The 252,110-nt window shown below is 47.8% G+C and overlaps 3 protein-coding genes, 3 long non-coding RNA genes and 1 pseudogene across 15 annotated transcripts in view; 3 read left to right on the top strand and 4 right to left on the bottom strand.

Annotated features, from left to right (window-relative positions):
• Window positions 1–12,841: 12,841 nt before the first annotated feature.
• On the bottom strand, window positions 12,842–69,669 carry APCDD1L (APC down-regulated 1 like). The gene is made up of 4 exons (XM_008012952.3): window positions 68,924–69,669; window positions 25,062–25,200; window positions 21,210–21,762; window positions 12,842–15,692 (listed from the first exon to the last, which is right to left on the bottom strand). Exons 1-4 carry the CDS (start codon window positions 68,970–68,972, stop codon window positions 14,928–14,930), a joined length of 1,506 nt encoding a protein of 501 aa, XP_008011143.1. The 5' UTR covers window positions 68,973–69,669; the 3' UTR covers window positions 12,842–14,927.
• LOC140710235 (large ribosomal subunit protein eL43-like) lies at window positions 48,935–50,113 on the bottom strand (annotated as a pseudogene).
• A 121-nt stretch (window positions 69,670–69,790) lies between the features above and the next one.
• On the top strand, window positions 69,791–130,340 carry LOC140708787 (uncharacterized). 4 transcript variants are annotated; one of them, XR_012088992.1, is made up of 6 exons: window positions 69,791–70,014; window positions 120,579–120,712; window positions 122,221–122,573; window positions 122,788–122,967; window positions 124,354–124,564; window positions 124,766–130,340. It is a non-coding gene; the product is annotated as an uncharacterized lncRNA (long non-coding RNA). The 4 variants fall into 4 exon arrangements; XR_012088997.1 differs by having other exon boundaries at window positions 124,354–124,967; window positions 125,065–130,340; XR_012088991.1 differs by having other exon boundaries at window positions 124,354–130,340.
• Window positions 130,341–175,527: 45,187 nt separating this feature from the next.
• On the bottom strand, window positions 175,528–185,292 carry LOC103243567 (uncharacterized). Its single transcript, XR_005234879.2, has 3 exons — window positions 185,105–185,292; window positions 181,880–181,949; window positions 175,528–176,136 (listed from the first exon to the last, which is right to left on the bottom strand). It is a non-coding gene; the product is annotated as an uncharacterized lncRNA (long non-coding RNA).
• A 10,200-nt stretch (window positions 185,293–195,492) lies between these two features.
• On the top strand, window positions 195,493–223,926 carry STX16 (syntaxin 16). Of its 6 annotated transcripts, none has more exons than XM_008012869.3 (9): window positions 195,493–196,404; window positions 203,916–203,927; window positions 211,884–211,991; window positions 212,385–212,525; window positions 213,681–213,843; window positions 214,901–214,992; window positions 215,547–215,690; window positions 217,620–217,700; window positions 220,521–223,926. In XM_008012869.3, the coding sequence occupies exons 1-9, from the start codon at window positions 196,273–196,275 to the stop codon at window positions 220,623–220,625; spliced, it is 978 nt and encodes a 325-aa protein (XP_008011060.1). In that variant the 5' UTR covers window positions 195,493–196,272; the 3' UTR covers window positions 220,626–223,926. The 6 variants fall into 6 exon arrangements, with proteins under 6 accessions (XP_008011060.1, XP_008011067.1, XP_008011074.1 ...); XM_008012883.3 differs by having other exon boundaries at window positions 195,495–196,353; XM_008012876.3 differs by lacking the exon at window positions 203,916–203,927 and having other exon boundaries at window positions 195,494–196,404.
• On the bottom strand, window positions 196,378–203,263 carry LOC140708785 (uncharacterized). Its single transcript, XR_012088989.1, has 3 exons — window positions 203,159–203,263; window positions 201,257–201,370; window positions 196,378–196,484 (listed from the first exon to the last, which is right to left on the bottom strand). It is a non-coding gene; the product is annotated as an uncharacterized lncRNA (long non-coding RNA).
• Window positions 223,927–235,399: 11,473 nt separating the features above from the next.
• The window catches only part of NPEPL1 (aminopeptidase like 1), a 21,474-nt gene continuing 4,763 nt past the window's right edge, over window positions 235,400–252,110 (top strand). Inside the window, exons 1-7 of one of the 2 annotated variants that reach the window (XM_073005572.1) lie at window positions 235,400–235,423; window positions 237,046–237,231; window positions 237,733–237,903; window positions 242,626–242,715; window positions 243,130–243,211; window positions 244,967–245,109; window positions 250,884–250,961. In XM_073005572.1, the coding sequence (XP_072861673.1) occupies window positions 237,733–237,903; window positions 242,626–242,715; window positions 243,130–243,211; window positions 244,967–245,109; window positions 250,884–250,961 (564 nt within the window). In that variant the 5' untranslated portion in view covers window positions 235,400–235,423; window positions 237,046–237,231. Of the gene's footprint in view, window positions 235,424–236,113; window positions 236,366–237,045; window positions 237,232–237,732; window positions 237,904–242,625; window positions 242,716–243,129; window positions 243,212–244,966; window positions 245,110–250,883; window positions 250,962–252,110 lie in introns of those variants that run through there. The other variant, XM_008012858.3, reaches the window with a different exon arrangement.

Below are 252,110 nucleotides of genomic sequence, written 5' to 3'. Positions count from 1 at the left end.
TTTCTCAGTCATCCTGGCAGCCAAAAATGTGCCAGGAAAAGAAGGCGTGGCTCCTGGAGAACTTGGAGATGCATGCACATTTAGGGTGTCTTTCCTAGAATTACATAATGAAAACAAGAGTAAGGCAAAGAGGAGGTGAATATGGGGCCTGTCACAACGGCCTGCCCTGCCCCAAGAGGTTAAGAGTCGGATAATCGGGATGAAACTGGCATGGAAAGAGCGAGGCTGAGGAGGGTGCCGCCGGGCAGTGTGCATGGGGGAGCTGCTACCAGACTGCCCTCCAATCTGCTCCTGTGTTACTGGCTCCACAGCACCTCAGAGAGGGCAGCCTTGGCTTCAGAAATGCCAGTCATAGTGCTCACAAATGCAGAAGAGATGGAAGCGGTGACAGAATCCTGAAAGTTTTTATTGATTGACGTTTTAAATTGGTAATTTAAGCTTCCTTGGCACGATACAAAATACCTCTTAAAGACAGCAGGCTGTTTTATTTGTAGGTGTGAGGAACTGGCTTCAACTTTTTTCTCCTCCTAGTTTGCATGTTTTCCCCTCTCTAGTCTTCTAAACTGCTGGCACCAGCAGTAATACATACTGATAAAATCAAAATTGATTTTTACCAGTGGCCAGTTTATGGCTAGAGAGACGGCTTATACCTCCTTAACACAGAAGGGGGAAAAATGAAGAACCTTCAATGATCCGTGAAAACCTAAATGCTTTCAAACAAATCCTAGGGACAGAATTGCTATCGAAAGATATCAGTGCCCGGCTTGCAGGCTGTGTTGAGTCAGATAGAACTGAATGTAGTGAGAACTCAGAGCTAAAGAGCCTTTCAGATTAATTTGAAACCAGGCTGTGTGTGTGCATGCATGTGTGCATGTGTAGTATATGTGCCATGTGTCTTTGGCTTGACAGTTTTCAAATCGTGCCTTTATTTTTTGCCTACACAAAGTTTTGTATTTGCAAACTCAGAATCCATGCCAAAATACCATGTCATTTGTCATTTTCAGCTCCTTCTCTAAAGGAATGGCCCATTTCTCATTGTAGTTTGAGAAATATGTGTATCAAGAGAGAGGGGTCTTGGGCTTCCCAGTGTCACTGTGAACACCTGAATAACATTTAACCCCTGAGACCTTCTCGCTGTAGAGGCCAGTGCTTCCCCCTGCTGGACATGACATTTCATTGAAGGACCTCTCGTGGCTTCCCCTGCCCTGGGCTGTCTGGCCTGAAGGAGAAAAGAACCAAACTAAACTATGAAAAGTTACCACTCTGAGACCTCTCTTAATTAAGCTTGGGGCCATGTTTGCTTTTGAGAAGGAGTGTTCTCAAAGATAGGCTGGAATGGAATTGTATTTAGAAAGGTCCCTGCAAAGTATAGATGGATGACTCTAGTTCATGACACACAAATCCCATAAGGCCAACGACCACTCTTCTGGAACACCAAGAGCAGCTCTGAGATCATGCATGCCCTACGCGAATTGAGTTTCTGTGACCTAATTGGATTTGGAGAACGCCTTCCCTGCCCCCCCTTTTCCTCAGACAGATCTGCTCTGATAGGAACCTTTTCAAGCAAGTTACTGTTGTTTCAATGCCATTCCTTACCTGTATAGAACATTTCCAGTACATTCGCTCATTGAACTTAATCCTTGCAACTGTACTGGGGGGTGGGTGGCTCTGTTTGCATATGAAGAAATAAAGGCTCCAGGAGGTTAAATTGGGCAACTTTTTAGAACTAAATCAGTCTCTGTAAGGCCTGCATTGCTAAGATACCATTTCAGCTCTGAAAATCTGCTTCAGGGAACTGAGTGGATGAAGCCTTCCTCCTTCAGCTACTCTGCCCGTCTGTACATCTTTTATGTGTCTGCCTCCATACCTGTTATTTTCACACTAAAGTAAGTAGAATTAAGACTGTAGTTCACATGCTTTTTCTTTTTCTGTTGGAAACTGAACACACTCTAGACAGTGAAAGAAAGTGCATATTCCATTTTCTCATTGCCTGAAGATCTCTGCCCGATGCTCCTGGGGAATGACTTTGGGGGCTTTAGAAAGAATATTACCAGTCTGTCTCGGCAAGGAGATGATGGGAACGCTTTGTATGGAGGCTTTACATGACTTGTAAATTAAATGTGAATGAGGGCAGTTCATTAAAATTGGTATTACAGAAGTGCCCTGCCGAGGTTTGAAAACAGCTGAGCTGCCGATGTCTCAGGCCTCTCCCTGAATTAGCACTGCGTTTCTCCAGGAAATCAGCTAAGGGAGCAAGTAATAGAAGCCCCTGATAAGGAGCATCAGCCGAGAGGCAAGCTTGGGAGGCTGTGGGAATGGGTCTGCTACCAGCTTCACAGACCTCTTCCTCCAGCCTCTGAATCCCGTTAGGCACAACGTTAGCACATGAGGCTCAGCCACCAAGAACATTAGCTGGGGTGCACGAGCTCGCCCACTCCTGTGCCGAGGGACCCTGACCTCCCTCCATGCCATGTTTTTAGCTGTGTCTATGGCACTTAACAATAGGGGGCTTCATTTTATTTAAGTTACAGAGAAGTATTTTGAAAAATTTAAAAGACATGAACTCACATAAACAGTTATGGATAATAGTTAAAAGGGAAACCGGTGGAGGTGGATGAGAGGTTGTCTTCATGAATATAATTGAGATTTCTTTTTCTTAATGGAATTAATTTGTTAGAAAATGTCTGCGTTAAATCTGTAGAAAAAGAAGAAAAGTGTAGGCCGGGCGCGGTGGCTCACGCCTGTAATCCCAGCACTTTGGGAGGCTGAGGCAGGCGGATCATGAGGTCAGGAGATCGTGACCATCCTGGCTAACATGGTGAAACCCCGTCTCTACTAAAAAAAAAAAATTCAAAAAAATTAGCCGGGCGTGGTGGCGGGTGCCTGTAGTCCCAGCTACTTGGGAGGCTGAGGCAGGAGAATGGCGTGAACACAGGTGGTGGAGCTTGCAGTGAACCGAGATCGCGCCACTGCACTCCAGCCTGGGCGACAGAGCAAGACTCCGTCTCAAAAAAAAAAAAGGAAGAAAAGTATAGCAACAAAAATGTAGCTATTATCTAACTTGCCATAAATATTTGCAATTATGATACCTTGGAATGTTGCCACGATATGGATTGCTTTGATTAAAAGATGTCAGTTGAATAAAACAGTACTATGGGAGAATCGCTTTCTGCTGCTAGATAAATGCTGATGTTTATTTTTAAACCAGGAAACATTGATCCTGTAACAATGCCCGATTACAACTGCTTTATTACACCCCAGGGCTGATGGAGAGGTAATCACTTGGCTAATGGATGTGGGTGCAGGACGGATGCTCACTTGCTGGCCTGCTTTCCTGCTGGCATTCTGATGAGCCGCAGGAGCCCACCTGGGCTTCTGCAGGTGGAGCTTCTGTCAGAGCTTCGTTTCAGTGATACCCAAAGCCATGTCTGACTGAAATAAAACAGGTTCCCTTTTTTTCCCCTTTGGAAAATGCCGACTAAGGGAGACTAATCAGATATCTTAACACAATTTCATCCAGGCTTAGTGCTAACAAGATTGCGGGGCTTTTTAGGGTTTAAGATGATGAGAAATTAGTGTGCGCGTTTCACACGTTGACTTGCTGGTGTTTCCATGTCATACAAAAAAGTCTGGCTGTGTCTCCGAACTGGCTGCCTGCATTCCCATCTTTCTTTTGTTTTTACGAAATGACTGAATTCAGCTGTTAATCCTCTCGTGCAGCATCCATGTTAAAGTGTTTTTCCATTGCATCTTTTGTGTGAATTCAAAGGTCAGAATTTATTGTCTGTGATACTGAGACCATGTGTACAAGAACTACTTTTTGCTTTTCATCATTCACTCCTTAGCAAACGTTTCATAAGTACCGTCTGTCTGGCTGCTACTATATGAGGTGCTGAGAAATTAGTCAGGGGGAGTGACTTTTTATATTTTTCATTCGTATGTAGCCTAAGTAAGGTGATTCAAGCTTATACACTGACAGAAAAATGCAAAATATATTTGGTTCTCATTTCTGTTGCTGTCGTTTCCTTTTTAAAGACTATTTATAAACTGCTGCCATTTGGAACTTCTATAAGAAACTAAAAGTGATCTATTTCAGTGTTCCCTTCACCTTTCCTCTCCTTTTTGAATAAATGGTTTCAGTAACCCATGCTGTTCTCTCCCTATTCTACGTCTTTTTCCCTATGTTGAAAAAAGATTCCTGCAGTTTCTAATGTGTTTATTGTCTTCGATGTATGTTAACATTTTAGAAACTGAGTATCTTAAGAGATGTCTTAGAATGCTTTAGTTTTCATAATTTTTCCTTTCTGTAGTTTTCATTGTATTTGCTGTTTTGACATGGAAGTCATTTAAAAAGTTGGTGCAGGAAAGGACTCTTTACCATTGCACATTTTGGTTATCTGATATGTAATAAACCCATGGCTTGGCAGCTGACATGATGTTTCCCAGAGAGAAGGAGATGTATTTCTGCAGGGTCCAGACCGAAAGAGCCATTAACAGCATGTTCTCCCATGTTCCATATCAACCTGATGAAACCTGCCCTGCCAAGGCATAAACTTTTGTATTAGCTGTCTCCATATTATGTTCAATAAATTCTGTGCTCTGAATATATTTAAAGGATGCTTCAGTGTAAAATTATTTTGAATGGATGGCTTCATTCCATTGAGATAGGCTTTGGAGTGTGGACTAGAGCCCGTTGCTTGACTCTCACTGCTTCGTAGGAACATGAAATTGGTTTAAATTAAAATCAGAGATACCTTGCACCAGAAAACAGATCTAAGAGATCGCTTAGGTCAACGTCCTCTTTTTACTGATGAGGAAACTTTTGCCCAGAGAGCTTAAGCACAGGGACCAGCTTGCACGCCAGTGTTTTCCTGTTGTGGGAACTGTGTGTCATCATTGATTTACAAAAGTACCCATCTGTGTAAATTGCTTCCAGCTTTGAAAGGTGGGTGGATTCTGTCTTTTAAGTAGTGGTTGACGGTTCTCCATCTTACAGTGTTACCTTGTTAAAACATTAATGAAAACCATTTCAACTTCTTTTGGAAAAGGAAGGTAGGCAAATGGTAAGACTTCATATAAGACCAAAGGGTACACAGTATACAAAGTCAGGTTTCCTCCATTCCCAAACCTTTCTCCAGAGATATCCTGAACTTTCCATGTATTGACTCTTTCCAGAGATCTGTGCACATATATGTCTGTGTGTATCCAGCCTTGTGTTTCCTTTTTGTTTTGAGACAGGGTCTCACTCTGTCACTCAGGCTGGAGTGCAGTGGTGTGACCCCCACAGCTCACTGTAGCCTCCACCTCCCAGCCTCAAGCAGTCCTCCCACCCTGGCCTCCTGAGTATCTGGGATCATAGGCACGCACAAGCATGCCTGGCTGTCTTTTTTATGTTTTTGTAGATATGAGGTCTCTCTGTGTTGCCCAAGCTTGTCTCAAACTCCTGGGCTCAAGCCATCCTCCTGTCAGCCTTCTAGAGTGCTGGGATTACAGGCGTGAGCCACTGCACCTGACCAACTGTGTGTTTTCTAATACACAGGCAACAGCACACACTAACTGCTCTGTTGTGCATGTTCCTTTTTTGACTTTGAAGTTTATCTTGGAGATCATTTCATGCTAGCCCACACCATTCTTTATGGCTCTATAATTTTCCTCTGTATGGATGTGCCCTTAATTTACTTAATCAGCCCTCTATTGAGCTGCATTTAAGCAGTTTCTCGTCTCGGTGCTAAAGACAACGTTACAACAAATACTCCTACAAATGAGCAAGAATATCACAGAATCAATTCCTAGAGGAGCAATGGTTGGGTCAAAGGAAGCCTGCATTTTAAATCGTGTTAGATGCCTTCAACATTGCATCCAAAGAGGACATACCAGTTCATAGTCCTCGCAGGGTCTGCTGCTTTACTCTTTGCCAGCACCTTGTGCCATCTTAACTTTTTGATCTTTGCTCACCTGTAACATGCACGTGGTATCTTACCTTGAGTTTGTGGTTCTTGGGTTGAGCAGTTGTTTATGTACGTAAAGGCCATTTGAAAACACACATGAGGACCCAGAGTGAAGTAAGGTCAAAGGGAATAAAGGCTTATCACACAAAGGGCTGACGGCAGATCAGCAGAAATGAAGAGGCTAAGGGCACACAGTCATGAATGTGGAAATTGGAATCTACCTTGTTTTACTAACAGGAAAAGAACTTGCAGCAAAGTGTATCGAAGTGGATTGGGCAGGGGGAAATAACCCTTCATGGCAACTGCTAGAGCTCTGATTCTTGACCTGTACTAGCCACCTCACTTGCTCTCATCTGGCTGCATTCATGTCATTCTTGCATCCCTGGGGTCCTTTTAACCATGGCCTTCACAGAGGGTGTAGGGGAGGCAAATATTAGCATCCCAGATCAAAGAGAGCTTCTGTAAGAGAGACTGATAAATGGTGGTGGTCGTTAAAGAGTTAAAACCCGAAGTGTTGGCCGGACGCGGTGGCTCAAGCCCGTAATCCCAGCACTTTGGGAGGCCGAGACGGGCGGATCACGCGCTCAGGAGGTCGAGACCATCCTGGCTAACACGGGCGAGGTGGCAGGTGTCTGTAGTCCCAGCTACTCGGGAGGCTGAGGCTGGAGAATGGCATAAACCCGGGAGGCGGAGCTTGCAGTGAGCTGAGATCCAACCACTGCACTCCAGCCTGGACGACAGAGCGAAACTCCGCCTCAAAAAAACAAAAACAAAAACAAAAACCGAAGCATTAAAACCCGAACTGTGAAGGAGTTTTCTAAACAGCAACACGAGGAGCTATTTTGAAGAAGTGACCACACTGATTTGCCATTGTCTCTGGTTAGTGCATTAGAAGACAAAACCTGCTACCTGATAATTTTCCAAGGAGTAATGGGAGTGACATGCCCCGTTAGAAACTGAAAATACTCTCAGAAATTGCACTTAAGAGTCTAGGGTTTTCTTTTTTTCCAGGTAGAACTTTGGCCTCTGTTTTCTTAGCAATGTTTGACTGCTAAAATCACTTCAAAGAAGAAAATAGTACGAATTTGGAGAAACACAAAATTAGTGTTACGGACTTTCTGAAAAAATGTTACCTTTATGCCACTTCAAAAAATGTTAAAGAAATGTGTAGGGAAGACAAGAAGCTTTTGAAGTCAAGCCAAGACCTGCTGTTATATTTTAACCCCACCATGCAGTCACATTGTTGGCCCTAAAAGTGCCTCCACACTAAAGAAAATATTCTCCATTAGTAATGAGAAAACCACCCTAGAATATTCCAGCTGATATGTGAGGAAGGGCTGGCGGGCCACGGCTAGGACCCTGTCATGGTCCCACTTTTCCTCCTGTTTCCCAGAAGCTCAGACTCCCGAATGCTCTGTTCTCCCGTGAGTGGGCCTGGCTGCCCCGCTCAGCCCTCTGTGCTCCACCACTCTCGCCTCCCAGAGCACTCGAAACCTCTCTCAACAGAGTCTGCCCTTTACTGGATTGAAAGCAATTTGAGGGGAAGTTCAAGGTTTTTGTTGTTGTTGGGTTTGGTTTTGTGGTGGTCTCTTTTTTTTTTTTTTAATACCAAAGTATTTTGTGTGCAGAATATAAAAAGCCAAACAGCTGTAACAGGCCTGTAGTGAAAAGCAGCAGGCCCGTGTTGCCCTGGGCTGCCTCTTCCCAGAGGTTGCCAGTTGAGCACATTGAACTGTTTCTTCTGATATTAACATCTACATTTCCTAATAATGTGGTTATATTACTTTTTCTTGATTTTTCACTTCTATATATTATCTGTTGATTTCCTCCTAAGGAAGAGAGGGATTTAGCTCTAATAATCTTTCTCCCAACCACATCCCAAGCATAGATTTCCTTCTCTCTCCCTCTCAGTCACGTTATAAGTTTTGGCTACATCAGTATACTTTTGCATGATTAAGACTACTGAAGGCCGGGCGCGGTGGCTCAAGCCTGTAATCCCAGCACTTTGGGAGGCCGAGACGGGTGGATCATGAGGTCAGGAGATCGAGACCATCCTGGCTAACACGGTGAAACCCCGTCTCTACTAAAAAATACAAAAAACCAGCTGGGCGAGGTGGAGGGCGCCTGTAGTCCCAGCTACTCGGGAGGCTGAGGCAGGAGAATGGCGTGAACCTGGGAGGCGGAGCTTGCAGTGAGCTGAGATCCGGCCACTGCACTCCAGCCTGGGCGACAGAGCGAGACTCCGTCTCAAAAAAAAAAAAAAAAAAAAAAGACTACTGAGATATTGTTTACAGCTGTACCTTGGATGTGCTATGCTTCTATTTCCCTTTTATGTGTAATCCTTTGTTTTGCCGGAGTTACTAAATCTTAGTGTTTTGTTTGCTTAGCTTCCAATGTATCTGTCACCTATTCAGCCAGACCCTGATAGAAGTGTAAATCTCCTCAGCACAATCACACCTCAGGCAATCTGATTTTTCTGGTTTTCTTAGATCACTCCTGGAGCTGTCTGTTCTCCTGCTCCCCTCTGGACTGACTGCTATCTAAGCCTACTGCACAGCTCTCATTCCAGGGCCTTCACTCACTCTCATCTTCAGAACTCCTTTTGCACTCTTCTGGATTGGATCCCTTCTTTTCTGGATTTCTAGCTTCCTCTCTTTTGTTCTAGTACCTCATTTTGGGGAGCACATCATTTAGCAGGTCTCTGAGCAAGGAGTATGTGGGACATAATTTTGTTGAGAACTTTACATGTCTGAAAATGTCCCATTCTGCTCTCCCACTTGACTGATAGTTGTACGGGGTATAAAACACAAGGTTTAAATCATTTTGAGGATTTTGGAAGCATTGTTCCACCGATTTCCAGCTTCTAGTGTTGCCTTTAAGAAATCAAGTGCCATTCTAATTCCTGATTCTTTTTTTATTTCTGGGAATATTCTTCAACTTTAATTTCCAACCTTTTTATTTTTTTCTGCTAACATATTTATAATTTTCAAGACATCTTTCTTTTCCAGTTATTCTTTGTTACAGCAACCTGCTGCAAGATGTATATATATATTTTTTTCACTGAGGATATTATAGCCGTTTATTGCTTTGTTCTTTTTTGTTGTTGTTCTGTATTTTTTGTATGTTGTTCCACTGGAGACCAGAAGTGTTTTGTAATTCAGATTTTTTTGGATTTTCAGATATTTACATTATACTTCCCAGTTAAACATTCCTAATTTGAAAATCCAAAATTCAAAATGCTTCAATGAGCATTTCCTTTGAGCATTGTGTCACCACTCAAAAAAGGTTGTGGATTTTGGAGCATTTTGGATCTTGAATTTTCATACTGGGGATACTTAACCTGTATCTAAATTTTTAGCATGGTACTCTACCCTGGGCTGTTGCTAAGTCCAAAGATTTTTGGGTTAAACTTTTGGTTTCTTACAGTGGTTAGGGATGGGATCTAGGAGTAGAATTCCTTTTACAGACTTTGTAAAACATTTCAAAGATTCCTCCTGTTTTTAGCCCTACTGTTCTGTTGGTTTCTGCCATGCCTACGGCCACCATTTCCTAAGCCTTCGGGGGGATTCATGGCACAAGTGGACTTGCTTCTGAGCTGCGCCCCTCGACCAACCTGCTTTCCACCTTCTGTAATCTCCCGCCAGTGATAAATTACCCATCAGCTTTCCAGATTCCAGAATTTTGCTGACATCTCCTGTTGGCTATGTTCTTTCTTACTTTTCTATTTATTCATGTGATCTGTGCCCTTTAATTCTTTCCCATAATTTGTTGGGACTTCAGAAGGAAGTGGAGCTAAAGATAGGTGTCTGCCTGCCCCACCTTCGCTGGAAGTCTGGAAGGCCTTCCTTCTAAGACACCCAGCATAGCACCTGGCACATGATGGGTGCTCAGCAAATGTCTGTGGGTCTTTTTACTAAACAGGCAGTTGATTTCACCAGAAGTAGTGACTACCTAAGTTTTGGTAATTTTTTTTCTCCTGAGGGATTAAAAGCAGTGTCAAATGCAGGAGTGAGAGCAGTAGGTTATTAATAATCCCTAGGAAATACATACTATATCACAGGACAAAGACCCATCCTCACTAAGAGTTTGTTTTGTTTTGTTTTGAGACAGAGTCTTGCTGTCACCCAGGCTGGAGTGCAGTGGTGTAATCTCGGCTCACTGCAAGCTCCGCCTCCCGGGTTCAAGTGTTTTTCCTGCCTCAGCCTCCCGAATAACTGGGACTACAGGTGCGTGCCACCACGCCTGGCTAATTTTTTGTATTTTTAGTAGAGACGGGGTTTCACCGTGTTAGCCAGGATAGTCTCGATCTCCTGACCTTGTGATCTGCCCGCCTCAGCCTCCCAAAGTTATGAGATTACAGGCATGAGCCACAGACTTTTTCTTTCTTTCTTTTTTCTTTTTTTTTGCCATTTCTCTTAAAATACGTTATTGATTCCATTTGAATCACTTACTATTTTGGGTCTTCCTGTAACTGGTGTTGGGGCTGGTTGGCTTCAGGAACCATCAGGTTTCAGCTCATTTTATTGATAAAGAAACTGAAGCTGGCAGGGTGGGGGGTGGGGGAGATAGAGGCTCCAAAACTAAGAAAGGGAAGTCTTGGGTACCTGTGTGAGGCTGAGGCTCTCCCAGTCTCCCTGGCCTTTGGGAGATGAGAAGCTTGAGATGGAGTCTCAAGGCACCTCTCACCAGGCCCTGTGGCCTCCAATTCGGGGATAGCAGTGGTCTTTAATGCTATTCTAGAAATATCCTGGCTAGTAGAAAACAGATGTCCTCAAGTTCACAGGCCTTGGTTCTGCTCTGCCCACCTGATTAGAAAAAAAGTCAGCAACATCAAAATTCCAAGCCAGTATAGTGTGTGGGTGTCATCCTGCTGCTTGAATTCGGAGTCTCCAACCAGGTCTTGGAACATGTATTCTTTTAACTGGTATTTATTTACCTCCTACTATGTGCCCGGCACCATTCTAACACTGGGGATCCACGGAGAACAAGACAGACAAGGGTCCTGCTGGCACAGAGCTCATTCTAGAGGAGAGGGGCTAACAATAGGTGGAAACCAACCACCAGGAATTTTTTCAGATTTTGGCTACTGACAAATGCTGTGATGAAGTGTCTGTGCTGTGGTGGACGCTATCTTTGGGGCAGTCAGGGGTGAGGTGGGCAGAGCCTTCCAGGCAAGGGAGAGCTGGAGCCAAGACCTTGAGAGGGACCAGGTTCCATGGGACTGCAGGAGAGCAAGGAGGCCACTGTGGCCGAAATGGAAGGTGGAGGTGCCAAGTGGGCAGGAGGAGGGTCTGCCTGGAAGCTTGGAAGGGTGGTTTTGGGGAATGTCGACAGGTCATTTGCACTCATGCTGACATCCATTTAAGGGGGGTTGTGTGTGTGAGAAGGAGCAGGCTTTCAGTCTCTCAGAACCATCAGGAGCAGACTGGAGGCTGCACGCTACTGTTCAAGTCCCCTCTTGAAGTGGGAACAGCTCTTCCCTGCTTGGCTCCAGTCTGCAATGCTAATGGGTATGAATCAGCCCCGACCAGGCCCTGATGCAGTGCTCCATTCTGCGTCAGAAAGCTCTAGCCCCTCATGCCTGAGTCACCTGTGCCCCAGGAGAGGATGCACAGACCAGGGCCACGTGCTGGCGGGCCTGCGTCACCAAGCCACACGCTACTGCTCAGCCCGGTAGCACCGCTGGGAGATTAAAAACATGCGCTTAGTGAAAGGCAAAGAGCTTCTTATGATAACCAGCATCTGTTAGTTAATGGACCTCTGAGAGCTGTATACAATTTCAACTTTTTATTAAGGGAAAAAAGCTCATTTGCTCTCCTGGGAGTTGCACAATGAAATTATCAACTGCATGGGCTTCCCACCCACCCCTCACCTTTCAGCGTGACTGAACATGCAATGGAGATCATTAATTTTATTTGGAAATAGGACTCTGGGCTTTCCTCCCCCTCTGTGGATGAGAGCGCTCTCACGTTTTATGTGAAGGGCAGAGACTTAAGGGGCAGGAGCAAAGGGCTGGAAGGAAGGCTTGGTGCCCATGGGCCTCTGGCCCTGTCACCAGGGAGTCTCAGCCCCTCAGCCTCTGAAACGACCCCTTCCTTTATCAGCCCAGAGTCTTGGAAGCCCTGACCTTCTGCCTGGGAGAAAAGGGATGGTTGCCCTTTCTTCAGCCTTCGTAGCTCCAAGCAGCATCACCTGCCCCCAAACTAACAAGCCCCAGCGAGCAGAGAGCAACTAAGTCCAACTGAGGGGATCCAGGAAGCTGCTGTCCTGCTCAACACACTCCTTTTCATTAGGGATGGCTCACGCTACGTCCCACGAAGCAACACTAAATTGCCTTCCCCACATAAAATCAAGGAATCCCATTCCCTCCAAGAGTCAGGAGGACACCCCAAGCCCGTGGGCTGTGAGACAGAGTCCTGGATCTCAGGCTCTGGAGCCCAGCCACTTCTCCTCTCTGTGCCTCAGTGTCCTCGTGTGCAAGACGCAGAGACTCACAGCCCTCTCACTGACTCAGCTGGGCCTTCCGAGGGTCACTGAATCTGGTAGATGGAGGTGGCCCATTCACAGGTCTCAGTGTGAGGCTTCACAGCGATGACCAACATTTGCTGAGTCTGCCATATTCATTGAAGGTCTTTCTACCATGCACCAGGCACGCTGGACCCTTCTGGAAAGATTGCAGGCAGTGAGTCAGAGCCGAGTTGTTTTCGTTGGAGCTCACATTCTAGGCAAATAAGGTCATTTCTGACAGTGATCAGTTTTCATGACAAAGAACATGCACGTGTGATGCAATGGATTGACAGAAGGACCGGGGAAGAAGTGGGGCTGCTCTTTAGGATGCGCATGGTGACATCTTCAGGAGGTGACATCTGGTCCGAGACTTGATTGAAAACAAAGTGCTAAGCTTCTGAAGGTCTGGGGAAGAGATGTTAGGCAGAAGTCAGGGCTTGTGCAAAGGCCCCAAGGCAGCAACAGCTCCTGTGATCCAAGAAACAGAAAGAAGGCCAGTGTGGCCAGGGCATGGGGAGGCGTGGCTGAGCCTTGGCAGGCAATAGTGAGCCGGAAGTCAGGCTTTTATTCTGAGTGCAGTGGAAGCCCCTGGGGGGTTTTCAGCAGGGCAGGCAGTGACAGGAGAGCAGAACTGAGAGAGCTAGGGTTTACCTCCACTGGTTTTATTCTCTTTCACACATTCTCTGGAGGACATTCCGCTTCCTTTCTTTAGAACCATAATTCCCTTGGTTGACTTTAATAACCAGCAAGAGCATTTTTCAGGCTGTTTAATTTTATTAAAAGGTTTAAATTTGATGATAAATGGTGGCATGATTGCTTCAAGTCTCAGATACAAGACCTGCTCAGCCGTGGACACATCATCGACACCCACCGCCGTCCCCAACAGGAGCTCCCCCCACCCCGATGTAGTCTGAAACTGTAAATAATGTAATTATTTCTTGTACTTTGGTAAATATGCCAGGAACACTGGTAGCTGTCTGAGACCTACAGAGAATGCTAACTTGATGGACTTTTTTTTTTTTTTTTTTTTTTTTTTAAAGAAGAAGAATGGGTAATAAGTGGGAGCAATTTCAGCAGGCTGATTGGACCCCACACAATCTCAAGGAGGATGAGGGCTTCCCTCTGAAAGCATCATTAACCTCACAGACAATTGTTCAAAATCTGTGATAAGAGCTAGAGCTAGAGATCAGGAGGAGGAAGGAGGGGGTGAGTCATCAGCCCCCAGTCCTGAAAACCCTCGGGCCCACCAGGAGGCCAGTTAATTTCAGTGTACAGATGAGGCCCTGGGAATTCGGGTAGAGTCCCTGGAGAGGCACAGTCTGTTCCCACCATGATGACAGTCCCCTCTGAGCAGAGGACACCAATATATTAGGATCATGGCAAGGAGGCTGGGCAAGGTGGAGCTATCCAGATGTCGCCATGTAGCCTGGCGACCCCGACTTCTCCCTAGGGTGGGCCCAAAGATACACATTCGGAGATTTCGTTTGTCAGGCAAGCACAGGAAATCTTGGCAACTGAGCATGGCTGGGCAGGGCGAATTGCAGAGCATGTTAGTGTTATGGCGGTCATTACTATTAACTACTTTCAGAAGGCTGGAAACGCTGCTCCCCTCCAAAGACCTGCCCCCAGCAGCCAGCCTGGTGCACACTGGCATTCGCTTGGGCCAGGGAGGCTTGGAGGCTGCAGCCTGCTCTGGGGAGGCCACACTTCTCAGCTCAGATGGAGTCCTCTTCATTTGTATGCTGGCCCGGGAAAACTGGATTTATCCACACGCAGTATTGGCAGCTTGAGGTCTGACTCACAGAAGCACAGGCAGATGCAGACGAATGCCAGCAGTCAGGACTCAGGAAAGCTGAGCTGCCTCTGAAGACACAAGCCCTTCGCCAGAAAGCTGAGAAGCACTGAGAGCCCGAAGTGGCATCTTTAATTCATGGCACCACTTAGAGATCGTATTGCTAAATTGGAATTAATAATCTTTAAACAACAACCTACAGACATGGCAGAGCAGTAGGCCTTGTCCCTAGGCAGAACTTCAGGGTCTCCTCTTGCTCCCATCTTGGAATCCCAAGGGTCAGGATGGGAAGAACGGGGAGCAGCGTGGAGAGGGGGGTGGTTCCGTGTGGCCACCTGACTGCACCTGTTGGCGGGCTGCCAAGGATAAGGAAACTAGAAAAATTGGGAGTGATCTTTAGAAACTCACGTAGCAATGAACATCACTGCCGCGTCCAAGTGCGTGACTGGGATGTGGGATGTGGGATGTGGGATGTGGGATGTGGGATGTGGTATAGGCTTTGCAGGTGTTAAGCTCATGCCCTAAGCCACATGGAATGCAGGCAGAGTTTGGAAGCAGTGGGGCTGTGCATCCATCCATGACAGAGCAGAGGAGAATGGTTCCTTCCCTACAGTTTCCAGGAGGGAGTCTGAAGAGTTGAATGGGTGTCCAGAGCCACCATCCTGATGTCAAGTCCAATGTCATAGCCAGTAGAGGAAAGCCAGCCCTAGAACTAGGGGCAGAAGTGGGAGGGGGGCTACGCGAAGACCCCCTGTGCTGGGGTGCTTCTGCAGCAATGGCCGGTGCTGCGGAGGCCTGGAGAAGTCGGGGGCTTCTCCCCGACAGAGCACCAAGGGTGCTTGGTAGGAGGTGGGGCGTTTCTCTGGGGTATCAGGACTTGACCCATCGGTGGGCCTTTGTCCGATGAAGAGCAGGCTTTGCCCGAGGGGGTCTTGCTCCATCTTGAAAAGCTCATACTCCACGTGTGGGAGCCGGATGCCCAGCGGCAGGCAGCCATTGGTGGCTGTGACATCCCGCTCAGTGCCCACGGACCAGGCCCCTGCACCCCCACAGCTGCGTGGCTCAGAGAAGTTAAGCATGGCCGTGGTGACCTGGTCCATGGGAGTTACATGGGCCCGTGTAACCTCGAACACCAGCTCGGTGCCGCCGCGGACCCTGGTGGACGGCGTGCCCCTGGTGTAGCGGCCGGCGGCATACACGGTGAAGGTGGGCTGCTGGCAGGCTGGGTCTGAGAAGTGATGGTAATACCCCTCCCAGGAGCGGCTGTGCCCGTGGAAAGTGAAGAGCCGGGTGAGGAACAGGACCGCTGGGCGCACCTCGCATCCCGAGCTGACCCACCAGCCGCCCAGGCGCAGGGGCAGGGCCAGAGGGGGCGGCAGCACGGGTGGGTGGTGCACATCAGAGCGGGCAATGAGGCCACAGGCTGGGCACGGCCGCACGTGGTGCTGGCGAAAGACAAACAGAAAAACGGTGGTTGTCCCACAGGGAGAAGTTGGGGTGCAGCCTGGAAAGGAACCCCAGCTCTGTAGGGGTGAAAAGGCAGAGTGAGGTGCGGCCTGTCCCTCCCTCCTCTCTCTCTCCTCACTCCCTGCCTTCAGTCAGGACGGCCTTTTTGCTTCAGCCAGGAGGGCCTCCTTGATGGAGGTCAGCCCCTGTATCCCTCGGGCCTTGGGTCTCCTGCCGTCTGAACTCCCCGCCAGCTCCTTCTTACTAGGTCTCTGCTGGGCACCAGAGAGAGCTTTCCCGAATGCCCCATATAAGGTGGGGCTCAGGGTTGGCACATCACCCTCTTTTATCTTCCTCATTCCACCCCCTGAGACTCTCTTCTCTCTACCCCTCGCCCCTCATCAAACTGGAACGCATTATGCCTTACAGTCCTAAAAAGCCCTAGAAAGCCGGGACTGCCTCTGCGGCTACCCCATCCCCACAGCACAGGGCTTGGCTCGCAGCAAGCACACATTTGTTGCATGAATAAATGAGAAATGAATGGAAGCACAGGTGGCCTTCGTCTTGGGACCTGACAGAAGTTGTCCTTGCTCATGCCCAGTCTGCTTGGTCCTGGAATTTGACCGTGAAAGTTGATCTTTTTTTTCTAGCTCACTCTTCTAGGTGTTTCCGAAGTGCCAGGAACTATGCTAAGCACTTCCCGGGCAACTGGTACATGTTATAGCTGAGGGAGCTGACACCCAGAGGACCGGCTGGACTGCCCAGGTTGTCCAGCCTGGAAGTGGCAGAGACCAGCTGAAATGCAGCCTGGCTTGCACCCGGCTGTCTGAGCTCCCACTCTCCTGTGCTCATAGCAGGTTACATCTTCCCTACAGGTAGAGAATAGAGGATTTTTGTCTTTAGAAATCTCACAGTGGAAGGTGCACATCATTTGCTCTACCTACCCCATGGAAAGTGAATATGGCAACAAGGATCAAAAGCCATCAAAATATGTCTGAGCCGAGCGTGGTGGCTCACATCTATAATCCCAGCACTTTGGGAGGCTGAGGTGGGCAGATCATTTGAGGTCAGGAGTTCAAGACCAGCCTGGCCAACACGGTGAAAACCCATCTCTACCAGAAATACAAAAATTAGCCAGGTGTGGCGGCACATGCCTGTAATCCCAGCTACTCGGGAGGCTGAGGCAGGAGAATAGCTTGAACCCGGGAGGTGGAAGTTGCAGTGAGCCAAGATCACACCACTGTACTCCAGCCTGGGGGACAGAGCAAGACAACATCTAAAAAAAAAAAAAATAGGCCGGGTGCAGTGTCTCACGCCTGTTATCCCAGCACTTTGGGAAGCCAAGGCAGATAGATCAATGGATCACGAGATCAGGAGATCAAGACCATCCTGGCCAACATGGTGAAATGCCGTCTCTACAAAAAATACAAAAATTAGCCAGGTGTGGTGGTGCACGTCTGTGATCCCAGCTACTTGGGAGACTGATGTAGAATTGCTTGAATCTGGGAGGCAGAGGCTGTAGTGAGCTGAGATTGTGCCACTGCACTCCAGCCTGAGTGACAGAGCAAGACTCCGTCTCACAAAAAAATAAAAAAATAAAAAATATGTCTTTGGAAACCCATTGCTTAAGTCTGTGCAAAGGAGATAATTGAAATCTCATAAAGAGCTGTGGCTCAAAGATGTTCATTCTCATGTTATTTGTTATAGGGAAAACCGACCACACTTAGGTCTACAGGTGCCGCCACACCCTCACTTGTCCCAGGCTATGAGTTGATTTTCCTCCATCTTTGCCTTTATTTACAGTTGTCCCTGCCTTACAAACTCTCGTGAGCTGCGTTTACCATAAAACACGTTAACAGGAAACAGATGCTAAACTAAATTGCGTGGGAGTAGTCTGCGTTTTGGAGTGAAAAGGCTCCGCAGACACTAAAAGGAATGCGATACAGACTTCTTCCTTCTTTCTCCCTCTCCTTCCCCTTCTCCTATTTTGTTTCTAAAAAAGCAGCTGCTGCCCAGACTTGAGGCCAGAGCACCGTTCTGGAAGGTAAATGGCCTTGGAACTTGTCAAAGCTGATGTGGGAACAAGCAAACATCTCCTGCTGTTGCCATTCCAGAAGGAAACTTAGAGTTGCAGTCCAGCCAGGACAGGCACAGGAAGGGGGCGTTTTGAGGGCCCAGCTGGGAAATTAGCTCCAATATATTTTTTCTTGCAAAACTCCCAAGATTTCCGTATAGCACTGCTGAGTTCCATACAGTACTGAGTGAGTTTCATGCCAGACAAGTAACATTTAGAAGTTCTGGTTTAGAAGGAAAATATTGGATGATTGGATGATTGATAACAGTGTTTTTTTTTTTTTTTGGGGGGGTGTCATTTTATAAGCTGTTATTTTTTATTTCTATAATGAACCTTAAGTTTCCTTGATTTATATAACATTGGAGACCATCTTGGCTTTGGTGATGGGGATTTTGGCCCAGAGAGCTTGATGGTTCTCTGAAATGCTAGCAAATGGCTGCAAAAATGTTTGTGACATGAGCAAGCAAGCTTGATAGTTAGCTGGAGTGTTGGTGATGGGGATGTCAGCTGATGGGAGTTGACTCTATGTCACACTAATGTATATTGAGAGGACGTAATGCATTACAGCAAAATAATCCCAGAGCTCTCCTTACCCACCACAAAGGACAAACAAACAAAAGAGGTTCTCTGCAGCTAGGGCGTTTGGGGATGCTGGTTAGTAATTTGGGGCAAGCAGTTTTCTGCAGAGCAGAAGCAAATGGAGAACCAGCAAACTTTTAAGGTGAAAGAGGGGTGAGAAAAGGCATTTCCTTCTCTGGTGCTTTTGAAGGTGGTGAGACAAGGTTCCCGGCTCCATGGGAAGTCTTCCGGGCATCTTTCTGCAGAGGTCTGAAGTCTCCTGCGTTAGTAAACAAGGCCCCCGGCAGGCAGAATTCACACTTGTACAGAAACCAAACTCTTACTCATTTAAGCCTGTTACATAAAGTTATTTCTCAAACACTACATAACAGTTTCTAATTAACCCCCAGAGGTGACACCAGGCTCAGATAATTTTGGTCCAGAGTTGGCTGATTGATTAGGATTCTATATCCAGGCAATGAATTTGGGGATCCAATTGGTTTTAAATTAACTTCTAAAAATGTTCATGTTTACCATCTGGTTTGGGTCGTGGGCAGGGCGTGGGCCCCAGAGAGCGTAAGGCAACAACCGATTCATTTCTTGGGGATTTCTCTGCAGCAGTTCCTTCTTTGAAATGATCTGTCTTTTCTCTTTCTTTTTTCTTTTTTTTTCCCCAAGGAGAGGAGCCGCTGGTGAGCAGACCTTTAATTTAAGGTCTGTACATCTGGCACTGTTCATCTCTGCATTCATTTCTATGTGTTTTGCTTCTCAATCCCATTTCGGGCTGGATTGGCCACCCGGGTTAGCCAGGCAGCAGGGAGAGCAGGGACAGCCATGGCCCCAGAGTCCTGCCTGGGGACGCATGAAATTGTCAGCCTCCGCAGCCCCGGGGGATCTGTCCTCTCTGCATTCAGAGCAGTTTCCCCTCCTAATGAGGTGGTGGCGGCCGGTAATCAACTCACCACTAGCGCCTTCTCTGAACTAAGTAGGATTAACGCCACACCAGCCTAGAACATTGGTTGCCAAAAAGGGAATAATTTCGAGGTCATAAAAAGAACTCTGAGGCTGATTTTCTGATTATGAGAACTTCGTGTCATGTTCCTCCTCTGCTACTGAGATCCTCGGTTTGGAGAAGGGGAGGGGGAGGGGGAGGAAGGCAGGCTTCCGGTCTGTCTCATCCACAGTGCTCCCACATTGGGGCAGTGACAAGTGGCTGCTGCCAGGGGTGAGAAGTTGCCTCATCTGGTTTAGTTCCTTGAATGTCTAGTACACAGTAGGCAACAGATACATGCTGAATGATGTGAAGGTGGCCTAAGAGCTCCAAGAGGATTTCATGGGGATGCTGAACCCATCCATCCATCCACACCCATTCATCAATCCTCCCTCCATCTGCTCATTTGTGCACTCAAGAAATACGCATTGGGTGCCTTGTACAGAGGTTTTTCGCCTGGAATGCTAACCTCAACTTCATTTTCACTAACCTTTCACTAATAAAAGTTAACATTTCTTCTCATTGTAAATGGAGGCAACACGCCCCAGTAGCGTCAGCAGAACCTCTGACTTTGTATGACGCTAACAGCGTTGTAGGTACTGGAAACATGGTTTGCAGTCATCCTGCTTTGAAATGAGGGCAAATAAAGATTTCACATTTATCGTTTTTCTATATCACAAATTAATATTTTAAAACTTGGGTAACTATTTTAATAGAACTGGTTTTCATTTAAATCCCACGTATTTTCTCTTATGCTTTTAAAAACAGATTTTCTGAAGAGGGGTCCTTAGGCCTCACCAGCCACCAGAGGGTTCTCTGACACTGGGAAGGTCCTAGGTCCACACCCTTGTAGGAGCCAGGCTCTGAGCTATGTGCCAGGAGCCATTATACAGTAAAGTTATGTTTCTTTCTGCCTGTTTGCTCACCTGGCAAAAAAAAAAAAAAAAGTGTGTGTGTGGGGTGCTACTAGATCTTCCCCAAATTAGGATGGTATGCGGGCCATGGCTTCATCTAAAATCTAGGTTAATCAGCTTAAATGAAATTCGTGCTGGAGTCAAGGGGGAGCATGTCAAAGACAGGGCGGTTTCCTTTAGACTGCAGCCTCCCCACACCCCGGACGGCTTGCTGGAAATGCAGAACCCCGGGCTCCCCCCACACCTGACGGATCCCTTTCGGCCTTCTCACAAGAAGCCCAGGCCACGTGTCTTCGCCGTCTGGTTTGGGAGTGGGTGGGAGTGGCGCCCCAGTGGCTGTGCGGCTAGGTCGGTGTGAGGCTCGCACTGAGATTTCAAGGGACCGGCATCAGGGCTGGTGTGCGCGGCCCCAGCGGCACCCTGGAGGAAAGCTGCCCTCTCCCTAATTCATCCATCCACATTTATTGGTCCTGATCGTGTGCCTGACCCGTCGTGCTAGGTGCCCGCTGTGACCCCACCCTTGTGAAGGACCTAGCGCCAGAGGGAGAGGCAATAAACAAGTCACCAACAGAGCTTCAGAACGGGCTGAGAGCTGGCAAGGTCACTCTCGGGAAACGGGGAACAGTAGAATGGGAACTGGAGTGGATATTTCAGCCGAGAACCAAGGGAGGGGGACACCCGCCCAAGCCTCTGTGCCCAGCAGGGGCAGAAACGAGATCCTGCAGTGCCCACGAGGACAGGGGCTGGGGAGGACCAGCGTGGGAAGGCCGACCAGAGGCCCGCCAGCCTTGTAAAGGCTGAAAAAATATGTCTCCAGCAGCGTGAACAGGGTGCGCAAATGTCCTGAGGCACGTGGACCAGAGTGGGGAAGGGCAGTGATGAGAGCCGGGCAGCCAGAGCCCTGGGCTGGCCCAGATCTTGCAAAGCTGCGGGGCTGAGCTCCGAGCTTGTCCCCCGAGACCCCCCCCGCCCCACTCACCAGTGCGCTCTGCAGCGGGCGCTGGTAGCCGGTGGGCCGGTAGTGCCGCCTCTCGGCCGGGTCGGTGTGGATGTCCCCCAGGTACAGCTCCTCCACCAACCGGGGCGCCGCCCGGGGCTGCGGCTGCAGGCGGCGCTGCACGCGGACCAGGCTGAGCTCGTGCATGCTGAGGCCCAGCGCCTCCAGGCAGTCCCCCTGGGCCCGGGCGCTCCGCAGCTCGTACAGCGCCCCGGGCATCCAGGCCCGGGCCGGGGGCAGCCGCCGCGCGCAGTCCCGGCCGGCGCGGGTCTGGTTGAGGCGCCCGGAGACGTCGAGCAGGGCCCGGCGGCTGTGGAAGACGATGCCCACCTTGTGCAGGTAGTAGTCGGCCTCGGTGGCTCCCCGGGTGACCCAGGAGGCCCGGCGCAGGCGGACTTTGCCCTTGACGAGCAGCGAGTGGGCAGGCTTTCCGCAGAAGGGGTCCTCGTAGTAGAACTGGTGGGCTCGAAAGAGCCGGCTGGGGTAGAAGGTGTAGGCACGGGTCAGGAACTCCGGTCCTGGGCGCACCTCGCAGCTGCAGGGGTGGAAGGAGACGGGCTGGGTATGTTGGGAACACCATGCCGCGAGCCCCTCTCTCCTCTGGGCTGGGCTCCGTTCTCCCCCTAATCCCCCTCTTAGGCCTCAGCTCAGGCCTGGGCCCCTCCAACTTCAGTTCCCCTCACTGCTCTCAGTCAGCCACCCTTGGGACTGCGGCTTTGCACTGGATGCCTCGTGGCCTCAACACAAGCCTTCTAGTTCATTCTCCTTTCCTTCAATCCGAATTGCCCTACTGGAGGCCCTTTTGCAACCATCTGGGGACCCACAGGCCTGGGAGCTCCGGGATGCCCTGCCTGCTTCCTCCCCCACTGGACTTTGGGCACCTGGCCCAGAGCCGGCCCCGCGCCCTCCGCGGTCCTTGCTGAGTGAATGGAGGGAGGGGAGAGTAGTGATCAGGAATGACGGTGGCCCGTCCTGTCTCCCCTTCTCTAGGCTCACTGCCCTGACCAGGTCTCATCCTTGCCTGTGACAGGGCTTGTAGATATAAACCAGGAGTCGGCAAACTTTTTCTGTAAAGGCCTGGGTAATAAATATTTTTGTTTTTGTGGGCTGGGTGGTTTCTTCCGCAACTACTCAAAGTTGCCATTGTAGAGCTAACACAGCTATAGATGACATGTACATGGATGGGCATGGTTGTATGCCAATAAAACTTTATTTACAAAATTGGAAAGTGGGCTGAACTTGGCCCCAGACTCCATTTGCTGGTGATGCAAACAGATCCAGGGGAAGGGGTTGGAGGGAGAAGAAAGAGGAGTGACTCCTAGACCCGCGGTTAGCTCCGGGATGGGGCAGAGGAGGCCTCTGGGACTTCCCACTGAGGGTGCAGGTGGGGTGGACAGTGGATGAAGTCAGGGGGGAAAAAAGAGCAGGCACCTTCCTCACGATTTTACTCTAACCAGGTACCCTCTTGTACTGCTACTTTCTTTTTTTTTTTTGAGACAGAATCTCACTTTGTCACCCAGGCACTGGTACAATCTCGGCTCACTGCAACTTCTGCCTCCTGGGTTCAAGCAATTCTCCTGCCTCAGTCTCCTGAGTAGCTGCAATTACAGGCGTGTGCCACCATGGCTGGCTAATTTTTATATTTTTAGTAGAGACGAGGTTTCATCATGTTGGCCAGGCTGGTTTTGAACTCCTGACCTCAATCAATCTGCCCATCTCGGCCTCCCAAAGTGCTGGGATTACAGGCGTGATCCCAGCCTATTTTCTTGATGTTTTTTGTAGCAGGGCTGTTGGAGCAGAGGAAACATGTTATCACCCAGCAACGAAATAATTCCCTTTTCTTTTCTTCCATCTTTTTGATAATGTTGAGGGGAAATTCTCTGTTCAGAGCTAATGTGTCTTTAGTGCCAACCTCCCTGTTCTCCCAGAGAGAGCAACTCAGAGCCTCGGGTCGGCAACGGATGTAGAGAGGATTTATGTTGTTTTGTTTTCGTTGAATTTAATTTTACAGTTACCTTTAATTTATGACAAGTGGCTCTGGTCCCCATATCCAGGATAATATTACATTTTCTTTAAAAATAATCACATTACACTGTCAATGTATGCCAGTTACACCTCAATAAAGCTGTAAAATAAATGAATATATTTTAGTAAATAAAAGCAAGTTGGTTTACAGAAAATGATAAGTAAATACTAGTATAGGTACTTAAAAATAGGAGGGGTGACCATACCCCTGACGGTCTCAGACAAGGCCTGGAGAGGGGAGATTTGTCTGAGAGGACACAGTAGGTCACACTGGACCTCTCGATGGTTCCCAGGCTCAGGACCCTTTCCCACTCTTCTCCCAGGAAGCAGCAAGGTCAGTCTGGAGAGCATGGCAGGGAACTTTCAAGGAAGAAAGTTCTAGAAGAAATTTCTTAGAAAAACTGCTCCAAAATGTTACTGTCTTGGGGCAGGAGCGGGCTGCAACCAGTGTCCTCTCTTCCTGCACCCCAGTTCTGTCTGGGTGACCCTGGCGAGTGGATGCCTGGATCCCCCCTGGACTGTGCCGTGGGCGTGGGGACTGCTTGCAGCCTGGCTGAGCCTGCAAATGTGTTCGAAGCGGCCTTGAAGAACTCACATCCCTTCCTCCACCCAAAGCGCTAGCAGATGTTTGGCAGTTGGGAGTTTCTGCCTGACCTCAGGAGGTACAGGAAGGACACCAAGAGGCCAGTCCTTGACCCCAGAATGGGACTGGCCTGGAGGGGATGTTGGGGGAAGGAGGAATGTGCCAGGTGTGGAGGGGGCCACGCTTTTCCCCAATCCCTGCCCCAGGAGTGGGGACTCAGCTGGCTGCTGTAGGGTTTGTGCACCACAGATGAGGAGAGAATGCAAAGTCCATTGGCCGCAAAGCAGCAACTGAGCCTCTGAAATGTCGAGTGAGCCTGTCAGGTTAGACAGAATTAGATGGGTGCACCCAGGCTCTCCCTGGCCTGCCACTTCCTACCCCAAGGCGTTTCTTTTTTTTTTTTTTTTTTTTTGAGACGGAGTCTCGCTCTGTCGCCCAGGCTGGAGTGCAGTGGCCGGATCTCAGCTCACTGCAAGCTCCGCCTCCCGGGTTTACGCCCATTCTCCTGCCTCAGCCTCCCGAGTAGCTGGGACTACAGGCGTCGGCCACCTCGCCCAGCTAGTTTTTTTTTTTTTTGTATTTTTTAAGTAGAGACGGGGTTTCACCGTGTTAGCCAGGATGCTCTCGATCTTCTGACCTCGTGATCCACCCGTCTCGGCCTCCCAAAGTGCTGGGATTACAGGCTTGAGCCACCACGCCCGGCCACCCCAGGGCCTTTCACCAGCTGCCCCCTCTGCCTGGCTCTTCCCTGGCCCTCTAGATGGCTGATTCCTCTCCTTTTAGCTCTCAGCTGATGTCACCACCTCCAAGAAGCCTCCCCTGATCGGTCTCTAAAGAACCCTCCAGGTCACTTGCTATCACATCCTTGGTTTTATTTCCTTCATTGAAGAGCTTAGTGCAATCTCAAGTTTATACTATTCATTCATGTGTTCAAATGTTAAGGGCACGTCCCACTGCTGACCCTGGGCACTCAGTTCGTAATAGGTTTGTATAATAGGTGCTCAAGGTGTTGAATGGATTTTGTCCATGGACGTGATGCCCAACACAGTCCCTGCCTCCCATTGCAGTCTGGGAGGGGAGGCAAGCATCGCCAGCAGCTTGGCAGATAGCAGGCCTCTTGGATAACTATGTGAATTATGCCTATTTCAAAGATTGGACACCGAGTCTCAGAGAGGTAGAAGTCTCCGAGCCCATGGGCCCATGGTCAGGATGACCTGAGGTCTTACCCCGTGGAGATCCAAGGTCCATTGAGGCGTGGGGGCAGGATTGCAGTGCTGGGCACTCTATCTGGCAAAGGCGGCTGGCAGCGGGGTTCCCAGCGCAGGCGGCTGCCCCCAGCCTCCCCAGCCACCAGTGCGGTGTGGGCTGCAAAGCAGACAGACCTGAGTAAGACCCCAGCATGCCCCAAGAACACCCACCCCATCTGCCCTCCCAACCCCACTGTGGCCACAGACAGCCAGGCAGGGCTGTCCCGCACCCTCCATCGCAGCCCTGTCCCCAGGGTGCCCCAGTTCTGGAGATAGTGATGCGCTCCCCATATTGAGGATCCTAGAATCAGCCTCTCCGACGCATCTCCTCCTGGGTTCCCAGATGTGATCACCCTGGAATCCAAGCCTCCTAGATGGAGACCGTCCCAGATTCTGGGGCTGGGAGGCCTCTGAGAATTCTACTGCGTGGAGCAGACTCCTAGAAGCCCAGAACTTCCACGGGCTTGCCAGCCGTGACCAGGTGCTGCCGCAGGTGCCGGAAGGACCCACGATCCTGGACAAAGGACACTCGGGACTCAGGACCCAAGGTGCTGGGGACAGTGGGGCCCTAGCCCATCCCCAGAGCAGACCACTCCCCTCCGCCAAGGAGCCCTGGGGGCTGCTTGGCCTCTCCCAGCACAGAGCAGGTCCCTTGAGGCCACTGGCTTCAGGTCTCACCTGGTGCTGGGTGCCTGCTGTCTACTTGGTGCTCAGTGAACGCGTGGCAAGTGAAAGAATGCATGGCCACTACAGAGGCCTGGGCCAAGGTCTGAGGACAAACAGTGCAGGCCCTGCCCTTCTTCAGGGCTCCCTAAGCCTGGACACCAGGGGAGGAATTGGGCTCAGGGCAGAAGGTGACTGGAAGATGGACACGGGAAGCAGGCACTGCAGCACAAGCTCCAGATCCTCTGGAGTGACCCCTGGATGAGCTTGGCTGGGCCTGGAGACAAGTCAAGCCCGGGTGTGGGGCTGTTCACGATCCCTTCTTGGGCTGCTCAGAGGTGAGAGTGCCAAGACCTTCAGCTGCTAAAGAGCAGCAGCTCTCCCAGAAACTGTCATCTCCACTCGGGGCTGACGGGCTTGAGATGGCCCAGATGACGGGATGCTGTGGGAAGCTCGGCAGTGAGCTGCGTCCAAATACTCCAGCCACGGGCTGTGCTCAGGGGCGCTGGCCTGGCCCTGGAGGCCCAGTTCCTGCAGTGAAGCTTCCAAGCATGGCTCTTCCCACCCAGCCTGGGGCTGGAGTGGGTTAGGAGGGGCTGAGTCTTAGGGCTCCAGTCCAGGGGATGTGGGGGCCTGGCAGGAACTTCAGGAGGCCTTGGGAGGGGTTGGGGGCTGAGTTGAGAAGTGAGCAGATGGCATGTTCTGTCCCTTTCCTGGCCTCGCAGGCAGACCTTCCCAGCAGGGGTTCAGAAGAGCTGAGGGCTCCCTACTGCCCCCTCAGAGCTGCTTGACCCCAAACTCTCTGTGCCCTAGGGGTATTTTAGGAAAATGAGGCAGAGTGGATTCCTCAGTTCCCTTGAGGTTGGGGGTTGCATCTGGAGACTTTTGGGGTCCCCAGTGATCAGCTGAGAAGGCAGGAGTGACGCTGATGATGACGAGGGGGATGACAGCACCTGTTAACTGGGTGCGGACCCCTTGCACTTCTATACATTATTCCCATCTGATTTTTGCAATAACCCTGGAGTCAGTGTTAGTGTTATCTTCCTCTCATGGGCAGAGAAACAGACTCAGCTCAGAGATGGGCTTAGCTTCCACCGGACACGTGCCACCCGGATGTGGCAAAGCCAGGATGTGAGCCCAGGTTGTTGGACTTCAGGTTGTGGCGGCCTCACCGGTGCTTGTCTTACATCCCCAGAGAACACAGAAGAGGCTGACTTGGAAGCGGGGTAAAACTCAGGGCAGTCAACAAACATTGGCCAACTGAATAAACGAAGGCACGAGTACAAATGCTGGTGTAGCCCAAGGTGCCTGTTGTAATCTTGGTTCATCCTGCAACTGATGATTGGCTTTAATTAGCCAAATAGGAGAAATGAAAACAAATAGCCACCCAGCCAGGGCCAAGGTGTCACCACACCGACTCATCAGCACTCAGGGCCGCTCTACCAAGTGAATGAAATGCCAGCAGGATCTTGAAAGAGAGAGGCTGTGGTTGTTTTGTCTTAACGTAGCACGTCTAATTTGCAGAAATGTGTTGCAGTACGTTGTAGTGCGTGGGTAGGCACCAAAGTTGGGCCAGGTCCCTATACAACTCGCCAGGAGTCCTGAGCTGATGGGTGCACGTCAGCGTCAACACCTCGTGCATTTGGGGGCTTCTGCAATCTGCTTCTTCAGAAGACATTGGGTTCCCTGGATTCAATTCTGCAGGTTAATTTGAACATCTCCAGTGTCAATGAAACCTGTCCAAAAGTGTTGATTTGGGGGAATGGATGAAAACAGAGCGAGGAAAAGGATCAAAAGGGGTCAGCAATATTTGCCTGGTAGGAAAATCCAGCTTACGTTTCAGAGTGAAATAGTGAAGGGGTCCTGCAAATTATCTTGTCATTGTTTCCACACAACTTGGGCTCTTGAGGAAGTGTTTTTCTGTTCAAAAGAAAACAAGACTTTTTTCCCCCCCCTGCACCCTCCCTGGAGTCACTGAGACTAGATGGCCCTTGAAGTGGTGTTTTGTCATGAATCCTCAGATCCTGTGTTTCTGCCGAGTGCATTTTATTTATCTTGTTTTTCTGTGAGGAATTGGGATTTAATTATGTTGGGAGACTCTGAGATACAGCGAAATGTGGCTGCATTCGGAACATGTACACACAAATGCGAAGCAATGCCGGGCACCTCTTGAGGAGCATCATGTCGCCTCTTGGTCATGCATGAAGTCTCAACTTCAAGGTTGCAAAAGCAAAATTGACCAATTATAAATGATTGCATGACATTTTCTCCAACACAGCTCTTGGGGTAGAATGTTGTATTTTCTTTGCTTTCCCTCCACTTCCTCTTTCTCTTCCTCCAAAAAAGTCTTAACTAAAGAAGTAACAGCTGAAAGTAGATGGTGCGGTGGGTTGAGTTACACAACTTTTTGCAGGGAAGTGATAGACGGAGTTAAATGCATGGACCAAATTGATTTTTATCAACCATGGATTTTTAATTAACAGTGGTGTCCACTTACTGTCATTCATTATTTACTGTTTACCCACTAATTAAAAATTATGCTGCTTTTGCATTCATAAGAGCAGGACATTTGAAATTAGATAGCATCGTTCAAATTACCTGAAGAATTAAATCTAGAGTTCCCAATTGCTCAGACCAGGCTACCGGAGCTTAAAATATGACCTGCTTGAGGCCGATGTGTCATCCTGAATCAGAGCACCAGAAACAGGCCTCATGAACAAATACCATATGGACCTGCCTGGGGCCTTCCGGGGAAAGGACACTCACTGAGTACACACGTAAGTGTGGGCACTCGGCTAAGATTGTCTTGAGATCATCAAGTGGTGCCCAGCGTCTCCTGAGTGGGAGGCCCAAGGTCAGGTGCTTCATCTGCATTATGACCTTGAGCCCTCCCAGCGGCAGTGCGTCAGTACCCTGGCAGAGCCCAAAGGATTGACAGGTGTTATTGGCACAACCACCTGTGACATGGGTTCGGTCAATGAACCCATTTTGCTGATGAGGAAACTGCAGTTCGGAGGAGTGGAGGGACCTGGCCATTGTCACTCCTCTGCAGACAGATGCTTCTTAACCAAATAAAACACAACAATACACCCAGTAAAATACACCTAACATCAAAGGTACCATGTCGGCCAGGCACAGTGGCTCACACCTGTAATCCCAGCACTTTGGGAGGCCGAGGTGGGCGGATCACCTGAGGTCAGGAGTTTGTGACCAGCCTGGCCAACATGGTAAAACCCTGTTTCCACTAAAAGTAGAAAAGTTAGCTGGGCATGGTGGTGCACGCCTGTAATCCCAGCTATTTGGGAGGCTGAGGCAGAAGAATCACTTGAACCCAGGAGGCGGAGGTTGCAGTGGGCCGAGATCATGTCATTGCACTCCAGCCTGGGTGACAAGAGTGAGACTCAGTCTCAAAAAAAAAAAAAGAAAAAAGGCACCATTTTAAAGTGAACCATTTGGTAGCATTAGTACACTCACAATACCGTGCAACCGCCACCATAATCTCATTCCGGAACGTTGTCATCACCTCAGAAGGGGACCCTGTGCCCATCAGCAGTCACTCCCGCTCCCCTCTCCTCTTAGATCTCGGCAACAATGACTCCGTTTTCCGCTTCTGTGGATTTGCCTATTCTGGATATTTCATAAAGATGGAATCCTACACTCTGTGCCCTTCTCTTAACTCCCTTCCCCAGCAATTCTCCTAGGTGGGTGTGGTTATTCCATTTTGCAGATGAACAGTGGAGGCTTAGACAGGTTTCACTCCTGGGGCCACCATTTATGTTTTCTTCAAAGATCACGAAAAATGCAGGTATGGATCAAAGAGAGAAGAGGGCGGAGAAAAGATGTGAGCTTTGTAGCCAGAGCAGATGGAGAAATATCAGCTTTTCAGGTACCTTTCTTTTAGGGGTAAAAAGCAAAAGAAAAGTAGCTTTTTTCTCTTTTAATCTGCTTGTTCTGAGGTTCTCGAAGCAAGGCACTAATGAATGCAGGGTGGGGTGCGAGGTGATTTTAGGCGCGATGCGAACACTTCGTATTCCAACAGTGACGCATCGATTTTAGGAGGTGTTAAAAGTGTTGGTAGTTACCGTAACAACCTTGTGCTTGCACGGCCTGTTTTGCTGAGGACTGAGTTTTAAAAGGGGATTGATCTGAACTTGATATTAAAATATTAGGTATTTTATTTTAACTATTTTCTTTTTATATTTTAATGAAATCGTATTTAATAAGTAGATGTACAAGGGACTCGTGGTGTGGTAAATGGCCTGAGGATGGTGCACGGAAGATGGAGGGAGGAGCAGTTCAAGGTGAACTGGTCACCTCACCTGAGGCACGCAAAAGGAGAGCATCTGGGCATCTCAGGGCTGCCATGACAAAGACCACATACTGAGTGGCTGAAGCAACAGGAGTCGATCCTTTCCCAGTCTGGAGTCTGCAAGTCTGAAGTTTGAAATCAAGGTGTGGGTAGGGCCTCTCCCAGGACCTGGTGGCTCCAGGTGTCCCTTGGCTTGTGGCTGCATCATGCCAGTCTCTGCCCCCATCTTCCCATGGCCTTCTTCCCTATTTGTGTGTTTCCTCTGTCTGCACCTGTGTCCAAATCTCCCTTTCCTTTCTTTTATAAAGGCACCAATCCCTGGATCAGGGCCCACCCTAATCCTAATCCAGCATGACCTCATCCTAACCTGATGACGTCTGCAAAGACCCTGTATTCAAATAAGGTCCTATTCCCAGGTACTGGGGGTTAGGACTCAAACATATCTTTTTTGGGGGGTTACATTCAACCCACAGCAGATAACAATGACCATCCAAAATTGAGGTCCCCCAGGTGACCCAACTATCGTTCATTCATTTCTTCTCCCCCACACAAACTCTTATTTTTATTTATTTATTTATTTTGAGACAGAGTCTTGCTCTGTCGCCCAGGCTGGAGTGCAGTGGTGCAATCTCGGCTCACTACAACCTCCGCCTCCCAGGTTCAAACAATTCTCCTGCCTCAGCCTCCTGAGTAGCTGGGACGACAGGCTCATACCACCATGCCTGGCTAATTTTTGTATTTTTAGTAGAGACAGGGTTTCACCATGTTAGCCAGGATGATCTTGATCTCCTGACCTTGTGATCCGCCCACCTCGGCCTCCCAAAGTTCTGGAATTACAGGCGTGAGCCACTGCACTCGGCCCCAAATACTTATTGAATGCCTGTTGTATGCCTGGAACTGAAATGGACTCTGGTTCTATATGGCTGCACATGATGGTCAGAATTCCTGTTCTCCTGAAGAGATTGGCATTAATCAAATAGGCTCACATCAAAGTATAACTTCAAACCATCCCTAATGTCTTGATGGAAATTTAAACAATGGCCAACAACTTCAATGATTTCCCAGTGCACTCGGTTCAACGTTCAAGCTTTCTTGTGTAGCCTCTGAAGCCATTTGAAACTGGTTGCCTTTTTACCACCAGATCATCCACCCCATCCCACAGTGCTTTTCCACTGTGAGTCCCTAGTGCTGAAAGGGCAAACCTTTGGCTGCCTTGAGGCTATTGCCTGTGCTGTTCCATTCTCTGCTCTGTGCTGGGCTCTCCGTCTTCACGGAGGTCTCAGCATAAATGGCATTTCCTGGCAGCACATCCTTTCCAGGCATCCCTCTTCTGTTCACTCCATTCTCTTCTCTCCTGTGCAGCACTCATCACATCTAGCATTTATTATCTGCTTTCTTGCTTCGGTTTACTTTTTTGACTTTTCATTTTGAAATAATTTCAGACTTACAAAAATGTTGCAAAAATGGTAGAAAGAGTTCTAGTGTATTCTTTGTCCAGTTTCTCTACAGGTTAACATCTTACACAGACATTGTGCAATGATCAGAACCAGGACATTAACATTGATACAGTGTTCTTAACGAGTCTACAGACCTAATTCAAGTTTCATCCATTGTCCCATTAATGTCCCCTTTCTGGTCCAGCATCCAATCCAGGATCCCACAATGTATTGAGCTGTCATGTCTCCTTCAATCTGAGACATTTCTTTTCTTTTTGTCTTCTATGACTTTGACACTTTTGAAGAGTAGTGGCTCTTATTTTGTAGTACCCTTAGTTTGGGATGGTCTGATGTTTCCTCATGAGTAAATTCTGCTCATGAGTTTCTGGTAAGAATGCCGTGGAAGTGATGGTGTATCCTTCCCAGTGCATCATCTCAGGAGGCACACCAAGGCAATCATCCCATTCCTGGTGATCTTGACTGTGATCACTGGCTTAAGGAGGCATCTACCAAGTTTCTCTACTATTAAATTACTACTTTTCTCTCTGTGATTAATAATTACCTTATGGGGCTATACTCAGAGATAATGGAAATACCTTGTACTTCATTATACATTCCCCCACTAATTTTAGCATCTATTGATAAGTGTCAATGATTCTTGTCTACAATTATTATTGGTGTTGTTTTCCAAATGGTCATTCTCTAGTTCCATTACTCTTTTTGAGTTTATTTTTGTTTTTAGAGACGGGGTCTCACCATGTTGCCCAGACTGGTCTTGAACTCCTGAGCTCAAGAGATCTGCCTGTCTCAGCCTCCCAAAGTGCTGGGATTTCAGCCATGAGCCACTATGCCCAGTTCTTTCTGAGTTTATTAACTGTAATTGTGCTGTAAAAATGTACTGTCCCTTCTCTCCCATTTATCTTTTTATTCAATTATTTATATTACTATGAACTCCTGAATATTTATTTTTACTTTATTGATTATAACACATTACTATCATTATTTATTTTGTGGCTCAAATTGTCCCTGATTTGGTCATTGGGAGCTCCTCCAGTTAATCTCCTGTGTCCTTTCTGTATGTCTTTGTCATTTTGGGGGGAGTATTTCCTCATTTCCTGGTGCCAGAAGATCTTCCAGGCTCATTTTGTATTGTTTTCAGTCCCATCCCTGAAACTGGCCATTTCTCCAAGGAGCTCTGATTCCTTTTATTGGAAAATGGTGTTTAGAAACCAAGATCTGGGTGTTAGGTGTGCTCACTGCTAGTGGGCTGTCACTTTAGGCTTCTTAACTTTTTCCTTTCTCCTTCCTTCCTTCCTTCCTTCCTCCCTCCCTCCCTCCCTCCCTCCCTCCCTCCTTCCCTCCCTCTTCCCCTTCCCTTCCCTTCCCTCATTTCTCCCTTCCTCTCACTGTGACTCCACTACTCTGCCAGCCTCCTGAGGGCTGAGTCCTCATCTATCTTGCTCACTGCTGATTCTCTAGCACCTGGCACAGTGCCTGATGGATGCCCAATACGTATTTGTTGTGTTAAGTCATGGAAAGTGCTTGGGACAATGCCTTCATATACTAAGTGTTCAATACATGCTATTTACAATGACTACTTTTCATTGAATGAATGAATGGCTTGTGGTCCATAGCAGCACGTGTGTGAGTTCCTTGATGACCCTTCTCCCACCTCTCTGGATATGGCTGTTAGAGTCAGGCTTGAAGCAGGAGGGGGGAAAGAGACGGTTTACAGTTGTTGGGATTGCCAAGAATCTGGTTGAGGGTGAAAGGGTGATCAGTCAGGGAGTTCCCAGCAGGCTGGAGGCCCAGGCTGATCCAAGCAGGTAGAGAGGAAAGAGAAGTAGGTGAAGGGAGATTAGTGTGTGAGCATCAGATCATGTCACAGGCTTAGATAGGCTGGATCTGGCCTAAGAAGGGAATGCCAGGTGCTTTGCTTCAAAGCCTCTTTTCACCCTTGGAACCTGCCCTAGTGAAACCAGTATCCTGACATGGTCCTGCACCCCCCAGGAAGGCTCCACTAGCTCCATAGGCACATAATGCAAGCCATAAATGTCAGCCCTGCACGTGATTTTATTGGTGCATGTTTTCTAGTAGCCATGTTAAAAAAGCTAAAAAGAGACAGGTAAAATCAATTTTAATGATATATTTTATCTGGCTCCAAGTACTACATTTCAACATGTAACAAATACAACAATTAATGAAATATTTTATGTGCTTTTTTTTCCCCCATGTCAAGTCTTCAGAACTTGGTGTATATTTTATACTTATAGCATAACTCAATTTAGACAGGCCACATTTCTGGTGCCCTGTGACTACATGTGGCTGGCAGCTGCCAGATTAGACAGCAGAGCTCTAGCTCAAGGATGGAGCATGCATGTTACATTTTGCTGTATCAGATGTTTTCAAGTTGGCTTCTGAAGACTCCTGGGGCTATTTTTGAAACAGATAGGGTAACCCAGTAGGTAAGATGTAGTCTTTGACCCAGCTTTAGCCCAAACGGTCCCTACTTGTTGCTCTGTTTTATATACTGAGGTTTGGATTAAGATTTGCTATTTTTTTTTTTCTTAAAATGTCTGAAACCCTTTAGTTTATTTCAAAACTGTCAGCTTGAGGTAATTCACCTAGAATGTGTGGACCTGGAGGATACTTACACATATTTTAAGTAAAAATTTCAGCAATGGCTCCCCACCCAAAAAATAACCTCTCTTGATTAGAGGAGGCTGCCTTTTACAAATGGAGATATGCTGGCTGCGACGGTGGCCCCTGCTGTGTGGCCAGTAAGCTTCAGACTGGCTATGGAAACAGAGCCATCACAGCACTGCTACAGCCAGAGATGTACTTTCCAATGAAGTCACTGCACAAAAGGCATGTGGGATTTCCACCAGAACTCCCCCGAGAAGGCTGCAGATTGGACGCTACTATTGGATGCTGCATCAGCAAACAGAAATATGGAGACACCCTTTGCATTCTAAGGAGCCCACCCCCAACCTCTGGTGTGAATGGCTGGTCCTCAGATACCTCACATGTCTCTCATTTGGCTATAACTGAATCTCCTCATCCACCTAATCTGAGAATCTTTGTGTTCAGGGCTGGGAGGCAGGTTGGGAAGTGGGTTGGACTTTGCTATCTTGGGAAACACAGAAATGATATGCTCTAAAAAAAAAAGCACCCTCCATTCCCCGCAACCTTCAGCATCCCAGCCCTTTGGAATGTGCCCTCCTCTGCTCAGTGTGCTCAGAGAGTTGAAGGCTGCCCTGAGAAAGTCAAGAGGAACTGGGTACCTAGGAGAGCAGGTCTGAGGATGTGAGGAGCAGAAGGTCCTTTGGATTAAGAAGCCGCGGGTTGAAAGGCAATCAAAGGGACAGGGTTTGGTTCACTACTGGCCCCCCAGTTCTCCATGAAAAGTCTTACGTCAGGCTGGAGCACGGGATGGAGGACAAAGGTGGGCCTTGCCTGGTTCCACCTGGAGAAGGTGACTGCGTCATGTTTGTGTGACATGTGCTTAAATCACAATGGAAAATGCTGTGTATGAGGAAGCGGGTGGTCACTGAGGATACCTCCCTGAGGCCTCTGCTTAGCCTCTCCTGCTGAGAGAAAGGAAGTGCACAGTCCACAGAATGGGGGCCTGGGGAGATGAGTTCTGGCCCACCAAGCCTGGCTCATATGCTAGGTTTTTCTGTTTGTTTGTTTAGGAATGTTCCAGAATGAAAACTGTGCACATGAAAACTCTCCCTCGGCCCCATGATAACACTAATTACTCTCGCTCTGGCTGAGGTTCCCACCCAGTTGGAAACTGGAACATCCCAGCCACAGGCCAGCTGTTTCTAAAGAGCCAAGGCAGCAGGGTGATGGATGGGAGCGTTTCCCTTTTCACCCAGATGTTCCGGTGTCTTGGAGACAAGGCCTCGTTAGCCCAACTTTAGCTGCTGTGTTCCCAGCTTGCACGTTGGTCTGTAGACATTATTTATACCAAACTTGGCCAATGCTGTCCACTGATGCCAACATCCCACCTGGTGCTTGGAGGAGCCGGTGAGGGGATGATGATAGCTTGTAGCATCACTGTGTAAAAGGGGTTCCGAACGTGCCTGGATCTCACTGAATTTCCTGGTGACTGCCCTAAGGGGTGTAGTTAGGAGTCAATGTTTGCCAAACAGAATGTGTATCTGGGAGTCTCCCGTTGGACTGAACTCTTATTAGCTCTCTTGGCAGAAGGCTGAAGCTTTCATTGTTCTGTAGAACAGGACTTTGGCAAGATAATCACAAGGTTTTGACACATTCAACAAGAAAGAAGATATTCGTATACATCACGGTGAAGACCCCTCAGAACCCAGAAAGGGTGCCTGAGAAGGACTCCTGGGATTCCAGTTTGAGGGACTGAACTCTTCATGGAGCCTTGGCAACTGGTTCTCCACCAGCTCTTCCCCAGAGGGGCCAAGAATCTTGTCGTGTCGCACAAATATTTAGGTTTTGAGGAGATAGGGATGGAGGATGGTGGTTTCCATTGAGTATCCTTGGATCTGAGACCTGCCCCAAGATGTCGGGGGTGACTGAGAGGAACCCCAGTGTGGGGGGAAACACACCACTCACCGAGCTGTTCTTGGGAGCTTCCACAAGGGGGCCCTCTTGAGCTTTGGTAGGGGCGATTGGGATACTGTGGCGAACCCTCACACCGCCGGCTCCAGCTTCGGCCTCCAGCCCAGGGTCACCCAACCTCCCTCGTTCCACCCAGTCCTTGGGGAAGAAGGAGCCCACCAAGGCCAGCTCTGGTGCCCAAACTTTCTTCCACATGGGAGATCTTCCTTTCCACTCGCACAGAAAACGTATTTAGAGACTGAAGCCAAGGGCGAAGGGTCACCTAGCGTTGCCTCTTTCAGAGAAGTTTGCAACAACAGAACAAAAGCTCCAGTTGGAACCACATAAAAGGGCATGTGGGAAGCTTCATAAACAATGAAACAAGACATCTCGGCTCCTTGGGCCTCTCCCCAAAGACACATATACGGGGGCCTTTGGGTCAGCTGCAACAGGAAGCACTGAGATTTTAAATGCAAGAAAATTATTGTAATTTAACAAATCAATCTTTCTTACATTGTGTTGAGATTAAGTTCGTGGTCTCTTTCATACATTCAAACTAAGAAATTTCCCTAGAGTGCAATTTTGTGGGAAAACCTACATCATGTTTCGAAAAACCCATTTTGCTAGGAGTTACCAGATTTTAAGATAAATGGTAATATTTAATTATTGCATTATTTTACCATCTAGAAAATTAATGTGCTTTTAGAGTTTCAGGAGAAAGACCCGCTGTAAGTCCGCACCCTATTTTTAAATTACCATACAAATAGAATCCCAAAGACGCAAATATTGGCTTAAGTGTTGCAGACAAGGTACAGGAAAATGTGTTGGCTTCCTAAATGTTAAATAAACAGGCTTGTAATTCTCACCTTCCCTCATGACCCCGGCCCAGCTGTGCTCTTACCCTGGGAAGAGCACATGTAGCTCAGGAAGGGGACAAAGCAGTGCTAACTGGATGACCACAGCGGGTGAGTCATCAGAGTATCATGGTTACCACCACAATAACAAGATGCACGTTTTTGGTCAAGCTCTGGAGTCTTCGAAGCCCACATTCATGGATCTGTTCGACCCTTATCAAAAACATTCCAGATGGGGTGATGACTGCCCCCATCTTACAGACCCCAAAACGGAGGCTCAGAAGGGAAAGCCTGACAGTATCTTGCCTCTGTCACATAACCCTCAGGTGGAGAGGCCTAAATTCAAAACTGGGTCCAGTAACTGTAAGCCCCTAGCCTCTTTCCACCTGCACTTACAGCCCTGGCCTTGGCTCAGCATTTATTGGGCACGTACTATGTGCTTGGCCATGGGGTTGCAGAGCGCAGAGGCAGCTACAAGGGCTCAGGGTCTGACATTCCAAGCCAATTATTCTGCCTAATACTGGTCCAGTTTACCAAAAGGAGCTCAAAGAGAAGAGGGGCCTCCAGAGGGGCCCCACTGCCTATATGTGCTTTGAGGTCTTGCAAGACAAGAAACTGCTTGACACATGGAGAGAGCTATAATGGGCACTCCAGGCAGGAGCTGCAAAGGTAGCAGGGAGGTGTGAACCAGCAGAGAGAGATGGAGGAGGATGTAATTAGTCCATGCGTGATGGTGGCACCGTACAGAGGGTTGTCATGGGGAGAGCTAGAGAAGCACAGAGCGGCAGGTGTGGAGGGAGGCCTTACCTGCTGCTTCTCGGGGCTGGAATGTTCTCCAGGAGGTGGGCAGGGGGCTTGCAGGGGGTGAGATCAGGTGTGTGCTTTGAAAAGCAGTGTTTTCCACACTGGCTGTGCCTCCTGGGTGGCACTGCCCACCGTTCCAGGGGTCCATGGTGGACATTTTGCATTGGATTAATTTCATGTCTATTTTGACTCAATTCAATAACTGACACGTCAATCCTGGGTTGCTGTTAGGATGAGGCTAAGGCACACAGAGAGAGATTATTTTTAAAAATAAGTTAAGTGAGAGTGAGCTAGTTGATGTGGAGAGAAATGCTGACTCAATTACAGAACAGTAACAATCAGATGTGGCCAAATGGCCGGAATGGCACCTGGTGACAGGTGGTGGGAGGCCCAGGCTCTAAGGCCCCTGCTGACTTGCATTAAAGATGATGTTGTGCACATCTGAGGGCTGGGGAAGGAGGGACTTCAGAGGGCCTGTGGGTACCAAGTCCATTCCTGAGCAAGGAGGCTCTGAGGCTGGGGCCAAAGATGGGGAGGCTACCTTGTAAGGTGAAGTGGGGTGCAGCTTCTCAGCCTGGGACATGGGAAGGATGGGGTGCAGGTGTCTGAGATAGAGAACTGGGGAGGAGTACCATATTTAGGGGGTACATTTTGAGCATCTAGAGAGGGCACCCAGCTGGGTCCAGTGACCTCTCCACACAGCACCCGGGGACGATAATGGGCTGGAGAAGCCGGCCTCTGGAGAGGCAGAGTCCCCAGGGAAGTGGCTCTAGGGAGAAGGCTCAGGCAGAGGCCAGGCAAGGGGGCACAGTCAGAGTGGGGAGCAAGTTGTTTGATAAATAGGGTTGCAGATAAAATGCAGGATGCCCAGTTAAATCTAATTTCCATACACACAACAAAAAATATGTTAGCATCTGTGTGTCCCAAATATTGCATGGATGAGTGTAGCAACTTGGCTATGGACAGAGAAGAAAGTCGAAACCAGGGAGATGTGTGAGATAGATTGTGCTTAATGGTTTAATTATTATTTTTATGTAAGTTCTTTTATGCCATACACAGGGCAAAAAAATAAAAAATAAATCAGAAAATGCAGGAAAGCACAAAGATGATTTAAAAGCACATCCACAGTCACCTATCCCAGAGTGAACTGCCATTAACCTGCTGGTATACATTACCTTCCAGCTTCTAGAGTCTGGGGGTGCCAAAAGGCACAGCACAGGGACTTTGGTCCCCTCTGACCTTCCATCTCTACAACAATGCCTGGCCCATGGTAGGCGGGCAATAGATTTTTGTTGAATGAATAATAAATCTTTCTAGGCTTTTTTTTTCTTATACATACATACCTGTATTTATCCAATTATCATTTTTATAAAAATGGGGTCACCCTATACCTATTATTTGAAATCTATTGTTTTAACTGAACAATAGGTTTAGCGATCTTTGTGGACGGTTGATTTTTTTTTTTTAAGACTGTGAGGACTAACACACATTCACACATTCACAGTCTGCAGCGGAGAAATCAGAGATGATGCAGGGGCAGAAGCAGGAGATGTAATAACTCAGGGAGGCCGGTGCCCTAATCAAGAAGAGTCCAATAAAAACAGGCTAAACTCTTCAAACAAAAGCAATATGTGGCTTGCAGTGGAATTTTCAAAATGTATAAAAAAAGGTGTAAAATGAAAACTGCAAGTCTCTTCCTACCCTGAAGCCTTGGTTGCTTCCTTCAAACAGAATCACTTTAACAGTTCCTTGTGTATCCTCCCAGAAAAATGGTTTCATGCCGATCTCTGCTATTAAAGTTTTTTTTTAATGAATGCAATCTTTCTACACACATCGTTTTGCATTTTGCTTTTTACACTTAAATTATCAGAGATAGTTTTCTGTTGCAGACTTATCTCTTATGGAAAAGACAAAATAGTATTCCATTATTTAGATGAATCTTGATGTAGCTAAGCAATCCTCTGTTAATGGTCATTTAGGTCGTGGTACCCAGACACACACACACATGCAATTATCAAAACAATACATTGGACACCCTTTTAAATATGTCTTGGTATAAATATTCTGGGTCTCCATTGGAGAAATTCTTAACAGAAAAATTGAATGTGCATTAACATGTCAATAGATTTGGCCAAATTGTCCTCCAAAAATACTGTTTCAATTGATCTTCCCTCAGTGATGTACAAGAGTGCCTGTGTCCTTAGATCTTGGGCCACACTGGATATTAGCAAATATAGAAAGCAAAGTTTTCATTTTTACAAGTCTAACATATGAATATTGGAAGGGAAATGACAAGTTAATGAAGCTTTGTGGTTAATCACACATTTCCGTGCCTACAAATAAACAAGGGGCGCAAGTTAATCAGCATATACTCCATTAACTTGGATTCATACCCTTCTGTTTATTTTCACTGCCATCACTCTGGCTCAAGTCACCATCATTTTTCAGATGAAAGGCTGACAGGGGCCTCTCGCTGTTTCCCTGGCACTCACTCTGGCCCCTGTAATTCATTCTCCACGGAGCAGCAAGCATGATCTTTAAAAAATGCAAATCAGCATTCTGCTTCTGCAGTACAGCTTATCTGAATATTCTGAGGGCCTTCCCCACTGTGCCTAACTAGATTTGGTATAAATTATGCTTTTTCATAAAGTAGGGAAGCTTCTGAGTTCTCTGGCTCCCAAAGTGAGCTTAAGGGGGGCCTGGAGAGCCCCTCCAGAGGACAGATGTCATTGTCTTCTTTGCCTGTGGCATGAGGTTTGGCAAACCAGGGGCTAGAGTGCTCCCAAGCTGCTGATGCCCCTGGCTCCTGGGAGAAGCAAATATAAATAATCTCTAGAAGAAAGCATTATTATTTTCAATTATAATATTTTTCACAGATTAAGATCAAATAAATCTGAATTCTCAAAGATCCCCCAATACACAAGTAAACAATCCACTATGGAGTAACAGCTGGCAGAAGCAAAAAATGAATATCAGATATTGGAATTATCTATCACAGAATATAGAATAATATACATGAAATGTTTAATAAAATAAAACATGGAAGTTAAAAAATGAGCGAACAGCATGAGCCGTAAAAATGACCAAGCAGATCTGGAAAATGAACAAATACAACTTTGAGAAACAAAAATAACATTTTTGAAATAAGAACTTAGTGACTGGTTCAGGGAACAGATTAGACACTGTTGAAAAGGAGATTAGTGAATTGGAAAATAGATGTAAAGAAATTACCCAAAATTTAGGAAAAAAAGAGAGGGAATGCAAACTAAGACGAAGAGGTTAAGAGATATAGGAGCTATCATGAGACAGTCTAACTAATGTCTTCCATAAAGACAAAAAAAAAAAAAAAAAAAAAAAAAAGAAAGGGTAGAGGAGATGCAATCAGTGAAGAAGAATGTCTAACAATTTTCTAGAAGTGATAAAAGGCACTAAACTACTGGAAGCACAGTGAGTACCAAGTGGGATTAAGAAAAATCCAAAGAAATAAACACTTGACTCTGCAAAGCACCAAACAGAAAGTAGTCACCAACCTAGATTTGTGTACCCATCAAAATACTCTTTCAACAACAAGGGCAAAACAAAGACATTTTCAAATAAACAATACTGAAAGTGTTCATCATCCTACACTCTATTAAATGAACTTCTAAACAAAGGAATTTATTAGGAAGGAAAATTTACTGGAGGGAAGGTTTTTTTTTTTTTTTGTTTTATTTTGTTTTTTGTTTTTCTTTTTAGATGAAGTCTTGCTCTGTCACCAGGCTGGAGTGCAGTGGCACGAACTTGGCTCACTGCAACCTCTGCCTCCCAGGTTCAAGCAATTCTTCTGCCTCAGCCTCCGAGTAGCTGGGATTACAGGCACACACCACCATGGCTGGCTAATTTTTGTATTTTCAGTAGAGATGAGGTTTCACCATGTTGGCCAGGCTGGGAAGGTCTTAGTTTTAAGAAGAAATAACAAGCAAAGAATTGGAAAATGTAATTCTTTAAATAAAGAAATAAAATAATACCCTCTAATTTTGTGGGGTTAAGAAAAGAGGAAAAGGACAGAACAAAAATCCTGGAAAACAGAAGTATGTAATTTGGAAGATAAATGATTAGGTTAGTGTTCTAAATTTCTTGCATTAATCAGGAAAAGAGTTAAGATGTTATAATTTCAAGAGTTAGCTGCTAAAATAATAGAAGCATTGTGTAACTTCTAAACCAGAAGAAAGAAAGATAAAGTAATAGGAGTAAGTATAAATAAACTAATTCCTTAAATATTAAAAAAAAGCAAGAAAGGAGAAAAGGAGCATAAAAAGTGTAGTTTGTGGGAAATAAAAGATGGTCAAAAACAAATATGAAAAAATGTAAATGGTTTAATTACCAATTAACAGAGATTATCTAATTGGATTTTGAAACCCCTAGCTATGTGTTATTTACAACAGACATACTTGAATTATAGGGACACAGAAAGTATGAAAGTGAAATAATTCACAAAACTTGCCAAATACTAAGTAAAAGGAAAATGGGTGGCTACATCAAAATCAGGTAGAGTACGATATGCAATAAAAAGCGCTATTAGGGATAAAGGTGGTCACTCCACAAAAGGTCCAACCTGCCAAGAAAAGATGGCCATATCAGAACATACAAAGCAAACATTGCTAGAGCTAGAGCGAAATATTGACAAATCCATCATTATAATGGCATAGTTTTGCACAACTCTTCTGATTATTTATAGACCAAGTAGACAAAAGATCAGTAATGACACAAAAGCTTAAAAAACACAATGAACAAGTTTAATTCCTTTCATATATATGTGTGTGCCTGTGTGTGCATCTCTGTGTGTATGTGTGTGTATGCATGTGTGTTATGTAAGCATAGTGTACACAGTGGTCCCCTCATGTGCGGTTTTGCTTTCCGTGGTTTCAGTTACCTGCAGTCAACCATGATCTGGAAATATTAAATGGAAAATTCCAGAAATAAACAACTCATACATTTTAAATTGAGTGCTGTTCTGAGTAGCATGATGAAATCTTGCACCATCCTGCTCTATCCCACCCAGGATGTGAACCACCCTTTTGTCTAGTGTATCCACATATACACTACCTGCCCTATACAATGCGATAAGAGGAAAAAACATAGTATACATAGGATCTGGTATTATCCACAGTCTGAGGCACCCACTGGGGGTCTTGGAATGCCTCCCCTGAGGTTAAGGGAGGGACTAATGTACACACACATACACACACACACATATGTATTACTATGTCCAACAATTAGAGTGTGAACATTCTTTTCAAACACATATGCAACATTTACAAAAACTGACCCCATACTAGGCCATACAATGTCTCAAAGAATTCAAAGAATTGGTATTATACAGGCTACAGTTCTGATTGCAATGCAAATAAATTAAAAGCCAGTAATAAAGATATTTCAAACATTTCTATGTGTTTGGAAATTAAGAAACACTTCCCAAACACTCAGGCATCAATGGAGAAATCAAAATCAAAATCAAAAGAACACAGATCTTAGAACTAAGCAAAAAGTAAAAATAGTACACATCAAAACTCATGGAATTCAGACAAAAATCAATACTTTGAGGTAAACCTATAGGCTTATGAGCATATTGTTAAAAGAAGAAAGCCTAAGAATTAAAGATAACCATCCAATTTAAGAAGTTAGAAATAGAAAAATTGAATAAGCCGAAATAAAGGAGAAGAAAAAAGCAGACGCTAATAAAATATAAAACAAAACTAGAAGAGAGAATGAACGAGGTCTAAGTTGCTTCTGTGAAACCCCTGAGAGATTAGATCAACCTCTGCTAAGATTGATCAAATAAAGGAAAGAAAGGAAAGGAGAGTGAGTGAGTAGGGGGAAAAGAGGAGAGGAGAGATTAATAATACTGAGAATGAAAAAGAGACAAAACTACAGATCCAGCACGTTTTTATAAAAAAAGAAGTTTATGATCCAACGTATGTGTTTATAACCTAGTTCTGTAAGTGTTGAAGAAATTGAGGAATAATTTAAAAATCTGCTCCCCGCCCCAAATGTAACCCAAACCAACACCAAACACTAATAAAACAAACAAACCAAACCAACCAAACAAACAAAACCAGGCAGGCCAGGTGCAGTGGCTCACACCTGAAATCCCAGCACTCTGGTAGGCTGAGGCGGGCAGATTGCTTGAGTCCAGGAGTTTGAGACTCCAGCCTGGGCAACATGGAGAAAACCCATCTCTACAAAAAAAAAAAAAAAAAAAAAAAAAAAAAAAAAAAAAAAAAATTAGGATCGGGCACGGTGGCTCACACCTGTAGTCCCAGCACTTTGGGAAGCCGAGGCGGGCGAATCATGAGGTCAGGAGTTTGAGATCAGCCTGGCCAGCATGGTGAAACCCTGTCTCTACTAAAAATACAAAAAAATTAGCTGGGTATGGTGGCGGGCACCTGTAATCCCAGCTACTTTGGAGGCTGAGGCAAAAGAATCGCTTGAACCTGGGAGGCAGAGGTTGCAGTGAGCCGAGATTACGCCACTGCACTCCAGCCTGGGCAACAAGAGTGAAACTTTGTCTGGATAAAAAAAGAGAAGAAAAGAACAATATCACTCCAATTTTACATAAACTCGTCCAGAAAGTAGAAAAAGGGTGCAATCTCCAACTCACTCTGTGAGCTTTTAGTATGAATGGCAGATCTACGTTTTGTAGAGCCTGAAGTTTATTCAATTTTGGGGGCCCTCTTAAGAAAAAGAATGGGAATTCATACAAAAATTCAAAATTGGCATAAAAGTAAGTATTTAGAATTGGAAAATAACAATAAATTACAAATTTTATAAAGCTGACACGTACCACAAACACATCAAAATTTAGAGAACTCGTATATTATTTTTATTATTCAATCGAGTCTTCTACAATAGTGTTTTCCTACACTTTTTAGATTGGGTTGGCTTTACCTCTTCACATGACAAAGATTTCATATTTTCATTTTCTATGGCAAGAGTAGAAAGGCCGCTTATTCTTTCTTCTTCCTTTGTTGTAAAAATATTTTTTGTTACTGATCATTCAGGAGATTTCTTTTCAGCTTAACAACTCATTATTATAATGTCATAAGTTTTTAGATTGTCAAATTTGGGAAACTTCTATGAATTTTCTTTCATGTATAAGCTATGAGATTTGCAACAACTTTCCCTAGACTAGCTTCTGGTTCTGCACATTTCACACCTGTCTCTCCACTGCCCCATAGTTCTAGTGATTGGTGCTGAGGACACATTCATGGTGCATCTTCACACCATGACAGTGGGCAGGTAGGACAGTGAGAAGCAGGGGTATTTGGGGAAGCCAGTCCTACCCTGAGCTTGCTAGCGAGAACTTAATGACACATGGAAGTGGCTGCATAACACACAAACTTAACGGCACTAACTAAAATAATTCTCAACACAACCTCTCCGTAAGCTGATCCCCCAAGTGCCCGCGGTCACTTCAACATTCACAGCAAAAGGCAGAGTGTGAAGAACCGGTGAAAGAACCAGCAAAAGACAGAGTGGGAAGAGACTGTCTCTTCACTGATTAATATTGAAATCTGCGATGTTTTCAAAAACTTAAGTCTATGTGAACACATTGCTAGGGTTCTCACACTCGATACCCTTCCAGGTTCTGGAAAGTACTCTTGCCAGACAGAGACCCTGAATCCTTTCGAGGGCAGTGTGAAAAGGAAACATTAAGGACAGTATGAGAGAGGAAAGGTATAGGCCAATCGCATTTATGGACATGGTTGCAAAAGTCGTCAATAAAATATGAGTAAATAGAATGTAAAGATAACACATTATGTCCATGTTGGGTCTATCCTAATAATGCAACTCATTAACATTAGAAAAATCTGTAAATATCCTTGCCACATTCACAGATTAAAAGATCTTTTCAAAGATGCAGAAAATGCATTTGATAAAATTCCAAACCCATTCATAATTTAAAAATGAGAAATAGTTTGATATGTATCTATGCTGATTAAGGGCATTATGTACCAAAAAAGCCTATTCTAAATGATATTTCTTAGTAATGAAATACTGAACTTCTGAGATCAGGAATAAATAAGACAAGGATGCCTCCATCACAATGAATGACAATGACTTTCAATGTTTTACTGACAGTCCTTGTAGCAAAACAAGAAAAAGAAATAAAAGGTATACGTATTTTAAAAGAAATAAAATGATCACTATTTGTAGATGATATGATTGTCTATGTAAAAACTCAAAATCTACAGACAAATTATTAGAAATAATAAGTGTTTAGAACGATGTCTGGTAAAAGAAATCAATATATAAGAATCAATTATATTTTATAACAGCACATAGTTGTGGGGAGGGAATATATCATTTACAACAGTAGTTAAAAAACATAAGATACCTAGGAATAAATTTTATAAAAATATGCAAGATGTGTTTGGAGAAAATTATTAAAATTTCATGAAAGACATTAAAGATATAAATAAATGAAGTGAGATATATTCAAGGATAGACAATATTAAGAGATGTCTACCTTCTACAAACTGGTTCATAGGTATAATAGATTCCAGTCAAAATCCCAACAGGTTATCTTATTTTTTTAGGATCTTGAGAAGGTGGTTATAAAATGTATATGAAAGAGCAAAGGTGTCAGGAATTGAAAAACAGTAAGATATAGGGGCATCAGAGCTCTTATAAGATTTATTGAAAACTCGAGTAACTGTAGCATTGTATATTCTGTGAAAAGATAAACAAATCGACCAAAACAATAGAACAGAGAGCTCAGATGGTAACTCCTGAAATTTACAGAGGCTTGCTAGATAACAGGACAGGGTTACTGATAAGTGGAGAAGAGAGGGCTGGTCAAGAAATAGAGCCAGTACAATTGGTTATCCCCGTGGAAAGGAAAAAGAAGTCAGTTCATATCCCCAAATCAACTTCCAATGGGGGAAAAAACTTAAATGTACAAAAAGGTAAAATGCTAAAGCTTTCAGAAGAAAATGTAGAAGAATATCTTATGATCTTGAGCTAGCAAAGGATTTCTTAAAATGTGCAAGTGCAAAAAGCACAGAAAGACAACCTGGTAAATACGATCCTATTAAAATGAGGAAATTCTGTTATTCAAAAGATACCATAAAGAGAATGAAAAGACATCTGCAACACACATGACCAGCAGAGGATTAAGATATAGGATGTGTAAAGAAGTCCTCCAAATCTAAAGGAGAAGATAAATCACACCAGAGAAAAATAGACGTTAAGACATAAGCTGGTATTTCACAGAAGAGGAAACGAGAATGGTAAATAAAGACACATAGAGACTGTCAAACGCATTAATAATCAGGGCTGTGCAAATTAAGACCCAATAAGGTTATATTCTGCACACATTGGATTATCAAAATTTATGAATTCCAAAAATAGCAAGTGTAGGTGAGGACCAGTGGGAACCCTGCCCATGGGAGCATAAATTGGGATGAGTACTTAATAAAATAACACTTTTTTTTTTGAGGCAGAATCTTGCTCTGTTGCCCAGTCTGGAGTGCCATGGCCCAATCTCAGCTCACTGCAAGCTCCGCCTCCTGGGTTTACACCATTCTTCTGCCTCAGCCTCCCAAGTAGCTGGGACTACAGGTGCCCACCACCTCGCCCAGCTAGTTTTTTGTATTTTTTAGTAGAGACGGGCTTTCACTGTGTTAGCCAGAATGGTCTGGATCTCCTGACCTCATGATCTACCCGTCTCAGCCTCCCAAAGTGCTGGGATTACAGGCTTGAGCCACCGCGCCCGGCTGTAAAATAACTTTTCTAAGTTAACTTTATAGGCATTTACAGCATGAGATCAGTGGTTTACAAACATTTTCTGTGAATCACAATCAGAAATACATCTTACATCACCATCTGATATATACGCCTCTGCACACACATGCACTGACACATACATATACAATGCAAACATGCACAATGTGTGAGACATGCACTCACACATAATGCAAGCATGCACACATGCACACACATGAACTCACACACAATGCAAGCATGCACACATGCACAGTGCACACACAATGCAAGCATACACACATACACATGCCTCACACACAATGCAAGCATGCATACATGCAGTGCACACACACAATGCAAGCATGCACACATGCACAGTGCATACACACAATGCAAGCATGCACATACACGTACACATGGACTCACACACAATGCAAGCATACACACACACGTACACATGGACTCACACACAATGCAAGCATGCACACACACATGCACTCACACACAGTGCAAGCATGCACACACACATGCACTGACACACAATGCAAGCATGCACACACATATATATGCACTCACAGTGCGTGCACACAGGCACATAAACATGCACATAATGGAAACAGAAGTTTCAGGAAACAATATTGGCTCTTACTATGAGACATGCACTCCCAAGTATTCTCTTTTCTTTCATTAAGAAAGCACACTGGTTGGGCCCCACTAATGTGAGTCACGAGGCCTTAAGAGATCATGACTATGATTTTGTCATAGGTACACCCAGCAACAAGTCCAAGAAGGTTCCTAAGAGCCTTATTTGTAAAAGCCAAAAGCTAGAGACAAACAAGATGATCGTAGATAGAAGAGAAAAATAACTTGCAGCTTCCTCACACGTTGGAATATTATCCAGAAGTGAAAATGGAGGAGCTACAGCCACACCTAATAGTGTGCTCACACCTTAGAAACATAATATCGAGTGGCAGAAGCAAACGCAAAAGAAGACGTACAGTGAGCTCTGACTTTCATCAACCTCAGGAACAAGCACAGCTAAAAAAATACCCTGTTCGGGGGCACCTGTACCCTGAAAAAAAACAAGGAAAGGATAAACACAAAATTCAGAAATAGAGAACAGGTGAGTGGCCAAAGACATGGGCAACGTTGTGGTTTCTGGGATGAGGGCTGGGCTCACGGGTGTCCACATTATGTTCACAGTTGACCTTTAACAACACAACACCAGAGTTAGGGGCACCAATGCCCCACACAGCTGAAAATCCACCAGTAACTTTCAACTCCCCCAAAACCTAACTATTAATAGTCTACAGTTAACTGGAAGCCTTACTGATAATATAGTCAATTCACACATATTTCATATATAATATGTATTATATACTGTATTCTTACAATAAAGTGAACTAGAGAAAAGAAAATGTTATTGACAAAATCATAAGGAAAACATACTTAGTATTCATTAGGTGGTCTTCATCCTCATCATCTTCATGTTGAGTAGGCTGAGGAGGAGGAAGAGGAGGGGCTGGTCTAGCTGTCTCAGGGGCAGCAGAGGTAGAAGAAAATCTGGGGATAAGTGACCCGGGCAGGTGAAACTCACGTGATTTAAGGGTCAACTGTGTTTCTTTATTCTTTTTTCTCTTTCTTTCTTTTTTTCTTTTCTTTTCTTTTTTTTTTTTACATAAATTAACCCATTTATGATAGGCCAGTGATGTCTCAAAGAGTAGAGGCGCGTCTATTGGTCTTTCAACTCCTTCAGTCTTCTGATGGGGACTTTACCGTGACAGCCGAAGTGGTATTGTATGTCCAGGCACTGCCAGCCACTGTCTTCATGCAGGAACCACAGTGCCAGATCCCCACAGCTCGTCTCTTCTTCTTGGTTTTGCCACAGAAAGAGCAAGTGTACTTGGCGTGCTGGCTGATTTCAATTTTCTTCACCATTTTCCAGAGGGAGGCCCCATAGCGGGTCCCTTATTTACCGACGATCCCAACTTTCTTGGTAAGTTTGGCCATGTGGCCGCGAACTAGGTCCAAGCCCAGAGAGAGCTATTCTTTTATTTTCTTTTTGTTTCTTTTCTTTTCTTTTCTCTTTTCTTTTCTTTCTTTTCTCTTTTCTCTTCTCTTCTTTCTTTTCTTTTCTTTCCTTTTTTTTTTTTGAGTCAGGGTTTCATTCTGTCACATAGGCTGGAGTGCAATGGGATTGGCTCACTGCAGCCTCAAACTCCTGGGCTCAAGTGATCCTCTGGCCTCAGCCTCCTGAGTACCTGGGACTACAGGTGTGCACCACTACCACACTCAGCTAATTAAAACAATTTTTTTTTGGTAGAGATGGGGTCTGGCTATGTTGCCCAATCTGGTCTCAAACTCCTGAGCTCAGTGATCCTCCTGCCTCGGCCTCCCAAAGTGTTGGGATTATAGGTGTGAGCCACTGTGCCCGGCTGTCAACTGTGTTTCAAAGTATACATATACTTTGTAGTCCTTAAATATCGAATAAAAATGCACATTTGATCAAGTGAGTCCTGTTGAAAGCCCCTTCCATTCGGAAGTCCTGTGAGCCCTGTACTTTGCCTGTGATTCCTGTCTCATGATCTTCTCCTGGCATTCTGCACCCACTGAGCGCTTGGCAGTCCCTTGGCCATGCCCCACTTGTACCCACCCTGGGGCCTGTGCACTTGCCGGTGTGTCTGCCAGGAATGCTCTTTTTGGGCCTTCTGGCTCATTCTCCTCCTTCAGCTCAAGCGTCTCCTCTTCGGTGAGAACACCCTCATGACCTTGTCTCAAGGTGGGCCCTCTGGTGTCCCCTGGAGCCTGCTGCCCCCTGCACTCCTCCAGAAACAATAGTGGGGTCCTTTCTGGCCACGGCCTGCTGGACACTGGCCCCAACTGGTGCAGATCGGGATGCTTCATGCTCACATGCCTCCTTCAGCCGACTGGGAGCTTGGGAGGACTGAGGACGCCTCTGTCTCCCTCGACTTGTCATCTGCCAACCCTAGTGCCATACCTGCCAGAGTCACGCAACAAATATGGAGCACCGGGACCAGTGGCCTAGTTTGACGGCCAGTGCAAATTGAAAATGCATGGCCCCTTGTTCAAAAAGTATTAAGAATTTCCAGACGATGACGGCAGAGCGTTAAGGCCAGTGTGGGGCCCTTCTGAGTGTGGGAGCGTGTGCCTGACTGCATGGGTGGTGTGCCCAGGAAGCCGGCCCTTGGGGCCAGATAGAAGCCTTATCAAATGCTGCAGGGCTGGGGGCCACAGTGGCATGGCCTGAGTCTGAACGGGCCTGACCTTCTAGGCCAAGATGCCTCCCTGAGCCCCAGCACACACTTGCTCTTTAACCCCCACCATGCCCCGAGAGCAGGGACCTCAGCTACATCCTCCAGAGGTTGAAGCCCAGGCTGAACCCAACACGGCAGTGTGAGTGGGCTCCACATGGCCAAGGAAGACACAGAGCTAATGTCGGCGGTCAGCATGGGGCAGACAGGCCGGGAGGGTGCAGGGGCCAGAGTTGGCCCCGAGGCTCAGGTGAGTGGGGCGATTTGGTCTTTATCCCAAGACACCAGAGACCCTTGGGGTGTTACGAGCAGACTCTGCAAGGAAGAGTGGAGCTGTGCGTGGGAGAGTGGAGGAGGGCCCGGGAGACCCCAGGGGATACCCCTTAGGGGGCCAGGCCAGGGTGCGTGAGGCCTGAGCCTGGCATGGAAGAAAGGGACCCCTACGAGCAGCACTGAGGAAGAGTGGCCAGTTAGACTCTGGCCAGTGTCTGGTGAAATAAAAAACAAGTAACTCAAACTATGTAAAAAAGAAAAGTCACAATGCAAATTTGCATATGTATTTTAGAAGGTCTGAACTTGCAGACACTAGCCAGTGACAAGGGCCCTTTGAGGAGTGAGGCCATGCAGGGGACAGCTCGAGAAAGACAGGGCTCCAGGGTCAGCAGCCTGGATACCAGAGGTCACAGGATGGGGGATGAGGAGGGTTTGGCGGGCCCACGGGAGCTGGTGAATGGGGCATGGGGGTGAGGGTGCATGCAGCGGGTGGAGACTGAGGGGCAGATATGGGTTTCAGGGAAGGAAGTTGTGGCAAGACCGAAGCTTTCTAAAGGCCTGGCCAGAGCTGCCCTGGAAAGTGGGTTCTCCCTGGGGGAGTCTCCCTGCCATGGGAAGGGGGCCCACTAGGAGGCCCAGGGAACCGATGCTTTGCACCATGTCCACAGATGGGGTGCTAAAACAAGAAGAATTTATGTTCTCATCCTGCTAGAGGCCATGAGTCTGGGCTCAAGGTGCAGGCTGGGTTGGTTCCTTCTGAGGCTGGGCCGGGATTATTCCAGGTCTTTCTTGTGGCTTGTAGATGGCCACCTTCTCCCTGCATCTCTATACATCGTCTTCCTTTTGACACAGGTCAAAATGTCCAAATGTCCCCTTTCTGTCAGGTCATGCTGGATGAGGGCCCACCTGAATGACCTCATTTTAACTTGATGACCTCTGCAAAGACCCTATCTCCAAATGAGGTCGCACATGCTGAGGCCCTGGGGGTCAGGACTTCAACATATGGATTTGGGTGGGGGACACAATTCAACCAGCAGCACTTACTGAAGATTACACAGCTGGTGAGAGAAGGGACCTTGTGCAGCCTCTATTAATAGATTCTCATATTAAAAGAGAAGTCTCATGCAGAGAAGCAGAATTCCCTGTACACACACCTCAATCATTTCTCTCCCTTCTCGGCAGCAACGATATTATCGGTTTGTGCATCTCTCTAGATCGTTTCCTGTGGAGGCATATGCATAAATATATGTCCTGAGGAGGGGGGCAGTGGCAGGCTGTTTTTAAAATAAAATTTAAATCCCTGTTATGGTGAAAAACCTGGCTAATGAAAATTACGTTTCAAAACAGACTGAGGCGTTTTTGTACTAACTATGGCGTTCTCTGTCTCATTTGCAATGGAAAAGTCCCTTGTTTCAAAAAAATACATTATTAAGAGGCCTTATAATACAAACCACATTTTCCAATTCAATAGTGTACAAAGTCAGCCAAGCAAAGACAATGTAAGCTAGCTTCAAAAGCATCTTGCTCAAGAGTGAAATTTGTTCGGAAGGGCAACATTCTAATCTGAGCCGTGGGGTAGGCTGGTTGTGGCGTTGCTGAAATTTTAGCCTCCAAAATGAACCCCTTCGGTAATTGAGAACCTATTAAAGGAGCTTAAATGCAGTTTCAGATATTGCATTTCCTGATTAACAAGGATATAATTTCTTGAAGAAAGAAAGAAAAAAAAGGATTCTGTTAATATCATTGGTTTTCCTGAATTGGCCCTTGTACAGGAAGAAAGACCAGGGGCTGCTGGCCTGGGGGGAAGCTGATAGGGACACACTTAGGCGGGAAGAGGGTGTTGAGGGCCCAGCAGGGCAGAAGGAGGAGGTCCAGGAGAGTCTGTCTGGCCTGGCCACCTGAGTTCTGTTTGGACCTCGAGACCAGCTGAAGCCACACCTCCCAGCTTGATAACCTTGGTCTTCACCTGCAGTCAGCCTCCCTGGTTGCAAGTGCTGAGCTAGAGCCGTGTCTAGAACATGCCTCCTCCTCCTCTGTCCAAAAGCTCCTCTGTCATTGGAGACATACCCCCATGCTTGCCCTCGGGCAAGCATCATCTGCAGCCCCTGGCACTGCTTTTGGCCCCCTGAGGCCTTGGGTACATGCCTCACATCTCTTCCTCCCTTCTTGGAGTCTCATCTTCATCATGTGTCTGTGGGTGGCTGGTCCCCAACTTTGGTGCAGAACCCTTTAACTTCTCATTTCATTCCAATAATGAGGACACAATTTTGGCTGCTCTGATGCAGACCCACAGTCACAGCCACCGCAATGAGGTGGAAGTTGACTTTTCATCTGTGGGAGGGAGAGTTGGGGCCAGTGTGATGGCTCTGCCCAGGCTCCTTCTGGTGTGTGGCTCTGCCCCATCCCTAGGTGTGACCTTCATCAGCATGGTCCAACTGAGCTCACAGCAGGTCTATATTTCTACTAGGGGAAGGAAAGCAGGGGCTGTGTCCTTCCGGTGGCCACATTGCTGGCCACACCTAGCTGCAAGGGAGGCGGGGAAACCTTCTACCACCTCTCCATGGCCACATGCCCAGCTAAGACGGGGCTTCCACCACAGTGAGAGAGGAGGAGAATGGAACTGGGGGCAACCTGCAGCATCCCCATACCTCCCCACAGTTGACCACACCTATGGTAATATCTGTCTAGGAGGAATTTTCTCCTGCAATAACCCTCAGCGTCCAGTTTCTCACTCTCTTCTCATTCCAGCCTTACTGCTGCAATTTGGTCTCGAAAGTATTAGTCACCTCATCCCACTTCCTTGCCCTCAAGAGCTGTTGGATTGGGCACCAGAACTGCCCTTGGACAAGCTGTGGCTCCTTCCTCCCTCCTTCCACCTCAGTGCCTTTCCCAAGCATGCTCATAAGAAGGGGCTCCCGGCCCCTACCTGCTTCTGCTCTGTGGGTGATGCCCCCTCACACCCTACTTCTGCCCCTAGGACAATGGAACTGCATCCTCAGCAGGAGGGCACCCCTGTGCCAAACACCCCACCCATCCCTGTCTCTCCTCTCTCCAGCTTCCCTCCCTAGCCCCATCTCCCTCTCTGTCTCTCTTGAGTCTTCAACCTCTTTTTTTCTCTCGTAAGTATGCAAACCTGCTCCACTGTCTCTCACCCTCCCTGGCCTCCCTTTATTCATTTACTCTTTCAACAGATATTTTGTATGTGTGCCTACTACAGACCAGGCACTTCCATCTCACACCAAGATTGGCTTTTTTTAAAAAAAACACACAAATATTTTAGTTTTTAAATAGAGCTGGAGCCTAGAAAAACAAAAACAAATTCCAAAGTGCTCTACACTGAACAGCATAAGGTGAAGCTTCTCTCTCCTTCTATCCTAGTCCCTCCCTCCCAAATCAAAAATTATTATCAGATTTTTCAGCATTTTTTCTGGGGGAAAATGAGTATGTGAATTTAAAGCACTCTGTTTTGATTTTTTCACTTAATTTGTAAAGACAGTTTCCCATTGACACAAAGTCATCTTTCTACTATGTTCTATTTCTGGCTGTAAGGTGTTCCCATCTGTGGACACGTTATAATGGATTCAGCCAGCATCTAATGAGGGGCATGCTGGGGCTCTTGGCATTTGCTACCCTCCCACCCCAACCAGGAACCTTACCAGTGGGACCCCGGGGGTCACATCCAGCCCGCTCTGAGCCAAGGGCACCCTGATGGCTCTGTTTGTGTTCACCTCTCCATCCCCAGCTCCAGTCCTGCACCTGGCCCATAGCAGGTCCTTGGAAATGCTTGAGAATGAAGCTTCACGAGCTACGTGCTATATTCTTTCATTTAATCCTTTTGGCAATGTTTTAGCATTTTGAGATAGGGAAGTGTCATGCCCTCGCTTTACAGGAGGGGAAACCAAGTCCCCTTGTCTCTCCCTCTCCACCCAATGGCTTTCCTTTTGGCTCACACCCCGTCACAGCCACCCATGCCCTGAGGACATCCCATCCTTCCTCCAGGCCACACCTTTGACTGCCCCGGATTTTCATCCTGTCTAAGAAAGCCACTGTCCACCAGGCAAACCCTTCGCTGCACTCCCCACTAGCCAGTTGCCCAGTCCAGGGAGTTTTGCCTTTTGTGGGCTCTCCAAGCTGTCTGCTTCCCCCAACCCTCCCACTCCTCCAGATACACCGCAGCTTTGGGTGAAGCCATCAATCCTGGCCACCACTACTCGGCCTCCCTGAGGGTTAGCACTCTGCCAGGTACCCCACAGTGTGATATGGACATACTCACTTTAAAGATGAACCGCTGGGAATCCCCCCTTGAGGCTAAGATCTGGAATACTCCCAGTCTTATTGAAACCTCCTGTCCCATCCCCAGGGGTAACTTCAGTCCTGAAGTTTGGACAAGTCATTCCCTTGAGTGATTATGATGGACTAGATAGTCTACAGTGTCTACCTTTAAATATATTTCTCTTCTTGTTTGTTAGAGCCTCTGTTAGTGGCTGAACTGTATTCTCCCCAAATTCATATGTTAAAGCCGTAACCCCCCGTACCTCAGAGCATGACTGTATTTGGAGACAGGGCTTTTAAGGAGGTGATTAAGTCAAAATGAGGCCATTAGAGTGGGCTCTAATCCAGTCTGACTGGTGTCGCTCTAAGAAGAGGAAATTTGGACACACAGAGAGATACCATTGATATGTACCCACAGAAGAATGGCTGTAGAGGGCACAGCTTGAAGACGGCCACCTACAAGCCAGGGAAGGTGGGCTCTGCAGAAAGCAACCCTGCGGACACCTTGATCTCTGACTTCCAGCCTCCAGAGCTGGGCAAGAAAGAATTTCCGATTTGTGTGATGGTAGACAGTCTGTGTTCTTTGTTATGGCAGCCACAGAAAGCAAATACAGGCCCCCCATCCAGTTCATCTCCAAGTCCTGACAGTTCCACCTCCACACACACAGGGGAAGGGTCCTACCTCTCTCTAACCCTATAGATATAACCAAGCCACTGTCACCACCTCCCACAGATGCATTTCCACTCAGCAACCAGAAAGCCTTTTTGAACCCCAAAACCTGCCTCTGGCTTTCCAAAGCCCTTAAGCTTGGCTGTGACCCTCTTCGTGGCCCGCTTATCCCGTCCTCTTGTCCCGTTACTGTCTAGCAGCCATCCTAACTTTCCTTCAGTAGGTTCTTCTCATCCCGGATCTTCTAGCACTGGCTCCTTTTAATCTCTTAGGACTGGGCTGCAATGCAGTCTACTTGGAGAAGTCTTCCAGATATGCCTCATCTAATAGCCCACCTCCCTGGTCACTCTCCCCACTCCCTTTCTCCTCTCCTCTCACAGTGCTTATCACCATCTGCCATTGTCTTGTGTTTTTTGTTTTGTTTTGTTTTGAGTCAGAGTCTCACTCTGTCACCCAGGCTGGAGTGCAGTGGTGCGATCTTGGCTCACTGGAACCTCTGCCTCCAGGGTTCAAGTGGTTACCCTGCCTCAGCCTCCCAAGTAGCTAGGATTACAGGCACCCACTGCCATGCCAGGCTAATTTTTGTATTTTTTTGTAAAGATGTGGTTTCACCATGTTGGCCAGGCTGGTCTTAAACTCCTGACCTCAAGTGATCCACCCGTCTTGGCCTCCCAAAGTGCTGGGATTACAGGCATGAGCCACTGTGCCCGGCCTTTCGTGTGTTTGTTTTCTAATCTGTATGTCCTACTTCTGCCCCATCCCACCAACTAGATTGCAAGTCCCATGAGGTCTACACCAGGCTCATTTTGTTCCCTGTTACATCCCTGGGGTGTAGAACAGTGCAAGGCACATAGTCGGCACCCACTGAATGCTTGTTGAAGAACTGAATACTTGAATGAAGAGACATACTCACCACTGAAGTTATAGGACGTTATCTAGAAACAGTAAAGACATGCTCACTCATTTAAGCTCTCCTAAATTAGAATTTGAAGTAGAGAGAGAAAGAAGTTTGTCTTTGTATTTAAGCAGAATTAAAAAAAGAGAAAAGAACTTTCTAAGCAAATTATCTATGTAAACAGGGAATATGTTTCACCCACTTAATAATGAAGTCCAGCAGCTCTGGTCTCAACTCAAACACTCTTAGAAGCTCTTTAGCAATAAATATGCAAATTACAAATTATTCCATGTTCTTGTTGAAGCTCTTACAGGGCTCTAGAGACTCAGGGGCCCAACCTCTCTTCCCTAGGTCAGCAACAATAATGAATGTCCTGGGTGGCAATGGACATGACTCTTTATATGGGACCGGAATTCCGACTTTTCCGGAAGTCAGGCTGTCCCTAACCACCATCAGAGGCAGAAACACATGTCTCTGAATTTTCCTAAGGCAACATTTACGGTCCCTGAAAGGTTGGGGGTGGGGTTTCTAGCAAAATGCAGCTAGCCACTCAGTCATGTAGGTTATGATCTTCTCGGAGATTTTCATGGTTACCTTGAAGTGATTTCCTGTGAGAGGCAGACGGAAATGCAAAAGTATTGCAAGACTGTGCGAGAAACAACAAATCCAAATGCTGATCATCATAAAAGCCCAGGCACTTTCACTCACGGGCACGTTGGTCTTAATTTCAGTCTGTGGGTTGCTGTTAAGGAAACTGGAGCCCATCAGAATTTGGTTAAAGCTGATGGGCCAAGCAGTAGACTTCAGTTTCAAACTATCTAGAAACCACACCCAACCACCAAAAACACATGTTAAAGCAACTCTAATTGTACATTTCAAAGAACAAGTAATTTTGTTTTACTGTGGTCATTGGTAATTCCAGGCTAAATACAGCCATGTCGTGCTCTCCTGTGTCTACACATACTTTTGGAGAAGAGTAGGGTTGGGTATGAGCTATTGCTTTTCCTCCCATTTTCTATATGATTTAACATTGAGGCTTGGGAAAGGCAACTCATATTTTGTTTTTAATGCACATTGAGCTCTAGGGGTAGCGAACAGCAGGGGTGTACAGCACATATATTATTTAGCTAACTGTTCAGAGGGCATGGTCTCAAAATAAACTTTGTAGACATATTGGTTAGCTGCTTTGGTTGTAAGCAACAGAAGCAACATTTGACTCATGTAAGCTAAAAAGGGACTTCTTGGATGGGCAAGGAGCCAAGGGATGCTCTCGGAGTGCAGTTGGTGGGAACCACTCTGCAGTTTCTCCAGGACACTCAGTGGGCAGAATGTGCTTAGCTTCTGGTCACTGCACTTAAGGTTCAAAGTCCTGGGGCAAGCATCCTACGGGCCTATCTGGAGACTCACACCTCAGGTGGAGATGAAGCACCTTGACTGACAAGTCCTCTAGGACTGGAGTCAGTGAAATTCTGCTGTAGCAAAAGAAGGAGGAATGGAGCCCAGGCAGGCAAAACTGGTACCTGTCCACTGCAGTTTTTTTTCTAGCAGAGAAGGACTTGAGATGAGGGAGAGGAGAGAGCAGATTGCTCAGGGCAACAGCTCCATGGTTAATGGTACCAACACGTAGCTCAATGCATATCCCTGGCTTTGGTAAAGGATCCAACCTTCCCTGGCTCTTTTCTGTGATGAGCAAGAGGTCTTGTTGCCTCTGAGACAACCATGTGAACAGACTGTTAGCACCTCAGGGCCCCCAGGGAGCTGTGAGTTCTGGGCTTATTGGGTCTGGACTTTCACACATTCTGGATGGTTCCTGAGCAGCCACGAGCCCACCAGGCAGTAGTCTTCCTAGGCTTCTGCTTCTTCAGAAGCACCCTAACCCTGTGGCATCCATTTCTTCAGGTATCAAGTGGTGATAAATAGCAGTACCTAAACCACAAGACAGTTGTGAAGAAATAATATAATGCTCCTACAGTGTTTCATAAGGGCAAGTACCCAATGGATGTTAGGTATTGCTGACATTGATCCACCCACAGCTACAGTGTAGCCTCAGTCACCCTAGTGGGGTTCCAGTTCCCTGTTCTGAAGCCCCATCCACAAGACTGAGGGCAGCTTTGGCAAGCACCTCTCCTCACAGCAGGGAGGGCACAGGGCCTTATCTAAACATCTGGATGTTTGGGGCCCCGATGTTCCCCAAATCCATTCCCAGGAACATCAAGAGCATCTGGACTACCCAGGATCCCCAGTTCTGTAGGTGATCCCACTTCTGACACCAGGACCAAGCCCTGAAGCCAGGTCAGATTTCACTTCTCCAACCTCAGCCTCTGTTACATTTCTAACCAACCAGCCTCTCTTGCTGAAGTCCTAGCAAATTCAGGAGGTTACAAAACTGTGAAACTGCAAGCCCAGCCCCTTTCCTTAAACCCCCAGCCTCAGATGGAACTGATCCTGTAGAAAATACAGAGAAAAACATAGAGACAAGGAAAGAATTTTCTCATAATTCCACCTCCCAGAGATAACTGCTCATTTAATATGTTTTCTTTTTTATTTTAAAAAAAGGATGCCTCCTCCATGAAAACATAATTAGAATCAAATATACTATATTGTGTTTCTTTTCAAATTTAAAAAAATTATTATTATTATTATTTTTTACAGAGACGGGATTTCCCTGTGTTGCCCAGGCTCATCTTGAACTTCTGAATTCAAGTGATTCTCCCACTTCGGCCTCCCAAAGTGCTGGGATTACAGGCATGGGCCACTGTGCTTAGTTCATTGTGTTTCTTGTTCTAACATTATGTCATAAATATCCTCCCATGTTAGTCAATTTTTTTGGATATATAATTTTTTATATGCATAATTCCCTCAAGATGTATTTAAGTCATTGCTTATTGTTGGGTATTTAAATTCTGGCCTCCTGGCCTCCTTTCCCTCTCTGGATCCCTGGATATGGTTTGGCCCTATGCCACTCACCTTTCAACTGTTGGATGATCACATTACTTCTCAATTTCCCATTTCCTAGAAACACCTGGTGCCATCCCACCCACCAGAGTGGGCCCTTTGGATACAACACTAGGCATTTTGGGCAGAATTGCAACCCTGCAGAATATATGCTGAAGTCCTAACTCTAGTACCTCAGATTGTGATCTTATTTGGAAATAAGGTCATTGCAGGTGTAACTAATTAAAATGAGGTCAAACTGGAGCAGAGTGAGCCCTAAATCCAATATGACTGGTGTACTTATTAGAAAAGGAGATGACACACAGTGACAGAGACACACAGGGAGAAGAAGTCCACTTGGCAATGGAGGTAGGAACTGAAGTGATGAGTTTAAAGCCAGGGAATGCCAAGGACTGCTGGCAAACACCAGAAGCTGGAAGAGGCAAAGAAGATTCCCTCCTACGGGCTTCAGAGGGAGCATGCCCCCATTGATACCTTGATTTTGGATATCTGTTGTTCCAAGTCCCCCAGTTTATAGTACTTTGTTATGACAGCCCCAGGAAACAAATACAAACTCCCCAAATCCCCACTTCCCAGAAACACCTAGTACCATCCTAGCCACCAGAGTGGGCCATTTGAATACATCCCCAGGCAAAAGCAACCTGAGTCCCCTTGCACCTCTGGAAGCAGGAATTTGGGCTTCTCACCTCTTTACCCTTCTCTACATCCCCATCTTCCTCTGACCCATCTAGACACCATTTCTGTCTCTTTCTCCCCAGCCAAGCTCCTGATATCCCAGAAGGAGAAGTTAGCTTTGTAGCCACCCAGAAGAAGCAATGTAGCAGGTTCAAAGGTTGGAATCTGTAGGGCAGTGTCCTGTCACCTTCATAAATGGTATGAGTGACATCTACTGAGGACTTGCTCTGTGTCTGGTCTGCAGTGAGCCTCCCACATGGACAGTCTTATCTACTCAAGCAGTCCCATGGGTTAAACATCATTTTGCAAAGGAGGAAACTGAGGCTTGGAGGGATTAAGTGGTTAGCCAGTCAATGGAGCAGCTGGAATGTGAACCTGGGCAATTGAATTCTGGAGCCCAGCCCATTCTGCAGTCTTTGCAGATGAACAATTAGGATCCTTCTGTCTTCAGCAACTCTCCGATTAACATTTAATTGGGGGTTTAAAAAACTGTTCTTGTTAGCATGTCTGTGGTCTCCCACTGCAATCTTCCCCATTAAGCCATGTTATATAAACAGCTCAGATGCCTCCGACTGTGTGTGTCTCCTGGTGTCCAGATTTTGCTTTAATTCCTGGTACTTTCAAAGGCATCAGGGCAGGGAGGTATTTGCATGAAATTGGAGCTGAACTTTCACTGGAGGTTGGCAGTTGAGGCATGAAACTTGGTGGCCTACAAATCTGGGTTGCTGGGCTTGCTGGCTGGATGACTTGAGTGCCTGGTATCTGATATGGTTTGGCTGTGTCCCCACTCAAATCTCATCTTGAATTTGTAACTCCCACAGTTCCAGGTGTCATGGGAATAGCCTGGCGGGAGGTAATTGAATCACAGGGGCGGGTCTTTCCTGTGCTGTTCCTGTGATAGTGAGTAAGTCTCACAAGATCTGATAGTTTTAAAAACAGGAGTTTCCCTGCACACGTTCTCTCTCTTTGCCTGCTGCCATCCATGTAAGATGTGACTTGCTCCTCCTTGCCTTCCACCATGATTATGAGGCCTCCCCAGCCATGTGGAACTGTAAGCCCATTAAACCTCTTTCTTTTGTAAATAGCCCAGTCTTGGGTATGTCTTTATCAGTAGGGTGAAAATGGGGTAATAGTGTTCATGGCATAGAGACGTTGTGAGGATAAAATGAAGTAATGTGCTAGCACAGTGCTCTAGCTGTTTTTTCTCTGAGGTAAGTTGGTCTTTCTCCCTCTCCCTGACTCTTTCCTTTCCTCTCCTTCTCTCTTTCCCTCTCCCTCTGCCACATACACACCCCCCCAACACACACACAGTCCCCCCCCCCACAAACATACAAAGTGGTAATTTATGGTGGGAATATCTGATCATCTGTTCTCCCCTCTGGGGAATATATACACTTGCTAGTAGCCCATGCACCCCTAAACAGGTTTCAATGGAGTCAACATGAAAGAGAAGAGAAACAGCAACTTCTGTTTCAGGAAGCTTGGGTGAACAAACAGCAAGCTGAAAAAAAATTGCAACATATACAAGAGACAGCTACTTTTCTGTACATAAAGAGCACTTATAAATCAATAAGAAAAATGGTTTGAACATCTAATATAATGACGGGAGAAATATGTGACCAGGCAATTCACTGGAAAAGCAATACAAGAGGACTATAAAACACAAATACATGCTTCTCCTTGCTCATAATATTATAGGAATCCAAATAAAAACCACCAAGCATTGCCACTGGCATGATTTTTAAGAAGTAATCATAGCAAGGGTTAGTGAAGATGTAAGAAATGAGTGGTCTCCTAGGTCACCATGTGGTTGGTGCTGCTACAACTCATTTGGAAAAAAGGCTGGAGGGAGAATTTAGCAAACACACTTTGCCATGGCAATTCCACTGCTAAGCATTTCCACTAAAATCTGCAGGCGAAGGGGAGGCTGGCAGCAGGGAACAGAGTTCTAGGCAGAAGAAACAGCATATGCGTGCATATGGAGGTTGTGGTGAGAAGGAATGCGGCTGATGGACAGGCTGGTGGGCTCTGAGTGACTGCCTCACAGTAGTGCTTCCAGCCCAGCAGCCACTATCCTCTCTAAGAAGAAATAGAGGTTATCTGTGAAGTGTGTGGAGACAACTGTTACATGGGGATCAAGGAGCACGTGGAGGGGAGAGCGCAGAGAGAGTGAACATGGCTGAGACAGTGTCCATAAATTAAGAGAGACTCCAGCTGATGGACTTTACATCTTGACAGCATGCAAACATTTTAAATCTCAAAATGCCCCCTGAAGTGGTTAACATCCTCAATTAGATGTTGGCATTGGTGGTGAGGTGAAGAGATGAAGACAGCAGAGGACTGGCGGAGGGGAGGTGGCTGGGGAGGCCCCAGAGGAGCTGAGGAGGGCCTCGGTGGCAGGGCCCTTCAGTGCAGCTGTGACTGGGGTTCCCGTCTGCTGCTGCTTACACTATGTTGGATATATGAGTGATTACTGAGTACCTACTATGTGCCAGGCACTCTTCTAGGGACCGGGGAAAGAACTGTCAATAAAACAGGCCAGGCCTTCTTCTTGTGCAGCCTACTTCGTAGTGAGGAACAGACGTTAAACAGGGAAACAGGTAATGATAGGCCACGGTATGAGGACAGTGAGGAGTGTCGTGCAGAAAGGCAGAGCAGGGTACTGGGAAGGACTGTGTGCACGCACATGAGTATGTGTGAGTGTGAGTGAGTGTGCGTGTGTGTCTGTGTGTGCATGTGTGTGCATGTGCATGCATGCGTGTGTGTGTGTGTGTGTGTGTGCGAGGGGAGTCAATGAGTCCATTTTAGCCTTCCGGGAAGGCCTCTCAGAGGAGGTAACATCGGAGTAGATACCTGAGTGGAAGAAGGAGCCAGAAGAGTGTTCCAGGCAGAGGGAAGAGAGCGTGAAGGCCCCCAGGAAGTGGTGCTGCCTATGTGGAGGCCAAGCCAGGAGCTGCCCAGGTAGTTGGCATTGAGTGAGGAAGCAGGCAGGACCAGGGCAGGCAGGGTGCTGTGGGCCACGTCACGGCCTTTGGATTGGATTTCACTCAGGGGTACTAACATTCTTCTCATTTCCCTGATGATGAAACTGAAGACAACACTATGGTATCAATGGGCACAGACATTACCTCTAGTTTTGCCTGTCAAGGTTTCCAGTTTGCAAATGAGTCTTAGCTATACCCCTGCCTAGCTCTTCTTGGGCAAGTCACCTACTTCTCTGGGCCTCCGTTTCTTCATCTGTCAAATGGGAGTGAAAAGCTTCACCTTCCAGGAGTGTTGTAAGATGGGACTAACAACCCACCTCAAACGCTGCTGTAAGTCAGGAGCTGAGCCTGGGCCCTGGTGGACACAGAGAAGGCTCAGTAAGTACAGCCCGTCACTGTCATTATTACCAGGCTCTGAATGGAGGCAGGGAGAAGGGAGGGACAGAAACAGCTGTTGATAGCATATATGCTGGCTTACAGTTAGACATTTTCAGGGCTGGAAGCAAATCCAGGTCAACTCCTAGCCAGTGCTACTCACATCATCCAGCTAGTTCTTGGATGCCTCTAGTGATGGGGAATTCACTTCTAGAGGCATCTCATTCTTACCCTGCTTTAAATCCTTCAGTGAACACTCCATTGCTCTTGACATAAAGTCCAACTATTTTCTGAGGCCCCACAACCCTCCAGGAACCACCCCCTGCCAACCCCTGACCTTGTCCACTGTCCACCACTTGGTCCCTCACTCTCTTTTCTTTTGCATCTAAGCTTTGCACACACTAGTCCTTCTGCTGGGAATTCTGTCTGTTCTGCCCCCTCCTCATTCACTTAGCCCCTCCCCTTTTTTCAAGTTCTAAGTTACATATCACCTTTCTAGGGAGGCCTTCTTGAACCTCCCAGCCTGGGCTCGACACCCCTAAAACTGCTTGGGAATGTGCTCATCAGTCTTGTAATTAGTTGCTCATTTAAGATTGAGTTGCCCCATTTTCTATGAAGGTGGGGAGCTGTCTGATTTGTCCTTCTGTCTTCTGCATCTCACACCAGTGAGTGGCACGTACACAGGAAGGCACACAATACACGTCCACTGAATTGAGACACTGTCAGTGCCTCTCTGCTAGACAATTCTTTTTTTTTTTTTTTTTTTTTTTTTTGGTCTGGCTCTGTTGCCCAGGCTGAAGTGCAGTGGTGCAATCTTGGCTCACTGCAAACTCCTCCTCCCGGGTTCAAGCAATTATCCTGCCTCAGCCTCCCAAGTAGCTGGGATTACAGGTGCCTGCCACCACACCCACCTAATTTTTTATTTTTAGTAGAGACAGGGTTTCACCATGTTGGTCAGGCTAGTCTTGAACTCCTGATCTCAGGTGATCTGCCCACCTCGGCCTCCCAAAGTGCTGGGATTAAAGGCATGAGCCACCATGCCCAGCCCAATTCTTCCTCTTAGCAAGCTCACCCTACTCCAGCAGTGAGTGCTGTCAACACCCCCACTCTGCAGATAACGAAATTGATGAGGGTAGCACTGGCTACAGGGCTGGGGCAGAATGACAGGAGACAGCAGCAAGAAGGATGGAGCCTGGCCCTGCATGGTGTCGGGGTTAAACCCAAACAATTATTAATTTTATTGCTGTTGATATCATTATGATAGTCAAGGTGTTCTCATGGGGAAGAAAATACAGCACCTGCCAAAAGGAGACTGATGCTAAGTGATGCGTACAAGCTCAAGCTGAAATGGCAACTTCCTGAGAGCAGGGGCCCGGGGTCTTTCTTCCCCATATCTGGGGACTTTAGGGCAGTATCTGACTCCCTGCAGGGACAGCACAGAGGGTTCACCAGGTTCTCAGTGCTAAGTCCTGGCCATATACCATCTCATTGAACACTTCCAGCACTCCCTGAGGTCACAGTTATCACCATTCCCAACACACTGATTGGGTCACATGCTCAGGGAGGCTGCGTGGATCCAGGTGACAGAACAGGAAGGTAACAAAGCCAAGGTAGGACCCAGGTCTGTCTAATTCCAAAACCACCCTCCGTGCCAACTTCAGAATTCACTTCCTTCTCAAGAGTCCCCCAACTCAGCCTAGCTGCCCTCAAACTCAAACCAATTTTAACAGCTTCTCCTTCCCTTCACGTTGAGCTATTGATCTTCATTTTCCAGGCTGGTTTTGGCATGAACCACTGTATCTTGGAAGTTTTATCAGGGGCTCATTCTGGCTTTAAGCTTTCATTAGCACAGTTAACTTCCAATACGCTGCAAAAATATTTCTTCACATGTAGCTTCTAACTGCTTTGCCATCCAGATGGTTTTGAAATCAAGGAAGCTGCTATATTTGCCTGGAGCTGGTTGTTTTGAATTTTGCGATCACAGCCTTGGTCAGAAGATGAGTGACACAGCTGGCCACAGTGATTCGTCTTTGAGGAGCACATCACAAAGCAGCAAGAGGAAGTCTCCACTGATAATTTTTTTGTTTGTTTTAAATAACTAATACGATTACGGGTTTCTATTCACATTAGATTTTTGGATGAGTGTATTTAAGTAATTTTCTTTAGTTTTTATTCTGGGTTTCAAAACAGAGCTCCACGTCAACAACTAATTTATTATGGAATAGCCTGTGATTTTGACCTAGTTAATCTGACTCTAAATGATAACTTGCCATCGGAAAGTATATGGCAAGAGATAAAAGCAGAGCTGAAATTAGAAAAAAAAAAATACAAGTGCGAGAAAAAAAGGAGAAGCTATGGTTTCTCATTTTCCCCCTCCAGCACAAATTGTTGAGTAATGAGATTTTTAAAAGCCAGAAATTGCTGTGGAGTGAACCAGTGCTGGCAGCTGGAGAACTGGCACCAGACACATCTGGCCTGACAGGGTTTGAAGGAAGGCTCGCTGCAGTGGGTGACTACCCGTACCGCAGCCGGGCTCCTGCAGCCGCCATGCAGACATGTTCAGATACAAGAGGGAGGGAGAGCAAATGGGAAAAATCAACGTCCAAATTAGAAACTACCTAAGCCATGCTGTTTTTCTTGGGGCCCCACTGTGCCTTTGATTTCCTGATCGTTCAGAGCAAGAATAACAAAATCCGTCTAACCCAGTGATTTGGACAGATTCATCTGAAAAGCTACCCATTGGGTTTGATCTGTTCATACCAGTGATTCTCAACTGGGGAGCCAATTTATCCCCTGGAGACATGTGGCCATATCTGGAGACTTTTTCAGTTATAACTAGGAGGAGGTGCTACTGGCATCTGTAGGAAGAGGGCAGGGATGCTGCTAAGCACCCCAAAATGCACAGGACGGGCCCCTCATCCCCAACAAAGAATCATCTGGTGCCAAATGTCAATAGCGGTGAGGTTAGGAACCCCTAACGTGTGTGTACTCAATCTGAATTCCTTTGGTGGGGTGGCTGGTGTGCCATTATATATATAGTTTCTCGAACCTGGAGACATGAAGTTCAGGCCTGCCCAGCTCAGGCACCTAAGTTATGTAAGTAGTTGAAGGATCAACTGGGTCCCGTTTCCTTTTACTAAAGCAAAAGGATCTCATCACCTGGTGATGCAGCCAGCGGTGAAAAGAGCTTTTGAAAGAAGCGTTCAGTGGAAAAGAGTGCCCAGGGTAGTGCTGGGAGCTGCAGCGGCAGGCTGAACGGCATCCTCCCCGTTTCTGGCGGCTGTGTCAGAATTGAGGGCAGGAGGACCCCGGAGCAGGCTGCCCCCCTCTCTCGTCAGCCCCCCAGGACACTCTTGGCTTCTCTGCTGTTGAATCTGTCTCACTTGCTGTGGTGAAAGGTCACCGAGGAGCTGGGCGGCAGGACTCCCCAGGCGCCAGCCACGGTTCTACACTCACAGTGATTTTATTGGCATGACGGGAAGCTCGGGCCTGCCAAAGACAACAGTCCTGAGCTGTGACTGAGACTGCAGGCTCCTGGGGCATGTGTCCTACCACTCTAGACTGTCCCATTCCCACTGGGTGCAACGACCTGGAAGAGGTGGATGACAGCAGATGGATACCTGGTTTCCCCATCCTGTCCTCCCTATCTCAGCACCCAGCAGAGGGGCGCTTCCACGCCTGGCCCCCTTTCATCGTTTCCTGTTCACATTTTCCTGCCCTTTCTAAAGAAGCAGCAGGGCTGGGGTGGTCTCTTTTCATGCTGGTGATCAACTCTGTGGCCAAGGGCAGCTGGGTGACCTCTCGCTCCCAGGCTGCCAGGGGAAGCGGCCCCTGGATGAATGTCCCTTTCCACATGTGCATCTGCAACTCTTCAAACTGCGGAGGCGCCCTCCCTCGACCCTCCCTCGACCCTCATTCACACCCTTGCCAGCTCTTCCCAAAACAGCTTGCCTAGAAATATGGGGGCTGGGAAGAAAAGACTGTGATTGAAGAGCTCCTCGAGGTGACTTAGACTTTGCTCCTTGCCTGTGCTCCCTGGGAGCGCGCAGCCCCTCATTACCCCGGGGTTCTCGGCTGCCATTCCCTGAATGCGAGCTCAGGGCCAGGCTGCAAGTGGAGTGCTCTTCCTGCACATGCTCTCGTAATCTTCACAACCATCCCAGACGGAAGAGGGGATTTTGTGAGCCCATTTGACAGGAGAGAAAGTCAAGACTGAGAGAGCAGATGGCCATGCTTACCCAAGGCCAGACGGGTTGATACCATGTTGATCTGGGCTTCCCAACCAGGTGGTCTAAGCCCAGGGCCAGAATTCTTAGCCTTTCATAACGTAAGGGTGCTTGGGGATGAGCCCCCAGCTGGGCACACTTCAACTGTGGTTACTGTCATTTTTGTCAGTGGTGACTGGCCCCTGTGACGGCACACTCCAGTCAGCTGGCCTTTGTACAGTTTTGTATACCCTACTCCCCACCCCCACGAAGAGCCACCAGGAACCCCTTAGTCCCGGAGAAGGCACTGCCTCCTCTACCAGGAGTTCCTGAAGCCCCTTGGTCCCCTTTGTCAGGCCTGCTGGGCACAACTCGAGCCTGGGGCCACTGTGTGCTCCCTAGCTTCTCCCCAAGTCCCGCTGCAGGACGAAGCCCCGACCCCACACAGGTCAGGATTCCGTGGGCACGAAGAACCCCAGCATCCTTGGTCTGAGTGACCGGGCCTGTCCCGTACCACGGGGGGCTCAGTGGTGGGTCTGGGATCCTCCTGTATCTTCTTGGAGGCCCCGGTCCCACTGGGCCCAGCACAAAGGGCAGCTCTGGGTACCTACAGGCCAGGCTCCGACTGGCGCAGAGCGTACAGGGGCGCTCACATGGTGCGGTGACGCGACTCCCTTCCGCAGGGCCCAGGAAGCTCCTGGAGGCGCGCAGGTGCCGGACAGGTGAGACTGGAGAAGGGCGCTCAGGGCGCAGCACAGCGGCCGCGTGCGCCTGCCCAGGGCCGTAGTCCTCCAAGGGCCCTTAGGGGACATCAGACGGCGAGTTCCCTCCCTTCCGACCTCAGCCAGTTTGCCGAATGGGGGAGGGTGGCACCTACCTCCGAGAAGCACCAGGACGCAAGCGTAGGGGAGCATGGCTGCGAGCATCCCGGCGGGGCTGGCAGGACAGCCCGCTGGGCACGCCCAAGGTGCGCAAGGGGAGGCGCGCGCGCTGGGCTCTCGGACGGCAGCAGGCGCCGGCGTCCAGGCTGGGGTCCTGAGAAGAAGTTGCAAGGGTCCTGCGCCCCCCTCGGCTCTCACACGCGCTCAGCCTCCCCGGCTGTTGATAGTTGTAAGCGGAGCTGCTCACTCATAGGTCCAACTCGCCAGAAGAGGTGGAGACAGCCCCCGGCGAGGCTCGCACACCCGCGCAGGGCGCACAGCCCCTGGTGCAGCTCTTTCTACCATTCAGACCCCCAGCACTCCCCCAGATGTCTGTCCCCTGGCAGTCGCCTTCCCCAAAGTCTTCGCAGTGGGCAAGGAGGCCTTCCCCAAACTCTGGTCCCGGCCAAGCCACCAGAGCGATGCGCTCCTTGCGTCAAAGCGCACCCCTAGCCAGGCCGTTCCCTGGAAGGTGAAGCGGGGCAGGGGGTTCCCCTTAGCCCCTCAAGTCCTGGGACCCCTGAAGTTTCTATTCAGGTCTTCCAGATACTCCTGGAAAAGTCGCGTCAACTTGGTTCCCAGCAAACCCAGAAGCTCAGTGAAAGTGGCCAACCCGGTCGCTTAGAAGCCAGCCACGGTCTCTGTCTGTGAATGAGGCCCTCAACCCCTCCCCACCACACCCAAACGCATCCAGGCGAAGTGTGGAGCCGACCAGGCGGGTTTTCCTCCTCCTCCCAACTCCTCCTCCTGCTCCCCCCCCCACTCCCCAAATCTCATCTGAGTGAGTCAGCTGAGGGTGGCAGCTCAGAGGCAAGGCAGCCGTGAGGCGGAGGACAGGCTGGGGGACCCCAATGGGTCCACTCCGGCCCCCACCCCAGGCACTGGGACTCTGGTGGCACCCTGGATGGCAGGCAAGCCTTGAAGTCAAGTGCACGAGCCTTGGAAAGAAGGACAGGGAGAGTTATGGGATTTATGAATGAAGAAGAGAAAGAGAATCACTCGGATGGGAAAAGTTAACTGGATTGTTCCCACCTGCATGGATCACCGGGTAACAGAAGTGGGACCGAGGGGGCGAGGCTGTGGGCTGGGGATGTGCGGGTTTCCTTGCGTGGCCATAAACCCAGAGACGGAGAGGAAGAGATGGAAAGAAAAAGGAAAAAGGGAAAGAAAGTAAGAGGAGAGAGAGGGGCAAAGAGAGGATGAAGAGAGACAGAGAAGAGAGACCTGAGAGAGGGAGAGAAAGAAAGAGACAGAAAGAGAAATGAAAGTGGGGAAAGGGGAAACAGGCAGAGAGAGTAAGGCGAGGGAAGAGAGAGGGAAAAGGAAGGAGGGAGTGAAATCAAGAGAAGTAAAAAGAACCAGGAAGGGGGGGGGCAGAGAGAGAGAGATTGAGAGAGAGAGAGAGAGGGGAGAGAAGAGAGAATAGACAAGAGAGAAGAGAGAAGACAGAGATGTGGCCTCCTTGGGGAAAGGTTTGGAGAACTGGGCCAGGCCCGTTTCCCAGGGCTCACCAGTGAGCAGTCCACCTGCCCCTCTGAAGCATTTGATAGACTCATATGTCCCACTTTTGTGAGCTGATCATCCCACAGAGGACCAGGGGACACCACCTCACCTTTTGATTTCTTACCAGAAACTTGGGTGAGGCTTCCAGGAGATACAAGAGCCCTTCAGTCCACCCAGGGACCCCCGACGCGGGCCCACGAGCTGTCCTTAGCTTTCCTCCTCTCCAGAGGCAACAGAGAATAGGAAAAAGTCCAGAGCAAGGCCACAGCACAACCTTATGCAAATGGAAATGTGAGGAAAATGATCAATTTGCTTCCTGAAAATGACATTTTTTTTCTGGTTTCTATGAGACGCGAGGTGGCCTTTCTGAAACCGAAATCGGTATGAGCTTTCCCTGGCAGACAATGGCTACAGGCCACATGTTAAATTCTTATGAAAGGGATAACTTTGTGGGCAAGAGGAGAATTGTGCAGGGTGATTATTTATAATTGCATAATTGTGATTATTTGTTCAATTATCTGTCTTTCAATGTACAAAATTTACAATTATGGGTAGTTTAAAAACTGCATGCTAAGGCCGGGTGCCGTGGCACACACCTGTAATCCCAGCACTTTGGGAGAGCGAGGCGGGTGCATCACGTGAGGTCAGCAGTTCAAGACCAGCCTGGCCAACATGGTGAAACCCCGCCTCTACTAAAAATACAAAAATTAGCTGGGCGTGGTGGCAGGCATCTGTAATCCTAGCTACTCCAGAGGCTGAGGCAGGAGAATCACTTGAATCTGGGAGGTGGAGGTTGCAGTGAGCCAAGATCGTGCCATTGTACTCCAGCCTGGGTGACAAGAGTGAAACTCCATATCAAAACAAAACAACAAAAAAAATTAAAACTACATGCTATTCTGGCCATAATCATTTGAGACTTCAGTCTCTGGGCTTTCTGGATGTAGGTGTTTCAAAGTCCCAGGCGGCTGATGGGGGTTCAAGCATTAGTGGCTTTTCGCGGGGAGGATGGGTGTTACACTGATGTCCTATGTGGGGTCATAATTCAGTATTTTCAGAACTTATTGTACTGCTATTAGAGGTAAAAACTTTTCCACAAAGTATGGTGCTTGTGTATTAATAGTTGTATTGGCTTATTTATAAATGAGAGGATTTGCTGATAATTATTGAGACTGTGGCATGGGCCGGGAGCTAGGTGGGTTGAGTATTTTGTATGCATGTACTTTATATCTGAGCAAATTGACAAGAAGTAGGAATTATGATCAGGCCATTTTACAAACTGGGGCAACTGAGTTCAGAGAATTTGGGCCACTGTCCTGAGGCCAGGCAGCTGGAAGGTGGCAGAACTCCCGGGTCCCTGCTTCCGACCACCGTGCTGTGTCTTCAGAACATGTCCTGTCTCACTGGCTTGTCTACTCCTTTCTGAATCTGAGGACCCCAAAAGAAAAGGCCTGTTTTAAAATAACAGCTTCTCTTCAAAGAGGTGTGTGAATAATGGGGGAAAGAACTCCAAAGTACTTTTTGTATCCAGCCTGGGCAACATGGCAGAACACCATCTCTACAAAAAAATACAAAAATTCTCCAGGTGTAGTGGCACAGGCCTGTAGTCTCAGCTACTAGGGAGGCTGAGGTGGGAGGATCTCTTGAGCCTGGGTGGTCGAGGCTGCAGTGACCTATGATTGTGCCACTGCACTCCAGCCTGGGCGACAGAGCAAGACCTTGTCACACACACACACAAAAAGTGCTTTTTCTAGATCCTAGCTAAACCCCAACTGTTGAGGCTGAGAGTTACAGGTGGGCCCTGAGCCTGCTGCTTTCTCACCCTTGCGATGGGGCAACACTTGGGAGGATGTGGGCAGCTGTAAAGGGCACTGGAGGCTGACGGGTCCAGCGCTCCTCACTTTCCAGGTGAGGAAACAGAAGCACAATGCAGGTGAGCTGCCCCTGTCGAGGTAACACAGATTTCACCCCACAAATAGAAAAAAGCAAAGAAAATGGACAAATACTGTTTGAACAAGGCTCTCCTCAACTCACAAGGAGATCAAACAAGAGCAAAAGAAGGAACCGAAGCTAAAACTCATTTGTTGTCTTCAAACATAAATTTATTTTTAATCAAAAAAAGGAAAAAGTTATGTTGTCCAGATCTTGCATTTTGCTCAAGGAAGGGTGATATACACTTGGTTCCTGACCTCTTTCTTACCAAATAATCGCTTGAGAACTTTTGAAATGGTAGCAATCATAAAGCTGTTTTGGGGAGAAGCCCCAGCTCTGTGTTGGCTGTGAGTCACATCTGTGGGCATTACTGCATCTTGGCCTCTGTAGCTGGGCTTTTCTGGGCTGTTAACTGCAGGGGCCCTCCCTGGGAGGTCAGAGCTGCTGGGGCTGAGGTTTTGGGAGGATTCAGGGGATCTTGCTGGGTGTGAGGGAAGCGTCCTTGAGTCAGATGTCCGTGAGTGAGAGCCAGCCTTCCTGCTCCATGTTTATCTCCCACACCACCTCTTCCCCCAGAATCAAAGTCCAGATGGAATCAGGAGGAAAGTATTGCAGAGCAGGGCCTCTATTCCTTCCCCCTCCCTTCCAAATGCCTACCTCTTCATCCTTGTCCCTGTTAAAACACTGTGGGATGATAAGATCACCCCACAAAATGATGCGATAAAATGGTCTGGTTCCTCTGCTTGTTATCAGGGGTGTCTGATCAAAGAAATGGTGCCCAGGCCTGGTTATCTAATAACCAAATAAGCATCCAGGCAGCCTCCTGGGCCAAGAAAGGTAGGTTGGGGCAGCTCTGGATGAAGCAGGGGACAGGCCGGGGTGGGCTGGGCCCCTCTTGGTGACCATTTCTGCCTCCAGAGTGAGCATGCTGGCTTGGCCCGAGTCGACCAGATCCTTACAACAACCTGCATATTACAGACGAAGAAACTGAGGCAGGAAAACCAAGTCCCTGTCCTTCAGAAGTGCCCGGTGTGCCCCTGAGCCTAGCACATGCCTTGTGCATAGTAGGGGCTCACTACATGTTTGCTGAGTGAATGAATGAGAGAACAAATGAACTGTCACAGAATGAGCACTGGGTTTATCAGAAGACCTGAATTCAAATCTTAATGCCACCATTTAGCCACTCACCATGGCCCAGTGCTAGGAGGAGGCAAACTGGTTCCCAGGGCTCACCACTTAACGGGCACTCACTCTCGGGTGGGCACAGGTGCAGATAGCCCCTCCAGGTGAATGCCTTCTCATAGTTTGAGCCCTGGGTGCCTCACCGCAGTCCGGGCCCTGCAATTCCCTCTGCATCTGTTTCTTCCTCTGTAAAACAGAATGAAGCTGCCCCACCTGTAGGAATTAGAAGACCATGTCCAGGAATTGAGCACTGGGTGCAGGGTCCAGTCTTCTCAGGCCCTGAAACCCCATGGTGAGAAGTTGAAGGTCACACAGCTGGTACACAATGGAGCCTGGATGGAAACCTGGTCTGGGCTGGAAAGACTGGCTCCTCAGCCTGAATCTAAACTACCTAGGTCCTGAATGGCATCTTGTTCACCTGCCTCTGGGAAGGCAGGTTGTGGAAATACAACCTGAGAGCTGTCTGGGAACTCACCCACCAGCCCTCAAACCTGTATAGGTCTTCCTGCTCTATCTGGCTACTGTGTGTATGGTAGGGGCTGGGGGAGGATGGCGTTGGAGGGCTTAACCTAACACCTGGCACATAAATGTTTAGTGAATATGTTTTGAATGAATGTATGAATTCAGTAGATGAATGGATGGGTGATTGGGTAGGTGGATAGATGTGTGAGTGGGTGAGTGGAGGGGTGGATGGGTGGGTGGGTGGGGGCATGGATGGATGAATCGGTGAATAGATGGATAGATGGATGGAGGGTGAGATGGATGGATGGATGGATGAATAGATGAATGGGTGGATGGATGCATGGATGGGTGGGTGGATGAGTGGATGGGTGGTAAGTGGGTGAATGCGTTAATGGGTGGATGAGTGGGGGGGTGGATGGATAGATGGATGCATGGGTGACTGGGTTGGTGGATGGGTGTGTGAAAGAGTGAGTGGATGGGTGGGTGGGTGGATGGGTGGGTGAGTGGATGACTAACACTCCATTTGCTGTATTTGTTGCTCTGGATGGTGCTCACACCGAATGGTTTGTTAATTTTTTAGTAACAATTCATTAATGTGTTAACTCAAGCTGTGGAGACACATCTTAATCCCTGCACTTAAGGGGTGCTTTCCCACAAAGGCATGGCCTTGTGTTCTTCCTGTGAACAGCCACAGCACCAGCGTGACAGGCAGGTGCTGTTGAGCGAAGAGCAAATGCCTGCTCTTATGTGGCCAGCCTTGTTTGCCTGGGAGGTTTGGGGATTTGTTTTTGTTAAATTTCTGAGTCACCAGCCCAGCTCAAACCGTTCACTGATGCTGGGACCACTCATGGCAGGCTGTGGAATGGTGGCTGAGCAGCTGGGTGTGGCACCAATAGCTTCATCAACATGACACCCAGACAGTCAGGTCCCTCTGGTCGTGACACTGACAGTCTGGAGTGATGTAGATCCACCAGGGCTTGCCGAAGAGCATGGTTCAGTCCCCATCCTCTGATGTCTGCTCATGTGTGCAGAAGAGCTGCTTGGAGCAGGGTCTCACCTTTCTGTACCCGTTGGCCCCCCACTTCCATCCACCAGCTGGGTCGCAAGAAAAGGCAAAAGCTATTGTGACAGATTCCTTGTTTTGAGAGGCTTTTGTCGAAGAGGGGAAAAAGAAAAGTTAGGGAACATGTGTGGCTTCAAATTATGTCAGTTATAAAGTTTATTGTTAGCCCCCATTATAAAAATCAATATATGCTCCTCATATAGGATTTTAAAAGCACTGAGTTTATTATTTCTCTCTCATTGTAAAACTAACAGTGTTCCTAATATGCTACTTGGAAAATACAAAGTGGAAAGAAGAAAAATGAAAGTTACGTATAGTCCTTCAGCCCAGGGACAACCCCGGCTAACGCTGGGATGGATTAATTTTATGTATACATATAAATATTCTCATCTATGGTCAAATTTAATAATGTGAATGCCTTGATAAACCACTAATTCCTTAACTTCATCTTTTGGGTTAATTTCCTAGTCTTTAAGGAACTGTTAGACGCAAGGCTACGGGTAGTGGGTGGGCAAGGGACATGAAAAAAGAAATCTTATTTTTTGGCCAAAATATCCTGCATGTTGGATCTGCCTTTGTGTTGTTTTGCTTTGAGCCTTCCGCCTTGTTAGGCAGCTGTTTGTACACTTTCCTCTGCTTTGGATTTCAGTCTGGAAGCAGCACATTGATTTTAAACAGAAATACCTTAAAAGGGTGGTGTTTGGGGGTTTATAATCCCCCCACCATCAGCTTGCAAGTGGTTGGTTCTGTTCTGGCTGGCACGTTACACCAATAAGAGGGCTGGTGTGTCACCCAGGGAGCAGGTTAGCTAAATTCAAGGTGAACAGACGGCACCCTCTGTTTCTCTTCTGGCCATCTGCCTAGTTTGGGGGGTTTTGGGGAATTGGAGAAGCAATATTTAGGGGTGGGGGATCTTACAAGTGCTCACAGCACAACCCAAGCCTAAGACCTTATTTTTCCCTTCCTTCCCTCTTCTTTTTTTCAGTTTACAATTAACACTCAGGGTTTAGTCTCCACCCCTCCCTCTTGAAATGGAATTTTTATCTCTTGATTCATGCTACAAGATAAAATCCCTGTTTATCCAGTTGCATGAATAATTGATAAGCTCTTTCCAACTTGCCAGAAGCAACTTAGCCGTCTCGCCTTGCGGCCTGGAACCCCTGGCAATTTCCGGAGCACCGGCAAGAGACTTTTGCACAGTTTCTGCTTGGAGTCTACCGACTCTCTGTCTCAGAGGTGGGGGTTTATCTCATGATCCTGATTTGTGAGTTACAGATGAGGCACTGAAGGTTCCAGCAATGGGGATGCGTGGGGCTGGGGGAGGGAGGGAGGTGCACATCAGAGTCCTCTTAGATTGTGTGAACTCTTGTCTGTGACAGGTGCGGACCCGGATTCCACTGGGAGCAGCCCCCACACTCCCCATCCAGGGCTGGCAGTTTCAGAGTTCACAGCATTCATTGACTCTAATCTGTTCCCTGATAGTTTAAAGCAGGCTCAAGATATGAAAGCATTTTCCTTCCTGCATATTTAATGGACTTAATGAGATAACAATGAGAATCTGTGTTTAGGCTCTGTAGCGCATTTGGCTTTCCGGCCATGTTTATATGATAAAAGGCAGTGGGCTGTTATTTATGTGCTTAGCTGGGGTTTATTTTTTTAAACAGGTCTGGACAGCTACTTGTTATATTTGGCTCATGCTAGCTTAAAAAAGGAATTTATGGACCTTACTGCAGAACCTCCCAATTCTTCAGGCCAAGGTAAATGCAAGTTGGGGTGGTAGTGAAGTTGCAAACTGCCCTCAAGAGAAAAAGTTAACAAGATATTGTTCCTTCCACCCCTGGCCTCCCCTTGGTTTCTTGACCCCAAAAGCCTTCCCACCAGGCTTCAGGGTGACAAACGGTTGGATTTGATGGGGCTGAGATTTGCTTGTGCCTTTGTTGATGGCAGGGCACTTTTATTGAAACTTGTTGAAAGGAGCTGGCTTCGAAGGCTCCTCCAAGACTCTATACCATACGGGGAAGCAGGGTTTGATTCAAGGTACTCACATCTATCAACCACGGGCATTCATTGAGTTTTCTCTTTCATTTGGGGAAGGAAGGGAGAAAATGAACCAGAGGCTGATTTTCTTTTTTTTCCCCCTGGGCTGTTTTCCCCAAGCTCCAGGAAATTAAGAAACACGCCATTAGTTTTAGCAAACAATCTGAACAAAGTAAAACCAGATCTCCCACCAAAGTCCAAGGACCACGAGGGGTCTGAGTGCCCCTGGCGCTGTTTGTGGACTCTGCGGGTCGTGGAGGCGCCACGAAATGGGAAGAGAGCTGTGGGTGATACAGGATGGTGTGCGTGACAGTCCCCCCTGTGTCTTCTTTGCTACCATATTTATCATAGCTTAGATGTTCGTGGCCTGGTGGCGCCAAAGAAAGGTGAACAGAAAGGGTTTTTGGGGCGCCATGGCCCAGACCTTAGCCTGAACGTTGTGGGAAGCCGGTGGGTGTCTACATGCATTGGTGAAGACCAGTGGGCTTCTCCTTGGAAGCCGGTCTCCAAGATGGCTCTGGATGGCTCACTCCTGCATCTCGCCAAATCCACACGGTCCAGCTGTGTCTCCAGGGCTGCGTGGCTTATTGAAAAAGAGAGTGTATGGTGGATTTCAATATCCATATTCTACAAAAAATGTAAAAGGGGCAGGGGACGGGAACAAAGAAACCAGTGCTGGTGATCCTGTCCCCACAGTAAGGTCTGCGCTAGTGTGGACATGGGACAGGGGCCAGCTCACCATCGTGTATGTGATTTTGATGTTTGTATGTTTGTTGTACCACATGAACCAGTCTTGGATGGCTGTTCTGAGTAAATGGGATGACGTGGGTAAAACCCCCCAAGACCAGAGCTTGGCACCGGGCCGTGCTGGATAATGCTGACTCGTGGTGATGAGGGGAAGGAGGAGGCAGGATCCGATGGGTGAGGAGTCCAGGCTCCAGTGCAGCTAAATCACTGTCCACCAGTGTGATCTCAGCAAGCCTCTCTCCATCTGGATCTAGATGGTTCACCCATTAAACACTCCAGGCACACCGAAGGGAGATGAACAGTGTCCAGCATGGTTCTCAGCTGTGAGAAGCCATACACTCTCCTTTTCAACCCTACAACGTTCTGTCGCCTGGGGCGCAGGTTTCTTTCCTCTTTTTTTTTTTTTTTTACTTATTACGAGGTAAAATACAGTCTTATTACAGAAAACTAGAAACCAGAAAAGCCCATCACACAGTCATTCATTCAACAAATGCCTATTGGGAGGGGTGGGGGATGAGCCCCTGGTGGAAATGGGGTGAAGCCGTGGACTTTATCTGGGTGTGATGAGGGTTGACGGAGGGCTTTGAGCATCCTCAAAATTCAGAAATCTGTTCTCAGTCATCGGCAACTGTACCAGGAGAGGCAGAATTTACGAAGTTTTCTGACTCCAAAAGCCAGTGAAAGTGCAGATTTCCTGAGAAGGAGTGAAACTTAGGGCCCTGCCAGGCAGTGATGCTTTCTCCACTTTGGGGGCAGTAAAATGTACAGACTCCAGGGAAGGAAACCAGGAAGGAGGCTGCAAAGTGTGCCTCCTCTGGGAAGAGGTCAGGGAAGCCCAGCAAAAAGCTGTTGGGGACCCAGCCAGGCTGCCTCCCTTGGAAGCCCAGCCTGAGGTGTGGTGTTTCCCATCAGAGATGGCAGAAATGATTTCAGGTGCTATGTAGATAAGCCACCAACTATCATTGAATCTTTTCTTGGTTGTATTGTTAAAGAAAAAGTCTCTGTTGGGAGATGGTGTATCTTCAACACCACTTAACACTTGTCAAGCTCTCCTTTACTGAGGTAAAGCAGTCCTCAGGCTCAGAGCTTGTGACCAGGGAGCAGTATCTAGCCAAAATTTTATTTCGATGCTTTGTTTTCATTGTCTTTAAAACAAAAGATGGTCATCTTCCATTTGCCATGAAAGATGCTGCTTCCCATTTCTGTTTTTTACCCATTTTTCATTAAGGTATAATTTGCATGCAGTAAAGTCTAGTCTTTTTAGTGTACAGTTCTGTGGAATTTTGATAAATGTATCCAGTGTGCAACCATCACATCAAGATATAGAAGGGTTCCTTCACCCCTAAATCCTTCCTTGGGAATGATAATCTCTCTTCACCCTCAGTCCTTCTCAACCAATAGAATAGTTCTATTCAATTTCATTAATGTCTACTCTTATCTTCATTATTTCCTTTCTTTTGTTTATGATTGTTTCATCTTCACTAAAAGCTTATTATTATTTATGTCTCTTTAAAAATTTTTAGTTGTTGACCCGAGTTTTATAACATGCATCTTTAATAAAAAATTCTAACCTCAAATAATATACTACTTTATATCTAGTCTAAGAAACTTACAAAATATGTTAATTATTATTTTCTCCAACACTTTTGTGTCATTGGTGTCATATATTAACATTTTATTTTTATGTATGCTATGAGTACACAACAGCTTGTTACTACTTTTGTTTTTGCTACTACTTTTTGAAAGTCAGTTATCTTTTAGATTAGGAGTTGACAAATTTTTTCTGTAAAGGGTCAAATAGTAAATATTTTAGATCTTGTAGTCCACAAATTCTGGACCCTGTCATAGTGTAAAAGCAGTCATAGACAATACATACATGAACTTGTGTGGCTTTGGTCCAGGAAAAATCTTTATTTACAAAAACAGACCGTGGGCTACATTTGGCCCACAGGCTGGGATACATTTTGGGTTAATAGTTTTTGTTGTTGTTGTTGTAGTTTTAGCACTTGTATTGTCTTGTGGCTTGCCTGACATCTCAGGGGAAGTCTGATGTAATTCTTATTATTGTTCCTCTGTATGTACTATTTTTCTCTGCCTACATTTATGATTTTCTCTTTATCTTTAGTGTTCAGCAGTTTGAATAAGCTATTTCTAAGTATTTGTTTTTGATTAATTTATCCTGGTTGGTGTACTCTGAACTTTTTGGATCTGTGGTTTGGTGTCTGTCATTAGTTTTGAAAAATGTTTTTTGTATAATTTCAACTATTTTAATGTATTAATGTATATTTTTTGTATTTTAATGTATTAATATTGGTTCCATGGCCCATAAAATGGTTTGCTTTGGTTAATGTTTCTTGCGTACTTGGATGGAGTGTTTTATAAATGTCAATTAGATAACTATTTCTTCAAATATTTTTTTCTGCCTCATTCTGCCTTCTCATTCTGGAATTCCAATTACCATTCTGCTAGACCATTTGTTATTGCCTCACAATTCTTGGATACCCTGCTTATTTTTAAAACTCCTTTTCCTCCTTGAGCTTGAATAATTTCTATTGACCTATGCTTAAATTAGTTGATTCTTTTCTTACCTGTGTTAAATTTACTAATGAGCCTATCAAAATCATTATCTTTATGAGTGTAATTTTTATTTCAAGAATTTCCATTTGATTTTTTTTCTTATAGTTTCATTCCTCTGCTGAACTTACCTATGTGATAATTCATGGTGTTCTCATTTCTGCTAGAGTCTATAACATTTTGATCAGTTATTTAAAATTCCTATCTAATAATTCCATCATCTGTATCATAGCTGTGTCTAATTCTGTTGATTTTTTTGTCTCTTGACAGTGTGTTGTTTTTTTCTCTCACTTCTTTGAATGCCTCACATTTTTTTAATTGAAAGCCAGACATCTTACATAGGACAATATATACTGAGGTTTTAACATCTGGGAATGGAGCATGTCTTTATTTCTCCTAGGACTTCAGTATAGGCAGTTGAGTTGGTCTATTTAGGAATTCAGCTATGTTAGATTTCATTGTTGGCTATAGTTGCTCCCAGTGTGCTGCCAGCTTCAAAGTCCTTTTGTGTTAGTTTGAGTTTAAGTTGGGGGTTGGTTTGCCAGAGGATTTTTTTCAACATCTGCTCCACCCTCAGCTTTTAGTCTTCCTTCGTGCTTTGCCATAGATTGAGTCTCTCTCCTGTCTCTTGTCCCTCTCCCAGGAACAGACCACCGTTACCTGCTACTCCATATCTGTTTGCCTGGTAGTAGAGGTTGGGGAATATCCTCTGTTGTGCTTACTGTGTCTCAGTCTTAGCCAGACACTTTGTGGTTCTGTCTATCTCCCAGCTATTGGTTTGGGCTTAGGATGCATTCCTGCCCACCCTACTATACACCAGGAATAGTGTGAGGATGGGGGTTGCTGTTGTTGTAATTTCCCATTTTCATTCGTGCCCTCATGGCAGCAGGTTTCATTGCCCTTCCCCTAGACGTTTTAGGGAAATCCAGGTGAGGATTTGTGCTTTTTCTGCAGTGGTTTCTGTCCCCCTCCCCCAGTTCTATGCTGCAAGGGATGCTTTCTCAGTATTCTCATCTTGCCCTTTCCTATCTTTTTTGTGAGCACCCAGTTCAGCTATGGAAACAAGCCTGCATATAGAGCGAATTCTTCATATGTCTGTGGTTCTCAGAAGTGCCGTATAGTCTCAGCAGCCCATGCTCAGCCTTTAGCAATTTGTTAAATATTCTAGCTATTTTTTTTTTCCTACCAGCGTCTGATGGCGTCTACTCTAGGTAAGCAAGTTTTCCAGTCCTGGCTGTCCTTAGAGGTACCTATATTTCCTTACGTTTCAGGTTAGCTGGTTGCCTTGCAACCTCAGATCTCTGCTGGATTAAAGAAAAGTTGCAAAATTTCAAATTATCTGGCTTGGTTCTCTATTGGAGTAGTAAGAATGGGAGTGATGGTCTTTCCAGCATTCTACATCTGAAGCAGTTCAACTTCTTTTAAAAATAAACTTTCTGCAGTAAAAATAATGTGTCCTTTAATATATTTATGATACGAAGCAAAAAAAGCAAATACTAGGAAGCAAAGTCAATCATACAAAGCACATACAACAGGGCTTTGGAGTCAGCATTCTGTCTCATATTTTCTGTGTGACTTTGAAGAAGGTACTGGACCTTGAGCATCAGTTTCTATTTTCTTGTCTATACAATGGAGATCGAATGTTATCCAAAGAATTAAAAGAGCTAGTATAGAAAAAGTGCTTGGCTGATGTTAAGTGCGCCACTAAATTGATAAAATTAACAGATGCTATTACTTTACGTGGATTTAAAGACCCTCTCTGCAGTGTGGAAGACAGTCCTAGATGCAGTCGGGAAATGAGGTGATTCTTCTCTGTGTGATTCCCAAGCCTCCTGCACTCTGGCTGGCGTGTGTGTGTGCGTGTGTGTGTGTGTGTGTGTGTGAGAATGCTCACTGGTGGAATTCTCTGAAGTAGATTCTGCCACTACTACCACCATTCAAAGCATACTCTACAGCAAAAGAAGGAAATATTTAAAGAGCGTGAGAGACAGTGAAAATATCCAGCCCAAGACCAGGTATGGAGAAAGCCCCCAGGAAACATTAGCAAAGTGAGAAGGGAATGTACAGATGGGAGAAGTATGTATGGCTGGGAATAGACCCCCGCAGCTTAGTCCCTGCATGTGAACCAGTAACTGTGTCTGGGTGACCTTGGGCTGGACCCTTGATACCCTTGAGCCTCAATTTCTCATTAGCAAGATGGCAGAAATCTCTGCTGCCCTCCCTCACCTCCTGTGATTGTTGTGAAGCTGCAACAAGACCATGTCTGTGACCATTTGGAAACTCTACAAACATAACAGACATTAGTGTTAAAAATGATCACTCAAACCCATTCTGAAAGGTTGAAGGATACGTGAAAAGTGGACCTTGGGGCCTTCTCAATTATGGCTTCAGAAATAGTTAAGGTAAAGTCAGGCGGCAAGTGATCAGTGCTTCTCGATGCTTCTTTCCCAAGGAGGCACTCAGAGTTTTGCAGCTGCCTGACATGTTTCTTAACAAGTTACCTCCAACTGAAGAAACATCAGTAGTTGTCAAGGCCACAGTTTGTCTAGCTGATTTATACAAATCGGTGAAACAATATCTCCAGCCTATTCTTTGATGTTGGTTTGAAGCAAGTCATCTTAAACACTCATGGGAGCTGGAAGGAGATCCTTCATATAAATGTGTCCACAAATCTTTCTTGGTTGCTCAGGGTGAGGCCTCTGCTAGTTGCTTCAAAGGCCTCATCCATCACGACAGGGAGAATAAAAACCCAAGTTATGCTTTATTAACCTTGTTGATTGCCACCCTTGACCCAAATCAACCCACATCCAACTGTGGCAGGAATTTCTAACTCAACTTTTGCTGTAGTAGAACTGCACTTCCTCCGCCACAATCCTCTCTGCACCCTCCCTCCCTGGCCCTGGCACCTCTCTTTAATCAAGAAGAGCAGCAGGGAAGGAAGGAAGATCTCACTGCTGGAGACCAAGTGCTGTGGTCATTAAGGGGGCCAGTTCTGAAGCCTGACTGCCCGGATTTGAATCCTGGGTCCAGCATATACTGACCTTGGGCAAGCTCTAGAAACCCGCCCCTGCCTCACAGTCCCCATTTATAAATTTATATGGTGCATTGGTAGGGGTTATACCAGATAAACAGAACCAGGAATTTAGATATATATATATATTTTTTTAAGGAATTGGCTGTGGGACTGTAGATTCTGGCTTAGTAAGTCTGAAATCTGCAGGGCAGGCTGACAGGCTGGAGGCCTGCAGGCAGGAGCTGAAGCTGTGGACTAGACCAGGGGCAAAATTTCATTTTCTTCAGTGAACCTCAGTTTTGCTATTGAGGTCTTTCCACTGACTGGATGAGGTCCCCAGATTATTCAGGACAATCTTTACTTAAAGTCCCCTGACTGTAGACATTAACCCCTGGTAACTAGGATACCGTCAGAGCAGCACCTGCATTAGTGCTCGGTGGAATAACTAGGTACTAGAGCCTAGCCAAGTTGACACATTAAACTGACCAGCACAGATAGTGTAGAATTGATGTGAAGAGTACGAGGTACTACATGTAAAGTTTGCAGGCTGGAACCCAGAACACAGTGTGGCCTCAATATATATGAGCTGTTCTTATTGCTGCGAGGATGCAGAGAGAAGACTCACAAATGGCCCCATATATAGTAAGTGCTCAGTAAACATTAGCGATTATTATGTCTTCAAAATTTCACTCAATATGCATCATTAATGTCAGGGCTGTGATGGTGGTGAGGACAATGACTGCGGCCTATGTTAGCAAGTCATCTCATGTACACTCACACACACACTCTCTCTCACACACACTTGCATACTCACACCCATACACATACACACACTCATATACTTACACTCACACACACATACATGGTTGATGACAAGTGGTGACTTCATAGGGTGAGGACTTATGAAGGATCTAGAGTCTGAGGGCTTGGGGAGTGGAGGTTTGCAGGATGAGCGAGTTTCCTGGGGGAGGGGTGGTGGCTGGAGGGCCGGGCTATGGAAGCCCACAGCAGCTAGGACAGGCGCAAGCGTCAGTCCCTGGGCAGGGTCCTAGTGTGGTGGGGTGGGTCCAAGCCAAACCCTGCATATCAGGTCCTGACTATGGATACTTAATTGCTTTGATTTGATTTGATTTATTTTTAATTTTATTTTTTTGAGATGGAGTCTCACTCTGTCACCCAGGCTGGAGTATAATGGCATGATCTCGGCTTACTGCAACCTCCGCCTCCCGGGTTCAAGTGATTCTCCTGCCTCAGCCTCCTGAGTAGCTGGGATTGCAGGCACCCACCACCATGCCTGGCTAATTTTTGTATTTTTAGTAGAGATGGGGTTTCACCATGTTGGCCAGGCTGGTCTCGAACTCCTGACTTCAGGTGATCTGCCCTCTTCAGCCTTCCAAAGTGCTGGGATTATAGGCATGAGCCACTGTGCCTGGCCCTGCTTTGATTTTATATTGGTATTTTTTTTCCTCTCTTAGTGTGAAAATAATTTTAAAAATTGCTTATCAGCCATATCTACCTATCAATCTATTTAAAAATAACATACCAACATTATTGCTAACAATATGATTATTCCTAAAAACAGCTCCAGATTTCTTTGCAGTTCTTGTCTCACTAGGTGTGTGCATCCCTATCCGTGTATTTTAAAACACCTGAAATGATTCTTCTCTGATTGGTGAAATCAGGAGGTGGCTAACCTTTACTTAAAGGCCAGATTACCTAGGTAAAAAATGAGATATCCTTTGAAAGCAACAAGGACAAGGTCGTTCAGCACGCATAAACCTGAGTGTTGTGATTGGTTCGTCTGGTCTGGTCAGAATACACATGCACTCCACATCCCCCTTGCCATCTTGGGTCCAGGCCAACCTTGCCTCTCACCTGACAACTGTCACAGCTTCCAAAATGGTCTCCCTGCTCCCACTCTACCCTGTGCCCTATCCTCATCCTTTTGTACTTGGCAGCTAGAGTGATTTCTTTTCCAAACTAAACTGTAATATCACACTGAAAAGGGGTTCAAAGAATTGTCACGAAGTCATGGATGGAATGGGAGGCCATTACCTAAGTGCAATGAGTCAGAAGCGGAAAGCCAAGTCACTGCATGTTCTCACTTCTAAGTGGGGGCTAAACAGTGGGTACACATGGGCATACAGAGTAGGGCAATAGACACTAGAGACTCCAGCAGGTGGGAGGGTGGGTGTATTAGTCTGTTCTCACTCAGCTAATAAAGAAATACCAAAGACTGGGTAATTTATAAAGAAAAAAAGGTTTAATGGACTCACAGTTCCACTTGGCTGGGGAGGCCTCATAATCATGGCAGAAGGCAAAGGAGGAGCAAAGGCAGGTCTTACATGGCAGCAGGCAAGAGGGCATGTGCAAGGGAACTGCCCTTTGTAGAACCATCAGATTGAGTGAGACTTACTCACTGTCACAAGAAAGGGAAAAATCCACCACTATGATTCAGTTACCTCCCACTTGGTCCCTCCCGTGACACATGCAGATCATGTGAGCTACAATTCAAGATGAGATTTGGGTCAGTGGGAGAGGGCTGAGTGTTGATGAGTTACCTATGGGGTACAAAGTTCACTCTTCGGGTGATTCGGGTACACTGAAAGCCCAGACTTCACTGTCATGCAGTATATGGAGGTAACGACTGTACTTTTATCCCCTAAAGCTATAAAAATTTTTAAAATAAAATAAAAATGGTCATGTAGCACACTTCTGTGGAACCTCAACCCAGATCAAGAAGTTGCTTCCTTGTCCCATCTCAGAAACTGTGCCTCCCTCACCCCCAGCAAGAGAACCACTGTTTTGACATCTTACATTATTATCTCATTTTATTGCATTTCAATTGTCTTTAAATGGAGTAACTCAGATTTTATTCTGTTGCATCTTGCTCCTTTTGCATAACTTTTTAAAGTGAGACACAACCATGTAGTTGTGTGTGGGTATAGCTGTGTTGTTATTTTTGTTGTACAATATTCTATTTATGAATATGCTATAATTTATTTATCTATTTTGCTGTTGATGGATATTTGAGTTGTTTCCTTTTTGGTGGCTACTACAAACAGCACATGTATGAACATTCTTGTCCATGTATACACCACTGTTGGACAGAAGCAGATTTTCTGTGTTATGGGGTATATGTAGGTTCAGTTTCTATAGATACCACGAGTTTTCCAAAGCAGTGGTCCTAGTCCACATTCCCAGCTCAGTGTATGAGAATTCTAGTTGTTCTATGACCTTGGATTATGTGCCATTGTCTGGGGATCTTGTGTTTGTTTTATTTTTGTTTCTTTAGTTTTTCCATTCTCTGGGTGTGTAGAGTATTTTACTGTGCTTTTAATTTGGATTTATCTGATGGTTAATTAGGTTGAGCCTCTTTTCATGTGCTTATTATTTGGACATCTTTTTGTGGGTGTGTAGAGTATTTTACTGTGCTTTTAATTTGGATTTATCTGATGGCTAATTAGGTTGAGCCTCTTTTCATCTGCTTATTATTTGGACATCTTTTTGTGAGTGTGTAGAGTATTTTACTGTGCTTTTAATTTGGATTTATCTGATGGCTAATTAGGTTGAGCCTCTTTTCATCTGCTTATTATTTGGACATCTTTTTGTGAAGTGTGCCTGTTCAAGTCTTTTGCCCATTTTTATATTGGGTGTTTGTATTTTCTTTTGACTTGCAATAGTTCCTTACAGGTCTGGATATGACTCCTCTGTCATTTGTATGTGATTTAGTTATGAAAGAGAATCTGTTCAGGAAGTTGATCCTTTCACTCTCCTAGCATCCCTGTCTTCATAGGTCAGCATCCTTGAGAGTTCCTGGTACTCAGGCCTTTGAGTTCTCTGGCCTGTCTTTGAGCCACCCCATTCTGTGGCTTCTCCTTCAGCTATACTAGAGCCTCTAGAGTGCCCTTCTCCTTGTCCTGGAATCTGACACAGGGCAGTGTGACTCAGAGCTAAGGACACAGACTCTGGAGCCAGACTGCCTGGTCTCACTGCTCATGTGCCGAATGGTGCTGACAATAATAATAATCCCCTCTCAAGAGTTGTGAGGAGTTAATATGAAGTCTTTAGAAGAGTGCTGAGCACATGGCAACGAGGGGTGGGCGTGAATATTTTTTTATCATCATTTATGTTCATTGAGATTCTGCTTTTGGAAATGTCCTTTCCTTTCATCCCCTATGACTCTAATCACCCTTGGCTAATTCCTACCTACCCTGTAAGTCTCAGCTCCAAAATCACGTCTTCAGGGAAGCCCTCTGTATCAGTCAGCACAAGCTTAGTTGACTTGCAGTAATGAACAACCTCAAACTTGCAGTGGCTTTAAACCATCAGAACATATTTTCCACCCCTGCCACATGTCCCCTGTCGGGTGGCTAGGGGATCTGCCACCATGATACTTTTGCATCTTTGCTCCAGAACCTCATCCATGGACCAGCCACTGCCTGGACTGTCAATAGGCAGTGGGAGAGGAAAAAAAGTCTCTGGCAGGTTTCACACAGGGGATTAATGCTCACCAGGAATGACTCTTATGTCTCTCCCACTCTCGCCAAAACTAGTCACAGGCCACACCGACCACAGGGGCCAGGAATTTCAGTCCCACCTTGTACTCGGAAGAAGAGAGAACTGAGATATTTGGAGGGTTGCACCAATGACTAATGACACCTTCCCTGAACCCCAAACTGGGTTAGGCCATGCTATTGTGTGCTTTGTCTCTTTTACCTTTCTAACACACATCAGTGTGCAGTCATATGTTTGTGTGACTATTTGATTATTATCTGCGTCTCCCACTAGACTGAATTTCACAAAGGCAGGGCCCTATTGGAACTGTTGACTGCTCTATCCCTGTTTCTGTTACTTGCCCCCTGCAGACATTTGAGAAGTTTGGTGTCTATAGCAGTCAGTCACTGGAGAATAGATGTTGGTCTCTCTATCCAGCCATCTCTAGATGCCTTTTCTTCTTTTAATTATTCATTGCAGAAATTTATGTATCCATCTCCCAGCTTCCACAGTACATGCCAATCTTGTTTCATCAAATTCCCATATTTCATTGCAGAAATGTTTGAGTCTATGAAAAATAGAATCATATAGTAAACTCTCATGTACCCATCTCCCAACTTAAACAGTTATCAACATGCCAATCTTGTTTCATTGAATTCCCATATTCTCTCCCCACCACTGTTTTAAAGTAAACACGTTCTATCACTTCATTTGCAAGTCATTCACTATAATGTAATACCATTACTGTGCCTCAAAAACGAACAGTCATTTTTAAATATCATATAACACCCAGTAAATGTTGCAATTCCATTGATGGCCTCATAAATACTTTGTTCAAATTAAGATCCAAAGATCCACACATTGCATTTGGTTGATTTGGTTTTGGAAATCTTTAGTGAATCTCCATTCCCTTTTTTATTTTCTTATTTTTCTGTTGGAAACCACATCACCCATCCTGTAGCCCTTGCCATAATCTCGATTTTGCCGATGGCATGGTGTCTTTTGATATGTTCCTCTGTCCCCTGTGTGTCCTGCAAACCTGTAGCTAGCTCTCAGTAAGATCTAAAAGTTTGATGATGTTCATATTTGACTTTTTTTGGCAACAATTCATCAGAGTTGTCATTGTATACTTGTACTGCCTCATTCCATGTGATGTCTGTTTGTCTGTTAAGTTTCATCAGAGGTTTTGGGTTTTGCCAGCCTGATCCACCATGGTACCCACCTTCATCCATGGTACCCGCCCACACCCCCCAATTCCCAGTGACCCCACTCCTGTTTACTTTGTTCCATTGTCTTACGAGAAAAATCACATCCTAAAATGTTCCCTCCTTGCATGGAAAACCCATCCAGACGAGGCTCAAGTCATAAAAGAGCATGAGACATGGATCTCTATTCGTTATGAGGTTAGTGGGCATCAGCTTTATCAACAGCCTCCATCTTTAATCAAGAAGAAATTACCCACTGGTGGGACATTATGGTTTTCTTTTATAACCAGCTTGTTTTTTAAAAAATTAATTTCAGTTCAATTTTTTTTTTTTTAATTTTAAGTTTCGGGATCCATGTGCAGGATGTGCAGGTTTGTTACATGGGTAAATGTGTGCCATGGTGATTTGCTGCACCTGTCAACCCCTCACCTAGGTATTAAACCCCACATGCATTAGTTGTTTATTGTGATGCTTTCCCCCACCATCCCCCGACACAGGCCCCAGTGTGTCTTGTTCCCCTCCCTGTGTCCATGTGTTCTCATTGTTCAGCTCCCACTTACAAGTGAGAACATCCGGCTTTTGGTTTTCTGTTCCTGTGTTCGTTTGCTGAGGATAATGGCTCAGTTCAACTTTTAAGCAAGGAAAGAGAAGGATAATTGTGCAGCGTTTCCTGAAAAGTTATGAAAGAAAGCAAAGGGTCATTTTTCAGAACTCCGCTCCCACCATTAAGAATCATCCGTCGTGGCTTTTCCTTGCACCTGGCAGCGAGCTGTGAGCCCTGGAATTGGCCAATAGGGCTTTGCTTCCAAAGATGTTTTTCGGTTCCTCCTATTTACAAGGAGGGTGTTTGGAACTGGAAAAAAGCTGGAGGTTCGCATCAGGGGAAATTCTCAGTGCAGCTCCCACATTCTCATGCCTGCTGGGAATCTGGGCCCTCCCCACCCTCACCCTCTCCTCTGCAGCCCTCTCCTCTCTTCTCCATCCTTATTTCCATTCGAATCAGTGGTTATGGGGTGCTCTCAGGCCTGAGCACTGATGAAGGGATTTTTCAAGCTGTAATTTATCATGTGGATGAAGGTTTCATCCCTTCTTTTGTGCCCGAAACATTGGGGTCCTAATTTCCACCCCAGGGCCAGTTCCCTGTGGAGCAGGGCAAACCTTGCCTAACCTTTTTATGTTAGTTTCATCTCCTGCAAAATAGAGTTAATATCTACCCTGCTCCCAGGAACAGAGGAATTAGTCATTGTTGTTTTCAGAGTGCTAATCTCATACCTTTGCCAACGCAAGGCAATTCCACCAACAGCCCCCAAATTATGTCTGATCGCATAGTGACTGAATGTGTTGATCATCACTACTTCCATTGTGAAACTCCAAACTAATACTTTTAAGGTTGCCACTTTATTCATAAATCCAAGAAGTTATCACAGCCGCTGCAGTGAGTGGGGTTCAGAGCTGAGGGCCACTTGGAAAAAACCACCACCCACTGCAGCCCCAGCCTCCATCCAAGGCTAGGCAGGCTATCATGAAGGAAACGAGAAGGTCATGACAGGCTACGGCTTCGTCCCTTTCCATTTCGGGCTATGATTAATCTTTTCTGATGTTCTTTTATTTGAAAGAATAATCTAAACTGGCCCCAGACAGAACCAACTCTCCTTAAAAGGGAAATCTACATGAAAGGACGGAACATTGCTCACACAGAGAGAAAAGACAGGGAACCCATCGTTGGAGGTTTGAGGCTCCTGAGGACGGCACTAAGGTGCCTCGTCTTTAATTTATGGGTATAACGGGAGAGCTCTTTCTTCTTGAAGCTAGTGATTCACAACCTCATTTGAGGTCTGATTCCATCAAAAATGCATCCAGCTCCAAGGGCTGCCGAAAATAGTAGGTTTTCTGTAACCCAAGAGACCCCACACAGTTTCTTCTCCATCCTGGAGACCTGGGTGTACTGTCAGGGCCCCCAACTTCAGTTCTCCGGCCCTCCTGAGTCGTAAGTAGTCCCCAGGAAAGACCCTTCAAGAGGCAGGCTGCTTGGGTCTGGATGGTTCTCTAAGTCAGGGTTTCTCAACTGATGTGTGACTGACATTTGGGGACGGATCTTTGGGACTGAGTCACTGGGGTGGTGGGGACTGACCTGTGCATCATAGGAGGTTTAACATCCTTCCTGCTCCCACCCACTGAGCAGTCCCTTCTCCGGTTGAGACAACCGAAAATGTCTCCAGGCATTGCCAAATGCTTCTGGATGAGGGGACGCAAAATCACCCTGGTGGCAATTCATGGAACTGTTGCTGCCACAGCCCTTTCCAGGGTGCCTTCATGTCCACAGGGAAACTTCAAAGTGCCAGGGCCTTTGGCTGAGTGGGCGAGCCCTTGGGAAGGCAGAGCGTGGAGCTGTCCTGACACAGGAGTATTTTTTTACCTTGTGCACACGTCCGCCTGGCGACCGTGCTGCGAGTCATTGTGGCTGCCTCCCAGGCGCCCCTTCGAATTGTGCCCACAAACCAGGTGGTTAATCAGCTCTCCAGCGCTGCTTGGAAGTGTCCCTGCCTAAGCGAGCATGTAATTACCAGCTCGCACCCTCAGCCGTGGACACGCAGGAGAGCAGCGGCAGAAATGGGTGGTTCATTGCAGGAGAGGGGAGCGGGGGACTCTGGCCTTTGAAGCGTGACATGAATGCCAACGATGTTTGTGTCCGTCCCCTTTGGAGACTGGACATGTTCTGCTGGCCTTTACCAGAGCACAGCCTCTGGATCCCTGCAGATGACTAGGGCTACCTGAGCTACCTGTGTGAGGGAACGGGCCCCCAGCCACGGGGGGCACCTGAAGGGTGCCCTAAGCCTGCATACACCTTGAGCCTCCTGTTAGGTCCAGGGGGGTCTTTCATTTGGCAGCCTTGCTCCCCATCATATCAAACGAATTAAAATACACCCACACTAACTATAATTCATTTGCAGTAAAAATATTTGGAAGGAGTTTAATGATTTTGCTTCTTAAATTATCTGGCGGCAGGTAATTCATCAAAGTTGCAATTGCCTGTGATTTACCCCACAACCAATAGGCATCCTTAGGCATTCTTGCAGCCGTTTTCTCCAACGTAATGCAGTTTTTATGACGACTACATCATCAGTACTGCACCCAGCAAGCAGTGAGGAGGCTGCACTGCTGTAGTCGGCAGGCATTTAATGAAGCATTTATAAATTTTGATTTTGTGGCTTTCTTGTGGAATTTTGGAGCCGATAATTTTCTTCCACACTGCACACACTTGCATGGACTCCAGAAAGGTTCATGCCTAAGGCTCTTAGGGGTTTGTGGGGGGTGCTCTTTTCTCTTGGCAGTATACCTAAGGTGAGAAGAAGATTCCAGAGGGAGCTGAGCAGTCGCTTTGCCAGGGAGGATTTGCTTAGCTGCTGGAGTCACTCCCAGTTTCCTCTTTCTTGGTTTTTATGGCTGTAAAAATTAAGTCCAAACATCTGGAGATCCACATGTGTGATTTGCAAACATCAAACACAGCATTCATTCCTTATTTCTTGATTAATTTATTGGCTGTCGGCTTTCTGATCAGTCTACCAGCTGGGCATTTTACTTTTCTCTTACTGCGAATGAAGCGTAATTGCTAGGACGCAAACCGGTTGGGAAAACAATGAGAAATTAGGCATAATTGGGCGGCATTTCCTGACGAGCTATAATGCCAAGCTCAACATGGGAGCCAGTGTTTTGTTTTCTTTTTTACAAAAAGGGACTTCACAATTATTCCTAGCATGGGAGTTTTCCTCCCCATTGCTTTCCAATGCCTGGGACTGAGATGGGGGGTGATTTCCTTCCTCCCAACCAGAGGTAGTGAATCTCTAAGATGCTTATGGTAATATTTAAAGACATAAAAAGGACAGGACAATTAGAAATGTGCACAAGTAGCTTTAAGGCTGACATTATTGATGCCTTTGTGATCAATAGCACTATTTTTATTTGGATTGCTGGGTAAGAACAAGCCTTAGGAAGCTACGGTCACAAAATTTAGAGAGCCCTGCAGAGGGCCTGTAAAACCCTGTTGTAACTCTCATGTCAGGCCGGGAATAATGGCTGATTTAAAGGCTTTGGCTGATGCAGTGAGGCGGGGTTTCCATCAGTGTATGCCCAGGAGAGGGGATTACATCTGCCCAGCGTCCAGACCCCAGGTGGAGCGAAACCGTTTATAACACAATTTGGCTGCAGTTGAATTTTCATCTTGGGATCCACCGACTGCTTTAAGGGCGAGCTCGAGAAGCCGCCATTTGTTTTTAATAGCTTTACCCGGAGACTAAAGAAATCCCTCCCCCGACAGTCGCTCTGTTCAGGGCTGTGTTTGTGGAAGGGAATTGAAAGAGAAAATTTGATAAATAGGAGCCATGGACTGTTATGCTTTCTGGATGAATTCTTTGGACATTGGCTTTCTGATAATCATCGCAGCTAATATTTACTGGGTGCTAATGACACGTGGGGATGCTGCTAAGCACATTTCACATCATGTTTATTTTCTTAATTATTTATTTTATTTTATTATTTTTTTTGAGACAGAGTCTCACTCTGTTGACCAGGCTGGAATGCAGTGGTGCAATCTCCACTCACTGCAGCCTCTGCCTTTGTAAGGGCTCAAGCAATCTTCCCACCTCAGCCTCCTGGGTAGCTGGGACCACAGGCACATGCCACCACGCCTGGCTAAATTTTTTTGGATTTTTTGTAGTTTTGGAGAGATGCGGTCTCCCCATGTTGCCCAGGCTGGTCCAACTCCTGGGCTCAAGCAAGCCACCCACCTTCGCCTTCCAAAGGGCTGGGATTATAGGCCTCAGCTACCATGCCCAGCCACATTGTGTTTATTTAAAAAAAGAAAAACAAAAAAAAACCCAACTCACAACAACCTGTGAGAGACTCTCAGGCCCATCTTCTGGGCCTGCACTGGCCAGTGTGGTCACCATTCACTACTGCACTTGAAATGTGGCCAGTCCACACAGAGACAAGTTGTAAATGTCAAACACTCACCAGATTTCAGACTTAAGGTGAAAAAGAAAAGTGTCAACTACTCAATTAATAACTTTCATATTGATTACCTGCTGGGATTTGGGTTATATAAAATGTATAATGAAAATTGTATTCTTTTGATTTATTATCCATTTGTTTTTACTTTTTGAAAATGTGTCAAGGAAATAAAAAATTATGGATGTGATTCACATTATACCTCTGTTATAAGGCACTGATCTAGAAGAACAGAAAAAGCACAGACCTATAATCCCAGCACTTTGGGAGGCCAAAATGGGCTAATCACCTGAGGTTAGGAGTTTGAGACTAGCCTGGACAACATGATGAAACCCCATCTCTACTAAAAATGCAAAAATTAGCAGGCGTGGTGGCATGCTACTTAGGAGGCTGAGTCAGGACAATTGCTTGAACCTGGGAGGCTCAGGTTGCAGTGAGCCGGGATCACACCACTGCACTCCAGCCTGGGTGACAGAGCGAGACTCAGTTTAAAAAAAAAAAAAAAGAAAGAAAGAAAGAAAGAAAAGAGGGCCAGAGACGTAAAGGAACTTGCCCAAGTCTGCCCAGCATGCAAGTGTCTGGGCCTTTTAGATGCTAACAGCATGACCCCAAAATGGGCATTTGCGCACGAGTCAGTTTCTCAGTCGGCTTTTGGTCGTCAGCCCTACATCCCTGCAGATCTTGGTTGAATTTTTAGCTCCTCTGGTCTCAGTTTTCCCAGCTCGGTCACCAGAGGCCGGAGCTGAATGATCTTTGTGGCTTTTCTGTGGACAATGACGTTCTCAGTTTTGTACTCTTTGGCACGGAGTGGTGTAATGTGGAGAGGGGAACATCAGTCTCTCTCTTAATGCTTATTTAATTATATTTAATTAGGAATCTTGTTGCAATTGGTCTCCTGGGGCCATCTGCTGTGGAGATTTTTGAAAAATCCAAATTTTATTTCTTGCCATCGATCCATGTGGTTAATGGGTCTGAGGAGGAATGATGTCATCTGTCCTCCTAACTTAGCACAAGAGGCAAGAGGAGAAATTGAGCAAAATTGGGCTGAGCGCCCGAGAAGGCCACCCTTTGGAGAGCCAGGGCGGGCCTGGCTCATTCCTTCAGGTTCTCATCTGTAGTGCCCACTGTGTGCCCCAGCTTGCTCTGTCCTGTGCCAGGGTTTTGGGGACAGCTGGGTTCTGGCATCATCTGTGCCCTTGTTGACATGGTACCCTAAAATTGATGCTGGCCCTAATGTTAAAATGGTGGCCTGCGTGTGATCAGTACCAATTTGTGATGTCCAGGGTTCTTGAGTCAGCTGCCTATTCCCTGGGTTGCCTTCAAGATGACCTGAGTGGACTCACTGCCTATTCTTTTCCCTCTGGGTGGAATAGGATTCTTATAGGAGAAAGTTGATAAGGGAAGGAGGCTCTCCTTCATTGCTGCCATCGGGGACCTTGGTGGAAAACTGGGGCAGGATTCAACGCAAGGTTGACGTGACCTGTGCTTCCCCAGAAAGGAGCCCTTGGAGGCCTGGCTAGGGCCAGCTCTCCAGCCCCGGCAGCTGCCCCCCACCCACCCCCACCGGGCATTTAATCAGTGTAGCTGATTAGTTGAAAGACACCACAGGCTGGGAGCCTGCGACCCTAGCTGGCATCCTGGGCTGTCATTTATGGCTGGGTGATTTGAGGCCAGTCTCCCGACCCCGCTGAGCCTCGGATCCCTCATTTGCAAAATGAGACTCATCATATCTGCCCTCCTCCCTCCCCAAGTTGTTGAGAGGTTCCAACAATGTAGAGAGGCTGATATGAAATGTGGGTAAACAGGAGAGTGGTATTTAAATGCACGCTATTACCATAATTGCCTTGTATTGTGTGTGTGTATCTTATCTCCCCAATTAGATGCGAGATCCTTGGTGACAGCCACCATGTCCCCCCTTTTTGATATTCCCCACACAGCCGGGATGATGCTGAACATATGGCTGCTGCTCAATAAATATGTACTGAATTGTACTGAATTTCATTTTCATTCCAAATCACCCTAAAAATTTGATCAGGTGCAGCCCAAAGGAGCAGGCTGAACAAGGGAGGCTCCCCAGCCTGGCTCTGTGGCTGTTGTGGGAAAATGTCTGTGGAATGAATGAATAGATGAATGAATGAATGCCTTGTGGTGTTTGCTTTACCCTTCCTGTTCCCAGCTTTGAAACTGGCTGTGAAATCTGCCTCCTGTGCTCAAAATGACTTCTCCCTCTCCTCCTTCGGGATACGCTTTCTGCATCCTGCCTCGCTGTAGCTCAGATTTCTATTAAGTAGTCAAACATAATATAAAATTGCCAACAAAAAGATCATTTCTGGATTAATTAATCTCCCCCTTTACATAGGGAAAGACATAAAAGAGAGCATAAGATAAGAAAAGAAAATGAAATTAATCTTATACTTTCTATGGCTGCCTGTTAATTTCAAGCTTTCCTGCATCCGGGTCTCTGTGTTCCTGCTCGGTCCCTGGATTGCTTGGTACTTAAATGAAACATCTTATTAATCATTTCCCGGGAATGCTGTGCAGCCAAAAGGGGGAAAAAAGGCACTCAGGAGCCACAATAAGTTTATTTTTATAGCAATGTACACCTTATCATCAAGTATGGCCAATGCATCAAAATGATAAGCCAAATTTGTATACAACCTCACACTACTATCGATAAATCACGTTAACAGTAAGCTTCTGGGTCAATTCTGCCCTGACACCAACCTCTCCACGGAGTAGAGATTTGAGAATAAATGTGAAGGTAACCAGGGAATAAAATTGTTTGAGAAGTTTCACAAAAGAAGCTGAACTCTGCTAATCAGAAAGTAGATGCATCTTTAATTCCGAAATGACCGAGCAGCAATTCAGCAGTCCTGAGGACAGGCAGAGTTTGTCAGCCCCGAAGTGGAATGGATGTGGCTTCCTATCTCTCTCCTGCCAAGGCTGTGTTCTCACATCTTCCAAAATGTCCATTAACCCCAGCTGGCCCCTCACCCCACCGAGATGATGTAAATATAATGATTAACCAATCCACACTAGCATTAAGATTTCTTGAAGCTCCTCTTCACTGAAAAATGCATTAGCTCCTGGCAGTACTGTCCAGAAATTAATTCACAGACAACCGAGCATCATTACCCATGGTCTGCCCTGGCTAACTGCTCTCTCTGTTAGTGAATTTGGGGATGGAAATGAGCTATTTCTATCCACTTTATCATCCAGAGACCTTAGTACATAGTGTATCTCTGGTAAGTGCTGTTATTATAACCTGTTTCTAGAATTGCTATTACCAGTAATTCTGCAGAAACAGGGTCCCACCCAAAGCCATCAGCACAGTGCCTTTAAATCTTAAAATCAGCCTTTAATCTCTACTTTGATGTTGTTGGCAGAGGTGAGAGTTTTATTTCAGCCCAATTGCTGTGTCTTTTAATTTTTTTAAGTAGTGAGCTATCATCCCTCCAACCCCCTTCCCAAAACACTGAAGTCCAGAGGCCACTTTCTGGGAGAAGGCCGTTGCAAGTGGCCCAGGTGCTGGGGCTGATTTGGTAGGAAGGGGTGTAGAGAACCGTAAGGGCTCCCTACAGGAAAACATCAGGACTAGCACAAGCCACCCTTGCAAAACTCAGAGTGAGTAATGGAATTGGCATATGTCAATGAAGACTCCAGGGAGAGCTCCCTTGACCTTCTGCATATGGAGTTTAGGGTCCCCTCTGGAAGGATCCCTGTCCCAGGATGCTGCCCTCCCTAGTACCTCTTCCTCGTTCCCTTACACGTGGAGCTCCTGCCTAGCTCTTTTTTGGTGGCCCACACTACCTGGCTGAGCGTCCCCTCTCATCATTTGCAGACCAGTGTCCCCCTGGTCTCCAACTCCAGTTTTCACATCTGAGCTCCATTTCCACCCCCGGACTTCTTGTCGCCTGCTTCTGCTGCCATGCATCAGTCCCCTCACTTGTCCCCATGGACAACTCTTCTCTATGGTGTAAGCCTTTGCTCTTCTGCAGGGCCCTCTCCTTCCTTCCCCCCTTCCCCTCCTCTGGACCTGCTCAATGTACATTCCAGCTATATATATATTTGGTCTTGGGATTCGGTTTCTGTCTGATTCTTTGAGGAGCTGCCGGGTGTCCCAGGGCATGGTCTGGATCCTGCTCTTTTGAAATTCCCCTTTCCCTGCAAGGCTTGTTGCACAGTAGGTCTCTACAGATATTTATTAAATGAGTGTGCGTGTATTCAAAACCAGGAGATGGGGGAGAAAGATCAGAGGGAGGATTGGATAAACAGAAGGCTTCCAAGAAATAGCTTCCAACTCGAATCAGTTCTTTTTTATTTTATTATGGTAAGAACACTCAACGTGAGACCTACCCTTTTAACGAATTTTAAAGTGAATTGCAAATTATTCAACCAAATGATGACTGAAAAATGAAGCACTGAAAAGACACTCAATAAACATATGCCACCTTGGAAATGTATTAATAATCATTATCGTCACCATGTGGCGACTGTGGATTGAGCCTCTATTCTGTGCCAAACACTGTGCTGGGTGCTCTGTGCCTGATACTATGTTTACCCCTGCCCCGATCCTCTGAAACAGGTCTGCTCTCACCCTCAGTGGAGATGAAGCCATGGAGTCTCCGAAAGCCATACCCGCCATCACCCAGCCAGGGGCTGCCTGAGCCCAGCAAGAGTCCACCCTGGGGGATGCTGAGTCCCTGCCTCTCACTACCACGCATGCTGCCTTTGGGCTTCTAAAAAGGTTGAATGATACAAAGATCCTGGGGAGGACCCATTATGAAAAGAGCATGTTCTTTGTTTTGGCCCCAATACAGAGCACCATCAGCCCATCAATGTCTCCCATTCAATCTCCAGCATGATCAGTAATATTTGTTAGCGGGAGAGGGGCTGGTGTGTGGGCTGCAGCCAGGCGGCAAAGAAGCAGAAGCTTTACTTCTAAGAGAAGCTAATGGGACCAGTTTAGGGGGGCACAAGCCCCTGACCTTGGTTGGATAAGCCTCTAGCACTAATCAACATTACCGGGGAAGTCTGTGTGCACTAACAAAGCATAAATATTTGGTCTCTATTGAAGGTCTCCAGGGCCATGGCACACAGCAGCCTTAAACATGCATAGTCTACCTGCCTGTTAGGAAAGAGAAAACACACAGAAAAACAGCCCTTTGAATCCATTCTTTCCCATAGAAACAGAAACGATGTCCTGATCATTATGTCTAAAAAAGCAGTAGATACGAAAATTGGATTTGGTTGAAGCTGGATTTTAGCTGCAAATGGGTGGTTTTTAATAAAGTGCCTCATAGCAACCGATCTGTGAAAAGCTGCTACTTAAAAGCAAGTTCATATGATCTCAGAAAATGGCTCATCAGACAGGGCAGTCTCTAACTGTTTATTTATAGTCGTCTGTGCCAGATCAGATAAACTGGTGCTCACGGAGGTGAGGGGGGGAGCTTCTAGAATGTACCATCCATTGGAAACTCACAGCCTCAGACTGTGGATGTGATCAGGAAACGGATCATCGACTCACACTTTTGGAAACAGGGCCCGGTGGGGTGAGAGCTATGGGGAGGTGGGCTGTGCTCTCGGGATAGAGGTTCTCCAAGTGCTCAGACCTGAGAGTTGTCTGTAAAGTCTGGAGGCTGAAGAAATGGGACTGGAGCTGGAGGACAGGCACTGGGGGCGTGAATGAGGGTAGGCAGATCGGGGCTGAGTCCTGCCTATGAGACGTTTTGCCTGTTTGACCTTGGGCTAATGCCCTTCCTTTTCTGTTTGTTTGTTTGTTTGTTTGTTTAGTTATTTGAGGCAGAGTCTCACTCTGTCTCCCAGGCTGAAGTGCAGTGGCTCAATCTCAGCTCACTGCAACCTCCGCCTCTTCGATTCAAGTGATTCTCCTGCCTCAGCCTCCTGAGTAGCTGGGATTACAGGCGCACACCACCACACCTGGCTAATTTTTGTATTTTTCGTAGAGACAGGTTTTACCATGTTGGCCAGGCTAGTCTCAAACTCCTGACCTCAGCTGATCTGCCTGCCTTAGCCTCCCAGAGTGCTGGATTACAGGTGTGAGCTACCGCGCCCAGCCTATCTTTCTTTTTAAAAAGGCTTTATTGAGATATAATCTACGTTCCACACAATGCAACTATTTGAAGTGTAGAACTCAAAAGTTCTTAATGCATTCACAGAGTTGTGTAACCATCATTACTGTCCATTTTGGAACATTTTCATCACCTCAAAAAAGAAACCCCATACCCTTCAGCAATCATCCCCTATCCCCCCATTCCCTCTAGCCCTGAGCAGTCTCTGTCTGCTTTGTCTCTACAGATTTGCCCATTCTGGACATTTCCTTTGAATGGACTCACAGGGGATGTAGCGTTTTGTGTCTGGCTTTTCTCACTTAGCGCCGTGTTTTCAAGGTCCTTCTGCGTGGTGGCCTGCGTCAGGGTTTCATTCCCTTTCAGGGCAGGCCTTTCTGGTCTTCAGATTCCTCATTGGTCACATGGGGTGAATGCTGCCACGGGCACCCTGCTGATAACCTTCCACTGGAGGGGAATCCAGCTCAAGTGTTAGTGAGGGGCTGAGCTATGGAAACTCCCCCCTCAAGGGGCAACTACTTCTTTAGCTCTTTATCCCTCCCTCATTCCCCTTAAAATGATGGTGATAATTGAATGCTACTGTGCTTCATCTACCAGAATAGAATAGTTTTCTCTCTTCCCCCACTGGGACTCCTGTTTTGTCCCATACAATGCTTGGATTTGCATTTGTCTTGATAACAGCGACATGATTCTCTCAGATTCATTGAGCTTTCAGAGAGGTCAGGTCCTATGTTTGGGCTTTACATACAACAGCTTATATGAACCCTGTGAGGTAGAGAGTCATGGTCCTCACTGAGCAGATGAGGAAACTGAGGCTCAGAGAGGGTCAATGAAGTACCTCATACTCTCCACAGAAGGCTCAGTTCTTCTGTAAATGCCTCTGGGGTTCAAGAAAAGTTGTGTTCCTGGACTTGAATGTTCCAATACAATTCTCTTGAGTAGGTCTAAGTGGCCCTGGAGAAGCTGTGAAACTGGTCTCCAAGCATAGCACCCTGATACCTGGACACCTTCACCCCCAGGAGTGCAGAGACATTAACAGACAAGGTCGGTGAGACAGTGTGACAATAGGGGTTGCAGAGGAGCTTGGCTGGCCCCGAGCAGGTGCCCAGGAGAGGGGGCCTGGCAGAGGTTCCCCCAGAGGTAATGAACGCCTGAGTGGTGTCATACCACAAAGCGAAGTCACCCTGGGGGCGGGGGAGGCCCTCTGTGCATCGTTTGATTAACTGTACTTAAAGGAGGCAGGTACAAAATGCTGTGGGAGTGCGGGGGCAGGGGTGATTAATCCTCCTATAATCTGTTGGCCACAGTTTTGCTGTTGCAGGAGGTTTTGCTGGAGAGATCGATTGGGTCTTAACAGAGTGGTGAAATGGTGCAGCAACTCTGTTGCTAACTCCAGCAGAGCCTCACCCAGAGGAAGGCTCAACCCTTACAGCCATGTGACTTGGGGGTTTCAAATTGGTGCTTCTCTTGGTGGACTGGTGAAATTTTCCCACAGAACCCATTTGTCTGATGCAGGGAGTGGAAAGGATAAGAGGAGATGGGAAGAGAACAGGAAGAAAGGGAGAGAGAGCAGGAATAAACAACCTCTTATTTGATTCATTATTAAAAATGTGAAGGTGCCCCTTCTTCCTTACTTCCACACTCAGAGTTTCTCTCAACCCCCACCACAGTCCTGTGAGGCAGGTTCATGTCCCTCATTTTATTGGTAAAAAATTCAGGGGCCCAAGAAGTGGAGTAGCTTGCCTAGAGTTGGGCAGGGAATTAGTGCCAAATCCAGTTCTCAAACCCAAAACTCCAAATGCTGTGCACGGTCAGAGGGAAGTAGGATCTGGTAGTGCCCTTGATGATCCAGGAACCCCTAAGATGTGGCCTGATGCAGGGGTTCTACAGATGATCTTGCCACATTGCTGGACTGGAGGACAATTTGGGCTGTGCACGTTGGGCTGTGGAAGCCCAGAGAAGGATGCCAGAATCTGCTGGGAAAGTCAGGGAAAGCTTCTTGGAAGGTGGATATTGACACTGGGTTTTAGTGGATGTGCAGGAGTCCTTGAGTTCACTAAGGGTGGAAGCTCATTCTGGGAATGGAAGCAGTATGTGCAAAGGCTCAGAGTTGTGGACCGTGTATCCAGAGAATAATCTGACTTGCAGAGTGGCTGATGGTAGGATGTGGGGCTAGTGCAGAAAGCAGAGGCAGCCGGAAGAAGCATCATGGTTCGCAGCTCCTCTACCACCCTTGTCTGTCAGACACACACAAGGTAGCCTTTTCCTGGGGCAGGATTTTACTGGAAGTTAGGGAACTGGTCATTGCTTTAGGGTCTTTGGAAGCTAACAATGGATTCTCCAAGGAGTGAGAGCAAAGCCACAAGCAGAAAAGGATTCTGCTGTTGAAATTGTGTAACTGCCTCCCTCTGTTATTTTCTAATTAAGGAAGGGGTGAGGGGAGCCCCAAGGCTTTGAAGTAGCAAGAGAGAATTCTGAAATGTCTCCAGCCGGCCCCACGAAAGGGGTCTGATTACAGAGCAGCCTTCTCCAAGTGTGACGTCACTGGGCAGTGGGAATCAGTCACAGGAGTGGGAGGAGGCTTCAGCGTCTAAACCATAGAATGAAAATATCTGCAACCACAGGCCCCGAGGCCACAACCCAGCGTGGCCCTTCTCTTCCTAGGGTAATGCAGTGGACTCTGGATGGTGTCACTGGAAGCCCGTGCTGTGTGCTGGGGCATTTCAGAGGGAAGCCCCGAGTGCAGCATTCTGCTCTAGCTGTTCATCTTGACTCTTGCAAGAGGTGTTTTCTTTCTCAGATAGAAGCAATATTCTTTCTGGAATAAACGCTCAGATTTACCAGCTCCATGGCTGGTCAGAAGGAAGGAAAGAAGAAACATAGGTTATCACTCCAAAGACTTCATCCAGCCTCATGAATGACCTGGATGACACTATGGGTTGTAGATTTCTGAGAAGTGATGGTGGCACCACGTAAAACATAGAGCCCTGCGAATATGCCTGAAAATGCCACCCTTTGTGAGTCAGCAGTTCAGTGAATCTTTACTAAGCATGCAGCATGTGCCAGGCACTGTGTCAGGGACCGATGAGGATGGTGAACCCTGTCTGTCCACTGTGACTGTGTAGTCCGCAAGGAGAAAGCAATAGATAGATGTAACAACTCCAGATTGGAATCCACTCCATGAGAGAAAGAGGGAAGCAGACAAGGGTGGTGAGAGGTACTGCGCTTTGCAGGGCAGCTGAGCTGACTCCAGAGGAGGCCCAGAGGTTGCCTTGCAGGTGCAGGGAAGGCATGCTAGACAGAAAGGGTGGCGTGTGCTGAGGCCTCTGGGGCATTACAGAAGTCGGTAGAAGGTTCATGCGTCAGGAGGGATGGAAGCAGGGGAAACATTCTGAAGGGGAGGCAGAAAGAGCTGGGAAGCCAACTTCACTTTTTCACCAGGAATGGTCCCCAACAGGAACTGCAGTGTAGACCCTGCCCCAAGAAGGTCTATACAGCCCACCCCCCCCCCACCTTCGTGAGAAGTAGGGAAGGGGCCAACAGGTAGACTTCTCCTTCCATTTCTAAGTCTTTGCGTCTTAAGTTTTGGTATTCTGTAGTCACTGAAGAGGTTGGAGAATCTTTAGCTTGAAATGCAAGATGATTTCTTTAGGAAAAATGATCAGATCCCTCCTGACCTCTTGTTCCAAGGAGAATAGGCAGTATTTTATCATTGCAGCATTGTGTCATAGCTACAGCTAGCACCATCTGAATGCTTGCCAATGTAACAAAGGGAAGATAAAGTGGGATGACTCAGTCTTGGGTCGTGAAAGCTCAGGAAAGTGAGACAGCCACCTCCCCCTGCCAGCCTTGGTACAGGGAAGGAGGAAGATGGGCAGAATCCAGTGCCTTCTTCTTGCCCAGACCCGATCTCCACTTAGCAGACATCCAGCTGCCCAGCCTGGGGTCTTCACCATCTCATTCACCTGCTTGGAATATTAACCACTTTAAAAGACCTTGGATGAGGGATGCTCTGTGATGAGTTCATTATGAAGACAAGAAGCCAACATGGAACAAAATACCTTGAGCCAAACATATTCCCTCTTTGAAGGAATTCTCAGGGCTAACATGCTAATGGGCATTGTGACCACCCCATAAGGAGGCTAGAGTATGTAGCGTTTCTCAAATCTACTTAAGGATGAGTACTTATTTTAAGATACATCTTATAGGCTGGGGATTTTGTGGAAATCAGTTTGGGATACAATGATTTAACCTGATGCGATTACCCTTTTACCTTTGTTGTCATCAAGAACAGCTATAAAAATGGCAGTGAGCAACCATCTATTCATCCAATCAACTACTTATCCAACCACTTATTCAAACAATCATCTGTTTATTCATTCAATCTGCCGTCCATCCATCCATTCACTCATCTGTCCACCCATCCATCCGTCCATCCATCCACCCGTCCATATACCTATCATCTGTACATATAAGCAGGCAGCCATCCAGGCTTCCCATACCTTGTACACAATACTAGGACTTTGGCAGACCCAAGACTGATGTTTGCAGGGAGCTTCTAGTCTAATATAAGACTACCTCCTATATACAAATAACCAGATTTCTGGGTGAAAAGTGATTTCTGTCTTTGAGAAAACGGAATTCTAGAAGCTAAGAAATGTGGAAAGCTCCTCTCCTTAGGTGAGTCCTTGAGGGCATTTTTCCCAGGAAAAGGGATTTGGACATAAAACCGTGGAAGCTGGAGACCAGGGTTCCCAGCAGGGGACCAGTGAGAGCAGAGAGCCAGAGGTTCAACAGGGGCATGCTGGGGGAGCCATCCTGCCCCCCTTCTTTGAGTCTCTGCTTGGCTGAGTAGTGACTACAGCTCCCATAAAAGGCTGCTGTTCAGCTGCCACATCACTGGCAAAAACACCCCTAACGAGGCTTAATTCTTCCATCGGCATGCCTGCCTTTAGGTGCTGGCTTCAGAAACATTTAGTTCCACTTACAATCAGAGGCTGAAATGTGTTTTCTTCACAGTGTCCACAGATGAGGCCCTGAGAACCTGTCTTTGGCTGCACTGGGGCTGGAAAGAAACCACTGTTCAGTATTAAGCACCATTCACCTGGGGCCCCAGACGCTGACTTCCCAGAATATTCTACCACAGGGCAGCAGAGTTGGCAAGATCTCTAAACATAACCAGAAAGAGATGAGATCCTTGAGGCTCTGCAGAGAAACCACCCATTTGCCTAACAGGGCCATGTGCTGAACATTCAACATGGCTGTGGGCTATGCAGGGGGACCCAGGTCCTGAGCTTGGGGTATAGCGGCTGGCCCACCAGCCAGGCACCCTGACCTCTGGAGGTTACATTCTAACGGGGGAAAACAGACAGTAAGCACCAAATAAGTAAACAAGATAATGACACACTGTGCTAAATACTTGGGGGCGACAGGCTGATGTGCTGGAAGACGGTTTTAGACAGCGTGGTCAGGGCAGGATTCCTAAGGACGTGACGTTTGAACTCAGATGAATGACAAGAAGGAGCCAGGTGAAGTAAAAGCTAGGGAGGGAAAGCTGGTGCCAAGACCCCGAGGTTAATGGGAGGTGACACATTGTGAGAGACAGAAAGGCCAGTGCTGATAGAGGCTGTGGAGAAAGATGGGGAGCGGTAAAGAAAGTCACTGGTAAGGTGGGCAGGGGTCCAACCACTGGGGCCGGTGGCCACAGGAAGGAGTTTCAGTTTTGTTTTTTTAGTGCAGTGAAAAGCAAGGGGGAAGGTTTAGGTAGGTGAGTGATTTTGTGTTTCATTTTGAAATCCTTGCTCTGGCTGCTGAGTGGAAAGAGAGTGTCGGGGTGAGCGCAGAGGCTGGAGGAACTGTGAAGGGCTGGCACAGTCATGGAGGGACCAGATCAGGGGTGGGGCAGCCGGGAGTTGGAGGGAAGAGGAGGGTTGGGGATCTGGTGTGGAGATGGAGCCGGCAGGACCTACTGCTGGATTGAATGTGGCTGTGGGAGAAAGAGGAGAAGGAAGGACCACTCCAAATGGGGCTTGAGTAGCTGGGAAATGTGGCTTTACTCCTGGGCTGCAGGAAGGTTGGGGAGAAACAGGTTTGGGGACAGGGAAAGCCAAAGAGTTCTGTTGTGGCCATGTAGTGTGAAAGATGCATCTTAGCCATCATGGAGGCAGTTGCATGTATGTCTGGACTTGGAGGGGGAAATCAGAAGTGGAGGAGAATGGAGACCAGGGCAAAGAGAAGCAGAACCAGAGTCAAGCGACAGCAGGATGGAGGGGAGAGTGCACAGCTCTGTGTGAACTCCTGGATCCAACCATGCCTGAAGCTTGACCCACCTTGGACTCCAGTTATGTGAGTCAACCAGCCCCCACATCCTTTGTTTTATTCGAGTCCATTTTAGTCAGGCTTCTGTCATCTGTGGTGGAAAGAGTCTTGGCTCAATGCAGGAGGCATTTTCAGTGTTTCAGGCGGATATAAATACCTTTCCTTTGCCTTGGGCTGGAATTGCATCACCCCAGGGTGGCAAGACGAGAGGCTGTAGCCAGCTATAGAAAGAGTGGACCTTTGGCATTGGGCAGACTCAGGAGCTGGTCCTGGCTTTGCCTCTGGCTGCCCGTGTGACCTTGGCGAAGGAGACCTGCTTCTCTGTCCCTCCATGTCCTGGCACAGAGGGGTTGTGGAAGGACAGCGTGGAGGGTGCGGGGGCAGCGGCTGGTGCGTGGCAGGTGCTTAATAAGTATCAGCTTTTGGCATCTCTCCCCTCCACACTGATTAAAAGCTCGAGTTGGCAGTTATTTATGTCTTTGATTAATTAAACAATTGGAAAACAAATTATTACTTAACGAAGGCAGTTTGGGCGACACAGTCTGAAAACATGAGGGCTGGTGGGGAAAAGATCAAAAGTGGCACTCAGCAGTGAGGCTGGAAACCGCCGGGGTAGAGAATCTTCAAGGTCCTTCTCATCTGGAAGATTTGCCTTTTCTGGATGTGCAGAAGGTGGCTCCCTACAGATAAATGTTGACTTATGGTTTGAGTGGCTCATTATAGGTCGCGGCGCCTTCAAATGGCAGCCAGGTAATCACTCCGGTGCCACCTACATGGAGTTTATCCAAGGCAAGAGGCGGAGAGGGAGAAACTGGACCTGAGTCATGGCCATGTGGCCGGCCGCTGCCGTCATTCGGGTGAAATCCACCTCTGTCGCTGTTCCGCACGGCACCCCAATCCCCATGGCCAGCCCTCCATGGTGGCTGAATTAAGCATCAACCGCTGGTCAGTAACCCTCATAGACCCGTGGAAGTGCCCTCGTGGAAGTGCCCTCAGCTCAGTGAGGGTGGGGAAAGGAGGAGCGGGGAGGGAAGAGGGGAGAGGGGGTGGGGGCAACTTTTGTGCTTGAATTTCAAAACCGCTCAAGTTTTTCACCTCATTATCGTTTGCTTCAAGGAAAATTCCCTGGAGTCCAAGGGTTGTGTGATGAGGCCCCCTGCCCCCACTCCGTAACTTCCTGGCCATCTGCGTGACTCGCAACCCTGAGGCTTCCAAGGAAGAGCATTTTAGCCACCCCTCAAGACTGCTTCACAGCCCGCATCGCTTGAGCACATTGCCTCATTTTTTTTGAAGGGATCACGCTGGTTTATGGCTTTTTCACCTCCAAACCTGCCCTCACTGGGTGCAGGAGAAATTCCGATTTGCCAGGAACCTGTCCAGTCATCTGGAACCTTCCCCAGGGCTGGGAAGGTCAACTCCCGCCACAGGTCATATTGATTTTATTGGATGGCTTTTTCCAAAGCAGTGGAACAGCAGTAGGCGGGGAGGGTTTCCAGCTCTGCGCATGAGCACATGGCCCACGCTGCCTGAAACGGCTCTCCTGTTCCTCGCCAGTACAGGGAGAGGGTATAGGGGCTGGCCCACCTACAATCCCCTCCTAGATCAGGCCTTTGCTTGCATTATCAGAGTGGGATTGTCAACCTGGTTTCCTTAAATTGCTGCATGAGCTCGGTCCATGTGTGGTCACAAAGCAAGATACCCCATCCGCCCCACGGAATATATTAAGCGTCTGTGCAGTGATTGCTGTTGACCGCTTCCTGGGAGCTGGCGAGGAGGCCCCTGCTAGCCCCTGATAGGGAAGAGACAGTCGTGGAGGACAGAGCAGATGTGCCTTGGGAAGAGTCAAAAGGGAAGAGGGAGGGGTGGGCTGGGTTGAAAGCCTGCTGGACCTGGGCTCTACCCTTTACCACCTTCCAAGGGAGGCATGATCCCATTGTACAGAGTAAGGCCCTGAGGCCAGGAAGGGCAAGGTGACCTGAGAGCTAGCACGAGAAGCCAGGCCTAGCTCCAGAATCCTTGCCTGTAACAGAGAGAATGGCTGTTCTCTCACTTTGGTACACATCAAAATCAGAGGGCTTGTCAAAATGCTGTTTCCCAGGCTCCCACACCAACTCCTGGGGGACAGACGTCTCTGGATAGCAAGTCACAGATGTGTACCGGCAGGGGCCAAATGAGAACCCATGGCTACACTGCTGACCAAAAGTCTTCTCCAGTGACGGGCAAACGACTCTGGACCCATGAACACCAGGGGAGTGATCCAGGGAGAGAGAAGATGTTTCGGGCTCTCTGGTTGCGAATTCTAATCCCCATCGTTTATCTGATCCTTTCTCACTCCAAATGGTTTGGAAATGCCAGCACACACTCTACTTCCTCAGAGGCACATCTGTGTTTCGTGGTGCAACAAGGAAAGCCTGGGTGCAGGCACAGAGGTCTGTAGTCACGTGGGAATTTGGAGGCTGCAAGTTGCTTGATGCTGGTGGATTATCAAGTATGAGATGTGATGTGGAGGGGTAGATAAGACAGATCGTGAAGGTCAAATATTGTATCTGTCCCCTCCGCCTTTTTTTCCCCCCCGAGTGGTGACAGGAAGTCTTATAAGGGTTTTAACTGGGGGATGACATGGCCAGTCCTAGGTGTTTGAAGGCTTACCCTGGCTGCAGTACAGAAAGTCAAAGCTGGACCAGGGCAGTTAGGAGCCTTGTGTGCTCCAAGCAAAATATACAGAGGCATTTGAGTTCAGGTTAACCCAAACGAGAAGTCCTTATAGATCCGCGAGAGCATTCACTAGAGAAACCAGAAGAGCCACACCTTAGCAGTGGGCCTAAATTATTCCTACAGTAAGGGCTACATTAGACCCACCCTGACCAAGATTATAAACAAGCCTCCAAAGGGTCAAACTGAACCACAAGTTTGATTTGTCTGAAAAAGTTTTTGCCCCAAAAGTCTTTATTTTATAATTATCTGCCTACCAAAGCAAAGCCCAACACTCTTTGAAGGAAGACAACAACATTTTAGACACTCAACATTGAAGTGTCTAAATGTTCTTAGAGCAGAAAGAAAATGATGCCAGATAGAAATTTAGATCTACAAAAGAAAGAATGACAATAACAAATATGCATGTATTTTAATTTGTTAATTAAATATGCTATTTTTAATTTTTAAATTAATTTAAAATAGATTTGGCAATTTAAAACAGAAACAATAGCAATGTGTAGTGGGATGTGTAATGTAATTATCATAATGTTCAACATCCAAACAAAAATTACTAAATATGTTAAGTTGAACAATGTGAGACAATCAGTCAAGAGACACAGTCTCAGAAATGAAAAGGATGATAGAATTAGCAAACAAGGACATTAAAACAACTATTAAATGCATATTCAATTATTTTTAAAACATGAACATAGTGAAGAGAGGAATTTAGGAGATAAAAAGCACCAAATGGAATTTCTAGAGATGAAAACTACAGTATCAGAAATGAAAAATATAATGGGATTAACAGCAGATTTGGAAATAGGGTGAAAGGAGAAGTGAATGTTAAGACATAGCAATAGAAACGATCCAAAATGAAACAGAAAAAACAAGACTAAAAAAATGAATAGACTTCCAGTGACCTGTGGGACAATATCAAGCATGTGTAGTTTGAGTCTCAAGGTGAGAAGTCGGGGGAGAGGGCAGGAAAAGAAATGAGAAGAAATAATGATTGAATATTTTCCAAATTTGTTGAATGCTATAAATTCTAAGATCCAAGAGGCTCAACTAGGCACAAACAAGATTCACACCCATACTCCATACTGCACAGCTACGTACATCATAGTTGAATTACTGAAAACCAGTGATGAAGAGAAAAATTTTTATATAGCCGGGGGGAAAATGCAAGCCAAGAGACAGTGGAATGACACTGTCAAAGTTCTGAAAGAAAAAAAAAAATACTTGTCAACTTAGAATTCTATACTTATCAAAGATATTTTTCAGGTGAGAGTCAAATAATGACTTTTTTGACAAAAAAAAAGGTGATAGAATCCATCAGAAGAAACCTGACACCACAAGAGGCATTAAAGGAAGTTCTTAGGGCAGAAAGAAAATGATGCCAGATAGAAATTTAGATCTACAAAAGAAATGAAAGAATAACAAATATGTATGTAAATATGCTTTTTCATTTTTAAATTAATTTAAAACATATTTGGCTGTTTAAAACATAAACAATAGCAATGTGTAGTGGGATGTATAACAAGTGAAATATATGACCACAGAGGCAGGAAGAATGAGAGGGCAAAATGGAAATCTATTATTTCCTATGTTGTACGAAAGTGGCATAATATTACTTGAAGGAAGACTATGTAATTAAAGATGAAATTTTGTAAAAGTAAAATTAAACAAGAGGTCTAATTTATGAGTTGACAGTGGAAATGAAATGGAATCATTAAAATGCTTTATACCATTAGCAAGATGGCAGCTATAAATCCAACCATATCAGTAACATTAAATACAAATACTGAGAACACTCCAATTATAAAAGACAGGCATGATCAAACTGGATATAAAAACAAGACCCAACTATATGCTATCTTCAAGAAACTCACAGTAACTATGAAGATATAAAGTTCAATGATGGAAGAAGATATGCTATGCAAACACTAATCAAAAATAGGCTTGGAGCGGCCGTATTCATCAAGGAGGATTAAAAACAAGAAATATTATCAGAGTTAAAAAAAAGAAACCTATAATGATGAAAGGGTCAGTTCATAAGGAGACATAACATTCCTAAGTGTATGCACATAAATGACAGAGATTCAAAATACTTGAAACTAAAACAACTGAACTGGAAGGAGAAATAGGCAAATCTAACATTATAGTTGGAAATTTCAACATCCCTGGATTGATAAAAGTAGAAAGAAAATCAGTAAAGATATAAAAGACCTGATCAATGTTATCAACCAACTTGGCTTAATGAACATTTTAAGTATCATCCCACCCAACGGCATCAGAACACTCTTCCTTTTAAAGCATGTGTTGTTGGGAGCAAGTTCCCCAAAATCTGGCCATAAACTGGCCCCAAAACTGGCCATAAACAAAATATCTGCAGCACTGTGATATGTCCATAATGGCCCTTGGCCCTAATGCCCAAGCTGGAAGGTTGTGGGTTTACGGGAATGAGGGTAAGGAACACAGGCCAGCCCAGGGCGGAAACCACCTAAAGGCGTTCTTAAGCCACAAACAATTAGCATGAGCGATCTGTGTCTTAAGGGCGTGTTCCAGCTACAGTTAATTCGGCCCATGCCTTCCTTTCCCGTAAGAGATACTTTTAGTTTATTTAATATCTATAGAAACAATGCTAATTTCTGGTTTGCTGTTAATACATATGTGGGTAAATCTCTGTTTGGGGCTCTCAGCTCTGACGGCTGTGAGACCCCTGATTCCTGACTTCACACCTCTGTATTTCTGTGTGTGTGTCTTTCATTCCTCTAGTGCCGCTGGGTCAGGGTCTCCCCAACCGAGGTGGTCTCGGCAATATGTGGACTAGTCACCCAGATAAATCGTAGCTTAAAAATGGAAATAAAAACCCTGACATTATCAAGTGCTGGTGAGTACACAGAGCCACTGGACCTCACCTACGTTGTGGATGGGAAGGCTGAATGATGCAGCCACTTTGGAAAGTAGTTTGGCAGTTTTTGTTTTTTTTTTTCTTTTTGAGACAGGGTCTCACTTTGTCACTCAGACCCAGTTTGCATCACTGCCAGGAGTGCAGTGGCACAAACAGCTCATTGCAGCCTTGACCTCCAAGGCTCATGGAATCCTTCCTCCTTAGCCCCCCAAGGACCTGGGACTACAAGCGTGCACCACTGCACCTGGATAATTGTGTGTGTGTGTATTTTTTGTACAGACAGGGTTTTGTCACATTGCCCAGACTGGTCCTGAACTCCTGACCTCAAGCAATCCTCCTGCCTTGGCCTCCCAAAGTGCTGGGATTACAGGTGTGAGCCACAGCGCCCGGCCTGGCAGTTTCTTATAAAGTTAAATATACATCTACCATAACACCTAGCATCCCACTTGTATGTACTTACCCAAAGGAAATGAAAACATATGTGTCCAAAAACATATACGTGGATGTTTACAGTGGCTTTATTTATAATCGCAAAAAACTGGAAATAACCCAAATATCCATCAGCTGATGGATGGGTCAAGAAACTGTGCCACAGCCATATGATGGAATCCTACTGGAACTATTCAATGTCAGAGAGGATTGAAGGGCTGATAAACACAACTCAAATGAATATGAAAGGTATTATGATGAGTGAATGAAGCTGGGCTTACAAGGCTACAAAATGTATGACTCCATTTACAAGATATTTACATTCCAGAAAAGATAAACATATAGGGGGTGGAGGAAGGGGACTGATTAAAAAGGGGCATGAAGGAACTTTTTGGAAAAAATAAAGAAAAAAAAAAGAACTGCTGGCATGGTTAAGGAAATCAAAGATAAGACACAGAGTGGGGGAACATATTTGAACACACATATCTGTAATGGACTTTTATCTCTAATACATAAATAACTTTTACTATTCAATAATAAAAAGACAAATAACCCATATTTAAAATGGGCAAAGGATTTGAAAAGACATTCTATCAAAAAAGACATATGGATAGCTAATTAGTAATAAACGATTCATGTAAAGTTGTTAAACATCATTAATCATCAGGGAAATGAATATTAAAAGCACAGTGAGATACCACCATGCTCGCCAGAATGGCTAAAATTAAAAAGATAGACAACAGTAAGTGTTGGTGAGGATGTAGAAGGACTGGAATTTTCCTTTCTTTTCTTTTCTTTTTTTTTTTTTTTTTTTGAGACGGAGTCTTGCTCTGTTGCCCAGGCTGGAGTGCAGTGGTGCAATCGTAGCTCACTGCAACGTTTGCCTCCCAGGTTCAAGCGATTCTCCCACCTCAGCCTCCCGAATAGCTGGGATTACAGGCATGCACCACCACGTCCGGCTAATTTTTGTATTTTTAGTAGAGACAGGGTTTCACCATGTTGGCCAAGCTGGTCTCAAACTCCTGAACTCGGGTGATCCACCTGCTTCAGCCTCCCAATAAGTGCTGGAATTACAGGTGTGAGCCAGCACGCACGGCCAAGGGCTGGAATTTTCCTACATTGCTGGTTGGAAAAGAAGTCAGCAGTTTCTTAACAAGCTAAATATATTCTTGTCATTTGACTCAGCCATCCTGCATAGTGCATGCACCACCATGGAAGGCAGTCAGAGAACTGCTGGTCATAAACTCCATTGTCCTTGCAGGTCGGCTGTGGCCACACTGGTCCCTTCCGGGTCTATGGCTGTGTTGGTCTTTCATGGTCTCAGGTTGCTATGTCTTTTTATGTGCTTGTGTCTGGTTTAGAGAGTTTTTCTAGCTTGTCTGACAGCAGGCTGTCAGAATAACTTTTTGTCAATGTTTCTATCTGTAGCTGCTGACTTTCTTTTTTCTTTTTGAGGTGGAGTCTCGCTCTGTCACCCAGGCTGGAGTGCAGTGGCACAATCTTGGCTCACTGCAAGCTCCGCCTCCTGGGTTCATGCCATTCTCCTGCCTCAGCCTCCCGAGTAGCTGGGACCACAGGTGCCCACCACCACGCCCGGCTAATTTTTTGTATTTTTAGTAGAGACAGGAATTCACCATGTTAGCCAGGATAGTCTCAATCTCCTGACCTCGTGATCCACCCGCCTCGGCCTCCCAAAGTGCTGGGATTACAGGCGTGAGCCACCGCACCTGGCCTGTAGCTGCCTTTCTTTAACGGTGCCTTTGATCTGCTATGTTTTTCATACCAGCAAGGACACTGACTATCATTCTTACTGTTGTCTTACCTTCGTTTCTTTATGCCTTTTGCAAGCATTACCTCATTTTGTCTGCTGGGGAGGGACTGTCACTCTCATTTACCACTGGTCGTCAGCTCTGGCACAGCGCTGGGATTCAAGTAGGTTTGCCTCCAGTGTGTTCTTTGATCATGGAGCTAACAGTATGAAGGGAATTCAGAAGCTGGCACCATGTTGCCCACAGACAGACACGAGCAGGGAGAGGGCAGGGGGAGAAAGCTGCGGGGCAGGTAGGCTTCCCAGCGGAGGTGGAACAAAATCCCAACCTGGAGGTTCTGGGCAGTAGAGAAAAGCCACAAGCCCAGTGAGAAGTGCTCAAGGGGACCAGCCCAGTGGTGACCTGGGAGAGGAGGGGACAGCGCTAGCTGGAAGATGAATGCAGTGCTAGATTACGCAGGGCCTTGAATGCCAGGGCAAGCATTGGGTTTGATCATGTGAGTGGGCACTGGAAGGCACCATGCCCAGGTGCCCTGGCTAGGGGACTCGTGCCAATGATCTTGGGATGCAAGCAGCTCATGCAATGAAGGCCATGCTGACTAGTGGCCATTCGCTGTGAAGTCTCAGCTACCTTCCCTTGCAGGAGGGGCCGGGAAGGGCTCCAGGCTCAGGCAGTGGACAAAGGATGGATTTTCCAGCTTTCCTGCTGCTGTCCAGGGGCATTCTCCCTTCCGCGGGAGATGAGGGGTCCTCTGAAGCCCAGTGCTCTTTTCTGCCCCTCTGCTCACCTTTGAGAGGTCTCAGCCTTCCTCACTGGGAATAAGTGGCCGCAATTAGTAGTAAGTTTAGACAGGTGACCCAAGCTACAGGCAGATGCGCTTCACTGTCTCCCAGGTGCACCCCCTTAGCGGCAGGTTCGTGAGGCAATGTGAAATCACACACACCCAGTGAGTCTTTGCCCCATGGCCCCATGGGTGCAGCGGGAAGGCATAAAGCAGGCGGCAGAACCCAAGTGTGCCTGAGCACACCATTGTCATCCATCCCTGGAGATGTCCTCTTTGTCCACTGCCTTTCCCTGCCAAGCAGGACCAGCTACAGAACTTTCAGGGCTTAGTGCAAAATAAAAATGCAAGGTTGCTCCTTCAAAAAATATTAAACCAAGTGTGGGCCTCTGCCGAGCATGGGGCCCTGTGTAGCTGCACAGCCGTGTGCCCGTGAAGCCGCCCCTGTTCCTGTGCCTGGCCTCATTCCATCCTGCAGGGGAGGCTGGCTGGACCTCAGAGGGCACTGCCTCTAGTTGTGGGGCCCCCATCTGCCTGTGGCAATTTGCATTCTGGCAGCACTGAGCACCTCATGCACCTGGGCATGGAGCCTTTTAGTGCCCGGCTCATTTGGTCAAACCTGGCTGGGTCCTGGCTCGCCTTGCTCTTGACGGGTGAGGATGTGTATTCTCCATTCTCCGTCAACTTCCCTTCCTATTCATCTATTCCTCACCCCTGAATTTACAGTCTGAACACATTGTCTTTCCTGTAACCATGCCCTCCTCCAAAACAATAGATTTCCTCCTGATCAATACCAGCCCACGCCCCTGTCGAGGCTGTCAGTGGGTTTCAGGGCATCCTTTCATATCCCTAAGAGCTGATTAACATTTCTTCTTCAACGCGGAGCTCAACCTCCGGGCTGGTCGTGGCTGTGCGACTTCTCAGGAGGCCAGGCAATTAGCTAAGACACTGTGTCTTCTACCGCTTTGACAGCATCCGCTTCCTTCCTGCCCCTCCAGGAGACTCCACCTCCACCTCTCAGCCTGGGGACACCACGGGCCCTGTGAACAGAGGCCCAGCCATCACTCAGAGAAGTGTGAGTCAACTGTACTTCCTCAGTGGCTTGTTCATTTATTCGCTTCCTCTCATTCTCTCCAGTGTTAATTGAGGACTGGCCAATGCGTGGGTGCTGAGGTGCAGGGATGAAAGGCAGGAGAGGGCAGGGAAAGACGCCTCAGAAACCCCACACCCTCCGGTTCAAATCCCAGCTCTGCCATTTCCTAGATTTGTAACTTAGGCAAGTTTCTGATCTTCTCCTGTCCTCAGTTTCCCAGCACCTGCCTCACAGGTTGTAGAGGGAATGAAGGGGGCGGGGAAGAGGGGCAGCTGCCCTTGAAGGGCTTGGCGCCTGTGACCTGTCATGGTCCATCATGACTCACAGCCCCAGCCTAGACTTGAGCCTTAGGGCCGTTGGGAAGACGAGTGTCGAGTGGGGCAGCGGGTGGCACCCACAGCAGGGAAGGCTGGGAGCCTGGATACCAGGAGGCATCATGCCTTGCTCTGCCCTGTTCCCCTTGGACTGGGGCCTCCTTCCTCTCAGGCTCCAGGCTCAGACTCGCCTGAGCCTCCTGCCTCCTGCGGTCACCCTGCATCTCCCAGAGACCTCCCTCACCCATCTCTAAAGAAGGGCCTCTTCTTAGATGCCCTTCAGTTCCCCTGCACCTTTCTGCACTGGCCCATACATTTACATTTAAAATATCTACATGATGATTTGGTTAATGTCCTCCCTCATGTCACTGGAAGCCCCATGAGGGCAGGGACTGTGTATACACCATCGCATCCTGAGTGTTCAGAATGAGGCCAGGTATGAAGGCCAGGCTTGAGAAATCATTTTTGCCTAAATAAATGAGTTTCTGGCTGAGAGAAACAGAGAGAGAGAGAGAAAGAGAGAGAGAGAGAGAGAGAGAGAGAGAGAGACAAAAACAGAGAACTCCAAGGGGGCCTCATGGCTGGGGTATAGACAGCGAGGTTGGCAGTGGGTCCAGATATCTGGGCTGAGAACCATCTGGTCCTGTGGGCAGGGATAAGGATTCAGGTCTTTCTCCCAAGGGTCCTGGGATGCCTCTGAAGGGCATCTCAGGGCTGCGGGGCCGCATCCGATTTGCATTTTAGGGAGATCAACTGGCAGCTGTGTGGATAGTGGATTTATAGCCTGGTTTCTTTGTTCAAATCCCCAGAGTCATTTTCTTCTTTTTTATAGGATTCTGCTTGTTAGGGACAGAGCCAGGAACTGATTATTTCTTCCTAACTCACTTTGTGACCTTGGGCGAGTCCCATTTCTCAGCAGAAAGCAGGCGACAGCCCCTGGCTGTTTCTCCCAGCTGCACAGCTGTGGTCTCCCAAGACATCCGTTCCTCCCCCAGAGAGCCCTCACCTGCCACCCTCCTGGCCACCGGCCCTGGATGGGGGTCATCTCTGCGCCGAGCTTGCCGCACTGGTGGAGACTCCCTGCTGGTGCTGCTGCAGGAGGGGGTCGAGCTGGGGGTGTGCGGACACTTCCCTTTGCCAATGACTCCCACATGGTTGATGAGAAATCCATCGGGGCCTGCCTCGTTTTGTTCCCCGGGACTGCAGCTGTTGCTCCTTACTTAACTCCAGAGTTCCCTCCCCATGCACTCCCACCCTCTCCCACTCTACCCTCCTTGCAGGGGCTTAGACAGGGTGGTGGCCGTCCAGAGCCAGAGCCAGCCTGCCTCCTCCACACACGGGCGCCCACCCACCCCTCCATACACCAGGGCCGTCGGGGGGCCCGTTTGGTGTGTTTTAAGTGAGGCCAACAGAAAAACCCCACTCCACTTTCCAGCACTGCCAAAAACAGCTCTCCTGCTAGATTTATAAAGTTTGCCTAACTTTCCTTCTGCCACCCAGGAGGGGCCTTCCCTGTATTTGAAGAAAACACCTCCCCCAACCTTTTTTTTTTTTTTTTTTTTTTTTTTTTAATTTTGTTTCTCTGAAAAACAGATGAAGGTTTTGGCTAGAAATTCAGAGGTCTGGGGGGCAGGCGTGTAAATTCAATGGTGGTTTATTGCCCTAAGGAAAACATACTTCAGTTATGACGTATTCCCTTTTGAAATCTCACTTGACATTCTATAAAGAAAGAGGAACGTTTTTAAGAAGTTGTCGGAGCCACCTAATACCTTCCCTACAAAGCAGAGCCTTTTTGAAAGATTAATATTGAGCTGCAGACAGTCAGTCACCATAATTGTACTGATCCTGGCGTGTTCCTCTGCCCACGCTGTCGGGCCACTGGGAATTGCAGAAGAGCTCCATCCGGAGTGCCCGGGGGCTGGGGCCCCCAGCTTAGTTTCACGAAAGGCTGCCAGCCCCGGCCCCGGATACCCAGTCCCAGACCCAGACCTACACGGGCCAGCACATTTCTGCCGATGATCTTTCTTAACTCTCTTTCCTAAGCCAAGGAAGGGGCAATGCTGCGTTTGATTTTTGTGGGCATTTATTAATGGCATTAAGGACGATTTGCAGGAACCCTCTACTGCCCACACCAGTTCCCTCCTGTCATTGTGTAAAAGGCTTTTCCCGGGCAGCTCTACCCACCTGATTGTGTCCCTTTAACTGGAGAAAAAGGGGAGTTTCGGGGGGGTTGGGGACCCTCTGATTCGGAACAGTCTTCCTGCAGATGCTCCCTGTAGTGCCGTGTGCTGGTTAACTGAAACGTCTGCACGTGGGTCCTGGCCCGCTGAGTGTGGATGAAACTCCCTCCCTCCTCCAAGGTCACGTAGTAGCCTCACAGACATGGCTGGTATGGCTGTGGGTTTCAAGGCTGCCAAAGCTTAGAAGTGTCACCTCGGACAACCCCTGCGGGTGCCTTGGTGGCCTTAGGGCACTTGCCTCGTAACTGGAAGTGTGGGGCAAGTTGGAGTTGTCATTTGGCTCCCTTTTCCTTTTTGCCTGCCTGGTGGGTCATGCTCAATAGGCCCTGAACTCTGACTTGGGTACCCCCGGGACCTCAGCTTGCAGATCAGAGGCTGGCTATGGAGAAATGTGAGGTCCACCCTCCCCTCATCTAAGGGAGAAAAACAAAGGTCCAAGCAAAATAACTTTTTTTAAAAGCATCATTCCATAGAGCATTAATTTTTTAGGATTTCTTCTGGGAGGGGAGATCAGATCAGAACCACAAATGATATGAAAACATCAATGTCTTCATCTGGAGAGCAGCTGGTGGTGCAAAGATCCGACCACCACGAGGTCAACCCTCTCCCGCCTGGCGTGGGCTCACTGACCTGCCATGCGGTGGGTGTTGATTAACTTCATCCAGGGTTTCCCCTTGGTGTCTGAGGCAACTTCTGACCCAGATAAAGCCTGTTTTCACTGTGTGACCTTTACAGAAAGGCAGTGCTGTGTCCCCTCTGGGATCCCCGAAATAATAAATCACCACAGGCTCAGTGAGGGACGAGGCCACGTGAGGAGGCAGACAAAGGACAGAAAGGGACAATAAATCTCACTTCTAGGGAGCAGTCATTTTTTTTTCTTTGCAGTATTTTTTTGTGAAATGTAATTATGATCCAATAACACAAATATCAACATCTGGAATTCTGCAAGTGACATCCCTGCCTGTTCTGTTTGGAAATGGAGTGCTCTGCAGGCATCCTTTCTTTCCTGTTCATGGAGAGGGAGCAAAGCGTTCGGGGGAGGGCCAGAGGGGAGAGAATCCTGCCGTCTGTGCAGATCGTGGATGGAACCCTCATTTGAGAAGCCCCAAGGGTAGGGGTCATCAGTCAGACCCCAGCCTCATTCCATGAACAAACAAACATTAAACTCAAAAAGACAAAAGTGGAATGTCTACAAAATACCTCAGAACAGTCTTCTTGATTTTAGGGGAAACGACTGGGTCATTTTCTTCCAGTGCTGTCAGAAAGCAAAGATCCTCTCCTGGGAGAAAGGAAGACTGCTTCAAAGTCCTCCAAGATGTGATGAATCCCTGTGGTTATTAATTTTTAACTTTTGGTAGTTTTTATTACCCAAGCTTGTACATACCTCAAAGGCTCTAAGACAAGAAAGATGGCTCAAAAGAGTTTTGCTACCACTTAAAAAACAAAACAAAAAAACCCCTACAGTTTTAGGATTCACGGCTGTGCCTCTGCTGTCATGCACCCGGAGTCTGGAGTGAAGAAAAGTACCAGGTGTCCTAAGAATGCTACGGCGGCTGCCTTCAAACCAAAGACCTGCACAATTTTAATGATCAGATGTTTATCTAGCCAGAATTCATTTTGATGTGTACTTTACAAGCCACTGGTCAAGACAGAAAAGTAGTTGAAGCCCAAAAACAATCACTAAGGTCAGAAATCCAACAGTTTGTAAATCTGCAGAATTTTATGCCTTGGGGATAACAAATCTTTATTTTTCTTCAGATAATGTAAATCGGACAGAAGTCATAAAGAGGGAAGTCACAAAAACTGTTCTGACCACACCCCTGCAATGCAGAAAATCACAGCCACCCACAGACCCTAAGAAGGAACGCCGGTGATAGGGTCTGCAAACCCAGGTAGCAGGGCCGGGACTGCTCGATGGGGTCAAACATTTTGTTCTTACTGACTTCATAACCTTTTCCCACTTGACATCTTTATTGAGCACTCGTGAGGAGGCCCCAGCTGCCTTGGCTCCGAGCACATTCATCCTTGGGCGCTTGCATTTTTGCAGGGGCAGTTACATTTTCCGTTTTCTAGCCGGGAATGGAACGTTGATACGGTGTGATTATTTTATTTATTTTATATGTTTTCCTTGGAATGTCTATGTGTGGCCGCTCCCTGGCTTGGCGGCCTCTTGATTTACGGTAGTTATAAACATTCCAAAGTAGACATGTCAGTTAAGTGATACCATAACATTATACAGTTACAGTTCTGTTATAAATGTGCCCAGAGTTCCAAAAAATCCGTTTTCAACTCCCCTCGTCTACCCCATTCCTTCCTGCTACCTACGCATGATGGCTTTGGAAGCCACTAGCTCAATGGAAAGATGACAGAAGACCTAAGGTTTAGTCATAGCCTTACCACCTCCTAGTCCTACCTTCTGGAAAAAACTTTTTTTTTTTTTTTTTTTTGAGATGAAGTCTTGCTCTGTCACTCAGGCTGGAGTGCAGTGGCACAATCTTGGCTCACTGCAACCTCTGCCTCCTGGGTTCAAGTGATTCTCCTGTCTCAGCCTCCCAAGTAGCTGGGATTACAGGCGCCCACCACTACACCTGGCTAATTTTTACATTTTTAGTAAAGACGGGGTTTCACCATGTTGGCCAGGCTGGTCTCGAACTCCTGACCTCAGATGATCCGCCTGCCTCGGCTTCCCAAAGCGCTGGAATTTATAGTCGTGAGCCACCATGCTCAGCCAGAAAAAAACATTTCTAAGAAGCAAGTTGGCATCCAGAAGTAACATGCCCCCTTATAGAACACATTTGAACCTTCTTCCTAGTGAAAATCACATTTATTCACGTCATCCATGTATTCCCAGGAGAAAGTGGTTCCAAGATGGTGGCCACAGAGTAATTCTGGGAGGTGACCTGTCTCTCAATCCCCTGGCCTGCTGCCTTTACCGCCCACCAACAAAGAAAGAGTTATTTGTGCTTCCAAAAGACGCTGAGAGAGGGAAGGAAGAAAATGTCTCCATGGATATAGCAATTTGGAGAGCTTAACATTCAATCAGAAAACCCACTTCAGCCTCCTCCCCAGGAGAAATGTCCGGGAGGAATTCCCTACTGCCTTCCCACAGAAAACACTGGGACATGGGCTGCTTTCACTGCCCACTTATAACCCTTGGATGCGAACAAACCCGACAACTGATATCTGAAGCAAAATGTACACCTAAAGAATTTTCATTCTCTGTGATACAGCAGGGGTTGGTCTGGGCTTGTTTTTGTAAATAAAGTTTTATTGGAATGCAGCCACGCTCATTTGTGGATGTCTTGCTCATGGCTGCTTCTGTGGGACAAGGGTTTGATACTTACCATGGAGACTGTACAGCCTACAAAGCCAAAAATGTTTACTGTTTGGTCTTTCGCAGGAAGAGCGTGCTGGCTCCTGTCCTGGATCAACTCAGAAAGCAAAACACATCGGATTCTGTCTGGGCTGGGCACAGCAACCTGGCCCATCCATGTGGGGCCTACAGTGACCACTTCCACTGGCTGCACAAAACTGGAGAGAGGCTGGGGTGCTCCAAGTATAAGTTTCCTCATCAGCAAACCAGAAAGAGAAAGACCAGCCTGGAGGCTGGTTACAGGGATAAAATAAATATGTCCTTAAATATGTGTATAAAGCCCCAGCACAAACAGCAGTCGCCGCATGGGTCAGGGAGGCACTGCTGGGAGCCTTGTGTGACCGTGTTCCACGTTATCTTCCAACCAGTTTGGGAGACAGGTACTGCTATGATCTCTGTATTACACAGGAGCAAACTGAGGCTCAGAGTGGCCACTCGCTTCACTCTGAACATCAGGTGCTTGAGCTCTGTGCGGATAGATGGGATCCCAGATTTTCCATTTAACTTTTGATGATGTGTCGTGGGAGTGGTGTTCCACCTTTGAAGGGTTTTAAGGACTCTTTATTAACCAGGAATGGTTCTTGTGCCTTTAAGGAGGAGTGACTGAGAGGTGCCTGCAAGGCCAGTGGAGGCCGCTCCGGAGGCCTGCCTCTTCCAGCCCACAGGCCCTGCTTCCCAGATCTGGTGTGGGTCATTCATTCCAGTTCGCCTCTGAAACTATTTTCATGACAGTAAGCTGCTACCTCAAGAAACAGCAGAGATGTTGCCTCTCAGGTAAGATGCCTGGGGAGTGAAGGCTCTGGTCAGGATCCAAGCAGGAAGCCTGAGTTCGTGTCCATTCTTCACCGAGCATGGCCAAGTCCATTTGAGTCGATCTCCAGAAGACATGTCAAAATCGCCCACTTATCTCCATCTTCAACTCCTCCCAGGTCACCACCTTCTCTTCCTTGGATGACTTCACTAGCTTCCTAACTGGTTTCCTTAAAACCCATTCGTTTATCTATCCCTTCTACCATTCCTCCCACCACATATCCATCTCACCACCCACCATCCTGCCACTTTTCTTTCCTTCCCTCCCTCATTCCCTTCCTCCATCTCCCCATCCATCCATCCATCCATCCATCCATCCATCCATCCACCCACCCACTAATATGTATTTAATGGTTACAATGTCCCAAGCACTGTGTAGGTCCTAGTGTAGGTGGAAAAGGGAACAGATTTCCTGCCCTCAAACAATTTGAAAAATAAATTTCAAAGTAAGAAGCCCCATGTGGGGGGAAGAGCAGGCTGTCTTGAAAGAGGATGACATCAGGAGACATATATGGAGAGGGCTTGGGGGAGGTGATGCGCCTCACCAGGAGGTGATATACTGATAGGGAGACTATGTAACTTACTGATCAAACTGGGACATTTTGGGGAGTGAGAGGAGGAGCTATTAAACATTTTGTCAGGGCACCAGGTGCATGCCAGAACTGGCCAGGTAAACTGAGCGGCATGGCTACCTTCTACAAACCAAGGTTCACAGCATGAGCTGAGAAAGTGGCAAGGAGGAGAGAAGTGCCCCTTCCTTTCCTTGGGGAGACGCTGCAAACCTGCATTTAAAAGAACTAGGAGAAGGCTGGGTGTGGTGGCTCACGCCTGTAATCCCAGCACTTTGGGAGGCTGAGGCGGGTGGATCACGAGGTCAGGAATTCGAGACCAGCCTGGCCAATATGGCGAAATCCTGTCTCCACTAAAAAATACAAAAATTAGCTGGAGGTGGTGGCGCGTGCCTATAGTCCCAGCTACTCAGGAGGCTGGGGTAGGAGAATCACTGGAACTCGGGAGGCGCCACTGTACTCCAGTCTGGGCGACAGAGCGAGACTCCATCTCAAAAAAAAAAAAAAAAAAAAAAAAAAAAAAAAAAAAAAAAGAGCTAGGAGAGAAAGTAAAGAGGAAGAAGAAAGAGCTGTGGAGTGCTGGGGCAAGAGTGAGTTTTGGGGATGGAGGTTAAGCAAATAAGAGTCTCAGGGAAATGCGGGATGGCAGAGTTGGGGAGAGGAAATAGGTGTAAGAAATGTTTTTCTGTGTTGTGAACTGGGGCTCCCTTGGATGCTGCTTTTACTGTTGTCTATCAAAAGATGCAAGTGAAAGACTGGCATTCCCTTTGCTTTCTCTAAGGTGTGTTTGCTGTTTGGGATGTGCATCTTGGAATAAGTCTCCTTCTGGAGCTTGGAATACCAGATTCTGCCATCACAACGTTTGCCATGCACAGATCGCCCTGGCCTGGACGGGACCTTAGCTGTTACTGTCCGTGCCCCCTCGCTTGACTGAGAGCTTCCTGAGGGCAGGGCCTCTGTCTGCTTGTCTCCAGTCCCAGCACCTAGCACAGGTTAGCATTTAGTATGTGCTCAATAGCTGTGCAATGTAGGGACGAGTGCACAGACTCCAGCGTGGTTAATGTCCTTCACAAGGCGCCTTGGAGGAGCCGTCCCCAAGCTCATGCTTCATTTCACATCCTGCTCCTGCAGAAATGGAGCAGCTGCTCTGCTTGGGTTATTTAGTGTCGGAATTTCATCTCCCCCCATGCCAGGCTGCCCTCATCTCTACCTCCATCAACTCCCCAAGGCCATCCAAGGAGCGTCATGAAAGCAGATATCTGCAGATGGTTCGTGGGACCCGTGGATGGGTATTGAGCTTCACATCTCACTGCCTTACAGTCTGGCCTCTTCGTCAGCATCAGTGGGACAGGCAGGGTCTCCAAGAAGAGCCCAAGCTCCCAGAGGCTCTGCCAGGTAGTTCTGGGCTGGTTCCCTCAGGGGTCAAGGGAATCATGGCCAGTGTGGGTCACAGTTGCAGGCTGGGGAGTGTCAATGGATACTCTTCCTCCAGCCAGCTCTGTGATTCGGAGTGAGCCGTGTGGATTCCAGCCTCAGTCCTTCTGTGAAATGGAGACAGCCCAGCAGCGAACCCTGTGCAGTAGGCACTGGACACGCCAAGGTTTGTCACCACCATGACTTGGTTAAAGGCCACTAGGCCTCTGGGAGGACACAGCACAGGCTGGGGAACAAGGCTCTGTGGACACCTGACACCCAGGGGGCTGCAGGGGAGGGGCGGTGCTCTTTCATCTATTTCCGACCTCAAAGGTGTAGGAAATTGTTCATCCGGGCCAGGTGTCCGGGCCTCACTGCCTCTGTGATAACTCAGCTCGTCAGCTAGCAAAAGCCGCACAACGCAGGCCACGACGTTGACTGCGCCTGCCACGGGCTTTCTGTGGCCATGCTGAAACACTGATGCCAGCTGTGATTCCCTCCTGGAGACCTGGTAATGAGGGCTGGCACCATGTCCCCGACATGATTGAAAATGGGCTTTGTTGATGCACTCTAGGAGCAGATGAAACATGCATTTAAAGTGGTCCAGCGAATTTAGGGAAAGGAAGGATGCAATTTCTTGGATGGGAGACATTTCTAGGGACCCCGCCCTGAGTCTGATGAGGTGACAGAGGGATTGTTGGTGAGGGGTCAGGTTTACAGGTGACCAGCTCCTTAGTTGAGGACATAGTCTTAGGAGAAACCCAGACAGCACGGTTGCAGCAGTCCATCCCTTTCTTCCGCCCCATGTGCTGAGCACCGCTCACGCGCCCAACCTTAAGTGTACCCGATCCCGGGGCTGGTGGGCCTGGATCAGAGGCCAGGGAGGAGTGGCCGTCGTTTGAGGAGATTTGATTAAAGGTGTGCAGATGTGGGCAGGGCTTAGAAAAAGCAGTGAAGGGATGGTGCAGTCCAGGAAGACTCATCATGGCGGGCGCGGTTCCCACTCCGGGGACATAAGGCAGGGGTGGAGCCATGGCCAGAGCCCTGGGAGGGTGGCTCCATGGCAGGAGCACTTGGAGGGGCTGCAGCCTTTAGCAAGGCAATCCAGAGCCAGTGCCACCTGGCCAGAAGACAGCCAGGAGAGTAAACCCCCCCAGGTCTCCCACAGGTGCCTCTTCCGGCCAGAGGGCCCAGGAGTCTGCTAATGGTCCATACGGAGTGGCCTCCTGGGGCCCAGCAAAAGTAGAGAAGCGTGGACGTGAATGTGAGAGGCCACGGGTCATACCCAGCACAGGTCAGCTCCAGTGGAGTTTCCAGCATCTGGTGTAGGGGCTGCAAACTCAGGGACCTAAAGGGGCCAGGCAAGTAGTTAATATAAATGAGGGGCGCCAGACAGGTGTATGACATAAGGGAAGGGTGGGGAGTGTGGCAAACTAGATTTCTCATGCCAGGAGAGAAAGTGGTCCAGAATGGCCAGATCTTCCCATTTTTTAGGCATAAGCTGGAAATTGGGGATTTTTATGAGCTCTCTCTGGATTTTAAATTTTAGCAGTAAAGTCAAACTTCTGAAATGAAAACAATTTGCAAGCAAGACAAATGAAATTTGTCTGTGCGGGGGACATCACTCTTGGGCTGCTGGTTTGGCGCCTCCGGTCAGTGGGAGCGATGTGATGAACGGGTGTAAGGGACCGAGCTGAGTCCAGAGCTCTCCAGGGCTCGTTGGCAGGGGGTGGTGGACAAGGGCACTGCCGGGGTAGTGGGCTGAGCTAAACCTGCCACTTGTGCCCAGCACCCTTCTGAGTGTTTTCACGCCCTCATCTGTTGTCTTCAACCCCACTCCATCCTGCCTCCCCCACGCTCTATCACCGCACTCCATCTGTTCTTCAGAGCATTTACCCAAATGTATGATTGTGCATTTCTTTACTCATTTATTTGCTTTCTTCCCTTCCCAAAGACGAGGCATATGTCTGTTTCCTCCCTTGTCCCCAGAGCCAGGCAAATAGAAAATGACAGATAACTGTTTGTGCAGTCACTGCTGCCACGTCCCCTCAGGAGGGAGGCAGAGTTATTCTTATTCCTAGTAGTAGTAGAAGCCGTCATCGTTGTAGTCATCATCCGTGTTTTATAATTGAGGAAACAGAAGTACAGAGTGGATAAGGAACTTAGTTCAGATTGCACAGCCAGAAAGCACTGGATTAGGGGTTGAAACCCAGGGCTGGCAGGTTCTCAAGACCCCTACCTTCAGCTCAAACACTGGCTCCTCCCTAGGAATCCCTCAATTTGAGTGTAGACCTCACCTCCTCCAAGAAGACCTCCCTGACTTACCTGTCAGCTGGGTCAGTGGCCGCCCCTGGGATCCTCTACACAGGATCTACCTCTCTATATTTCACTTTCCTGCTTCTCTGTCTTGTGCTCTGGGTTGTCAAGTTCACCTTGTAAGCAGAGAGGTGGTTTTGTTCATGCTTTCTCTCCCCACCCCTAACAGCCCAGTGCCTGGCATGCATTAATAATAATAATAATAACAATAACAATGATATAATAATAATGGAGGAGACGACTGTCATGCTGAGTGCTTCCCACGTGCCAGGCGCCATACTCAGTGCTTCCTGTCTATGCTTTTATTTCCTCTTCTCCACATCCCCATTTACAGATTCAGAGCCTGGGACTCAGACAGTAGCTTGCCGGAGGATATGTAGCTGATCGGAGGTGGAATTAGGATTGAAATCCAGCATTATCTGTGCCTGAAGCCACCATACTGGTTGTAACCACTCCCCTGACAGATCCCACTGCAGGGACTTAACCACCAGGGTGTTCAGGACCACCTTATCAAGGACCAGGGTGTCAGTACTCCTGCCTCTGCAGCTGTGCTATCTCTGCTGCAACCCTTAACCCCGCTGCTGCCATGCAGTCAGCCAGAGACTGTCCAAAAGCCAATGGGCATGGTTGTGTTTCAATAAAACTTTATTTATAAACACAGGTGATAGGTAGAATTTCGGCTATGGACCTCAGTTTATGACTTTGGCGTATGCCATGGATGTCAATGTTATAAGATGTCCTGGTTTCAGACACATGATGTAAAAAAACTGTGCATCTAAGAATCGAGGAGATGGGATATTTGTTGAGTGAATGAATGAATGGATTACTGAGTCAGGTGTGTGCCCCTGAGTGTTTGGCAGGGAAGATGGGCACCTGGCAGTGAGTACGATGAATGTTGCATGAATGTCCTCCGAGTGGCCCTTACTCTTACCCTGGGGACACCACTGTCCCACAGCACACAAGTGGAAACTGAGGCCCCAACAGATCAAGAGTTTGTCTCTGGCCAACTGGCAACAGCAATTCAGTGAGGTGCCAGCTTGCTTAGCAGGGCTTTAGAAGCAGGTGGGCGGCATTCCTCGTCGGCTGAGGAAGCCAACCTTCAAAGTCATAGTGCATAAAGAATAACTTTTCACTTCAATTCCATCCAGATTAATTCAGCGAGAGTTTATTGAACACCTTTCATCATGGCTGGACGGGTGAGTGGTGCCCATAAAACAGGGCTCCTGCCCTCAGGGAGCTTAAGCACATCTAATCTTATAAACCACCCAGATGTAAAACCAGCGTGAGAATTCAGAGGCGCCAAGCCCCCTTCCCGTCCCCACGGAGCCTTCTGAGGGCTGCATTGTGGATATTTTCCAGGCAGGAATTAATTACGGCTTTGTTGGTGCTCCAAACCAGACCCTACATAATACCTTCTATAAAGAGTCTTATTACACCGGAAGGTTGTATATTATATTCTTCACTGCACACCAACTACGTGCGTAGGCTGCTCCCTATGTCCCTGGGCCAATAAATTAGATTTAGATTACAAGGGGAGGAAAGGCGGCCCTGCACGTGAATACCTAACAGTCACTGTGGACTGAGATGTCTTGATTTAGATAGCTAAATGGCCTGGCGAAGGGGCCAAGAGGGCGCAGGTTGGCACATAAAAAGCTCACAGCCTCCACAAGCCGACCATCACCTTGAGCAAACAGGCCCGCCGGCAGGGGCTGGGGCTGCAGGCTAATTGGCAGCTCGGATCCAACGTCACGCTTATTTCCTGAACCCAACTCACTTCCAGCTCCAGGTTATTGATCCCTGTTGAGGAGGGTGGTCTGGCTTTGATGCAGAGGCCCCTCGTCTGGCTCCAGGGTTTTCCAACTTGGGGCATTAATATTTTTCAAGTGCCCCTCTGGAACCAGAGGCCAGGAAAGCCAATGCGAAGCAGAGGCAACCCCAGGGCCCTGGTGGGGTGTGTGGAGAACCATGGCTGTGAACGGGCAGGTAAACCATCTTGCTAGGAGCAGGGAGGGAGGAGCCTCCTGTAGCAGCAGGAGGGGACACAGTTGCTGGGAGGCTGATGGTGGGGCTCCCCAAACTTGCCTGGGGGAGGAACCCCTAAGCTGGAGTTTCTGATTCTTTGGACACCCACTCGAATGCTTCTCTGGGATACCTCTGTGGACCCACAACTGCTGGGCTGCAGTAAGTACACGTTTCAAGTTTTCCTGGATTTTGTTACACTGCTCCATGAAGGCTGGTAGGATGTATGACCCCAGAAACAAGCAGTGAGATGTCTTTCCCGCTCTTCTTTGTCCATACCAGGTATTATCGACATGGACAGCTCCTTGCCGATCTCATGGGTGCAGAGTGCCACTGCCTTGTAATTTTAATGTGTTTTTTGTTTTGTTTTGTTGTTTTGTTTTTGAGATGGAGTCTCACTCTGTCACCCAGGCTGGAGTGCAGTGGTGCCATCTCGGCTCACTGCAACCTCCACCTCCCAGATTCAAGTAATCCTCCAGGGAGTGTGATCTGATATAGTTTGGCTATGTCCCCACCCAAATCTCATCTTGAATTGTAATTTCCATAATTCCTACATGTTGTGGGCAGGACCTCGTAGGAGATATTTGAATCATGGGGGCGGTTTCCCCCATACTGCTCTTGTGGTAGTGAATAAGCCTCACAAGAGCTGATGGTTTGATAAGGGGTTTCCCCTTTTGCTTGGCTCTCATTCTCTTGCCTGCTGCCATGTAAGACGTGCCTTTCACCTTCCGCCATGATTGTGAGGCCTCCCCAGCCACATGGAACTGAGTCCATTAAACGTCTTTTTTCTTTATCAGTTACCCAGTCTCAGGTATGTCTTTATCAGCAGCATGAAAATGGACTAATAAAGATCCAAACTGTGTGTGCTGTGAGCAGGTGAGAATGGTAAAATTGGGTTGCTTTCCAGAAGAAGGGGGACTGGGTGCTGGGCAGTATGCCCTTTAAGGACTGATCCAGGATCTGGAAGATGATACCAACAGTGAGGGGGAAAGCCTGGGGCCAGCAGGACCGGGGGGTGGTGTCCATTTGCTGGAAATGACCGAGGGGCAGTGTAGAAATGTTTGGGAAGGGGCAGCCAGCCAACCACAGAGCCAGACGCCCTGTGCCTCTGCCCCCAGCCAGCGAGGCTGCCTGCTTCTCACTGTGAAAGTGTGGTGAGTTTCCGCGAGTCACTCAGGTGGAGTTATGTGGCCCATTGTGATGATTTCCCTTTTTGCCTCAGCTGCCAGGATGCAGGGAGCCAAACTAGCATATCTAATCTGTTACCGTTTCCCTAAGCGCAGGGATTTGGGAGGTTTTCTCCCCTTCTTTCTGCGTGGTGTTCTTGATTCTTCTCTTTCTATTTAACAGCCTTTCCATTTTATGTATCTTTTATCGTAAACCACCTCAAATCCTTTTTTGAAGCAGGCAGGGCATAAATTATAAATAGATTTAATTTTTAAAATTCCATAGGGCAGTTTCTCTATAGGGCTCCCAGCAATCGCTTCTGCTGACATTTCCCTCATTACCCCAGTGGAGTGGGATGGGGGCAGTGGGAACAGCTGGGAAGGGGCTTAACCCTTGGAGTGCTGTGTCTGAGGGCTTGGCCCCATGTGCTGGGACCAGAAGCCTAACACAGGTGGATGACCACGCAGCCCTCAGAGGGGTTGAGCTGCTGAAGAAAGTGGGGTGATGCCCCCCACCCTCCTGGGAATTCATTCCTTCCCACGGTTGCCCCACGTTATGGTTCAACATGTGCCCACTCGTGCTGGCCTTTCCTTGTCCTTCTCTTTTACAAACCACACAGGTCTCACACCTCCACAGTGCCACAGATGCAGTCCGCACGCCAGGGCATAAAACCCTGCAGAAATGATGCCAGAGCTGTGGCCCGGTGCATCGGTGAGCTCTGGGAGGGGGGCTGCTCGCCTTTCACAGGTCCCCAGCGGTGTATAAAATAGCTCACTCCTAGTCACTGAGCTACGAATGCTGGCCTTGCACTCGCCAACTCAGCGTCTCAAAGTGTGGCAGTGGCGGAGGCACCCGTGTGGGGGAGCCATGACTGGGCCATCCTGGTGCCAGGCAGCGGAAGCAGGTTAGGGTGCAGGAGCCGAGGAAAGTCTGCCCTGCTGGCAATGCAGTAGGCTGCCCTGGGCTTTGTGACCTCAGGCAAGATACCCAACCTCTCTGAGCTTCAGCTTCCTCATCTCTACAGTGAGTATACAGTAACACCTACTTAAGAGGGTCATTGATTATCTGAGTTATTAAAGCATACCGAAAATGCTCAGAATGGTACCTGGCATATTGTAAGAACTTCATCTTTGCTATGGTTCTGTACTTTTGGGGAACACACACACATACACACACCAATATAGATCATTTTTATAATTTCTGCTCCTTATCACTGGCTTACCCAACAAACTCATGTCATTCAATGGAGGCAAGGTCACGGAAGGTATGATCCATCTGCCCATCTGTCCCTCCTCCCTTTCTCCCTTCTCCCTCCCTCCCTTCCCTCCTCCTTCCTTCCCTCCTCCCTTCTTCCCTCTCTCCTCCCTCCCTCCCTTCTTCCTTCTCTCACTTCCTCCCTCCCTCCCCTCCTCCCTTCCTTTCATCCTCCTTTCTTCCCTCTCTCCTCCCTCCCTCCCTTTTTTCCTTCCTTCCTTCCTTCTTTCCTTCCTTCCTTCCTTCTTTCCTCCCTCCCTCCCTTTTTTCCTTCCTTCCTTCCTTCTTTCCTTCCTTCCTTCCTTCTTTCCTTCCTTCCTTCCTTCTTTCCTTCCTTCCTTCCTTCTTTCCTTGCAAGTGTTTGTTGAGCACTTACTTTGTTCTTGGTATCAAGGGATACAGTCGTGAGCAAAGACAGATGTGATCCCTGCTCTCTTGGAGGCCACATTCCAGGCTATACTTAAGTAAACAAATGAACAAAAAGAATGTCAGAAAATGAAAGTGTTAAGAAGAAAATAAATGAGCTTGAGAGGCTCGGTTGTGAGGGAGTGGGAGTGCTGGTTCAGAAGGCCACCCCAGGTGGGGATGTTGGAGCCCAAATGACAAGAAGGAGCTAGCCAGGGAAGCTGAGATGCAACCTTCAAGGTAGAGGAGTGGCCAGTGCCAAGGCCCTGAGGCAGGAATGAGTTCGGTGGTTTCAAGGAACAGAACGGATACTGGAGTGAGCTGACCTGGGGTAGAGAGGAGGGCGGAGAAGTGGGAGATGCAGTCAGGGGCCAAATCCCATGGAATCCAGGGGACCTGGTGAGGAGTTTGGACTTTATTTTAAGTCATTAGAGCAGAGAAGACTCCAGAGTTTTGTCTCTGGCAACACCCCTGCCACTCACTAAGGCTCCCAAGCTGGTTGACCAGAAGGATGGATTCAAGGAGGGTAGCCCTGAGAGGGCCCCAGGGGTCAGAAGCCCTTGGTGACCTCACCTCTGTGACCTGCCAACTGATTTGGGTTGTGCGGGGACTGTCAGGGCCGAGCGTCCCCAAGCACTCAGTTTTCCGGTGCTGCGGCCACTGGGATCTGTCCACAGCTTGAATGAATGGCTGGTGGATCTAGTTACGTCATTGGTTTATGCTCCATCTGTACAGGAAGTCTGTACTTCATTAAATATATATATGCCTCACAGTTTCCAATGGGAGAAGAGTTCTTCTTTTCCCACCTGCCCCAAGCCAGCTACAGAACTCTGCAGCTTCAAGAAATGGTGAATTGATTCATTTGCTTCTAAGAGATTGTTTTGCTTCTCCTCTGCGGGGGAGCCAGGCCTGGAGGACAGGAGAAGGAAGGAAGAGGTCATCATTTCTGCCTGTAGGGAACTCGCAGTGGAGCAGATAATATTAGCATAAACCCAAAAGTTAAAAATAAAGGAGAGCAGATTGTGTTGTTCACAAAAACCTGCGTGCGTGTACTGTGGAATATTCCTTCCAGAAGCAGGTGATAGAGGCGGAACAGAAGAGGGCTTGTGGCCAGATGAACTGGATTAATCAAAGTTTGAAAGCTGCCTGTCCTGCAGGACTTGTCAGAGCCTTGACACTGCCCGTGCTCCACTCATGTCTCATGTCCCTTTAGCACTTCCATGACTGTTCCCGGGAGCTTTCGCTCCCAGGCTCCAGCACCTGGGTCTCTTTGCTAAAGGCTGTTCTCAGGCTTCCAGAGTTGATTTAGTCTGCCAACATGATGAGCAGGAAGTGTTTGGGAATTCACATCCCCTGCCTTGGGGCAGCTTTAACCAATAATTAGGGAATGTGGGTGTGAAGGTATAAATACCTCAGCTCCCTTGCCCTGATGGGACTGTTTCCAGAGCCCACCACAGTGGTGAACCAATGCTACCCTCCATGGAACTTGGCTTGTTACAGCCTTCTTGCTTATCTCCCTTCCTCTCCCAGGTTCATTTCCTACTCCCCTTCTGGTCCCTTCCATAAGGGCTGCCTCCCAAAGCACTCTCCCACCATTCTCATCTCAGGGCTTGCTTCTGGGGACTCAACTATAGACAGTGATGCCTCAGACCAAGTATTAAATGCAGCCTTAAGCACAGTTAGACAGCTGGCTGTGCTCCAGGACTTGTCAGAGCATTGATTCTATGTACGCACAGTGGTGCTCCAAGAGGAGGTAGTAGGAAGCGGCATGGTGTGCATAGTTATCTGCCCAAAGACAGTGGTCACCCTGGGGCACCTCCAGGGAGGACCACCCCCAACACCCACACATAGAGCATACTTCGGATACTGTGCTGCATGGTGGGCTGTGGGCTAGAACTCTGGGAAGAGCCTTCACGGCCAAGTTCACAGAGAGTAAACAGAAAGTTGGCATTTGGAATTCAGATGTGGGTCTTTGGACTCCAAAGCCCACACCATCAACAACCCCACCTCCCCAGGCCTGGCATCTGTAGCAGATGCCTCCGCGGCTCCCAGCGTGCCCGTCACAGCCATTCTTGGGACACTGCACCTATCAGTTCACTTGCAAGCCATCAACCTGGGAGGCAACTGGGTCGCCAGTCTTTCCATGCCCAGCCCCATGTCAGTAGGTGCTTGCTGAGTGAGGTTGGAAGGTTTGAGGGACCAAGTGCTGCCCCTGGGCTGGGCTCTGGCCATGCCCCAGTCCACGTCTCCCCTTGGGCTGTAGGCATGGAGAAGGACCTCTTGCTGAAGCCCTCCTGTTCCTCACCCCATCCTGGGCCTCCCTGGGCAGCAAATCTGAGTGTGTGTGGCGGAATGGTGGGGGGAACAGAGGATCTGGGATAAACATCGTGTCACTCCCAGTTACATTGTATTATCCAAATTTTCCATGGTCATTGACAACAACGTTGAAGGTACAGGTCACCAATCAAAATCATCCGAATTCCTTGCGCAACAGCTCTTGGCTTTTACTACACAAATGGGCATGACGTTCCAGCCCCCATTCGCTCAGGGCTGGTTGTGTCTCCACCACAGCCCTGAAAGAGCGACAGGGGGCACCAGGAAGAGCTAAGCAGTCACCCAGCTCACAAAGTGGGGGGCCGGGTTGGAAACTAGGCAGTCTCACTCCAGAGGTCGTCTCCCCTGCCCAGCTTGTCCCCATGTTTATTTCAGAAAGTCTTAAACATATGGAAAAGGAGATGGAATCGTCCGACGAGGCTCCCCGCACCAGCACCCAACTGTGACAGTCATCCATGCCTGCCACGCCGGGGTCTTCTCGGCCCACATGCTCAGGAGCCCATCCCAGACCTCACAGCATTTCTCTAGAAAATAGTTCAGTCAGTGCCTCTCAGAATGTGCACTCCGAAGACTCTTCTATCCTGGCCTGGATAAATAAAATCTGTCTAGAAAATCTCTGTACGAGGATGTAAGCTCCAAGAGAGCTGTATCCTCAAGACATAGGACAGGACAGTGCCTGGTGCAGAGGAGAGGCACAATAAATATGTTTTGAATCTCCGTCTATCTATCACCTATCCATAATCTATTATCTATCATCTGTCTGGTAATCATCTATCTCCTATCTACCATTTCTCTATCCTTTCTCTTTCTACTATCTACTCTCTACTATCTATCTTTCTATCTCTCTATCGTCTATCAGTTATCTATTATCTATCACTTGTCTATCAATCATCTATCATTTATCTACTCTGTCTACCATCTATCATTGATCTATCTACCATCTATTTATCTTTCTATCATCTACCAATCATTCATTACCTATCGTTTATATATCAATCCTCTACCTGTCATCTATGTACTATCTCCTGTCTATCTACCTGTCATCTAGCTATCTAGCTATCTACCATCTACCTACTGTCATCCACCTGTCACCTATCTTTCTATCTCTCTATCATACATCAATAAATCAATAATCTATTATCCAGGCCAGGCCCAGTGGCTCACACCTGTAATCCCAGTACTTTGGGAGGCTGAGGCAGACAGATCACTTGAGGCCAGGAGTTCAAGACCAGCCTGGGCAACATGGTGAAACTCCATCTCTACTAAAAATACAAAAATTAGCCAGGTGTGGTGGCATGTGCCTGTAGTCTCAGCTACTCAGGAGGCTGAGGCAGAAGAATCACTTGAACCCAGGAGGTGGAGCTTGCAATGAACTGAGATCGCACCACTGCACTCCAGCCTGAGCGACAGAATAAGACTCCATCTCAAAAATAAAATAAAATAAAATAAAATAAATAAATGATAACCTATTATCTATTTTTTCCTATCATTTATCTGTCAATTATCTATCTATCTTCTATATGCTATCTATTTTATATGAAAATGAGATTCTTCTAAACGTACTGTTTCATGACTTTCTGCTTTCCCCTGACCATTTATTATAATCACTGTTCTTTGTCAATAGATATGAGCCTCCTATGCCACCATTTTTACTGCCTGCACAGTACTACATTGTGTGAATGTATTCTCATTTGTTTAACCTATTTTCCTTGGGACGTTTAAGGTTGTTTCCAATTTGTCATTATTGTAAACAATGCCACAATGGATATCCCTGTTTATGGGCCCTTGGGAACGTCCACAATAATTTCTTTAGAACCAATTATTGGAAGCAGAAGGGCTGGGTCAAAGAGTATGTGTTTTTAAAAGATGTTTCATATTTTAAAAAACATTTTTGATGGATCTTCACACTGAATGGCAACTTTCTTCAAAAAAAGTGACCCCCATTGGCTTGTTTTTACCTTGAATTCTGTTTGACAAATAGATGTGGAAACACAAGCTGTGGCAGAGGCGGGTGGTGAGGGTCCCGTTAGCTGGTGGCTTTGCCCTGGCAGCACAGGCTGGGCGGGAGCACTCTCAGCAGCGATGTCCAGCCTCGTGACGGGAGCCCCTGTGATTGTTGTCTGATGCTCACATTGCAACCCCATTCAGCTCCCTCTTGCCGCCTGGAGGGCCATCACCCACCTTTTACTTTGAACCTTTTGGAGTCTCTCTGTTGCCAAGAAGCACCCTCTGTTCTGGGTTTTCTGACTTGTGTGGTCCCTGGGCTGTGGCAGGACCCTAGTCTTTCCTCTCTGGGTCAGCTGTGGGCCACATACCAAGTGGTTATAAGACCAGGAGCTTCTGGAATTGGGCAACCTGGCATGGAGCCTCAACATTACCATGTACTACAAGGCTACTACAACTACTGGTACCACAATGTTACCAGGCTACTGTGTGGCCTCAGGCAAGTTACTTAACCTCCCTGAACTTCAGGGCACAATTCCCATATGCCCTAGGACTACTGGTAGGGTAGGGGAATGAGGTCCAAGACACTCTGGAGGCCCTTGCTGCATGGCAGAACATCTGTGGAGCTCACCGTAGGGCTCAGCTCTGAGTGCTTTGTCTACATGTGCTCATCCTGAGGCCAAGGGAAAGCATTTGGGGCTCTGGGGACTGGTGTCAAATCGCCCTCCCTGCCCAGCACTGTAAACTGTGGAGCTGAGGATCGTGTCCTCCTGGTTTGTGCCATAGCTGCAGTGCCTAGCAGATGCCGAATACAGAGCCAGTGTGCAAAAAATGTCTATGGGACGAGTGAATGATGAAAAACCGCCCAAAGCCCTGGGGACAAACCCCTCAATCTAACGGTATCTCCCTGGAGAGATGTGTGAGGACTGGCTTTGTCTCACAGTAACACTGGAAGAGAAATACAACAAGAAGAGTCCAAGCCTGGTGGAGAAAAGGGTGATTTCTTTTTTACAAAAAGATGCCAGTTGAGACTATTGGGACAAGAGAGAGAAAGAGAGAGAGAGAGAGAAGAGGAATGAGAGAGCAGGTTTCTGGGCAGCCAGAGAATCAACATAGCCCGCAGAGAGAATCCGTTCCGCCTGGGTTGCTAGGCAAAGGGCTGTGGACAGAATCGATTGGTCTTTGGGAGTCCGCAGTGTTTATGCAGCTCGAGGCTGGAGATGGGCAGAAATTGCCTGCAGAGTTGCCTGAGGCATCTGTGGGACGTCTTCGTGGAGGTGGAGAGAAAAGACCCAGCCAGAGCTGGGCAGAAATCCCGGCTCTCAGTGTGGGCCACAGGGCAAGGCACATCCCTTGCTGTTGCCTCCGTGTGCTCCGCTGCTGTGGCTACTGTTATTGGAAGGAACACATCTTCATCTCTAAAATGGGGCAGCGACCCCGGCACCCAACACGGGGCGCTCACAGCACCTGGCATCTTGACGCTGAGCGCTTAGTAGGAACTTTGCAGGTTTTCATTATGGCACTCCCTTCCCCCATTCCCTCCAACAGTTATTAACTACTGTGCAAACCCAGACCCTAGCTTTCAATAGTAGTTTTCACTAACTATGTGTGAAATGAATAAGTGAATGAATATATGAATGAATGAGTTGTACCTGTGCCAGGCAGCTGCTGGTCACCACACTAAGCTGGAGCATTAAATATGCATTAAAACCAAAGGCTTGGAACTCAAAGCACCTTTCACTGAAACCCCAGGTAGGTCACTCCACCGCTGTGTCTCTCTACCCCTGATATCCTCGTGTGGGCAAAGGGGAAGACGCTGCCACCCCTCCCAGGCTGGGCCGATAACAGATGTTTTGTAAAGTGCTTAGCCAAGTGCCCGGCACAGGGCAAATTATCAAAGGCTCAAAAATGACCATCAACTGTGCTGTGGTTATTGTCATTATGGGCTAAGAATGGGCTCTGGTGGTGGTTCAGGAAATGAAGAAAGGGCTGGGCTTCTCCGGCTATGCTATCATAGCCAGCATTCACATTTCGTGCTCATCAAGGGGCCGTTCTTCCTCACCTCTGCAGTGTCTGTGGTTGTGGAACTCCAGCAGCCCTCTGAAGTGGGGGGCTGCAGGGAGTACACCCATTTTACAGACGAGGACAGAGAGGCTTGCAAGGGAAGTGCTGTGCTCCAACCTGCAGCAATCACTTAGCATAGAACAACTATGTTCTATGTTCATTCACCTGACTTGAATTGTGCTTCTACCACACCCTGGGCTTGCATCATTCCATCCTCCCAACATCTGCTTGAGGTAGGTGCTATTACGAGCCTCATTTGTACATGAGAAACTGAGTCCAAGGCCAGCACAACCAGGTGCCCCTATTCAGTGCTTCATGGCCAGGAGGGGCTCTCCATGTACTGTGCCAGGGCTGGAGGGCAAGGAGCAATTTCCTCTCTCACTTTCCAAGGCACCCCACTGTCAGCCCGCAGCCCTCCAGATTCCCAGACCCTGCTAGTGTCCACAGTGGTCAGACAGAGATGCCAGATGGGCCCAGGGGCCTGAAGTGGAGACTCTGTAGTTGGCTGGGTGATGGAACCCCAGTGACTTCCACAGGTAACATCCAGAGCCTGTGAATGTGTCATCTTACAGGGCAAAAGAAGCTCTCAGGTGTCATCTGAATGTTGAGACAGGGATCATTTGGATGATCTGGTGGGCTCAATGCCATGACAATGTTAGAGGGAGGCAGGAGGTCAGAATCAGAAAAGTAGATTCTGTCGGGGTTGACACTGCCGACTCCAAAGGTGGAGGAAGGGGCCAGCAGCTGAGGAATGCAGGGACCTCTGGAAGCTGGGAATGGCAAGGAAATGGATACTCCTCTAGAGCCTCCCCAAGGAAAGTGGACATCTTAGTTCAGGATTTCTGACTTCTAGAACTGTCAGAAAAGGAATTTGTACTGCTGTAGCCTATTCAGTTTGTGGAAATTTGTTACATTAGCAAGAGGAAAAGAATACAAACTCCATTTACAAAACTAATGCCACGCTGTGACACCACAGGCCATGTTTTCCACTATGCTTCCAGGGCTGCTGGAGGAGCAGTAGGCGTGAGGATGCAAACTGTGGCTACCTGGGCTGAGCTGGCATCTCTGGGGCCATGATGGAGTCACCGTCCTGATTTGAGCCCTGTTTGCTGGTTTCATGGCACCGGCCAGCCGTTAGCAGCAGAAACTGCCCGCAGCCACCTTCCACCCTGTGTACTTCTGGAGTGACAAAGGCACAGCGGCTATGTGAAAAAGGAGGCAGAGAAACCAGTGGAGAACAAGGGTCTTGCCTAGAGCTGCTCAAAGCTTCCCTTTGAAGAGCCAGGAGGACGGGGAGGCTGCTGGCTGGATGGCACTCATTAGCAGTCAGCGTGTTAGGAGGGGTGGACCGTGATGAAATGAGTGGGCCCCGGGGTGAGATGAGGGAAGATGGCACATCAGGAGATGAGCCCCTGTCCCTGCAGTCTTCTCTGTCCCCCTCACCGTACCTGCTTTTCCACCTTTGCATCCACCACGAGCATTTAGCTTGCCCACTGCAAATGTCATTCTTTCTTGGGCATGCCATTGATTTCCTAGTGGGATTGGTGGTGCTTCAAACCAATTGTCTCTGCTCCCTGGTTAAAAAGACAGAGAACAGGCTTGGGAGCCAGGGGGACCTGCATTGTAGTCTCAGCTCTGTCTTCTAGCTTTGTGGCTTGGAGCAAGCCTCTCAGCCTCACTCTGGCAGCTGTGAGCCCTCCTTGAGGGTTACTGGGGGAGATTCTGTCTCCCAGGTCATCTGGATGCAAGCGAGGTCATGTTTACCATGGTGTCCCCAGCATCTGGCTCGTGGGAAGCACCTTCTAGATGTTTGCTGAATGAAGGAGGCACAGGGGTAGGTGTGGGTCTTAGTGCAGTGCCAGGCACAGAACCAACTCCGAACCACAGTGTGGAAATGAAGAGACAGCTAAGGTTCCACCCCCTCCACCCTTCAACCTTCTCCCTCCTTCCAGCCTTCTTCTTCAAACTTCTTCACACACTAGGGAATCTTGTTCTTGACTGCCTACATGTTGACACTTTTTGTTAGTCTTTCAAATTTGTCATCTCCGTAATAATTTTTGAAAAGCATCTTTGGAAGTTGGGTCTTTGATATCCAGGAACGTCATGTAGGCATCTTTTATATTTTGTAACCTGGGGGCATTCCTTATCTTCCCTGTCACCTGGGAAGCTTGGCAAAAACAGAGAGGCACTCAGATTTGCCTCTGCTCCTGTGCAGTGCTTGGCTTTGAGAACCTGTGTTGATGAATGAATGATGGATGGATGAAAAAGGGATGGATGGGTGGGTGGATGGATGGATGGATGAAGGAGTCAACATGTGTGTGATAAATGAATGAATGAATGATTGGGAGATGAAGAATGAGCTCTGGTCTTTCCTGTAGCTCAAATGGTCTTGGAGAGGGTATGTTCCATGGTCGGCGTTTTCTAAAGTATATTCCGTGGATTAGCAGTTCTGCCAGACATTCACAGGTGTTATTTGAGAAAAGTTAAAAAGGGACTGGGGTTGGGGGGCAGTGCTTCCTGGGGAATAATTTGGGAAATGATGGTTTTCAACGAAGTTAAACAAGTTTCCCTCTGACAGGACTTCTCAGAGCCTTGACTATGCTAACGTGCTTTGTAAGTTCCCCAAAGGAGTGTAGATTCGGTCGTTTTGTCCAACATAAAAATTATGGGGTTCATATTTCAAGGATGGGTTTGGCAGATCCGGCTGGTGGGAAAACTCTTCTTGGGGGAGGTTGTTGTGAGGAGGAGGGAACCTTCTCCTGGCAGTGGGGCGCCCGCTGGGAACAGTGCAAAGCGCTGTGCTGCCCAAGGCCAGGCGGCTGGCTCGGCCCCAGGCTGGTCGGCAGCAGGTCCTGGGAAGGACAGCCTTGACTTTGTCCTGAAGCAGGCAATCTGCTTGTCAGACACACTCGGTGTCTTGTAGGAGCGAGGACTGGTGTTGTTATTGTTGTTGTCAGTCAGCAATTCTCTGCTTTTATTCAGGGAGAACAAAAGGACACTGCCGGCTTTTATTTTTTCATCTTTTGCACCCACTGGGTCCATGCCACAGGCTATCGTTCTTCTCCAGAAAGTGCTTGTCGAGGGTTAATCCATAAGGTCACTTGAAAACGAAGCCATTATTCCCTTCTTAAAGGTTAATGTGTTTTTTCCAGGAGTGTGTGAGTGGAAATTTCAAGTATTCCACATTCTTCATTTAGCTGGGTAAAGTCCTGAGCTCCTCTGGAAAAATGAGCCTGCAGAAAGCAAGACTGGGAGCCTCCAGGAGGAGAAAAGAGGGCTGTGCCCCGTCCCCCGTCCCCAGCCAGGTATGTCACAGCCTGCAGAACGGGAATCCCAGGGGGTCTCAGGGAGCTTGCCAGCCACGCTGGCCCTCTCTGCAACCTCCTCTGCCTCCCCACTCCCGCGTCTGCGCCCTTAGTTCAAAATGGATCAGACGGCTGTGTCCCAGTTCGGGCGCGGTGGCTCACACCTGTAATCCCAGCACTTTGGAAGGCCGAGGTGGGTGGATCACTTTAGGCCAGGAGTTTGAGACCAACCTGGACAACATGGCAAAACTCCATCTCTACTAAAAATATAGAAAACTAGCCAGGCATGGTGGGCACGTCTGCAATCCCAACTGCTCGAGAGCCTGAGGGAGGAGAATCGCTTGTACCTGGGAGGCGGAGGTTGCAGGGAGCCTAGATGCACTCCAGTCCAGGCAACAGAGCAACACTCTGTCTTAAAAAAAAAAAAAAAAGAAGGGCTGTGTACCAACTCCACATGCCACCTCGGGTTGGGCATCCGCCCCTGGCGCAATCAACCTTGGTCAGAGGGCAGCATTTTATGTACCACCACTCTTCCATAGAGGAAAGAGGAAATGGCCCTCAGAGACGGGGGACTGAGTCAGGCCAGGACCCCCAAACACCCAAAGTGAGTCTCCCAGTGCCCTGCCCAATCTACCAGGTATGCACATCTTAGCTGGAGCTACTTCTAGATTTTCTTCACCCCCAGCTTGGGACATTCTTTTTTGTTTCAGATAAGGAGTTAGCAAACTATGGCCCACTGGCCAAATCTGGCCTGCACCTACTTTAGTAAACAAAGTTTTATTGACACCCAGCCATGCCCGTTCATTTACACATTGCCTATGTTGGCTTTTATGCTACACTGACAGATAGTTGCGACAGAGACCTTCTGGCCCACAAAGCCAAAAATATTTACTATTTGGCCTTTGTAGAACAAGTTTGCCAATTCCCATTTTAGATGACTATTGTATAATGCTTACTTAGCTCATGGGAGTCCTTAGTAAACATCAGGTGTAATGATGATTATTATTACTATCATTATCCAAGAAGGTCTTTGTTCATTTAGCAAATACTTACTGAGTGCCTGTGCCTGCCAGGCCTGTGCTGAGCTCTGGGAATAAAACGATAAACAAGATGAGGTCCCTGCCCTTGCAGAGCTCTGAACACTGAGATGGTAGGGTGTGCTTTCTCCTACAAATGATGAGACACTCAGTCTCAGGTGTCTACTGCTTGGGAATGTAGGTGTGGGGCTGGCGGTGTGGATTTGGTACACACTAAAGGGTCAATGGGATCTCTGGCACAGGAAACAGAGAGTCTGCTGTGGATGCTGCTACAGACTCAACAGAAATGCCTGGGCTCCAAAATAGCCAAGCACCTGGTAGAGGGTTGCGGGGGGTGAGGGCCTGAGGGGGTGGTTACAGGGAGAGACAAGGTTGACCACCTGGCCAACGACTGAGTAACTCGTCCCAGAAGCCTGCCTGGACAAGGAGGATTTTGCATACTGCCTTGAATGCCAACAGAAAGGAAGGGTGTCACCCCTACAGCCCAAGGGCACACCCAAGAGAGACTCAAGCTGGAGGCCGTTGTTTTCACCCTGCTTCCATCAAATTTGTGTGTGGAATCGACTGCTCTTTTTCCCTTCTTCTATTTTATGGAATGTATCTGGACACATGACCACCAGAGATAAAGAGCACACTTCCCGACCAGCCTTGCAGCTAGATGTGCTCACGTGTAGATTTGGGCCAACGTGATATGAATGGAAGTGGTCTAAGCCATTTCCAAATCATACTGTTGAAAGGGAAGAGGCAAGCCCAATCCTTGCTCCTTTATTCTTTCCCACTTGCTGGAATGCAGATGTATTGGTCAGAACTGGAGCAGCCATTTTGTATCTTGTATTGGAAGCTGTGTGCATGAGAAACTGAGGAATGAGGTAGAAGGGATCTGGGTCTCTGATGACTGCAGAGCTGCCCCACTGGCTCTGGACTGTGAACTTGGACCTTTATGGGAGAGAGAGAAATGAATTTCTGTGTTGTTTCAGCCATAATTATTTTAGGACTCTCCATTGTAGCAGCCAAACCTCTAAAATGAGACACCCCCAAGGCACTCCACATAAACATGCAACCGAAGCGAAAACAGTAGGGTTGCTATGCAAGGAAAGCTCCCCAGCCTCTTCCTCCAGGAAGTTCTGGGGCTCCATTGCTAGTCTCTGTTTTCTCAGCCCAGTATGCAGACAGCTTTTTCTGACGAGGAGCCCTTCTCCATCTCACCAGTTGCTGGCTCCCTCACCGCCGCTGAGTCTTCAATATACATTTCTGGATGAAGGAAGAATTGGAGGGAAACAGGGGTGTGTGCGGCCAGCAAAGCCGATGGAGACTCCCAATCCTCAGCAGCCCCCTGACCTTTGTCTTGGCCTCCCCCACTGGTGGATGGGGGCAGCCTGCGAAGAACCCAGGGTCAGCTGTGCCGAGGGCCGCTGGGAACAAAAGGCTGTAAGGGATTGCAGATGGGCCTGCCACGGTGTCAGAATAATAATTCATGTCCCTGGTTCATCTGGCCTCTGCTGGGCGGGGCTGCTTTTCTCAGTGATCTCAGCCTTCCCCATCCCAGCCCGGTTTCCATGAAAATCACAGGAGTGCTGCCAATTAGAGGCCTGCCAGCCGAGGCCCCTCTGAATGTAATCAGCCATAATCACTTAATAGCCTTAAGTTTGGGAGGCTTCTTTTGAAGCTCAGCGTCTTCACCCCTAGTAGCCCAGCTAATCTGCAAAAGTGTCTGTCTTGCCCTTCCCATACCAATTATCTTGTCAGTCCTGCTCTCCTGCACTCGGGGACCCGTCTCAGAGGAGCTGCCTCACTGTTTAACTGACAGGCACGGGACATACTTCAGGCTCCCCAGCTCTCATTCCAGCCAGCATCCCAGCACAGATTCCTGAGAGAAAACAAAGTGCAAAATGCAAAAGGCTTGGCTTGAGCCACGTACAACCACACGCACCAAGAGCAATCAAAGAAAGGACCCACTGGGTGCCGAGGATCATTTGAGAATGAGAAGATCTATAATCAGGGAGAACATTTAATATGCAATACTTCACACTGGATTAAGTGTACCACGCAGCTGAAAAACGAGGCTGTAGCTAGAAAACAAATGTTCAGATGTCTTCACGGCTGACCTCCAAGTTTCCACCGGCTCCTAATCCCTCTGTCATAATTCAAACTCGTTGGCCGGGGGTTGACGGCTTGGCGGGTGGAGTTCCAGGATCTATCAGCGGCTCTCTAAGGCCGCCAGTGGTTCCCTCTGCGGAGCCCAGCACACTGACATGTTTCTTTCTCAGGATGGAAGCCCATGTTTCCATTTGTCTGGGCAGAAAACCACCTCTGAGCTCATCTTCCCAAGAGCTCAATCCATGCAGGAAGGGGATCGGGGAGCGGGGTGGGAGGGTCTGTCACAGGGCAAATGGTGTGAACGCCTCTACTTCGGAAAGAACGTATCCTTGGGGAACCGAGGGGCAGGGATCTTTTAAGTGATTTTGTCAGAACCAGCCTTTAGCCGTGGACTATCCTTCCCTCGATCTATCAGCCCACCTACTCATCTTTCCATTCTTTTCTGCAGTCACTCATTCACTCAACATTCAACAACCTATCTACGCTCACCCATGCTGCAATCTTAATAGATTATTCAGATGCATTGAAAACTTATGATACCCTAAATAAAACTTTTGGTTTTCTCCCAGCGTGGTAGGCAGCATCTAAACCGGCTCCCAGCCATGCTGGTAGTCACATCCTTTTGCAGTCCCCACCCCTCCAGCATGGGCTGGGCCTATTGACTTCCTACCACACCAGCAGGAGATGGCGAAAGTGATGGGAGGCCAGTCCTGAGATTAGGTTGCAGCAAACTCTGACTTCCATTTTGCTCCTTCTCTGGCTCTTCTCATATACTCCCTCTGATGAAGCCAGAGAGGCCCATGTGGCAAGGAGCCGCTATCTCTGGCCACCAGCCAGCGAGGCCCTGAGGCCCTCAGTCCAACAGCTCCTAGGGGCGATCCATCTCTCTATCCATCTCTCTCTTTCTTTCTCTCTCTCTTCCTTTATTCCCATCTCTCCATCTCTTTGTGTATCTCCATAGCTATCTATCTGCGTATCTTCTATCAATCTATCATCTATCGGCCTGCTTATCTATCTATATCATGTATCTGTCTGCCTATCTATCTGCCTATCTATATGACTGCCTATTTATGTATTAATATCTATTCATCTATCTATATATCATCTGTCTATCTATCTGCCTGAGTATCTATATGCCTGCCTATCTATTAATATCTTTCTATCTATCTATCTGCTGCCTATCTATCTGCCTATCTATCATCTATTTATCTATCTGCCTGCTTCTCTATCATTCTATCTATCTGCCTATCTAGCTACCTATCCATCTATCTGCCTGCCTATTTATCTATTAATATCTATCTATCTATCTATCTATCTATCTGCCTATCTGGCTGCCTGTCTATCGGCCTGCCTATTTATCTGTTAATATCTATCTGTCTATCTAATCTATCAGCTATTATCTATCTAGCTGCCTATCTGCCTGCCTATCTGTCTGCTTATCTATCTATCTGTCTGTCTGTCTGTCTGTCCGTCCGTCCGTCCATCCATCCATCCATCCATCCATCCATCCCTCTATCTACCTACCTATTTGCCTATTTATCTGGCCTTCTGTGTGTCTCAGCTTGTGGCTGCATTGCTCCAATCCCTGTCTTTGTCTTCACCTGGACTTCTGTGTGTCTTCCCCTTCTCTGACTCTTTTAAGGACACTTATCACTGGGTAATCCAGGATGATCTCATATCAGTCTCCTTAATCATGTCTCAAAAACCCTTTTTCCAAATAAAGTCCTATTTAGCAGTTTCTGAGACATGTCTTTTGGGGGCCACCATTCAATCCACTGTACTTCCTCTCCACTGTATTTAACCCTCGGGCCTCTCACAATTCAAATGACACCTGGGAGTACCCAGTAAGCATCCGTTGAATGAACCCATCCATTAGTTCAGTGGTTCTCAGCTTGCATCAGAATATCCTGGAGGGCTTCTAAAACCACAGATTAGGGCCAGACATGATGGCTCACACCTCCAACCCCAGCACTTTGGAAGGCCGAGGCAGGAGGATCACTTGAGCCTAGGAGTTTGAGGTCAGCTTGGGCAACATAGTGAGACCTCATCTCTAAAAAATAATAATAATAAATTAAAAATAAAAATAAAAACACATATTGCTGTGTGGACCTCCCCACTGAGATTCTGACCCAGCAGGTCTGGGGTGAGACCTGAGAACATGTATTGCTAAAGGATTTCCAGGAGGAACTGCTACTGCTGCTAGGGGACCACCTTTTGAGCGCCCCTGCTTTAGATCACCTGGTTTTCCAGTCAGCCATCAGAGGACCCGAGTCGTGATCAGATTTCATTTCCCCCGCAAAGAGCAGGTAAGCCCCATGCATCTCTGGGTGTCCCTGGTTCTTCTTTTCCAAGGAGACAAAATAATCAGATGACCTAATTCTTCACCCAAAGCCTTGGTATCTCACACCCTCTCTGGGGGTCACGGCAGTGAACAGCTGTCTGGCAGAACTGCAGGGTGAAGTCGCAGCCAGCACCCGCTGGACAGCCCACTGCTGGGTGTGGAGGTAGAGTCTTCCTGGATTCTCTCAGGTTGTACCTTGGAGGCCACACCTGAGGTTTGTTACAGAGACCAAGGGCTGGTCCAAGTCTACCCCCCAAAATAAAATTTCTGGTTTTGGGGGCACATGTTCCACAGAGGAGAAAAATACACGAAGAGAATACCTTGAAAATAACACCATTGAGACAGATTTTTAGCCAGGAAGATATGTGGCCCATTAGGGACCTCTCTGAGTGCAGCAGCCTTGCCTGGGCCTTTGCTTAGTGATTCAATCTTCAGCCCAACAGGGCCTGGGTGTCTTTTTTATTTTTTAATTCTTTCTTTTTTTTTTTTTTTTTTAAAGTTTCACTGAGATATAATTCATAACTTATACAATTTACCCACTTAAGGGTATATAGTTCAATGGTTTTTAATATATTTACAGATCTATGCGCCTGTCATCACAGTCAATTTTAACAGACTTTTGCTTCAAAAGGAAACCATATAACATTTAACTATCACACCTCTATCTTCATGCCCCACACCCAGCCCTAAGTAGCCACTAATCTACTTTTTGTCTCTATATATTGCCATGTTCTGGACTTTGATATACATGGAATCATGCAACATTTGCCTTTTGTGACTGGCTTCTTTTATTTAGCAGAGTATTTTTGAAGTTCGTGTTGTAGCAGGTATCAGTACATTATTCCTTTTTGTGGCTGAATAATTAATATTCCATTGTCTGCTATACTACGTTTTGTTTATCCATCCATCCGTTGATGGAAATTTGGGTTGTTTTCAGCTATGGTAAGTAATGATGCTATAAACGCTCATGTGCAAGTTTCTGCTTGGACTTATGTTTTCCTTTCTCTTGGGTATATACCTAAGATTGGAATTTCTAGGTCATGTGGTAGCTCTATGTTTAATCATTTGAGAAACTGCTAGACTGTTTTCCAAAGCAGCTGCACCATTTTCAATTCCTACCAGCAGCGCATGAGGCTCTAATTCATCCGTATCCTCTGAGAGCTGACGCCTGTTGCCGTTGGACTTTCTGATTCTAGCCATCCTAGTGGGTGTGACACGGTGTCTCATCTTAGTTTTGATTTGCATATCCCTAAACAATGGTGAGCATCTTTTCCTATGCTTATTGACCATTTATAGATCTTCCTTGGAAATATGTCTATTCAGATCCTCTGCTTCTTTTAAAATTGGATTGCCTTTTTTATTATTGGGTTATATGAGTTATTCATAACTCTTTTATCAAACATATCATTTGCAAATAGTTCCTCCCATTCACTGTGTTGTCTTTTCAATTTCTTGATAGGGTCCTTTGAAGCACAAAAACTTTTAGTTTTTTTTGTTTTGTTTTGTTTTGTTTTGTTTTTTTTGAGACAGAGTCTCGCTGTGTCGCTCAGGCTGGAGTGCAGTGGCCAGATCTCAGCTCACTGCAAGCTCCACCTCCAGGGTTCACGCCATTCTCCTGCCTCAGCCTCCCGAGTAGCTGGGACTACAGGCGCCCGCCACCTCGCCTGGCTAGTTTTTTTTTGTATTTTTTAGTAGAGACAGGGTTTCACCGTGTTAGCCAGGATGGTCTCGATCTCCTGACCTCGTGATCTGCCCGTCTCGGCCTCCCAAAGTGCTGGGATTACAGGCTTGAGCCACCGTGCCCAGCCAAACTTTTAGTTTTGAAGAAGTCCAGTTTATCTATTTTTTATTTTATTGCTTATGCTTTTGATGTAGTATCTAAGAATCCTTTGCCAAACCCAGGTTATGAAGAATTCCGCCTGTGTTTTCTCCTAAGAGTTTTATCGTTGTAGCTCCTACATTTAGCTCTTTGATCTATTTTGAATCAACTTCCTGTATGGCATGAGGTAGGCGCTTCTACTTCATTCTTCTGCATGTGGATGTCCAGTCATTCCATTAGCATTTGCTGAAGAGATTATTCTTTTCCCCCACTGGATGGTCTTGACACTCTTGTCAAATGACAGATTTTTTTAAAGGTCGAGTTTATGGAGGTATAATTTATCCAGATTAAAGTTCACCCTTTTTAGGTGCATAGTTTCAGGAATTGTGACAAACACTCACATCTTGTGACCACTGCCGCAGTCAAGATACAGAACAGTGGCATCACTCCAGAAAGCGTCCTCTGCCTCTTTGGAGTCAAGCCGCCCCCAAAATCCCTTAGCCCTTGGCCCCCAGAAACCACTGGTCTGTTTTCTCTCCTCATAGTTTTGCCTTTTCCAGCCTGGCATGTGTTGGATCATATGGGGCTGGAATCACATAGTACTTAGCCTTTTGAGTCTGGCTTCTCTCACTCAGCGGAATGCACCCGATATCCATCTGCATGGTGCCTGTATCAGTAGTTTTAATAATGAGCGGTGTTCATTGCAAGGATATATCACAATTTGTTGAGGGACATTTATTTGTTTCCAGACTGGACAACTACAAATAAAACCATTATAAACATTCACGTGCAAGTTTTTGCAAACGTGAATTTTCGTTTTTCTTGTGTGAGTACCTGTAAGGGGGATTGCCAGGTCATAAAATCAATATATGGTTAACTTTATAGGAAGCTGCCAAACTGCTTTCCAAAGCACCTGCACCGTTTCACATTTGTACCAGTAATAAATGGGAGGCCTGGTTGCTCTATATCCTCGTCAGCACTAGCTATTGTCAGATTTAAATTATTTTTTCTATTCTAATAAGTGTGTAGATGTATCTCTGTATGGTTTTAATTTAAGTTTCTTAAATGAGTAATGATGTTTAGCATGTGTTTATTGTCGAGTCATATATCTTTTGTGAAATGCTGGTTCCAATCTTTTGCCCATTTTCTTAAGTTGTTTTTCTGATTCCTGTGCTGAGAGAGCTCCTCATATATTCTGAATATATGTGTTATTAGATGTGTGTCTGGCAATCATTTTTTTCCAATTGTGCATTGTTTATAAGGTATCTACTACTGCATAACAAATTGCTCCCAAACTTGGGTAATTAAAATGATATACATTTATTATCTCACACAGTTTCTGCGGACCATGAATTCAGAAGCAGCTCAGCTGGGTGGTCCTGGCTTGGGGTCTCTCATGAGTTTGCAGCTAAGGTACCAGCCAGGGCTGCAGTCATCTGAGGGCTTGACTAGGTCCAGAGGATCTGCCTTCAAAGTGGTTCATTCATGTGGTGCTGGTCACTGGCAGGAGGCTTCTGCTCATTTCCACACGGGCCTCTCCAGAGCACTGCTTGAGCGTCCTTACAACATGACTGCTGGCTTTCCCTTGAGTGAGCACCTCAGAGAAAGTCAGGCCTAGCCTCAGAGTCTCACATGGTCGTTTCTACAAAAACCTGTTTAGGTTAACACAGGTTAGCCCTATTCAATCTAGGAGGACATTGCACAAGGGCATGGATGAACAACAAGATGTGAGAATATTTGGAGACCCTCTTGGTAACTGGAAACCGTGTTTGTATTTTCATTTTTTCAACAGTGTTTTTCAAAGAGCCTCCTGAGTGAATTTGATTCTCCCTTCTCAGCTTCAGTTTCCTTACCTTGAAATAGGGATGATGATCCCATTTTCAGGTGGGAATATTTTTCAAAGCAGTTTGTGGACCACACAATCCCTCATCCCCCTTCTCCTTCCAGGTTGTCATCAGCTCCTTGAAACTATACTCCAGCTTCTCCCAGACTCTAGGACATCCATTTTCTCATAAATTCATTTACTGAAAACATTCCTGGAGCCTGAGCTGTTCCAGATGCTAAATGCTGGTGATTCCATAGCAGACAAAAGAAAATTCCCGCCTTCATGGGGCTTCTTGTGAGGACAATGGCACTGGGGCCAACACAAAAATGAGAGTTGATCAAAGCAACACTATAGCTCGGACAGCATCCATGGAGCACTGGGAGCTGGGTTTCATGTAATCCTATGACAATCCTACAGTGAAGCAATGATCAGTTCCTTTTTATGGATTTTATAAATGTCCAGAAAGATGAAGTGATGTGCCAGGGTCATAGAATTAGTCCAGGGACTGGGACTCTGCACTGTCTGCCTCTAGAACCTGGGGGAAGAGAGTCAACTCCTACAATTCCTAAGCACCAGTGACAGGGTTTTCGATGAGGTAGGGTGGGTACTGGATTGAAGAGGAGAGAGGATCAGCTCATGAGCTCTGGCATTGCTCCGGAAAAGCCCCTCGGGACCTCCATGGCCTCCTCCACCCACATGCACACAAGTCCCGGCAGAGCCACTGACCCCTTGGCTCCTGGTTGGGGAGGAGCCAAGTTTCACAAGCAATTACATTTCATGCAAGATTAAACTGCAGAGGAGACGCTTAATTCGATTCTTTCCAAACCTTAGGTTTCTTTGAAATGAAACAGCCCCAGGGCTGTGAGCCTTATGCCTATGTATGTATTCCCCTGCCCAGAAACGCTGCTCTCCAAGGCTGGAGTGAAAACAGAGCTGACTGCTGCTCCATGCCCTGCGAAGGCATCTGGACTGGCTCCAGTGCAGCCCCCAGCCCCCCTACTCCCCAGCTCTGCCCAGCCATCTGGCCAACGCGAGCGGGAAGCGGTCCCAGTGGGGCAGGGTGAGCCACTTCCCGCTCGGCAGATGCTAGGTGTTGGAGTCTGAGCCCGGATGGCCCTGGTCTACCAGGAAGGCCTGCCTGGGGCAGGGGCTCCACCCGGGGGTCCAACCAGCCTGTGGGCCTCCTCCACCAGCCTGCCCTCTCTGGGCCTCAGTCTTCCCACCTGTGAAAGCCGGCAGGGACCCTGGGAGGCGCAGCTGGAATGTGAGTTTCCTGAGGGGAGAGGCCTCACCTGTGTTTCTCATGCTGGAGCCATGAACTTGGCATAGGGTCAGTGTGCAGTGGACTCGCAAGGACCTGCTCAATTTGGGCTCCTAAAGGGCATGAGTCCATGGGAGAGCTCTTGTTCTTCAGGCATCTGTGCTACCTGGAAAAAGAGTGACCAGAATAAATACAGGACACCCAGTGAAATTCTAATTGCAGGTAAATAATGAGTAATCCCCTAATGTAAGTATATCCCAGGAAATATTTGGAACCTACTAATGCTAAAAAGTTATTCGTTGTTCACTCGGAATTCAAATTTAACGGGGTGTCCTGTGTTTTCATTTGCTAACTCCCTACCTGGGGAAGGTATCGGCTACCCAGAGACTGAGGGTCAGTGGAGGTGAGGTGAGGCCCAGGAATGAGCATTTTTATCTCGTTTCCTGGACATCCTGATGCTCAGGGTCCTTCATCTACACTTGGAGACATATGCAGTGTCTCCTTGGGGCCAAGCTCAGGAGTTGAGGATGAATGGAGAAGTGGGTCTTTCCTTCGTCTCCCCAGTTAACACAACACGTTGCCCGCCCTCCCTGTCAGGGCCAGGATGGGTGGCATGGCGGGGCCGCTCAGAGACATGATTTAAAGCCCTAGGACACAGAGTCAGGCAGTCCTGGGTTCACATCCCATCTTCTCTACTCAGATTTGAGCAAGTCTCTGAGCCTCCCTGACCTTCAGTTTCTTGTAGAGAGATGGAAACAGGAGCACTTCCCAGGCTGCCACAAGGCTGGATGGAGGCCACAGCTGGGGAGCGCTGAGCACAGTGCTTCCGTAATCATGATGAACCCTGGAAAGACAGTGACAACAGCAGCCCTTGCTGCGACATGTGGAGCATCCCTGTGTCTGGCGCTCTCGCAAACACTGCATTCGCTCAGTGAGCTCTCTGCTTGCCTATGCTTGGAGTCCTCATCCTGACCAGGCTCACTCTGGCTTCCCTTGGCCCCTAGCATGGGGTGCTCAGGCCACACGGCAATTACAGCATTCTTGCCGCTGCCTGCTTACCAGGGTGGGCTGAGCACGTGGGCCTGACCCAAGGCACTCTGCAGACCTGGGATGAAACCTGTCAGTGGCAGGGAAGAGAAAGGTTTCCCTATCCCGCCACCCACCTCCCTGCCACATCCTGCTTCCGGGCTCATATCCCAGGCCCAGAGGACACAGGGATATCACCAGGTGGCAGAACAAAGGCCAAAGGGAAAACAAGATCCCAAGCCTGCAGCAGACACCCACACTCTCCACCCTTCACCTCCCACATCTCTCCATCCCCGCCCCACATTTGAGCCAAACAAGGGCTTCCAAGGATGCTAAAGGACAACCCTCAACTCGCTGGCAGCAGGTTTGGCATGCTCATGTCACATGAAAATAAATGGGTCTGAGCGGGGACATGGGCCACGGTAGAAGGAGCAAGAGACAGAGCATTGTGGGCACCACATGCGAATTCTAAGCCCTCAGTTCTGTCCTGTCTCCCTTCACTCTGGCCTGGTCTATGATCACCCCTCCTGCCACGGGCTATGGGAGCTCCACCAGGAGGATAGGGGAAGGGTTCATGAAGAGCCCAGAAGAGGAGGAGGGGGTCAGGGGACAAGGATTTGTGGACATTTAGCCAACACCATCTGAAAGAGAGGTGCTAAGTCTCAGGCCATGATGCTGGTGGGTTCCGTTGTGAATCAGTTCTTTCGTCAGACTCCTTTAGGGCCTGGTAGATTGTCACTTAATGTTTCCATCTCCTGGGTGGTAGTTCTCTGACTCCTGCTCTCATTTCAGCCTTTTGAAGGCCTGTTGACACCCCAGAGTCCTTCACAACTACAAGTACAACCCTGGAGTCCTTTACAGCTACAAGTACAAGTCATGGGGAGCAGAACCAAAGATTCCAATCTGATGGAGAGTCACATTGGCCCTTTCAAACAGTTAAGCAGGCAGCAGGTGTAGGTTTGTGGCCTGCCGAAGCTGGAGGACTGACTTCAGCATTACCCAGGACAGGTGGACTCGGGTTGGGCCCTTTCACCACCGCTGAGCCATGCAACCTGGGACAAGCCCTGAACCTCTCTGAACTTCAGGCTCGTCACAAAACAGGCATCATCGTCCTCCTCACCTGTGGAGTTATCGAGGAATGAATGAGCTCGTCTGGGCGGAGCGTGCAGTCCCAACAGGACAGAATTTGCTTCCCAAGGGGGAAAAACATATTTTATTCTTTATGTTTAAAGCATGGATACATGAACAGTACTTAAACAGATACCCAGTGTACCTGTGGCATTAAAATGTCATTGGAGAGAGCTATTAGGAAAAATGCCTTAAAAGGCTCCTTGCAGGGATCAAGAATGGCAAAAGCTTACAAAGATGGTTCCTGGAACATAGCAGGTGTCCAACAAATTTCAGCTGCTTTGCTGTTATGATTACGCACAGTAGGTGTCGCAGAAGAAGGATTGGTTATGAGCTTGGGTTTGGGAGCCATACTGTTGGAGGTCCCTTCCTGGCTCTGCCACTTGCCAGCTATGTGACCTTGGGCGAGTTGCTTGACTATTCTGTGCCTCCGTTTCTCTCATCTGGAAGCACAGCTGATCAGAGCACCTGTCTCATGCAGCTTTGTGTAGATTAGATGGGTTGATTTGTGTGGGATGTGTAGTTCAGTGCCTGGCACACAGTAAGCACTCAATAAATGCTTTGAGTGCTTGCTTGATTATCAAAAGCTATGATTATTATTGATTAAGATTGTTAATTATTACATGCACAGGACCCTGGGGGTCAATGATGCTAATTGGGGGGAAACTGTAAGGAATGGTAAGGTTCAAGGTTGACCCCTAACTGCTTCTCCTGGACATCTGGTCTGGTTCTAGCCTCAACCACTAAGGGCTGTCCTGGGCTCCAGAGGAGGGGCCAAGTGGCAGCCTAGGGCAGGAGCACCAACCAAGCACGTGAAGCACTTTGCACAGTGGCAGGGCGCTCAGGTGTCCATGGAACACCCCTGTCTGAGCACTGGCTTCAGAGCAATGTGTCCTCCATGCATAACCCAGCTCCACATGCAGGGAGCCTGGGCCACTGCGGCCAGCTGCCCCCTTGCCCTCTCCATGCCTGACCTGGCTGAGGTGGAGACGGAGGAGTCTGTCCCCTTCCCACGACTTCCCTGACAGACGGTGAGCCCCTCACTTTCCTGGTCCGGACCCACAGTGCAGACTCACTCTCCTGGAATCCCATGGAGACCTTACAAGGCCCCACATGGTCCACGCTGTCTGCCTCTCCCCCGTCGTCAGCCCACTGGCCACCCGGTGTTCCAGAACACAGCAAGCCTGTCCCACCTCAGGACCTTTGCACAGGCCATTCCACTGCCTGGAACTCTCTCCCCATGGCTGGGGCCTTCTCAACCTCCAAGTCCCCCAGTCAACCGTCCCCTCCCCTGACAGGTCTTCCCAGATGACCCAGGCTGAAGTGGACGTCCCACGCCCTCCCCTCCTCAGGTCTTCTCATCATCATATCCCTGTTTCATTTTTGTGTCGCTCTAATCACCAACAACCACTCTGTGTGTGTGTGTGTTTCTTGTCCTTCTCCCTGTGAAACATGACAAGCTCTGTGGGCTAGGGGCTTTGTCTTGCCTGCTTCCTGCCCGCCACCTCCCAGTCTGGGGCCCCGCCAGCCCTCAGTACCTGCTTGTCGTGGGGATGAAGCCCACCGACACCTTGGCTGCCTTCATCATTAGCTGTGGTTGCCATCCCATTTTATAGCTGTGGACACTGACAGCAGAGATTCCTTTTGTGTCAATATCTCAGGGAAGCTTCTGGAACCCCAACCCAGGACCCAGAGAAAGGACTCTGCCTGGGAGGTTTCAGAGGGCACAGGAATGCAACGCTGCCCAGGCCCTGGCACTTACATTTCTCTGCAAGAGCATTTTCCTAAAATTTGTCTGTTGCCTCTGGATGTGTAAGCAGGGTGACTAAGGAACTCAGGATTCGATTAGGCAGCAAGAGCCAGATAAACAGGACAGGTGGCACTAATCAGAGCTGACGACTAGACAAGGCCTGGGAGGCCCTCGGGCTCCGTGAGCTCAGAGCACCTCTGTGGAAACTTCCTTCTGCCTGGGCCCCAGAGAGGATGGCCACAGCAGCATCCTGCCCGGCTGGGACATGGCTGGATGGGGCACAGGCCCAGAGACCATGTGGCATGCACCCTGCCACGGAGCCCCCAGGCGGAGGTGCCAGGGGAGGGAGGTGGGGCTGCACAGGGTTTCTTGGCTGTCTCCAGCCAGTGGGGGACACTGAGCTTGAACTGGGCAGGTGACGACTTCTCTGAGCCTCAGGTTCCCCCTCTCTAGCGGAGATGAGTACAAGCCTGGGCTCCTGGCCCTGAGGTCCTAGGAAATGCTCTGTGCTGCAGACAGGCCATGAGGCCAGGACTGGCTCTGGCCCAGCCTGGTGTCTCCCAGGGCGTGGAGGCAACACGCATTCCCTTCCAGAGAGCTGGAGCCTGGAGCAGGACTCTCGCCAACAGCCCCCAGTCAGAACCCGCGGGCCTCCCTCAGGTCCCACCTGGAGCCACCTGCCTGCCATGCCTTCCTGGCTTCATTCCCCCCTGGTAAAACAGTCACTGTGCCAGCCTTGGGCCAGGCGCTGACCTAAGTGTGTGTTTATAAAGCAGTAGCTTCCTTTTTGCCTTCCAACAACCCGCAAGCCAGGAACTGTCACTGGCTCTTGTGTCACAAATGTGGTTTGGGGAACACCTACAAGGCCTCGTGGTTAGAAAGGGCAGAGCTGGATTTCGGACTCATGCTGGCTTGAGAGGAAGCCTCTCTCCCTCCCTCCTCTCTCTCTCCCTCCTTTCCCCTCTTTTCTCCCTCCCTCTCTCTTTCTCCCTTTCCCTCCCTCTCTCTTTTCTAGTGACTAGAGCCTTCACTGATCAGCTAACAGTTTTTGGCTAGCTCCCCAGGGTCTGCTCCTCAATCCTAAATGGGACAGAAGTCTCGGCCACCAAGTGTGCCTGTGTGCCCTGCCAGGTTGAGGGGCAGAGGGTGCCACTGTGGCCCCCCTGTGCCTGGCGGAAAGCACATCCCCGGCTGGGTTCTCAAATCCGTAAGGTCACAATCAACAAGCGAAGGCACCCTGAGGACCCAAGGACAGACAGGTCCAGGAGGCGGCTGCGGGAGGGGCTGTCTGGGGCCCCCTCAGGCCCGCAGGGGACCAGGGCCTGTTGACTCTGGCGTCCTGTGAATAGACTCTTGCAAAGCCGCCACGTTCTCTGCTTCCTTGGGGAGGCACCTTGTCTTTTTAAGCCATTCTGTTGTGTCGATAATGCCTATTCTTTCCACGGGGCCATCTGCCAAGGTCAATGTTTGTGTTGTTTTAAAAACTTACATTATATCACTGTGGGAACTTGAGTCTACAGAAACCTTATATTCTTTTTCCTTTTAAGGAGGGGACTGGGTAGGAGGTGGAGGTAGAAAAGTTTTCTCACTTTTCCTCTATTGCTTTAACATAAGACACCATTTGGATGGCATTGGCTTCCCGAAGCTGCAGATATTTGAAGCTGTATTCACCGCGTGTGGTGCTTGCTTCTCCTTCCCCACCCTCTGAGGACACAGCCACTGGCCATTCCCTAGAAACAAATAAAAAGGAAAAAGGAAGAGAGGAACAGAGGGAAGAAGAGGTGGGAGCTTCCTGGAGCACAGACCCTGATTAATGTTCCAGGGAGAAAGGTTAGAGATACGTAGTCAGGAAAGAAAATGGGAAAAAGGCCAGGTGTGGTGGCTCATGCCTGTAATCCCAGCACTTTGGGAGGCCAAGGCGGGAGGATCACTTGAGCCCAGGAGTTTGAGACCAGCCTGGGCAACATAGTGAGATTTTTTGTATTTTCTGTACAAAAAATACAAAAATTCTCCAGGTGTGGCGGCAGATGCCTGTGGTCCTGGCTACTTGGGAGGCTGAGGCGAAAAGATTGCTTGAGCCCAGGAGGTTGAGGCTGCAGCTAACTGAGACTGTGCCACTGCATTCCAGCCTGGGCTACAGATCAACATCCTGCCAAAAAAAAAAAAAAAAGAAAAAGAAAAGGGAAAAAAAAGGTGGTGGGGGGAACCATCTTGGAATGAAATTCACTCCATGTTAGTCTGAGCCTGTCTGTTTCTGCAGAAGGGACAGAGGGGTGATTTTGATTGAAAAGGACAAACTGAAATAAGGCCCGGACTTCAGGTACTCAGGAGCCTGATGGACTTGTCCCCTGGCACAGTGGCTGCTGCTGCTACCTCATGCCAATTACATGGCTGGCCACCACCATCAGGGTCCCCAGATTAGATGCCAGGCCCCCGGGCCTGCTTTAGTATTGGGCAAACCAGGAAGCAGGCTGCCAGCAGTCCACAGACCTGAGATACCAGGAATTTGTTTTTCCAAAAATGCCCTGATGAGGCCGGTGGAAAGTCCTGACACCAGCCCTGGTTCTCCTGGGACACAGTGGCCCAAGTCTGTGCCAGCCCCCGCCCCAGGAGAGGTCGATGGCAGGAGGCTTTGCGTGGGGATCAGACGTGAAGCCTGGCAGCAGCAGCAGACAATGGGTCCTGAGGCTGGGCCCAGACCTTTCAGGCCCCATCATCCACCTCCTCCAGTGAGGACTCTTTGATTAACACTCACTGGGCCCTTCTGGCTTTGACTGGCATGAGAGGAAACCTTCCTTCCCCACTGCCTCCTGTCCTTCCACAATTCTTCCGGGAGCACTGGATGCTGGGGGCCCAGAGACCCCGACACACAAGTTCCTCAGAGCTTGCAGTCTAGTGGGTAGGCAGATGAGGAATCAGGCTCTCCCAGCAGCCTTGAGCTAGGGAAGAAAGGACAGAGTGTCTTGGGGGCAAAGAACAGGGCTGGGGGTCAACAGGGCCCTTCTGGGGCTAGAAGAAAGATGAGAAGGAGTGAGCTAGGCAAAAATAAGGGTGTGGTGCTTTAGCGCAGGCAAAGAACAGGATCGGAGGGTGCCTGTCTCCTCAGGGGGATGAGAGGAGGGAGCTGCAGCCTCAGAGTGGGGTGGGAGATGCTGCTGGCAGCGGAGAACAGGCTGCTCGGGTGCCGCCCCAACATGACAGGGTTCTCAGAGAGATCTGACTTCAGCAGCCCAACCCACACATATCTGCCTATACATCCGCACTGGAGCAGACAGGGGCCTGGCCTGGGAGAGAGGCTCCAGCAGCAGCAGTAGCCCCGGCAGCCTGTGCACGGAGCCTCCCTGGGACCCAGGGTCACCAGCAAGGCTGCTTGCCCTTTCTTCACAGAGTGACCCACCCAACCGCTCAGGGCCGCACCAGGGCCTCCACGTGCTCCACCTCGAGCAGATGAGGCTACACAGGTGGCTCACTGCCTCACCCGTGCGTTCCTGGGTGCTCCAACGGCACCGAAGGCAGTAGGGATGCTCTGCCACTCTGGGGTCATATGCAACATGCAGCCCTGCAGCCCTTCGTCCTCCTCCTCCCTGGAGGCTCCATCCGAGGTGGGCACACGCACCTCGCTCCCAAGGTGAGGAAGCTGAGGCACAGGAGTGCAAGGGGCACCCCCAAAGCCACCAAGCTCCTAAGCAGTACACCTGGGACCTGAGCCCAGGTGGTTTGGGATTTCCATTGGAGGACAACTTCCCTGAGTCTCTACCACTAGCTCACTGTGTGCCTTGGGGCAGGTGACTTCAGCTCTCTGAGCCTCACCATCCTGGTCTGTCAAATAAGGCTAATGGCAGTGCCTCCCCTGTAGAGTCGCAGTGGGGAGTAGGGGGTGATTGGTATACATAAGGCATTTGCAACTGTGCCTGGTGCAGGTGAGCCCCTACCTCGTCCTTGCATCTCCCCTCCGGCCCCAGGATCCTCTTCACTGTGTGCCTAGATCCAAGTTGCCTGGCACCAGGTCCTTGCGTGAGCTCATGTTTGTTTAGAAATGAGAGACACAGACCATGTGGTTGTGTGGGCCACCTCAGCAATATATGTGTCAATCAACAATGTGCTGCCGATCACGGGAGTGTCCTCCGGGTGCAAGGCGAAGCCATTTTGCTTGCCTTTGTTCACTGTGACCTCACAACAGCCATCCTCATTTCACCAATGAAGAAACAGGTTTTAGTGGCCCAGCCATTTACCCAGCATCTCACGGCCTTTGTGCAAGGGTCCCACAGTCAAGCTGATCCCAGAGTGTACCTCCCTCCCCACTATCACCACCCATAGCCCCACAGCACACCATGGTGTGCTTTCTTGGTCATCATGGACACTGTGTGTGTTTCCACCAGGCCTGTGGACTCTGAGAACGCAGGCAGCATGAACCCACCCCTGGGATCCCCTCTGTCTGCAGGGTGCAAACAGTTCCTGTGCCCCACAGGCCTAGGGCTGGGCTGCTTCAAGGTAAGTACAGGAAACAGTAGCCAAGACAGCTGTCCACACGCTCTTCCTCTCCTTAATGCATTTCCTCTGAACAAGAGCAGAGAGGCAGGTGGGCAGGGAGAGCTCAGGTTGGTGCCTGGGCCCAACCGTAATGCTGTTTTTAGAGGAATGGGTGTGAAATGCTTTCCATGCAAAAGGGAGGGAGAAAGAGGGAAGGACCAGGGGAGAGGCAGAAGCTGCTGGCTGAGTATAGTACACCTCAGCTCAGAGCTGGGGGGAGAAAGAGGGAAGGACTAGGAAGAAGCAGAAGCCACTGGATAAGTATAGGACACCCCAGCTCAGAGCTGGAGGGAGAAAGAGGGAAGAACTAGGGAGAAGCAGAAGCCACTGGCTAAGTATAGGACACGCCAGCTCAGAGCTGGGGGGAGAAAGAGGGAAGGACTAGGAAGAAGCAGAAGCCACTGGCTAAGTATAGGACACCCCAGCTCAGAGCTGGAGGCAGCATGGCACCAGCATGGTTGGCACTTCTGGGGCCGTGGAGGCAGGGCAGGGGCCCACAGAATGCTGGCTCTTAGAGACCTGGCAGGGAAAGTGGGGTGGAGGCAGATCAAGGGGCTGTGTTTGGGTTCAGGGGCCCTAACCCATCAAACGGTGCAGGTGATGGCTTCCTTGGAGATCCTGGATGAGCTGGGACCAGGAACATAGCTCAGGTGTCCTTGTAGGACCAAGGCTGGCACACAGCAGGGTCACCACAGCCATGGGCAAAAAAAGTCTGTGCCTTGTGCTGGAATTTTTGCCATACTCTGAGCTGGTATGCTGTCAGATGTGGGGGTCTGCTCCCCAAACCCTGCTTTGCTTCTCCTCTCCCGAGGTCATTTGGCCAACAGTGATGGAGCAACCTGGCCTCTCTCATTGCTGGTGTTCTTTGGAAGGTTTGAGGAACTGAGAGGTGTGGGCCAGCTGTGCAGATCAGTGTGACAGGGAAGACCCTATCTTGTCCCCCTCCAGTCCCCAGGCATGTCAGGAAGCACTCCCTGAATAGGTGCCATGTAAGTGGACCGAGGGTTTGCTCTCTGCCCGGCTGGGAGCCAAGTCCTCTCTGTACAGTATCTCATTTCATCTCCCATGACCACCTCGAGACAGATCTCGTGGCTGTGCCATGAAGGACTCAGGGCTCAGAGAGGAGCATTGAGGTCATGAGACAAGGAAGTGGCTGAGTCCAAACCTGAACCCACAGCCCTTGTTTCTAACAGCTGCATTGAGATCTAATTCATAGACCATGCAATTCACCCATTTTGATGGCTTTTGGTACATTTACAGAGCTGTGTAACCATAACCAGACCATATTTTAGAGCATTCCCCCCCAAAAGAAAGCCCACTGCGTTAGCTGTCACCCCATTCTGCTTCAGCCCTCCTCTCCAGCTTGAAGCCAACACAAATCTATTTTCTGTCCCTATGGACTTCCCTATTCTGGACATTTCATGGAAATGGATTTATACAATATGTGCTCCTTTGAGTCTGGCTTCTTTCATTTAGCATAACATTTCTGGGGTTCCTCCAAGCTGTGGCCTGGATCAGCACTTCCCTCCTTTTTGTGGCTGAATGATACCCTGCTGTCTAGATGAACCACGTTAGCTGATGCGATGCATTATCAGTTGACACACACTTGGACCGTTTCCACATTTCGGCTATGACGAATACTGCTGCTATGAACATTATGTGCAAGTTTCTGTGTGAACCTATGTTTCCATTTCTCCTGGGAATGCACCTAGAATTGGAATAGTGTGTCATGTGGTAGCTCTGTGTTTAACTTCTTGAGGAGCTGCCAGATCTTTTTGCAAAGCAGCTGTACCTTTTATGTTGCCATCAGCAGTGAATGAAGGTTCCAATTGCTCTGTCTCCTTGTCGACACTTGTTATAGTCTGTCTTTTTTATTTCAGCCATCCTAGTGGGTATGACGTGGTCTCTTGTGGTTTTGATTTGTATTTATCTGTTACTTTTACCATATTGCTTTCCCTACATCAGCTGTGCTTCTCTCAAGGTGGCAAGAGTGCCCCACTGGGTGGGACTTTCAAGGTTTGGATTTGAAGTTTAGGTGTATCAGATCATATACCCTCTTTTCTCATCAACAGTCACTCAACACTTACACTCATAAGTACCTACGGAGTATCTGTTCCTTCCTGGGGAGGTGAGGGTTGAAGGTGGGAGCCAGGAGAGGTCCTCACCCTCACAGAACACACAGAAGCCAACACTGACACAGGGCACATACTGGAAGAGGTGGAAACACACCGTGGAGTCAGTGTCCTTTTAGGAGGGCTCTGAAGGACAAAAAGAATCGTGTAGAAAGACAGGGAAGGATAAGAGGTTCAGCATGTTTTCCTTCCTTCACTTCATAAGTGTGTATTGATCACCGATTGTGTGCTAGGCATCACGCCCGTCAGCGGGAGACCCAGAGGTGGGATTGTGTGCACTCTCTGCCCTCCCTTTAGGTAGGTGGGACTTGGTGAAGGTAATCTTATTTTCGATTTCGATGGGGTCCCTCTAGCTGTGTGAGCAGCCCCTAAATTGCAGGACAGCTTGTGTCTGCAACAATTCCATACAAATCATACAGATGAGAACAGCTGATATCTGCCACTGACTGGACTCACAGAAGCAGTCAGCAGCACCTTTGTGGACCATGCAGTGGGCTTCTAACTGCTCCTGCGTCTCGTTTGTATGGAAAATCCCCTTCGGGGCTCAGTCAGGTCTGTCCAAACAGCACCAGGCTCTGTCGTGTGTTAAGATCTTGATATTTTCCATCTTGGTAATAGAAACTTCTCCACTGTTGAGAGAACGGTTCCATGTAGATGACTGCCCGCCCCCCTACCCCCACCCTCACGATTAGATTTTTGTTCAGTGGGGCTTCTAGATTCTTTACAACAAACACTCTTTTATTTGGCAATTATTTTGTTCAATGTCTTACGCTCTCCTTTGAAGCACAACTCCTGCCCCTGGGAGACTCAGGGGTTTGGTCAAAGCATATGGCCTCATCCATGGTCACCATTTGGGCTCCTGCCAAGTGCCCAGCTTTACATAAAGTGTCACTGTAATAGCCGCACAAGTATCTCCTCTCCTCCCTTGCCCCCTACCCTGTCATCTGCTTTCTGTCTTTCAGGCTTCAGCTAATGGCCGGTATGTTTTCTGGATACTTACATACCTGTTTCTGTTCGGGCTCGAGAAAACACTGAGTTTGTTGGTTTTGTGTTGGGGATGTGAAGAGGTGTTTTTTTTTTTTTTCTTAATCTAGATGTTTTAGAAAATGGTGCCTTGAACAAGTCAGCAAAGAAAACCAGTTCTGCCCTTTGGGATGTATGAAAATGAAGGCCGTTGCAGGAGGTCTTCAGCTACAGAGCTGGCTCCAGAGGCATTGGGAGGAGAAACGCGGCAGGCCTGGCTCACTCATATTTCAAGATCTATCCCGGCTTGTCACAACGTGGACTGCGTAACTGAGACGATTCGCGGTTGGTGTTCCTGTGCTGAGTCACGTGCTGCCCCGGCCCTTGGCTGCTGGGCAATTTGCTGTCTATGGACTGTACCTGGGGTGCCTACCCTGGACTTCACACAAGCTTCTTCAAGAGTAGCCCCTGCCAGGGCTGGAGTCAACAGCAAGAGCAGCCCAGGGCCACTCTGCCCAGGCTCGGAGGCATCACTGAGAAAGAGGCAGGGGCAGAAGGAACTGGGGTGGGAAGCCCTGAAGGGTGTCGAGTCCCAGGACAAGGGACTGGGGTGTGTCCCAACAGACCCCCAGGGAAGAAGCAGCTTTGGACTCGCCTGACCCAACCCCTTGCTGACAGACAGGCTTAAATTGCCGACTTTCCCCATGAAGCTCAGACAGGAGGATGGAGGAGCAACTGCTTTCTGGGGTCAGATCTGTCCCCGCTCCTGCAGGCCGGAAGCATGTGTGGTCAGTGTTGGGCCAGAGCCTCTCAGCCTCTCAGCAAGGGCCTTCCTGTAGCTCTCCGCTCCTCCAATAGCCCCATCCCTTAGCACAGGAGGAGCTAGCGGAGCACTGCGGGGGCCAGGCGCAGCCACGGTGCAGCAAGGCACAGCTGCCTGATCAAACCAGATCAAAAGCCATTCGATCATCCAAGGACTATTTTCATTCGATATTTATTGATTCCTGCCGCTCGCTGGGGCTGTACGGGGCCCTGAGCTTGCCGTGAGAAGCACATTTTAGCCCCCACCCCCTCGAGGCTCACAGTCTGGTGGAGGAAGCACAAGAAATAAAAGAATTGCACATGTAAATATCTCATTACAAATGTGCCAAGAGCCATGAAGGAAAAAAAGAACACGATGGGAGGTAATCACAAAGTCCCCTTATTTTAGACAAAGTGGTTGGAGACAGCCACATTTTTGCCAAGACCTAAAGGATGAGCAACAGTAAAAATCATCGTCATCATCATCATAGTAATTTTTTGAGCGTTTCATTGATGGCGTGGTAAGCACTTAATATACATCGACTTTGTATGGACTGGCTTATTTAATGCTGAGAAGAACTGTATGAGTAAGTGTTGTCATTATCTCCATTTTGCAGATGAGGAAACTGAGGCACAGAGTGGCTCAGGGACTTGCCCGAGGTCTCAAGTCTGGTTGGGAGAGCCGAGCTAGTGGTGAGAGTAGCATTAAGCATTTTCTGAAGCAGGGGCCATGCCCTGCATGATGCTTTGCAGCTGGGGAAATGAAGGCACAGAGATGTGAAGCCTCCTCCAGGGACAGAAACCAACCCTCAGGGCCCCTCAAGCCCCAGCTGGTGGGACCCTGCAGAGGGGCCTTCTGCAGTCCTGTGCGTGCCCTCCACGCTGCCCAGGATGAGGCTGGGGTGGGAGAAGCCGAGCTTCCCAGGCAAGTCCCCAGTGAGGCCCCTGGACTCCTGCCTTGGGGACGGTGGCACAAAGCCTGGTCTAGCTGGCAGAGCTGGCTGCCCCAACATCCTTCAGGCTCCATATTGAAGCCAAGACATTCACAGGGGCCACTGAGGACAACTGTGCTCCCAAACCACTTGGATAGCAATGGAATGACAAGGCCTCTGTGCATGTGTTCCTTTGGTTGGGGACAATGAAATATGTCAGCAAGCAAATGGGAATGCCTAAATCCTGGAGTCTGGGCCAGAAGCCCCAGGAACCCCAACCCACACAGAAACCCTGCCCCTGAGCCAGAGCATTGCATACACACACACACGCACACACACATATATACACACACACACACGCACACACATGGGCACACATTCACACACACATGTGCGTGCACAAAGCACACATACACACATGCGCACACGCGCGTGCCCACACGTGCACACACGTGCCCACACATATACATGCACACGCACACATGCACACACACACACGTACACACACACACACAGATACACGTGCACATGAGCACACACACACACGCAGGCATCCCTCGGTGGTGGAAAGGGATGGCCGTGCAGGTATCAGTGTGTGCTTTACAGCCGCCATCAGGTAAGAGCTGCGGTCCTCGGGGAGCCGCACAGGCAGCTGCTGCTTGCATCTGGTGGGTGCAGCCTGACCTTAACCCCTGGGCTTCCCCGAATGCTCTCCTCTTCATCCCTTCCCATCCAGTCCCTCACCACGCGGCCACGGTCCACACCTCCTCCTCCAGGAACTCTTCACTGGCCTCTGTATCAACCTCCCACCTCACTGGAGGAGGTGTCATCTGCGCATGGCGTCCACTCAGCCATGTCGTTGCCAGTTTCTGTGTCATTGGTGTCTTAGCTGGACAGTAAGCAGTGTGAGGGCAGGAAAGTGTCACAAAACTGAACATTTGGCACTTGGTAGATGCTTAATAAACATTTAGAATCAATCAGTAAATAAGTGGGTGTGTTCATTTGTCCTCACCACGGGAACTCTCATCTCTTGCTAACATAGCATTTTGTAGATGTCCCTCAAAAATCAAGCCCCCCTGGAGTGCACTGAATTGTTTCTCCCCAAAAGATAGGTCCACCTGGATTGTGACCTAATCTGGAATAAGCGTCATTGCAGATGTCATTAAGGTAAGGATCTGGAAATGACATCATCCTGCACTGGGGATGGCCCTAAATCCAATGGTCAGTGTCCTTTTGAGAAGCTAAAAAGGAGGAGACATGAGGAGAAGGCTATGTGAAGACTGAGGCAGAGACTGGGGGTGATGTGTCTACAAGCCAAGGAATGCCAGGATCCCTGCAGCCACCAGACACTGGGAGAGAGCTGGAGGGACAGGTCCTTCCACACCGCCTTCGGAGGGAGTATGGTCTGGATGGCACCTTCATTTTGGACTTCAGTAAATTTCTGTGGTTTGAAATTACCCAATTTGTAACAATTTGGTGTGGTAATCCTAGAAAATTAACACACCCTCCTTATGGAGTCTAGTACCCCCACCCCGAGGAGCTCCATCCACCAACCATAGACCTCAACGCTTCATACCCACATCTTGAAATCTGTCCGGATGAAATCTAGTCTCTAAATGGGGACGTAGCCTGTCCCCATCTCCCCATTGCTCTCCACTCACAAATTCAGCCTATCTTCCCCCAATCCATCAGTCACCATCTCTCTGTCTCTTGGAGAGCAGGCCTCCCAGGCCCTGCTGCTAAAGAAGATGGACTGTGTTGTTCCAACAGCCCTGCCTCAATTTCCCCTTCTGGTGGCAGTGCACTGGTTTTTCTTTAGGGACCACCCTTCCCCAGCTTTCAACCCATGATGTCTGTGTGAAGCCCATGACCCAGAGCTGATTAGAGCATTCTATCCTCTGGCCACTAGGGCTGACTTAGAGATGGACACATGAGCCAGCAAGTTAAGAAGATGCGATCATGGCTTTGGGAAGGACTGTAGGGAAACAAGCTTTTTCTGTGGGAAGGCTGACTGGGGTGGCTGCAAGTCGGGACCCATCATGAGCCCCCATATAGGGGGAGCCTGCCTAGGAATGAAGCCAATGTGAAGTCCAAATCTCAGAGTAGAGCAAGACCTAGATTCCTGGTGGCAGCTCAGATGTTCCTGGGTCTCACCATGCCTGAAATCCACCCTATCACCAGATATGCACTTTCATGAGCCAATAAAGTCCCAGTTTTTCCTGGGGCTACACTGAAGTGGGTTTCTGCTCTTGACAACCAAAAGAGCATTGTCAATACAAGAAGACAATCTTCTCCTCCACCCAGAGATTAACAAAAAACCTCTGAGTCGTTCTTCCTGCTCAGCGATGGTCACCTCTGGCTGAAGGCCACTCCCCAGCTCTCAGATTCATGCTGACCACCCTCCCTGAACTGTTGGCAGCAGTAACTAGAAAGTTGGACGGCTGTTTATCATCGTCAACCCTCCCTCCACATTACCCCTATGGTTTTCTTCCCCAAAACCCAAGCCTTCTGTGCCTCCTATGCCTACCCCACTTGGTGTTAGCTCGGTGGCTCACTTGCTGTCTGGAGTATAACTCATCCGTGTACCTGTGGTCTCTACTCCCAGACTCTGGGTCTACAAAGAGGAGGATATGCAGCTCAGACTGCACATCCAGCAGACGCTCGTCAGATGCACAGCTCAGTGACTGATCCTGACCACAGGGGCCGGAGCCAACACTGTGTGCTGTGGCGTGTCCAGTTGTGATCAGCACTTTACATGGAGGTTCATCCTAGGAAGTGGCATTCATAGTCTTCACGTCTCACAGATGAGGAGTCAAGGTGGACAGAGCTGCACAGCCATGCATCCGTGGTCACAGCACTGTTTGGCGGGGCTGGGGTAGGATGACCTTGGTCCCAAAGCCCATGTGCTTAACCAAGAAGGAAAGGAGGAAGGCATGGGGAGAGGGAGAGAAGAAAAGAAGGAAGGAAGTAGGGAAGGAAGGAAAGAGGGAGGGGGCTGTGTAGGCATATGAGAATGTGTGTATAGTAAGTGTGGATGTGGATGTGGGTGTGTATGCACTTGTGTGTGAATGTGGATGTAAACATGAGTGTGTATGAGGGTGTGTGGAGGTGAGTGTGAACCCTGTGCATACGAGTGTGTGCATTCAAGGGTGTGCGTGTGAATGTGGATGTGAACGTGTGTATGAGGGTGTGTGATGTGTGTATATGGGTGGGCGTAAGTGTGTGTGATGTGTGTGTGAACCGTGTGCAATGTGTGTGCATTGGAGGGGGTGTGTGCACGTATGAATGTACAAGTGTGTGATGGTGTGTGAAGTGTGTGTGAACTGTGTACATTGGAGGGTGTGTGTGTGCACCTGTGTACAAGTGAGTGTGATGGTGTGTGAATTGTGTGAACCATGTGCATGAGTGTGTGCATTGGAGAGTGTGTGCGCACATGTGTGTACGTGTGTGATAGTTTGTGATGTGTGTGTATACCATGTGCACATGCAAGTGCGCATTGGAAGGTGTGTATGTGCACCTGTGTACAAGTGCGTGTGATAATGTGTGATGTGTGTGTGACCTGTGTGCACACACGTGTGTCCATCGGAGGGGGTGTGTGTGCCCTCCTGTGCCCTCTGCCTGAGCGCCCCATCCTCCATGTGCTCTGTCCTGCTGGGGTCTCATTAGTGTGCTGAGGGCGTCAGAGCTGGCCGGAGCCGCAGAGCCGCTGACTCACGCAGCGTCTGGAGTGAGTCACTGGCTGAGCTGCAGGCTGCGGGGGCCGCACTCAGCCGGAATCCCTGCTGGCCTCCTGTTCTCATCCGCCTGCTCTGAGTCACCCACACCTATGCTTAGGGCCGTGTGGAATTAAACTCTCCTCTCCTCGAGGAGGATGGGAAGGGGATTGAAGAGCCCATGGACGCTGTCCCCAGCTGGAACCCGGGGGTCTGAGGGCAGAGAGATGTGCTCCCAGCACTGCTCTTCTCAGAAGCTCCATGAGCTGCGGGCCAGGCTCCAGCCATTTCCAGCCCATGTCTCTGGGGTGTCCCCCAGATGGGGGCAGTGGGGCCTCTCGGGTCTTGCTTGAGGCCTGAGCCTCTGGGAGGCTCTTCATGGGAAAAGTTGCCCCCATCCCCACCAGGGGCAGCCCCCTCCACAATGGGTTGCTCTTCTGAGTATGGTCCAGAAGCTTCTAGAGAGAAAATGTCAGCACCAAGCCCCAACCTCATGAAGCTGACGGTCCAGGGGGAGGGCAGACAGCAAACAGAAACAGATAAATAGTGAGAAACAGAGCCGATATCAAGGGGTCGTGCTCCATGTGTTTTCAGAGCTACTAGGACTGCCTGGAATGACCGTCCACACTTATTTGTGTACTGAATGCAAACCCCATATGGTCGGAGCCATGCTGATCTTGGTGCATCTTTGTGTTGAGTACAGGGCTTGCATACAGTAGGCGCTCAGCAGATGCATGCTAAGTGAAGGCCCGTGTGAACAGCAAGGCAGAAAAGTAGGTGCAATGGTGCAAGAAAGAGCAACTGGGAGAGCTGCTAAAAGAGGGTGTCTGAGCAGAGGGAGCAGCTCGTGCTGAGGCCCTGGGGCAGGAACATGATTCCATATTCCAGGGAGGTCAGCAGGGCTGGAGAGCAGGGGGAGGTGGCGAGAGGTGCGCTTGCAGAGATGAACCTGTGGGGTGTGATCAGGAGTGTGGATCTTGATTCTCTCCTCCTGATGGGTTATTCTTCTAGATGCAGCCCAGAAGCTTCTACAGGAAGATGTCATGGAGCACCAGCTCCAGACTCTTGTCCCTCCTCAGAAAGCAGGAAGGTGTGATTCCACATGCCTGCCTGTTATCTGTCAGCTAGTGTTAACGTGCCCACCAGCAGGACAGAGGCCGGCTCAGAAAAGAAGAGCTCAGAAAAGAAATTTGGAAACATCCGTGAGGGCCAGGGAACTGGGAAGAGCATGGTAAACATGAGCCCTCTGCTCTTGGCTGAGCCCAAACCAGACTCACATCTCCATCATTAGGGGCCTTTTTTGGAGACGAGAAAGCAGGCAGAAAGCCTGTCCTGTTGAAAATGGACCTATGTTTTCTAGAATAAATAGTAGCAGCATAATGACTCTTTAGTGTAGATAAAAATGTGTTGCTGACACTTAGCAAGAGACTAGGCACCCAGTGACAGGGGAGAGGTAGGTTTGGATGAGACACAGCTCAGAATTGTCCAGATCACAGATGGTTTGGGAAGCGGCCTAGTGGCTGTGAGCCTTAAGGGTGACAGCGGAGAGGGGCCCCTAAGTTGCACGTCTCAGTGTGACGCAAGGCAGGCCAACCTTCCTGGGTGGCGTGACCTGCCCTGCCCTCCCGCTCTGCAGCTGGCTTCACTGGCTTCCCCTCAGCCCGTGTCCCTGCATTTTTCTATCACTGCTGGGACACGGTTTCCCCAACCTTGCCACATGCTTTGCAGATGTTGGCACCAGCCTGTATCCCTGGCCACCTGGCAGTCATTGGACCTATTAAACTGGAGTTCACATGCAACACAGTGGTGCTTGGCTAGGGTCCCTCCCTCCCCCTGCCTACTCCACCGGGCTGTGAGCTCTGAGTGCAGACGTACTTCCTGTCTCTGGAAATCCAGCACCTGGAACAGTGCCTGGTGCAATGTACGAGGTCAATAAATAGCTGCCAAGACAGGGATAGGTAATCCCATTTTATGGATGAGGAAAGTGAGGCCACGTGGCAGAGCCCTGTGTTCCTTCTCTCCCACTCAAGTGAGATGCCCAGGGTACTAATTTAAGGGGGCGCTCACCTTCAGAGTCCAATCCTGTACTAGCACCCCTTGTGAGTGAGTACCAGCTTAAGTACAATGCCTTGCTTGCCTCACCCTTGTCCCATCCCAGAGAGGAAGGAGGTGAAGGGCAGAGGGACAGTGGCCAGATAGCCCCTAGCCCAGGGGGCCCTCCACCCCACTCCGGAAGTATCTAGGCTGCCCTAAAAGTCCTGAGGTGAGCTCACTCTGTTCATCGCGTCCAGATACCCAACGGTGCAGGGAGCAATCAAGTTAGCCATTTCCCCCAGTGAGCTTGACTTTAGGGGACTGGAGGAGCTATTTGTAGCACTTTTAAAACCTTTTATAGATCAGTGTGTTACCACTGACGACAGTGGAAGAAATGCTGCTATTAGAGGCAGGAGCTTTAAGAGGTTTGGTTATTGGCTATTTCTGATCGGGAATGCCGTGCTGGGAATCAATGCTCCATGCGTCCTTACAGTGCTGTGTGAGGAGGTCACACGTTGGCTTCGCACTCCCTCCTGCTATGTCTTTGCTCTTGTGTCTGCTCTCCCTCATCTTCTTTCTCTTTCTTTTGCTCTTTCTTCTCCTCCTTGCCTTTCTTTTTCTTCCTTTCCTTCCTCTTCACAGAGTCCAAGGAATTCTAAGGAAATGAGAAGTGTGGGTTCCTAGGGTTTCTCACCTTGACCACCCGGGCTCATGCTGAGAACTAGGTTCCTTCAAAAGGCCTGTTGCATCTGTGGAAGTGGCTCTTCTGGAAGAGTCTGTGGCACCCATGGACAACAGCAGAGTGAGGCCCATTGAGACCATGAGGCTCATGTGATTCCTAATTCCACTAAACACTACGGGTTGGATGCCTGCTACCTGCCAGGGGGTGCCTTTCTTGGAAGGAAGCCAGACGCAGCCCCAGGAAACCACAGTGCAAGATGGAGGAGGGCAAGGCCAGTGGAGGAGCTGAGGAATGACACCCAGGTCCCGTTGAGTGAACCAAGATGGCGCCAGGTGGGGTTGGCCTTGGAGTGGGCCAGGACAATTGAGTGGGGGAGGTGCTCATGGGTATGGCAGTGGTGAGGGGGCAGAGAAAGGCATTTGAGGAGGAGGTAAAAAAGGGAAGTGGATAAGAAGATTTAGTCTTGGGTTCAGATCTTTGTTTCACAGCTTTCTGGCCATGTGACCTTGCTGAAACCGCTTCCACTTCTGGATCCTCTTTTCTGACAAGTGAAAGGGGGCCTACCTTGCAAAGGAATGACACAAGATGACGTTTGTTGTGTGTTTGCCCCCTGCCTGGCATATCCTCAGAATGTGGTTTGTGATATCTTGATGAACTTGACAACAGAGGCAAGCTGTGCATGCAACATCGCTGGGCGTGCAGAAAAGCCTAGAAAGGTAATCCTAGAAGCCCTTGCTAATGAGCACTTACTGTGTGCTAATGAGCACTTATATGTGCCAGGCAGCATTCTGCAAGCTGTGTGTGTCCTGCCACTCAGTGCTCATGACAAGGACTCAATGGGAAGGATTCACCACCATGATGCCCACATGCCTGGAGAAGTGGGTCCCCTGGAGGGAAGCGGCTGCCCAGCAGCTCCTGGAGCCGGCATCCTCCTGGGCATGTCAGCTCTGGAGCCATGCTCCTCTCACCGTAGTTCTTGTCCCCCTATTGAAGGGCTTCGGGGGCCAGATGAGGGGTTTGGGCTCTATCCTGGCAGAAGGGGAGAAGGGGTGGCAGCCTCTGAAAGTGTCTGTGCAGACCAGGCCCAGTCTTATTACTGGTGGCCAGTGGGGCAAAGGGCCTTGGGGGCTGTGGAGCAGCCACTATTGTTCCTGTTTCTAGGAACTTCTCTCTCTCTCCCCAGCCTCATCACTGGGGAGCATCTTGTCTAGGGTTTCTGGAAGGCTGTCTTCTTACTTCCTTCCAGCTTCTTGTCCTGATGGCGTTGTGTGCCAGGGGGCTCACGGAATATTGTTTTCCTCTAATGACTCAGACAACTGATGAAATACTTGGTGCCTTGTGCTGCCCAAGACCTGTCCCCCTGAGAGCCTGCCTTCACATGACTGCCAGGGCCTTCAGTGCCGAGGCCGCTTTCCGTGGGGACCATCCACATGTGGAACTTATTTCTAATTTTAAAAGAACAACAGACTCCCCATCCCCTTTCCCCTCCCTCCCCCACCTCCTGCCGCTGCTCCTGGCTATGCGGTGAACACCAGGCTGTTGCTACCTCTCGGCTTTGCCATCGTGTCCAGCCTGGAAATTCTTGCTGGGCTATCTTCAGGGGCCAAGCCAAGGCCCTGGCCCCACCAAGGAAACCCATAAGCACCTCAGCCTTCCCCATCTCTGCCCCCTGCATCCCTCTGACTTCTAGGCAAGCTGATCCATGCCACTCCCTTCTCTAGCAGCCGTCCTCTGCCTGTCCTTGGCAGGGCTACGGGAAAGAACACCATGGCCCAAATCTTTAGATGGTTTGGACAAAAATTAGAGGGGGTTCAGTCGAACTGTACCTGCTGTCCCAGCAAGGCTGACACCTCCCTGAGTGTGAGGGTCTCCTCCTACAGACAACACCCCACTCATGGCTGCTCCTGCCCAGACCCTGCACTTTCTAACTCCTGGGATGCACTGATTGACTTTGTCCTCATCACAAACCCATTTTACAGGTGGAGAAACTGAGACAAAGAGGCTGAGTAACTCATTCAAAGTCCAGTGGTATAGGCAGGACTTGACCCAAATTCTGACCCCAAAGCCTAGCCCTTGACTGCCCCCTAGAACTGCACTGGCTAGGGTTCCATGGTGGCCACCTTCTAAGACTGCATCACAGCTCAGGGAGGGGCTCCAGGACCACTTACTTGCTCTTAACATTGGCGACAAGGATGTGCTTTTGCAGATGTTGGTTTGTTCATGAGAAATTCGAGTCAGATTTGAGGGGGAAAAAGGAAAAGAGAGAGAATATGTGTAGAGCCATTATGTCTAATTCAGCTACCAACACACTTCTCTGTGGGCCTCTTCTGGCTCCCGAAGCCCCCTCCCCAGCTGTGATGTCACCAGTCAGCCTCTGCAGTTGACAGCCCTGTGATTTATCATCAGCCACCTGCTTTCTCACTGCTGGGGATAGCCAGAGCCCAGAGCAGGCCCCGCTGGTCTGGGCAGCAGCTGCCCCCTGCCCCACTTCCGCCCTTCCTTCCAGACCTGTGAGCTTTTTGAGATTGTTTGCATTTTGGGAAATGCCGGTTGTCTCTCCCAAATCTGCAGATAGCAGCATCTCACTATCCAGGGTTGGAGTTTCTAAACAGTCAGATAACCTTGCTCGCAGAGAAACAGCCTGAACACCATTTACAGAGAGCGACAGGATTTAATGAGATAAAGCCTTGGGCATCCATGAACCAATTTATGTTACGAGCCGTGATGAAATGGCTGTTTTCTTAATAGATACCCAAACGGAACACAATTCAGGGCTCTGAGAGCTTCAAAGGAACTTCTCAGCTCTAGCCTCTTGAAATTTTGGGCAAAATCCGAACACTTATCAGTCTTACCACTACCATGAAAATGATATGTTTTTGTAAAATTATGTGGGACCCACTTGCCAAGGGGGAGATGCCCTACATGCTTTGGGGGCTCCAAGCCAGCACCTTCAACCTTTTCTCACATAATGTGAACACCAAATTCCAGTACCACTTTCTAGAGGGGAGACTACAGATGGACGGCTTGTCCTGGAGAGGTTGAAATGGTGGGAAAGGGAATAAAAAGCATGCTCTCGCTTTTTCTCCAATTCCCTGAACTAGCTGATTTCCTAAAGACTCCAGCGTAGCTAGATTGTGGCAAGTGGGCGACCGAATACTGACCTAGTCCTTGAAAAGTAAAAAAGGTCAAAGGGCACCCTTCCAACCCCCACTGTGTGACAATGACCTCCTCAGAGAGCAGCCTCATGGCCCCCCTTTGAAAAGGCACAGTTATCCCCCGGTGTCTGTCTGTTCTGCCCTGCTTGGAGAAATGGCTTCCTTCTCTGAGTTCCTAAAACATTTATCATCCCTACGATTTGCCAGGCAATTAATCATGCCCTGCCTTGAATATCTCTTCTATTGTTGTATCAAACGGCTGTTTAACCCTTATCAGCAGTGCAGTTTTCGACATCTTGTCTTTCTAACTCGATGTGAGCTTCCAGAGGGCTGTGCAAATGTCCACCCGTGTCTGTCTCCTGTGCCCATGGTCCAAACACATCTGGTCATCACCATCAGAGGGTAGGACTGTGTCCTGCCATTACAGGTAAAGTGTTTAGCATGCAAAATGCTTAGCACAGACACTGGCACCTCACAAGGGCCCAAGAAAGAACCACTAGTGTTTACCTTGTTATTCGTATTATTATCTGGTTTACAAGAATAGCTACTGAGCACCCTCCATGCCGGGTGCTGCTGAAGCCACTTGAAAATGGTAGCCGTGAATTTCCCCAAAGCCGTCTGGAATCCAGTTGGAAACTCTAGCTGTTTCTACTGAAGGGAGACACGTATCCCCTCACTGAGAAGTCTTTCCTCAAAGGCCCTTGGTCGACATCAAGGACCCTGCAAATCTAGGTGAAGTTGGTTGTTTTGGTCTCCAAAGCGGTGTGTGACTTTCACAGAATAGAGGATTTGTAGGTGGAGATCCTTGTCAATCTCCGCCCCAAAGGAGTCAGAGAAACGCCAGAAGAGAAGGAGCTCTCCAAAGAGGGGTGGGCTGGGCTGGGGGAGCTCAGAACAAACCATGCCCACCGTGCCTGGAACTCACTCATGTCCCAGCTACTGCTCTCACTGGCCAAGGAATAAGGTGAGACAGTACAGAAGGTTGAGGTCGGAGAGCTGGGTAGATTTAGGAAGATACAGAGTTGGAAACTTTGCTGTAGTCACGTCCAGTCAGACCATCTGATGTAACTTCATCCACGCCAGCCTCCACCTTCTTTATAAAAGCTCCCTCTGGTTCCTGTGTGGAGAATGTTTAGGGGTACAGGAGGGAACCCAGGAGTCCCGTGGGGGACTTTCACAGTGGCCCAGATGACCTGGATTGGACCAGGGAGGTGGGGGTGGGCAGGGCAAAGGAGAGCGAGCAAAGCCAGGGCCTTCTGAAGCCTTCCTCCCGGCCCCTGGACCCCAGCTCAGGGTCCCTCCACTCCCTCCAATCCCCTTGTCCCCAGCCCTCCTCGCCCTGTATCGGGGCTTCTTGTTTGCATGTTTTTGGCCTCACGGATGGGGGGTTCCATGAGGGCAGAGCCCTGGTTTACTTGTTCCTGTTCACTGACCCCAGCAGGAAGAAAAGGAGGCCCGGTCTTGCACACCCTCCCGGCTGAGCTCCTCACAGTCCCTGCATCTGCAGCCTGTAACGGCCAGGCCTGGAATGAGAGGAGAAGTCTGATCTCCCAGGCTGTCAATTGTTCCATTCTAACCCAAGCATTCTGACCCATGCCGCATTCCCGCCTGGGGTTTATAACTCTCTTTGAGTCCACTCTGCAGCCCACTTCCCAGCGAAGCCTGGTTGGAGGGCAGCTGAGACCAGCCCCAGGCCCCAGGAGGAAGGAGACCTACATCTCCCCAGAGTACGCCAGCCCCGTGGACAATGGATCCTCTGTCAGCTGCAGCAAACATTACAAGGCCCTAAAGACACTCTGGCCCTAGTGAGCCTTTTAAGAAACAAAACAAAGTTTTAAAACACACATACCCAACAAAACACAAAGTGAAAACTGCTGATGCTGATGAAGATGATAGAATCCAACATGACCTTACCTTCACCAGGCCCCAAAAGAAAAGAAATGTGATGTGTGGCATCTCTAAAACGACTCTGGAAAGTGAGGGGGCAGAAGCAGACCCCACTGAGAAGGAGCTCCATGCCAAGGAGGAGCAGGGCTGGAGGCGTGAGGACCACCAGGAGGACGTGAACAGCAGCAGTCTGGCTGCTCTTCTGGGGTCCTCTGGGCCTGTGGGAAGTCCTGGGTACCCAGGGACATCTGCCCATAGCCAGCCAACACCCTGATGACCCTGGGAATCCCTCCAAATTCCATGTCCACTGGAACCTGAGTGAGCTTATTTGGAAATAAGTTCTTTGCCAATGTCATTAGTAAAGGATCTTGAGGTGCAATCATCCTGGTTTTAGGGTGGGCCCTAAGTGCAATGATGGTGTCCTTCTGCGAACAGAGGAGGACACAAGACACATAGGGAAGAGGGGCCGTGTGAGGACAGAGCAGCGACGGGAGCGATGCGGCCACAAACCGAGGAATACCAGGAATTCGCAGAATCCAGAAAAGGCCAGAAGGATCCTCAGCTAGAGCCTTTGGAGGGAGCATGGTCACACCTTGATTTCAGACTTCTGGTTTCTGGAACCGAGCCTTGGCCAAGTGAATACATTGATGTTTATGTTTTTCCATGTCAAGGTTACATGATTTATGGATGATTTTCTAGCCACCAGCCAGTGGGTTGACCACACCAGTCACTTGCCTCCTGTGCTTACCTAGGGAAAGCAGAGCCCCCACTGATCGGGGTCGGGAGAGATGCAGAAGTAACTTCGCAGAGGACCGATGAGCTCATGCCGGGGACATAAGTTGCTATGCGGCTTTCCACAGGGGAAGAGTTATGGACAACTTCAGAGTAGCAACCAGGATTCGGTGAAATACTTAATGCAAAGTACTGCTCTATAGCAACCTGACAGCCCTGGCCTTGTGGCCGGTACTTCCCATGGAGACCACTGCAGGTGCACTCATTCTTCATTCTTTGGACAAATATTTATGGAGGACCTAAATATGCCTAGCACTAGGCGTTAGGCCCACCGTGGTGAGCAGGCCAGGCCAGCTCACATCCTAGTAGAAGAGTCACGTGAAGGAAATGAACAAGGAACCAGGACAGAGACTTACAGGAGAGAGTGTGGCTGGAAGGCTTCTCCGAGGAAGGGACTTGCGGACCTGAAGGACAGGAAGGAGCCAGCCATCAAATGAGCTAGGGCAAGACCATTCCTGGCCGAGGCAGCCAGAGAACAGAGTCCTTGAGGTGGGGAAGGGCTTGGCCAGTTCTAGGCATGTGCCCAAGGCCACTTTGGCTAGAAAACAGTAAGGTCTGGAAGGCTCCGATAAGCAGGAGGAGTTTGGCACTGTCTCACCTAGGAGAGGTGAAACTGCTAACACAATGGCACATCACCACCTCCAGGAAGTCTTTCAGGGTTGCCTTTGTGGAGGTGAGCCGCAATATCACAGAAAGCTTGGGCCTACTGTCATGGTCTCAACTGGCCATCATCATCTGTGACTTTGTCTCTTAAGATTCTTTGTATTATGAGGGTTGGGTGTCTTCCCAAAGGCCTCTAATTCTCCTGCCGCCACTGCTGGAATGACCTCCTAAAGGTATCTAATACTCAGCATAGGGTGACATGCGGGTGATTGGTCTGTGATGTCTGTTACACCACTGATCACCAGGATCCGTGTGGCACATCTCCGGCTGGTCAAGTGGGTGGCCCCTTACCTCCCAGAGCCATGCACGGAAAGCCCTTCCCAAGAAGGAGCAGCCCAGAGCTCTCTGTCAACCAGCATTCTGAAGCTCCACATGTGGTGATGGTTTAGCAGTGTCTGCTAGGAGTGTGGGATGGGGAGGGTGGGGTTAGGTGTGCCATGTATTTGCCCTCCTTCCTAACAGAACCTCCTTCCCCTCCCCAAAGCCCCATATACTTTCTAGGTCTTAACCTAGCGGCATATACATGATAGATGTTCAAAACATGTGCTGTTTGATCGATAGTGCATTCAGCAGTCATTTCGCAGCCTAGTGACTGTGAACTTGACTCAGAGAGGGAATGACAGTGATGGGGTAGAAGCATGCGGCTGCCAGATGGGCAATGGGAAATGTTCTGCACACAGAAGTCAACCCTCCTGCCAATTTGGGAACAAGAAGTCACTCATTCGGTGCCTGTCAAGTCCCTCTGCTGTGCCTGCCACTGCCCTTGACACTAGGGTGCCATGAACGCCCCTAGGAAGACACCTTTCTTGTCTCTAATTCCATGAACTTTCTGCAAGAAAATCTTGCTTGCCTTCCCCAGGGGTCAGGTCTTCAGAGGGGAGACCCCTGCCCTGGTATGCTCGGCTCCTGCCCATCCAGCAGAGCAGGAAAAGGTGACTCAGGTTCCATTTGACAAACGCTCTTCTGAAAGCCACCCTTAGCAGGCAGGAGAAAAGCTCCATTTACTGGGGCCTTGTCAGAGTTTCTAGAGCTTACATTCTTTTCTTGAGAAAGGAAAAATATCTGCGGCCCCACACCCGCAGATGCATAAACGTGGGCGTGATTTATGAGTGCACATGGTATCCGGCGCTTTCCCCCCGCTACTGTGAAATCGTTCCTCTTCTCTGACTGAGACGTCAACAGTATGGTCACTGTATATGTTTCCCTACTTTTTCCGGAGTCAAGAACCAGGGGAAATAAAAGAAAAATGCAAGTGTACGGGAAGTCAAGGTCAGGCCATACCCACCACAGTTCGGAGAGCCATAGAGGAGAGCTTTCTTAACGGTCTGCTGGGCCCCATCTGGGCCTCCCCTGGGACGGCGTGCTCCCCTACGGAACCTGATGGCTGGAAACACTCACACTCCTGCCTGTCGCGGCATCTCTCCCTCCACCGCAGGGGCTGGTACTGCCACAGGACACAGAGCAGCAGGCCCCAGAGGCTTCTGGAGGCTTCTCTGCACCTCTGCTGCCTTTCTGAGTAATCAGAGGAGGCCACACCCACTCCAGGACACCCAGACCGGCCTCCTGGGCAATGATGCTCATGGCCCGGGAGTAGGGGGCTGCCTCACACCTGCTGCTGTGGGGCAGAGTCTCTCCTGGATCGGGGCCTTGCTGGCAAATCTGCTCCATGTTGTGTGATGTGCTGCAGCCCTGCGTCACCAAGAGCCTCTTGTGGGTCAGCAAGTCCAGACGGCTACTGGCCATGGGGCACCCTGCAGGGCCTCTGGACACGGAGACCTGTGGTTCTCAGCCAATGGTGATTTTGTGTCCAGGGAACACCTGGCAATGTCTGGGTTCATTTTTGGTTGTCAGAGTTTAAGGTTGAGGTGCTGCTAGACATTCTCCAATGCACAGGATGGCCCACAGCAGACCAGCCCCACTGTCAGCATCACCGAGCCAGGAAAGCCTGGTCTGGAGCCGTTTCTCTCTAGGCTCCCTGCTGGGGAACCCCTCACTTCCATGGAGAACCCCTCTTCTCCTGTCTCTCAGGACTCTCCGAGGGTCAAGGACGGATGCCTCCCCATCGAGAGCCAAATAAACTGACAAATCGAGTGGGCAAAGGACTTACTCAAAGGCCAGAAGCAGCTACCCCACGGCTGCTCCCTCGACCTCTCTCTTCTCATTTTCTTCCCTATTCCATCCTTTGATAGGTGGCCTGTCACATGTTTGGAAATAAAAACAAGTGGGAAAGAGTGCCATAAACATTCCTGGAAAAAAAGCAGGGCCAGCTGGAGGTTCGTTGATGCTGAGAGACAAAAAAGATCAAAAAGGAAGAAAGAAAGGATGGAGGGAGGGGAAGAAGAGAGGGAGAAAAGGAAGGAAAGAAGGAGGAAAAGGAAGACGTGAAGGAGGGAGGACGGAAAGGAAGGAAGGAAGGAGAAAGAAAGAATGAAAGAAAGAGAGGGAGGGCGGAAGGAAGGGCAGGAGGAAGGAAGGAAAGGAGGGAAGGAAGTAAGAAAAGCAGGGAGGGAAGGGAGGGAGCAAGGAAGGAGGGAAGCAGGGAAGAAGAAATGGAGGAAGGAAGGAGGGAGGGAGGAGGGAGGGAGAGAGGGAGCATGGAGAGAGGGAGGGAAGAAGGAAGGAAGGAAGGAAGCAAAGAAGGAAGGAAGGAAGGAAGGAAGGAAGGAAGGAAGGAAGGAAGGAAGGAAGGGTTGGTTCTAACTGGTAAATCTCCCTGACTGCCCTCTGTGTATGTGTCATGTAGAGATGTTCTGTAGAAATTTCAGGAGAAGGGCTTTGGAATCCTTTCATCCCAAGTGATATCAAGCACAGGTGACCATCAGGATGTGGGGATGAGACCACCCAGGTGGTGGGAGCTCACCAGACCAATATTAAAAGAAAAGGCCAACCCAAACCTTCTCCATAGCCGTAGCTGGGAAGGCCTGATTGGCTGTGTCTGGCCTGGAGGAACTGCTCCCCTCAGGAACTGTAGCCCTTCAGGGGCCTGAAGCTTTTCAGAGCTGAAGCGGGAGCCCCTGAGATGCCCACATGTAGATGTTCCAGGAAACAGCAATATCTGACTACACTCAACAGACCCGAAGTCCTCACGGCCTGGTAGGCTCTTCACCTCTGGCCCCTGCCATGCTCCAGCCTCACGGCTTCCCCTCCACTCCCTGCTCTTCCCACTCCCTGTGATACTCTTCCCTGTGACAGCTTCGTGGCTTACTACTGGTCTCTGAATCAATGTCACCTCCTCCTGAAAGCCTTCCCTGACCATCCTTCTTGTGTGTCTCCTGTCCGTCAGAGGCATCCCCAGCAGCCAGATCCCTGCCTGGCACAGAGTAGCTGCTCTGTCAGTATCTGTCTGTGGTTGAGTCCAGCTCCTATTCCTGGCGGCTCTGTGAGGTCCCCAAGGACTTGGTTACAAGGTGCTCTCAGCTGAGTGGCCTTAACTAAGATTATCATGGGTGATGCTGGTAGGTTTCCCCCAAATCAACATGATTCAGTGGTCAGGAGGTGGGAACTGGAGCCAGACGTACCTGAGTTCCATCTTGACTCTGCCTCTCCATGACCTCAGGTCACCCGAGCTCTCTGAAATGGCTTCTTTGTCTGTAAAAGAGAGCTCAGTGAGACAGACTGTTTTCGGTGCTGAGCACAGAAGAAACTGTGGCATCCCGCCTTTCCACTAGGGGAAGCCCAGTTAGGCGGGATCTTGAAAATCTAGATGCTTCATCAGCCTGAGCCAAGAGCCTGGGGATGCTTTTTTCCCAGCAGGTCCTTGGGGACCACCAAATTCTTCCACCCTCCATGTGCCTCTCATTTTAAAAGACCGAAAATCTGTGAAAAAGCTGTTCCCTGCGCATGGGAAACTCAATCACAGGACTTGCATGAAACACATCCCAGAGCAGCCTTGTTTTGCCTTCAGACATGGGTGGCCCCTTCTGCCCACCCCTTCCCAAGGCTGAAGATTGCCTGTTGGAACTTCCTGCATTGAAAACAAAAATCTTCAGTTCCATTGCCATTGTCATTGGCTCAGCCCTGCTGGTTGGGACCCGGAGGGCTGGACTAAGGACAGCAAGGGGACACCAGCCAGGCTGAGGTCCGCCTCTGGGGTAGATAGAGATGCTGTCCCATCCTTGCTCCCAGATGTTCTACAGGCCTTCTGCAACCACCCCTATCCCAGCAGAAATGCCTATCCATTCTCCGTTCTGATCTGTGACGGCTCAGCCTCCATGAAGTGAGAGAAATTAGCATACCTATCACCCCAGATCCATCTGTTGCCTCCAAAGTTTCTCTAGGATGAGGGCCGCTGGCCAAGGCTGCCATGTCTGAGAAGAGCAGCCCTCATTTCACACTGAGCTGCACCCTGAGCCTCAGCCCTGCCACCAGCATGCCAGCCTCCCTGCTCTAACTTCAAGCCCAAGTGCCCTTGGCAGGGGCACTATCCTGCCTGCTGTGGCCCTGCACACTGTCCAAACAGCCTGGGCACCAGAGATTGCCTCACTGGCCAATCACACCGAGTGTGGAGCCCGCAGCCGTTCCCTGCACACAGTAGTTCCTGCCTCGTGTCCACTGTAAAGACTGCCTTTATCACTCGGGAGGTTCATTCATTCACTTACTATTCATTTATTCATTCACTCAGCAAATATTTACAAAGCCCCCACTTTGCGTGAGGATAGTACAGACATGAATTAAGTACACATGATTCCACAGTTCTTAGTGGTTCTGACCAGGAGATAAGGAAATCCTTGTTTGCCATCTGTAGGGCTCACTGTTCTTTCTTGCTCGCCAGGGTGTTCTGGTAACAGCACCCTGATTTTCCTCAGGACAGCACCCTGGTGCTTCAGTCCACACATCGGGAGGCCTGGTCCAGCTCTAGCTCTGTTGTGAGCAGGTGACCAGGCTAGACCAGATGAGCCTCACACCCCGGTGATAGCCACTAAGTGGTCACAGGTATGGGCAAGTGACCCGCTTCAGGCCATTGAGACTCAGTCCTGGGACCCTTACCAGAAGGACTCATGAGTCCAGAAACAGTGGAAGTTGCCTAGGTAACTGGTTCAGGCCAAAGATTGATCTTCCACTAGTCCAGGAAGGCTTCCTGGAGGTGGAACTTCAGGTCTTTAAATTATGAGAGAGAAGAGAGTGAAGCCAGCACTCACGTGTGACCACCATCCACCTACTGACCCATTCGTCCAATGCAGTGGGGGCACACGGCACTGCACGCCGGGCGGGCTGCGTTTTTACCCTGCCATATGCTTCCTGTGTTGGTTGCCTCCAGCCTGTGCACCCCACCCTGCTCCACTCCTGCTTGCGAACTAAATCAAGATCTAAGTGATCACATTTCCACAGTGAGAAAAGACACCAATTGTCCCAGAGAACCAAATACAGGAGGTACTGGTCTTTGTAGGAGACTTGGGGAAGAAACTAACTCTTCTCTGAGGGGTGCTCAGGGCTGCCCTGGCAGTCGAAAGAGCTATCTCCAAGGCCAAACTATGCTACAGAGCTGCTGCGTGACCTTGGGCAAATAGCTTCCCTTCTCTGGGCTACCTGATCTCCAGGCATCTGTCCAATAAATACATTATTTTTTAATCAATTAGACAGAAATGCTGAGGCTTGGAACAGGAGCCAGAGAACGTGAGGCTGACCAGTGACCCCTTGGGAAGGTGGCTGCCATCCATCCTGTTTCCAGAGCCTCTCCCTCTGGGGGACTTCAAAAGCCCTGCCCTGAAATGGCTGCCCTACCACTCCCAATCCAACTTCCCAATACCATTTCCCTCTTTTCGTTTTTCTTCTGTTCCAAGGCAGAACAGGATAGGAAATTGTGTCGAATAAAGATAGAAGTGCTTGATGTTCCTAATGGCATCCCAAGGAAATGAAGCGTAAAATCACACAAGTTACTCAGCTTCACATAATGCTTTTATCACAGGCCTGGACAGAACTCCTTAGCAGGAGGAAGCCTGATTTCCTCGGGAAGATGGAATTCTGGTGAGAGCAGTAGGGAGCTGGGCTCTCCTGGCACTGGTGTAGGATGGAAAGGTCTGTAAGTCACGCCGAGGCAAAAACCAAGACACAAATTGCCTCCCCCCGCCCACACACACAGAGCAAGACCACATTTTATCCCCGCTTTTCAAAGGCAAAGCTGTGTGTGGGCACTCACTCGGCCAACTTTGAAAGATCCTTTAACTCCAGGATGCTCTTAAAATAAAATCCAAACTCCCTGCTTTGTCTTCCAAGTCCAACAAGGTTGGAGCCAGCCTTGGGTTCCAGCTTACCCTGAGCTCTCTCCCTCCTCAAGCCCTCTGGTCTGCCTGTCTCCTTTCTGTTCCTCAAAGACTCCGGGCTCATGCCACCTCGGAGCATTGCCCTGAAGTGCCTGTTGTCCAGAGAGCTCCTGCACAGCTGTCCCCTCCTTCCCTTCAGGGCTCAGCTCAAATGCCATTTGTTCTGAGAAGCATCCCTGAACTACCCCTGGTCCAAGTAGGTCACTCTTTTTGGTTTTCTCCTGGCATTTATCACTCTCTGGGATTGCATTATTTATTCGTTATTTTCTGATTCCTCCTCCCAGAAAGTGAATGGTGGGGAGGGCATGGGGGAGAGGAAGGCAGGAATTACACTGGTTTTGTTCATCATTGTATCTCCTCAGAGTCCACAACAGCGCCTAGCACAGGATGGGTGAATCTGCCAGAGTTCAACTGAAAAAGTAGAAATAGGACATATATACATATCAATTATTTTAGGGGATTTGTTACGGAGAATTGGCTTACGCATTTGTGGGAACCAGGTAAACAGTCTTTGCAAGGCTGCGTCTCAAGTCTGATGCTGGTGTTAGGTCCACAGGATAGGCAGTCGAGAGGAAAGACAGATGTTAAGTAGGGAGGGCGGGAACCCACGAGCACAAGCCAGAGTCCCAGGATTGCAGCCTGAAGCCCATGGCTGTTCTTATTGCCTCTAACCACAGTGATGAGGCTGTCCTGCAGAAGCCTAGCCCTTCATCACAGAGCTGAACACATACACACGGCCGGAAGTCAAAAAGCAGCAAGAAGATACGGGAGAACGTTGCGGGTGTTGTGGCAGCTGTTTCACTCCAGTGAGGTGAGTCAGCAGATCAGCAGCAATGTGTGCCAACTGCAAAACACAGCTGCAGCCTCTCTTGCCTTCTGTATCTTGCAAGAATCTTCCAAGAATATTCCTTGTGGTCCATCTTAACTGCAAACATGCAGGAAAGATAGTTCCAGGAAATGCAGTTGAGTGTGGCCAAGTTAACAGTCTCTGAATCCATCACAGGTCCACGTCAATGCTGATGGATGGAGAGAGGGCGTGGTTTTAGACTGAAGTGTGAACTCCTTATGTGGCACACCAATCTCAGGGTCCAGCCTCTGCCTGCCTATCAGCCACCTATCCAAAGTCTACTTTCTCTCCAAGCCCTATCAGGGTCTCTAAACAGCCGGGCTCATTTGGACTGTCCCCTATGTCCAGAACCCTATTCCTCACCCATCTGCCTGGGTAGCCCTCAGCACCTTCTAAGACTCAAGCTTTAAGCAATACCTCCTTTTGGAGTCATTTCACATCAAGATTGTGTCACAGCCTCAGCTGTATTCCCCTCTTCATTCTTCTATCTGGAAACAACTCTTATCCACATGTCTCATGTCTCTTTCCAGAGATGGCCTAGTCATTTACCCACAAAATGTATATTTCTTTTTTTCTCACATGTAAGACAGCACACAGTATATTTTTTCTGGATCTTGTGATTTTTTTTCTCTTAACACTGTATCTCCAAGATCTTTCCAAATCAAAATATACAGAAATTCTTTATTCTTTTTAAAGGTTGCCTGGGGTTTCATGTGGGTGGACCAAATTTGTTTAACTTGTTGCTTTTTGCTGGATGTTTAAATTGTTTCTCATTTTTCACCAGGATAAACAACACTGCAGTGAACATCCTTACATGTGCCTAGATCATGCTCCTGCCCCTTCTACTTTCAGTGCTCTCTAGGATTAACATAAATATCACCTCCTCCATGAAGCCCACCTAAATCTTTCCTAAATTGGGTTGGCTGGTTGCCCCACTTGGCCTGCTAGGTAGCTACTTTCACTGCAGCACTTACCATGAGATATTGATGTGTCTGACTTGCCCTGTGACTTGTTCATCTGTTAATGTCCTGCACAGTACCTGACACACAGTAGATACGCAATAAATGTTTGTGAATTCAATACACATCAAATTTAAACCCCTGACTTTTGGGGCCTCCAAATCTTGCTCTTTTTTTTTTTTTTTTTTTTTTTTTTTAGAAAGAGTCTTGTTCTGTCCCCTAGGCTGGAGTGCAGTGGTGCGATCTCAGCTCACCGCAAACTCTGCCTCCTGGGTTCAAGCCATTCTCTTGCTTCAGCCTCCTCGGTAGCTGGGATATCAGGCACCCGTCACCACGCCAGGCTAATTTTTGTATTTTTAGTAGAGACAGGATTTCACCATGTTGGCCAGGCTGGTCTCGAACTTCTGACCTCAGGTGATCTGCCTGCCTCGGCCTCCCAAAGTGCTGGGATTACGGGCGTGAGCCACCATGCCTGGCTGCTCCATTATAATTTATGTGTCCACACCTTGCCCAGGCTTGCACAGATCAGCCAGGCTCTCTCGCCCACCTTATTCTTAGCCCTGCTTCTTCAGCTTTGCTCCTACTGTTTGCTCCTGTCTGGAACACCCTTCCCTTTCTGAAGCCCCTTTCCATCCTTCAAGGCACAGGTCTTCCCCTACCTCCTCCAGGAAGGATGCTCTCACTGAAATATCATCTCTCCCCTTTCTGAACTGCTGCTGCCTTTATAGTCACTTTGGCATATTTTTTCAAGCTCCATTGCTCACTAATTGTTTCCCGTCTGTTGGTTTTGTGTCCCCAGCTAGACTGTGAGTTCTTTGAGAGCAGAACTTCTTTATATAACTCTTGCGTCTCCCACAAGGCTGGGCTCATGGTAGCTACTCCATACTTCTGTGTTGGTCAGTCAACTGGTTCTTTCATGGATTGAGTCAGATCCTGGTACCGACTGTTAACAACCTTGTCCCTAGGGCACCACAGAGGTGCTGGAAATCATCGTGCTGGTAACTGTCACAGTAGGAAGCACGCTTAGATGGGGGAGTCCACTGGAGTGCAGCTCCTCTTATCCTCCTACCGCACCCTACCTACATTGGCACTTCTGCAAGAACGAACCTCTCAGTTACACCACATTTTATCACTCTAGCGTCTTTATGGACCCCAAAAATATCTATCCTATGGAAGTCTCTCCTTTGGAAGACACAGATAACACATGTCTTGGGTCCCCAGATTCTGGAATAGCTAGCTCCTCAGGAGAAACGGAGCACCCAGAGAGAATCAAATGAGACTCACCCAGACCCCCTGTCCAGTCATATTTCCAGAGATAATGTGACACAGGTCCGACTCAATCAGCCTTGATTTTCATCAAAAAGACATGAAGGCCGGGCACAGTGGCTCACGCCTGTAATCCCAACACTTTGGGAAGCTGAGGTGAGTGAATCACTTGAGGTCAGGAGTTTGAGACCAGCCTGGCCAACATGGTGAAACCTCATCTCTACCAAAATACAAAAAATTACCTGGATGTGGTGGCACAAGCCTGTAATGCCAGCTACTGGGGAGGATGAGGCAGGAGAATCACTTGAATCCAGAGGCAGAGGGTGCAATGAGCCAAGATCACGCCACTGCACTCCAGCCTGGGCAACAGAGTGAGACCCTGTCTTAAAAAAAAAAAAAAAAAAAGGTAGAAGCACGGAGTATGCAGAGAATGTTCCGCAGGGCGCAGGACTCAAGGCGGGAGTGGCTGGAAAGACCCTGGACACGTCTGGCTTTGAGAGCAAAGTTAAAGAGTTAATTTTTTTCTAGTAGGCAGTGGGAAGACAAAGCAGTTATCTAATCAGGAAAGGAACATGAACAGATTGGTAGTTTTAGAAAGGTGATGGTTTGGAGAGCATTCCACACCAGGGACCAGCCCTGGAGGTGTGACGGCCAGCTAGACAGTCTGTTGTGACTTTCCAGGCAAAAGAGGTGATGAGAGCAGTAAAGAGGGAGAGGAGAGCAGACTGTTGATATTTAGGATGCAGAATCTGTCGTGCTGTGGTCCTGAGTGGTATATTGGCAGGTGGTGGGGGCAAATGGGAGCAAGGATGGTGAATGATACTAAAGGCTCTATTTAGGGGTGCCACTGAAAGATAAGGAATAGAGGAGAAGGAAGAGAATGCTCAGATGGGCAGTCAATGGTTCACTGTTGAGCGTGTAAGACACCCAGGCAGCTCCGTGCAATGGAAAATCCACATGGATGCTCTGAATGAGTGGCAGAGTGTGTGCAGGAGGCCCATAGGTAGGTGGGACCTGCCACTGTGGTTAGGTGAAAGGTAACAGAAAAGCAAGGACTTAACACTGGGGAAAATCAAAATTTAGGGGCTGGGCCTCAGAGGGATTATGAAGGAGAAGAATCAGGCATGACCAAAGTTCCAGAAGCCAGAGGAGTGGGTTTGAAGGAGAGGCATATGGCAGTGTGCAAAGGGCACAAAGTGGATTGAAAACAGACCTGAGGCAGAAATCTGTTGCATGCGAGCACCCAACATTGCTTTCCTTCATTCCAACACACTGATTTCAGAAGAGGCGAGTTTGTAGCCCATTGTGTTTGGGTGGATCAGACCCTGCTACCCACCCTGAGTTCAGAAGTGGTCACATGATCCTGGTCTGACCCCCTCTGATGATCACTACTTTCTGGCTAAGTTTAGAATTTTGGGATACCAGCTCATACCTGCAATTCCAGCACTTTGGAAGGCCCAAGGCAGATGAATAGTTTGAGCCCAGGAGTTCGAGACCAGCCTGGGCAACATGGTGGAACTCCATCTCTACAAAAAGTATAAAAAATTATGGCTGGGTGTGGTAGCTCACAGCTGCAATCCCAGCACTTTGGGAGGCCGAGGTGGGTTGATTGTTTGAGCCCAGGAATTTGAGAACAGCCAGGACCCCATCACTACTAAAAATATAAAACTTAGCAGGATGTAGTGGCACATGTCCATGGTCTCAGCTACTTGGGAGGCTGAAGTGGGAGAATCATTTGAGGTTGCAGTGAGCTATGATCGTGCCACAGTACTCTAGCCTGGGTGGCAGAGTGAGACTCTGTCTCAAAAAAAAAAAAAAAAGTATAAGAATTAGCCAGGTATGGTGGTACATGCCTGTAGTCCCAACTACTTGGGAGGCTAAGGTGGGAGAATCACCTGAACCTGGGAGGTTAAGGCTTCAGCGAGCTGTGATTGTGTCACTACATTCTAGCTTGCGAGACAGAGTAAGACCCTGGCTCAAAAAAAAAAAAAAAAAAAAAAAAAAAAAAAAAAAAAAAAAAAAAAAAAATTCAGGGATAAGGATGTAACTCATGACAGGCCAATGAGAGTCAATTCTAGGACTTTTGAAACCACTGGAAAAGAGAAATGCTCAATCTATTGGGTTGCTGTCCTGTGAGATAACAGGGCAGAGCTTCCAGAGAGCAATTTGCCACCTCCTGGGGTTCACTGGCTTGAGAATGAAACTAGCACAAGAAAAGGAAGAGCTGAGAGACAGAAACTCCTTGTTGATATTTTTCCCCCTCTGGATCCAGCCACGCATAGATGTTTGGGCCAACACATTTGCTTTGAAGCTTAAGTCCATTTGATTTGGGTTCTGTCCCTTGCGACCAAAGGAGTCTTGAGCCATGTATGGCCACGTAGCTAATAAGAAGCTGCTGGTTGCACAGGCAGCATCTGGGGAAGGCTGGAGTCGAGCCCTGCACTTGCACATCACACAAATGACCATGAGCAGGTCAGTGGCCATGGCCATGGGAAAAAAACTAGAAACGAGTGAGCTGGCTATGTTTCAATACCTGCTAGCGGAAAAACACAATGATTTCCTTTATGTTTTTCAGGGGTTGAGTCATCCAGGTCAGTCCTGGTTTGGCACATTAACTTATTGTTCCTGTCAAGGGAGATGGTTAAGATGGGAGGGTTGATTTATTTGAGTACACATGTGTCAACATCATCCTGGACAAAAAAGAAGTAAAATGCAGATATGCTTTGCTGGCATGTGTTGTGACCCAAGAGGCCTCTTCTTGGCCTCAAAGACCAAAAGCCACGATGTTAGACATTGTTTCAGTCTTGAACTTGACCAAGCATGGGCAGGCACTTGGTATGATGGTGACATAGGGGCCCTGGGAGAGGAGAGTCCTCTCCCCACACCGTGGACAGGGTAGGAGGATTACTTTCTATTGAGTGGTCCGAGACAAGAGTGGTGGGAAGGAGCCAGTTATTTGAAGAAGCCAGGAAGGAGAGCAGAGCAGGTGCTAAGGAGGAGTGAGGAATAGTGAGAAGGCTAGTGTGGCTGAAAAAGGGTGAGTGAGGGGGACAGGGAACTGCCCTAATCTCTCCACCCATTTTGAGTCTTGACCATCTGGTATTCTCTAGCACTTAATATATTTAATCTCACCTTTTGTGCATCAAGCCATCCATTCATCCATTCCGCAAACATTTATCACACCTGACAGTGGGGAGGCGCTAAGTCTTGAAGGAAGGGTTTACCAAGCACAAGGGGCAAGACACATCCCCCGCCACTACCCCAACAGGCAGAGAAAGGTCTGTGAGCCAAGTCCTGGAAAGAAAAAAGCTCACCATTTGGGTGGGGCCTGTTGGGCAGGGCTTTGAATACCCAGGGGCACTCCACCATGTGGAGAGCATAGAAAACCTAAATGCAGAACTCCAGAAAATACTGATATATGGGAAAAAAAATTGTAATGAAATCCATGATTCTGGAATAAGTCAGATCTAGTCTTATACTATATTCTAATACTGCCAAGTGGTAGCAGGAACTGAAGGTTTAAGAGAAAGTGAGAAGAGAAACACTTAAGATGGAGACTATTCTATTAATTAGCTGCTGCTGCTTCTTTTTTTTTTTTTTTTCTGACAACCAAGTAAACACCATCATTAGTTAATATTAGTGATGCCCAGCTTGGTTCAACTTAGACAGCACCTGTTTTCTGCTGAGTGTCATTTGGATTGACTGGCATAGGCCAGAGGGAGCTGTTTCAGGGCCTCAATCAGGCAGTGACATGATCAGATTTGTGCTTTGGAAAGGTCACTGTGGCTGCAGGATGAGGAGGGAAGAGACGGGTGGCTGCTAGCCGGCTGCTGGAAAAATGTACAAGATGAGAGCCAGAATTTGGGCAGAGACAGTGGAGATGCAAATTCCCTGAAAGCAAAAGTTTTGCTCTGTTTCATTCTTTTAGCAGTGCCCAGCAAGAGCTAGGCACAGCCACTGGTAGATTTTTAGAAATGCCTACTGTATTGAATTGTCTGGTACTAAAAGCTACGGGACTCCAGACAAAACAAAACTGTTGCCTCTCTCCGGAGTCTCCCTTCTTGGGAGAGGCATCATAGCGGAAGACAGACCCAGGTAGGGAGTTTTCTGTTGTTGGAAATACTCAAGGTTTTGAGGAACTGTTTGGAGACTTAGAACACACAACTCCTGTTACCTGAACCTGGCCCGTATCTGTCTGTTAGATCTGTGCAGACAAGACATGTGTTAGGCTTGGGGGCTTTTGCTGCTTGATAAACAAACAATCATCTGTCTTTCTATAGGTGGGAGAAAGGCCAATGTTAAAAGGTGTCTTTGAGACTGTGTAGCCCCCTCTTCCACATGAGCATGCACCGCAGACACATCTGGATTCCCAAGGTCCAGAACAAGAAGCTCAGAAATGTGCTTAGATTTCCAAGTGTTCAGTTCTCAATATCATGCCATTCTCTTTGGAGTTTATGATGCCTTCCAGGGAGAGCAGAGCCCACGTGAGCTTTCCAACAGCAAGACTACTGTTGTAATAAATCACATTGCCCATTTGTGGAGCACTTACTCTATGCTGAGGTTGTATAAGGGCTTCACAAATCCTATCTCATTTAAATTGTTTTCACCAAAGATGTGTGTCCCACTGCTGACCTGTTGTGCTAACCATCCCCTCTCAGTACTTGAAAACCTGCTCCTGCCCAAGTCATGGCCTGGCTTCACTGGGGTTCCCTCCTGTACTGAATGAGATGACAACAATGAAACACTTGTCCCCAAAAGTGACTTATTGGATTCGTTGGCAGAATGTTAGAAAGTGGGTATGAAGCCCAAGAAACAGGACGCTGAGCCTCACCAAGCCCAAGAAGTATGACGGAATCCGAGCCCAGGCCAAGAATGAGTCACAATGAAAGCTTTTAAAATGTAAAACCATCAACCTAGATTTCAATTCCAAGGAAACACATACTTGGCCATCGGGGAATGCTTTAAAAAAAAAAAAAAAAAAAAAAATCAAGCTTAAGTTACTTGACAGGAAAATAAAACAGCCAACGAACATTCAAACATAATGATTTACATCCTTCCCCAACTCCCTTCCAATGTGGGTCAGGGCGAACATGGACCATGGACGTGACTGGAGCCAGGAGTGCATGCCTTCTCTGGGTTTCCTCTTCATTAACACTATTTCAGGCACACAATCCCAAACCTAAACACAGCCTGGTTAGAGCTGCATAGTGCTACCTTTGGGCTGTTATGCCAATTTCTTGGATTTTCATGACCTCCCTGCTGTTGGGCTCTTGAGTTGCTTGGGGTGGCTGTTTTGGGAATAGGAGGGTTTTTCTTCCGTTATTTATGTGTGCAAGCAGCGTTCATTTCGCTCAAAGAAATGGAAGCTTGATTGATTTCCTAAATGTAAGAATGAGATTGTCCTGTAATAAATATTTAAGACTGACCAGGAAAGGCGACCACCATCTGCTTAAACACAAGACCAGGAATTATTCTGTTAAGCTTCCTGAACGGAGGGAATGAATGAATAACCATCCTATACAATATTTGCTCAGCACCTGGTAGTTTACAAAGAGTTTTCACTTATCTTATTTGATCTTCACAATAACCCCAGAGAAGCAGACAGGGCACGGATTACGAGGATTACGAAAAACCCACATTTTTTTCTTTCTTTCTTAACAGATAAGGGCTCTAAAGGCTTAAAGTCACTCGAGGGAGGTCAGAGAGTTTGGGGACTAAATCTCAGGTCTCTCATTCATTCATGCACATATTTAAAAAATATTTATCCGGAGCCTGTTCCAAGCCAGATGAGACGGCAGCGGGTACAAAGATGAATAAAACACGGTCCCTGCGTAGGAAGATCACGTTCTAGCCTGGGGGAGAACGCCAGGAAAAGTAAACAAGACCCCCTGCTTTGCGAGGTGATGAGTGCTGCGGAGATAGGAACAGAGTGGGGACCATGTTTCTAATCTGATTCTCCTACCGACGACCAGCTCAGTTGTTATTTACAAATAACTGTCCTCTAAAGGGGCGAGGGGGGAGGCTTGGCCGTGCTACTGGGGTCAGAGCTCGCGGGGGGATCTGCCGCGGGTGAGGACAGAACTCTCCCTTATTGGGCAAATATTTCCTGGGGCACCGCGCTAAGCACACAGGCTCCCCGAATTTCCCTCCCCAGGGCCTCCGTCTTTGGATGGCCTGTCAGCGCGCCCCTGCAGCCCCCAACCCGGCCCGCGAGGCGACCCGGTCCCCTGTCGCCCGAATCTTCCACCGCAGCGAAGCGTCCCCGGGCGAGTGCCCTGCTCTCCGCGCAGAGCGGAAGCTGGCGGGTCCTTACAGTGAACTCGCCCAGCCCCGCTCGCGGCTCTCTCGATTTTATGTCGGTTTCGTTGTATGCATTTTGTTATTTGCCTCAATGGATATGTTTGACATTAATTTTTAGTTGCACAACGAACGCGCGGGAACGTTCTCCGTGAGAGAAAAAGCACGGCGGGGGGCGGTTACCGGCGTTTCCCCCGGTCGTCTGGGGGTCCCGCACGCGCCCCGCGGGTGCCGCTGTCCGGCCGGGGTCCGTGGGTGAGCCGCGGGCATCGGCTTCGCGTCTCCCCGGGCGCGACTCCGCTTTGCAAGCGCTCAGCACACGGGAAACCCTCGGAAAACACACACGTGTGTAAAGTTTGTTCCACGCGGAAACAAAGGACGCGTGGGGGCCGCTTCTGGGGCCTACGTGTTTTGTTGGAACCCCACTCCAGAGTCCGGCGCGCATCCTCGCCCGGCAAGGGGAAGCCGGCCCTGCACTGGGAAGCCGGCCCTAAACAGGCCGGGGGCCCGGAAGGCGCAGCAGCACAGCTCTGCGCCCTCGACCCGCTCCCGCCGAGCGCTGGGCCAGGCCCTTGGCCTCAGGCCTCCCGGGCGGCTCCGGGCCGGACCAGGGTCTCCGTCACTGGGCGCCCGCCTGTTTCTGGGCGCCGTGCTCGGGCCCGGGCGGCTGCTGCCCGACGCGGCCCCGAGGAGCCCCTGCACGAACCCCGCCGACCTGGCCCGGGGCGGCAAGCCGGGGTGCTTAGGGCGCCCCGGGCCTGGCCAACGGCGAGAAACCGGACCCGGGACGCCAGGGGCGCGGGGGGCTCCGGGCCAGGGCCCAGGTGGGGAACAGAGATATTTTTCGCGGGGAGGGGGGCAGGAGGTGTCAAAGTTTTCGGGGAACTTTTCCACTTGAGATTCCACGACCCTGTAGTGCCACCTACAGAAAGCGGCAGCTGGGGAGGGCGGGCGCCCCCAACGACCCCCGACTGCCGGCGGCTGCGCGGCCAGACTGCCTGGAGCTCTCGCTTTTTTTTTTTCCTTTTTTTCCCTCCTGGTTGTTTGTCGGGTACATCTTTTTTCAGAGTGAAAAAAAAAAAAAAAAAAAAAAAGCGAGCGCCGGCGCCTGCAGTAGAGCGTGCTCGGCCTGCAGAGGCAGTCGTCTCCAACTTTTCCTCTCCCGCTCCAACTCCCCGCGCCCAAAACTTCGGCTCTCGGGGAGCCCAAATTTGCCTGCCGCGCAACTTCCACTCTAATGCAGGGACCAAGGGCCCTGGCAGCGGTTTGCAGCCTGGGGGTCACGCTCCCCAGGCTCGGGCCTGCTCGCTGGCCTGCTCCTAGTGCCTGGACCCAGTTGGGGAAGGCGAAACGGGGCGCCCCAGGAGCACCCCGGGAGAGGGCGGAGCACTCTCGTGCCCCGGGGCAGGAGTGCAGGGAGCTCCCGCGCCCGGAACGTTGCAAGCAAGGCTTGCGAGAGTCGCAGGGGGGCACTCGCGAGGGACGGACAGGAAGAGGGCCAGGGGGGACGCCAGAACCCGGGACCACAGCACGGAAACGGCCCGGGGCTGAGCTGCAGTCAGATCCGGGGATGGAGGGAGCCGGAGAAGAGGAGTGAGAAGGCCGGGGAGGCAGGCCCTGCTGTCCTCCTGCAGGCCGGCAGCCTGCTGGCAGTGGAGGACCAGGCCACCCAGGAAAGGAAGGGGTCAGGAGGTCGGGCAGGGCCTCAGCAGGCTCAGACAAGGCCCCAGAAGGGAGCTGCAGGCGCCCTGGAGTCCAGGCCCCAGGCCTGGCTCTGGTTGTCCAAAGAGGGCCTAGGCCAGGCCTCTGGTGGGGAAACTGAGTCACAGCCAGACCTCAGGGCACGGCCTAGACGCTTACGAGCCAAGTTAGGGGTAGAGAGCAAAGACCTTTGGGGGTCTCAGGGAGTAGGGGGCTTCAGGGCCTCCCAGTCTAGAGCTGGATTGGCGAGTTAGACGCTTGTAGATCCAAGGTTGGATTGGGGTGGGGTCTCTGGAACGTTGGATCGCTACGCAAGGATTGGGGGGATTCAAGTGCTTAGAGATCGAAGTCGGTCCTGGGTAGGGGGAGTCAGACAATTGGAAAGCCTAGGCAGTTATTTGGGGAGGGGTCTCGACGCTTTGGCGAAGGGCACAGCTGCGTCTTTTTGGCTTGAGGCCTGAGGCCTTGTCGAGAAGCTTCTGTGAAAGGGTGGGCCGGCCGGGTCAAGAGAAAGAAAGTGAATAAATCAGGAATATAAGTGGGCGGGGGGCCCCTGAGAGGGGGGTCACAAAGGGTGAGACATGGCCACCAGGCGTTTAACCGACGCTTTCTTGTTGTTGCGGAATAATTCCATCCAAAACCGGCAGCTGTTAGCCGAGCAAGTGAGTAGTCACACCACCTCCAGCCCTCTGCATTCACGTAGCATTGCTGCGGTGAGTCTCCCGGCGGCCTCTCCGACACACGGACCGTGTGCACTGCGGCTCTGCCTGTTTGTCTGTCTCTGTCTGTCTCTCTGTTTAAAAAAAGAAGATAAGAATAATAAGACTAAGAATAATAAGATCTCTTGGCTAGAGTCAGGGGGCATCTGTAACCCTGGATGGGGAAAAAGCGGTGCTGTGAGGCCGCAGCTCCACCTCTGCCTTGTCTTCTCCTCACTTCCGCAGCACCCCCCCCCGCATCCCCCGCCTTGGCGTCACTGCGCTACAGGCCGCCTGAAATTTACATATGTTTTAACGCTAACATTGGGAAGCATTGGGCCTTTCTGAAGCCTTTTTGTTTCGTTTTGTTTGAAGCTCCCCTCCCCCCAATAGTGAGCCTCAGTTCGGTCCTAATGGCTGGGTCGCGGGACCGTGGACCCAAATCCTTGCAAATGAAGGACTCCCTCCCCCAAAGAGGAAGCAGTTGTGTTGTTGTTTTGTTTTGTTTTGTTTTTCTGCCCGTTTTAACGGTCCCGCAGCCCTCTGTGTGGCCTTGTTCCCTATGAATAATTGTTTCACTGTTCTTCCTGGGGGCTTGGGTTTGTAAGACTCGAGGTGCTAGCCTCTTCACTTTCCATTTCCCAGACGGGAAATTACGCTTTCCTCTCCATTCGAACTTTTTAAAAAAGCCTGAGGAGGTATATGTGAAAATTAACCCTCTAAAATAGCTTTTTTTTTTTTTCAATTAGCCAGAACCTTTAGTTAGCCTAGCAGTAGTGTTTTTTAAGGGTGGTCCTGGAAAAATTACTGTTTCTGGTTTGTTTTTAATGGGGGCTACTTTTCCCTTTCTGAGCCTCAGTTTACTGCTCTGTTAAATAAGGGGCGAGTCTGGATGATCTATACCAGACAGTGATCGTTAGCTCGGTAATGTCTTCAATTGAAAAGTGAAGTTATGAAACTGGCTGTAGTTTAGACTACCTGCTGTAGGGAGGCTAGGTTGGAATAGAAGCAGCGTTGGAACAGGCGGGGAATAGCCATCCCAGGACCACATTCTTGGGGATTATACTTGATAGGCAATTTTGGAAACCCCGTATTTATTTCACCTCCTAGGGACTGTATTGCCAGTTCATTTTTTTCTTTGTGACTTTATCTAAATGTTTCAGAAAAATTTTGCCATATGTCATGATTATCATGTCTACAGAGACAGTTTCTCCTTTTTGTAAGTCACAAGTGGAGAATGTCTTTGGCCATATAACTGATAGAAAAGTGATTTTAAGCCATATGAGCGGTTTCAGGAATAAAAGCATGTATACTCAGGTCAAAAAGCCTAGAAACAGGGACAGAGTGTGTGTGAGATTTCAATTAAGAAGTTGAAGGGTTTTACATTTATAAACTGAAAGGAATGACATATTGAAATAAATGTAAAGATGTCTGGTAGCATAGAAACGGGCTAATTCTAGCGCTAATTTTGAAGAAAAAATAAGCCAAGAAATCGAGTAGCAATTGGATGAATACAATTCCTTAATGGTACTTCAGTAATGTTAAATAAGAACTACATGTTCCTTAAATGACTTGATTTTTGTGCTGCCTCAAAAACAACTGAAACTGATATTAAGATTTCTAAGGTATCAGTTTTAATTGATTGAAAAACATATTGTTTATTTTTCAATTTTTAATCATTAAGGTTCAAAATACCCTGAACCTTTGGGTAACATGAGGGGTTTTTTTTGTTGTTGTTTTGTTTTTCCCCCATTTAGTCAGACGGTTTAAAAACCTAGTATCTGAGACAGGAAGCTTTTTAAAAGTCCTTCTCTGAATCAAACCACTTTAGAAAATTATTTTCTAAGTTAGGCAATTTTAAAAAATATTTAAGCTAACCAAAATAACTAAAAATGGATAGCTAAAGTATACAGTTTGGAAAAATTGATACGTCAGGGTATATACAGATACATTTAGCTAACTCACAGTTTTTTGAAAATGATTTCTAAACCCAACTAAAAATATATTTCTAAGTCAGAACATTAAAAAATGTTTTCTAAATGTCATGCCATTGAAAATGTTAATATTTGTATTAGTCTGACCATTTAAAATCTTTCTCAGATCATTGAAAGCAGCCATATCATTTAAAATATCCTTATAGTCAATTCATACTGTCTAAAAAATAGGTTTTGCAGTCTAACAAACATAGTTTTCCTGAATTAAAATTTAAAAAGAAAACACGGATTTATATATTTTAGTTGTGTTTAAAAAAATGGCATGTCATAAATTTCTGAAGTATTTAGGGTTGAAGTGTTACATCTTCACTTTGCTTACAGGTGATCTTACAAAATCTATTTCTGCACACAATACGGCGAAATGCTAACAAGACTACATAGAGGTTATGATTTTTTTCAACTTTTCTGGAAGTTGGAAAAGCTTTATAAACGTTTTGAAGCAAAAGCCACGTCTAACACAATTTGTAAAAACTATTGAGTAACTCTTAGCAATGCTTTTCAGTGCATATCTAGCTCATAAAAAATTTAAAGCCTTGTTTCTGATTTGTAAATTTCAAAGCCATGTAACCAAACAATACCATATCTGTCAAATTTTGAATATGGGCTAGGTATTAGGTGACATTAAGGAATTAATTAAATTAATTATAATGCACGACATTTGCTAATTTTACTAGAGATGCCTACTAAAATGTTTAGTGGTGAAATGTCAAGGTGTCTTACCTAAATCCTTAAACCCCTCCAAAAACAGAGGAAGCAAATAAGGCAAATTGTTACTCATTGTTGAGTCTAGTGATGAGTATGTGGGGGACATTTTACCATTTTGTAGGCTTTTCTACATGTTTGAAAATTTTTAAATAGAAACTTAAAATAAGTATATTTGTTATAGTAAAGTAGAACAGTTAAAAAGAGACCATTTGTAAATATATATCTAACACTCAGGCAATTTGAAAGGAAGAAACTAAACCTGAGTTTAACTTAATTTAAAAAATAATAACCTGGAATTTTAAGTTTCTAATTAGAAGAAAAAGCTGTAGACTTTGATCTTGATGCATTTGATACCAACTAAAAATACACCTAAAATAACAGACTTTTTTAAAAAAAAATTACAACCCTGAATTTTGACATCTTTATTTCAGGAAAAAGCTGCAGAAATTAATTGCGGAGTAGTATGTCTCTTACACCTCAAAGCAGAGCACACCTTTAGCCATGTCATTCAAAAGATTTAAACATGCATTTTTTGCATCCTAGTTGGAGGGAAAAAACTAGAATTTGGTTGTTGTAGTGGGGTTATTGTGTGTACCTGTGCGTGCATACAGGGTTTTGCAGCATTCAGGTAAATACGTCAAATAAACAGGAATTTAAGGAGGATAAGCAGTGACCAGATAAACACAAAGCCTTAAGGGCCAGAAGGGACCTAAAGGTCATTTGGCCTAGTGTACCCGTTTGTGATAACCCCTTATGCCTGTCTTGTTTGGCCATGTTCTGTGACTATGACGGAAAATGCCAGCAGCTCCACGATTTTTACCACTAAAAAGTCTTTGCCTGTTAATCCCAATTGTTTGTGTCCTGGGGTCCTGCTTTTAGTTCTGTTCCTTCAGGTCTTCCTTCTGTCTGGTAACCCTGCAGCCTTGTTACCCAGAGTTCTTTCCAGGCTTAGCAGTCCTGGCTTAGAGTGGTTACGTTTCTTTCCTATAAGTGATGTTTAGTTTTTCTGTATCCTTTTTAAAGTTCAGCACCCAGAACTGAACAAAATTCTACTTTTTTTGTGTTCTTAGTTGTATTAATGTTAGTAAAACTGATTGTTAAAAACAGACGGGTTTGACTTTATACACTCCTAACAAAATGCAGTTGTATTTCCCATGCATTTTGCTCTGGCCTCAGTTTTGAGTGCCCCATCACGTTCATGCCTCAGGGCAGCATGAAATAAAGGAAAGAGCACTGAGAATTGAATCTGAGAATTGAGGCCTAAATCCTGTTCTGCTGCAGGCTCAGAGTGTGTCCTTAGGCAAGCTTTTAATCTTTTTGGATATCTTTTGCCTCATTTGTAAACTGAGGGGTTTGAGTTAGGTGATTTCCAGCCCTATGGATTCAACAGTATTTTCTCAAGTTCTGTTTTAATACATTGTTTCTCCTGACTTTAGCTTTAATTTGAAAAGGAGGAATTCATAGTCAACAGCTTTGTGGCTGTAAGTCCAAGGTTACTGACAGAAATCCTTAGAAGTAGCCTACCAGTACCGTGCAAAAGTAACTTTCACATTATTATGCCAGCCAAGTGCAGGTTTTAAGGTAGCAACTCATTCAAGCAGCTTGGCCTTAGGAAACTGAAATGGATTTATGAAGCTAAACAATCATTCAAAAAAAATTGTAAAGTCATAAAGAAATGAATGAAAGGTAGATATTGAGATGCTCTACTGATCTGATGAAATTCTGTATGGATTTGTGTGGTTTCCTTCGATCCCTGGGAATGGATCTAATATAGGGGTTGGAGCTACTTTCTTAGTGTTTACTGCCTAATCTATACTCTGCTTTAAAATAATGCATAATCTATAATTGGAAGCTAGAGTTAATTGGTCTTACATTAGTTTGAAACTTAAGCACATTATTTTTAATAAAATGTGTGCTTTAGGAAAAAAAAGAAATTAAGGATTAACTATGGTTATAAGAAACCTAAGGTTCTTATTCAGGCTTGACTACAATATTAGCTAAGATTTATGGAGAGTTTACTTTGTGCCTGACTCTGGGCTAAGCCCTTTCCATGTGTAAGCTTGGCTCGTCTTCACAGTGCTCTATCAAATAAGTACTATTGTTTTTCTCAGATACAGATAAGGAAACAGATTTTAGAGGAGGTAGGAAACTGGCCCCGCATCACCCACCTGATGGGTTGGGGGCTGTGACTGGAACTCTGGCAAACCTGGCTTGAGAGCCCCGTGCTCACCTCCTGGGCCACTCTGGTGTTGGCTGCATTTTCAGAACTTGTGTTGCAGATCCTGGAAAATGGAAGGACCTATTGTTTAAAAACAATTTTTTTTTTTTCTTGCAAGAGGCTAGCATCTTTCTTTATCTCACTTTTACAAACCTTACACAGTCAATTTTAACTTGCAGATTGAAGGTTCTAAGTTTTAGTACAAGCTGAGTCTGTTGGAAAATTAGTTCTCTGTCTTTAGAATCCAAGTATGAAATCATTATATATTTCTCTTTAGATCTACTTGCTTTTCTGCTTTTAAAGATTCCATGGGAGCAGTGAGGCTTACTTTGAGAATAAGGGTACTTTGTTGGATAAAAGTGAAGCAAACTTTTATTTTGGCAGTAACGGAAATAAAGTAAATATCACTATAGTATAGACCTGTGTTTCCAACTCATTTTGCTCAACTTTTCCAGACTTCCTGAGTAAACACAGATGGGTTTCCACTGATTTTTCAGTTTTATGTAGAAAGTTCTTTAGACTATAAATTCTACATGCTACTTGGAGTTTTCAGTATTTGCTTGATTGCATGCCATTGGCAGGTCAAAAACCTAGATTTAGACATAAAGATTTAGAAGGTGATGATGTGTAGTCATGTGTTTTCATTTGGCTTTATTTTGGTCTTTCCTGATGGTAATTCTAAATGTTTTAATTCAGGTCTTGACTAAATTTCCTGGTAATTTGGTGGCAAGCAGAGCTTCGAAAGCCTTCTATTTTTAAGTAGCAGAATGGTGGGGAGGGTCTTTGAAAAGGTGACCTTAATTTAATATTCCTGATGTGGTGGTAGCTGCCTATTACAAGTAATTCCCTGAATTGTTAATAAAATTAGAGAGGCTGGAGGGTGGGGTGGAAAGAGACCTGAACACCTGGGTCTGTCCCCAGTCTGACCATTAACAAGGTCTGTGGCTTCCAGCAATGCATTTATACATTTTGAAGCTTAGTTTTCTTATTTGTAAGAAAAGAGTTATTTCTAGCCCTAGAATCCCATGATTCAGATTTCACCTCTTATCAATTAATAATTGTAGCAATCAGAAGATCAGGGTGTGTGTGCTCGGTTAATAATCCAAGAGCATAGGCACATGTGCAGCCGAGATTTTAACCGAGGTTTGCAATAGTGCATCGTTCACAGATTAAATGCCAGGGAGCCGCTGCAGAATAGGAAGAAGACTGAGATACTCAAGTTAGGGGTTTTGTCTTGCATCATGTTTTATTAATAAAAGATTTTAATGTTCTCTTAATGTTAAGCTTTTAAAAAATAAAAACATTTTTTCTTTGTGAAGTAAAAGGTAATTAAATCAGATTTCCATTTGATACTATCTTTATTAATATCGTCTAGTACTACTATTATGGCAGGGTGTGTATAGAGTTCTCTTTTGCTCTCATAGAAAATTGTGGAAGGAATGAAGAGGATTTGCAGCTTTCCATAATGTCATCTAATTGAATTTTTACATGGAGTAAAATTTGATTACATTTTTATTGCTATCATTGTTTAATAATATTTTGGCCCTGATACAGCAGCTTCATTTGCACTATTTTTAAATAAGAAAGTTGTTTTTTTATTTTCTAAATTTACTGCTAAACATAAAAAAACACAATTGATTATTGAATATCACCACAAATTATTTCAGTGATCAATACTGTACAAAAAAAAGAGCTAGTTGTTTAGATTATCTGTCATTAGTAAATGTCTGTCCAGAAGATAAGAGTTCCATGTTGACCTAAAAAAGAACCGTTAGTTTTCAATTGAAACTTAACCCTCTGGTGTCATGCTTCTCCCTTCCCACTCCCCTTAAAAGAAAAAATGTATTCTTACCTTTTGTTTTGTCTCGTTTGCTTGCTTTTATAAGAGCTTTATGAATAACTGTATGCTTTCTAGCTAATAATAATACATACCAAGAGATGGTAAGAGTTTTTCTTTTATTTTGCCACCTGTGTCTCTCTCCGGGAAAGAGTGGTTTCTCAGCTCTCTTACTACCAGGGATGAAGCCGTGTCTGCGGGATGTAATTTGCAGAGACCTTGCATATGTGGTCACTCACATATTATCTGAATACGGCTACAGACAGTTTCTGTGGGTCGTTCATTTTTTAATTTTGTTGCATTTGCAGGTCTGATTTACATGTTAAAATATACATTTATTTAACATGATAAAATTACATTTTAGCTCTGTTCTCATTTTATTTTCCTAAGGGAAATTAGAATGTGGTATTGTATGTGATATTTGGTGTTTATGAAACAGATTAACAGCATATTTTAGTGAAACCAAAGCAAGTGTGTTTTATCTGTTTCCAGTGTATTTTAATATTTACAATCATGTTTTGCTTGTTTCCTAGCTCATTTTCAAAACAACCGCAGTAAATAAAAATAAAAGCATATATTGATGTAGCTTATTTTAAAAAAAGAAGAATCAAAAGGAGATTTTAAAATACCTTGCTTAGTGGATCTTTATATTTAGTTAGCTTAAAATCTCAGTGTTTTCTCAACTGACCATGCCTTGTCTGTCTGTCCCATGCTGCTTTCTTTTTGCTTTCCCTAACTGGATGGGACTGATGGGAACAACATGTCTCTTCAGGAGCTGGACGAGGTATTGTGTTTTGAATATTTTTATATGTTGGGTAATTTGAGATTATAAAATACCTGCTTTTCCTGAAGTCTTTGCTCATATATAAAATGCTAACAGCTTATAAATATTTAGCATTTGTTTTGATTACTTTCTAATTTTTTTTAACAGTTTAATATGTAGAATTTAATATATTTTCACACCATGTGAACTGATGATTTGAAAAAGGCTTTGGGAAGATTGTTTACTACTCTTGGGAAAGTGTCTCAACTTTGGAAGCAGTGAAAAGGTTGAACACTTTCTTCAAGGAAGCCAGAATGTTTCGGGAATTAATGTCTATAGCTTCCTGATTTCTGAGAGGTGAGTGGTGCACTTGCTCAGGTAGACAGTATAGAAGACCAGCGTGTCTGTGAAGGCCCTAAGAGAGAAGGACTGTAGCCATGGCAACTGTGGGAGGGTCTTCCTTGTCACTCCTGTCTGGAATGAGTTGACACTCAGTGGATGCCCCTGAAGCTGTTGTCACCTGGGCCCAGTTCTGCATCTCCTAGCTGGGGGTGCCTTTGGCCTTTTTATTAGCTAGTAGCAACTTTCCCAGAAGGTGGAGAGAGTATATATTCAAAGCACTTTATTTTAGTAGCCCTAGTAAAAGGGTTGAGAAAAAATGAGATGAAAACTGTTGTTAATGTTTGTGTCTATTGTCTGTTTCAGCATTGAAGGGGTAAGAATATTTTTCCTGAGTATAAAGTGATGGAGAAGTGAGGGTTGTTCTTGTTTGTTTTCATTTAGAAGTATGAACAGTAAAGTAGGATTGGGATCACTGTCCTTAAAACCAGTGGGGTCCTAACTATTAGATTCAGATCTACCTATATATTCTAAAAACCTTAACTAGTTGATAATGACAACAGACTGAGCACAGCCTAAATAGCTGTCGTTGGGAGCTGGTTAAATACATCGTGTAGCATCTCTGACCCTCTGTACCAGGCAAATAGTGAGGCCCATCCATGAGAGCTGCAGTGGAATGAGCCCAGACACATGGCAGAGTGGAAAGACCCAGATGCAGAGTAGCGTGGATAATGTGATTCCTGCTCCTTTTTGTTTTGTTTTGTTTTGTTTTTTCAGGAAAAAATAACTCATATCTATGCTTGTGTGTGCTTAAAAAATTCCTGAAAAGATATACAAGAAACTGTTAACAGTGAATACAACCCAAGAAACATCTGAGATAGAAGAAAAACTTCCTTTCTATTACAAACTCTTTTCTTAGGGTGCATATATATTTTTAAACCATGTGCATGTATACTTTGCCACTAAAAACAATTAGTTAAAAAAAAAAAAACCCACTTAACTGGTAGCTGACTGAGCCAGGTGTCATGGTCATGCCTGCGTGGGGGTTTCCTTTCCAATTCAGGAACCTCACCGCCAGCTCCCCGCTTGGGCACTGGGCACTGGAGAGGGCCCAGCTCACACACATGAAGGTAGGGACCTCTGGAGCACAGTGGACGTGGGTGGATTTGCTGATCAATCTTTAAAAATGTTAAGGCTTGGGGGCTTGGAGAGCAGGCATTCTGAGTTAAAATAGATGTTGCTATTGGCTGAACAGTTTGAAGCTATGGAGCTTCTGACCTCAAAAGGAAGTGTATAGGGTGCGGGGGAGGGTAACAAATTATAGAACCACTTAGGTTGAAGAACCATTTGAATAATGTTCCAAGGAGGGGCACATAAGTGGTCATAATTACTTCGGGGTCTGCTGTCTGAACCGATTTCCAGTCTTTCCTACTTCCTTTTTCAGGCAGCAAGTTCCAGAAACTGGCTACTCACTGCATGAACTTGGCAGGCCCTTTTGCTTTTCTTATGCTTCACCTCTAAGGGCTTAAAAGGGAGTCTTCATGCTCCGTGATCAGAGGCCCTGCGTAGAGAGCACTGTCTCCTCCATGCGCACCCCAGTGCTATGAGAAATGCAGGTTGCTGCCTCATCGTGGGTGCCCACAGCCACCTCCTTTCCTTGTGCGTTTCACTTGCCCCTTTTGCTCTTTTGTCCAGCACCATTATCTTTTTCATGAAGTGTGACTTCCACAATTGTCCGTGACGTACATTTTATTTACCTCGTTCATTTATTCCACTCATTTCTTGTCAGCTCACTCAGCTGGCTGTGATTGTGCATTCAGGACTCTGAAGTGCCAGGTACTGGCCTAGGAGCTGGGGCTGTGGTTGGGGACAGTGTCCAGAGGCTTCTTTGAAGCTGAAGCAAGGCCTCACATTGGCGTCTCTGGAAATAGTAAACGCCCAGCTCCGGAGTGGATTAGATAGTAGCCACCCCTTTATAGGTGAGGCCTGAACAAATGTCCCTGAGTGCACATCTCCCAGGGTGAAGGCATCGACGGCCCCACTTCAGGGGCTTCCTGCGGTCATTCTCCTCCTCTAGCCTGAGTCCCCTGGAGATGTCACTTTTCCTTCTCAGAAAACACTAAGTAAGGTGTTCCTGAGGAGGAAGCCGAGCCCACCATTGGTTCTCTTACCCAGGGAAGTGTCTGGCCCTCTCCTTTGTTCTCTATCTTTAATCTACTTCCCGTCTTATGACAAAGAAATCTCCCAAGTTTGGGAGTTTTTAAATTCAAGGTAAGAATTATTTTAAAAGTCACAAGATGTAAATATCAAGCCCCCAAACCACACTGCCTGGAGGATGGGTGATTGGTGCACATCTGAGAGTGCCTGGGCCGGGCCCCAGTGTCCATGTTGGTGAAATAGGGAGCGGCACCCCTCTGAAGGATTGCTGTTGGGACTGGCGTGGGCCAGGTCAGTAGCAGTGCTCAGCACAGTGCTCACAGAAGGCAGAGAGGGACGGATTGCTCCCTTCCTTGTTCTCCCCCTCAGAGTGTGTATGTTAGTTGAGGAAGAAGGAAAATCAGTGCAACTGACAACAGTATCAGGATGATGTGATTCTCAAGTGTTTTTATCTCTATATTTTTTGTATCATTTTATTTATTTTTGTTTATCTATTTTTTTGAGACAGAGTCTCACTCTGTCACCCAGGCTAGAGTGCAGTGGCGCAATCTCGGCTCACTGCAACCTCTGCCTCCCCGTTTCAAGCGATTCTTCTGCCTGAGCCTCCTGAGTAGCTGGGACTACAGGTGCGTGCCACCATGCCTGGCTATTTTTGTTTTTTTGGTTTTTTTTTTTTTTTTGTATTTTTTGGTAGAGACGGAGTTTTGCCATGTTGCCCAGGCTGGTCTCAAACTCCTGAGCTCAAGTCATCCACCCGCCTTCACCTCCCAAGTGCTAGGATTACAGGTGTGAGCCACTGTACCATCCTATACCATTTTAAAAGTGTTTATTTTGACCATTTATTAATTTCATAATCAGAAAAGGTAAGCATTATTTTAAAATTAGCACAGGTTTAGAAAAATGTAGTGCTGACATCACTTTTTTCTTTTATCTACATGCTTATTCCCTTCTCCAACAATTCGGATTTCTTAAGCCTAATTGTCTGTTAGCAAAGTGGTCTGACTTCATCATACAGGCTCCCAGAGTTTCATGTGGAAGCATGAGTTGCCAGTCTGTTGATTTTCAGTGTCCCTTCTGGACTTGTTAAGTGTTCATTGCCATAGACAGTCCAGAATTATCAGTATTGTTCTCATTACCAATGCGTTATGGCTAAGCTTAGTTGATTTTTTTAGATGGGGAAGAGGTGTATCTGACTTTTCCAATCTCCACAGAGGCTTTGCTATTTCTGTAATCTTAGGCTACACTAAATCAGCCTTCAGGGAAAGGCGGGGTTTTAAGAGTAGGAGGGCTGTAGATCTGGAACAGCAAGATTTATAAGAGAGAGTGTGTATGTTCCTTCCATAGGTGGACAACTTGTCCATACTGGCTGGTACTCTTTAAAGGGACAAATGTCAACATCTAAAGTGGATCAAAGGCAAAAGATACGTTTGGTGAGACTAGCAGGAAAGCCATTGGGTGTGCTGTTTTGAACTGTTGGGTTTTTTCTGCATTTCTCTCAGGAAGGCTGGCTCTAGGTTAGGGCAGCAGACCCCAGTAGTTCTTGGAGAGAGGAACTACATATCAAAGAGACAAGAATTCTTAATTCTCTTAAGTACAATTTTTATTTAAAAAATATGGAAAGATTTTTTTACTTCAGAAGCACAAATTAATTAATTAATTTTTTGAGATGGAGTCTCTGTTACCCAGGCTGGAGTGCATTGCCGCGATCTCGGCTCACTGCAACCTCTGCCTTCCGGGTTCAAGTGATTCTCCTGCCTCAGCTTCCTGAGTAGCTGGGATTACAGGTGCATGCCACCACGCCTGGCTAATTTTTGCATTTTCAATAGAGACGGGGTTTCACCATGCTGGCCAGGCTGGTCTCGAACTCCCGACCTCAGGTGATCTGCCTGCCTCTGCCTCCCAAAGTGCTGGGATTACTGGCGTGAGCCACCACGCCTGGCCGCACAAATTTATTTTTAAAAAAGCTTTAGTAACCAACATCATATATTTAGAGGGGCCACCATGTTGAAATTCAGCAGGGGTAAGTGAAGAGAATTAGAAATCTGGCCATTTTTTAAGATCTGTATGAAATAGGATGACAACTTGGAAATTGATATATGTGCTAGATCTTCAACAAATAAGAAGACATGTAATTAAATGTTTTTAAATGAGAAGTGAGGTTTCTGAAATTAAAAGGGTGTTTATTTTGCACATAAAAATTTTTTATGTCCATATTTGTTCCCATTTCAAATAGTTGATGTTTATCTTCAACAATTGTTTTCCCTTCCCAAAACATACTGTCTTGTTTTTTAATAGTACATACTGTGATACACATTACAAATCCATACTGATAAAAGAAATGACACACTTCTTCTCAGTAGGGCCGTGTTTCTTTATCATAATGAACTATAGCTATAGACTGTGTCATAAAAGAGCCAAATTATTCGCTATTTAAAGTTTTCACTCCCAAAGAATCAGTTGTTCTATCTTACTGGCAAAACCCTGATACAGTGTATGGGAAAGCTATACCAGCTGAGCAGGCTGGCATCCGTGCCCTTTGTGTAGGGATCTCTTAATTAGCAAGCTTCCTTAGGACCCTTCACAAAGAGTGTGTTCTCCCCACTTTTGATCTACATCTAATTTGGGGGGAACACCTGCATAAAATCAAGTACTACTTCAAAGAGTTGTATTCACTTCAACTGATTTTTCATAATGTGGTTTATAATTTGTTGTTTTGGATAAAATGATGCTAATCCTAATGCAGGTAAATTTAGATAGATACCATCTCTCTGTCTTCTTTAGTTAAAACGTATTTGTAAACAGTCAAAACAGTACAAAGTAAGATCATGAGTTTAAAATTTATAAAATCACTGTAAATAATTACTGTATTGAAATGTGTAATAATAAAATATAGTGGATTCGATAATAAACTGGTGTGGTAGAAATTCTAGGACCCATGAAGAGGTACTTTAGCAATTTTAGATTTTACTTTGTATAAACAGCTGGAGTTCAAGTTCTGTTCCAGTCCAGCAGTGCCTATAGAGAGCACCTGATGTATGGCTGGCAGGTTCTGGGAACGGGGCCTGTGGTTTGTCCCCCTGCTTTTTAGTCAGTGTGTCTTCCACAGAGTTGTGTGCCTCTTGGTGACTTTGGAGCAGGAGTTGTTGAGGAATAAACAAGTCTTCCTCTGATTGCTTGACACTGGCCTCCTCTGTGCCTGCGCTGTAGAGGGTGAGGTCTGCTTCTCTCTGTCCACGGATGGTCAGGAAGAGAGGGTGATCTTTACTGACACTTAACGTCACTCACTGGGGGCCTATCCGATAGTCCCTGGGGTAGTAGGTGGGAAATGAATCAAACTACTGTATTTTCTTGTTTTAATCTGATGGCTTGTCTTGATTTCATTTTCTTAGCAAATTGCAGTTATAGTTCATGGGCCTGTGGAGTGATTGGCACCTTTGAGGGTGGAAGGGGTTTTTGGAGTCAGCCGACCCAGGTTTCAGTCTGTCACATAATAGCTCTGTGACCTTGGGCAAGCGACTTTTCTGAGTTTCGATTTCCATATTTATAGGTTAGAATAATAGTTTCTAGCTCACCTAGTTTTTGTGAGGATTAAAATAATGTCAAGAATGTAAAATTCCTATTGGTGAACGCTTAAAACTAAACAGAACGTGGTGGTGGTAGAGAATTACCACTTCAGGGCCTGGGAGCCCGAAACAGTGCGGGTTTGGATGACACACCATTTGTTTAAGAAATGACACTGGCCCTGCAGCATCCCCGCCGTGCGAGCACTGGTGGGCTCAATCACGGCTCCTGGATGCACTGGGATTAGTGAATGGGGCTGGTCCGTCCAGCAGGGTCATTGCCCAAGATGCGCTCCCTGAGTGGACACATGCCCCAGAGCGCACAGAAAGCCTGAAGCAGATGGTGGCAGAACCGCCTGGGGTGTGCAGGGAGGTTGATGGTGAAGATACCAATTTGCTTTTAAGAATTTTACTGTGAACTCTTCAGGATTTAGGACCTATTACTTGAAGTGTTCTTTTAATCTTAAGTTTTTCTTTATATGACATTTTTTCCCCTTCATCTGTGGATTTTAAAATTTTGTCTTGTTCCTTTATTATTAGAAAAGGAAATAAGTATTTAATGAATGAAAAAATAAATTTAGATAAATGCAAGGAAGAGGGAAGAAAAGCGGTATGAATTTTTCCCCCAACTCTACAGTGTGATTTAGAAAATTTCCAACGTATTATCTATAAAGGACTTTTAGAGATTATTTTCCATTATACTTTGATCATCATTTGGATCTTTTGAAATTGGCATTTAAAAATTCTGAGCCCTGGAGGGCACCTCAAGAGCTTTTCAACCGATTCACTGCCTGCAGGCAAGAAAACAGCTTAACCGTGCCAAACCCATGATTTCCCTCCCTGTTTTGTTTTTTGTTTTTTGTTTTTTTTTAAAGACAGTTTTGCTCTTGTTGCCCAGGCTGGAGTGCGATGGTACAATGGTACAATCATGGCTCACTGTAACCCTCACCTCCTGGGTTCAAGCAATTCTCCTGCTCGGCCTCCCGAGTAGCTGGGATTACAGGTGTAAGCCACCATGCCCAGTTAATTTTTGTATTTTTAGTAGAGAATGGTTTTCACCATTTTGGCCAGGCTACTCTTAAACTGCTGACCTCAGGTGATTGCCTTGGCCTCCCAAAGTGCTGGGATTACAGGCGTGAGCCACCACACCCACCCGATTTCCCTCCCATTCTTAAAAGCTTTCTACGGCAGTGTCTTATATAGTTAAAATAAACAAGAACCATCGATATCATTTCAAAATAAGGGGAAATGTTGCCTGTGGACATTTAAATGAAGAAAAGAAATGACAGTGTAAGATTGCATTGAGATCTTAAGGACTGCTTTTGCCAAATGGTAGATAATTTGCTAGCAGTTTTAGGCAGTTGTTTCACACATCTTAACATGTGGTTAATGACTGTGTGACTGAGATAACTGGATCAGCCCTCTTTCCAAAATAAGCTAAGCGTATTTAAGTAAACCTTGCTACTATTGAGCATTTTGTAGTTGTTTCATTTACCACCTAGTTTTGTGTTTTTTTCCACTTGTAACTGATCACACGAATCATTGCGGTTCTTGCGGTTCTATCACAGTACTAGTACTAAGAGGTATTTATTTTAAGGATCTGTTGTTGACTTTTTGATTACATTTCTATAGCCAGATCAAGTCAAATTCACGTTCTCAAGTATATCCAAGGAAATTAAGAGCTGGTGCATGAAAAGATAGGAGAACAATCCAAATCCTAGCAGTTATCAAAAGCAAGTTTATAATACAGGCAAGTGCATTCACTCCTTTCTATATATTTTCAAGGAGCGACATTTAAGAGAGAGTAAACATTCACTCCTTTCTGTATCTTTTCAGGGATCAACATTTAAGAGAGAGTAAGAGTATTTGTATCTAAATTAGATTGGAATAATTTTTTTCCTGTCCCTTTACTTTCCTGTAGCTTGCTGATGACCGTATGGCACTTGTGTCAGGCATCAGCTTAGATCCAGAAGCAGCAATTGGTGTGACAAAACGGTCACCTCCTAAATGGGTGGATGGAGTGGATGAAGTAAGTTGCATGTTAGTTTCATACCATCTTGTTTTTTTAAGTAATTATGACAACGTATTTTAAGATATCTGTCATATAAACGAATTTGGCTGCACTTGAATGTATATTTCTAGAAATACTTTAGGTTAAGATGTCTTTGTGTGTGTTAATGATTTTAGCTTTAGTTTTAACACTGGTAGTAACTACGTGAATTATAGGAATAAATTGAAAACCATGCAACAAGGAAGAATGCTATGTGATTTTCTGGTAATTTGAATTAAAGCTGCTCACACATCAGCAAGCCAACAAGTTTGCTGTAGACCGAATTCTGTATGCGGAGTGTAGCTGATTGTCTCGGAGGCAGACCAATAGCTTGCCTGGCATCAGTGGAGTTCTGTGACTTCATTTGCTTAGATTCAGTATGATGTTGGCCGGATTAAGCAGAAGATGAAAGAATTGGCCAGCCTTCATGACAAGCATTTAAACAGACCCACCCTGGATGACAGCAGTGAAGAGGAACATGCCATTGAGATAACTACCCAAGAGATCACTCAGGTGAGGAGTGCAAGTGAGTCCTGGGGAAACCAGTGAGCCTTCTCATGGCAATCTCAGAAACTAGAGTGTTACTCAAAGTCAGTCTCCTGGAGTTCATTTCCCAACCCGAAGTTCTCAAAGGGACCTCAGTAGGCCCAGAAGTCCTCCAACTGTCAGCGTAGGTACCTGTGAGGCCTTGGAGGTGTGGGGACTGTTTTTCAATTGTTGGCAGATACTACTGTGGACTGATAAAGTAAATATGAAATTTCAAACATTATCGAGTTCAATCTTTTGATTTTAAAATGTATAGCTAATATTGTATACTAGTGGTAAGAAATTTTAATGCTAAAATATAGTCCTCATAATTGAAAAAACAACTTAGTATCCTAGAAAAAATTTTTATAAAATACTAAATTTGATTAATTTTAAAATAATAGGACTAGTGTTTAAACTTCAGTGTTTACATTTTTTACTTAAGTCTCTTGGGTGCTAATTATCAGAGGAATATGGTGCTTTGAGAAAAGCCCTGGGGTTTTGGAATGTTTGAAACCTCACTCTTATCAGTTTAACAGTTACATGATTCTCATTTAATCCCTCTGACTCTAGTGTTCTCATCTGTAAAATGGGACTAATAATAATAGTACCATCCTCATAGGATGCTTGTTAGGGATTAAATGAGAGGAATGCAATAATAATATGATATATGATAATACAGGTTGAACATTCCTAATCTGAAAATCTGAAATCCAAAATGCTCCAAAATTTGAAACTTTTTTTTGAGCGCCAATATGACACTCAAAGGAAATGCTCATTGGAGCATTTTGGATTTCAAATTTTCAGATTGGGGTATTCAACTAGTAGGTATTCTGCAAATCTTCCAAAATCTCCCAAAATTTGAAATCCTAAACATTGTCGATCCCAAGCATTTCGGATGAGGGATACTCAGCCTGTCTAACGTGATACGTGAGCAGCTGGGCACACAGCAGGCCTTACACGGCAGGAGCTGAAATCTAGTGAAATCTTTCTGTTTGTATAAATTAAGCCACAGATTCATTTTCCTAAACCAGCCTGAGTGAACAGAGCCTCTCACTTCTCACTCGGGCTTGTGATGATGGCAGTGTTAGCAGAGGGGCTTCTCTCCCAGGCTTGCCCTGAGCCTCGGGCTTGTTCTCTTAGCTCTTCCACAGGTGCCAGCGTGCCGTGCAGGCCCTGCCGAGCCGGGCCCGGGCCTGCTCCGAGCAGGAGGGGCGGCTGCTTGGGAACGTGGTGGCCTCGCTGGCGCAGGCCCTGCAGGAACTCTCCACCAGCTTCCGGCACGCACAGTCGGGCTACCTCAAACGTGAGTGCTGCCCGGGCCTAGTGAAGGGATTTTGAGTAAGAAAAGCACTTTATGTTTTCTTTTTTGCGACTAATTTTTCATTTAGTCCAATACCTTTCATTGTTACCTTTTGAACACGTTCACACCTTATGCAATAAAGGGAAGCCTCCTCCTCATGTGAAACCCTGGCTTGGAATGAAGGCACAGCGTGGGGTACCAACCAAGGCTGGGGGAGGGCACCAAGATAGTTCAGCATCTCAGCAAACAAAATTTGTTTGGTGTCAAGCTGCAAGAATTCGAAAATCAAGCACATTTTAAAAACCTGTTGTTTCTAGATGTTGGGGTTTGGAAGAGCTGCTCTTCAATAGGTAAAAAGCAGTTGTTATTACTGAAAGCCACGTATTTGCATAACAACCAAAGTGTTGGAGAGCGCCTGAGAAACCCTCCCCAGGGTTCTTGAAACACTTCCTCTGCTGGCACCATGGGTTTCACCCAACAGACCTTTCCTTCCCAAATAGTGCAAAGCCAGATTTCAGCTCTCTTCTTATTCTTATCACCCTGTAAACTGGGTTTTTTTTAAATTGCTATTGTAATCAATAAAGTCCCCACATACTCCAAAAAAAACTTCAGTTCACCCTCCCTCTGACAACTGGCACATTTGTATTTTAATTTTATTACTTCCAAAATTTGATTAGGGCCATATGGAATTCTTATTAGAGATGCTTCTAGAGAGAAATACTGATTTTTTAAAAATGTTTTGTAACAGCAGTTAGATTAAATATTTCTGTTTCACTTAGAAATTCTCAGATGGTTGTGTCATTTTTGTCTTGGCATCAAGTGAATTGTGCACATTTACACTGTGACTTTGTCTTGAATAATCCCAAATGCCTGCATATTGTTGTGTGTTTGTAATTCTTTACTCTCCCTCCACCCCCACTGGAGTTAGGCTTCTTTAAAGCGGCTAAGAATATCTCAATTTTGACTGTTGGAGTTTACTCTAGAATTCCCCCTTTTAATGGTAGAACAATACCCAGGATGGTCTACATATTCAAGTAAAGTGAATTCCTATCTGTGATAGGCATGAAGAATCGAGAGGAAAGATCCCAGCATTTTTTTGACACATCAGTACCACTAGTGGATGATGGAGACGATCATACTCTTTACCATCGGGTATGTGAGTGGCTGCAAAGCTGATTACTGTGTCTGTGCACCCCATTCTGCTGCTCTCTCCTCCTAGACCTCGAACTTCTGCACAGTGTCAATGGATTGGTACAGTTGACTTGTATATTCATAAAGTTGTTTTTGCAGCAGGTGGAAGAACAGCCATACTGTTTCTTCCTTTCCAAAGGCCACAGAGAGACCTTGTAATCTGCTTTCCAGAGCCTTTGGGAAAGTGGTCAACACCCTGCCTTCTTAGGAAGGGCCCAGAGAAGTAGAGGGCTATCCCAGGGGTTTTGTTTATCTGCCCTTGCAGAGTTGCAGACATGGGCTTCTGTCTTCCCTGCTATGGCCTCAGAGCTTTAGATCCTGCTGGCTTAGGGGGTTTGAATCTTTCCTGTTAGGGAAAAATAAGTGCTTGCTTGTTATTTATGTGCTTTGTAGAAATATTTTCAGAATTCATTTTCTTTAAATTATTGTCTTTAAATTATATCTAAACAAGTACACCATAGCTTTCCTGAGAGGGGAAAACAATCTATCCAACAAATTGTGCACTATTTTGCTAGGGTTTTACAGATGACCAGTTAGTTCTGGTGGAGCAGAACACACTGATGGTGGAAGAGCGGGAACGAGAGATTCGCCAGATTGTACAATCCATTTCTGACCTGAATGAAATATTCAGGGACTTAGGAGCGATGATTGTAGAACAGGTATGTGAGCTGGCCTTCCTCGTGAATAGGTTTTCCTGCCATACTATCTGTTCCTTCTTTTTCCTGTACTCCTTTCAGGGAAAAAAATTGGAGCCAATTCCCTCAACATGTGTATGTGCACCTGTTGTTTTATATGTGTGTGTGTGTGTACACACACACACATACATATGTTTATGACTATATACATAGCATCCCTAATCAGAAAATATGAAGTTCAGAATGCTCCAGAATCCGAAACTTTTTGAGTGTTGATATGATGCCACAAGTGGAAAATTCCTACACAAGACCTCATGTGACAGGTTGCAGTCAAAACTTTGTTTTATGCACAAAACTAGTAAAAATATTGTAGCTGAGTGCGGTGGCTCACACCTGTAATCCCAGCACTTTGAGAGGCTGAGGCAGGTGGATCACCTGAGGTCAGCAGTTCGAGACCAGCCCGGTCAACATGGTGAAACCCTGTCTCTGCTAAAAATACAAAAAAAAGTAGCTGGGCATGGTGGCAGGTGCCTGTAATCCCAGCTACTCAGGAGGCTGAGGCAGGACAATTGCTTGAACCTGGGAGGTGGAGGTTGCAGTGAGCCGAGATTGCACCATTGCACTCCAGCCTGGGCAATAAGAGTGAAACTGTCTCAAAAAAAAAAAATATATATATATATATATAGAGAGAGAGAGAGTATAAAATTACTTTCAAGCCATGTATATAAGGTATATGAAATATTAATGAATTTTGTGTTTAGACTTGGGTCCCATCCAGAATATCTCATTATGTGTATGCAAATATTCCAAAATCTAAAAAAAATCCCCAATCCAAAATATTTCTGGTCTCAAGCGTTTCAGATAAGGGATACTCAGCCTGAAGATGTGTGTATTTACAAAATTATATACATAGGCTACTGTCATTCCCTATAAGAATATTAATAAATCTTTTTTTGATAAAAAAATAAATAGAAGTTCTAATATTCTCTTCCCATGCCTCGAGGGTACTCATGTGAGCACCCTACTGTAGAGACCGTGTTGACTCTGACCAAGCTCAGCAATGATTCTGATAATATAGAAGATTTCCCTTCTAATTTTGGCAGGTTATTGTGTAATGGCGATTGGAACCACTAGCTTTCAAGTAGAATTAAATTGTTGTTCACTGTTAAAATCTGATTAGGGCATTTTATTATCTTGCCAGCAGGGAGTTGGGTCCTGATCCCCCTGAAACCAACTGCAGAATGGAGTGTTCAGGCTCTGGAAGATCCAGTTACATTAATTACTCCAGCGGTTCCCAGTGAACTGCTCTCTCTTCTTATCCAACATGTTTCCAATAAAAGCTCTGTTCTTCCTCATAGCCCAGTGTCTGCTTCTTCCAATTTGTATTAAGAGATTAAACAATTAAACATCTTCCCCTTGAGTCCAAATTTTTAATTTTAGGTGGTAGACTGGAGTTTACCATTTTCTGCTCTGACCCATAGAGATGTGTATTCACGTTTATAGACATGATAGTCAATTTGCAGGTCTACTCATAACAGGGTCGAGCTTACCTGGTGTTCTCTGCTTACTTGAATCCAAGTATGTAGACAGCAAAGGGGCACAGAGCTTCTGTGCTGGTCAGAGCCTCTGTCCACTGAACCATATATTGTTTAAGGCCCCAGTAAGACTGAATATGGCATACTCTATGGTAACTGAAACTAATAAGGAAACGTCAATCTGTCAGTACTTCTTTCTCGTGAGCTAGACGTGATGGCAGTAACCAGCACTCTGCCATCAAGCTCCTGACACCGCTTGAGGGTGAACTCCAGAGCCCTCCGTGTGTACCTGCAGCATACAGGGAAAGAAAATATCATCTTATGGATGCTGATGTCTGTAATTTGCATATCTCATTTTTGACGTTCAATTTTCACAGTTGCCATTGTTGATTGTCTGTAACTGTTATTTATTACCTAGGGTACGGTCCTTGATAGAATTGACTATAACGTTGAACAGTCCTGTATCAAAACCGAAGATGGCTTGAAACAGCTTCACAAGGTAATAACATGTCTTTCAAAAGTTGGGAATTTTAGGAACTATTTTCAAATAATCAAGAAATTGGTAAGAAGGTTCTCTTCCACCATAACGATCTTCAGCATTCTTGTTTGTGTTGTCCACTCTCAATACAGTAGTGTAAAAAGGGATTCGTCATTTCATTTAAAGCCAGTTGTGGAGTCTGTTGCCGTTTTATTGTAGTTAATGATTCCAGGTTTATCTCACACTTAAATCCAAAATTGCCAAGAACTCCTTTTTGTGACAGTAAATTCTAAAGGAATTGGAGTTCTTCCTTTTAGAAAATATTTCATTCTTTTTTGATGCTTCTCGTTTTAGGAAATCAGTTGGGCATTTGCTAAAATATGTGTTGAAAATCTGTGTGCTTGTTGCCACTGACTTGGGCCTGTCTTGTTGTGACACATTTCTGATGAATTGCTCGTGGAGAATCATTCTGGAGAAGATAAAAATCTAATTTTCTCTTTAATTATCACAACATATCTGTATATTACCTTGAGAAAAGAGAAGTTTGTTGAAGTGAGAGTAGAGTAGTAATTCTTTTATTCTGTGCTAATAAGGCAGCTGTTCCAGGGATGTTTTTGTGTGTGTGTGTGTGTTTTTTTTTTTGAGAAGGAGTCTCGCTCTGTCGCCCAGGCTGGAGTGCAGTGGTGCGGTCTCGGCTCACTGCAAGCTCCGCCTCCCAGGTTCACGCCATTCTCCTGCCTCAGCCTCCTGAGTAGCTGGGACTACAGGCGCCCACCACCACGCCCGGCTAGTTTTTTGTATTTTTAGTAGAGATGGGGTTTCACCATGTTAGCCAAAATGGTCTCGATCTCCTGACCTTATGATCCGCCCACCTCAGCCTCCCAAAGTGCTGGGATTACTGGCATGAGCCACCGCGCCCAGCCTCAGGGATGTTTTTTATGATATTCTTTTTTTTTAAAAAAATAGATGGAAAGCATCTTAGGAATCTTATCAGTTATGCGAAACATGCATAAACTGCTGGAGACTCCCATATATAATTGGTTACATATTTTCTTTAAAAGGAATATAACAATACTTCACAAATTGAGTAATACCCATTTCCTTGTATCTTTGGGACTCAGTGGAGTTTCTAGCCATATAATGAGTGTTTTGCCATTTCACTATAGGACTACGCTACCATTTTTCTAAAATCAGTCGCTTCATATACCAGAGATCACCCCATCTAACAGCAGTATTGGGTTTACAAAAAGTCAGCCCTTGCACCAGTCTAACCAGAAGCCCTGAGCTGTCTTATCAGGGGGCTTGTTGCCACGTGTGGGTGGATATGAGACTTCAGCCTATGATGGGGAAGAGAAGTCTGACCTTGTCTATGCAGGGGTTTTTTAAGCATTTAGATTAATTTGGTTGCCAAGCCCTGTCTATTAAAAGTGAAAACTAACTTTAGTTTCTCACTCTGTAATACCCAGGTTCTGATGTGCTGCTGAATTATGCATTGGTTTTGAAGTTTCTTAAATAAAAACTAGTGAAATATGTTTTGTAATATAACACAGATAAAAGGAAAAGCTTTCTCTGCGGGAGTGAGCAAATCTAGTGGGAACTAAAAATTTTGTTTTAGATTCTACTTTATAAATCATTTTGAGAGGTTTTACAGTATATTATTTAGTACTGGCTTCCCTGGTGTTCTGGGTTACTTATTAGAAAAGTCAGCGTGCTCCATCTTCCCTCCAGCCACAAGGCTGTAGGCAGCACGCGCGACTGGCCGCGTGCTTGGCAGTCGGCTAGTCTAAGGGTGATTGAGCGTCGGAAGCTGCTCCCCATGACCGGACTCTCCGGTGCTCTTCCCTGCCTGATGTTTCCTCCTGGTGAATGAGGGGCTCCTCCAGGTGGGCAGGCAGGCTCAGGGAACAAGCCCACCGTAGGGGTTGGAGTAGGAGAGATTGCCATTCTCGCCAGGGCTGCCTTTCCACTGTCTCCTCCCTCCTGTGCCATAGCAAGGTCTGGAAGAGGCAGCGCATGCTCTCTCTGGACGTACCTCCCGGCGCCCTCTGAACTCTGCTGTCCTCTGGCTCTCCTTTCTCAGTGCTGTGTGTCTTTCGCCAGCCAGGCAGGGCCCTTTGGCATTTCTCCACCGGGCATGGTGGAGTTCCCGCGCTCCTGCCGAGCTTCCAGGATGCGGTGTTCCGGTGAAGAGATGTGCAGGGTGAGGCCTGGTGCCCAGATGGAGCTTGGAGAGCTCCTTTGCTGTATTGTTAGCGGCACTGGGAGGATGCGCCTCAGAGGGATCTTTATGCATATGACATCCATGGGGCACACGTGTGTTTTTATTTCAAACGATGAGTTCTTGTTTCCAAATTTAGGGGAGGTTGAAATGGGGCCTCTTTGGGCATCTGTTGCCTACCTGCCAGGTACGGTCCTCCAGCCCGTTGTTTCTTTCCGCGTTGAAGGAACTGTCCTTCGCTTCAAGAACATGGAGCAGGAACAGGCGGCCCTTGCTGCAGGGGCGCTTGCCACGGCCTGTAGGAGGAGAAGCAGGGAGAAGCACGCCCAGCTGTACACGGAAGCATGAGCTTTCACTTCCCTGTCAGCCTTTGTCTTAGTAGCAGGTTTCCGACAAGTCCATTTCCACGTCCAGGGTAAATAAGCAGCTCCGGGATCATGGGGCTCTTCCACTCCTGGTGATTGAATTCCCTGGGATTGATGGAGGGATTACAATCATGTAGCCTGTAGCAGAGACCTCAGTCACTGTGCAGAGAGATCTGGAAGCCTCATTCTGGAAACAAGTGGGACCTGATCTGGGATTTTGGGGAAAATGACGGCCTTTTTTCCCTCCTCTTTTTGTAGGCAGAACAGTATCAAAAGAAGAATCGGAAGATGCTTGTGATTTTAATATTATTTGTCATCATCATTGTGCTCATTGTTGTCCTCGTTGGCGTGAAGTCTCGATAAGTGGCATTGGGTTTTCGTGTGTGCCGCACGTGTGGATCTCCCGGGTGTGAGGGGCTTGGCCTGCGCCCCGCCAGCTGCCCACAGAGGTGCAGCCTCGAGGAATCCGAGGGCGTCCGGGCAGCGAACCTTACCATCCACGGACTCCTCCTCCCCTAGTCCTGCTCAAGCGGTCCGGGGAATGGGTTTTTGTTTTTCCTTCATTGTTGAGAATTTAAGGACCTTTGGTACTGCTGCACAATAGAGATTGAGTTCTGTGATCAGTTATAATATATATATTTTTTTTAGAAAGAGAAAATGAGCTGAGAGTTTACAGGCACTGCAGAAGCTGTTCAGTATTATATGTGTATATGCTATTTTTTTTAGCAGCCATGTCTGAGCAGAATGTTAAAATAATTTTTGGAAAAATTTTCTTTAAACCATCTGGTTTTTAAGAAATTTGTTACCAAAAATTGATGAGTAGAGGCAAAGATGCCTCTTCATCTTTCTCTATATATTTTCCAGTTGAAAACAAACTAAGAAGCCCTTTAAGAATTTATAATCCGTTCCCCATTAACTTAATTTAGCTTTTCCATCACTGTTAATGATCAGAGTAACAAAGTGTGAAAAATAAGAAACCATCATTGATGTTAATTAACACATTTAGATAGGCCAGTTGAAACAGCTTCATAAGTTTAAATTAATTGTAAATGGAATATTCCTCATTTAAAATGTTTGCACTGCATTTTCTACTGTAAACCAAAAGAGGTTACTAAGCAAAACCACCTACATTTAAGTTAGTGATTTAAATGAATCTCACATTAAAAGAAAGCTTGACAGTGTTATGAAAGCCACCAGACTCAGCCAGTATGTCCCCGTGGGTATCCCCAGCCATCCTTGCTCAATCCATGAGTTATATACTAACTACATAATGCCCTGTGCAAACCAGACTCTGTTTAATGAACTGTGAATTTACACAGAGGCCATTTTAAATGGGTCACCCCATTTAGGATTAGTGGATCTCAGATTATTAACCAAACATCACTCCATTTCAAAGTAAAATATTCCACCAGCGATTTGATTTATTGGCTGTTCCATTGCCTGCCGCTGAGCAATGCCCAGGAAGCAGGCACATTGCCAAGGACTGGGCGCATCTTGACTAGGAAGCTCCTCGTTTGTGTGAGCGTGGGTTAGATCGCCAAAGTAGGACTTTGTCGTTTACCTACCTATGATCAATATGGTGCTTGAATATATTCCTATAACTGTAGAACAGTGTGGAAAGTGATGGTAACTTTGAAGTTGTTCATGTTTTATTGGCCTTGTTTTAATTGACACCAGTAGAGTCTTAATGGTCTTTGTGTAAATTTTAATGGCTTTTCCATTGTTTTTGCTTCTCTTAAAAAGTTGAAGAAGAATATGACCTCATTAAATGTGTTTTATTTGGACCAGTCACATAAAATGTCTCTCTAGAATTGACTTTGAAGTTGTTTACAGAAATTTAAACTCAATTCCAGAGACTGAAGTTGTCCAAACAGCTCATGGGCTTAACATCCAAACCCCTGCCCAGCCTTCCCTTTCCAAGTTGGTGCCACCTCCAGGTAGCCACTGGTTTTCTTATTACTGATGTGGCTGTGGAATGGTAAGGACCTAGAGGGACCCTGGCATTTCAGGAAGCAGACCTGGTATTCCATGACAAGCATTGTTTAGGAAGGAGGGCTGGAGAATAAGAAGCCAGCACCTCATCAGTCGGCCCTGCAATGTGAGACTCTTCATAGCGGTTGAGAGTCACTGCAGGTGTCCTTTCATCCCGGCTGATTTTAACCCATGGTTGAGACGTTCCAAATTAGATCTGCTGCTCTTAGGAGTGGGGCTGTCCAAATTAGGGAACTGCCTCAAAAACAGTCCACTGTGGCAATACCGGATTCCTGTTCAAGCTTTTTAAAGTGCTGAGTCTTACAAACCCCTGAAGGAAAATGACCCTTTAAGAGAGGATCGTCATTTATTTATATTTATTTTCACCAAATAGGGTGATGAGGGTTGGTTTTTGTCCCCTCAACCCATTTGGGTAAAATAATGGATCTGATTAGAAATTGTTTTAAGGAGGGGCTGGGCGCAGTGGCTCACGCCTGTAATCCCAGCCTTTGGGAGGCCAAGGCAGGCGGATCATGAGGTCAAGAGTTCAAGACCAGCCTGGCCAACATGGTGAAACCCCATCTCTACTAAAAATACAAAAATTAGCTGGGCGTGGTGGGACACGCCTGTAATCCCAGCTGCTTGGGAGGCTGAGGCAGGAGAATCGCTTGAACCCGGGAGGCAGAGGTTGTGGTGAGCCGAGATCACGCCACTGCACTCCAGCCTGGGTGACAGAGTGAGACTCCGTCTCAAAAAATAAAATAAAATAAAATAAAATAAAATAAAATAAAATAAAATAATTGTTTTAAAGATCCCGTCTGGGTGAGAGAGCTGTCCCTTTCCACCTGAAGCCAGGGCACTGGTGCTATAACTGGTTTCCCAAGGTGGGAGAGAGACAGACCCAGCCTGGAGCCGGCCCCGGGCCTGTGTGCTAACTTCCTGGAGTCCTCAAACCACTGTATTTTTCTGTTGAGCCTGTACTTGGGGAGAGATCAGTAGCATTTGAGGAAAAGAATCATGGTACCTCAGGGTTTCTTTCCCTTTACTCGCTGACAGCCATGGTCTGTGGGCACCTCATGCTTTTCCACGCTCTGTTGGGCCATGGAGGTAATGATCACCCAGGCCAGTCTCCTCTGCCTGGGATGCACCCTCTGAGAGGAGGCCTAGCAGGACAGGCTCCCTCTGGGCATCCCTGGACGCATCTTCTGGACACATGCCTCCTTTAAAGTGTCCAGGGGTAGCTCAGGTTGAGTGGAGGTAGAAGGAGAAACAGACATGTTTACCATCCATTTTCCAAAGCTCCTGATCTTTCCCAAGATTGTAACTGAAAACTGCTGTCTCTTGTTTCATTCGTTTTGGGGGTGGTGGTGCTGGCTGAGCCATGCTTGTGAAGTGGTGTGTGTCTCTGATTTAACGGATTCACTGCTTTCTCTGCTAATTGAGAGAGCGTTATTTACATTATTTATTTGTTTTGACACAAGTGCTTTCAGTGTTTTATCCTAGCTAATAGCTTCTTAAAGGTAATAAAACCCTTCCAACCTTATTGGTCAGATAAGACTTTTTTTCTTGTATGCTTAAATAAAGCAATTAGTGAAGCGCTTCTATCCAAAATGACTTTTTTGTCCTTTTTTAAAATCAATTTACTGTTACTGGAAACTTTTTGTACAATAAAGCAATCGTGCAGATTAAAGAACATTCTGTAATCCTAGTATTAATTTAACAATGGGTTCATGGTTTCTTCCAATGCATTTGTGTTAGGAGAGGGCCTGGCCAGTTTTGTGATCCTTTGGGCCCCTGACTCTGTTTTGTGCATGAGGCTTTTGCCTCAGTGTCTGCAAGTTGATCTATCTAATGGATGCTTTCAAAGGGACAATCTATTTGCTATCCAATATACAAAAAGAACAACTGCCTAAAAGGCAGATAATTATTTTTCTTATGAAAATATATACTTTATATACATACCAAGAAACATTTGGAAATCTTCAAATAAAACTGTGATGTGCCTTGTTGAGAAGCAGTTCTTACACACAGGCTCTAGGAGACTTAACTTTCTAAACGACATTTTTTTCCTACTTTGTTACACCAAAAACTTCAGAGACAATGTCTGCCAGTTGAACTCAAAGCCAAGACTGTGTTTCCCCTTGATTGTGCCCGTCCTGGGGTCCTCCAAGGAGGACCTTTGTCCTGAAACTTGACTTTGATGCATATGTTTTGCTGGTGGGAGATGTGGACCTGAGTGATGGTAGGGGTATGTGGTTTCGTCACCAGAACTTATGCATACAAAAAATAGCAGCTGTCATGCCAGGTCTCCTTGGCGCACTTGGTGTTTGGTTTTGAGGTGCTGCAGTGACTCAACAGCAGTTCCCTTCAGAGCCTGTTGACAAACTACACAAAAGAAACAACCTCCTCTTGCGCTCTCACCTTGTTTTTTGTTTAGAAATTACATTTCCCCAACTCACATGTTGGCCACTGGCTCTGTCCAAGAATCAAATCCACTCTGAAAGGAGAGACATTTGCCATAGGGTTCAAGAATATTCTGACCGGCAATGATACTTAATAACATTAAAGAAATCCTCCATCCCGAAGAGGACCACATAAAGGTACAACACCCATGTAATTGGTGACTTCTTGGGTTACGTTCTCAGCTAAGTCTTTGGTGGCCCAGTCTCGAGCCAGTGCTACAAGAGTATGCAGACACAATCCGAAGAAGCATTGCTGTCAGTGGAGAGCTGCAAGATGCCACCAATGACTTGGAGGCATGACTTGCCAGGACGCCTGGAAGTGGGAGACCTTTGGGGTGTCCCCTTTGAATGCTCACTTTGACGGCAGGTAAACAGGCTGGATATAGATTTCCTCTGTGAAATTTAGCGACCATCCTATAAGAAGTCTGATCCTGAGCCGACGTTTGAGCAATCTAGAATCCTTCCCGGTCTGTCTGCCATAGTTCTGTAGCCACAACAAAATTTACCTAGCCTATTTTCCTAGCACCATTTCTATCTAAATCTAATAGGAGAGCATGTCATTCTACATGCGGCCTTAATTTTGATCATCGGCATCCCTTACCCTAGTTAAGCCATGTGGGACCATGTGGATAGAGCTTTTCACAGAAGGGATATCCCTAGTTGGGTGTAGGGAAGACAGCTCATCACAAAGACTTCCTGCTTCTCTGTAGTTCTAATTCATCAATTAGTTATGGTAAGTTTCCATTCTAAGATTTAGGTGGGCAGACCTGGTTCATCCAGCATGAGCTACATTTCAGAACTTAGCACTGTGCATGCACGTGAATGCATGCCTAGAATTGTATATCTTGGTGTATATTAGCTCTTAAAAACTAATTTTCTTGGCCGGGCGCAGAGGCTCACACCTATAATCCCAGTACTTTGGGAGGCCAAGGCAGGTGGATCGCTTGAGGTCAGGAGCTCAAGACCAGCCTGGCCAACATAGTGAAATCCTGTCTCTACTAAAATACAAAAGTAAGCTGGGTGTGGTGGCACATGCCTGTAAACCCAGGTACCAGGGAGGCTGAGGCAGGAGAATTGCTTGAACCCAGAAGGCAGAGGTTGCGGTGAGCCGAGATTGTGCCACTGCACTCCAGCCTGGGCAACAGAGCAAGACTCCATCTTTAAAAAAAAAAAAAAAGAAAAAAGCAGGGCACGGGGGCTCATGCTTGTAATCCCAGCACTTTGGGAGGCTGAGGCGGGCGGATTATGACGTCAGGAGATTGAGACCATCCTGGCTAACACAATGAAACCCCATCTCTACTAAAAATACAAAAAATTAGCCGGGCATGGTGGTGGGCACCTGTAGTCCCAGTTACTTGGCAGGCTGAGGCAGGAGAATGGGGTGAACCCGGGAGGCGGAGCTTGCAGTCAGCCGATATCTCACCACTGCACTCCAGCATGGGCGACAGTGAGACTCCGTCTCAAAAACAGAAAGCAAACAAAAAACCTAATTTTCTTGGCCACCCAGATTCCACTTCTAACCTTGTTGCCTGATGGTTTTGTTTAATTCTGTTTTGAAAACAACCTCCTCCCAAGTGATGGGTATTAGAAGGAACTAATGAGAGCTCTGGGTGCAAGCAGAGACTTTTAGCACGTGTGAAAGTGCTTCTGATTTAGGACTCAGAGTTAGATGGTGGGTGTCAGCTGTGTGTCTTGTCCCCAGCTCCATGCCACCCTTGGACAGACGTCATGGTACCAGTCTATGGCCAGGCTTTCTTACTACACAAAGGGACATTCTATGGAGTCAAATGGCAGAGACTTGTGTACAATGATCTGGTCAATTGAGGTAAAAGAAAATAATCATTTGTCCAATTGTCCAGATTAGCTCTCTGGACTATCCTGAACGCTCAGGGTAACTGTGTGGTTCTCCACTTCAGTTCCATAATCTGGCTAAGATGGACCATTTAAATGAGGCTCCATTCAACACAGTGCACATTTAAATGAGGCTCAGTTGCAAGAGACCACTGGGCTTAGCATTTTCTGTTTGTCAACTACAATTCTATAATTGCTTTTAGCTAATCATCCAAATGATTACATGTTGTGGAGGCAGAAGACCCTCGTATGCATCATTTGGTCTCTTTTTCTCAGAGGAAGTGCTGAGGGATTAAGTGTGTGTGTGTGTGTGTGTGTGTGTGTGTGTGTGTGTTGGTGTTCTGACTCAGGACACCATAATAGACCTCCATTTTCATCAACTGTGGGGGAATGAGAGCAACTCCCCCCATCCCAACATCCCCCTTTTCCAGAGGGGGAAACTGAGACCCAAGATTCCCTCTTGCCAAAGCCACAGGACTAGAACTAGAATCGTCAGCTTTCTGATTTCCAGATCAGGACTATTTCTGCTTATGCCATTTTAATTTTTCATTTCTTTCCATAAAATTAAATGACCTTCCTCAAGAAAGATTTAATGGTCAAGATGCGATTTGGTAAAAAGCTTCCTCAAGGATTTTTTTCTTATTACAAAGATGAGACCGGCTGAGGCTGAGAGAGATTTGCAAACAGTAGTATGTCATTATCCCCAGCTCAGTTTTTTGTGTAATTGGTGTGAAGAGATTGCTGCTGATGAATCAGCCTGCTGCTCAACGGAAAATGATGATTCTTTTGTGACGTGACTTGGTGTACGTACGTGTATGTTTGTGGTTGTTTATGAAAGGTATGTGTGTACATAAAACGCTTATCAAGATGGATAATGTCATGTTAAAGTTGTAAATAATAAAAAATAGTCCTGAGCAAAACTGATTTTACAATTGCCTGAGAATGCAGCACTTCATTTCAACACTATGCGATGGCTAGAAATTGATTTTTTTTTTAAATCCAATTAAGCCTCAAGGTTGGTTATCCATTTAAAAGGTCGGATGAGTTAAAACAATGACGGTACCTTCAGTTCGTGCTAATAAATTTACACAGAACTTCAGCACTTACATCGTGTGCCTCACGGAGGCATACATTTTGTATCTGCACAACACTGAGCTACCAAAGTCCCAGCAGTGGTACAGATACACCAGCAGGCCCTGGACCCCAACAGGGGCAGTCCCTGAGCTGACCACCGGCCCTATCACCTCTTCCACTTAGATCTCCGAAGCACCCCCTACCCAAGAGTGCTGAGTTCTTCCATCTACCTGGTCCCCTTTTCTGTGGTCCCAAGAGCACTGGGAGGCGAAAAGTTGCCTCTCATTTAAAAGGGGGGAAAAAGATGTATTCACTACTTGGTTTCGTGTGCTGCCGAGTTGATAATGTAACAAATAAATCCTGTTTTAAAAACAGTACTACTTTATAGTGTGTATTTACTGTGTATTTCTAGTGCGTTAAGAAAAAGACTTCGCGTGGTGGCTCACGCCTGCAATCCCAGCACTTTGAGAGGCCGAGAAGGGCAGATCACCTGAGGTCAGGAGTTCGAGACCAGCCTGCCCAACATGATGAAACCCCATCTCTACTAAAAATACACGTTTGGCTGATTTTTGTATTTTCAGTAGAGATGGGGTTTCACCCTGTTGGTCAGGCTGATTTCGAACTCCTGACCTCAGGTGACCTGCCTGCCTCGGCCTCCCAAAGTGCTAGGATTACAGGCATGAGCCACCACGTCCAGTCAATTCTTTTTGCTTTTTAAAAGATCTATATTCAGATACTACAGATAGATGTATAATAAACACAAGGGTGTTTCTGGAAAAAAAGGTGACTCAGGTTTCTGAAGATTGAATCATTTTCAATGCTCTAGAGAAACATACTATTTAAAAGGATCCTATAAGTGAAAGTTTTCCTAAAGAAAAGATTACATCCAAAAAAAACCATTTAGCCCCTAATTTTGCTTTTCTATAAGTCTCCATTTTCTTATATTGAGTTTGCTTAAAGGAATGTGGAACCACATTTGGTCTGTTAATTATTTCTCTTTTCCTTCTCACAGCCTCCCTGTCCAAAGGCTCCAGGTCTTCAACATGCCCTTGAAAACTTTTGCAACTACAAACATAATTTTGCTGGTGTTCAGAAGTAAATAGAGTTTAGTTCCTGAGACATGAAGGTTATTGCTGTCTTACATTGTGTTCTTCCTGGGAGGATAATTTAGGCTGCTAGATTGTCAAGGGACCTCAGAGAGCAACTAGTTCAGCCCACTCGTTTTTTTTTTTTTTTTTTTTTTTTTTTTTTGATATGGAGTCTTGCTGTGTCGCCTAGGCTGGAGTGAAATGGCGTGATCTCAGCTCACTGCAACCTCCGTCCCCCAGGTTCAAGCGATTCTCTTGCCTCAACCTCTGGAGTACCTGGGACGACAGGCATGTGCCACCATGCCTGGCTTTTTGTATTTGTAGTAGAGACAGGGTTTCTCCGTGTTGGTCAGGCTGGTTTTGAAGGTGATCTGCCCACCTCAGCCTCCCAAAGTGCTGGGATTACAGGCATGAGCCACTGTGCCTGGCCCCAGCCCCCCTCATTTTGTCGAGAGGTCCTAAAAACTGATGCTAGAAGAGATGCTTTTGTTGTTAATAAATGATTCTGCTGGTACATTTTTATTAACACATTTTCTCATCCCACTGATACCAGAAAGTAAAGACACAGTACATGCAGATGAGGCTACCAAATGTGCTTTTCAAGCAAAGTGCAAAAGATGGCATGTAGTATGCTACCTTTCAAGATCCATGAATAATCTTGTCTTTTTTTTTCAGATAGAATCAGGAAAGATAAAAGCTAATAAAAACGGTTACGTGTGGGGGTGAAAAAGGTTACCTGTGGGGGTAAAAACACTACCTATGAAGGATGACTGAGAAAAGGGGGGAAGGGCAGGGATGGGGAGACTCCTTTGAACATTTCCTTTTTACAGGTGTGATTTGAATGATACAAAATGTTATATGTCGTCAAAAAAGAAAACGTAGAGAAAAGGAAAATGGTGAACCCTTCTGTGAAGTACAGATTTATGAAACTAAATGTACATCAAATCAGTAAGCTGCACAAAAATCAAGTAAATGTGGAATGTGTCGCTGGGATATACTCTTAGGAACAAAATGTTAAAACATCTTGAACTCTGTGTTGTGGGTTTGTTGTCAGGAGCAGAGGCTATTGGTGAGTGTGGGAAACAGCGTGAGAAATCCCAGGAGGGACTGGGAACCAGGGTTCTCACTGTGGCAGAGGGAGATGCAATTATGGAAGACGGGCAGGTGAGGAAAAGCCCTGTCATGTGGATTTGAATGGGAGGAATCAGTATCAACTCATGATGTTAAACAAAACCTGATCCTTCCACATCCAAGAGGACCAGGAGCAATGATGCCCAAGTGGCAGGAAGCATGCCCAGCACAAGAGCTTGGTCTCTAACTCTGAAGCTCTTGGCTCTAACCAACCTTTCCCCTCACTGAATGGAGCCAGGTTTCTTGGAGAAATGACTGACTCTGGATTTGGGTCAAGGAAAGAACAAAGTGAGCCTGTGATCATCTTACTTCTTTTTTTTTTTTTTTTTTTTTTTGAGACGGAGTCTCACTGGTCGCCCAGGCTGGAGTGCAGTGGCGCAATCTTGGCTCACTGCAAGCTCCGCCTTCCAGGTTCACGCCATTCTCCTGCCTCAGCCTCAGGAGTAGCTGGGATGACAGGCGCCCGCCACCACCCCCAGCTAATTTTTTGTATTTTTAGTAGAGACGGGGTTTCATTAGCCAGGATGGTCTTGATCTCCTGACCTCGTGATCCACCCGCCTCGGCCTCCCAAAGTGCTGGGATCACAGGCGTGAGCCACCGCGCCCGGCCTGTGAGCATCTTACTGTTCCAGAAAGGACAAAGCCCTTGAAAACGGATAAGAACACATCAAAAAGGAGCCTGCCTGATGCAGCTCTCATTGGCCTAAGTGGGTCCCCACTTGGGAGCAGTGACATTTGATGAGATGCACACACGTATGGGCTGTGGCAGGGCTGGCTTCATGGGTGTGCAGCCACCATGGCCACATGGGCCCTGTGCCTGGTCTAGTGCTCAGCTGTTGCCATCTTGAAATTGTTTTTTGAAAGAGAGGCTCTGCATTTTCGTTTTGCACTGGACTCCACACATCACGCTGCCAGCCCTGGGGAGAGGGGGAAGGTCTTTGCTGAAGAACACCAGGTAATAAGTGTAGAAGGGAGGATAGAGCTGGAAAGTCACTCAACCAATACCTGATTCAGGCAGAAATCATCGCTGGATACTGAAGACATTCAGGAAAAGGTGGTTGGGACCCAGAAGGTTCTTAGTCTCAAAGTGTCACTCCATGGATTATAAAGAGGAAATTATTTTAATTCAATTAATTATAAAAGGGGGAAATACACTTTTACCATGAAGAGATCTGGCAGACCCCACTTGCCCAATGATGGGGGACACTTAGATTATGTGCCTCCTGATGAGGTTCGATGGGAACCATAACCTGTATTTTTGCCAAAAAAGTTCAACCCAAATCTAACGAAACAGACGAACCCAGATGGTGAGAGCTTCTGTAGGACATACCAGCATGTGAAAGAACAGTAAGGACTGTTCTGGATTAAAGGAGGCCAGAGAGTCTTCACAACCAAACGCAATGCCTTATTTGGATTCTGGATTTAAAAAGAAAAAGCCATGAAGGACAAGGGGACAATTGAAGTTTCATTGCAAAGTGTATACTGGATAATAGTATTGTTTCAATGTTAAATTTCATGGGTATGATCAGCACATGATCATGATTATGTGGGCTCGTGTCCTTGTTTTTTTTTTTTTTCTGAGATAGAGTCTTGCTCTTGTTGCCCAGACTGGATTGCAATGGTGCAATCTTGGCTCACTGCAAACTGCACCTCCCAGGTTCAAGCGATTCTCTTGTCTCAGCCTCCCGAGTAGCTGGGATTACAGGCGCGTGCCACCACGCCTGGCTGATTTTTGTATTTTTAGCAGAGACGGGTTTTCACCATGTTGGCTGGGCTGGTCTTGAACTCCTGACCTCAGGAGATCTGCCTGTCTCGGCCTCCCAAAGTGCTGGGATTACAGGCATGAGCCACCACACCCAGCTAGTGTCCTTGTTCTTAAGACATACGCAGTGAGGTAGGGGTGTATACAACTTACTTTAAGTGGTACAGGGAAAAATATGTGCACATACATACATATACATATACACATATACATACACACATATACACACATACATACACACATATACATATAAACACACATACACATATATGCATGTTTGTATATATACAGGCATACCTCACTTTATTGTGGTGGTCCGGAACTGAACCCAGAATATCTCCAAGGTGTGCCTGTATGTATATGTGTGCGTGTGTGGGGGTGTGTGTGTGTGTGTATATTTGTGTGGGTGTGTGTGTATGTATATATATATCTGTGTATATATATATGAATCTAGGTGAAGTGTATACAAGTGTTCATTATACTAGTTTTTCATCTTTTCCAAAAGTTAATCAACTTTTCAAAAGTTTCTAGAGAAATGTGTTTTCATGGCAACAAGTTCTTTTTCCTCCCTTCAGGGAACATTTAGTGCAAATCTAGGTGGCGTGTCTGGTGCCAGTTGCAAAAGGGAACGGAGGCCCTCCCTGCTGTGCAGGCACTCAGGTTGTGGCGAGGGACAGCACAAACATCCACAACGCAGGGCAGCATTTGAGGCGGTCGTGTGGCTGTCACAGTTTTCACTGGTTGTGGGCTCACTTCTCAGCCAGCTGCTCCAGCTCCATGTGGTGGAGGGAGGTCCTTGGAGCTGAGTCTGCCTCTGCTTCCTCTGGGCTCATGAGCAGGTCATTCTGAAGCAGGAAGGAGCCCTTCCTTGATTTCACTTTAGGACTGCCTGAGGCACTTCCACTGGTTTCCAGTTACTTGCAAGGTCAAGTACAACCTGCAAGGTCAGTGTATATTTTATGCACACTTTATGTCTGGCTACACGAGCTTTTCCTTTTTTTTTTTTCCTTTCTTATTTTTTTTTGAGACAGAACATCTGTAGTGCAGATTGGAGTGTGGTGGCGCGATCTCGGCTCACTGCAACCTCTGCTTCCCAGGTTCAAGTGATTCTCGTGCCTCAGCCTCCCGAGTAGCTGGGATTACAGGCAGGCACCACCATGTCCAGCTAATTTTTGTATTTTTAGTAGAGATGGGGTTTTACCATGTTGGCCAGGCTGGTCTCAAACTCCTGGCCTCAAGTGATCCACCCTCCTCAGCCTCCCAAAATGTTGGGATTACAGGCCTGAGTCACGGGGCCTGGTTCCACATGAGCTTTTGACAGTGCCAGAATGAACAATGTCCTTTACTACTTCAGGCCTTTGCATGAACAATTTCTTGGTCGGGGATCAGACTGCCTGACAGACTTTAACCCATCCCTCAAGACCCAACTCAAAAGTCTCTTTGTAGTCAAAGGGGCCTTCCCTAACTCAGTCTTCTCCCAGTGACTGGATCTCTGGATTTTACTGTTCTATTTGCTCCCCCTTCCTCTTTCTGGCCACACACACATATGCACGCGCACACACACACACACATACATACATGCTATTGCATCCCCAAAGCCTGACGGGTCCTGGAGCTTTTCAGAACTGATGTTCTGATGTCAAATGAATGAATGAATGAAAACACCAGAAAACATGAAGCAGATGCACCACGGAAATGAGTGTTTCTTTGAAGTATCGGATATAATGGAATCTGAGAGCCTCGTGGCGATCAGCTGAGTCTAAGCAGGCATTAGGTTTTATACGGGTGAAGCCTGACATGAAATTAACATATAAATGCACATTTCAAACACCTAGAGCCATCTTACATGATAGGATTTCAGAAATGTGTCCTAGGATGTGAACTGTACCAAAAAACATCCTAATAAGTTCTAGGAACTTTATTCTGATTTGTTCCAGAAGTTTTTAATCTTTTCTTCAACTTTTGAGCAAAGTCTGAACATCCAATTGGATGTAGAATAGGTTTCAAGTCATCAAAACATAAATTGATTTTTGGGTTGCATTAAAGATCTGGCAATTTGTTTTAAACTTTCATTTTTTAAGGAAAATTAAATAGAGGTGAATTTTTCATTGATAGTGAAATATATACTAAGCCATGGATTAATACCTTCATCAAAATTTATCTAAACAAAGCGCTGCCTGTCTTATTTATGTTAAAGTCTGTAAAGTCAGCAGTGAAAAGGGGAAAGTACTTTCCTGGAATGTATTTGTATCTGTCACAAGCTGCATCTTGAGGAAATTGGCAGGCATTTGAAGTGGAATAATTCCTTAGCATTCTGTTTAGTTTGGATTTCTTCAATTCAGGCGTGGCTTAAAACCAGAATCACCAATATTTGCTTTTAACAAGCATCTAATGTTTTCTCTTGCTTTGTGTACAAAATGTTGGTTGAACTGAATCATTTTGTTCATCCTTTCTGGGGCTGTCAGGGTTATTCAGTCTATTCTTAAATATGAAAGAATTCTAAAAGAAAAACATCTCCAAAATGACCTCTCCACCAACAGTTTATCTCATTTCCAACTCCTGGTACACAAACCTGCTGGATCTGGCTTTCTGAAATGCTTCTTGGATCCCTCTTCAGTTTGTAAAATTCTATAGAGTGAACCAGGCTCCCCAGTCGATCTCCTCACCCACTCTTCTATTTTCCAGGAACCTTCTGTTCTAACCACACAGGTTTCAGAGCCTGCTGGACATATTCTGCGTCTGTGTTTCCTCCCAGGACTTCTCCCACGTGGAATGCCTTCTTTCTCAACCCCTTCGCCTGTGGAAGTCCTATTACATCTGTCAGGGCATGGCCTTAGTCTCTCACCCTCTAGGAAGACCCTCCAGCTGTCTCAGTCCTCTGGAGTGCTGTGTGCCTGTCTGCAACATATTTGCAAACAGAAAAAAGAGTGAGAGATCTTTATACACGCTCTTAGTACCCTTTACCAATGTGTGAAAACATTCAGCTGCTGTAAAATCTTTTGAAGAAAATAAGATCCAATTAGCGTTGACTTTTATGTCAGGAAAACTGAGGGTTTCAAAGGAATTCCTTTCATTCAACAGCTTTTTTTTTTTTTTTTTTTTTTCTTTTTTTTGAGTGCCTGCTCTGTGCCAGGCACTGGAGGAAAAAAACAAAAAAACAGAAAACAGGCAAAAAGACCTGCCTTCAGGATGCTGATGCTCTAGTCTATGTGGTGTTTCCGAGGGCCTGCCCTGGGGCCAGGGACCACGGTTCAGAGCTGAGCAGGGAGACCTGGAGTCCACAGACAGGGAAGGTGAAAGCATGGCTTGTGGCTGGGCTATAAGTGAGGGAGCTAGGGGGTCAGCTGGGAGGTCAGTGGTGGAAAACCTCCCACACCACGCCAGGGAGTTGACACTGCTTTTTTTTTTTTTCCTTTTTTTCCATTTTTAGGCTGGTAATGAAGAAGAAACTCAAAATAAGAGGAGTAGCTTATGGAACTACATGGAGGAAACAGAGAAAGGTACCAACCAAAGGCCCTTGAGCAATCAGGATGTTGGGTAACAGATTTTTGCTTTTAAATGACTCCTGCGTGGAGCTTCCCCAATGCATCATCATTTCCTGACGCTTGCATCTGGCCCTGTGGGTGGGACCCTCCGCCTCCACCATCCACTCACCACTCACCCCTGGCTCCTCCACCACCCGGCTCCTGCCCCACACCCTCTGATGGCCTTTCCTCCCCTGCAAGGCGACTGAGGTGACTCAGGTCACCCTGCTCCTTCCTCGTCTCATCTCCTCCCTTCTTTCCTGCTTAGACTGTGCCAGATAACCCTTCTTGCAAACGGGTGGGTGGGAAGGCCCCCCACGCAGCCAGGCAGTGCCTGGATTTGTAACTGGCCATCCCAGCAGCAGTGCCCTGGATGGAAAGCCACGTCCCTGGCACACTCTCACATCCAGGGCAGTGCCTGGCAGAGCGGGGTCTGATAAACGCCAGGGAACCTCCGATTAAGTGAGGAGGAACTGACGGTCCACGCTGTGCCCACCATGCCAGGCAGTGGGACAAAAGGACCTGACTCAAGTCCAAGAGTCACTGGGCCCCTCCGGCCTGATGGGTGGCCAGGGTGCGGGGTCCCCGGGGATCAAAAGCGGCTGCTCTGGGACCCCGGGGGACCAGTTTGGGGCCGGCCTGAGGCCTGATCAGGCCGGAACTGCGTAGGGTGGGCTTGGGCCTACGTCGGCTCAGGCCCCACTGGAGGCCGGGCCCGTCCGGGAGGCGCTGCCCGGCGGGCCACGTCGCCCCGCATGTTGGGCAGGGCTGCCTGGGCCGCTGGGCCGAGGGGCGGTGCCGCTGGAGGCCGGTCGCTAGCGCCCTGCTCGGCGGGGCCTGCTCGGGGCCGACTTTGGGCCTGCCCGCCCGGGCCTGCCCGCACCCTCCCGCCCGGCCTGGCCGGCGCCCCCTCGCGCCCCGGGCGGGCCCTGCACGTCTCGCGAGCAGCCCGGAGCGGCGGGGGAGGCGGGGCCCGCGGGCTGCCGGGCAGGGCCGGGGCGGCGCCGAGCCCGGGCCGGAGCGGGGCGAACGGGGCCGAGCGGCGGGCCGGGCCGGGCCGGGCAGGGCCGGGGCGTGGGTCGGCGGGAAGATGGCGAACGTGGGGCTGCAGTTCCAGGCGAGCGCGGGGGACTCGGACCCGCAGAGCCGGCCCCTGCTGCTGCTCGGGCAGCTGCACCACCTGCACCGCGTGCCCTGGAGCCACGTCCGCGGGAAGCTGCAGCCCCGGGTCACCGAGGAGGTGAGCGGGCCGCCGGCCGCCATGCGCCCCGCGCGGCGGAAGCCCAGGCCCGGGCGGCCCGCGGAGGCCCCGCCTCGCTCGCCGCACCCCCGCCGCCGCCGGGCCGGGCCCAACGAGGCTGGGCCGCCTCCCTGACGGGCTCAGCCGCCAGGCCAGTCCTCGCCCGTGGAGGCCCAGCCCTAGGCCCCGTCGCCGGTGCGGCATGGTGGTCCTCCTGTCAGCCCAGCCCTGCGCCCCCCGAGGCCGCGACACCTGCGGACTGGGCGGGGAGACGCGGCCGCTTCCAGGGCCTCGCGTCGGCCCTGCCTGACTACAGGCCCTGGCTTCCAGAAGTTCCCATGGCAGTGTCCCCAGCTGCCTTTACTTGGGGACACCTGGCCCCTGCCCCCTCTCTGGTGGAAGCCGCCTAAGCCCTATCCGAGTGTTGGAAGCAAAGCAGCCCCTAGCCTGGCCCTTCCAGTCTTGGTGGCTTCATCCCACCAGGGGGATGCGAGCCAGCCTAGAGACAGTTAGCTCTGCAGAGAGGCGACACATCTCCCTAAGGATGGGACAACGGTGGCGGGGAGCTGCGCAGTGCCCCTTCCAGGACTGCAGGCGTGGTCGTGGCCGCAGGGCAGGGCCTCCTGGCACGTGGGCCGCTGTTTGAAGCCTCTGTCTCTTGTCTCTCCCTTCCGATCTAGCTCTGGCAGGCTGCCCTGAGCACGCTCAACCCCAACCCCACGGACAGCTGTCCCCTCTACCTGAACTACGCCACCGTGGCTGCCCTGCCCTGCAGGGTGAGCCGGCACAACAGCCCCTCAGCCGCCCACTTCATCACGCGGCTGGTGCGGACCTGCCTGCCGCCCGGAGCACATCGCTGCATTGTGGTGAGTGCTTCGAGAGGAGGCAGCCGCGGTGCTCCTAGTCGGGCGGCGGTGAACTCGGGCCCGGGGAGCTCACAGCCCTGCACAGACTGCAGCGCACGCCGCCGGAGGGCTGTGGACATTCTAATCCCTGCCCTGTAGACGGGGAAACAGGTCCAGAGAGACGCGGGGATTTGCCCCAGATTAATTTTGGTGGCAAATCAGAGACTCAACCCTAGATTTCCTGAGGCCCACCTAGTGTCTGTCCCTCTGTCCCTCATTTTCCTGGCTGGTCAGGCTGTTGACATCTGGTGGCCAATGTGTTATTTCTCTTGGAGCATGACCAATGGTGGTTCCACGGTTCCTGGGGTGACCTGAGGGATGGGGTGGCGGCTGCTGTGGGACATCTCTGTCTAGATGTCATCTGCAAGGGAACCGATGTTCCGGAGGCGTTCAGAGAGCAGCTCCCTGCACTTCCTGGTGGCGGCCCTTGCACCCCTTATCCCGTCTCCCCCTGTGCCGCAGATGGTCTGCGAGCAGCCAGAGGTGTTTGCTTCCGCCTGCGCCCTGGCCCGGGCCTTCCCGCTGTTCACCCACCGCTCAGGTGCTTCTCGGCGCTTGGAGAAGAAGACGGTCACCGTGGAGTTTTTCCTGGTAGGACAAGACAACGGGCCGGTGGAGGTGTCCACATTGCAGGTGGGTGTCTGGAAGGGCAGACCCGGCCCCTGGGCCGTGGCAAGATCGGGGAGGTGGGACGGAGGTCGACAGAAGGAAAAGCTTGTGGCGGGGGCAGGAGCAGGGCTGGCTGCTTTGGTTCCTGGGAAGCTGCAGAGGCTTTTCCAAACCCAGGCCTCCTCCCTCTGCCTCAGCGTGGCCTGTGACTTCAGGATTCTGTTGTATACAGGCAGTGTTTGTTGAGCACGTAATCAGTGCCAGGAACGTCCATGCTGTTTTCCAAATAACGCTGCCCGCTTATGTGAGCTGTGTGTGTATGTGTGATGTATGCAGGTGTGTGTTGCTGTGCGTGTATGTGTGTGCATGTGTTGTATGTGTGGGGTGTGTGTGCATGTGTGGTGTGTGTTGCTGTTTGTGTTTGAGTGCTGGTGTGTGCATGAGTGGTGTGTGTGTGGTGTGTGTTGCTGTGTGTGTTTGCTGGTGTGTGCATGAGTGGTGTGTGTGATGTGTGTTGCTGTGTGTGTTTGCTGGTGTGTGCATGAGAGGTGTGTGTGATGTGTATGTGTGGTGTGTGTTGCTGTGTGTGAGTGCTGGTGTGTGCATGAGTGGTGTGTGTGGTGTGTGTTGCTGTGTGGGTATGAGTGCTGTTGTGTGCATGAGTGGCATGGGTGGTGTGTGTTGCTGTGTGTGAGTGCTGGTGTGTCCATGAGTGGTGTGTGGGGGGTGTGTGGGGGTGTGGGGTGTGTGTTTGAGTGCTGGTGTGTGCATGAGTGGTGTGTGTGGTGTGTGTATGTGTGGTGTGTGTTGCTGTGTGTGAGTGCTGCTGTGTGCATGAGTGGTGTGTGTGTAGTGTTATGTGTGGTGTGTGTTGCTGTGTGGGTATGAGTGCTGTTGTGTGCATGAGTGGCATGTGTGGTGTGTGTTGCTGTGTGTCTTTGAGTACTTGTGTTTGCATTAGTGGTGTGTGTGGTGTGTGTTGCTGTGTGTATATATGAGTGCTGGTGTGTGCATGAGTGGTGTGTGTGGTGTGTATGTTGCTATGTTTGAGTACTGGTGTGTGCATGAGTAGCGTGTGTTGCTGTGTGTGTATGAATGCTGATGTGTGCGTGAGTGGTGTGTGTGTGGTGTGTGTGGTGTGTATGTTGCTATGTTTGAGTACTGGTGTGTGCATGAGTAGCGTGTGTTGCTGTGTGTGTATGAATGCTGATGTGTGCGTGAGTGGTGTGTGAGTGGTGTGTGTGGTGTGTATGTTGCTATGTTTGAGTACTGGTGTGTACATGTGTGGCGTGTGTTGCTGTGTGTGTGTGAATAGTAGTGTGTGCATGAGTGGTGTGTGTTGCTGTGTTTGAGTGCTGGTGTGTATGTGGCATGTGTTGCTGTGTGTGTGAGTGCTGGTGTGTGCATGAGTGGTGTGTGTGCATGCGTGTTGCTGCACCCTTTACAGGGAGCACTTCTACATGTGTTATTTCACTCAATGCTGAGAATGATCCTTTTGAGGCTGCAAGGCCGGAAGTGATTTCCCCGCTCCAGATCCTTGGATGCGCCTGACATCAGGCTCCCTTCCTCACGGCAGCAGTCCCAGCCTCTGCGCCTGCCACTTCCAGTCCCCGAGCCCACAGTGCCACCAGAGCTCATTCTTCACTTCTGGCTCTGGAAGGCTGTCACCTTCACCCCAGGCAGCAAGCTCTCCCACACCGGCGCTTGGGCCGCACCTCATTTCTTTCACTGTGTCCTCTCTGAGGCCTGCAACCACTGACCCTCAACCTGAATTTTTCCATCTTCACCAGCATGAGATAGCTCCCCTTTTTTTCCTTTGTCTCCAAATTTTTAAAAAAGTCTAACTGGTTTGCTTTTCTTAATCCTCTTTTCCCTCTTAACCCATGGAAACATAGTTTTTGCCCCCATCCTGACATGGTTTTCTAAGAACTGCTGGATGGGGCATTGCCATCCCTCCTTGAAATGCATCTGCCCCATCCAGAGGTCTCCCTCCCTCCTGCTGCTCCCCAGACTGTCGCCACCTCTCGGCATCCTCTTCATGGCCTCTCCAGTGTTCCAACCTGCTCAGTCCTCTCAGGGTCAGACACCAGCATCAGCTTCTTCTGTCTTTAGCAATTTCCTTCTGAGTTCCAGGCCTGCTATCCAGGTGGGCAGGGGTGCCCGCAGAGCCCACTTGGGGGCTCAAGCATCACCCTTATTTCCAAGGATAGCAGGGCACCCTGACCTCTGTTGCCCTCAGCCCCTTCCCCTCCTGTGGACTTCCTGTTGTCCCTTAGACTGGCCACACCCACTCCTGCTCATGCTCCTGTGCCAGGGTCCTTCCCTGTCCAGCCCAGCATGGTCTCCCTCTGGCCTCTGCCCACATTCCCTCCCCAGGGAGGCCTGGCCCTCTTGGCTAACACCACCCTCCCATTTGTCAGCTAAACCATTACTATAAGACATGTCACATCTTTGTTGATCTCCTGTGCTCCCCACTGGGTTGGGAGTCCCCAGAGGGCAGGGGCCTGGTCTTGTGCACAATGATCCCAGCACCCGACCCCACACATGAGAAAGGCCCAATAAACATCTGGTGATGGAAGCAGTGGGGCAGTGAGTCCCCGTGGCCCCCAACCCCATTGGTCCCAACTAGCCAGTGTGTCCTGTTTCTTGTCTTTGCTCTGCCCAGTGCCATGCCTTAAGGTGCTCTCCTGGGCTATGGCAGCAGTCTCCTGGTCACCCTGCCACAGATGGCCTCCTTCCAGCTCCTGCTTCGCTCACCTTCCAAAGGTGCATCTGTGTGCAAGGTGGCATCTTCTGAGTGCTGTCAGCTGTCACGCCCTACACTCAAGGCAGGAGTGTGCACACAGCACGTGCTGGTACACTCTACAGTCCTGTGAGATACGTCCTGTTGTCCCCAGGTTAGGGCTGAGCAAACTGCTTGCTGATATTGAGTGACTCACCAGGACCACGCCAGCAAAGGGCAGAGCCAGGTGTTAAGCTATAGCTGCCACCACTCAGCCCTCTTGGGTCCTGAGCACACCAGTATCTGACACCCATGTGGCCTGTACTCAGCTTCTCCCTTTCTTCCCTGCGGGAACCTTCCAGTCCCCACCCAGGACCCTGTCCCTTCTGCATCCTGTGGCCTCATCCTCTCTGTAGCAGAGACTGGGACTGTGCATTGTGAGGCTCTGCTGAGCCTGACTCCCTTGACGTCTCTGAATTATCCGAGTCTTGCATGGTGCCTGGCACGTGTGGACAGAATGAGTGGCCCTCCCCTCGTGGTAAGAGACACCCCTCTCCAGTGCAGCATGGCTGTGTGTTGGTGGAGGGCACCCACAGCCCTGCCCTGCCTCGCCTCCCGCAGAAGTGCTCTTGCGTCAGAGCCCCGAGCTTGCCGTGGTCTGGGGTCTTCCAGGTGACACTTGGCCTCCTTGGAGGCAAGTCACACAGCACTGACGCACTTCTCAGACAGTCCTTGTCTGGTCCCCACATGCCCTCACAGACAAAACCCGCTGACAGGCGGCAGGGACGGCACAGGCACATTCATATCGGAGCTGTCAAGTTCCAGGTCTCTACCTTTGAGGCTGTGGGGTTTAATTACCTCGGCAGGGCGGGGGAGGTGGCTGGGCTGCGGTATCGACCCGGCGCTTGCTGCCCTGACATTATGAGACTAGAGGCAGGGATGATAAACTCGATGCTGTCCTGCACCCCCGCAAAACGGCGCTGCTTTTCTCTTAATATTGTCTTTCTGGTGAGCGAGGGAGGCTGCGCAAGCAGCCAGCTGTCTGAAGCTTCTGCGCCTGGGGGTGCACGGCAGGGGACAGGGTGGGGCAGGGATGCCCGCAGATTCAGCTGAGAGACAGTGAGGGTCCCAGAGCAGACATGAGACATACATGAGAAGGCAAAGAATGGCCCAAGCCAGGGCTGAAGGACACATTTCTGGGACCCACATGACGTGTGCTTTGGTGCACATGCCCCTCTCTGCCCTGCCTTCGAGTGTGGGCTCTGAAGCCCTGCCAGGCAAGCAGGGCCCATGTTTTCAGCTCCTGGGTGGACACGTCAGTTCCATGAGGCGAGACCTCTCTCTGTCCCTCCCCTTCGTGCCCAGAACTGTGCTGTGTCAAGTGACAGCACTAGGGCAGCCAGACCCCCATCTATCTTGCAGGGTTCATGAGGGACTTGCGTGGGACTCCTGAGGAAAGCAGTCGCCCAGAGGGAGGGCGTCCGGGAGGGCCAGCGGGTTCAAGCGCTCAGGATGTAGAGTGCTTCTGCTTCGTGGGGAGGATCTGCAAAAGCTACTGGTGGAGATGACCTATGAGAAGTGCCTCGAAGGATGACTGGGATCTTGGTGGGAGGGAAAGGGCTGTGGGATCTGCAGAGGTGAGGGGTGGGAAGCTCAGGGCATACTCAGGGGCCACCTACCTTCAGCTGTAGCTAGGATGAAGGGAGAAACAGGACACAGGGCTTGGAAAGGATCCAGATACGGAAGGGCAGGACCCCAGGCTGGGGACTCCTGTATACTTGTGGAGTACAGGTGGTGGCTGTGCTGAAGGTTCTTTCCACAGGTGGCTGGTGGCCCTGGGTTGCTGGGAGTGGGGCAGGCAGCGAGAGCCATGCTCCCTCTCTCCTCTCCCCTTGCTGCCCTGTCAAAAGCCTTGTGGGTGGCATTTGCCTCTGATGCCTTTGTGTTCCCAAGGGATGGACAAGTGGAGAACATCTGCCTCCCACCTGGTCCCAGGACCCCAGTGATGGCCTTTTTTCCCCTAGTGCTTAGCAAATGCCACAGACGGCGTGCGGCTAGCAGCCCGCATCGTGGACACACCCTGCAATGAGATGAACACTGACACCTTCCTCGAGGTTTGTGGGTCATCATGCCGGGGGCGGGACCAGGCTGGGGTGGGTGTCATAGACCCCCAGGAGAGCCAGAGGAAACCAGGGGCTGTCCACACCCTGATGTGGCCTCAGGGCTGCCCTCGATGGAGTGCTGCTGTCCGCCCAGCTCTAGGAAGCCTCAGGAAAGGGTGTGTGGGGAGGACAGAGCCTCCTCTTCAAGGCCCCTTGGCAGGACTGCAGCCAGAGCTGCAGGAAATAAGAGAGTGTGGAGGGTGAGCCCCCTCTCCTGGGTTTCATCACACGCGAAGCTGGCTCCCAAGCCTGGCTCCCCCACTCCACACAGGCAGCAGTTCATCCCTGGCCCCAGCCTCGGCCTCTCCTGTTTCCAGCCATCTTCATGTGTCGTTGTGTTGCTGTTTTTTCCATGAACATGTCCAGGAGATTAACAAAGTTGGAAAGGAGCTGGGGATCATCCCAACCATCATCCGGGATGAGGAACTGAAGACGAGAGGATTTGGAGGTGGGTGGGGGCTGCATCCCTGCAGGTCTTGGCCTCAGGCAGTGACCAGGAGCACTTGGGTGACAGGGGGGTCGGCGGGCCATATGGCACATTGTCCCAAACTTCATCCTGCTTGTGACCTGAAAGGAATCAGCCTGTGTCCAAGCCCAGTGCCAGACCCTGGGAAGCAGCCATCCCTGGGGGAGAAGGGGGAGCAATCCAGATTCTGATTTGGATTCTGGAAGCTGCTAGATCCAAGTCCTTCCCTGCCTGCAGCCTCTCCAGCGTCCTCGCGTGCTGCACACCCTTACTCCTGGGACTGGCTCAGCAGGGCCTTTCTGTTCCTTGAATACACAAGTTCACATCGTGGCAGGCAGGGCCTGTGTGCGGATGGCTCTCCCTATCTGGAATACTTTCCCCCAAGATAGATTTTTGGTGGAGGTCATCTCAACCAGTACATCTCAGCTCAGATGCCCCCTCCTCAGAGAGGCCTTCCACAAGTCCCCAGACCCACCTTTCCCCATTGCCCAGGAGCCAGAGGGGCAGATAAGTATGACTCAGCTGCCCCATGGCGCTTGTAGACTGACGAGGGGAAGGTGGCTGTCTCTGTTATATAGGCTACAAAACAAATTACTCAGAAGATAGCAGCTGAAAGCAACAACACTTATCCCCTCACCATGCTGTGGGTTGGGGATCCTTCCCTGGTGCAGGGTCTCTGCCTGCTGTTGTCAGGTTGTTGGCTGGGGCTGCAGTCATCTGAAGGCTTGCCTGGGGCCTGCGATGTGCTTCCAGGCAGGCTCACAACAGGCTACTGGCAGGTCTTAGGGCCTCACAGGCCATTAGCTGAAGACAGCAGTTCCTTGCGGTATAAGCTGCCCTCCGAACGAGGTCTCTGAGCGAGAGAGAGGGATGAAAAGTGAGCAAACAAGATGGAAACTCCCATCTTTTTCTGTACCCTAATCCCAGGAGTGGTATCTCATCACTTCTACCTTTTTTTTTTTTTTGGTTGGAGGTGGGACATTAGGACCTGCCCACGTGAGGGGGAGGGACTACACAAGGACATGAATACCCAGACGTGGGGGTCACAGGGGCCATCCTGGTGGTGTCTACCTAGACAGAAGCCATTTACAAGTGGAGGGAGAGGCCGCTTGTGTCAGGAAAAGCTCCACAGAGGAGGTGGCGTTGGCTGTGGATCTTACAGGATGAGTTGGAGTTTGTCAGGCGGCCATGATTAGCTCTCACCATTGTTGCTATGATTATTTGACTCAAATATTGCAGGACTTCGAGCCATAGACTGCACACACACGGGCCACAGCTTCCTGGATAAGATAAGTCATGTAAACCAAAGAGGCAGTGGTGTAGAGACCGTGGGAGCGAATGTGAAAGGGCGGTGCAGTCCCTGAGTGCTCAAAGGATTCAGGAAGTGGGGACGAGCATGGGCTGGGGCAGCCTTGAGGCATTATCCAAAAATCATTTCATTCTGCAATCCTGTTCTTTTCTTTCTGGAAAGGATACGATATTTTTTCCCTCAGTGGGTTTTCTTGCCTAACAATACATTGCATAGAATTTGTTTGCAGTCTCAGGCATTGGCGGTAATTTGCATTCCCCAATCCCACACTGGCCAGGGGCAGGAGAAGGGGCCGGGAGCCCCAGGCTCAGGCAGGCGCCTTTCCAGGAGAAACACCAGTGGCGAGAGTGGGGGTTTCCAGGGACCTCTGGGAGTTCCCCACTCAGCTCAGCCCGAGCCTAACCCACTTCTCCCCACGCTTTCCATAGGAATCTATGGGGTGGGCAAAGCTGCCCTGCATCCCCCCGCCCTGGCTGTCCTCAGCCACACCCCAGACGGAGCCACGCAGACCATCGCCTGGGTGGGCAAAGGCATCGTCTATGACACTGGGGGCCTCAGCATCAAAGGGAAGGTGAGGTGCAGGGCCGGCTCTCCAGAGGGCTCTGGGGGTGGGGAGGGGCCCAGTTTGGGTCCAGCCAGCCCTCTCAGAGGTGTCATGGGGTGGGGGACAGCAAGGTTTCTGGGGGTTCTGGGCTGGGGTGGGTTCAGGGAGAGTCCACAGGGCCAGTTCCCATGCTGAGGCGACAACTTCACGTGGCCCCCTGGGTTCCATGCCCACCCTTCAAAAGGGTCTGGAAACAAAAGCCTGGCCAGGGCCCGAGAGCAGCCCCGGAAATGACCGAAGGAATGGCAAGCAGGGCCAGGGAGGCAGGGCTTGCAGCTGCGGGGCTTTGTCCGAGGAAGGGAAGGGTGAGGGGACGCCTGTGTCTCTGAGTCTGCCATGGTTCCCACCGAGAAAACGCTCAGGGTGGCCACACAAGACCCTCCGAAGGCACGTGACCCCCAAGAGTGAGGGGAATCTGGACGCAGCACAGAAGCGAGTCACCCGGGAACATCCCTGTGAGGTGGCCCTAGACGCCTGTCCCGTGGTGTGGCTTTCTGTCCTGCCATCCCAGGAGGACAGGTGCTTGTGGAACCCCGGTTGTGGCCTAGTGGGCCTGCTGCAGCAAGACCTTCCCTCCTCGGCACCATCTCCATCCATTCATCCCACACCGTGCGAACTTCCCTCCTCCGCACCGTCTCCATCCATTCATCCCACACCGTGTGAACTTCCCTCCTCTGCACCGTCTCCATCCATTCATCCCACACACCGTGCGAACTTCCCTCCTCCGCACCGTCTCCATCCATTCATCCCACACACCGTGCGAACTTCCCTCCTCCGCACCGTCTCCATCCATTCATCCCACACACTGTGCGAACACACCTTGTGAGCAGCTGTGCTCGGTCTTGGGCTGGGAAGGACAGGGAGGGAGCAGACTGGGAAGTGTGTGCCTCAGGAGGTCTGGAAGGAGCAGGGAGTGCATGTGGAACAGACACTGCAAACTAGTAGCCCGCAAGGCTCACAGAGGCCTGGCGTTTTTAAAATTTGAATTAGCTACCCATATTTGAAACCAGGAAGGATTCTCATCAAAGCCTGGATTTCCGGCCTTTTGTGAACTCAGGTCTGCCAGTGCTGGCGTTCCGTTCCCACCTGGCAGCATTCCCCTGCAGCCAGCGGGCCTGCCCCTGGTGTTGCCCATTCTCCAGTTTGGTTCGTGGCAGGCCCCACCACTTGCTGCTGCCTTCCTGACACTGAGCGCTGGTGTCAGCTGCTGTTCAGGGTGGCGCTGGTGCAGCTCACTGTGCTCTGCTTTCCAGCACGCCTAGTTTATTTCATACCTGGAATGGATGAGTAGTTCCCATCCCTCCTCGAAACCACAAAACTGTTTAGAACAAGGCAGGAAATTAAACTAATCATAAAAAGGTTGTTTTTTAAAAAAAAAAAAAAAAAAAAAAACATTTTCTATTATTAAGTTCCATACCTATTATCATGCCAGTTAAAAAAAAGTAAAAAGAAAATAAATATTATACTACAAAGAAAACAGAAATGGATTAACACTCAACTAGCATTCATGTATTTTTTTTAAAATAGAAAAAAACATGCCTCCCTATGGGTCTCTTGGAGTGACAGATGGTGGAATGAATGTTTCTGGCTTTGGGTCTTAGTATCTACACATTTGACAATGATTTCGTTTAAATTGATCTTCTTTACTAATGTATGTTCAGTAGGCAGAGGAATCAGCTTTGTCAGCTATCTTCATTCACAGTTGGTCCAAGAATACTCTTTGTTAATTTTGAATTTGAAGAGCTCCAATCACGTGAGGCAGCAGATACACAGATACTTAGGAAAAGTCTTTAGTACGGTATCATTTGGCAGAGATTCCCAAAAATCCCATTTCACAGTAAATTCCAGCAATCACAACACCCACCATGTGTTCAGTTCTTCAGGGTGGATTCTTGTGGCTTTCAGATGTCCGTGGAACAAAAACATTTTGGACACAGTAACTCCAAGTGTTCACATGCAATGGGGAACTGAAGGAACTCAGGTTCCGCGTCTTCGTTTTGACCATCCCGTGCTCTTGTGTTTTATTTTGGGTCCTCTGTTTCGACACCGGGAGGTAGGAAATCATGGGCCCTGGAGGCCCCGACTGTGCCCAGAGCCAGGCCACAGGATCTGACTGTCAGAGCGATTCTCAGAAGGAATGTGGGTAGTAGATTCCACGAGTGTCAGGGCCAGTTGTGTGTCGGGTCACTGTTAACATCCATGTAATGTTACTTTCAGGATAAGTAACAAAGATAGGGGAATTTGAAGCTTTTATTTGTAAGATTAAAACGCAACTGTAGCCACAGCAAAATTTTAAACTTCAACCAACAACAGATTTTTGGAGGAGGAATATGTTATCGCTGACATTGTTCAGAGATACCCGCACATGGTGGTAATAAGCAAACTGACTTTTAGTCGGTTTATTATGATTCCTAAATTCGCCACAGATAGTACACCCCTTACTGCCTGCACCTGGTACTGGCTGCCCCCACCCTCGCACCCTCAATACCTGTGGTCAGTCGCCCTGGAAGCTGCTACATTCTGGCTGGTAGAGTTGTGGACCCTCTTCTCTGTGGATCAGATGCTTGTTTTTGATGTTGGTTTGTTGTGGACCAGTGTGAGAAGATGAGCTTCCTGGGAATTCATTTGTTTGCTTGTGGCACTAACTCTAGTCACTTAGGGAAAATATTGCACCTGACTTCATCTCATGAGGCTGTGGCTGCACCTGTGCAGTAAGTCAGCTCCTGGCCTCGAAATGAACACAAAGGAAAAACCTGACCACATAGGCCTTTCCTAGAGGCCACAGCCGCACAGCCTCCGGGGAAGCTGTGGTCTGAGGGTGGCTGGTAGAACTGCCAGAGAGTAGGGCATTTTCCATGGCTCCAGATCACCTTCTGAAAATGAGACTATAGCCCCTGCCTATTCCCAGGGTCCAACTGGTCAGCAGACACCATAATACAAGGAAGAGCTGGGTGTTTTGGCACCAGTGAAACAATACCTGGTTTTTTATTTTAAACCAGCCCATCTTCGCCGTTGCACTTGGAACTGTTCTACGTGGATTTGGGATCAACCAGCAGGCCTTTCCTGAGCTGTTACTATGTGGAGTGGGCACTGAGGCTCCAGCCATTGAAGGAGAGACCCCAATCCTGACCTGAAGGCACTCACAGTCTCATCCCAAGGGCCTGGTGTGAAACGTGAACACACCAGGCATTCTCCCCAGTGGCTGCGTCTAGAGCAAATGGTGCAGAAATGGTCACTCCTCAAAAAGCAAGCTGGGTGGAGCCAGCCCAGTTCCCAGTTTTGCAAGAAAAATCACAGCTCCCTTTTCAAAGATTTCAAGGGCAGATCAAGATCAGCCTGCACTAGCAGGCCTCAAATGCATTACTGGAGACCCCTTTACCCTCTTAACAAGTACCAACCCCAAAGAGGCTTTATGTATAAGAATGTTGTCTATTGATATTTACTGGAAATTAGAAGGGAGAAATTTATAACATGTATAATTCATTAAAAATAGCATATAAATCCATTGCATGTTATCATAAATGATATAATTTTATGAAGATAAGCATTTTCCAAAATGAAAAAATAATTTACTGAGAGAGTAGCATTGTTGTACATTTTCACAAATCCTGTCAGTGACTTAATAGAAGACAGCTAGGGACCTGGTATCTGCTTCCAATTTAGTCTGTGGAAACATGTTGTTTCAGTTCAACTTTATCAAGAAAATCTAGCCTCTCACATTCTATAGTTGAAACAGGGAAAAGGATTTTAGTACCTTTTTCAGCTAACTATGAACATTCTTTGCTATTACACCAAAACTCAACAAGTGGTAGCTCCTTAAAGGCTGGTTATAACATGGAATCTGAAGCCTCACGAGTAGACTTTGGTGCTCCGTGGCAGTTAAATCCACTGTTCTGTCTCACTTTCGTTTTTGTAATATGCATGTTCACTTGAAAAATATTGGTTCAAGAGTTCTACAGAAATTCAAATTTTTGACACATTACGTTATATAGTATCGAAAAATCACTTAATATCACCATCCATCTCATCAGAAAAGTCATTGAGTATGAGGAAGTTGTCATGGTGACAGGAGAAAGTTTTTCAAAATTCTGATTTTTGCTTAAAAGCTCAAATGTATACCATTGGCAATAAATAATGTCAGCTGTTTCTGGAAGTAAGAGGCTGAGTTTGTTCCTTTTCTGGGAAATATCTGCCAGATACCTAAATCCAATTAAGTGCCATTTGTCTGTCAGTTTTTCTTTCAAGTAAAAATGGTGTCATGGCCAAAGTGGCTCATGGAGCTCAGAACTGCCCCAGCAATCACAGCTGAGCTTCTGCTCTGAGCGATCACTGCCCGTCAGCAAGAGCAGGAGTGCATTATGAGTCACACAGAATATGGAAAATGTATTGTACCCAAGGGTTGAGAGTTTTAAAAATTAATTTTACTGCTTCAGCAAGGAAATTCTAACGTGAAATTGGCATTGGTTCATTTTCCCAGAGGGCATGGAAACGAATCCAGCGGCTCCCCGACCTCTTTGGGACTGTGGCTAATACTCCAGCACAGGGGGTGTAAGTGTCAGCCCGGTGAAAAAGGCAGAGACCATCTTAAATCACTGTGAACATGGTTTCTTCTATAAAAACAGAAACAATGCATGGGGGCTGGTGAAACTTTGCACAATCAATGGAGCTGTATTTGTAAGCCCGGTCCTGGCTCTGCCTGCAATCGGGAAGGAGCTGGCAGCTGTGACGGGGGAGACATGGTGTACAGTGAGCAGCCGTTTCCAGGCATTTCTGTGTGACCCATTTTGCACATGGTTTGATTCCAGATCGGAGGCCCTGTTTTTCCATTTAAACAGTCCTGTACTTTCTCGCAGATTAGCTAGGAAGAGATGACTTGTTTTCAGTAGAAAGGTGGTCCCTTCTTCTGGTGGTAGACCTGGCAGTGACATGAGGGAGCTACAGGTGTCCTCGCTGCTGGTGGTGTCGGTGGGGGTGGATGTGACTGATTTCGGCGAACATCAGCCCTCACCATTGTTCAAAGTTGTGATGAAGGGCAGAGAATGCTGAGCCTAAGTCTCGTTAGGTGGTAAAGGCCTCTAAATGCCAGGGAGAGGAAGCTAGGCCCTGTTCTGGGGGGTGACAGGTGGCCAGGGCAGGTTTGCATTGCGGCAGCAGCCCCTCAGGCTTCCTCCCCACCATAAGCACAGAAGGAAGCTACAATGAGTGCAGGAAGCAAGCAAGGCCACGCAGGTCCCCGAGGTGCTGGCCAGGGACCTCCAGCAAGCCCCAGAGGCTCCCTGGACCTCAGCTTCCTTCTCACACTGTGTGGAAGAGTGGAGAGAGAGGGTCCCTGCAGACAGACCCCCAGGCGGTGTGGCAGCCCAGGACTGAGGTCAGGGTGCCCGGCCTTAAAGCACGGGGTCTCTGTGGCTGGCCACAGTGAATTCTGCAGCTCCAGGCATCTCCTCGGGTTCCCCCTCCATGCAGTTACTGTTTGATGGCCCCAAAGTTCTGTCAAAACAAAAGGGAGCCCCACCATCTATAGCAAAGACTCCCTGTTGCTTCTGGAGAACACCCCACTTGGCCAATAGGAGGTTCCTGAGTTCTGTGGATGCCCAGGAGGCCTGGTGTGGGGGCTGCCCAGGCCTGGGAGCCAGGGAAGGGGGGGTCTAGCGTGGGGCTGGGTGGGGGTGGGGGGCTGCTGCTGCCAGGCCTGGACCTAACGGCTCACCTTTGTCCGGGTCTCTTTGTACCACCTGCAGACTACCATGCCAGGGATGAAGCGAGACTGCGGGGGTGCCGCGGCCGTCCTGGGGGCCTTCAGAGCTGCAATCAAGCAGGTGAGTGGGGCCCTGCCCACCCTCTGCCGGGGTGTCCTGGGTGTGCCCCATGGGTGCTCCCCTCTCCCTTGTCTGTCCCGCCATAGGCACCACCATGTTCCTACCTGAGTCTCCCCAGCGGGAGCCTGTCCCCACTCTGCCCTCAGGCTCTTCTTGGGCCCCCAGAGCTTCCTGCCTTCATCAGGGCTGCTCTGGGAGGCCCCAAGGACAAGGTCCAGCCATGTTCTCCGCTCAGGGCCTGCCTTGGCTCCAGAGCCCCATGAGCGGTTGGCTCAGTGAGGAATCCTGGCCTAGACCCGCGTGGCATGTGGCAGGCAGAAGCTCAAGGTGGGGCATGCATTGTTCTGTGTACCCCTGCCACAACCCTTCTTTGCAGCAGAGCTGCCTCTGGTGACTGGTCTTGCCAAGTCACCACCCCCGACCCCCAGGCCTGGCCGGGCCCCCTTCCTCTCTTGCCTGGGCAGGCGCCCCAAAGCTCAGCCCTTGCTCAGTGGCAGTAATCACTCGGGGAGAGTGTGGGCATGGGGGTTACCTGAGTGACCTTCCCATGGAGCCCAGATGTCCCTGGGGCCATGAAAAGTGCTTATTAAACAAATGAAGCCGCCAACTCTTGCTTGTAATCCCAGTACTTTGGGAGGCAGAGGCAGGAGGATGACTAGAAGGCCAGAAATTCAAGACTACCCATAGCAACCTTGCGAGACCCCGTTTCTACCAAAAAAAAAAAAAAATTTAAAAACTAGCCAGGCGTGGTGGCGCACACCTGTAGTCTCAGCTACTTGGGAGGCTGAGGTGGGGAAGGATTGATTGAGCCTGGGAGGTTGAGGCTGCAGTGAGCTAAGATCCCACTGCTGCACTGCAGCCTGGGAGACAGAGCGAGACCCTGTCTAAAGAAAAGGCCAATGAAGAGTGTGCACGGACTCATCAGCCAAGGTTCTACCTCCCTAGCCTAGCGTTCAAAGATGGAAGGGTACGCCTGGAGCGCGGTGGCCCTGGGCTCTGGGGGTGTTAGCGACCCTCCAACCCTGGTACCAAAAAAAGCAAGCCCCTGCCCCACTTACCTACCCCAAACCCTTGGCTGCCCTGGGGCACCAGGCCCAAGCCCCGGCGTGGCACTGGAGAGCCTTCCCACGCTGTCCCTGAAGCATTCAC

This window comes from Chlorocebus sabaeus, chromosome 2, assembly GCF_047675955.1.
Source record: "Chlorocebus sabaeus isolate Y175 chromosome 2, mChlSab1.0.hap1, whole genome shotgun sequence".
NCBI classification, from domain to species: Eukaryota; Metazoa; Chordata; class Mammalia; order Primates; family Cercopithecidae; genus Chlorocebus; species Chlorocebus sabaeus.
This window is presented reverse-complemented; position numbering and strand designations above follow the sequence as displayed.

Bases quoted from the DNA above. Each gene is read 5' to 3' on its own strand.
- APCDD1L (XM_008012952.3), bottom strand. From the start codon at position 68,972: ATGCTCGCAGCCATGCTCCCCTACGCTTGCGTCCTGGTGCTTCTCGGA. The intron at 21,763-25,061 runs GTAAGACCTCAG...CCACCCCTGCAG, and splicing joins GGACCTTGGATCTCCACGGG to CTGCGAGGTGCGCCCAGGAC. The intron at 15,693-21,209 runs GTGAGTGGGGCG...GTCTTTCGCCAG, and splicing joins GCCCGCTGCAGAGCGCACTG to CACCACGTGCGGCCGTGCCC.
- STX16 (XM_008012869.3), top strand. From the start codon at position 196,273: ATGGCCACCAGGCGTTTAACCGACGCTTTCTTGTTGTTGCGGAATAAT. The intron at 212,526-213,680 runs GTGAGGAGTGCA...TTGTTCTCTTAG, and splicing joins CTACCCAAGAGATCACTCAG to CTCTTCCACAGGTGCCAGCG. The intron at 213,844-214,900 runs GTGAGTGCTGCC...TATCTGTGATAG, and splicing joins ACAGTCGGGCTACCTCAAAC to GCATGAAGAATCGAGAGGAA.